Source organism: Daucus carota, chromosome 2, assembly GCF_001625215.2.
Source record: "Daucus carota subsp. sativus chromosome 2, DH1 v3.0, whole genome shotgun sequence".
Classification (NCBI taxonomy): Eukaryota; Viridiplantae; Streptophyta; class Magnoliopsida; order Apiales; family Apiaceae; genus Daucus; species Daucus carota.
Genome location: NC_030382.2, coordinates 51,222,112 through 51,445,935, shown reverse-complemented (window position 1 = coordinate 51,445,935; position 223,824 = coordinate 51,222,112). Strand labels below are relative to the sequence as shown.

The 223,824-nt window shown below is 34.0% G+C and overlaps 30 protein-coding genes and 1 non-coding gene across 52 annotated transcripts; 11 read left to right on the top strand and 20 right to left on the bottom strand.

Moving 5' to 3' along the window:
* Positions 1–4,602: 4,602 nt before the first annotated feature.
* LOC108206790 (AP2-like ethylene-responsive transcription factor AIL1) lies at positions 4,603–7,843 on the bottom strand. Its single transcript, XM_017377197.2, has 9 exons — positions 7,539–7,843; positions 6,877–7,438; positions 6,675–6,757; positions 6,548–6,556; positions 6,359–6,447; positions 6,177–6,250; positions 5,999–6,049; positions 5,571–5,647; positions 4,603–5,361 (listed from the first exon to the last, which is right to left on the bottom strand). The coding sequence occupies exons 1-9, from the start codon at positions 7,741–7,743 to the stop codon at positions 4,799–4,801; spliced, it is 1,713 nt and encodes a 570-aa protein (XP_017232686.1). The 5' UTR covers positions 7,744–7,843; the 3' UTR covers positions 4,603–4,798.
* A 10,319-nt stretch (positions 7,844–18,162) lies between these two features.
* Positions 18,163–22,217, bottom strand: LOC108206200 (uncharacterized protein At2g37660, chloroplastic). Of its 2 annotated transcripts, none has more exons than XM_017376423.2 (9): positions 21,998–22,217; positions 21,329–21,415; positions 21,182–21,240; positions 20,815–20,910; positions 20,625–20,702; positions 20,369–20,431; positions 20,112–20,285; positions 19,212–19,307; positions 18,163–18,719 (listed from the first exon to the last, which is right to left on the bottom strand). In XM_017376423.2, the coding sequence occupies exons 1-9, from the start codon at positions 22,170–22,172 to the stop codon at positions 18,645–18,647; spliced, it is 903 nt and encodes a 300-aa protein (XP_017231912.1). In that variant the 5' UTR covers positions 22,173–22,217; the 3' UTR covers positions 18,163–18,644. The 2 variants fall into 2 exon arrangements, with proteins under 2 accessions (XP_017231912.1, XP_017231911.2); XM_017376422.2 differs by having other exon boundaries at positions 18,417–18,719; positions 21,182–21,237; positions 21,998–22,211.
* Positions 22,218–22,370: 153 nt separating this feature from the next.
* LOC108209800 (uncharacterized) lies at positions 22,371–30,124 on the top strand. Of its 4 annotated transcripts, none has more exons than XM_017380918.2 (10): positions 22,371–22,546; positions 22,638–22,700; positions 22,994–23,153; positions 23,858–24,002; positions 24,308–24,405; positions 26,195–27,010; positions 27,716–27,853; positions 28,896–29,183; positions 29,314–29,370; positions 29,762–30,124. In XM_017380918.2, exons 3-10 carry the CDS (start codon positions 23,034–23,036, stop codon positions 29,927–29,929), a joined length of 1,830 nt encoding a protein of 609 aa, XP_017236407.1. In that variant the 5' UTR covers positions 22,371–22,546; positions 22,638–22,700; positions 22,994–23,033; the 3' UTR covers positions 29,930–30,124. The 4 variants fall into 4 exon arrangements, with proteins under 4 accessions (XP_017236407.1, XP_017236408.1, XP_063944127.1 ...); XM_017380919.2 differs by having other exon boundaries at positions 22,391–22,546; positions 28,971–29,183; XM_064088057.1 differs by having other exon boundaries at positions 22,391–22,546; positions 28,971–29,183; positions 29,753–30,124.
* Positions 30,125–31,786: 1,662 nt separating this feature from the next.
* Positions 31,787–33,389, bottom strand: LOC108207731 (protein BIG GRAIN 1-like B). Its single transcript, XM_017378161.2, has one exon. The coding sequence runs from the start codon at positions 33,016–33,018 to the stop codon at positions 31,885–31,887; it is 1,134 nt and encodes a 377-aa protein (XP_017233650.1). The 5' UTR covers positions 33,019–33,389; the 3' UTR covers positions 31,787–31,884.
* Positions 33,390–46,375: 12,986 nt separating this feature from the next.
* On the top strand, positions 46,376–52,763 carry LOC108209258 (probable phospholipid-transporting ATPase 4). The gene is made up of 11 exons (XM_017380068.2): positions 46,376–46,681; positions 47,225–49,127; positions 49,215–49,325; positions 49,611–49,887; positions 49,995–50,083; positions 50,182–50,266; positions 50,346–50,555; positions 50,654–50,779; positions 51,257–51,355; positions 51,580–51,771; positions 51,858–52,763. Exons 2-11 carry the CDS (start codon positions 47,299–47,301, stop codon positions 52,527–52,529), a joined length of 3,690 nt encoding a protein of 1,229 aa, XP_017235557.1. The 5' UTR covers positions 46,376–46,681; positions 47,225–47,298; the 3' UTR covers positions 52,530–52,763.
* A 324-nt stretch (positions 52,764–53,087) lies between these two features.
* LOC108209847 (casein kinase 1-like protein 2) lies at positions 53,088–61,535 on the top strand. The gene is made up of 14 exons (XM_017380998.2): positions 53,088–53,539; positions 53,677–53,717; positions 55,949–56,018; positions 56,102–56,250; positions 56,346–56,441; positions 56,531–56,601; positions 57,531–57,592; positions 57,725–57,788; positions 57,875–57,959; positions 58,045–58,171; positions 58,257–58,339; positions 58,423–58,486; positions 58,845–58,963; positions 60,612–61,535. Exons 1-14 carry the CDS (start codon positions 53,464–53,466, stop codon positions 60,891–60,893), a joined length of 1,389 nt encoding a protein of 462 aa, XP_017236487.1. The 5' UTR covers positions 53,088–53,463; the 3' UTR covers positions 60,894–61,535.
* An 835-nt stretch (positions 61,536–62,370) lies between these two features.
* LOC108208054 (uncharacterized) lies at positions 62,371–62,745 on the bottom strand. The gene has a single exon (XM_017378529.2). The coding sequence runs from the start codon at positions 62,743–62,745 to the stop codon at positions 62,371–62,373; it is 375 nt and encodes a 124-aa protein (XP_017234018.1).
* Positions 62,746–63,340: 595 nt separating this feature from the next.
* Positions 63,341–66,059, bottom strand: LOC108208126 (eukaryotic initiation factor 4A-8). Its single transcript, XM_017378614.2, has 4 exons — positions 65,872–66,059; positions 65,671–65,777; positions 65,029–65,459; positions 63,341–64,250 (listed from the first exon to the last, which is right to left on the bottom strand). The coding sequence occupies exons 1-4, from the start codon at positions 65,937–65,939 to the stop codon at positions 63,615–63,617; spliced, it is 1,242 nt and encodes a 413-aa protein (XP_017234103.1). The 5' UTR covers positions 65,940–66,059; the 3' UTR covers positions 63,341–63,614.
* A 2,513-nt stretch (positions 66,060–68,572) lies between these two features.
* On the top strand, positions 68,573–71,317 carry LOC108208221 (telomere repeat-binding factor 4). The gene is made up of 5 exons (XM_017378730.2): positions 68,573–68,950; positions 69,468–69,664; positions 69,893–69,968; positions 70,312–70,395; positions 70,692–71,317. The coding sequence occupies exons 1-5, from the start codon at positions 68,705–68,707 to the stop codon at positions 70,974–70,976; spliced, it is 888 nt and encodes a 295-aa protein (XP_017234219.1). The 5' UTR covers positions 68,573–68,704; the 3' UTR covers positions 70,977–71,317.
* A 1,996-nt stretch (positions 71,318–73,313) lies between these two features.
* LOC108209811 (dihydrolipoyllysine-residue acetyltransferase component 2 of pyruvate dehydrogenase complex, mitochondrial) lies at positions 73,314–83,169 on the top strand. Of its 2 annotated transcripts, XM_064088055.1 has the most exons (24): positions 73,368–73,507; positions 73,592–73,707; positions 74,626–74,719; positions 75,409–75,527; positions 75,998–76,095; positions 76,170–76,210; positions 76,984–77,039; positions 77,126–77,200; positions 77,338–77,430; positions 78,334–78,466; positions 78,790–78,845; positions 78,935–79,009; positions 79,124–79,216; positions 80,220–80,456; positions 80,593–80,665; positions 80,796–80,896; positions 81,072–81,157; positions 81,233–81,308; positions 81,724–81,791; positions 81,876–81,942; positions 82,038–82,133; positions 82,210–82,312; positions 82,402–82,497; positions 82,717–83,169. In XM_064088055.1, the coding sequence occupies exons 2-24, from the start codon at positions 73,669–73,671 to the stop codon at positions 82,785–82,787; spliced, it is 2,046 nt and encodes a 681-aa protein (XP_063944125.1). In that variant the 5' UTR covers positions 73,368–73,507; positions 73,592–73,668; the 3' UTR covers positions 82,788–83,169. The 2 variants fall into 2 exon arrangements, with proteins under 2 accessions (XP_017236425.1, XP_063944125.1); XM_017380936.2 differs by having other exon boundaries at positions 73,314–73,707.
* Positions 83,170–83,559: 390 nt separating this feature from the next.
* LOC108208258 (U-box domain-containing protein 52) lies at positions 83,560–87,507 on the bottom strand. 2 transcript variants are annotated; one of them, XR_001804275.2, is made up of 9 exons: positions 87,167–87,507; positions 86,755–86,846; positions 86,560–86,681; positions 86,273–86,446; positions 85,539–85,881; positions 85,355–85,456; positions 84,843–85,271; positions 83,958–84,713; positions 83,560–83,847 (listed from the first exon to the last, which is right to left on the bottom strand). XR_001804275.2 is itself a non-coding variant. In XM_017378777.2 (8 exons), the coding sequence occupies exons 1-8, from the start codon at positions 87,327–87,329 to the stop codon at positions 84,012–84,014; spliced, it is 2,127 nt and encodes a 708-aa protein (XP_017234266.1). In that variant the 5' UTR covers positions 87,330–87,415; the 3' UTR covers positions 83,932–84,011. The 2 variants fall into 2 exon arrangements, 1 of the variants encoding a protein (XP_017234266.1); XM_017378777.2 differs by lacking the exon at positions 83,560–83,847 and having other exon boundaries at positions 83,932–84,713; positions 87,167–87,415.
* Positions 87,508–88,617: 1,110 nt separating this feature from the next.
* LOC108208967 (protein phosphatase 2C 50) lies at positions 88,618–92,131 on the top strand. Its single transcript, XM_017379618.2, has 5 exons — positions 88,618–88,833; positions 89,468–90,371; positions 90,679–91,038; positions 91,135–91,240; positions 91,594–92,131. Exons 2-5 carry the CDS (start codon positions 89,571–89,573, stop codon positions 91,926–91,928), a joined length of 1,602 nt encoding a protein of 533 aa, XP_017235107.1. The 5' UTR covers positions 88,618–88,833; positions 89,468–89,570; the 3' UTR covers positions 91,929–92,131.
* A 25-nt stretch (positions 92,132–92,156) lies between these two features.
* Positions 92,157–98,244, bottom strand: LOC108208966 (aminopeptidase M1). 5 transcript variants are annotated; one of them, XM_064088052.1, is made up of 19 exons: positions 97,877–98,243; positions 97,650–97,795; positions 97,164–97,266; positions 96,839–97,028; positions 96,646–96,739; positions 96,014–96,167; positions 95,669–95,773; positions 95,466–95,582; positions 95,203–95,316; positions 94,464–94,646; positions 94,040–94,355; positions 93,796–93,917; positions 93,618–93,715; positions 93,288–93,465; positions 93,092–93,206; positions 92,896–92,963; positions 92,720–92,827; positions 92,577–92,654; positions 92,157–92,439 (listed from the first exon to the last, which is right to left on the bottom strand). In XM_064088052.1, exons 1-19 carry the CDS (start codon positions 98,126–98,128, stop codon positions 92,257–92,259), a joined length of 2,724 nt encoding a protein of 907 aa, XP_063944122.1. In that variant the 5' UTR covers positions 98,129–98,243; the 3' UTR covers positions 92,157–92,256. The 5 variants fall into 5 exon arrangements, with proteins under 5 accessions (XP_063944122.1, XP_017235104.2, XP_063944123.1 ...); XM_017379615.2 differs by having other exon boundaries at positions 92,720–92,797; XM_064088053.1 differs by having other exon boundaries at positions 97,892–98,243.
* Positions 98,245–99,792: 1,548 nt separating this feature from the next.
* Positions 99,793–101,638, bottom strand: LOC108209917 (threonine synthase, chloroplastic). Its single transcript, XM_017381129.2, has one exon. It carries the CDS (start codon positions 101,541–101,543, stop codon positions 99,996–99,998), a length of 1,548 nt encoding a protein of 515 aa, XP_017236618.1. The 5' UTR covers positions 101,544–101,638; the 3' UTR covers positions 99,793–99,995.
* Positions 101,639–102,457: 819 nt separating this feature from the next.
* LOC108206604 (nuclear transcription factor Y subunit A-3) lies at positions 102,458–106,219 on the bottom strand. 2 transcript variants are annotated; one of them, XM_017376957.2, is made up of 6 exons: positions 105,918–106,219; positions 104,350–104,787; positions 103,950–104,059; positions 103,790–103,858; positions 103,153–103,323; positions 102,458–103,060 (listed from the first exon to the last, which is right to left on the bottom strand). In XM_017376957.2, exons 2-6 carry the CDS (start codon positions 104,666–104,668, stop codon positions 102,725–102,727), a joined length of 1,005 nt encoding a protein of 334 aa, XP_017232446.1. In that variant the 5' UTR covers positions 104,669–104,787; positions 105,918–106,219; the 3' UTR covers positions 102,458–102,724. The 2 variants fall into 2 exon arrangements, with proteins under 2 accessions (XP_017232446.1, XP_017232447.1); XM_017376958.2 differs by having other exon boundaries at positions 104,350–104,792; positions 105,918–106,201.
* Positions 106,220–108,185: 1,966 nt separating this feature from the next.
* Positions 108,186–120,709, bottom strand: LOC108209378 (polyadenylate-binding protein-interacting protein 4). 7 transcript variants are annotated; one of them, XM_017380248.2, is made up of 15 exons: positions 120,579–120,709; positions 119,469–119,629; positions 119,243–119,404; positions 118,970–119,106; positions 117,047–117,237; positions 115,021–115,198; positions 114,676–114,909; positions 114,150–114,265; positions 113,916–113,982; positions 113,768–113,801; positions 110,503–110,663; positions 110,249–110,395; positions 109,463–109,561; positions 109,315–109,389; positions 108,186–108,409 (listed from the first exon to the last, which is right to left on the bottom strand). In XM_017380248.2, exons 2-15 carry the CDS (start codon positions 119,608–119,610, stop codon positions 108,380–108,382), a joined length of 1,773 nt encoding a protein of 590 aa, XP_017235737.1. In that variant the 5' UTR covers positions 119,611–119,629; positions 120,579–120,709; the 3' UTR covers positions 108,186–108,379. The 7 variants fall into 7 exon arrangements, with proteins under 7 accessions (XP_017235737.1, XP_063944121.1, XP_063944120.1 ...); XM_064088051.1 differs by having other exon boundaries at positions 109,315–109,377; positions 119,475–119,629; positions 120,579–120,706; XM_064088050.1 differs by having other exon boundaries at positions 109,315–109,377; positions 119,475–119,629; positions 120,419–120,703.
* Positions 120,710–122,181: 1,472 nt separating this feature from the next.
* Positions 122,182–123,701, bottom strand: LOC108207730 (coatomer subunit zeta-1). Its single transcript, XM_064086928.1, has 5 exons — positions 123,506–123,701; positions 123,188–123,335; positions 122,824–122,901; positions 122,584–122,668; positions 122,182–122,493 (listed from the first exon to the last, which is right to left on the bottom strand). The coding sequence occupies exons 1-5, from the start codon at positions 123,699–123,701 to the stop codon at positions 122,434–122,436; spliced, it is 567 nt and encodes a 188-aa protein (XP_063942998.1). The 3' UTR covers positions 122,182–122,433.
* A 739-nt stretch (positions 123,702–124,440) lies between these two features.
* Positions 124,441–126,671, bottom strand: LOC108206472 (large ribosomal subunit protein bL34m). The gene is made up of 3 exons (XM_017376784.2): positions 126,318–126,671; positions 125,318–125,417; positions 124,441–124,898 (listed from the first exon to the last, which is right to left on the bottom strand). Exons 1-3 carry the CDS (start codon positions 126,589–126,591, stop codon positions 124,826–124,828), a joined length of 447 nt encoding a protein of 148 aa, XP_017232273.1. The 5' UTR covers positions 126,592–126,671; the 3' UTR covers positions 124,441–124,825.
* A 669-nt stretch (positions 126,672–127,340) lies between these two features.
* On the bottom strand, positions 127,341–131,566 carry LOC108205840 (uncharacterized). Its single transcript, XM_017375933.2, has 10 exons — positions 131,146–131,566; positions 130,774–130,868; positions 130,548–130,615; positions 130,412–130,455; positions 130,173–130,250; positions 129,927–130,080; positions 128,977–129,129; positions 128,785–128,892; positions 128,312–128,377; positions 127,341–127,876 (listed from the first exon to the last, which is right to left on the bottom strand). The coding sequence occupies exons 1-10, from the start codon at positions 131,415–131,417 to the stop codon at positions 127,778–127,780; spliced, it is 1,137 nt and encodes a 378-aa protein (XP_017231422.1). The 5' UTR covers positions 131,418–131,566; the 3' UTR covers positions 127,341–127,777.
* Positions 131,567–134,587: 3,021 nt separating this feature from the next.
* Positions 134,588–138,798, bottom strand: LOC108206307 (glyoxylate/succinic semialdehyde reductase 2, chloroplastic). Its single transcript, XM_017376560.2, has 12 exons — positions 138,540–138,798; positions 137,965–138,043; positions 137,538–137,603; positions 136,668–136,743; positions 136,539–136,594; positions 136,154–136,238; positions 135,935–135,995; positions 135,636–135,688; positions 135,422–135,492; positions 135,248–135,320; positions 134,980–135,084; positions 134,588–134,910 (listed from the first exon to the last, which is right to left on the bottom strand). Exons 1-12 carry the CDS (start codon positions 138,736–138,738, stop codon positions 134,746–134,748), a joined length of 1,089 nt encoding a protein of 362 aa, XP_017232049.1. The 5' UTR covers positions 138,739–138,798; the 3' UTR covers positions 134,588–134,745.
* A 1,923-nt stretch (positions 138,799–140,721) lies between these two features.
* LOC108205627 (nucleosome assembly protein 1;4) lies at positions 140,722–144,016 on the top strand. The gene is made up of 12 exons (XM_017375610.2): positions 140,722–140,892; positions 140,986–141,029; positions 141,115–141,210; positions 141,848–141,940; positions 142,037–142,121; positions 142,219–142,286; positions 142,395–142,579; positions 142,667–142,844; positions 143,127–143,170; positions 143,401–143,596; positions 143,701–143,715; positions 143,803–144,016. The coding sequence occupies exons 1-12, from the start codon at positions 140,823–140,825 to the stop codon at positions 143,872–143,874; spliced, it is 1,146 nt and encodes a 381-aa protein (XP_017231099.1). The 5' UTR covers positions 140,722–140,822; the 3' UTR covers positions 143,875–144,016.
* A 3,314-nt stretch (positions 144,017–147,330) lies between these two features.
* LOC108205607 (protein indeterminate-domain 7) lies at positions 147,331–150,307 on the top strand. Of its 3 annotated transcripts, none has more exons than XM_017375577.2 (5): positions 147,332–147,620; positions 148,018–148,218; positions 148,318–148,717; positions 149,173–149,785; positions 149,973–150,307. In XM_017375577.2, the coding sequence occupies exons 2-5, from the start codon at positions 148,098–148,100 to the stop codon at positions 150,222–150,224; spliced, it is 1,386 nt and encodes a 461-aa protein (XP_017231066.1). In that variant the 5' UTR covers positions 147,332–147,620; positions 148,018–148,097; the 3' UTR covers positions 150,225–150,307. The 3 variants fall into 3 exon arrangements, with proteins under 3 accessions (XP_063944119.1, XP_017231066.1, XP_017231065.1); XM_017375576.2 differs by having other exon boundaries at positions 147,336–147,620; positions 149,904–150,307; XM_064088049.1 differs by lacking the exon at positions 148,018–148,218 and having other exon boundaries at positions 147,331–147,620; positions 149,904–150,307.
* A 2,978-nt stretch (positions 150,308–153,285) lies between these two features.
* On the top strand, positions 153,286–155,203 carry LOC108206704 (mediator of RNA polymerase II transcription subunit 9). The gene is made up of 5 exons (XM_017377090.2): positions 153,286–153,720; positions 153,814–153,876; positions 153,986–154,066; positions 154,707–154,765; positions 154,890–155,203. The coding sequence occupies exons 1-5, from the start codon at positions 153,379–153,381 to the stop codon at positions 154,945–154,947; spliced, it is 603 nt and encodes a 200-aa protein (XP_017232579.1). The 5' UTR covers positions 153,286–153,378; the 3' UTR covers positions 154,948–155,203.
* Positions 155,204–155,888: 685 nt separating this feature from the next.
* On the top strand, positions 155,889–156,853 carry LOC108207729 (LOB domain-containing protein 22). The gene has a single exon (XM_017378159.2). It carries the CDS (start codon positions 155,914–155,916, stop codon positions 156,781–156,783), a length of 870 nt encoding a protein of 289 aa, XP_017233648.1. The 5' UTR covers positions 155,889–155,913; the 3' UTR covers positions 156,784–156,853.
* Positions 156,854–157,573: 720 nt separating this feature from the next.
* TRNAV-AAC (transfer RNA valine (anticodon AAC)) lies at positions 157,574–157,647 on the bottom strand. The gene has a single exon. It is a non-coding gene; the product is annotated as a tRNA-Val (tRNA).
* A 3,351-nt stretch (positions 157,648–160,998) lies between these two features.
* Positions 160,999–162,100, bottom strand: LOC108206117 (NDR1/HIN1-like protein 13). The gene has a single exon (XM_017376309.2). The coding sequence runs from the start codon at positions 161,928–161,930 to the stop codon at positions 161,163–161,165; it is 768 nt and encodes a 255-aa protein (XP_017231798.1). The 5' UTR covers positions 161,931–162,100; the 3' UTR covers positions 160,999–161,162.
* Positions 162,101–167,027: 4,927 nt separating this feature from the next.
* LOC108206711 (protein HOTHEAD) lies at positions 167,028–170,829 on the bottom strand. The gene is made up of 6 exons (XM_017377097.2): positions 170,426–170,829; positions 169,494–169,887; positions 168,597–168,907; positions 168,066–168,451; positions 167,420–167,988; positions 167,028–167,327 (listed from the first exon to the last, which is right to left on the bottom strand). Exons 1-6 carry the CDS (start codon positions 170,490–170,492, stop codon positions 167,273–167,275), a joined length of 1,782 nt encoding a protein of 593 aa, XP_017232586.1. The 5' UTR covers positions 170,493–170,829; the 3' UTR covers positions 167,028–167,272.
* Positions 170,830–173,970: 3,141 nt separating this feature from the next.
* Positions 173,971–192,152, bottom strand: LOC108208781 (protein ROOT HAIR DEFECTIVE 3). 3 transcript variants are annotated; one of them, XM_017379306.2, is made up of 23 exons: positions 191,929–192,152; positions 190,529–190,678; positions 190,114–190,180; positions 189,928–190,030; positions 189,205–189,275; positions 189,027–189,090; positions 188,880–188,945; positions 188,667–188,714; positions 188,531–188,593; positions 188,376–188,432; positions 187,718–187,876; positions 187,559–187,627; positions 187,385–187,476; positions 182,611–182,689; positions 182,319–182,484; positions 178,941–179,065; positions 176,713–176,975; positions 176,496–176,592; positions 176,242–176,403; positions 175,600–175,704; positions 175,415–175,509; positions 175,160–175,256; positions 173,971–174,635 (listed from the first exon to the last, which is right to left on the bottom strand). In XM_017379306.2, the coding sequence occupies exons 1-23, from the start codon at positions 191,930–191,932 to the stop codon at positions 174,396–174,398; spliced, it is 2,442 nt and encodes an 813-aa protein (XP_017234795.1). In that variant the 5' UTR covers positions 191,933–192,152; the 3' UTR covers positions 173,971–174,395. The 3 variants fall into 3 exon arrangements, with proteins under 3 accessions (XP_017234795.1, XP_017234796.1, XP_063944118.1); XM_017379307.2 differs by having other exon boundaries at positions 190,529–190,707; positions 191,929–192,122; XM_064088048.1 differs by lacking the exon at positions 190,529–190,678 and having other exon boundaries at positions 191,929–192,059.
* Positions 192,153–193,892: 1,740 nt separating this feature from the next.
* On the top strand, positions 193,893–198,526 carry LOC108208783 (transmembrane 9 superfamily member 7). The gene is made up of 7 exons (XM_017379308.2): positions 193,893–194,196; positions 195,239–195,403; positions 195,501–195,610; positions 195,844–195,952; positions 196,054–196,166; positions 196,814–196,964; positions 197,052–198,526. Exons 1-7 carry the CDS (start codon positions 194,095–194,097, stop codon positions 198,207–198,209), a joined length of 1,908 nt encoding a protein of 635 aa, XP_017234797.1. The 5' UTR covers positions 193,893–194,094; the 3' UTR covers positions 198,210–198,526.
* Positions 198,527–198,904: 378 nt separating this feature from the next.
* Positions 198,905–203,133, bottom strand: LOC108206297 (uncharacterized). Its single transcript, XM_017376544.2, has 6 exons — positions 202,616–203,133; positions 200,625–200,677; positions 200,083–200,170; positions 199,858–199,956; positions 199,277–199,404; positions 198,905–199,197 (listed from the first exon to the last, which is right to left on the bottom strand). The coding sequence occupies exons 1-6, from the start codon at positions 203,111–203,113 to the stop codon at positions 199,158–199,160; spliced, it is 906 nt and encodes a 301-aa protein (XP_017232033.1). The 5' UTR covers positions 203,114–203,133; the 3' UTR covers positions 198,905–199,157.
* A 7,383-nt stretch (positions 203,134–210,516) lies between these two features.
* LOC108209458 (beta-galactosidase) lies at positions 210,517–217,143 on the bottom strand. The gene is made up of 19 exons (XM_017380371.2): positions 216,819–217,143; positions 216,503–216,598; positions 216,303–216,415; positions 216,144–216,210; positions 215,954–216,046; positions 215,331–215,474; positions 214,804–214,892; positions 214,583–214,688; positions 214,408–214,495; positions 213,670–213,788; positions 213,421–213,585; positions 213,105–213,277; positions 212,898–213,007; positions 212,549–212,658; positions 212,282–212,392; positions 212,106–212,216; positions 211,758–211,963; positions 211,340–211,676; positions 210,517–211,098 (listed from the first exon to the last, which is right to left on the bottom strand). Exons 1-19 carry the CDS (start codon positions 216,975–216,977, stop codon positions 210,988–210,990), a joined length of 2,508 nt encoding a protein of 835 aa, XP_017235860.1. The 5' UTR covers positions 216,978–217,143; the 3' UTR covers positions 210,517–210,987.
* Between the last annotated feature and the right edge of the window lie 6,681 nt (positions 217,144–223,824).

Here is a 223,824-nt window from a genome sequence, read left to right as displayed (position 1 = left end):
AAAAATAGAACTCTTAAAGATATGATGAATGCTATGCTTATCAGTTCAGGAATGCCTTCTAATATGTGGGGTGAAGCTATTTTATATGCTTGCTATGTGCTTAATCGTGTGCCGCATAAAAAATCTGATAAAACTCCTTATGAATTATGGAAGGGTTTCGCGCCCAACTTGAGTTACCTTAAAGTGTGGGGGTGTTTGGGAAAAATTGGGCTCCTAGATTTTCAAAGAAGTAAAATTGGTCGCAAGACTGTTGATGGTATTTTTGTTGGTTTTAATGGTGGTGCATATAGACTTATTCTTAAAGATGCATCTGGTTTTGGTCCATTTAAAGAGTCAAGAGACGTTGAATTTTTTGAGCATATTTTTCCTATGAAAGCTAATGTGCAATCATGTTTAGCATCTGGATCTTCTTCATCAGTGTCACATCATAATATTACATCTACCGATGCAAATCATGAGCCTAGAAGGAGTAAAAGAGCTAGAGTCGAGACTAGTTTTGTGCCTGATTTTCTAACTACTTTTTTGACTGAAAAAGAGTTTGTAGGTGAGCAGGAGATAAATGTTTTCATTCTTGAAGAAGACCCTAAAACCTATGAGGAGGCTATGAGATCAATTGATTCTAATTTTTGGCGAGAGGCTATTAATAGTGAAATTGAGTCCATTATGAATAATAATACTTGGGTTTTATGTGATCTTCCTCGAGGTTGTAAAGCACTGGGAAGCAGGTGGATTTTTAAAAAGAAATATAAATCTAATGGATCAATTGAAAAATACAAAGCCAGGTTAGTGGTTGGTGGACATCGACAAAAGAAAGGTGTTGATTTCTTTGATACTTACTCTCCCGTAGCAAATATTTCCACCATTAGAGCCTTAATAGCTCTTGCATCTAGTCATAATCTCATTGTGCATCAAATGGACGTGAAGACTGCCTTTTTAAATGGAGATTTAAATGAGGAGATATACATGAAGCAACCAGAAGGATGTGTTGTCCCGGGATATGAAGACAAGGTATGTCGGCTTATAAGATCATTGTATGGCCTCAGACAAGCTCCGAAAGACTGGTATGAAAAATTTCATCAAACTATCATCTCTGATGGCTTCCAAGTAAATGATTCTGATGCATGTGTTTATTCTAAATTTGATCAATTTGGTTGTGTGATCATATGTCTATATGTTGATGATATGTTAATTTTTTGTACCAATATTGATGTGGTAAATACTAGCAAGGCCTTCCTAAGTTCCTGTTTTGATATGAAGGATTTAGGAGAGGTAGATGTGATTCTTGGCATAAAAATTACAAGGAATTCATATGGGTTGTCGTTAAACCAGTCTCATTATGTTGAGAAAATTTTAAAGAAATTTAATCAATTTGATTGTACCCCTGTGAAGACACCATATGATCCTAGTATTCATTTGAAAAAGAATAAAGGTCATAGTGTTTCCCAAGAAGAGTATGCCAAGATAATTGGAAGTGTAATGTTTTTGATGAATCATACCAGGCCTGATATAGCATATGTTGTTAGTAGACTGAGTAGATACACTCACAATCCTAATCGTGATCATTGGGGTGCTTTGATTAGATTGTTGAAGTATTTAAAGGGTACTATAAATTGGGGTTTGCATTATCAAAGAAGTCCTCATGTTTTGGAAGGATATTGTGATGCAAATTGGGTGTCGGATAATGATGAGATTCAATCTACTAGTGGTTATGTATATACTCTTGCTAGAGCTGCTATATCTTGGAAATCTTCAAAACAAACTTGTCATGCTAAATCCACACAAGAATCTGAGTTTATTGCGTTGGAGTTGGCTGGTCAAGAAGCTGAATGGCTAAGATGTTTACTTGCTGATATTCCTTTGTGGGGGAAGCCAGCTCCATCAGTTTCAATGCATTGTGACTCACAAGCTGCAATGGGACTAGCGAATAATCAACTCTACAATGGGAAGAAAGACATATTCGCTTGAGGCATGCTATAATTCGAAGTCTGATCAGAAATAATGTGATATCACTCGAGTATGTAAAATCAGAGAGGAATATTGCAGATCCTCTCACCAAAGGCCTTTGTAGAAAATTAGTGTTGGAGTCAGCACAAGGAATGGGTTTAAAGCCTATTGTGGAGTGAATTGTGATGGACACCCATCTTAAACTTGTTTAAGTTCAATGGGTCAAACGAAATCATAAAAGAACTCATGTTTATATACTACTACCATTCCTATTAATAAAGTGATGTAGTATTTTTATTATTGTCACATGTGTTAGGATGAGCTAATGCTCTTAATAAGTTCATAGTCTCGTAAGAGGTGGTTTGCGACAATACAAACTTGATGAACTTACCTATGTGAATGTAGGGCTATTGCCCAACCCCCTATGAGAGTCTTTTGGCGGCGAAGGACCTCTAGAGCGTTCACGAATATCCAGGTACAATGTGGGGGCACTTATATAAAAATATAATTTGCGAAATCACTTCTTGATTTGAGAAAGGTTAAAGTGCGCAAATATGTTTTCACTAACTTCCGTGAGAGGTTCAAGGATTTTTCTACCTCACATGGTTTTGAGGCATGTTTGTATGCACCGGTATCAATTCAAGTCCACAAGACATTGGTGCTTAACAAACCGACTATCCATTGCCCATTAAATTACTTAAATTATTTTTCTTATGCAGCATGTGGGGGAATGTTAGAATTAATATTAATATAAATATTATTTCTATAGTTTGCTTTAAAAGAAAAAATCTAGAAAAATCTTCTAGACTTCTAGAAAAATCTTCAAGACTTTTCAGTTTGTGACTTTTCACTTTGGAGCCTTTTTACCTCCTTGAATTAATGGCGTCTTTTGGCCATTCTTGGAGTTACAAGTTTGAGCTCTTATAAAAGGAGGTCTCCCCCTCATGTTTGCACACACACAAAAACAATTTTCCTCTCATATAGATATAAGTATATTTTTGGGCAATGATCAAGAGTGTTTTCAATCTATTTCTTTGTACTACACCAAAGAAATAGAAGTCGTGTAACCTTGGAGGTTGATTGCCAAGAGGCCGTGTGTACGTAGCGGGGCAAATTCAACTTTAGGGCAGTGTTAATTCACGCCACGACTCCTTCATTCTCTCAAGTTCTTTTCGGTTTGCTCTCTTCTTTTCCTACCTAGGTTACGTACAGTTAGCATTATCTAATGAATGAATGTGTGAGATAAAGATGTTGGAATAATTGAGACATGGTCATCTCCCTCTTTTTTTTAATATTTCATCACTCCCACCACCATGCCCGTTTTTGGGACCATTATCTCCATACAATTTGATGTGCATAGCAGTGGAGGCAATCTTACACAAGCAGGTAGACCCGTACAAAGTGAAATTGCATGCATCCTGAGGCAACATGGTCCTCCTCTCTGCCTGCATGCACCTATTATATTCAATTTCTAGTGCTCTTGCCAGTGCCAACCTGGTATTATTCAATTATCCATACTAGTTATTCCAATCTAACATAATAATAACATAGTGTTAAATTGAATTACTAGAAGTTATAAATAAAAAAAATAGTTTTCTCAACTTCCTGTTATGTCCGTTGATTTTTAGAAGTGATTTTACTATACAAAACATCCCGCTTATTATGTCCGTAGATTAAAACGTCGAGAAGCAGAAATTACTCCCTCTGTCCTAATTTAATTTTATACGTTTTTTCACTGCACGACATATATTTTAAGACTCTTATAAAATATGGTTCTGTAATTTATTTTATAAATTTTTTTTCTGAATAAATTTTAAAAATCAATTTTTATTAAAAATTATATTTTACATCAAAATTAAAATTCGTGTTACATGCCCGTGTCCTGCGTATAGTTTAGGAGAGGGAGGGAGTAGTTTTTCTAACAAAAGAAGCCTAGCTTCTGAGCAACGAACATGCAGCGAAGAGATATTAGGTAAAACGAAAGTATTAAGTAGATGTGAAGCAAGGATCGGAGGGGGGAGGGAAATTAAATAGAGGCACGCAAACCAAGAAAGGCATTACAGGCTACCTAAGTTCATGAGATTGTAGTAGGAGTGTGACTGGTGAGAGAGAAAGGAGAGCAGCAGCAGCAGCAGAAGCAGCTGAGACTCTATTTGGATTCTCTCTTATCTTGTCTGGGTATCTATCTTATTACCCCCCAGGCCCAGACTCGCAGAGTAAAGTCAAATGCTGCAGCTGCTACCCACACCATTTACCCTTCACGGATCTTCGTTTCTTTTCACATCTTGCATCCTTTTGCACAAACAAGCTGCTGCCAACATTCATTGTACACTTGTATGCTTTTCTCTCAATACCCTTTTCTTTTCTGCATCTACAGCTAGCTCTTATTTCATCAACATATACTCCCTTGTCTCGTCGATTTATATTGAATCATTTTTCATTTAAAAATGCAGAATAAGAAAAGTTATTATTCGTATATGGATGTCATTCAGCGTTTAAATTATAATTTTCACTGATTTTTAACATAAAATAACAATAAAGAAATCGTCGTGGAATAATTTAACCGAAATTGCGCTCTCGTTCCGTTTATCAACTTATGATTGCCTATAACTGCGTTCTCAATATGACAATATGAATGTATGCATCAAAATTCGAAAATGACTTATAAAGTGGATGTGTATTGCATAAAATAATACACCTTAACCATTCGATTCTAATGTTAAAATATCACTTCCCCGCAATTAGCCTAAGCAACTATAACGCTGCCCGCAATAACAGTTCGAAACATCACCAAAATTTGATAATTGTTAACACTTAGCTAAGTTAAAAGTCACTCTCTCCATGGAAGCACACTTCACTCGTTCCACAGAGCAAACATTGGAACCTGATTAACCAAGGCCATGTTTCCCAGCCGATTAGGATCATGATCACTTGCATTTGCTCCATCAGAAAACTTAGGCCCCTGTAGTGTTGAGAAATACGCCTGCGAATAATCGGCTGCTCCTGATCCATCTCTCAACTCGACCTCCATTCCATTCGAGCTTGAACCACCGTTCTCGTTTGGACTGCTATGAGCACTTAAGGGATCTGCACTCATATTAGTCCTTACATCCGTGATTTGCGGATACCCGCCATTGTCATTACTCCAGATCATGTTGGTTAGTTCTTCAGATTGTTTACCATTGGTTATGGCTAGCAGGGGCTGAGGGGAAGACGAAGATGCACAAGAATTGTAATCCTCTAGGCGATTAGGCGACTCTTTTGAGGACCGCTTGGCAAGATCACCTGCGATGAGAGTTGAACTTGAGCAAATCCTCTTCACGTCATACCTACCAATATCAAAATTGGTCACTGCACTAGTTCCCCGGAACTTAATTGCAGCAATGTCATACGCCTCTGCAGCCTCTTCTTGTGTGCCTGAAAAAATATTTAGAATAAGTTCCTATAAGCATATCCACAGTTTTGTTATGGTAATACTCCCTAGTTTCTTTAAACAATGCCAATGAACACGACAGCAACTAAGAGATAATCTAAAATGTAAAATGAGTTCGATTTTCACAGCAAAGCAATATGATAACATTTTGGTCTAATTGGATATTAAGTGAGTTAGTACATGCGAAACTTACTGAAGGTGCCAAGGTACAAGTCTTTGTTGCCCGCAACCCTTCCTATTCTCGCTTGCCACCTTCCATGTTGATGATGCCTGCAAACATAAAATTACAGCATATCAGTGATCAGTGAAAAACTCAAAAACAGACATATAACTCGTAATGGCGCCGCAATATTTTTAACGAAACAAACTGATATTTATTTTTTCATCGCGAATATGTATGCCAGTACAACATTGTGCTACATACTGTGCAGTGTACAACTAAAGGGTGCATGCATGAGTGTTGCAGAACAAGAGAAGATGATAAAATGTTACTCCATATTTGTGGTCACAATCCATCATCAAATTTACATGCAAGCATATTATTGAAAAAGGCTGAAGAAAACCCAGAGTCAATAATAGAAGTGACTTTCTAATCAAAAAAAGTTGGTTTCATTCCACAACCTGGTGACTCCTCTGTAGACAGAGGCCCCTCTTGAAAACCCACTACTTTTCCTGTCAATACAAATGGAAGAAAGCAGCTTTTATTAGAATTAAAAGGGAATGCCATCACTGTTCTCTCTGCATATGATTTACTACATAGATCTTATCTTTTACTTATACAAGGTAAAAGGGTAGATACCTTCTTAAGTTGGCAACAAATTCTTGTCTAGTCATGTTCTTCATCTCTTCAAGCTCTTTCTCATAAATGCTTATCTGAATTCCATTAACATATTTAGTGCAAAATATATTTAATAAAATTGAACTTTCACTCAAAAATTGTAGTCAATTTGGAATTCTTAACATTGATAGTACAGAACATACAGGGAAATTGATGTGAGTAGTTGGACCCCAATACTTCAAAGCAGCTAAATCATAAGCTTTCGCAGCTTTCTCTTCTTTATCATAACCACCTAATTATGATCGATACCGCAGACTGTTGGTATATTCAACAAAATGATAACATATATTGAATTGAAAAACTAGATAACCGAAAGTGAAAATTTTACATACCAAGATAAACTGAATCCCATCAAAGTTGAATGAAGATCCCCAAATCATTTGCAACAAGATCATAATATTAGCACATTCTCGATACAAATATAATCTTGACATGAATTAATGTACACTGCTATCTCACCTTGCCTTCCTTTTCTTGTTTGCCCTTCTTTTCGACAACTATTATCCCATAAATGAGCTTCATACCTCCCCGTCCAACGATGCCTAAACAAACATCATTAACAAACAAACCCCAAAGATAAAATACACACACAATGGATCACTTAAGAGCAAAATTCATTGCATTTGGTTAAAATCACTTATAAGCTAAAATTTTGTTATACCTCGTGACACCGCGATACTGCGAGGTCCTCTGTCCAAACGTATCAATAGATTTCCTGGGCACAACTTCCCTATTCGACTTCCCGGCCCCTCGCTTCCTCGTCTGATCCACCGCCACAATCTCTCTGGACTGCGAAACCGCAAAGCCACTCGGAGAACTCGGCTTAATAGTGAGAGCCAAAGCCTTAACAGGACTTCCCTCATTGACACCACCATCCTCAGACTTCTGGCACTGTGTCTGTCTAAGCCAGGACTTGAAGCGAGACAGAGTGGCCGAGGATTCGACAAGCTGGGCTTGTGCTTGAAATTGACATGGCTGTGTTTGCACATTTTGGGGGAAGTAGGTGTTGGGGTAATACTGATAACGCTGGTAATTATAGTGAATGTTTTCGAGATTATTCGGGGGAATATTAATGTTGAAATTGTTGTTGATTTGGTCTAGCGATGAATAAGTAACTTTTGATTCGTGCTCAACGAGATGGGTTTGATGAGGAGGTGAAGTTGAGTAACAAGAGCCTAGAAAATCTTCTAGCTTGGGATCTTCTCTATTATCATATCTCCACTCTACATAATTAATGTACATTATGAGCAATTACTTACACATATTTATTTAGCTTATAAGTAAATTTATAAATTTAAGCTATGATAATGTGTTGATACGAACCTGGTTGAGGAGGTGAAGGAGAGGGTCTAAAAGAGTCCTCCAGAGAGTCGAGAGAATGAGAGAAAATGGGGGTGGTGGTGCAGGGTGGCAGGAAACTGTGATCTTCGGCGGCGGTGGCGTCGTCGTTTTCTCCGGCGGCGGCGGTGTGGTCGGCGTCGACTATGCTAATGTGTGGAGTGAGCGAGAATCCTAACCAATCTCCCATTTTATTGTTAAGCTGGAATGATGCTGGTCTCTCACTTAGAGCTTCTTCTTGCAGCTCATCGGTTTACCGTTGAGTGTGTGTGAATATTTATATGCCTCGTCAGATTCTTTATTGCTTTCATTTTTGTACTAAAAGGACAGTGTGTATAAAATTTCACATAAAATTTAATTACAAATTACAAATACATTAAGGGGTGTTTGTTTCCGGTTTAAAAGCCGGGCTTCTGGTTTTATAAGTTAGAAGCACTTATTTGTGTTGTTTGTATAAAAAGTCAAGAAGCATTTATAAAAAACTAAGAATGCTAGCTTTTATTTGAGGGTTTCTGCTTATTTCTCAAACACTTTAATCACTTATAAGTCTTAATTTGCTTCTAACTTCTACTCTATTTTTTTATTTTAAGTAAGAAGCACTTATTTTAAACTCACCCAAACGGCCCCAAAAATTTATGTTAATATATAAGATCATTCTTACGATCAAAATTTATACATATAATTTTATAAAAATATTTATATCTGATTATAATGTATAATTATAAGTCAAAATAAGATTTATTTAGTTTTACGTTCAAAAAAGGATTTATTTAATTTTAAATAAAAACAAAATTATTATTTTAAGATGCGAGGGTATTTCTATGAATCAATTTAAATTTAATTATTTACACGAAAACGAGTTATAATAATAAGAGCTGCTCATCTGAAAATCTAGGATAAGATCTTTAATAGTTTGTTCCTGAATTTTTTTAAAGGAAAGTAAAAGAATAAAAAAAAAGTATGTTGTACTTTGTTTTTATTCAATTGAATGAAAATTTTGAAATGAAATAATATTGAAACTTGTCTTTCTTGCTTGCCTTCATTCTACTTGAGAACTCGAGACATTGTTCTAAAGATTCTCGATTTAACCGATTAATCCCTTACAACGGGATCAATTGATCCGATTTTTGAAATCCGATTAATCTTTATAATTTTTTCTCAATCAAAGTATATATAATAAATTATTAGCATTGAATATTTTATTACTTTAAATATGATCAATTATAAAATTTATGATAAATATAAAATAATATTTAAATATTAAAATACAACTGACTTTCACTCTGATTAATCCTTCTAATTAATTCCCACTTCTTATTAATCCTGATAACTCGACGATAACTCGATCGATTTGGTCCGTTTCGTGATTTCTGTAACACCGACTCCAGAACCCTATTAAAATTTTAAAAACTACCCAGTACAGCTTTACCTCCTCTTTATTTGTTTTGCCTTTGTTTAAAACTCTGGGCGTAATATTTACTGCTTACTGTTTTTAAAACTGGTTAAAAAGTGTAGAGTAGGGCAGAAAATAGAGTGAGCAGTGCAGCTACAACATGGTAACAGGAGCATAGGGGCGTAGCAGTTTGTAGGGAAGAGCCTCGAGAACGGTGCCCAGTTTTCATGAGGGTTTCAGAGAGTTGACAGGAGAAAGAGATGGGCATGAAAGAGAGTGGGGAGGAAGACAACAACAGTACGATAACGTAGCATGTTTTCAAGATAAGCTTCACAGGCTCCTGTTTAATTTATTATTACAGCAACTTTTGTACCAGGATTTATATGTTATGTTATGTTCTCTCCCTTAGATTTCATTGCACTGTACGTTTTGACTTTATTGTTTAGATTCTTTTCCGTTGAATTATCGCCATACCCTACTTTTGCAGCAAAAGCAACCATGGGGAGCAGAGCTATGAGGATTAAAGTAAGCTGAGTATGCTTCAATGTAGGGGTACACGGTTCGGGTTGGGCGGGTTAGCGGAATTTATCGACCCAACCCAATCAAATCGGGTTTTCAAAATTTCAACCCAACCCGAACCATATAAATTTGTAACCCAAACCAATTTGTAGTAATTCGGTTTGGATCGGTTCGGATTGGTTTGGTTATAATCGCCAGTGTCGAATAGGTCTTCAACATCAAATTTTTTACACTAAAAATTACTTTAACAATCTTGTCAAAAACATAAAATTGAATTTAGTTAAATAAAATAAGTATTTCAAATAATAAACAAATATCTTCATAAATATAATCTCATATTCTCACTCATAAATTTATTCTCATATATATTTAAATAGCAAACAAAAATTAATATATTAAATTTAGGGCACACAAATACAATAAAACTAATTGGATTAGGCTAATATGTGATGAGATGGATAAATTCAATATGTTCCCATATTTTTCAATCAGGTTGGGTTGGATCGGTTTATAAAACACGAAACCCATGTCCAACCCAATTAAATCGGGTTAATACTATTTCAATCCAATTACTAATCGGGTTAAAAAAATTCGGATTGGATCGGTCGAAATATGATCGGTTTGGATTGGGTTGGTCGGTTTCGTCAACCCGTGTACGCCCCTACTTCAATGTTTTCGAATCACAATTACAATCCACTCTTTGTCTACTTAGATACCTTCGAGTTGCTTAAGAAGTTTGTTTCTCAACCTTTAATGTAGGGTATATGTGTAACAGGTACTGTCTAATTCATGTCTTCGTATATGGCTGCTGTCCGATCAACATGGACTAATGATTTTCGTATTATATAAAAAGTATTCATCATTCTCATCAAGAATTTATTTAAATTATTTTGTATATTATTTTTTTTGTTTTTTGTCAGGAATTATTTTGTATATTATTTTATCAAATGTTGATAAAAAAGTTAAACAACAGATGATGTGTTTGTTACAATTTTTTTCATATTTTTTATAATTTTTTGGTTCTAGTATTTTTTTATGATACACGTGACTCAAACATGATTTATTGATTAGATTTTCATTAAACTTTTTTATGAATTTTTTTTCAAATTCAACATAATAATATATAAAATAATTTTATCAATTATACGAGTCTTCGTGAAAATCGAATAATCATTTAATACTCCATCCGTCTCACTTCTTTTGTCTTGTTTGACTTTTTGTGGTCAAATTGACCACACTTTGACCGGCAATAAGTAATTATTTTAACATGATTTTTAAAAATTGAAAAAGACATCTTAAAGTAGATTAAATGTAGATTCTAGAGATATATTTTTTATAATTTTTTTCAATTATTTAATATATATAAATTTCAGTCAAAATTGGATTAATTTGATCATAAATAATCAAACTAAGATAAAAGAATCGGGACGGAGGAAGTAATATTGCACGCAACTAAGCCAAACGCCAATGTCCAAAAAATTGACGGTTCCCTTCAATCAAACAAGTACGGTTGATCTGATCCACGAACATGAACAAAAGTCTGGGCAAACAATTTAAAAAAAATAGTGGTGCATGGAGGAGAGTATGGTAAAAGTATAGAGTACAAATATCCAGCCTCCACTGTCAGTCATGTTACTTCAAACAGAAAATTTACGATCAATATTCAATATATATCTGACATATTTCCCCGTCTGTTACCGAGAAAGGAGAAGCGAGGGGTGTGTAGGTGGCACCTCCCACATCGCTTCGTTCTATTTTTTTAATTTTCTGAAATTTTTGGATAAAAATATCAAAAATTAGAAGTACTTTTTTTAGTTTAGGATAGGGTTAATTATCAAGTTGGTCACTGAAGTGGGCTTAATGTATCAAGTTGGTCACTGAACTCAAAACGGTATCAAGATGGTCACTGAAGTGGCCATAAATACCAAACAAGTACCTTGAAATATGAGTTCAAGCACTAAAAATATTATTTTTAAAGTTTTACACAATATTTTTAAATGCTACCACAAGCAAGTAAAAGATTATGACTTCTAATATTTATGACAAAAAGTTTAGATTTTATCAAGTTTATTTATTATTTATTTCTAATTAAAACAAAGAAATAACTATATTAATAAAAAATAAATAATAAATAAACTTGATAAAATCTAAATTTTTTAAGATAAATATTAGAAGTCATAACCTTTTACCTAGTTTTGGTAACATTCAAAAATAATGTGTAAAACTTTATAAATAATATTTTTAGTGCTTGAACTCATATTTCAAGGTACTTATTTGATATTTATGGCCACTTCAGTGACCATCTTGATACCGTTTTGAGTTCAGTGACCAACTTGATACATTAAGCCCACTTTAGTGACCAACTTGATAATTAACCCGTTTAGGATATATAAGAAGCAAGTTTCAGAATCAGATTTTGTTTAAGATTATTTATGGAATATAGTAACTTGAAAGTTTTGGTCTGATTTTGTTTCTATGGAATATAGTTACTTGACAGTTGTAATCTGATTTTGTTTCTATATAAGGAAGAAGAAAAATTAGAACTACCTAAGTTTCAGAATCTGATTTTGTTTCAGATTATTTATGAAATATAGTAGCTTGAAAGTTTTAATCTGATTTTGTTTTCATATAAGGGAAAAGAAAAATTAGAACTATCTTTTTTAGTTTCGGATATATTAGCATTAGGTGGCGCCTCTTAGAGAGCTCCGTTCTATTTTTCTAATTTTCTGAAATTTTTGGATGAAAAATATCAAAAATTAGAACTACCTTTTTTAGTTTCAGATATATTAGAAGCAAGTTTTAGAATCTGATTTTATTTTAGATTATTTATGGAATATAGCAGCTTGAAAGTTTTAATCTGATTTTGTTTCTGATTATTTAATTATGGGAAAGAGTAGCACACAAGTCTTGCACCTATAAATACCCCTATTGGGTTTTGGATCATCTAAACACAACTTACTCTCTCTCAATACCACAACCCTACCTCTCTCTGGTGATGGTTCTCTTGCTCGATTTCTGACTCGGTGGTGCCGTTCTTCTGCTGCAACGATAAGTGAATGCTGTTTATACAGTATTAAAAAAAATAAAGGTTGTTGCAAGCAAAGGTAGTTATAGACCGCTATGTGGGAGTCGACAAATCCAAACACGGGAGAAGAATATAAACCTGACATGATTTTGATGGATGATATCAATAAATTAACTATTAGTGATGTATGTTTGTTAGTTATTTTTTATAATATTTGTTCTATTCACCGGACATGTTTGTTGTTGTTAATTTTTATATGATTTACTTTGTATACATGAAAATATTATTCATGCATTATCTCTTTGCTCCGTCCAAGCAATTTTTAAGTGAAGGCTGTTTATACAGTATTAAAATATTAAGGTTGTTACAAGCAAAGTTAGTTATAGACCACTATCTCACGGATTTAAGTTAGATATTTTGTGCACAATCAATCCAAAAGAATGGAAGGAAAGTGACAATGTAAGAACATGATTATTTAAAAAAAAACACAAATAAAATTAAAATTGTTCGTGCCTTAAATTGTTAATTACGTGTAGAAATTTATTTTCATTTTTTCACCATGAATTATAGTCCAATTTTGCAATTTTATATATTAGTATTGGTATTACATCAAGATTTTTATAATATATAATTTATTTTATCCTACAAATATTAATTTTTAATCGTTAATATACTTTTTATAGACAGCCACAAAATTATTGCATTCTACAAATATTAATATTGAATCATTAATATAATTTTTATAAGCCGCCGCAACGCGCGGTTCTCAACTAGTGATATTATCAATTCTATTCACGACACTACCCAGTTGACTCGCGCATATTGTGATGTTATTTTTTGATATTTTTCTATTCGGTCGATGACTTCTCTAACAATAGAGAATTCATAACAATTATATAATAAAATTAAAATATTATAATTTTTACATGAGAAGTCGAAAGTTTTAAAAAACTTTCATCCATTTATTATAATTTTTAAAATTACATTTCATAAAATATGTACGAATTAAAAATTATTCAAATAAATGAACTAAAAATTACTTTCATTTATAAATAGTGAGTAATTTATTTTAAGACCCATTATTTGAATCGGACTTGGAGAGGTTATGGGCCCAATAACTTCTCAAAGCGGGATGTGTTTTTTTATGTCCAGTTTTAGTGTGACGTGTTTTCTATTGGGCCGAAAGTAAAAAACAAATCTGTGTGGCTCAATCTAAACAAAATCAGTCTTGGGTTGTATTTTTAAAATAATTTATTGACTGCTCAGTAGGGGTGAGCATGAAAATCCGAAATTCGGATTATCCGATTTTTTGATCCGGTATCCAATTCAAAATGTCCGAAAATATGGATATCCGATCCGAATAAACCGGACCGGATATCCGATCCGGTTTTTTTCTCTAAATTCGGATTCGGATCCGGATCATATCTATACTATTATATACTTATATATAATAAACGTAAGAGAGATAATTTGGTCGCATGGTCCTATGGTTCAAAAGCTTATCTTGAATCGTATATTGAACAAATAAGCACCGTTAGATTAGAACAAAATTAATTTGTTCTATAAGGAAACTGACATCTACTTACATGCATGATTATAATTCCTTTTCTGAATCTAAAACAAATTCTGTGTTTCATGTGTTTTTGGTTTTTTTAATCCAAAATAAATATTTCCTACAAAATTTAATTGTAGACCGTATAAATCGCACCGTCACAAAATTATTTTTATCCATCAGATCGTATATTACTATATTGAACAAATAAACATCGTTAGATTAGAACAAAAATAACATCTGTTTCATAAGACAACTGATATCTACTTGCATGTTTATAATTCCTTTTCTGAATTCAAAACAAATTCTGTATTTCATGTGTTTATGATTTTTTTAATCCAAAATAAATATTTTCTATCAATTTTATTTGTAGAATCATATAAATCGCATCGCCACAAAATTATTTTTATCTAATATATTTTTAAATTAATAAGCCCGATTTATGTGAGGAACGAATACAAAAACTTTTTCTTAATCCAAAATAAATTCTACCATGTTATTGCATGTTTATGATTCATCTTCTTAATTAAAAACAAATTGTGTTTATCAATTTTAATCTCGAACCATAAAAATTTTTAGAATAATATTTAAATCACATTATATAATCTAATAGGAGTTGGCGTCACATATTTTACTTAAAATAATTTAAAATTTGATAGAAAGAATTTAATACTTTGGCATGATACATATAATTTAAATTTATTATTATAAAATAATTTTTTTCAAACTATTTAAAATATATTTAAAAAATTTATAAATAATTAAAAAGTTCCCGTGCCTTGCACGGGCTATAAGCTAGTGCTATTAAAGCCGAAACATTAAAAGTTTGGTCGGTCGGTACTTGGGCCAAAACACGGGCCCTATCTATATAACCAATTATTCTGGGTCTATCTATATAATTAATTATTCTTTTTAATTTGGGTCAAAATACGGGCGTATCTATATAAACAATTAATAATCCTTTTAAAGCCGAAATATTAAAAATTTAATAGGTCATTACTTGGGCCAAAATAAGGATCTGTCTATATAACCAATTATTCTGGGTCTATCTATATAACCAATTATTTTTTTTAATTTGGGTCGGGCATATCTATATAACCAATTAATCCTTTTAATTGAAATATATTACCTTTTTTATATTTCTGACTAAAAGACTCAATCTTCTAAAATAACATTGAAAAACATGATAATTATTTTTCTAACTAAAATATATTATCTTTTTATAAAATTTTGACTTGGGCCAAAATACGGGTCACCAATTATTTATTTTAATTTGGGCCAAAGTACGGACCTATCTATATAATCAATTATTCTTTTTAATTGAAATATATTACTTTTTTTTATATTCTAACTAAAAAACTCAATCTTCTAAAATATCATTGAGAAACATGGTAATACCTTTTTAATTAAAATATATTATCTTTTTATAAATTTTCTAACTAAACAATAAATCTTTTACAATTAATACGGACACAAGTGACATATTTATAAAAATACAATACTCCCTCTGTTTTTTTTTATATTTGACTCTTTTACTTTGGACACGTTTTTTTAAGTGCTTTGACCGAATGGTTAAAAATATTATTTTTAAAACTTTCTTTTTTTGAATAAAAATATATAATTAAAAATTCAATTAACAAAATTATCAATATAAAATAATATTTTTCAAACTAAAAAAACTCTATTATTTAAAATAACATCGAAAAACATAGTAATTACCTTTTTAACTAAAACACATTATCTTTTTTATATATTTCGATCATCTCCTTGATGATCTCTGGGGCGGTTCATGCTTGGGCCGAAGTACGGGTATATTTATATATATAATCAATTATTCTTTTTAACTATAATAAATTATCTTTTATATATTTTTTAGCTAAAAACTCAATATTCTAAAACAATATCGAGCAACATAGTAATTGCCTTTTTAATCAAAACGCTTTATCTTTTTTAGATTTTCTAACTAAAAAAATCGAGTTTTTACAATTAACACGGGCGCCATATATATAAAAATATAATATCATTAAATATAATTATTAATAAATAACATGTGATATTATTCAACCAAAATACATTAATAACATTATTTTTAAATAATATTTTTATAACATGTTATAGTATATTTTTTATTATCTATTAAACCAAAACATTAAATTTAGGTTAGTATGATGAGTCGGTATTTGGTTTCATGCGTCTCTTTAAATTATAATATGTTTTATATCATATTATTAATTATTAAACGAAATATCAAAAGGTTGATCAGTTAATTTATATCTGAGTTTATAGGCCTTCTTAAATTATAACATGTAAAAGAAAATATTTTAACATTCTCATTAAAATATACATGTTCAACTTAATTTTTAATTAGACATTTGAGGACTTAACTATGAAGAATTTATCCAACTGTTAAATAAAACATTTATTTAATCACATTATTCTATCATAAATTTATTTCTACAATAAAATTATGTAAATTTAAAATATATACGATAAAATAACAAATATGTTAACCGCCCGTGCATTGCACGGGTTATAAGCTCGTGTATATAAGAAAGCGGATATCCGGATCTGATCCGGTTTGTTATTTTTAATTAAAAAATATTTATATATATAATATATAATACCTTTTTTATTTTTTAAATAAAGTATTAAGACTCTGTTACTAACTTATTATTATCATAATTTTATCAAACAGGAAGAATATGATAGTATCTGGCTTGTCTGTTGCATTACTCTGCTCAACAGTCACGACACATTTGATATGTTTAGTTTTGCTGTATATGCTTTTCTGGATGAAATCCGAATTCCATAGATGATTAAATTTATCAAACTAATTTACCAAAAACTGAATCAGCAGTCAGAACCTTTCTGTTAATAGTTTTACTAGATACTCCATATGGTCTTAATGGGAAGTCCTCTGTAGTGCAGGGATTTTAATGCTAGATATTATATTGAACTAGTAGACTGTATAATTTTTTCTTGTAAATATTTCTTTGTGTGCCATACTCTTACTTAGTTACTTGAATCTTAATTATTCTCCGGCAACCTTTGTGTTGAAGCACCCACTTGTTGCTTGATATTAGACAAGTCTTAGAAAACTGACATGTTTAAGTCCATTGTATTTTCAGAAAATATATAATACATTGAAACGGATCCGGATAATCCGTTTTCCGATCCGATTTAAGCGGATATCCGAAAATCCGGATATCCGGTTAAACCGGAACCGGAATGAAATTTTGGTGATCCGAAAAACCGGATATCCGGTTTATAATTCATAACCGGACCGGATATCTGGTTTTGCTCACCCCTACTGCTCAGTGTATCTCCTACCATTCAAACCTCTTGGTCAAAAATTGAGTTGGCATACAAAAAACAAAAAATTTTAGCCAACAGCTCGAAAAACACCTACTCCAACCATACGCAGCAGTTGTCTGCAGGAAGATTGCACATCATTTATTATCATATTGAACTGATATATTCTATTTTAACAATCTAAAATATCAATAACATACTATTTTTAAATTATAGCCAACCAATATAGCCAATACCAGTTGTCTACAGGAAGATTGCACATCATTTATTATCATATTGAACTGATATATTCTATTTTAACAATCTAAAATATCAATAACATACTATTTTTAAATTATAGCCAACCAATATAGCCAATACCATTAAAGCAAAATGTTTTACAGGTTAAGCAAATTTTACATAATATCTTACAGGTCCAATTTAGCCAACGATTATAGCCAACGCCGTTGGAGATGCTCTTATATACTCCCTCCGTCCCGGTCATCTACATACAAATGGTTTGGACATGTAGACCAAGGAAAAAGTGTAAAAAAATGAGTAAAGTTAAAAGAAACGTGGGTAAAATGGTGGATACCATGTATATTTAATGATAGATTTGAGATAGTTTAGAAAAGTAGTGTGTGTAATAGTGTTTATATTATTATAGAATGAAGATAGTGGAAGAAAGTAATATGTGTAATAGTGTTTTATATTATTAAAAGTTATTATTATTAAAATGTATAAAAATGATGGGACATCGCAACGAGTAAACCGTATAGAAAGACTGGGACGGAGGGAGTACAATTAAGTGTCTTGACACCACCAACTCTGATTTAACATGAATGCATGTTTTTGAGCAAATATACGCAGTCTACAAGTAATGAAGATGCAATCAGCCTCAGGCGATAAAATTCTAAAGATGCCGCGGAAAGGCTTCGGGCAAGTGCAACATTCTTCACGGAGATAAAACCATATTTTGGATATAAAAGGGTTGCTAATGATTGAGATTTTAGATTATGGGGAACTTTCTAGTTACTGTGCACAATCATTCTATGTCTGGGCTGAGGATTAATCACCAGGGGCACGTAAATTCAACACAAAAGGAGTACATAATCAACTATGAGTGCACCAAATTTGCTCGATCTTTTAATGACCTGCCGATTCTTGGATCTGCAGTCAATTCATTTGTTCCTTGCAAACGAACTAATATTTCTGAATTTCTTGTAGCAGTCCAAAAGATTATATTGACAAAATAAATGGGGAGCAATTCCTGTATCTTTCTCATCGTTGCATTGTATATAAAGGCTACTCCTACTCCTCTGTTTTCTCTATGAGTTTTGCAAAGCGGTCCTTCCAGTTCATAACCTTCTCTTCACCATTTACCACCTATTATCAGACAATGAGAAAAAATGGCTCATATCATCGGGCTACATTACATGAGAATGGTTTGTTTAAATGTTGACAAACTAAAGGCAAGTTTCATACACACTCTTGGCAAACTGCTAACCTTATGCTACACAGTGTATATCGATATAAGTACCAATTTCCTCTTTTGTAAGAAGTGTTAATATTCATTTACTAGGTACTCGAATATGTAATAGATTATAGATTTTGGCATGGAAAAGGGAATATGCTGAAACAAGTAAAGTATTAATTACATAAAAGCAAATCTAAAAGAATATATACCCTAGCATGATATTGACACCATCCTGCTATTTCTAGTTTTTCAAATAGCTAAAAATGGCAAAATTTACAGATGATAGTGTGTGCCATATTAATTAGAAGCCACACATGATCTAGCACTTTATAACAACATAATCTAATTATGTTATGAAATTCTTCTAAGTAGATGCAAGAGATCTACTAATCTAAACCAACCTCAAAGATCAATCCTTGTTTTGGGACAGCGTCAAGAGCTTCCACACATATAAATGCAGCATCCTCCTTGCTTAGAGTTCCTTGTGCTGCACTTCCCTGACACAAAAATGTTAAAACACTACATGCATATACTTTCAACTTGGATGATCTGTGACTGCGTCTTTATCATATATATATGACTACCCAATTATGTCAGGAACAGGGAGCTAAAGGGAGTAGGAGAGAAACACCAAACTAATATACACAGACAATTATGTAAGGAACAGGGAGATAAAGAGAGTAGGAGAGAACACTAAACTAATATACACAGACGGGATATAAATAGTTGTTTTGTATCGTTATAGACTATAGTCGTGTAGATCTGTCACAGTATATATCGCTTCTTAGTTCTTTCTTACATACTATAAACTATCTCGTAGTATCTAGGGAGCACTTTCCGTATTCTTTTCTTTCCCTAGAAATGGTCATCTGAAAACATTTGTACATGCCAAATGTTTGTTTTGATGCATGAAATCTAAACCTCCAGCGCACTACAAGAGAGGGGTTCCCCTGAAACCACTGATGGATCAACATTAGTTACTATAGGAAGTAATAAGTATGCCTCCATACAAAATTCTTTTCATTAATCTATGATTCTATCATCTTAATTATAATTTAATAATATCAGGATGGTGTCCATAAAATAACACAAAGTTTTTTGTTCTGTTACTCGATTATGTTAGTTATGAACTTAAAAAAAATAAAATTACAATTGTAAAATACGAGCAAATAATTTTTTGTAGTAGTTATGTAGTAGAACGGAAGGGGTGTACAATTGACGCAAAGTAAAAGTTTTCTAGATCCGACATACAGGAGGCAGAGGGTTATTTTAGATATCCAAGGATCCTCTGTACAAAATACCTCTTTAAAGCTGAAACCTAGCTTTCCGCCAGGAGTATTCGTTAATGACCCAGTTCTGATAATAGTGTAAGGGATTCCTGCATTTGTTATAACAGCTTCATCTTGTGCTGCCATTTTCTTTGAGTTGCTATTCATGACAGCTTGTATCCCACTGCTACCTTCATAAGCAGACAGCTAAAATTTTATCAAACACATATCAAACAAAATTCATCTACAACATAAAAGAGCCTAAACATGCAAGCAAATGAAAGTAGTACCTGGGATAAGAGGATTACGTGTTGAACCCCCTTCAAACTTTCTACATTGGATAGGAAACCTTCCTAAAATACAGGATTGTTTCCAAATTTTGTGATAATTAGGTTTTTTGTAAGGATTTAAATAGATAAAAGCGATAAATGAAAATACAATATGCATGATTAAAATTGTTTCCATAATTGCATACACCAGAATAAAAGATTGACAAGTAAAGATGATTAATGGACTATAACATAAAGAAAGATCTGAAATGCATACATTAGGGCATATTATTGCACGAACTCCTCTTAGAGCCTTCTTTTGAAATTTTTTGTCAGTTGCATCTCCAGCCATTGACTTCAAATTCACAATAAAAATCGATTATCAAAAGTGATGCAACATGATATTAACATGACATAATTTATCCCCTATCCATGTGATTAAAGTCATTAAAATGTTATTCACCAACCTCAACGTAAGTACCGAATGACTCAACTGCTGCACGCTTGTTCTTCACCAGTGCTTTAACTCGACTTCTTTTGATTATCAATGATAATATAACCATCTACAAATTTGGAAATATATGGCCAAAAATTTGTTCCGTCATAAAGCGGAATTAATTGCAATGCAAGACTATATCATTCGGGAACAAAAAGAGTAGGCATTAATTTTTAGTCACTACAGTACTTTTTTTGAAGTCCACTCTTCCATTATGTCATCTGAAAGCTACCATATCAATCAAAAGAAGATACTGGCAGGTTGACTTCCCGGTACATATATATGTACAAACATATCTACCGTTGCTCAAAATTCAATTGGTAAGATAGATAACACACCTGACCAATCTCATTATCTCCATCTGTTACCAGAACAGCATCCCTGACTTCACCTTCTTCTGTGTGTCAAAGAGCATAGGCAGTTAGTTATGAAATAACTTTAAGCAGAACAAAAAATATTATCGTAAAATTGCTAAAGAAGAGAACCTGAAATGATGTCCTCATCTTCCAAATTGGATGCATCTTTTGGAAGGATATCAGGTGCCCCATACCATTTCCTCAGTTTAGGCCCACCTGCAGTTTTTAAAATGCAAAGGCAATGACTACAAGGACATAATTCTGGCAAGGATACTTTGTACTAAGATTGCCTCAAACCCTCCTAAAACATTTCTCCTCTCTCAAAAGCGTGTTATTAGGTCGAGAATGGATATATGTTAACATTATTCACGTCCTTTGGAAGCTTATTTAGGCGAGAGTAAATTACTTGGAGCAACATTTTATCATAATCTCCAATTTACCAAATCATCTTTACTTTAATCCTTTAACCTAAATTAGTACTCACTTAGTATCAACATATCCTTGTCTTTGTAATTACTAGACTTACCAAGAATGTGTAAGCAGTTCTATTTACTAATCTCAGCAAAGTCTCTATAACCAAGAATGTGATTATACTAGTAATCAGTATATTGATCTATGGCAATTTCTTTAAATTGTTTACATGACAAATCAAGAGAAGTTAAGTTCCAGATATACGCAGACATTACCGCTAACAACCCCGGCTTACAACGACCATATGATTATTAAACAAACAATTTAGAGAACTTGCAAGAATCAAGCTAGACCCACGTAATCAAATTAAAGAAAAAATAAAAGTACCTTCAATATAATCAAGAATTTGATCCATGAAGCTAAGCTTATTATTATTTTTCTTGGAAGCAAAGCATGTAAAAACAGAGTGATGGGCATGTGAGATTGAACATGTTGTGTTCTTTAAAGATGTTGATAATGTAATACCACGAAAAGCTGAAGAAACACAAGTAGCAGCAGCCATTCATTCAATGTTTCTCTCTTCACACAACACTTCACTTCTTATCACACTTTTTTTCATGTAATAAAATAGTACATATTTCCCTTGTGGGGGTACTTTTGTCCTACAATATCATTTTTCAGGGGTAATTCTGTCCATTGAAAATACATTACATGTCCGGACTCCAAGCTATTTTATTAAATCCAATTAATTTAAATTGTCAAATCCGGGCTTTGTTTGATAACGATTGCAGTATTACTGAGCGTGAGCGACCAAGATAGAGAAAAGCCAGACTGAGCTTCAAAAAAAAGCTATAAATATTTTCTATTAAATTTAAATTTCCCCTTTCTTGAAATTTTCTTGAAAAATTAGTACTATATTTTCTATCAGGGCAACAGGTAAATTTCGTTTAATTTGATTCTTTTTCTTGTTTCTTTTTGTTTGATTGAATTAATAATTACTAATCTTGCATACTTTTTCTTGACACAGTTTCCGAGGATCACGGGGAGTGATTAGCATCATCTGCATAGTCTAATTTCTTACAATTCTATGGTGAGATCAATTTGAACTGTTGTATTATGTGTTCGTTTCAAATTACTTACATATCTGTGTGTGTATCGTGTGTATTTATGTTGACAAAGACATAGTATAAGGGTGTATCTGTAAATATTTAGGTTTTAGTGATGATCAATTTGAGTGGAAAATTTCCGGAAAAAAATGAAAGTTGGAATTTTGGGTTCAATTTGACATTGTTAAAAATAGGGGTTTTGATGTGTGGTATGTGTTTTTAAAGCATAAATATAGTTTAACTTTGTTGGGGATTTTTTTCCCCTTAAACTTCACAGTTCGTTTATTTGAGTTGCAACTGGCTTCTGGTGGATTTCCATGGAAACAGTGGTTGAAGTAGAGGTAAATGCTGAATCTGAATCAGAGGTCTCGAAAACTAATTCTGCTGAGAAGTCACCGAAGTTGATTGCTGATCCTGTTGTTTACCAGCTCGTTCGGGTAATCCTACAAATTTTATGTGTGCACGCTGAATACAATTAGAATTTTGAGTGAACAACAGAACCTTTAGCGGTAAAAAAGGAATTTTTGGGTATTGCATATATATAAGATCATGAAATTCTTTCCTAGAAAAAGAAAAGATTACGGTTTTATAACATTTGTAGAATAGGATAAAATATATGTGGTCAATAGGAGACTGCTTGTTGAAGCGATCACAGGCTTCCACTTTGTGCATCTCATTGTTAGATTCCTCCCGCTGATTGTATTGAATGCATCATTTATCTATTATTCATAGCTAAACGTAACAGGAAACTGAAAACTTCTTAGCTGGACGTAGCTAATAAAATCATCGTGGTTGTAAATGAAACCTTGCAGTGGAATATCTCTTTCAGATATGCAATAATAACTTCTGTTACATTAAAAAGGATTTTATATTACTCTTGAATATGGATATAGGTTGATCTAATAATCATGTCCTAATTTTATAGAATAGAGTTGTCTATGATTTGTAAGGTCTAACTGTTAATGACATCAAATAGCTAATCCAGAGGATATATTTATCCAACAAAGGAGATATTGTGTAGGAGCTGATGAAGATATAAAGGTGCACACCAGGGCATGCTTACATTATTAAGGATGATATCAGAGTTAATTATCAATAACCAAGGAGATTATAAGTACTAATTTCTGTGTACATAATGTAGGTTGAAGGTGATGGGAGATTGGTGCCTGCGACGGATGAAGAAGTTTATGAGGTTGAAGACTTGCTTGATGTTGGGAAGAGTACACGGAACCTCGCTGACACAGGAAAGGATGTTGAATGCACTCCAAACAATAAATGTTCTTCAGGTACAGCTCACCTGAAAGGAATATGTAGTACCATCATTCCTTTTTGTTTGTGTTTCATAGTCTTGCATTTTGGTTGACCTTGGATAGTTCAGAACACAATCAATAACTTAAAAAGCAGAGTAAACTGATATGCTCTTTGTATGATATTCTATTTGTTAGAAACTTTATAACAAGATCCACTGCAAATACTGTGATTTGGTTTAGCATTTAGCCGATTCTTCTTGGTCTTTTTTTTTTCCCTTGTACTCTAGTCCGTAGTCCTTCGCTTCGCGTCTGTGCTATCTCTAATTTTAAGTTGCTTTCAGGTAAATTGCAATCTGAGAATCTAGAAACTTGCTCAAATAAGTCAGGGGAAGTACTTGACTTGGAAATTCATTCGATGAAGTCAAATACCCAAATACAGGTATAATTTTCTTTAAGCAATGTAAACACACTTTCTATATTAATTTCCTTCGATATTGGTGAAACTAAAAGGCATCAAATATGAAGAGTTTCTCTTCCCTTGTTTCAGCTATTGTTTCTCTAATTTGCGTATAAGATCTTATAACTACTTCTCCCTCTGTCCCAACATGTTCTTTACGTTACTTTTTGGCACGCATATTGAGGCTCCTATAAAGTATAGTTCCATAATATAATTTTAATTTTTTTTCCCTGAATAAAAGTTTGATTTTTAAACTTTTATGCAAAAAAAATAAATTAATAAAAAAAAATTGTTATGGAACTATACTTTATAGGAGCCTAAAAATGCGTGCAAACAGTGAACGTAAACAAGCTTCTGGGATGGAGGGAGTATATATTTAGCTGCATATTTAGAGCCATATATCAAATACTATCTTCCACTCTTTAATTGCTAATCCTAAGTAGCCTGCTACCGACTTTGAAAGGAACTTGTGAAGGTAGACTGTCATGGGAAATGTTTCTATAAAATATACAAGTTCACCTATTTTTGTTAGATTTCGTATGAGTGTAGATAATTTTATGGTAAAAAATCATGTACTTTATTCTCTCAATGTTATCATAACAAAGTTTAGGGAATTAATAAATGATTAACCATAACTGATACTAACATATCAATGAGATGAATTTGGAATAATATACCATCAGCGCAAAAACTTTCCCAAGCATTAAAGGTTGAAACAAGCCTCTAACATATTGTTAGCAGCAGTGTCCACTAAAATTAGTGTAAAGTTTACTTTTGGAAGTTTCTATATGCGTGGAATTTTGGAATCTAAGCTAGCCTCAATAGATTCCTATAATGACATTACTCAGTGCAAAAATTTCTCCAACACCATTAACATATACCCTAAGAAGACGTTTATCATTTGCACAATGTCATATTGTGAATATCTAGGTTGCACGGAGACGGGTACGGGAACATATACGGGTACGGGGACGGGGACATGAAATGACAATTTCAAAATTAAAGGGTACGGGGACGGCACATAATATATTAATAAAAAATTAAAAAAATTAATATAAATAGGACAGATGCAACATCCTCAAATATTAATATCACCGGAGATCAACTCATTCTCCATTTCAGGCTCACAAAGGAGGTTGATTGTCATATCCACTTCCACTTTCATCATGTCCATATCCAGTACCACTAGTTCCATGTTGTGATTCCATTGAAAACTAATGAGTTATGTCTATTTGGTTGAGAGAGAAAGTAGTTTGAGAAGAGTTATGATTGTATGTATATATGAAGAACGCGTGAATAATGTATATAACTTGAATAGAAGCCACTGAGATGGGGTTTTCTATGTTATGTTTAATTAGGGACGGGTATATTTATAATTTTACTCCAGAAAACGTCCCCAATTTTAACCTGCTGTCCCCAACTTTTTGGGGCCGTCCCCAAGCCGTCCCCGTCCCCGGGACGTCCCCAAACTGCGGTACTCCACCTAGTAGGCGTCCCCGTGCAACATAGGTGAATATACCCCCTGGCCACAATTTTGGCTTCCGTTTTTTCGGATTTTTTTTAATGTAACTTCCTTATACGTTGACATGTTTATACGATTATACGATGCATTGGCTGTGTTAGTTCCGTAAAAAGTTTAGTTTCTAACTTTCTAGAGTCAGGGTAGTAGTAGTTACTTAAACTTTACAGCTTTACTTGTATTATTATTCTTGGATTAAACTCTGAAATGGTTGAGTAGAAGGTATTTGATTTGCTTTCCATCTTTTTATAGGAGGAAGTAGTACCTTCATTGGCACCAAGTTCAATTGAAAGTATTCTGTCGGAAAGTGGGGAATGCTCAAATCCTCGGGTTGGGGTGACCAGAAGTGAATCGTTAAGTTCAAGTGCCTGTAATATTTCAAAACCCGATTTCTCTATGGTGAAGGGGGAAATATGCCTGAACAATCTTTCAGTTCGGGAACTTCATGAAATTTTCAGAGCATTATTTGGACGAGTAACTACTAACAAGGACAAACAGTGGCTTAAAAGGAGGATTTCTATGGGACTAACTAATTCCTGTGATGTTTCAAGTACAACTTTTGTAATAGAAAACAATAAAGTGGTAAAGAAAGGTAAAGAAGAAAACAGTAATATTGATGACGTTAATAATACCAAGGATCCTATTAAAGGAGCAAGTGATAAGATTTGGAAACGTTCATCATATGTTGCAAAAAAAGAAGTGGAGAGTCATCTAAATGGTTCTGGCAAGAGGATGCGAAATGCTAATGTGGTGTATGATCATGATAAGGAAGATGTTCTCACAGAATCGAGAGCAGACAAAAGAGTTCGGAAACCTACAAAAAGATATATTGAGGAAGTTTCAGAAGGAGAAACTAGAGAAACTAGTGGCAAAGTAACCTCTAAGGTGAAAGGGTCAGGACATTGTCAATCATCTCCACGACCCATTGTTAATCCTATTGAAAATATCAGGTCAGACGGGAAACCGTATGTCATGAGGCAGGATTCTCTCGGAGGTTCTGGAATTCAGATTCCATATGTTTCCCGGGTTCGAAGGGGTCGTCCAAGGGAAAATTATATGACTCTTATGGTAATGTTAAACAAAGACTGTATATAGTTACAAACTACATGGAATCACTAATTTAAGTTAATGTACTTAAGTTGTCTGTGGTGGTTGGTCACAATTATTTATATAAGAAACAATTTTAGGTAGTTTCTATATGCCAGCATACCATGAGGGCACAAATAGGTGCCGTTTGCTCTTTAATTAAACATGTATCCGATCAGTCAGATGGCAAATAATTTAGGTGGTTCTCTGTAACTTATTGTCTAAAGAACTAGCTGAAGTAAACCTGAAACATACATGGCTCCTTTTAGACTCTGAATATGATTTGTACTAGTTTATGCCTGTCTGCTCCACATATTGGTATGTGCCTCACCCTAGGTAATGTTGCTCTAATTTTCTTTTGAGCAATTCATGTGAAACTATAAATCTAGATATGCTTGATGTGTGCCATGTCAGTACATCTCTACTTTTTCTGTTAAAGTACCTCACAAAACTCAAAAAACCATGTCCCATAGACAAAAGTTGCATATGAGATGTTTGTGAAAGACCTGGTAGGCTTTTTATGGATCATGAAATTTTGGCTCAAGGCTAAAGCTTTTTCTTACTGTTCATACCTGCTGTGTAATAGTATATTGATGGAACTGCATGTATTCAATCATTATTTAATGTTTAGTTGTCTACCAATCTCTTTGACATAGAAGTTGAACATGATATTTATCTGATATGTAGAAACTTCAACCAAGTGAACTGGGCATGCCCTCAAGAGCGGTCAAAAAGGCATTTGAAATTTGTGATCCTCGGCTAGATAGTGAAGAAGGGAACAAAATTACTAAAGCAGGGTCATCCCCTGAAAGGTTTCAACAACCTGTAAGACTTTGTAAAACCCCATAAAAATTTGATTGGTTTCTTAATTTTATTTACATGTCATATTTGTCAATTTCTGGATTCCACAAGTGTTTATTGGTGTCCACCTTATGTTGCTCAGTTTTCATTTATTCTTTATTTTCTGGTACTCGTGCTTTTTTTTTTAAATGTTGGCAGTGCTTATTTCTCTGCTTTTACTTCTGCATCCTTTGTCCTCTTTAAGTGAGCTTTGATGTCATATATATATATAGAGTGAGATTCCATTGCCTGTGGGCAGGAAGAGGAAGAGTTCTGCTGCATGAGATATGGGTTTCTTCCGCTTTTATTTTCCATCTCAGTGGAAACTTGCTTTTCCCCTTGCACACAATATAAATGTGTAAAAAAGAGACGGGTACAGTGATAGGCTTTCTGGACTAAGAGTGGTATCAGCTCTGAAGAGAGCAAGTACATCTCGAATCGAATTCTTACATTAAGGGAAACAATTAAGCACAGTAGCAGCTTAGGCTTATATGTTTTAGGATCTCGAATGGAGCTGATGTTAAAGATAAATATTAGTTGGTTGAGCTTATCCAACTCAGAAATTGCCTATGAACTGTTTAGCGTGTTGCGGAGACTTATTCAATGCAAAAAAAAAAAAGAGAGAAAGAAGAAAGTGGAAGGTGTTTGCAATTGCATTAAAGGGCTTGGACATGTAAATTGAAGTCATGCTTTCATCATTCACTATAAATTATGAAAATACGAAGTCACTTGTGCTCTCTGGATTTGGGCTTTGTAGGTCATATTTTGACAATGCCAATAGCTAAGAGTTTAAATGGAGCGAAAAAGAAACTACTGTAGCCTGGCAATGAAAGAAATTCGCTAAAATCTTAGTCACATACTCATATATGTTTAGGTTAATTCACTCATTGTTGGCTTGTTTATTGGGCTTTTCATTTATGTCATTGCGTTGTATGGTGTATTGTTTGCAAAATCGATTATTTTTTTATTGCAAACTGGTAACTGTTATCTTTATTACAAATATTTGAATGAGATTTTATCTTTATAGCTTGCAAGTAAACCTGAGAAAGCTGAGGAAAACTCAGAAAGGATAACAGCTGATTTTGTCAAGGATGACTTGCAGCTGCAACACACAGATCCATCTAGTTCTGATGATGGTATAGCAACTGTACCTACAGCGAATGGTGGAATGCGGAGGAAACATCACCGTATATGGACTTTGAATGAGGTTGTTAAGCTGGTTGAAGGAGTTGCTAGATATGGTGTTGGTAGATGGTCAGAGATAAAACGGGTTTTCTTTGCATCACATTCGCACCGAACCTCAGTAGATCTGAAGGTATGTCTTGTTGTAAGGAGCATGAACTGTAAAACAATTTTTCAATATTTTTTTATAGAAACATCAGGATGGTTAGCAGTTGGATATAGCACTGTCTGTGTTGTGTTTTAAAGTAGTTATCTATTTTCAGGACAAATGGAGGAATTTGCTAAGAGCTAGTTTTGCACAAATGCCCTTAGACAAAGGGGTAAGCTATATTTCCGCAATTTGTCTGCAGATTTTTATTTTTATTTATTTATTTTCATCTTGTCTCTATTTATTGCCGAGGTATCACATTTGCAGTTAAGGTATGATGCAATACTATGTGGGCATAAACCAATTTATAATGTTGTACTCCTCTTTGGTGTGTTCATACACTTGTTAAGTTGCAATAGTCTTCTTTCAGTATATCCAAGTAGACATGTTTCTCATCCTTCACAATTTGCATGATCAATCTCATCGATATGAGGGACCAAGTCTAGAGCTGGATAGTGTTTTAAGTTTTTAGTGATAGGATTGACATCCTTGTGTTAATGTTCTAATGACTTGTTTTAGAAGCTTTCTGCATATATGCTAATGACTTGGCTAAGAAGTTGCAGGTGGATAGTTCCCGGAAAAATGCATCTATTCCGATTCCGGCTCCGATATTAGCTCGGGTGAGAGCGCTAGCAGAAATGGAAGGACAGTTTCCGCCAAATCTCAGTGGAGTCAAGATTGTTGGACATAGTAGTAGGGATGTTCTGGAAAGGAGATCAGGGTACTTGTAGCCAGAGTAGAAGTATTCTTTTTTTCTTTCTGTTGCATTTCTAAATGAAAATAAGAATACTAGGTATATATAATATGTTGTATCGTTCTCGTGATAAATGTGGTCTTGTAAACATATCCGCCATGTAAAATGTGGTCTGAACCTAGTTGCGCTGAACATTACTTATAATAGAAAAAATCCAGAGGAATTGACCAAAGTTGGAGATGGTTGTTAGTTATAATTAAACTGGAGCGGGGCTTTCTTTCTTTGAGAGAAATATATATAGTGAACCAACGCTGGTGTATCTAGTATGACCAAGGTATCTCTCTCGCTCCTTTTGCTAGTCTGGTAGTTTGAAATTTCTTTTTGCCCGTATTATATTTTGATAGATTTAAGAAAGAATATCAGTAGATAGTATCTTATGTTCTATTAGAAATTGAGAACATTGACAGCTCTGTGATGCATGGTGGTATTCTGGGGATGAGATTGTAAATGTTTAAAAGAGTATGTAGATTCTTCTCGGGATCACCGAAAAGAGTGCGATTCGTTTTCACCCTTTAAATTGTGTCTCTCATTTCTTCTTGTCCCAAACAATCCTCTTTAAGTCCATCCCTTTTATTCCTTGATAAAGCAGCTTCTGCAGCTGCTGGTGCTTTCATTCTGTGTGTCTCCACTTGTTGTACATCCTTTCTTCTGGGTTTCACTTTGACAGATGCTAATTCTGCTTAAACTTAGCAGTTAGTGCTATAAAATGAACTTGTAAAGCCCCACTTGGGAGGCAGTTGTAACAGTTATAAAGTAGTTGTAACCAATACGATTCATCTGGCTGGCAGGCTTTGTATGAGATTAGGGCCCCTCCTTCTAGGATCCCTATGTGTACAATTACTTTCCTCTTTTTCTTTTTACTAATTCTGCGATCTCATATTTTGTGAATTTATATTTTAAAGTAGAGTAGTATCAGGTTTATCTTTTTTAAATATATAATACTCGCTTTAAAGTGATGGAGAAAATTACTGGACGTGTGCATGCGCGACAGAGGATTAATGAAGATGTCACTGCACATCCCTGCTCGTGCACTCCATCTTACTTGCGTTTCACTTCTCCGTGCTTTATTCGTTGAAATTCATATTATTATAGCATAAATTTCTCGATTTGAAAAGGATCCTGGGAGGTGAAATTTGAACTCTTGGACTATCTGGAGTTTCGACAGACTCTGGGATATGGGATAGATTATGTGGGACTCAATTAGGTGATGTACATTACATTTCGGTGATTCTGATTTGTATTTAATTTTTATTTTAATGATTTATATTTTGAAAAATTATATATATAATTACTTAAAGAAATATATAACATTAATAAACCTGCGAATAATGAAGTCTATACACGTTTGATTCCAGCTAGGTATAGGATAGCCTTTACTTTTGTGATATACTCTATTATACTGATCCACCAATAATTCAAAAGATTGATTAAACTGTAATCAACTTTTTTTTTTTTACATTAAAAGTTGTATTAGTTTTAAATATATATAGCATGAAGATAGTCTGTGATTAGCACAAATAAACTGTTGTGATTTACTGGCCCTTTTACTTAGCAGTACTAGGAAGTCTGCTTATGTTTAAATACTTAAATAAAACTGTGAATGCCAATTTTGTATACACATCTCTTCACTATTCTTCAACTGCAGCAGGCAAGTAAACGCTTCAACTTAGTATATGTTCAAATGATAATTATACGGATGATCAAGATAACAGAGGATAAACCTTTATGATTAGACATATCATTAGACATGCTTACGTGTGAATCGCATGTTTGTTATATCTGATGTTAAATTAATTAATGAATGAATTTTAATGATGCAATACAAGAAAAACCCTCATAACAATCTTGTTTTATTTCTCAGAAAGCCAAAACCAGAAACTAGAAAAATAAAATTATGCTAATGATACACAAGATTACAGCTTACTACTAGTATTAATTAGTCTGCAGAGCTAGGAGGTTAGCATGAAGATAAGTAGTTTCATATACAGGCAATTCCTCCATGTAATCTCCCCTTACATTAATTCCACAATTGTTAAGACTATCAAGCTCAAACAAATCAGAACTTGCATAACTAGCATCATCATCATCTTCATCTTCATCCTCGTCGCTCTCTGATTCAGCTTTCCTCGCGTAATTCTGCAGCAATTCTCTGGTTCTTTCTTCAACTCTCTGGTTTTTCCTCCTGAGATCATACATTACCTCATCATTCACGCGGTTTCTCTGATCAGGAACTTCTGAATCATTTCCCCTATTGCCGCGCTGCAGCTGACTACTTTTGTCCATACTGGCACTGACAGGATGGAACCGCACTGACTTTTTCGCGGCACTGTCAGATAATTTTTCCCTTGTTGATGGAGTTTTGCTTAGACATGACCTGGAAGCTGAGCATGCAGAAGCGGTGGATGAATTAGCTCCTGAAAATTTTCCTTTTTTAGTATTTTCTCGTGCACTGAAAAGCGAATTGAGAAAACTAGCCAGCTTAGCGCCTGGTGAAATTGGCTGCTTCACATTTTTCAAATCACCGTAAATCTTAAGTACTGCTTTCAATTTTGATCTCTTAACGACACTGTCAGATGTGTGCTTTCGCTTCTCTTCGTGTGAAATTTTCTCGGTGCTGGTCCTGATAGGCTTAGGCCTATGAGCATACAACGATGAAACTCCATAATTTGAATCAGCTTCGGAGGAGAAGAGGCCTCCAGAGCTAGAATCCGAAGAGCTCCAACTTGAATTCAAAGTCATTAGGCCGCCATAATTTTCGCCATTTTTCCTCTGGTATATGTTGTCAGAGGCCTTATTTTTCTCAATTCGCTGAAAATGTGCTGCTTCTTTTTTCTCAACACTTGTATAAATGTACTGTTTCTTCTTTTTAATCGTCACAGTCTCCCTGGAAAGCACAACCTCATCATCAACCGCGACACGATGATCATTGTTTTCGTCAATTGACCGATAAATTTGGTCCAGCAGAGTGGATGAGAAGGAAGGATTCTGATCTCTTTCACCGCGACTCGTGTATCTCTTGCTGTCTCCGGGTAGAGAAGTATAATTATGTTTCCTGTACTTGTCCATACCTGCGAACTTAGCAACCAGATGAAAGATGATGAAATATGATGGAGAAGTAAATGATTTAGTTATGGAAACATAAGGCTCAAGTGTAGTAAAAGTAGACAAATTAAAGTATAGTGATGAATACAAGTGTTTGGTAGTTAAGAGGAAGTAATCAAAGGCAGAGGACAGAGCCTGAAGAGGATGGTAATAATAAGAATAAGTGTTGAGGTTATGTTAATGATCAACAACTCAAGAGAGGGAGAGAAGTGGAGAACAGATCGAAAGAAAGATTATTAGTTTTCATTCTTATAACGACTCAAAGCACTTCACTGCTTTTTGAACATGCCCCGTTAGCCCAGCTGGAGGACTTTGACAGGAGGCTCAAAACGCACACACAGGATTCTGTTTTACGGGGAATGCCCCAAATGGATCCCACTATTGAGTTGGAAGAGTAATCACGGACAATTAATGCTTTCGTGTTCATATTAAATTGTGAGAATATTGAGGTGATCGAGAGTAGAACTTGAGACTTCCGTCAAATCAGAGCTCTTATATCACGTTGAGAACCAATTCATTTAAAATTTTAAGATGTTAGAGTAATGTATTAAATAGATTTTATATTATATTTCAACATTAACGATGGCAGTTGTGATTAATAGGTTTATGTTAAGAGAACCAAAGAAAAGAGTGAAGAAGAGTAAAGGAATAAAGGTGAGCAGATGAGATATTGAGATTCTATAGAAGAAAAACTGCGATTAAAAACAGTTGATTAAAGAGAAAAGGTAGGATTTGATTATATGCTACTTAAAACTGATCATAAGCCTTTAATCAAAAGATTGCATTACCGAAAAGCAACCTCTCTAGTTCTGTACTTCCATCTCCATGCGTGGGCATGCCTTGTGTGTTATTTATTCTTTCTTTAAAATTTTATTCGTGCAGTTGAATTTGGGATTAAATGCATTTCGAAATGTGCTGAATTTAGAGGAAGAAAAGATCAAGTGGGAGTTGTCAAGACATATACGTTGAATATTCGTTGTAAATCAGGACGACTTAAAATGAGATCATGGAGTATTTTCAATATTGGTGACAGACCAGCTAGTGACAATCTATCAAGTTGTGTTCCTAAAGTTTTTGTATGGGATCACAAAAATAATCTCTATGCAATAGATATAAAATATTTTAATTTAATTAAGTATTTTTATATATGATATTTTAAATTTGAATGGTGAGTATATCAAATGAATTTCATTTAGTTTTTTTACCTCGATAAATGATTATATACTTAAATAAAATATATTAGGCTTTACTATATTATTTTCAAATTTTAATATATAAAAAAACCGGCCGATTCAAAATTCAATAAATTTTGGAGTTGGATTTAGTGTGGAATATTTCAAATCCGAGATTTGTTCTCCCTGATTTTAAAAAATTTGAATCAATTACAGTAATAAAAAAGCAATCAAGAATTCATATGTATCATTTGTCACACCAGCTGAACAACGATACTTATACAGAGAGATAATGGAAAAAGAAACGGATGACTTCCCACTATCAGTGTGTGTATCATCATAATAATCATTTCAAATGAGAATTTCTGCATGCTTATTTGCTTCACTATCTGTGACATGTGAGATGCTCTTCGTTTCGCCGTGGATGTAAATTCTAAGCATACTAGTCCACCATTATTAATAATGAGATTTTCCACCAGAGTGCTCGTGGAATTAGTAAAGGTTACTTTTTGACTACTCAGAAATAAGTCCATTTTTCTTATTCCGATTATAATACTTTTATAATATAATCTAAGAATCTAGACAAAGAAATCGTACCTGCAGGGCTAAAGCAGTCCGTTTAAGGCATGACCAAGGTAATTAGTGAAAGTAATTAACTACTACACTTGATATACGTTTATTATTTTCACGTATTTTAAGATTTTTATAATTACGTAATATTTTTTCATGAAATTTTAATTTTTTAAATTAGGGTTCCAACATCAAATTATTATTCAGAAATAAAATTAAAGAAAAATATTATGAAACTATGCGCCCGTTTGTTTAGTGGCTAATTTTCTTGACTCGTTTGTGTAAATAAGCATAAGCACTTTTAGAAAAAAATTGAGAATGCTATATCTTTTATCATGGTTTCAAACACTTTATCAACTTATTTATTTCTTACTTCTAATCCATTTATTTATTTTAAGTAACTGTGAGTAATGCACCCAATACCATCGACATCCAACACGTGAAAGAAACAGAGACAAAAGAAAAGGAAAAGAAGATGATTAATTAGGAGAATAAGTTAAAAATATCAATAAATGGTGGTGACAAAAATAATAATAATATCAATAAATAATACACTTGTTGTTTTAAGGTCCACTTTCACTGTCATGCATAGACTCTAGCAGGCGATATCATATTCAAAGAAATAATTTGAACGTTTTAAACAACTAAATAATGTGCAAAAGAAGAGAGACCAACAGAAAATTAAAGAGGTTTAACAAAGAAGACAGATATAGATACCTTTGGTAGTGAGGGACCGCCGGGATGGAGGGACAGAGTTTTGAGTTAAAGAGCAAAGACGGGTTGAGATGCATGGACTGATCCAAGAGAATATGTGCGTCCTTAAAAGCTGCGCACACCAATCCCGATATACCCGTAAAGAATGAGAACGACAACAAACAACTAGTAGTCTAGTATTGTGTAACATTTGATTTCTCCAAACATGCCGTGTATTCTTGACAACGAGAGTAGTTACGGTGGTTTGTTTAGTACTCCCTCCGTCCTTTTGAATTCTATGCACTCTCTTTTTCGGGATGTCCCATTTAATTCTATACATTTCAAAAATTTCTCAAAGTAGTAAACTTTTATAATATAAAAATGGGCTTTTTTTATTAATAATCACGTTTTCAATCTTATTTTCAAAAATACTACCTTATCCAATCTTATTTTCAAAAATACTACCTTCTCTAAAATATTTTCAAAAATACTGTGGTTGCATATGCAACCATATATGCAACTACAAATCCTGATTTCAAGTTTCAGATTTCAAATGTCATTTTCGACCTCATATTTGGATATATATATATATATATATATATATATATATATATATATATATCCAAATATGAGGTCGAAAATGACATTTGAAAACTGGAACTTGAAATCAGGAATTCTGTTGCATATATGGTTGCATAGGTTGTATTCAGCTGATTCTATTGTAATCTAATGGCCCCGCCAGGGGCACCCATACATCAGTTGCAACTTACAGTTTTCCGTTGCATATGAGGTTGCACGCAACCTCATATGCAACCTCATACTCCCTCCGTCCCTTTTTACTTGTCCCTTTTGAAAAAATAACGCATCTTAAGAAAATGTTAGGTGGATATCTTGTTTTCATACATATCCCTAATAAATGTAATGAATTAGATAGAGTTGTGTATATATATATGCTAGTCAAACATTGGAAGTTGTTACATTTTGAAAAAACATGCAAAAAGTTGCTTTGAAAAGAGAAGTGGACAAGTAATTTGGGACAATTTTTTTTTCCAAAAGGGACATGTAAAAAGGGACGGAGGGAGTATGCAACTAAATGCAACTGAAAACTGTAAGTTCCAACTGAAGTATGGGTGCCCCTGGCGGGGCCATTAGATTGCAATAGAATCAACTGAATGCAACCTCATATGCAACTAAATGCAACCTCATATGCAACTAAATGCAACTGAAAACTGTAAGTTCCAACTGAAGTATGGGTGCCCCTGGCGGGGCCATTAGATTGCAATAGAATCAACTGAATGCAACCTCATATGCAACTAAATGCAACCTCATATGCAACTGAAAACTGTAAGTTGCAACCGATGTATGGTGTGCCCCTGGCGGGGCCATTAGATTGCAATAGAATCAACTGAATGCAACCATATGCAACTGAATACAACCATATGCAACGATATATGCAACTGAATTCCTGATTTCGAGTTCATATATATATTCATATATATATATATATATATATATATATATATATATATATATATATATATATATATATTCCAAATATGAGGTCGAAAATGACATTTGAAAACTGAAACTGGAAATCAGGATTTGTAGTTGCATATATGGTTGCATATGCAACCACCGTATTTTTGGAAAATATTTTCAAAAAGGTAGTATTTTTGAAAATATTTTAGAGATTTGAAAATAAGATTGGATAAGGTAGTATTTTTGTAAATAAGATTGAAAAAACAATATACAAGATAATTCCCCTATAAAAATACCACTCACCCACTACTTCCATCTACTTTTTTAAATCTATCAATTAAATATGCATGGATCCCACCACTTTACCTACTTTTCTTTCTCTTTCTCATTACTTTATACTATTTTATACACTTTTCTTAGTCTCCGTATCCATTCCAAATGTATACTTCTCAGAGGGACGGAGGGAGTATATGTAATGGACTCTAGCGTATCATTGAAATTAAATAAATAAACCACTAAAATATATATATTAATAAATAATATATTAAACGTTAGAAGCATTAGTCAAACCACTAGTTGACTATTAAAATCTCAAATCAAATAAATTTATTTTTTTCAAATTTTTTATAATATCATTAAAATATATAGAACTTGACATCCATGCGGTTGGATCAATGAAAAATATTTTTTTTTAAATTTGAAGCAGCAACACATGATAAAATACAAGTTAGAAGCATTAGTCAAACAATTAGTTGACTGTTAAATTCTCAAATCAAATAAATTGACTTTTTCCCGAAATTTTTGTCAAATCACTAAAATATACAGATCTTGACATCCATAAAGTTGGATCATCGAAAAATATTTTTTTTAAAAATAATATACCAATACATGATAGAACACTAGTTAGAAGTAGGGGAATTATCTTGTATACTGTTTTTTCAATCTTATTTTCAAAAATACTACCTTCTCTAATCTTATTTTCAAAAATACTACCTTCTCCAATCTTATTTTCAAAAATACTACCTTCTCTAAAATATTTTTCAAAAATACTGTGGTTGCATATGCAACCATATATGCAACTGAATTCAAACTTCAAATCAGGAATTCAGTTGCATATATGGTTGCATATGCAACCACAGTATTTTTGGAAAATATTTTAGGGTTTAAAAATATTTTAGAGAATGTAGTATTTTTGAAAATAAGATTGGAGAAGGTAGTATTTTTGAAAATAAGATTGAAAACGTGGTTATGAATAAAAAAAGCCCTTAGAAGTATTAGTCAAACTACTAGTATCACTAAAATATATAAATCTTTGACATCAAATACGGTTGGATCATCGAGATATATATTTTAAAAAAATAAAATACTAATCCATGAAGAAACTAGTTAGAAATATTAGTTAAACCACTAATTGACTATTAAAATCTCAAATAAAAAAAATAATTTTTTCATATTTCTCTTGTCATAGTACTCTCGAATTTCCATCAATATTACGATATAGTATTAGTAAGTTAATCAGCTCCAAAGAGACATTTAGCCAAAAATTTACAACATTTAGTTCAGCCTCTCGAATTTCTATCAATATTACGATATAGTACTAGTAAGTTAATCAGCTCAAAAAAACATTTAGCCAAAATTTTACAACATTTAGTTCAGCCTATAACATCAAGTGGGGGCAACACCCACTCTGCTGCCTTCTACATCCATCATAGAATGGAAGGGAGCATATTTTAAGAAAATTGAGATAAGCTATATATCCACTATACTTTCAGTATTATTGCCCTTCCTGCTTTTCTATAAACTCTGTCTAGATGACTAAATAACAAATATCATCACAACAATGTATGATCCTACTTGCTATTTTAGGCACACAGTGACATGTGCTTGAATTTCTTACGTGTGGTTTGACATTTCAACCCACTTGAGTACTCAACAGGGATATCTGAATAATTGTGAACACTGTGTTGTGAATAAGGTGGAGCAATAGAGCCTGATATCTTACATTACAAACTTCTTTAAAATTAACCTGTGGGACTTGTTGGTTTGTTTGTCTGACTAAATTTCACCAAAGACGAGATACTTATAATGCAAAAAGAAGAAGATCCGACCTCAGTAGTCAGTACTAATGCAAAGACTTTCATTATTGACAGTAGAAATCCTATATAATTGCAGATAAAGTGTTTGTATTTTGCAAAATCCCAAGTTCTGATAAAATCATATTTTATTCAGTTTTTGTCACAATACCTCATCATGTAAATATTAGTATGTGTTGTGTGCTCCTCCCCAACCAAAATAAAGAAAACTCCCAAATCATTAAATTTTTCAGTGTTTCAAATTCCTCATCATGTAAATATTAGTATTCCAAGTTGTTTCGAATTTCATCGGCATGACGGCATTTAAAGAGAGGGTAGCTTGATGATAATTCGAACAGCAAATATATCGACATTCTAATCCTTAGTTTTTAGGAGGAAATTGTAAATAATATTCGTATATTATTTAATAACTCTAATCTATTATTCTAATTTTCTAATTTATCTTTAATATTTGAATTTAAAATATCACCTATTAAAGATATATAAAATAATATTTGAATTTTAAATATCTTTAATATTGAATAATATTTGGTACGTTATTTGAATTTTAAATATTTAGATTTCATAAAAAACATAATACTATTAGTATTGTAGATAAGGTTAAAGGTAAAGAAATATTATGAAACAGTAAAAAACAATGTTATGGAACGGTAAAAAATTAAATAGTCTGAATATTAAATTTTTGTTTTCAGTGTTATCAGTTTGTATTGGACATTTTAATCAAGATGGACAAAAAAGATAAATTGGATATAATATTTAATGGAATTAGTCATGCTATCGTATAAAAAAATCGAATAAATAGAGATTGAACTTTTAAATTTAGACTAATTCAAGTGGTAAAATTGAAAAAAGTTAATATATAAAAACGATTTGAGACTTAATTTTAGTATAATCAATTCAACAAGTTAATATAAATCTATTAATTGCCGTTATAAAATATTATATACGACCACTCTTGATTTGGGAGCGGGATCCGCCGTTGCTTGGATCTAATGTGTTGGTTCTTGGATTTGCGAACTGGTAATTGTTATTTTTGTTACAAATATTTGAATGAGATTTTATCTTTATAGCTTGCAAGTAAACCACAGAAAGTTGAGGAGAACTCAGAAAGAATAGCATCTGACTTTGTCAAGGATGACTTGCAGCTGCAACACACGGATCCATTTAGTTCTGATGATGGTATAGCAACTGTACCTACAGCAAATGGTGGAATGCGGAGGAAAAATCACCTTATATGGACATTGAATGAGGTAGTTAAGCTGGTTGAAGGTGTTGCTAAATATGGTATTGGTAGATGGTCAGAGATAAAACGGGTTTTCTTTGCATCACATTCGCACCGAACCTCAGTAGATCTGATGGTATATGTCTTGTTGTAAGGGAATTTTTAGTAGTTGGATACTGTCTGTGTTGGGTTTTAAAGTAGTTATCTATTTTCAGGACAAATAGAGGAATTTGCTAAGAGCATTGTTGTAAAAAGCGCATTAAGCGGCCGTCTAAGCGGAATTGGTCCTAAAGCGCTTCGGTTTTGTACTAAGCGGGAGATTAAAACGTTTTTTAAAATTAAGCGGATTAAGCGGTCGTTAAGCGGATTAAGCGGTAATTAAGCGGTCAAAGTGATGTTGACTTGCTAATTTTTTTTAAAAAAAATTAATTTTGAAATATTAATTTTTTAATGATAGAACTAGAATTTATATTATAAAATTAAAAAATATATTTTATCAAAAATATTAAAAATGCATATTCTTAACACAACATAATATTATTTTTAAATATATTAATATTATAACTAAATATTTAATTATATTTAATTAATCCGCTTATTGACCCGCTTAAAATTCCGCTTAAGCGTCCGTTTTACCGCTTAAGCGCTAGAAGGTCCTCTTACCGCTTAGAACTGATTTGCGTTTTTCACACCGCTGGCTAAGAGCTAGTTTTGCACAAATGGAAGAATTTGTTAAGAACTAGTTTTCCAAGAAATTAATTTCAAATAAAAAATAAATTTTAACTTATATATCAAAATACATCTATATAATTAAATTATATTTCATAAAAATGTAAAAATATCATGTCGAAATTCTTTATCTCAATATAAAGATTCTTGAGGGTCACTTTAGACAAAATAATCAACTAATCTGAAGGACATAAACAGGAGTAATTGATTTTGTTTGCTGAGTGATTCTTTAATGCAGTTGTGAGATCTGGGAATGTTTGTGAAGTAGTATTAGTGCTCGTTTGGTTGGATGTGGGTAGTAACTTCTCAGAGATATTTACATTTCCCTTCCATAAAAACTACCTAGGAAGTTTAATAAACATGTTTAGTTGACAAAATTATATCGGATGTCTAATAAACATATTTGATTGATAAAAGTGAATTCTATACTAATTATATTCATTATTTTGTTTAACTAAATTTTAAATTTATTATTAATAAATTTTGAATAACATTTTTATCCTTTAATTTATTATAAAAATAATTTGATCAATATTTTTTTTATATATTATTATTCCTTATTATAACATTGACCTAAGATGTATTTTATACAAATATTTACATATTAATTTATTAAACAAATTAAGTATTCAATTTATTCCTGACTTTTGATATTTATAAGGTTTTGACAAAATAATATTATTAATATGTTGTCATTTTCTCTTTATTATTTTATTAGATGAAATGAACATATTTTATAATTTTGTTAATGAAGAAATACAATTTAACAATTATATTTTGAGTTACATAAAATAACAATAATAATAACAATCCTATAATTTTTTGAAATTTACTAATTATTTCTACTATTATATGTGTCAATATATTATTTTAGAACAACTTATGTTTTTTCCCGGTATATTAAATAAAAATTAAATTTACGTGTGTCCCACAATAATATTTTAAGTTGCACATAATGAATAAATAAATAAATAATAAATATAATTTTTAAATTTAATTAATTATTATTAATATTATATGTATTAGTATATTATTTTAGAGTAGATTATGTAGTTTTATGTTATATTACAAAAAATTTAAATTAGGTGCGTGATGCAGGAAGTCTGAGTAAACGAGGGGGTGTGGGCAAGTAACTTCCTACGTTCTACGGCTAATGTAATTTCCTGGTGACTTCAACTTCCTGTATTTTAGGTCAACCAAACACCTGCATATATTAGCACTTCCTAGGTATTTTAAATACCTGACTAATTTCCGGTCTACCAAACGACCTCTTAGACGATGACAATTCATAACCAATCATTTGTGACAGATAATTAGTTTCAATTAAATCTCTAGCAACAAATTTTGGGATGAACAAGAAAAAACAAAAACACTTTAGTTTTTTAGTAGTATATTTTTTTATATTGAGATAGTTAAACCGCACAAATCGTGCCACCTGCTCTGCACCAAGCTTTTAAGCGATGTTTTATGCGATATTTGAATTGCTTTACATTAAAATTTTAGCCCATCTTTCGAACATCACCAAGTGACTAGCACTGGACAGCCTATGCGCTGTGACCCAAATACTAAACATCTGGTACATGTATTTTTCGTTTAATTGTTAATCAATACTATATGATTTACTTTGCTCGTCCTGGGCTTTGCCAAGATGTTTCGGGCCTTTCGGCTTTTGCCAGGCCCAATAATTCTATTCGGTAGTGCTTTCGGACTCTCTACCACCTTTTCTATTTTTATAGAACCCAACCCTAGTCATTTCTCAACCCTTTAACATCAGGCCGGGAGAATGTAGATTTTTATACGAGTATGTATTTTTACTCTTAAAAATCAATAAAATCCCTGATGTGCGGTTAATACGAATTTAAAGTTCAACGTCATGAATAAGAGAATAAGCTGCCACATATAGTTCAACTGCTCACGGAAATGTTGTATTCACATGTGGAAATACTCGAGAAGGAAACAAGCATTGTTGCTATTATTGTGGACCACTTGAATACAAACTTACAAACTAACAACAGACCCATGAAAACATAATTGGGGAATTTTCCACAAAACCCTATTGACCCGCCGATCATAAGTCCACCTCTGCAAAACGTTAAACCAAACAACTAAATAGAACCACATAATAATAATGTAGAATTCCAGATTACAACGCGTTTTTTTAATTTCTCGCAGTCAGCTAAGCTGCAACGACAATAACGGCATCCCCATCAGTGACGGAAACACAATTTGAAAATTATTATAACCAAGATAGATATTTTCGGGAAAAATATTAAATTTTTATTCGATTTTAGCTAAAAAGATGACTTACTAAAAATAAATCTATATCGAGACCATTTGACAAATAAGCCCAAGATTTATATTCGGATAAATTATATATATAAATGTTGAGTAAATTGTGTAGGCATATTCTTTGACAAAGAGGGCGGACGACAAGACCCTCGTTGCTTTGGCAACGTCTACTCTAGCCTTGATTATACAAAGGTTAGAGCAGAGATATTATACAAGTTTTAGTCAGTTGGTTAGACTTTTTATTTGCCTTGTCCCCATAATTCTCATTCATCAAAGCTACTTATAAGAAGCAAGTGGCCCCTTGAACCGGTGACTAGTCAGTTTCATCTCTTCTAAATCATGTCCAGCACCGCTGGAGTCAATTAGAAGCACAATTATGATAGTGCCCTATAGATATGCATGGAAAATAGAAAACAAATACCATACTTACAGCTATTCGGCCTCGTTATTATTAGATGCAGTTTGGTAGGGTAGATCTTGTTTGTTTTAACGTCTTTGTTAACAAGTTATCAATCATCGAGATATTGTACTTTATAAGTATTTCTAACACGGTTAGTACGTTAAACTAATTATTGAGTCAATTAGCACGTAATCTTGAGATTAATCTCAAATTTGGAGCTTGGGTAAAGTTTCTTCTGAAGCTTGATGATTGCTCAAAGCTTATAAGATTATCTCTTTACGTACTGTCGGGGGAATAATTGGAGGCCACACCTTTTCAATCTCTTTAGAGAGGAGGAATATCCCATAAATATACAATTCAATTATTTATATTTCCCAACAATTGATTGCTTAAATTTGAATATCAGTGCGTCTAGAAATTTATCGAGCCCTCAACGTCTGGGTCGTTGTTATGGAGAGAAGAATGATATGCGGAATTATCCGATGCAATATTCATAGTAGATGATTGATACTGCATGAATGCCCTCTGTCTCTTCTCATGTCATGTCTTGCATCCTAAAAAGCCCAACCTGGATAGTGGAGTGCACTCGTAAGTGTCATCACTCAGATTACTTTGAATCGTGGTGAGACTGATATGGTCATAATTTGCATGGATTTCCACGCTAAAGTATAAGATTCCATCATAACTTAAGGCTACACTGAAAATTTTACAAGAAGGAACATTTTCATGGTACGCACACTGACTGACAGCTATTTTTTTGTTGTTGAAATGAAACTATTCATAATTTTTGTTCATGTGCAGGGGTCATAATTATTAATAAAGTACTGGCCAATAAAAACATATTAATGAGGGTATACGTAAAATAAATTCACTCATCATATTAACGTACATTATTTGCACGTTTTTGACACTCTTATAAAATATAGTTTTATAATATTTTTTTAATTTTTTTTCCTGAATAAAAACTTAAACATGAGATTTTTATTAAGGGAAACAAATAATAAATATCATGAAACTATATTTTAAAGAGATCTTAAAAAGCTTTCCAAAGAATAATGTTAACAATCCGACGAGATCGAATTAGTATAATTCAATATGATAATAAAATAACATGGAATTTTCAAATGTATATAAGATTTTAGTAAATATAACCAAACCTTAAATCAATTTTTGTCTTAATTTAAATTTAAATAATTTCACATAAATAGACATAATTTTCGATTTAAAATCAAAAATATTTTCAACTTTGAATTTAAAACTCAAGCAAAGGGGTCCTAAGTCCTGACTTGGAATCTTGCGGAGTGTCTTGTTTCGCTTGGAATAAATTAGTGATTATTTTAATAGATTGGCGCACATTATTTATGAGAATTGTTGAATCTTGTCCTGTATCGTACACTTTTAAAAAAAAATGCAACTATACAGCTCTCCAACATATGCCACAACGACAGATATCGGGAGAAAAGAAATTATAAATTAATTGATATATTTTTGTTAATTGTTGTATACTTATTGCAAGAACGTTCAAGGCTCCTGTGTATCGTAGGAGTAACTCACATGTGATTAATAAACTACAGTAATTTTTACTAACAAAACAAACATGAAACATGATTAGACCAGTGTGGGACCACAATTCATGTGGCGACGCATGCAACGGTAGGACCGCTTTGCTTCTCCTAATTTTCCACGGAAATATTCGGAACAGTACAGTATAGTTTATTGTTTAAAAAATATATTTAATTTTTTTAGACATATATAGATATCATGCTATTCCATCGGATAAAACATTCAAATGAAAAGAAATGTTCCTACAAGACGTGTGAATAAAAGTGGAATTAGTCAGTTTATATAAATGTTAAAATTTATTTAATCAAGGATATTGGAATTTGTAAGATTTTCAAATAAAAGTTTAAATCTCATAATTTAAAGGTGAACTCTACTTAAGGTATGTACATACTACTGTACTAATTTAAGCCGCACTCCATTAATATAAACACCCAGTAAAGGTCGTATGATTATTTAAGACAATTTATTCAGAATTAAACGATGCACGAAGCATCAACTGAATTTCAGCTTCCTCAGTGTTCTGTTGCACCGGAAAATATATACGGTTAAAACAGCATTGAAGGTACTCATCGACTCGTGTAATCACCATTCATCATCTTATAGACCATTTTTCTAGTAAAAAGTTTTACTTAGTTCTTTGTGGCGTCAGACGATTTCCGTATCAACAATTATCACCGAATTCTATTTAAAAAAAAAACAATTGCAGAGGTATTAAGTTTATTAATTTAGATTAAAAAAAGAAAATTAGTTATATTTCTAAAATCATTACTTTTACAATTAAGATACAATTTGTTTGAAAATTTGGCTTAATATTAGATTTGTTTTTATGAGACCATTGCCTTTACGTGTTATCTACTTATCCTAAATAATGTTAAAATAGGTATAAAAATAGTATTAAAAATTTATATGTTCATTAAAAATTACAAAGATATACATGAGATATAACTTGAAAATACAAATTCATTGAAGTGCATATTTAAAGAAAGTAACTCGGGGAAAATGCGTGTAATTTTTGCGTAGTTTGGTTTATATTCTAACACGGTAATCACAATCGAAAACGAGTAAACACGTTTGCAAGTGTTTAATAAAGATAAAGATCGATAGAAAAAGTACGAACTATACATACATATGATACACACAGCACTGCTTCACATCCTGACAGAGGGCCCGGAACACACTGATTTACTGGTTAAAATTGGGTCGGAAATAGACTCTCTCTCGCTCCCTCTCTCTCTCTCTCTCGTACATATTTATATCTATTAAATAATACTCACAGTTGTATGAGACACACACACGAACTGGCATTCAATCTTTGTCTCTGCGCACATCTGCTACGCTTAAGCTGGGCCTTTTTATTTTTTTCTGATCTCATTTGTTGACTCATCATCTGGCTCTGCTGACAACCCATCTTTTTTAGGTAATATTTTCATCTCTTCTGTCTTCACTGCGAATTAATGCTTTTACTTTAACGTTTCTTTCTTTGTGGTGATTGGGTTTGTGAGTTTGTCAGATTTTTAGGCTGGGAGCGAAAAAGTGTGTAAAATGTCCAATTAAGCTCATCGTTTAGATGGGTTCTTTAGTTTTTAGCTTTCACACACAATGATTATACATTATTACAGTTGGGTTTGGAGTTCTTGAGCTAATTATGATGTCTAATTATGATTTTATTGTTGTTCTTTGTCGACCATGTGTTATACAAGCTACTAGTGTGTAAAGTGTTTAAGTCTTAAAGTGTGTTATAAACTTTTCAGGATCACTGTTCTTCTTGTAGGTGAAATGGGCTTTAATTGAATTTGTTTCCCAATGTGTTTATTGTTAATATAATTGGTGCTAAGTTTCATTCCCTTTGTGGGTTTTAGTTTTGGGGAAGCTTGGGGGTTGACTGGTCTTCTTGACTTACTGTTTTCAGGTTTTCATCTTTTGAAATTCTATTTATCACTTTATTTTCTTTAACAATCAGGGGATTAGCCGAGAGTGTGATTCAGTTTTAACAGTCACCGTTGATGCCAAATTTGGAATTTTGGTGCCTGAGAGATGGCGCATGGCAGGGTGAGGGCAAAGGTCCGTCGGAGCAGTCTTTACACATTTGGTTGTGTTAGGCCGCCTCGTGATGAAGCCGAGGGTCCACATCAAATTCAAGGTCCTGGATATTCACGAATAGTATATTGCAACCAGCCTCGTCTCCACCAAAGGAAACCTCTTAAGTACTCGTATAATTACATATCCACTACAAAATACAATGTTATAACTTTTATACCTAAAGCAATCTTTGAGCAATTCCGGCGCGTTGCCAATGTATACTTTCTCCTGGCTGCAATCTTATCACTAACACCTGTTACTCCATTTTTACCGGTTAGCATGATTTCTCCTTTGGCTTTTGTGGTTGGACTTAGTATGGCAAAGGAAGCAATGGAAGACTGGCGTAGATTTGTACAAGATATGAAGGTTAATCTGCGGAAAGCCATCACCCATAAAGGGAATGGCGAATTTTCTTGTAAACCATGGTTGAAGATTCAGGTTGGAGATGTGGTAAAAGTAGAAAAGGATCAATTTTTCCCTGCGGATTTGTTTTTTCTGTCATCTAGTTATGAAGATGGGATATGTTACGTAGAGACTATGAATTTAGATGGAGAGACGAACCTGAAGGTTAAAAGAGCTTTAGAGGTGACTCTACCCCTAAATGACGATGACTCTTTCAAGAATTTCACAGGAACAATTAGATGTGAAGACCCCAACCCTAACCTTTACACTTTTGTTGGTAATCTAGAGCTTAACAACCAGGTCTATCCTCTTGATCCTAGTCAAATTCTTCTTCGAGATTCAAAGCTGCGGAATACAAGTTATGTGTATGGAGTTGTAATATTCACCGGCCATGATAGCAAAGTCATGCAAAATGCTACAAAATCTCCTTCAAAAAGAAGCAGGATTGAAAAACAGATGGACAAGATTATTTATATCCTCTTCACACTACTAGTTTTTATCTCAGTAATTAGTTCAATAGGTTTTGCTGTTAAGACAAAAGACCAGATGCCAGACTGGTGGTATTTGCCTCCAGATGATGGTCATCTTTATGATCCTAGTCATGCTAACCTATCTGGATTTTATCATCTAATCACTGCTCTTATCCTTTATGGATACCTAATTCCCATCTCGTTGTATGTTTCTATTGAGCTTGTGAAGGTCCTTCAAGCAAAATTCATTAACAAGGACATACACATGTATGATGAAGAGACAGGAACTCCTGCTCAAGCACGGACATCAAATTTGAATGAGGAGTTAGGCCAGGTTGATACAATTCTCTCTGATAAAACTGGAACTTTGACATGCAATCAGATGGATTTTATCAAGTGTTCCATAGCTGGGACTGCATATGGCTTGTCTGCTAGTGAAGTAGAAGTTGCAGCTGCAAAGCAGATGGCAATGGACCTTGATGGGCAAGATCCCGAATTTCCAGGCAATTTTAGCCGTAGAAATAGTACAGAAGTATTATTAAAGAACAAAAGGCCTAGTTTTGGACCATCTGAGATTGAGCTGGAGAATATCAGTACGCCAATGGGTGTAAAGCATCAGAAACCTGTGATTAAAGGTTTTAATTTTGAGGACAACCGCATCATGAACGGAAATTGGTCAAGAGAACCATTTGCAGATCTAATTTTGTTATTTTTCCGAATTCTTGCTGTTTGTCACACTGCAATTCCAGAACTAAATGATGAAACTGGTGGTTATGACTACGAAGCAGAGTCACCAGATGAAAGAGCTTTTCTTGTGGCAGCAAGAGAATTTGGTTTTGAATATTGTAAACGAAGCCAAACAAGCATATATGTGCGTGAATGTCATCCTTCTTCTCGAGAAATTGTTGAAAGGTAACATGTTAGGCTTTTGTGTTATTTTATTTGACCTTTTAGTCTCAGATTAATGCATAAGATTAATACTTATTGATAAATTCTCAGGGAGTTCAAAATTCTTAATCTTCTGGATTTCACTAGCAAAAGGAAGCGAATGTCTGTGATTGTTAGGGATGAGAATGGAAAGATTTTTCTGCTGTGTAAAGGCGCAGACAGGTTTGCTTTTTAGACCCTTTGCATGTTCTATGCTGCAAACACACTAATTGTGTAGCCTATACTGTGCATTGCTCGATCAATATTGCAAATGTTGATATTATTTTTTAAAATTCATTTGTTCATATTAGATGAAAAAGGGAAACATTAAATGAGATAGAAGCTTGAGCTCATTAAATGCACACTTTTCTCCCCTTTTTCTTTGGTAATTAAATTTGATACCTTTCTAGTTAATCTCTTCCATGAAGACTGTGATTAATATATATTCATTTTTAATTTATTGTTTAGCATCATCTTTGACCGTTTATCTAAGAGTGGAAGAATATTTGAAGAAGCTACCATGAAGCATCTGAATGAATATGGGGAAGCTGGGTTACGGACTCTTGCACTTGCTTATAAGAAGCTAGAAGAAGCCGAGTACACTGCTTGGAGTGAAGAGTTTCTTAAAGCAAAGACTTCTATTGGCGGTGACAGGGAGCTGATACTTGATAAATTATCGGACATGATGGAAAGAGATTTATTTCTTATTGGTGCAACAGCTGTGGAGGACAAACTTCAGAAAGGGGTAAGAACGTCATCTTTTGTGAAATGATTAATCTTCATTTAGCATTTTGTTTTCTTCCTTATGCTCCTTTCTAAACTCTTAAGTCAATAATTTTGTTTCAAATTCAGGTGCCTCAGTGTATTGATAAACTAGCACAAGCAGGTCTGAAATTCTGGGTCCTTACTGGTGATAAGATGGAAACTGCAATTAACATTGGGTATGTTTAAGGCCTTAAGTGATCAAACATAGTTTGAAGCTCACTTTTCATGTAAGTTACACCAGTAAGTGTGACTTAGGTTGTATTTTATGGTGCAGATATGCATGCAGTCTGCTTCGACAGGGCATGAGACAGATATGCATATCAGCAAACATCGACATTATGGCCCAAGATTCTAAAAAGGTATCCACCTTTGATGCATAATGTAACTGACAAATGTGTATCAATTCAATACAGATAACTTATAGTCATTATATGTCAGTTGCTTAAGGAGAACATTTTGATGCAAATTACCGTTGCTTCTCAAATGGTCAAGCTTGAAAAGGACCCTCATGCTGCGTTTGCCTTAATCATTGATGGCAAAGCGTTAGCTTATGCCTTGGAAAATGATATGAAGACTCATTTCTTAAAACTAGCAGTTAATTGTGCATCTGTGATATGCTGCCGTGTTTCTCCCAAGCAGAAGGCGCTGGTAAATATTGTTATTCACTGAGTTTTAATTCTCCTATTTCTGCTAAAATATGTGGTTGTTACTTGTTAGATCTGTAAATTATGTTATTGCCGCTTCAGGTAACAAGATTAGTAAAAGAAGGTACGGGAAAGATAACGTTAGCAATTGGTGATGGTGCAAATGATGTTGGAATGATTCAAGAGGCAGATATTGGTATAGGAATCAGTGGTGTGGAAGGAATGCAGGTTCGCTATAACAAGTTGCTTCTATACAGTTATTAAACAATAATACTTTTCATGATATATTCTGGCTAGTTTGGAATAATAATGATAAAAGGCTTTCTTGTTTTGGTACGTGTCAATACATCTCCATCGCAAAGCATGGGTTAGATTGCAAAGAGAAATAACAAATGGACCTTATGAACTTGTAGAGTTTTAACATGTGTACAATCTTCTGTTAGTGTGAAGTCTAAGTATTTAAATGTTATCTAGACATAATAAATGAGAAATTTCGCTTTGCAGTGCTGCTTGTAAATGAAATTCTGGGAGTAACAGCTTTTAACTCTTACAGTTTGCAGACATACTCTAGTCACCTTTAATTTGTGGTTATGTAGATATAGGTGTAGAGGCACTAGTAGTTTAGGATTATTTATTTCTCTTGGAAAAATGCTCGTCATTCTTTACTCCTGTTTTCCATCTCACAAAATTGTTGGCTTTATACAGGCTGTGATGGCTAGTGACTTTTCCATTGCACAGTTCCGGTTTCTGGAGAGACTTCTGGTTGTACATGGGCACTGGTGCTACAAGAGGATTGCTCAAATGGTAATAAATAGGTTCTCAAAAATATATATTGTGTATTTTCAGGTCAACAGCGTAACTGTATACAAAAATGTCTTTCTTTTCTAAATGCTCAAATGATTACCAACTGTAGGATATATTTTCATGCATACACAAAGTTGTGACATATAAAATATGTACTCCCTCTTGCGACGTATTTTTATTGCTAACTCATTCATTCTCACTGAACTGCAACTCTGTACATCCAGATTTGTTATTTCTTCTACAAGAACATAGCTTTTGGGCTTACGCTATTTTACTTCGAGGCATTCACTGGCTTCTCTGGGCAATCCGTCTATGATGACTGGTATATGTTGCTATTCAATGTGGTTCTTACTTCATGGCCTGTCATTTCACTCGGTGTCTTCGAACAAGATGTTTCTTCTGAGGTCTGTTTACAGGTCAGTCCACCGCTACATATTTGCACTTCCAGTGTACGTTCGTCTGCCAATGTTTGCACACTTACACAGTAGTTGTCTCTATACAGTTTCCAGCATTGTATCAGCAAGGACCAAAGAACTTATTCTTCGACTGGTATCGGATAATTGGGTGGATGGGAAATGGTCTGTATTCCTCCTTGGTTATTTTCTTTGTTAACATCATCATCTTTTACGACCAAGCTTTCCGCTCAGAGGGCCAAACCGCAGATATGGCTGCTGTGGGTACCACTATGTTTACTTGCATCATTTGGGCTGTCAACTGTCAGATTGCCCTCATAATGAGTCACTTCACATGGATACAACACTTCCTTGTGTGGGGAAGCGTCGTCACTTGGTATATATTTCTTTTTCTATATGGTCTGATTTCACCGGTTTACTCTGGAAATGATTTTAAAATACTGGAAGAAGCTCTGGGTCCTGCACCACTATACTGGCTCACCACTCTATTAGTGCCAGTTGCCTGTAATCTCCCCTACCTAGCTCATATATCCTTCCAGCGGGCCTTCAATCCAATGGATCACCATGTAATTCAAGAAATCAAGTACTACAAAAAAGACAAAGAGGACCGATCCATGTGGAGAAGAGAGCTGTCGAAAGCTAGACAAGAAACCAAGATAGGGTTCTCAGCAAGAGTAGATGCATCAATCCGACAGTTAAAATTGAGGTTGCAGAGGAGATATTCTTCGTCGACTCCACGTATTAGCATGTCTCTCACATAATTTTATTTTTTCTTGGTTCTGTCAATATTCATTGTTGGGATCATTGGCAGTTGGTCAATTTCTTCAGTTGCCCTTGTTCATTCCTCCAGGTTAATGTCCTGTATAGTAGTAGCATTGCTTGAACTTTGAAGGTGTTCATCAAGCAAGATAGAGAATAGGTTGTGTACAGCTTTTATCTACAGTATACATAGCAGCATAATATATAGATCAGTTATACATTGATATTTTGTTCAATTTATTAAAAAATATAATTGGCCTGATTTTTTAAAAATACTAATAAATAGGATTATTGTCAAAATAGTACATTTTTATATAAAAATATATTTTCCTTTTTGGTACAAATATCCCCTTCTTTAGAGATTGGAAGTGAAAAAGTCTAAAAAAGGCCTCAGATGATAGAAATTGCAAAAACAAACCAACCTCGAACAATTCTACTGTATTAAACAAGAAATTGAAATATAGAAAAACAGGTAGAATAAACAAGAGTAACAAAAGGAAAAGCACAGTAATTAATTAAAGAAAATGTAAATAAGTAAAAAAAAAAAAAGGAAAAAAGGGATGTTCGATTGGATCAAAGGCAAGAACAAAGAGAGTGGGTGATATGATGAGGTTGATGCCTTCTTTTGTCCCCATCTCTCTCTCTCTCTCTCTCTCTCTCTCTCTCTCTCTCTCTCTCTCTCTCTCTCTCTCTCTCGTCAAATCTCTCCGTTACAATCCACCTAATTAAACATTCTTTCCGTTGATCTCTTCCATCAATCTCCCTCTCCTCTCTTCATTATACAGACACACCCGCATATATATATCGCCATTTCTTGTACGGTCGTTGCCACCGCCGCTTTTCTCGATCCTCCGATTCTCAATTTCCTCTTTTCATTATCTTAAATTTCATTAAAATTTAGGGCTTTAGCTTCTATCTAAGCTATTCGAGTAATTGATGGAGCCTCGAGTCGGTAATAAGTTTCGCCTTGGCCGCAAAATCGGTAGCGGTTCATTCGGAGAGATCTATCTCGGTACCCTCTCCCCCCCCCCCTCTCTCTCTCCCTCTCTCCCCGCCTCTTGGCATATTGATATATATATTTATGTATGATTGTGTTGTTTCTTTCTTCGAAGTGTACTAATCGAAAAAGTCTTAAATTTTGGTTTGCAGGTACAAATATTCAGACAAATGAAGAAGTAGCTATTAAGCTAGTGAGTTACATTACATGTGTTCTATTTCTTTTTGTGACTGTTAGGTTAAGAATTTGAATTTAATGGGAACTAGTTAAGAAGTGTTTGCAGGTATCTTGTTTAAAATGTTTAATGTTGTATAGCTTCTTTCTAATAAAATTGTGTGCGCACAATATAGCTTAACCTACCTGTATGTTTTTGCTCGATTTAAAGTATCTCTTTGCTTGGGATAGTAACATAACACTTTCAAGGATATCTTAATAACCAAAATGAGCATTATTTAGTTGAACTGTGAATGCCGGTTATTATGAGAATTTGTTAGTGTCATTCATTTGTTTTTAACTAACCCAAATTGAGAATGATTTTGTTGAATAATGAATGCCAGTTAAAATAAGACCTTGTTGTGTCATTTATTCATTGTTGTCAGTGTGGGTTTATCTAGAGTTGAAAAAATACCTCCTCGCTTGTATGAGGCAATCGATCTAAAAAATGCACCTTATTTCAAAAATTTGTCTAATTATTGTTTTTTGTAATAATGATATTTTTTTTAATTAGTTATACATTTGTGGCATATAAATCGTATGTTTTGTATGTAATTGTTGCTGAAGCCATACAAAATACTAAAATTTCTATTTGTAAAGTATGTTTCAGGAATATATGAAGATAGTATATTACATAAAATAATTTGCAACCCAAACTTTTACACTTGAAATCATATTTCATGAGTATCTTATAGTACTTGGTTATTCACAACATGATATTGTTGGTCCGTCGTGCCAGACCCATAGGTTTAGAGTTGGGTGGGAGGGAGTGTCATATTGTTATTCTAATGTTATATATAAAGATAGTATATTACATAAAATAATTTGTAACCCAAAGTTTTAAAGTACCCAAACTTTTACACTTGAAATCATATTTCATTAGTATCTTATAGTACTTGGTTATTCACAACTATGATATTGTTGGTCTGCCGTTCCAGACCCATAGGCAAGAGTTGGGTGGGAGGGAGTATCATATTGTTATTTAATGTTATAAATGGTCGAATGTAGGTCATGATCAAATTAGTTATTTGTGCTGAACTCGGAGTTGAATTCAGAGTTATGCTTTTGTCTTTTGGTTCCATTGTGTTGTTCAGTTGCAGGACACAACGTTTTTTTTTTACAAATTACTTAATGTTCTTTTTTAAAATATCTTTTAGCATAACACAACAATTTCTCATTCTTATAAAAACATTTACAAAAAAGAAACTTAATAAGTACATTTAATATTAAAATACAAGATAAATTTATGCGGAGGCACATCTATTAGTTTTAAAGTTTTTAACTATATACTAGTTCTAAGTGGTACACACACACATGTAGATACACACACACACACACATAATCATAATATATATAATTGCAACATTAAATGAAAACATTTATAAAGGGCGAAGCCTCACTTCTCGATTAATCCATTTAAAACCCTTGTTGCCTTGCCTTGCCTCGCCACTCGCATTAAATGACGCTGCATTTATTGATTCAACCATCATGCTCCTCCTAAAGTTGTACTAAATGTGTTAAATTGAATGGAGAGGGGCATGAATATATGCCGGACGGTTACATTGAGTTTAATACTAATTTTAAGACTTTCATAGTCATCCTTAAGAGCAAGTCCAACACTATGCTAAGAGGTTCCCTAAAAATATTATAAAATAATATGTTTTAGTGATTTAGCACAAGATTTAGCACATGAGCTCCAATAGTACTCCCTATATCCATTCCCTATTATTATAATAATATTAAATAGTGGAGGAGAGAGGGAAAAAAGAGAAAGAAATGATGTGGAGGAAAGAGGGAAATGAATATTATAATGATAAAAATAGTTTAGAAGTGGCTAGCATATTCTAAAAATAGGGAAGGGGAGGCTTGTGCTAGTGATTTAGCACATCACTAGCATAGTGTTGGAGTGCAATTTTATCTCATATTCCCTATTTTTGGATTTAAGACTTGATTTAGCACACCTATTGGACTTGCTCTAAAGTCTCTAATAACTATTGTAATCAATAAGAGCCTGAAGTGATTTGTCACTTCATTTTTCTTATAATTTTGATGATTTGTTAGATAACATATTATGCACTCTTGAAAATATTACATGTACTTGATTCCCAAATACGACACATGTTGTCCTTTAAATTAGCAAAGAAAAATGATTTGATGATATTTCATATTAGTGTTTCACCAATTGTTTTTTTGCTGTTAATTTCTACCCAGGAAAATATCAAGACAAAGCATCCTCAGTTGCTATACGAATCTAAGCTGTACAAGATACTACAAGGAGGAAGTAATAAAATGTTTCATTCTTTTGTTACTGTGTGATATCTTTATGTCTTTTCAACTTTTAGTATAATGTTCTATTATTTGTAGCTGGAATTCCGAATGTGAGATGGTTTGGGGTTGAAGGAGACTATAATGTTCTTGTGATGGATTTGCTGGGTCCCAGCCTTGAGGACTTGTTTAACTTTTGTAGTAGAAAGCTGTCTTTAAAGACTGTTTTGATGCTAGCAGATCAGATGGTAAATTTTTTTTTCCCAATTTGATAGGTTTTATGTTGCGCACTATAATTATTGTACATTTTACATTTTTGTTGTCATGCTTTTATTCTTCACAGGTGAACCGGGTTGAGTTTGTTCATTCAAAATCATTCCTTCACAGGGACATTAAACCAGACAACTTTCTTATGGGTTTAGGAAGACGAGCAAATCAGGTAAATTCTACAGTTCATGTGTTTGTAGGCACTTCCGTTATTTTTTTGTTGTTGTCTGCTTTAAATAATTCTATCTAATCGGATTATAGGTCTATGCTATTGACTTTGGACTTGCAAAGAAGTACAGGGACTCCACAACTCATCAGCACATCCCGTATAGGTGAGTTTAAAGCAACTTTCAATCACTAAATTAGTTTAAATATTACACCGGAATTAAGGTTTTAATTTTCTCTCTCTTCATTTATGTTGTCGGTAATGATACATACTCTTTTCACTCCTATTTTCTTTTATAAACTCCCTGTAATACTATCAATCTAATCTGCTATATGTTACTTGTGAATCACCTAGTGCAAGATTATTTGGATGATTGATACATATAATTATGCTATTCTAAAACATTTTATACGAAAGTGATTATTTGTTGTTTTTTAACCATGCCTCTAGTCTCTTAATAATGAATATACCTTTTGTTTTGGCAGGAATCAAAGATCTTTTCTTTTAAAATGAATAATAGATTCATTTTATGTTATTTCTTGTAGTTTCTAGGAGTCCCTTAATTTTTTTATTCCCTAGAGCGTGTATTATTTGTGAATCTAAAATGTATGCTTTTAGCATCTAATATAATAATATATTGACATTTGGTGGCTGGACTAAGATCTCTTTTACACTCATTTTATATAAAAAGTAATCTACATTTTCTATATTTGCATCTCTTGGGTTTATCCAAATGGTATGGTTTAGTTTACATAATATTATTGATATGTCGTTGGGGTTGAGCTTTTTCTTTTACAATACAGCAATGCTATATATAACTTCACTGTATGTGCTACTTGTTATTCTCCTGGACCGAATATGTACCCTTGTATTTTATGAGCTAAATATAAGGTTATCCTAGTTGTGGAATATGGAGGCAATTGTTTTAGTTTTGTTCAATGCCATGTCCAAGGTAGTAATTTAATTTCCAAAATCATAATTACTTTATAACCTTTGCTTGGTTCTTGGATTTTTTAAGTTGCCCATGACATCTTAATATGATAATTTTGTGATTATGTCATGATGTTTTCTTTTTATAACATGTATTATATGCAGAGAAAATAAAAATTTGACGGGGACAGCAAGATATGCTAGCATGAATACACACCTTGGCATTGGTATTTACGCTGCATTCTTATCTTCTTATTTTTTATATGAATCTTAGTTATAATATAGATGAATATTTCTTGATTAGTGATACTACTCGGCATTTGCTGAACACAGGTTAATGTTTTTGTTTTTTTTATCAGAACAAAGTAGGAGGGATGATTTAGAATCACTTGGATATGTTCTCATGTATTTTCTAAGAGGAAGGTAGCTATGTTATTTTTGTTGTTTGGACCTGTAACTGCATCAATACTTGTCTTTTTGTTAAGCATATGTTTTTCTGCATTCTATAGCCTCCCATGGCAGGGACTAAAGGCAGGAAACAAGAAACAGAAGTACGAAAAGATTAGTGAAAAAAAGGTTTCAACTTCTATAGAGGTATAATTTACTTTTTTAGAACTTGTTGATGCAAATGAATAGGTGCACCTTAACCCTAACTAGAGAGGCAACTGTTTTAATGTAGGCTTTATGTCGAGGATATCCCACAGAATTTGCATCATACTTCCATTATTGCCGTTCACTACGCTTTGATGATAAACCAGATTACGCTTATCTTAAGAGAATATTCCGTGACCTTTTTATTCGTGAAGGTTTGTGTTTTCCAAATTCCATAATGGTGGTTATACTTAACATGGTATCTTGTTTTCCAATGCTAAGCAGATCTTTTTACTTCAGGCTTTCAGTTTGATTATGTATTTGACTGGACTATTCTGAAATACCAGCAATCACAACTTGCAAATCCTCCATCTCGTGCTCTTGTAAGTCTTTCTCTTGTGGGGAGTAATCTATCCTAGTCTATTTACTACAATCATGCTCAGTTGATATAATCTCTTGCAAACAGGGAGCTAATGTTGGTTCAAGTTCTGGGATGCCTCCAGCTGCTGCCAATGTTAATCGACAGTCAGGTGGTTTTTTTTAGCTATTTCAGTATAAGCTATCATGAAATTGAGGTGATCGTGTTCACCTTGTCTGTATTTGAACTGACTGATTATTTGGTAAACTATCAGTAGTTTTATTGTTAGTTAAGTGTAGTATTGAGGGGTCTTGGATTGATTTTAATTAAGGTCTTATGTTAAGCTAAGATAACCACTGAAACGTCCTTTTAAGGGTTTGATGTGGTAATAGTCTTCACACATAAGATAGGGTTCAAGTTTCAACTTGACTTATATATCGCAAATGGTTTTATTTTTTTAATTTTATGAGTTCTTCATCAGAAGTAAATAAGCCTGAAGATTAATGGTTTATGCTGTTTTTAACAAGCAGGTGGTGATGAAGGTAGGCACGCTGGTTGGTCTTCAGCAAATCCCTCTCGTAGTAGAAGTACTGGACTGCCTTTTATTTCTGGAAGCTTATCTAAACAAAAGAATCCTATTCCGGATGAAGTAAGTTGTGTTTGCTCTACTAAAAACAAAGCCGAAATGGAAAGATGAGAATAAAATAGATTTTGTTTGTGGCTTGTGCATTCAACACCACATCATCTAAGACCCATTAGATTAGTGTTCAGTTGATTTCTGCAGATACTGTATGTGGGGTACGGTTGATGCTTTCTTAGCTGCAATCTATATAAGTCGTAGCATAGTTACATAGGACGGGGTACGGAAACGGATACACGAAACATCACTTTCAGTGTATTTGTTATGATGGAATGCGTGGGTGCGAAAGAATTTTTTTTAAATAGTTTTATACATATTGTAAAATACAATATACATTTTAATTAATAATATACTTATATATTATAAAATTCATTGTGTATTTTTATAAGTTAAATGTGATTACATGTGATTTGTAATGTTTTTGGAATTAAACTAGGAAGCACCGACTATGTTACGGCGACACGGGACACGACCGTGTCCGACATGCGTACGACAGCCTTTTTGCCGTGTCCGTGCTTCCTAGGAATTAAATGATACAATTTGGACCTGGGTTTTTAAAACATTAGGACTTATATAAATACACTAGTACTGGGCTATTTAAAAATAAAGGTTTGGGGCCCAAATTTGAGGAGACTGTGATATCCCTAATTTAGCAGATGTCACATTGTAGATATATACACTCACACTGTTCTCATCTTCTCTTCTTCCTGCAATCAGTATGCCATGTCATTAAAGTCGTACATATCAAAGTTAACTGAAAAATTGTTCATATCTTCTGGTTCGTCACCATGAATAAACCGAGACACGATCGCCCGCGATCTGAGGCGCCTTTATTCAGATCGCATTTATTTAAGTGTTACTTTTTTCCTTTCTCATCATGACTCACATTCTCACCAACACTTGTGGAATGATTTAATAAGAAAGCATTTCTTTGTTCCAATCTTGTTAATGGAGACCAATTACATGTTAAGTGATCATTTCTCCTAAAACCTCAAGGTGTTGAGAAAGGCTTGGTGCCCATCTTTGGGCATAATTTTGCCTTCCATGTCTATAATAAATTATGAGAATATTGGGAGTGGTGGGGAGTCGAACTCGAGTCTCCCGCTAGCCTGGTACCATGTTAAGTAACAACTCATTTAAGACCTTAAGGTATTAGAGGAAATCCGTTCGACTCTCTTGCTAGCCTGGTATCATGTTAAGTAACAAACTCATTTAAAACCTTAAGGTATTAGAGGAAAGCCGTTCGAGTCTCCCGCTAGCGTGGTATCATGTTAAGTAACAAACTCCTATAAAACCTTAAGGTAGTATTAGAGGAAAGCCCCAACACCCAACATGATGTTTATACTCTTTGCTACTTCTTCACGTTGGACTAAGTGACTTCATTTAATCTTATATATTTTTATTTTTTTTTGGGGGTTGGGATTTGGGGGGTGGGGGGGGGGGGGGGGGGGATTTGTGTTTTGTTGGCGATGAGCAGATGTATGACCAATATGCTTTTACGACTTGCACTTGTGGTTTCTGTGACTGAATGAAAACATATAGGAATGTAGTCTGGATTTTAGTGTTTGGCAAGAGGATAAAGTTGCTCAATTCTAATGTTATGCGATTATGTAGATTTTATATCTGTTAATTGATTACTCTCGGGTTGTTTTTGCAGTTACCCAATTCTAATAATATGCGAACAAGTGGATCATCCAGGCGACCTGGTGTCTCTGGCAGTCGTGAACCAGCGATTTCTGGGGATTTTGACTCTGTACGCGCTCGCGCAACTGATGCAAGCCCAGGAACAGTTCGCAAGATTTCTAGTTCTGCACAAAGAAGTTCACCAGTTGTATCATCAGATCAAAAGCACAGTACTTCCGGTAGAAACAAAAACCTTGAGTCTAGTCTTAAAGGCATCGAAGGTCTGCATATTAATGATGAGAGGCTGCACCATTAAATAGTGTGATTACTTGCTCACTCCTTTGCTGTCACTCCGTTGCTCTGTAAATTATGAAAGGGTACACATTGTCAATGTATGCTGCTTTTGCGTACTTCTCTAGGAATTGGATCTGGTGTGCATAGTATGAAGTGGATAGAATGAGCAAGAGATACTGTCTGTTACAGACTTGCATTTCCAGCTAAAGATTATCCCAGTTAAGGTTAACGGGTCAAATCCATCCATCTAAAATAGCCTTGTTGAAATGTGATGAGCTGTGTTAATGGAGTCTCCCATCTGTGCCTTACCCCTAAGCTTTATCCTTATAAACTAAGCTATATTTCTGTAATATGGCGATCAATGCCATTGTATCGATTTTTCTTTGGCTAATTACTAAGACTTCAGTCTGTTTAAAACATTGAGCAGATGTACTTGTGATGTTAGCCTTTGTCAACTCTTCAAAGACGTGTCACTCTCTCTCTTCATAAAATTCAGAAATTTCTCTTTAGATTCCCCATACCAGAGTTGTTGCCGTGTGTAATAAACATGTTTAATCTAGCTTTCCAACAACCAAGGTTATGCTAGTTTCCATCTATTGTGAATTTGTGATTGTGGAACTCTTGTTTGTTCATTAAAGCAGCTCATCGAATTTTCTATTATACATCTTGGCAATTGGCTTTGGAAGAACTCTTTCCCCATAATTTATGCAAACAAACTTCTGGGAGCGTTGACAACCTCATAACTAATATTGTATGACACATGTTGCTTGAGGCATATATAGTGCAGTACATTTTTTTTCCTAAGAATTATTCCTTTTTATATTATTACGGTACATGCTTGTGCAGTTGTGAAGTAATGCTCAAATATTTGATTCCGTTTGGGAGAATATCATGAGTGATTAATTGCCAAAAAGGATTCTGAGGTGTGGATCATCTGCTCATTGCTAAATCCGAAAAGAAACTACTCAAAACCATTATTCTAACAGTTGGTAATAATTTTGATTAATCACTTATTAATTCCCATTTCGTAACTCATTGAATTGTAAATATCTGATCTTTTAATCCATCTAATTAATTTCTGATTAATCATTATTTCATGTCTTTATCGATTAAGTTTGATTTACGTCGCTCAAAACTGAAGGTCTTTGAAGCAATGCTCTCCGTGTCCTGAGATTAGTTGATAGATTATTTATAGCAGATAGATATAACAATTAAGTTGCCGATAATCCTTTGATACATAAGAATGTGACTGAGATGCAAGTAATCTGAATGCCCTGGCCTCTTTTCACTCTGTCTTTCCATTCCTAACTTTGCTTACTAATTTCAGTTTAGTCCATAACAACTATAAACATTAATCTGATGCAATTATTCAAGAAAAAAGCTTCATTTAACCAAACATTTGAGAACCAACACATATAGCATCATTAGATGCAACTCTTGTACAAAATACAACTGCAAATAAACTAGAAATACCCAGAACAGAACAAACTCATTCAAAGTCACCTCCATCCATACACAATGTCCTTAATCCACCTGAAACTCTTTCTCAAAGACCCTTTCATCTTACCCTCCACTGCATAAACCTTATATCCAGCAACCCTCTTCTTCCGCTTCATCTCGGGATCATTGAAGCTCCAGCTTTTCGCGATAGACCCTTGATTGCTCTTCGCCTTCTTCATCTGTAATTCTTGACCATTCCCTGTCATAAAACTTGGTGGAGCAGGATTGACTGAGGATGCAAAATTAGTACTGTAACTCCTCATAGTGTTCATCCCAGATGGAGCAGCTGCTGATACTTCTCTATCTCCATAACTATACCTCTCCAGCTGCATATCTTTGATATCTCTGCATGACTTGGATCTGAAATTTTCCATCACAGAGGGGAATAAAGACTGGAAAAAAGTGCTTATGGGCTTTGCTTAACTGTGTGGTGGTTCTTGTTCAACTTATAATGGGATTGGGGACAAAATAAAAAGTGAAACTTTATTGTTTGTTTTTTTTCACTCATTGGTTGATTGTTCTTTCTGAAATTTTACCGTTTTGTAATTATTATGTACTTGCATGAGTTTGCTGACTCTGAATCATAATTTGGTGCTGTGCGAAAAGTTAAAAAATTTATATATTAAAAGCAGATTGAATATATCTTCAGAGAGTGACTAATTTTTCTTTTAATTATTCGGAAGATACGTACCGTGACTGTATTTATTATGTATTGAGAGCAGTGTTATAAAAATCTCCGATGATTCTTATAAAATATTTTGCCGAATCTGATTTGACTGAAAATTCATTATTATCGGAAAAATCTTCGATAAATCTCTACTAAATCCTGAATCGGTAGGTCAACTGATTAGTTATGATTTCCGATTTCTACAACCTGATTTGGAAGCTTTAACTGGAAAGTGATTTGCAGAAAATAGAAAAAGATGGTAGCAGCTAGATTAAGCACGGAAGCAAGAAGAGATTATCAGAAAGAAAATGGTTTAATCCACTCTGTAACTCATAAAATGCAATAATATCGTCATCACAGCAAGTGTTCTTGTACCAGAATATTCGGAAAAAGGAAAATTGAAAATGAAAGCTTAACGAAACACAAAACAAAATCCTACCCAACAAAATTTGTGTTGCTTGTGCCTCCTGGATTGTTTGGCAAGCGACATATCAACTCTCTATAGCAAAACGCAGAAACAGACCAAATTTAGTGGCGTTTAAGCATTGAAAATTAATTATAAAACTTACTTCTCCATTAGAGGAGCTCAGCGACATTCGATGGCAGTTCCTCAACGATCACATTGTAGAACTTCTGAATGTCAAACAGCATTCTTTCATCATCCTGAGTCACGAAATTGATGGCTACACCTTTTCTTCCGAACCGTCCACTTCGCCCAATACGATGAAGGTAATTTTCTGGCTGAGTCGGCAAATCAAAGTTTATAACAAGGGATACTTGTTGTACATCTATCCCACGGGCCAACAGATCAGTGGTGATCAGAACACGGGAAGAGCCCGAACGAAATTCGCGCATAATTATGTCCCTTGTGTTCTGATCCATGTCTCCATGGGTAGCTGAGACAGTGTGGTCACGGCTTCTCATTTTGTCAGTCAGCCAATCGACCTTCCGCCTGGTGTTGACGAAAATGACACTCTGGGTGATTGCAAGAGTCTCATAAAGGTCGCAGAGTGTTTCAAGCTTCCATTCTTCCTTTTCAACGTTAACATAAAATTGCTTGATACCTTCAAGTGTTAGTTCATCACGCTTAACCAAGATTCTCACAGGCTTATTCATGAACTTCCTAGTGATATCAAGGGCTTCTGGTGGCATTGTTGCAGAGAACACTCCGACTTGAATTTTAGCAGGTAGCAATTGAAAAATGTCATAAATCTAACAGGAATACATCAAATATCAGTATAGATATCAAGGAAGCACAACCAGACGGCCAGACCCCAACAATAATTCACACCAAAATTTTCAGGAAAAAGGTAATAATATAAATAATGACCAAAACAACTGAATGACGTCAGCACAAACTGCAGAAAGAAATATGATTTCTGAAAACATATGTAGTAAAAGCAGCAAAATGGATTAATCCAGAAAGTCGAAAACACCTTCAAATTAACTGACTGTGCTGAAATATTTTGATCTTATATAGGAATATCTAGACTCCATGGCATGAACAAATATCTAGACTCCATGCTGTAATCACCATCAAGAAACCTTCAGGGTTTTGTTCAGGAACTCTTTCAGGAATGGTCTAATGAAAACAACCAGTGCAGTTCTCCTATAAGTTTTATGCATATGATCACGGCATACTTTAAAAAAATTATTTCATGTTGTGCTTGAATAAATTGCAGTTTAAGTGTTACCATGTTCTACTTATTACCTAACTTGTGACCCCTGACAGCCCAAGAGAAGCTCATTTAAGGAACTTGCAGCCAATGTCTTTCACATACATAAATAAGGAACTTCGTATAACTTGCAATTGTGAAGAGCACACTATAGTCTCATATACATTGTACGTATAAAGTCAGAAGTAAGTATTTAAATCACCACAAAATTGTGAATAACTTGCACTCATATATAGCTAATAGCCATATGACACTCCTTGATATACTAGTGATAAGCATAGAGAACTATTATAAAATAGAAAATTAATACACACCTGATCCTTAAAACCACGTGAAAGCATTTCATCTGCTTCATCCAATACAAACATCTTGATATAATCTGCACGAAGAGACTGTCTCCTCAACATGTCAAAGACACGACCAGGAGTACCCACAACAACATGAACACCGCTTAAAAGAATTCTCTGATCTTCGCGAACGCTGGTCCCACCAACACAAGCATGAACCTTCACACCAAGATAGTCACCAAGTGCCCTCATGACCTTCTCAATCTGTTGTGCAAGTTCTCGTGTGGGTGCCAAAACCAGTGCTTGGCACTGGACAATGCCATAATCAAGTTGCTGCAAGATTCCAGAGCAGAAAGTTGCTGTTTTTCCAGTTCCAGACTGAGCCTGCTGAATGACATCAAGGCCCTTGCAAAATGGGACAATTCCCCTTTGTTGGATCGCAGAGGGCTTTTCAAAACCTTTAAAAACAAGGCACTTGTATCAGCCGACAGAAGGAAATATGAAAAACGATATTTCTATGATGTTTATAAAGAAATAGTTGTGAGATAGACATATAAGGTCATTTTTAGGCCCAAGGTGGGTAGACACCCTAGGCCATATATGCTAACATGTACAGGAATAAAAACGTAAATCAATAGGCATGTGTACTATGAGAAAACGCATACTTACCATAGGCATATATGCCTCTAAGAAGATTCTCCTGCAATTCCATAGCATCAAAACTGTCAAAAACTTCATCGTAAGATGTGAAGAAATCTTGCCCATCAACCGATAATCTACACAAATCAGTCAAGATATAGCAGATAAATGTTATAATTATGAAGTTACATAAAATATAAAAAGTTGTTTGTTTGCAATGAAGAAACTTACAGATCACTCATCTTTGCATCATACTGACGCACATCAAATTGTGCCGCTTCTGGAGCCAAGCCTGCCATGACTGCATTAAAGCGAAAATAATTAATTTAGCTCTTAGCCGGTAAACACATCAAATACTCAAATGCAACATTTCCTAAACATAACTAGAATTGACAAAACCTTCCCCTGCAACTAGCAGAATAATTATAAAAACACATTTAAGTTATTTCCCCTACGGACTGTATGTGTTAAAACTTAAAATCGAAACAATGAGAGCTTGTTGATTAAAGTAACACCTAATTTAATCTAAAACCAACACACATTTCATCTTTGAAGACAAGAGGTAAGTGTAGTTCAAACATATGCAAATTGCTTAAACAGATGGGCCTGAAGCACCCATATTCAGAGGCATCAAACTCAATATATTCACAGGGCATGGCCTGTCAGCAGATGGGCCCATGATTCCATACATGAATCCACAAAATCAACTTAAATGGTCCCCACTTCCAAAGTAGGAAATTTCTAAATTACGATCTACATCGTAAGACTGTGACCGAAATGCCCAAACATTTGTACAGATTCATGTATCAGACATCAAACACAGTTGCAAAATAAACATATCATAACATGTAACAATGATCAATCAGCCCTTTTCATCTCTTCTTTGTTAAATCACGTTTAATCCACCATTTCTTCGATTATAAATTAGCATAAATAGAAAAATAAATCTATTTTTGTAACCAACAGATAATTAAATGAAAGAAATCAAAACACAGTGAAAATACATGAACAAGAACAGGTGCATGAACAAACTTGATCACAGATGAATATAGAAGAATGATAAATTAGCATGAAAGGGAGGATTTGTAAAAGAAAAGATAAAATAAAGGACCAACTTGCTTATGATTTGATTATGTGATGAAAATAAGAGATTGTTGCATGTATTTGCGTTTGTTAGGGTTTGTATTCACCCGGATCTGCGCTACGTTGCACAAATCTAATTGCTGCTGCCCGTCAAAAAAAATTGTTTTTTCCACACAAAATCGTTATTTGTTTTATTGTGTTCATTTTTAATTTTTAATTTAATGCAGTGATAAGTGACTACGTAAATTATATTAATTTTTCTGAAATTTTTTTACTTGAAAATTTCAGATTTATTCAATCTAAAATTTAAAAAAAAATTAAAATTTTGAGATATTCAATTACTCCCTTTGTGTCTTTCCTTTCTTAACATTTCTTTTTCACTGCTCGACACACATTTTAATGCGTCTATAACACATAGTTCTATAACCTTTTTCTAAAATTTCTTAAACTAATAAAAATTTAACATCAAATTTTTATTTAATAAAATAAAATTTTCTAAAAAAATTATAGAAATATACTTTATAAGAGCATTAAAGTCCGTGTCACGCCCCCGTCCCCCCATGTTAAGAAGTGAGAGAGACGGAGGGAGTAAAATTTAAAATTGATTGGGTATTTAATTAATATTTTTAAATATTAAAATTTTGTGTTACAACAGTTGATCGATAATAACCTGCAAAAAGAAGAAGAAAGCTTATAACATGTGTCATTCACACATAATTGATAATTTATTTTATAATTTTATCATTTATACTTTAAATTTAATTGATATACAAACCAATCATATTGATCGAATTTCCAAATGTTAGTATATAAAATTTTTAAACTAATGAGACAACTTTTTTTTATATATAAAAAGTAGATTTATCGGACTATAAAAATTATTTAACAATAAAAATCTAAAATATACTATTGATATAACAGGAAACGAAACTCCACAGACATTAATCTTGTAAGAGACAATTTTTATATTATGTGTACATGCGTACACAATAATCATGAAGATCGATAAATTTGCTTCATTTTGATTGGTTTACGCTCTTCAATAATGATGGACCTATATTAAGAGAAAAAACTCTCGGAGTCACAATTTGAATACCTAGGAGCAAGTCCAAGATTATCCTAGTTCAAGCCCTAAATATAATATAAAATATTATGTCCTAGTAATCTAGAACATATTTTACTAACTTGAACTTCAACAATGTGCCTTATTCCCATAAGATGTTTAATATTTTATTATTAAAGACTCTTTTTCACTATTAAAGCATAATATAATTGTAGAGAGAAAGAGTTTGCTGATGAGAATTTATAAATAAATATTGGGATAGGGCAATTAGAGATGTGCCTCAAAAATAAGATTTGAGGAGGTTGTCCTAGTGATATAAGGTATACTGGCACATTGTTGGATCAACTTTTTCCATCAAATGTCCAAAATAATAACTTAGGACATGATATAGGGCATCTCTCGGACTTGCTCTAATGTCCTAAATGTCACTGTTTTGGGGAGAAAACCTCTGTTGTCAGTTCAAAACATCACTTCGATTTGCGTTTTACATTTTTCAATAAAACATAACACGAAGTCAAGTTTCGACAATTTTATTTTTCAAATAAACAAAAACATAACATCGTACATTTTAACTTTTAATAACTAAAAACCTAATAAGTTAGGTCTTAGATATTTATTTATAAAATTTTATACTTGAAATTAAATTAGCGACAATTAGTGTTTAGGGTTTATAAAGTCATTAAAAAAATTCGAGTAAGAATAATTTTGAATCTTTGATCCAGTGGGCCCAAAAGATTTCTACCAACTAGACCGGACCATATCCAATTCCATCATGATTTTCGCAAAAGCCTCAGCAAGGCGGTGAGAATGTGTGAACTCTGGGTCTGTCTCTGTCTAAACACCAAGAACAAGAGCCACGTGGCTACTCTCCGCTTTCTACAAGTGCCTCGATTTTCATAAAATATAAAAATAATAATAATGAAAAAATATTTGGTAATAATCTGGGGGAGCTACGCTGCGTGTATAAATAGAAAAAGATACGCAGAAAATGAAGATGAAAAAGAGGAAATGAAGATGGGGATACAGAAACACAAGTGGAGCAAAGAGGAAGAAGAAGCACTCAAAGCAGGCGTCGAGAAACACGGCCCTGGCAAGTGGAAGACTATTCTCACTGACCCTGATTTCGCTCTTGCTCTCTCCAACCGCTCCAACATTGATCTCAAGGTGCACTCTTTAATTCCCGTCTTTTTTTTAATTTCGGTTTTGAAATATATTTTGTTGTATAAATCATCGTGTTAGAATTTGAGGAGGGTAAGATGTACGCAGAATTTCCGTGAAAAGAGGGCCCCGGAAGGGCTCTATGCTTTGAATTAGTACATGATTAGGTTGTTTGTGATTGTATGTGGTTAGCACGCCTCATCTGGCTTATGATTGTATAATCTTTCGTACTGCAATTTTTATTTTCTGGATTACTAGGTCAATTGTATGAATTATCTTTTGAGTTTGACTATACAGTATGCAATGACTGGATGCACCAGATCATGATGATGTTGGGGTTTATGTAATCATTCATCATTCATGCTATCAAATTATAATGTCAATAATATCGAATAAATTGCCTCTACGTAATTGACTTGGGGTTTATGTACACTTCTTTAGTGTTTTTGTAGCCTTCATTTGATTGTTATATGTATTTTGCAATCTTATAACTAGTGTCACCTTTTTTCCTAATGATCATCAGGATAAATGGCGTAACTTGGGTATTGCGAGCATTCCACAAGCTCCGAAAGAGGACGATCTTGTCTTAACCATTACATGTGGTTCACTTCCTACTACCCAAAATGCTGATAATGCTCTTGCTCTTGTACCTGTCAATGGTGCCACAGCCACTAATACTCCTAGAACTTCACAGGATGGTGGAATCATAATAAATAGGAGGTTTGTGCCGTTTCTCTCTTTTTTGGACTAATTGATAGACTTTCTGCATGAAGTTTTTTAACATTTGGGCCTGGGTTATTAGTTCGGCTGTTTTTAACTTACAAACGGAGAATAAGACTTGTAAATTGGCAGAATCTTTTGTTATTATTTTTGGTTGACTTCAAAGAAGTTTGTACATTTTCATGTTCATGATTACCAGAGACCTGATGTAATGCCTTGTATATACAGCATGGTTTTTGATGCAATATCCTCGATTAAAGATTCAAACGGGGCTGATTTTAATGCTATCGCCAGCTTTATTGAGGTTAGATACAAGATTATTTTATTTTCTGATGAGATTTAAACATATGATATATACTGTAGACCATAATACTAATGTACCAGTAATCTACTCACTCAAGCACAGGATCGTGGAATCATAATAAAAGGACTGGACAGTATTGTAGAAAAGAAGAGAAAACTTGTAATTAAAGTACAGTAGTCATCTTTTTTTGTGAAGGTCACTGACAAAAATTTATATAATTGCGTGCCTCTGCTAAGGCATATACCCTCGACCTCTTATCACCAAGAGGAGAGTAGTTGTCTGTTGTCTTGTTCATTTCTGTGTATTCTGTTCTTGGGTTTCTTACAATACATTCTTACTGCAGCAAAGACACAAGGTGCCCTATAATTTTAGAAGATATCTGAGTTCAATGGTTAGAAGACTTACTCTGCAGGGAAGGCTTGAAAAGGTAAAATGAGTTTCTGACTCTTGAGTTTTCTATCAAGTCCTATTTATATTGTCTCTTGGTGCTTGTCACCCAGATACCCGTTTTACTACTTATGCATTACCGTGAGATTCTAGTTAACCAATTTTTGAGATATCAGAAATTTAATATTATAAAAGATATATCCACACTTCTTGTTGAATGCTCAGAGGAGTTAATCTATGTACTTGTGTTCACCCGCTGTCTAGCAACTTTCAACATTTGTTTACCTAAAGCCTGATTAATTTTTCTGGTCTTGCTTGTATTCCCTCAAAGTGCAGGTTGAGCAATGTTACAAGATCAAAAATTCAGGTTCAAGTTCGAAAATACCTACACCAAAAGCAAGGGATGTTAATCCAGGGACTTGTAAAAATTTTGATGTATCAAACCCTGACACACCGGAAGCAGCTGCAAGAATTGCTGCCTTCTGGCTTGTTGAAGCGGACAACCAGGCATGTCTGACAGCTCAAGCAGTAGAAGAGGCTGAAAGAATCTCAACTATGGCCGAAGAATCCGAGATTATGTTCGAGGCAGTGAAGGAGTTCTGCAAGCAATATAATCTTTAAAATCCCAAATTCATTGGGAACAAAGTTCATCTGTTCTGGTCTCATGAATGCACTTCAATTTCGAAGATAATATTGGTTTTTTTTTTTTGGAAGAACAGATCACAGTTGGGAATATTGTTTCCCATCCTAGGATGTTTTTGAAAAATGAACACACATGCCGTCCCTTGTAAGTTGTTGATGACTACTTGACTTATAGAAATTACATTGGACGAATGTATAGAAATTACATTGGTCAATAGATTTAGGTAGCCATATTTAGTTTATCTGCTGGAAGGCTGAAAGGCAGGTTCGCTCCAAATGGGAACCCCTGTGTGCAGCCTGGTGTAGAATAGGTTATTAAGGGGCCGTTTGGCTGAGCTTAAAAAAAGGGAGGTTTCTAGACGAAAGAGAAATAATTGTTAAAGGATTGTGGCTACCACGTTAAGCTCTCAATCACATAACTAGAATAACATGCATCATCATTTTGTGTTAGAAAGGAGCTAATGGAAAGAAGCTAAGGCCAAATAAAAGCTACGTTATGCAACTTCTTTTCTGAGCTTTTTTCTCCTCAATTAAATGCTTTAAAGAACTTGCCAAACAGGCATCAACACAAGAGGAGCGGGCTTCCAGGCTTTTAAGCCCAGAAACACCTGCTCCCAAACACCCACCAAATCCAATGGACTTAAATCCTCATCCTCCTCTGACCCCTTTCATAATCCTGTGACAGAAAAAAGAACACCTTTTGGTAAATTTTCAGCCCTTTGGTAATTGGGGGTGGGGTTTCGATCCTTACATTCTACCCGGGGGGAAAAAGAGGTGAACAAGTTACAAAGAAAAAGAAAATGATCTTATTATGAAAAGAGAGAAGTGTCGCAGATGTGCCATACCACAAGACAACTAGGTTGGTTCCTGGTTTTTAAGTTACTTACCGTATGGGAGGGGAGGTGACAATCAAAGTTTAATATTTGATCTTTTCTCTATGTAATAGTACTCCCTCCGTTTCAAAATAGATGTCCATTTTAAAAATATTACACAGTTTAAGAAAAGTGGATGTTAACAAAAAGTGGATGTTAACAAATTAGATGCATTGAATGACTATAATATGTGGAATGAGATTGATTTGGGAAATATAAACAAGAAATATGTGGAGTAGAATTGACTTTGGAAATATAATTTTGCATTGAAAGTTGAAGTGGACAACTAATTTGAAACAAAAAATTTTCTTCAAAGTGGACATGTAAATTGAAACGGAGGGAGTAATATTTTTAGCAAAGGTGGTTCCTTTAATATTTTATCTTTTTTCTATGTGTTATACGGAAAATTTAAACTCTATATACTTTATGGGGAAAAGGATGATAAAGAATAGAGAGAGTGGTTCTATTTTGTAGAATTATATTTAAAATTATGTGGATATTTTTTAAAAATAGATATATGGGTTAAAGGAAAATACAAGGTTCAGACTGATAATTTGGTTTACAGTCAAAGTGAAGATATGATATTCTTTAAGACATATTCTTGATTTATGATAATAATGTTCATTAAGATGATACTTAAAAATTGTCGCTTTGTGAAATTGAGAAGTAAATCAAATGAACATTGATATCGTCTTTCTAAATAGAGATTTAAATAAATCTACGTGAGACAACCCGATGATTTGTTGCTAAGGCAAGTATTGAAAGATTATGACCAGGTGAAGTATTTTGTGGATCTAAACAGACACACAAACAGTGACATGCGAAATTTGATATTGCTATTATAAACAATACCTTCAAATTAAATGACTTAATTTCATTTTGAGGACGCTCAAATTTGGTAAATAGATAATGTGTATTATCAATTTGGGGACGCTTAAACTTGGTAATAAGACAAATTGAAATTACTAATTTTTTGGAACGCTAAAGATTGATAATATCAATAGTTTCGCATTTTACATCTGATACTATAAATTTTGACAAAAAAACTCTCCTAAATTCGAAAAATCAACACAATAGAATACTCCTCCCCTTCAATTTACATGTCCACTTTTAAAAAAAAAAATTGTTTCAAATTACTTGTCCACTTCAACTCTTAATACAAAATCATATTTCCAAAGTCACCTCTACTCCACAAATCTCTTATTTATATTTTCTAAATCAATACTACTCCACATATTTTGATCATTTAATGCAATTAATTTGCGAACTTACACATTTCTTAAACTGTGTAATTTTTTTAAAATAAACGAACTAACACATTTCTTAAACTGTGTAATTTTTTTAAAATAAACATATAAATTGAAACGGAGAGCATGTTTTAACAATTTTGCTTTCACTTGTCAAATCCACCATAAATTCATATCTTAATTATTATCCCTCCTCGTGCTTTTTCTCCTCTCTCCCTAAAATTCTTGGAACCGGACAGAATAATACTATCTGTTTATTCAAAAAATATCACCACTATGAAAGAATATTCAATTCCAAGAAAGATCGTAAATTCTAAATTACACATTAATTGATTCCAAAATACATGGATTCTCTGGACAAGTTGTTATAGGAAGTATAGAGCAAGGACAGGTGTGCAGTGCAGAGCGAATGTTTCGAGCCCTAATTGCAATTCACTAAATTTCCATTATACATACATACATTTTCATTTTTCAGATCAATTTATATAATATTATAAGAGACGATCAGTCACCGGAGAAGACAACTTACGATTCAGCGACTTAATCGTTCAGATGTCTTACGCTTCTCACATCTTTCGTCACTCTAAACAGGTTCTTATTTTCTCTAATTCTTTAAATCTCTTTCCAGGTATATTTCCGTAATTGTTATGAATTATGATCTGCAATCATATGCGATGTTATTGTAATCATTACATATCATCTTGATTCTTGAATGTTAGATGTGTAATTTTATTCTAGTAGCTCGATTATATTTTCATCATGTTATTATTTATATCTGAGATGTAATTATCTATTTTAACTCAAAATGTGTAACGCATATGTGTGTTGTTTGTTCGGCCAAAATTGTGATTCAGGTAGTGATGAAGAAATTTTGTAACTCGTAGGTTTTTAAGGGGCTGAAGGCTGGATTTCTATAATAGTTATAATCTACGCATTTGAGCTAAAATTGAGCAAAGAGAGAAGAAAGCATAGGAATATTGTTTATCGTTGAAGACGAATGCTTATATATAGTATATATGGCTGCTTATCTTATATGACTATTTCTTCTGTAACATTCGTACAATTAGTGGTACTCTTTTATGCTATGAATCACAAATGAAGTCAGTAGCTGTATATAGTTTACCGCTTGCCTATAGCGATTATAATGCGATGCTATTATATCTATTTCAATCCTGGTTCTGTTTTTTCTGCTCTTGTGCTTCTATGATAGTTGACTTAAAATAAAAATGCATATTAATGAGCAAGGATATAAGGACAAACTTATATGATTATTTATTAGAGTAGCAAGGTGTATTGTTAATCCTAATGTGTTAAGTTTATTTTTTTGGTGTGTAAATACCTGATGAGTTCTTAATTCCCCCCATCCACCCACAAAGAAAGAACGAAAATATACATTCAATCCGTTTTTTGTTGTGTAATTTGAGAAAATTCTCGTTTCTACAGTCAGTATGAATTAAAATGACCTCAGTGCCATAATATGATATTGATATTATGGCATACAATTTACAGATAAAAAGTGTTCCTGGATTACTACGCTATGATCATACCCTCTTGGTGCGATGGCTTTCCAGTGCTGCACTTCCCTTCACAAATAGCAGAGAATGTAAGTAGATGTTCTTTTCTTTTATTTGGATATCTATCTGTAGTTTGCCTGATGTATGGCAGTTTTACTCATCTTCCCTGTTCCGTTAGCTTCTCTATCTTCCTTTCTTATGTTTTAACTTGTCATTACAGACATTCTCTTTTAAAATTTAAACCTTGTTTTTCAAGTATCTTTGACAACGGATATGCTGCTGCAGTTAAGAAGAAAATTAATGTTGTTAATGCAGGATTTCCCTGAACCTCTTGTTCTGCATGAAGTAATAGGTGCTGAATTAGTGTTTATGGCAAAATAACAAGAAATCTCTTACAAGAAAATGCCAATAACAATTCAATATATTTTCTCAAATGTAATTTCTGCTGATTTACAAGTAATGACTTTATTTGGGCTTTGAAAGCCTTTTGTGCCCATATTGTTTCTTTCAGCTTGTAATTGCATGTCCTGCATCAGTACTGCAGCCCATCAGTTATTTTTTATTGATGTTTTTCGACAAAGGACCTTGTTGTTAACACATATGCTCACTGTATAGTTTTGAATAATTTGAATTTCTTGCTTCTATATTCAACACTAAATTTACATGATTTTCACGCGGCCTTAGCTTAGAACTTGGGTGTTGAGCTAGCATCTATATCTCCTAAGATAATTGCCATGCTTGTTCTTATTAAGTACTTATGGTTGTCTGTCATCTTTAGATATTGTGAAGCTTGGTCAACTTGGTTGTGTTCCTTTAGAAAGAGACAGAGCTCGCAGTAGCTGCACTTCAACTCTGAATTGCTATAATCACAGCAAGAGTGCTATAAATCAGTCCATGGTAATTAAATTAATGCATTATCTCTTTCCTACTTTAAATTCTGTTGTTTGATTAGGCGAGGTGTCATACTATGACTATAGGTCTCATGGCCCCTTGAAGGACAGTTTTTTTCTTGTATTATAATTAACGGATATCAGCTTTGTCTTTGGTTGTATCCTCGAACGATGTCATCTACAAGAGAACAGAACTTAATAATAAGAGTTTTACCACTTTAGCTATATATTGTTGCACAAATAAAGCAAGTTATAGAACTTCCATGAGGCCATTTCCACAAGTAAAGCAAAGATTTATAATGTATTTTCAATGCATAAGAACCTATCTCGGGTCTTTTTTTGATTAAAAACATGTCATTTGATCAAATCCAGAATTTCAAATGAAATTCAAGTTTCCAAACATGCCATTAGCAAAAAAGGAGTAATTTTAATAAGAACTAAATTGTTGTAGACTTACTAATCAAGTTAATTTTACAGGTAACATTTGTAGGAATTAAGCACATAAAATCTACAGGTACAAATCTGAAATTGGGTAGTCAATTAGTTGGACCAGTGCTTTCCAGAGGTTTATCAAGGTAATAAATGTGCTTTAAATATTTTGTCCTGCATTCTTGGGACATGTTTGTGAATCTATCTTCATGTATTTCAGATCACCGGGACAAAATAGAAGAAGTTTTTCTAGTGGCTCAGGTATGGATCATGCCATGGTTTTATGTCAGTAAAATACTTCACCCTGTATGATGACAGTCGTGCGTGCCTCTAATACCTAAACATGAATATTGGGTATTATAATATGACATGGGTTCCACTTTGGACGATGTTGCCTGAACTTGGTACGGTGTGTCGGATCATAAAATATGAAATTTAGGCCAGGGGTTGGAATTGACATCACCCCTTCCCAGCCCGACCCCTATCTGATCTTTGTACCATGTGACAGGATAAATCTATTAAATTTGTATTACAATGCACCTTTATCCATACATACATACATACGGATGCATCTAATTCTTATCTTCTCTTTTCTTACTGAATTTGAAGTTCATCTTGTGATTTTTTAGTTGCTTTAACTGTCCAAATTACAAAAAGGACCCTCTATGGATCAAGGGTCCGACACAGATATGATGACTGAAAACAACTGTTTGTTAAACATAGCTAATTGTCAAGAATAAACTTAATCATCTGTATTCTATTTTATTTGCTAGCATGGAAATTTTAATTTATTTAGTATTTATATGGTCAAGAGCATCCTGGGCTGTTATGGAGATAATGAATAGCATACTCTTGATTGGAAGTGAATTATATTTTAAATAACAATAACTTGTTAAGTGTTTATTTTCTCATTAAGGTACTGAGTTACCCAATGTTTTCCTCAAGAATTTTCAACGTAATTGATCATAATGATTGATCGATTAGTAGTTTATCTCATTATAATAGTTATCAGGGTTTAACATATTCCGTTTCAGGCCTTCCACCACATCAAGAGATAGGAATGCCCTCTCTTTCTCCTACAATGACAGAGGCAAGTATATTTTCAAAGCTTAGAAGAGGTAAACTACTATAAATTTTATATTTTTTTAAGAGATATGTTGTCTTCATAATATGTAGGGTAATATTGCAAGGTGGTTAAAGAAAGAGGGTGATCAAGTTTCTACTGGTGACGTTCTCTGTGAAGTTGAAACGGTGTGGTGTAGTGTGTTTATTTCTTAAAGCTTGAGATGATTTTTTTTTTTGTTTTTTTTTTTTGCTTTTGCATCTGATATAAGTTTAAGAACTCTATCACTCCTTTCATTCTCGTGTATACTCTTTTAAACTTGTAGGATAAAGCAACTGTTGAGATGGAATGCATGGAGGATGGATATCTGGCAAAAATAGTACATGGGGATGGGGCAAAAGAAATAAAAGTTGGGGAGGTATATATTAATGACATTGCTAATGTAACATGGTTCTTCTGATTGCATTATATTGGTGTGATAATTGCAGCCGAAGATTATCTCAAGCTTACGCTTGCACGAATCTATATATCATCCTAACTCCTTAGGCTTAAATGTTGTTTTTAAATTGTCTGGTGAATGTGACTTCAGATATGGCACTTTTGATTGTTTTCAGTTGTTCCATGTTCCTGTATTCCATTTATGATCTCAAAAGCTCATTTTCAGTTGTATCTACCCTCTCTTCTTCCTCTCACCCACTATAAGCTCTCTTTTCTTGCATGACCTATATGCCATGTTCATTAACTGACAGCCTTTTGTTATGCTTAAGTTTCCTTGGTTTCTATTTTGCAACTTTTTCCAGTCCTTATTTCAATTTTCATGTCATATTATTATTACTTTCAGATGATACTTCTCTGGATGATTTGATTGTAAAGGTTCACATAAGTGTGTGTCATCTGCATTACTGGTCTAGATATAGTTGGATCAGCGGAAAAGCCAGAGGCATCAAATATATAAACTAAAAAAGATTAGCTTGCATGTGCCTCCTATAATTTGACTTCAGATCGCTTGTTACTTTATCATCCATAGTCCCCTTGTCTGAAAGACACCACTTTCCTCAGACGATGTTTTTTTGTTGAATAATTAAAGACGATGGGAAGCACCAACTCTACTTATATGATCACCATATTCGTATGCTATCTGGATGGAGAGGAATGCTAGAGCAGTAGAGCTAGGTTAATATATATAGGAACACACAAACACACACAATACATACTCTGCTTGGATTGCTGTTTGATCAGCACCGTAATTACTTTTACTACTGTATGCTGTTCTTTATGGCCAACTTTTTTAAATTTAAAAATTACATATGTTATCTTGTAGGTTATTGCCATTACTGTTGAAGATGAGGGAGACATTGCAAAATTTAACGATTACAAACCTTCAGATGCTGCACCTGCCCCTAAGGATTCTTCTGCATCTGCTGATTCTGCTCCACCAAAAGCAAAGAGTTCCAGTAACATAGCTTTCCGTCTAGAAGCTTTTACTTGTTTTTCTGTATTTTTTATAATTGTTAATTGCTACAGTATAATGAAATCTTTTCTTTTAATTTATTTAGTATCCAAATGGTTCAGATTTCAGGGCATCCTAGAGTGTAATGGTAGTAAATATCACTCATTATTAAAAGTGAATTACATCTTAAATAACAGTGAAATAGTTAAGAGCATCCTAGAGTGTAATGTTTTCCCAAGATTTGCATCCTGGTTGATCGTAATATTCATTTATTAGCAGTGTATTTCATCATCAAAGTTATCATGGTGACACATGTTCCCTTTTCAGGCTTTCCACCACACCAAGATATAGGAATGCCCTCTCTTTCTCCTACAATGACAGAGGCAAGTTGTATATTTTTTAAGCTCAGAAGAGGTGGACTATCATAAATTCAAGACTGTTCTATAAGATATCATTTCTTCATAATATGTAGGGTAATATTGCGAGGTGGTTGAAGAAAGAAGGTGATCAAGTTTCCACTGGTGAAGTTCTGTGTGAAGTTGAAACGGTGTGGCCTTCATTTCCTTAAAAACTTTGAGATGATATTATTTTTCCCATTTACTACAAGTTCAAGAACTTTATAACTTATTTAATATTTGGGTATACTCTTTTGAATTTGTAGGATAAAGCAACTGTTGAGATGGAATGCATGGAGGAAGGATATTTAGCAAAAATAATTCATGGGGAAGGGGCAAAAGGAATAAAAGTTGGGGAGGTATATATTTAAGGAAGTGCTATTGTAATGAAATTCTTTATTCTGATTGCATTTTATTTGTAGTAAATTATTGGGGTTTAATTATATCAAGCTAAAATCCTCTAATATCTGTCTTTTCTTGCATAACCTATATCTTTGCCATGTTTAGTATTTGATAGGTTTTAGACATGCCCAAGTTTCCTTGGCTGGTTTTATGCTCCTTTATACAATCCTTATTTCTATTTCCAAGTCCCATAGATTCATGGCATTTATCTTATTATTATCTTTAGATGGTGCTGTCCTCTCTGGATGATAAGTTATAAAGACTGACACAAGTGTTCACAGTTTTTAAGATGGACTTGTTACTTCACATGGTATCAGAGCTCGGTTTAGGGAGGGGTCTCGGGTTCGAGTCCTCCCACTCCCAACTCTTTATTTCAGTTATCTGTTTGGTTACGTTTGTTGTCTGTTCAATCGGTTCTAGATATCTAGTTGGATCTGTGGAAAAGCTATTTTATAAACTTAAAAAGACTGCTTACTCATGCCATGTAAAATTTTGACTTCATAATCCTTGTTAATTCATTCCTTAACGGTCCTCACGTTGTCTGAAGGACCCCAAAATTTTCTCAGATGATACTCTTTTGGTGTTCAATAATTGAAGACAAGGGGAAGCATCCACTCTAGTTAAATGCTTTCGTATTACTTGCCCACCTGTATATCTTATTAAACCTTTTTTTTTTTTGGGGGGGGGGGGGGGGGGGGGGGGTTGTCAAGCTTAGTGCTTGTCATTTTTCTTTTTCTTCACTGCTTTTTGTAATTTGTAGCAGCGAATGATACACACATATATTGCTACGGTACACTTTCGGGATTGAGAGGCATTCAAGAGAATCGAGCTAGTTGTGTCTGCATGCATACTTTACTTAAACTGCTGTTTGATCAATACCATTTATACTTGTACCAGGTGTATGTTCTTTATCGCCTTTTTTTTTACGCAATGAGAAAATTGGGATTTGTTATTTTGTAGGTCATTGCGGTAACTGTTGAAGATGAGGGCGACATTTCAAAATTTAAGGATTACAGACCTTCAGATGCTGCAGGCCCTCCTAAAGATTCTTCTGTATCTGCTCCACCGAAAGAAGATGTAGTTGAAAAACCTAAAAGTTCACCAAAGCCAGAATCTTCAAAGCCCAGCGAAGCAAGGGAGAATGGGGGTCGCATTTTCGCTAGTCCTTTGGCTAGAAAGTTGGCTGAAGAGAATAATGTAATATATACATGGGATCGATAAAATTGAAAATCAGCAGTAGTTGATTAGTTGATTATTGAACACAATATTTTGTTATTTTTGTCTTTTTACGTCATGTTTCACTATATTAAGTACTAACTTTGTCTTGAATCAGGTTTCTCTATCAAGTATTAAAGGAACGGGACCTGATGGAAACATTGTAAAAGCTGATATTGAAGATTATATGTGTAACATATTTTTAACCCTGTCTATGTTGAGGGTTATAAACTTTCACTTTGTTCTGTATTCTATTTCTTCTCAAGGTCTCGCACTGTAGTGTTTTCGATATTGTTTCCAATTTTACTCTCATTGTTGCAGCTTCTCGTGGAAAGGAAGTTTCTCCTGCATCATCTAAAGTTGATAAGACAGAAGTTTCAGCTTTAGATTATGCAGATATCCCTCTTTCTCAGATAAGAAAGGTTAGTTTAAGTTTCTTCTAACATCATCCTTAAGATAAGAAGACATTCCAGGTTTTGATGTAAACCCTCATTCTAATGCAGCGGACCTAGTAGATTCTATATTTTTTTTTTTATATTTTCCAGATCTATGATTATTGCTCTCTATTTGCTTATTTACTAGCTTAATTCTTGATAGGTCACAGCGTCACGTTTATTGCTCTCAAAGCAGACCATTCCACATTATTATTTGACAGTGGATACATGTGTTGACAAACTTATGGAGTGAGTTTCACGACTTCTCTTCAAAACTAAGTTACGAGGACATATCCCTTAAGCTTAATATGAATGTGTCTGCAGATTAAGAGAGCAACTCAATTCACTGCAAGAAGCTTCAGGAGGGAAGAGAATATCTGTCAATGATCTCGTAATTAAGGTATTATCTGTTAATTGTATGGTGAACTTTCCAGACCTAGAGGGATCGAACAGGAGAATAGTTCAAAAGTCTTGGTTTATATATAAATTTTTATTTGAAGTAGCACCTGCCTGTTCATAAAATGTTATCGTATCATCAAATTGAGGTAGAAGCACAGTAATCAGCTGAACCTCTGCAGTCTTGCTAGTTCCTTTAGAAATGTATGTCAGTTGTCATGCATCTCTGAAACCAGTAACCTTCAAGTGACACCTTGTATCCATACACTTATAGCACCCAACCCCAACAAAAGGAGATAACAGAAATTTACATGGAAAAATGTGAGAATAACTCTTAGTGAGTGTTAAGGAAAAAATATATGTTAAATAATGGGCTACAAATTTGGTCATTCAGTCAATACAAGTTCACTTAATTGCAGGCTGCTGCCTTGGCACTTCGGAAAGTTCCTCAGTGCAACAGTTCGTGGACCAATGATTATATCCGCCAGTAAGCATGCAACAGTGTAAACAAAGAAAGCATTTTAGTGGGGAAAGTGGTAGATTGATAATTAATTATGTTGCAAATTTACAGGTACCATAATGTGAACATTAATGTTGCTGTGCAAACAGATAATGGATTGTTTGTCCCCGTCATCAGAGTAAGCTATTTTTTGATTCAGATCACCAAGAAGTATAACAAGTGTTCAGAGTCATTATAAAAGTTATATCTTCAATCATGTGGTGGGATTTATAGGATGCTGACAAGAAAGGCTTATCCAAAATTAGTGAAGAAGTCAAGGTTTTGGCTCAGAAAGCCAAGGAGAACAACTTAAAACCAGAAGACTATGAGGTTGGTAATATACTGGTTACACACTGGTATATAAAGCATGTTACGCTGTAATTGATGATGAGTATACCCTTTGCAGGGAGGCACATTCACGGTATCAAACTTAGGAGGGCCGTTTGGTGTTGAGCAATTCTGTGCCATTATTAATCCTCCTCAAGCAGGCATTCTTGCAGTTGGTTCAGGTTTGTTTGGTTTATAGTGTATTTTAAGGCCACTTAACATATTTTTCCAGTATTATAATGAGGTAAACTTATTGTTGAATGTTGTGCAGCTAAAAAAAGGGTAGTACCTGGTGCTGGTATGGATGATTACGTTTTTGCTTCCTTCATGGCTGTGACACTGAGCTGTGATCATCGTGTTATTGATGGTAGGTTCTTCTGATGAATGATTATATGAAATTAACCTGCAGATTTGGGGACTAATATTTCCATATATAAGTTACCTTTTCACCAACTGTTCATCGCATATCGTTAAAAATGTGATCCTTATGTAATAGAAGTCAACAGTGGATTTTTATTCAATGCATTTGATAGTAGATTGTACCTCAAATATACTGGGAGATTAATTTCAATTTGGTATTCTGTAGGTGCTATTGGTGCAGAATGGCTGAAAGCTTTTAAAGGCTTCATCGAGAATCCGGACACGATGCTACTTTAGAGGATTATCAAGTTCTCTTGGAACCTTTCTATTCTTTTCCTCCTTTAGGTACCTGCTATCAATCTAGACGAGGCGAACTGCACGTCAGCTAGATTGTATTGTGGTTTACTTCAAATGCATACGCGGGGTAGAAAGTACTTTAGAATAATAGGATTTGAGCGTAATGACTCAATTTTGCCCTTGTAGAGAGTGTAAAGCCCCAATTTCAGTTTCAGGATTACGAAACCAACTTCAGCAGCATTCTTTCTGCATTTACAGTACATTTTAAGAACTTGTCAATCAGCTTTATAATTGTAGGCTCCTTGACATGCATGACTTGTAAATTCTCTCTTGCAGACTAAGAAATAAAATCTTTCGTTACAGGGGGATGTGCGTTTTGTCATTTTATGCGGATGGCTAATTGTACAACAGTACAAAGTAACACATTTTGGTGTAAAAAATGAGAAAAGAAAAGCTTAAAAAGTTTGGGACGGAGAGTTTTTATAAAACATATAATTTCTACGTAGTAATTTTTTTAAAGTTTTTTTATTCAGAAATAAATTTTTTAAATAAGTTATAGAATTATATTTTACCTGAGACTTAAATATGTGCCAAACAATGGAAAAAACCTGTATAGAAACTAGTGGAATGTAGTTTATAAGTGTTTAATTTGAATTCTGGAGGCTGGTTATAACAGTAAATATTATATAATTTTTGTTTGCTTGTAAATTTTCGACAAATTGAAACACTATTGAAGCTAATGAACATTAGAATGATTTGCTGGTAGAATATTGAAGCTAACCAATGCAGCTCATTCAGGTCCGAATCACTTACATTAAGTATATTGTATATGTAATTGTTATAGCTTTTTCAGTAATAGGAGAGTCTTGACATATTAAATTTCATGAGAAGACAAAGAGAGAGAAAAACATTATATTTGAATCAGGATTCTAAGTACAACATTACAGGTTTGAGTTTTACACCAGCTGGTGAAAAAAGGGATCTACTTCTATAGTATTGCACTCGGAGTTTCCAGTGTGCTTGAATCAAGACAGCCACATTGTATCAGAATTGCTTTATCCTGGTTAAACATCACAAACATTACCAAAATTAAATTCCTCAATCAAGTTTTATGATTTTTCGACGATGCTAATCAGTGTGGTTTGGAGGTTTTTTAGAAGTGAGCCTGACCTGACTATATATGAGCTTCCTCAAAAGCTTATGGTAGAAGACTGGGGACTTGACCTATAAATCTTGTTCACCGCAGCCAAGTTTTGCTAGTCGTTCCAGTTCAGGCAATATGACGGTGGCAAGGTCTGGTCTGTCCTTCCTCCTTAGTTCACAGCATCTTAAACAGATCTTTGCAAATGCTGTAGCTGCTTCGACAGGCCAATCAGGCACTGTTGGATCAAGTATTTCTAGTAAATTTCCTTTCTCAATGGCCCTCGAGACCTGTCCTGTTATGCCCATGGGAGGCTTTGCTGTTAAAAGCTGCAACAACATCACCCCTAATGAGTAGGTGTCTGATTTTGTGCCTAACAGTCCAGTTTGTTGGTACTCTGGATCAATGTAGCAGAATGTTCCAGCCGCGGCTGTCATGTGATACTGGGTAACACTGTCAGCCACATTTGGTGGAACCATCCTTGCTAAGCCAACATCACTGATCTTGCTTACGTAATTTCTGTCTAGGAGAATGTTGGCAGGTTTTAGATCACGATGCACGAGGGGCTCTGGTTTTGATTGATGAAGGAAAAGAAGGGCGGTGGCTATTTCTGAAGCAATCTTGAAACGGGTTGCCCAAGGGATGGAAGGAGTGTTGTGTTTTCTGAATAGACGGTCTTCTAAGCTGCCATTGTCCATGTATTCGTATACAAGGCATCCATACTCGGGGCAGGCTCCTAGTAGAAGAACCATGTGTGGATGTCTCATGCAGCTCAACACGTCAATCTGCATTAGAAAAGACAAGATTAGATATGCAGGCCTAATAGAAGAACTATTAATCAATTTTTCATTTAAGAAAGCTTCACATCTTGTCATTCTGATTGTTTTTTGGCAGTAGACGGTGAGGACGTATACCTCCTTTTGGAACTGCTCTTTTCCCTGAGAAATATCCGGCCTCAAAACCTTTATGGCAACAGGAGTGTGATCCAGATAGCCTCTAAAAACAGGTCCATATCCCCCTTCACCAATTTTTGCAGTAACAGAGAACTTGTTAGTTGCCATTTCAATTTCTTCGATGGTATAAGTTCTATAACGGGCACCATTTCGACTCAGTGCATCCATTGCTTTTCTCATTTCTTCTGCCTCGTGCTTAGCCAAACGTTCTGCACATCTTCGTTTCTCAGACTCCAACTCTGCCAGACGTTGTGCCTTTTGTGCTGCTTCCATGGCTGCCCTGCACTTTTGCTTCTCCATCTCGACAATAGCTAATGCATCTTCTTCAGATTGCCTCTGTTGTGCTATCATATGTTCTTCTGTTGACTTCCACTGATCAAGCTCTCTCACCTGAAAACAGATTTAACATGAGAGTTCCTCATGTGCATTGTGCATAGAGCGAAAAAATGAGTATCGTTAAGCTATATTCTGACCTTCTGATTAGCATTCATACTTTCACTGTAAGCTGAGTTGTACATTTCCATTGTGTGCTTTAGTTCCTGTTTTAATCTCATCATCTCATCTTCTAGCTCTCCCTGTAACATATAACTCATTGAGTTTAGATTTGCAGTAAGCAATTAAAAAGAGCTAGAAATAATTGTGCTGAAGTAAACTTACTTCTCTGCGTGAGGATGCATAGCTATTTGGATTTGAATTTCCTGGTGATTGAGATCGGTCTAAATTCTCAAAGGAATAATTATTTGACTGGAAACTTGACATCCCAGAATACTCGCTGCTGGCAGATGAGAAATTGTGATGGAGAGGACTACCCATTCCCTTTGTGCGAACCATGTAGTTAAGATTGCTCACGGAAGGTGGGTATGGAGATTTGCCACCTGAGGGCCTTTCAAACGGATTCATTACACCATACTCAGTGGAGCCTGACTGGAAACTACTCTGGCTGCTCATGTCGAAGGATGTTAGATCTGATCCACTTCTCCAGCTTGACTGGCTGAATGAGCTACAAAAGCAGAAATGCAATTTAGTAAGAATTTATTAAGGTTAATGAGTTTGCTTGTGCTAAAAGTACAGTCATTTCGATACAATCTATATAGTGTTATAGCAGATCAATCTTGATTCTGAGCTTCTTTACTAATCACTGATTTGAAACAAAAATTTGCAATGTAACCAAGTGCAAAGACTGGTCTGTTTGGGAACATGAATATCATTTGAAATTCTGTATTTGATCAAATAACCTGTTTGGGAATTTGGATTTGGATTTCATTTGAAATCCAGACATTCAAATACTAGTATAAATCTGAGAATTTGAAATGACAAATCAAATCCTGTCATTTGAAATGAAATGCAAGTTTCCAAATAGCCTTTAACGAGTTCAGAACATTAATGCTTACCTGTCTGATGAATATCCTGATTGTGATGCCTTAGAACTAACAGCATTGGAAGGTGTAACAGTCCGAGTAGCTGTTTTAATATTCTGAACTTTTCCTTTTGATATTGCTTGCACTGTGCAGAAGTCTGGCGCGGTTTTGCTCAAGTTAGTGGGGACGTCTGGATTCCTAAATGCCCTGGCGAAAGAAACCAAAAAACGCTATTCAAAGACTACCAACATGACAGAAGACAAAAAATATTGGTTATGTTTGTTGATATAGAGCCGGTGAGAGAGATCAGAGGATGAGACCTCGTTAGAGCACTTCGGTTGGAAAGGCCAACAACAAGATTGCTGATGGTGTTTCTAACAACAAAGTCTACCAGTGCACTTGCAACATCACCATCGAGGAGAATTATCTCTATTGCGCGAACCTGTAAAACATCAACCATCAGATGAGGCTTAACTGATCATTATATATGATGACGAGGATTATTCTTTGCTTACCCCTTTTCGAGCACAAAATCCACGATATGGGAGGAAAAATTGCTGCATTTCAAATTCTGTCGGTGCCCGGCCTTCTTTAGGGACAGCATCATCTGCATAATCGAATATATAACCCAAACTTTTGAGTATCACTCCATTGAAAATATGTGAATATGTTTATATGTAACCATGATCTTAGGCCTTAGCTCTTATCCATAAATACATGTTATTAATCGAAAAAATTGTAGCTAATCTGTCTTAAAAGTTTCCCAAAGAAATTTTCTAAATGGATATCAATGACTATATTTCAAATAACATGATGTGTACTTGTCACGTAAATGTCTTCACCAAAACTCGAACCCTGACGATGCTAGGGAACAAATAACAAAAAATGACACAATGCGGAATCCGCATGCAAAGGTAAAGAACGTACTAGGTTGCGATGTATTGTTTCGGACATGAACAAGATACACACTGGCGTTCTTTTTCACGAGATTCTCCACGGCCCATCGAACGGCATGAGGGCTGTTCTTGTCTTTATCGACCGCAATGGCAGTGCTTACAAAAGTAGTCCCATCCCCGGAGCTGTGACCCATGGCAGCAGTGATGCTAAGGTTGTGCACCGCCCGAAAACTCGAGATTTTCTGCGGCAGCACAACCTCTAGCTTCACAGGACCACCGCCTGATTCACCTAGAAATTTTTTTATTAAAAAGCTTAAACAAAGATGGTCCTAGACTAAAATCAGACAATGTATATGGTTTCAACTTTCCCTTGTTTCTTGCCTGTAAATTAGCTGGTCTTTCAAATCACTAACTATATTTGGCGCCAATTTGTGACCGTTACTGACTTTCAATCCCACCTATTTGTGTCTTAACTACATGCCATTCCAAATAACGAATTGAGATATAATTCAAAATAAATGTCAAATAATCCAGTATTTTGATTTTCTAGAAGAATGGTTAAATCTTGTTGTGTTAAGATCTGAAAAATCCTACAAAACACAGCATGATCGGACATTTTAGGAGCAAAACTCTTTATGTTGTGTTTAATAGGGGTTAATGATTCCGGAAGGAATTAAATGAAAAATGAACTATATTATGAGCAATTGTTAACAAAATTTATTCTTCCCTCCATTACATTTCTTACATTATGTGCTAAAAATCATACCTTCAATTTAAGATGTAATGCTCCATTCTCTGATACCCCAATTTCTTCTCAAATCTTATCATAGCAATTTTGCACTCACGTAAATTTATTTCAAATTTCCCTCCTATCTCTATTAATTTCAAGTAATTTTACTTATCTCATTCCATTCCATTATCCTCGACCAAACACAACATTAGGTTTCAAGATTAAGGAAAAAATGTTGGAACCTCATGGGTAAGGATAAGGTAATGGAATTGATAGATAAATTCATAGACCTAGGCGGGGTAGGAGAATTGATAAAGGGAACCGTTACGTAGAAACGGGAAGTTAAACACCCAAACTCTCCTCACTCAGAATTTATTTGATAAACTTTTTTCGAAAATCACGACTATCAATATTTCCATAACTATTTTAATATTACCCTAATATCCCTAATTAAACAATTCTAAAAATATAAAATCAGCTTACAACTATATTCATGAACGAGAATCAAATCCCTAGCATCACATTACAATTCTTCAATTAATTTATAATGAGATACACAGGAGTGGCATAAATTTTATCGTAGATATATAAACGTTGCGTTGAAGCATGTACAATTTGAACATAATAATTATCGATGTTATAATAGGTAGGTAGCAGAGTAGTTAGTGAGATCCTGAGAGAAAGAGACACCTGGCTGTCTTGATGATGCTTTGTCTCACATGGATAAGTCCCATGTGGACTTGAGTAGCGTGTAGACTTTTAATAATATTATTCATATTTTTATCACTAAATGCATTGATTGAAGAGAGTTGAATACCTTTGAATCTATACGTGTCAACGAATAATTCCCCTTTCAAGAAGCTTTCTTTCTTTGGTCTCTCAAATCCCAGAAATCAAATTCAGTTTTTGAGGAAACAACTCAGAAGTGATCATCTTTTGGAGGCTGACCCTTTTATTTGTTTAATCTGGTAAGCACTTTGTTTAACTGTTTTTATCCGTTCTTGTAGTTGCAGAGATTTGTATGGTATCAGATTGTACCTTGATTAATTGAGGAGGATTAATATTGAATAGAAAAGAACCTTTTTTTTTTTTTCCTTTTTCTGCATAAAAATGGTTATGGCTGCATTAGATTCATGAGACCCATATTGTGTGTGCATAAAAGACTCCATATTTGAAGGGTTTCTTGTGATTTATGAGGGATTTAGTTTTTCATATGAGACCCTTTCACTTTATTTGATTTATGGATGAGTAGTATTACTATAACTTCCCAGTTTATCTCATGTTAAAGTAGCTCAGAACTGGTTTTGAGAATAGGATCTAGATATTCTGGGGTAGTTATTTTTTCCTGCAACTGGGAGAAATTGATTTCTATAAATTGGAAAAATTGATCTGTTTAGCCTAATAATCTTGTATTTGGATATTTAGATCAATATCTCTGTAGAGGGTTTGTTGTCCAATACCAGATCTGATGAATCAGTTTCTTTTTTATCGTATCCGGATTGTTTAGCACTGAAAATCTTGTGGGTGTGTTTACATATTTCACAGCTTTGGCATATACAGCATCAGATCTGATTTTGTTGATTCACTTTGTGTTTCTTATAGCACTATTCTTAATCGAAGAGATCACAAACTGCTAGCCTTTGTGCCAAGCGCTTATAGCAGCCGAGGGACAAGTATATTGTTTTGAACATCAAGGGATCCAGTGATGGAAGATATATCTCCAGCTGTTGAAGCTACACTGAGCTTAAGTAGTTTGAGTCATGATGACTCAGAGATTTCAGACAACGCGGATATAACTCATGTGCAGATGTTGACCGATTCGGTAAGCTTGTTACTGGATCCAGTATCAGTGCTGCCTGCTGAATCTTTTCCTGGTAAGGAAAGAAGTTTTAATACTCTAAAGAAAACCTTGTCGGGAGTAGTAGAAAGTGAAAAAATAATTAGTGTATCAGAGACTGTACTAAAAGGAGATTGCGGCTGGTTTCCTTCTGACACAGTGATTCAGCAGAACAAGGACAGTTTTGCAGATGATGGCAGTGGAATTAAAAGCAAGCAATCGCTAGCTCTAAATGCTAATTCAGGTATAAGCCTGCCTATTGCTGTAAAAATTGAGGAGATAGATGATGGTCAGATTGTTGCTAAAGTTATTAGCTTGGAGAAACAAAGTATGGAGGGGAAGATGTCAGGTACTGCAGATGATGCTAGTTCTAAAGTTTTCACTTTAAAGACATCCGTTATATCTCTTCAGTTGCCCAAAGAAATGATTACTGAGAGTGGAGATAGCAGGAATGGTGTGCAAATGGATTATTTTCCCCTATGGGGTTCTGTCTCTATCTGCGGTAAGAGGCCTGAGATGGAAGATACTGTGGCAGCTGTGCCTCAGTTTCTCAAAGTTCCTACTAAAATGTTACTTGGTGATCATTTGACGACCGAGATGAGTCAAAATTTCCATCCCATGACAACAACTCATTTTTTTGGGGTGTATGATGGTCATGGAGGTTCTCAGGTATGTCACAATTTTCAGTAGAGACTTTGATGTCTTTATATACAGTTTTTTCCTTTCTTTGACAGAGAGTTCATTTAGAAAAATCATATAGCATCTCTAATGGAGTAGTTGTAGTACTTCACCTTTTCCAAGTTCATCAACCTTATTGTAATTTGGATATTTCTTTGTCATTTCACACCATATTTGAGAGCCCCAGTCACATGTATTTCATCAAAATGGTCTCACTGTTAATTATACAATTGCAGTTTTCACATGTCCAAAATTACATATAATATCAAATTTATTTCTCAACCGATACCTCATTCAGGTCGCAAACTACTGCCGTGATCACGTCCATATCACTCTAAAGGAGAAGTTAAAAGGTGTCATGGAAAATGAAACTGAAGCAGGAACGGTGGACACTCTACAAGTACAGTGGGAGGAAATCTTCACCAGCTGCTTTCAAAAGATTGATGATGAAGTTGGAGGTAAAGTGTGTCATACTGAACTTGGAGAAAATGCCGATACTTCTAGTGGTCATATAGAACCTGTGGCCCCAGAAACTGTTGGGTCTACTGCTGTGGTTGCATTATTATGTTCATCCCATATTATAGTTGCAAACTGTGGAGATTCAAGGGCCGTCCTTTATCGTGGAAAAGAAGCCAGGGCTTTGTCAATTGATCATAAAGTAAGCATACATGTGTTTCATCAAATTTTTCTGTAAGAATCGAAGCTGTTTGTGGAAAACTCTAGTCTTTAACTTTTCCCTGCTATCACTATTCAGCCAAACCGAGAAGATGAATATGCAAGGATTGAAGCATCTGGGGGCAAGGTTATACAGTGGAATGGACACCGTGTTTTTGGTGTACTTGCAATGTCAAGATCTATTGGTAAGCTTTCTATGTATGCTTGATCAGATTACACATTCTTTTTTATGTTTGAATAAATAACTTTTACATAGAATGTTTAATCTTCCAATGGAAAAAGTCAGATTTGGACTTATTTATAGGTATATTGATGACATTTAAATGCAAAAATGGATGTTAATTTTCTTGTTTATCATACACTATATACTAGTCTTAATCCTAATCTGGTAAACACAACATAAAATAACTACTGTGCATATTGCCCTTGAAAATATGAGAATACACAGTTAATATGCATCATGTAGTTGAACATTTTCAGATACATTCCTGTATCTTTCAAATTGCTTGGTGTTTTGACCAAAAGCTATGTTTCTCAGGTGACAGATATTTGAAACCATGGATTATACCCCAACCAGAAGTTATGATTATACCACGAGCTAGAGATGACGAGTGCCTTGTATTGGCCAGCGACGGTCTGTGGGATGTTATGACAAATGAAGAAGCTTGTGAAGTGGCTAGAAGACGTATCTTGCTCTGGCATAAAAAGAACGGACCCATTACTAATTTAAACAGAGGTCAAGGAGCTGATCCTGCTGCTCATGCAGCAGCAGAATACCTCTCAATGCTTGCTCTTCAGAAGGGAAGCAAAGACAACATCTCGGTGATAGTAGTGGACTTAAAACCACAAAGGAAGTTCAAGAACAAATCATAAATATATTGACAACTACGCATTTCTTACACCATATAATGTAGCTCCTATAATAATTATATAAGTTTGGTCCATTCAATTTTTTTATATGGGCTTACTGTGTGTATCAGAGCAGTCATTACTAGATAGCTTGATTGTAGTAGAAATGCCAGGACAGCATTTTTTTTAATTATTATTAATGAATTTTGTGATTCACCATACCAAAATTTAGGGCCAGGAGTATTTGCAATCTTTGTGGAATGTTCAACACTATTTTATTTCAATATAAAGCAGAAAGTTGATACAACTTGTACAAGATTTTACTGCAAGCTTATTTCTAATGGTGAAATCATCATTCACCACAAGCTAGCTCCTTGACAAGCTCTTTAAGAGATTCTTCTTGCTTCATCTTCTCAACCAATCTTGCTTTGATTCGAATTTGCTCAATACTTTGTTTCAAGTTCATTGCAAATGAAGGGTTTATGCGGTCTGCAAAGAATGCTTCAACTTCATCTGCTTTTGTATGGCTGCAAAACTACAAGGAGATATTTGGACAAATGAGATGATCTTAAATTTCAAAACTTTCAGCAGCAACACAATCATAATCAAAATGGCCACAATACAGATGTATGAATGATGATTAGCAGCAACAATGTATGCCCAACGAATTACCGGTCTAATGATGTCTCTGATGAAGTGGTTAAATACCATCCCTGTACCCCACTTCGTTACAATTGAATCCCACTTCTCCTGCAAAATTACAGAGAATCAGTAAATTTACCATTTTGAAACAAGCAAACACGAAAACAATATACCTTAAACCATGTCCATGCTGTTTCACGGCCTTCCAAACTTATACCAGCAGTTACATATATCGCATCTTGTTCACGAACCTGTAACATAAAATACGTACTCTCCGAGAGCTGAATATAAATATAGAATTAACAGGTAAAGGCATTAGGTGATATGGTTAAAGCTTAAATTATAATACCTCATTAGACAACATGAAATCCAGAACCTCTACGATTATGGCTGGATCCGAACAAGATGCTATTGAACCTAAAAAGGGTGAATAAATATGCTCGTATCAATAAACTAATATTTATGCTATAGTAAATGGAGTATATAAACTACTACTGAATTTTCAGCAACCACTGAGGTTTACGATAAATCACTTCAAAGATTACCCAGTATTCTGGTTTTTTCTTGCACAGCACCAGTTTCTCTGTAAAGTTTTAGTAGGGATTCAAATCCATATCTGTCGATAGTACTTGTATTACGCATCACAGATATGTATGCAGCCTGTCACAATATAATTTATAAGTTTATATTCATAACAGATCCATAAGAATTGAAAATGATAATCAGGCTCTATGGTTTTACCTTTTTTATTTTAACAGACAGCAGTGAAGTGTCTCTATCATCCAAGTATGATCTGAGGCGCTTCATTAATTCTTTCTGAGTTTCACTATGATCAAAAGTAGCCAACGCAACAAGAACTTCTTCTCGCAATAATGTATCTAAATGACTTTCTCCGGCTACAGGTTCCAAGCCCAACTTTCTGTGAAAATATAAGAACACCTATTAACGTCCCAGCATGAACAGGATATATATTAAATCTTTTCTGTCTTATTTTTAAATTTAAACATAACAGACCAGCCAGCTCAAACTCAATGACGTGTCTATAAGCCAAAAGCATTAAGACATTCTTACTGTGCACAGAAGAGAATCAATTCAATAAAGAATTGTTTCAAGTCCGCCATTGAATCAAGGATAACTTCACTTGAGACTGTTGCTATAGCATAACATATCTGACACGTTAGAAGCAAAAGTTATGTCACCATAATCTGATCATGCATATTTTTAAGATTTTCAGAGAAGAAAGCTATACATCAATTAATCTTGACACAATAATATATTCTAGCTCCTTCCTGTAGACGTTCAATAAGGAGAGCAGATTAGATAATGGCAATTCGCAAGCCTCACAAAGAGCATATGTATCATCCAAAATGCCTGGGACAAAAATGTTAACAGAGAGGTGATTATATGAAGTTAAAATGATTGTGAAGTATAGCACTGCTGTGACCCAAGAAACACAGTTGGTTCAAGAAAGTAGATCAAACTGTTACACGCACCAAATTTATCTGCTGCTGTCAAGGAGTTCTCCTTTATAGCTTTCTTCAACTGAGTTGCTATTTTATCATCATACTTTACCCTATAAAAACCAGTCTGCCCAACATTTACTTTGATTACCAAGTTTTTTAGAATCTCTTCTTCATTCATCTCAGTTGAGCTTGAACTTCCATCAACAGATGCTTGCAACTGGGACAGGGTTAAACTTCTTAATTTCGTGTCTAGAAGGAAACTTCTTTTATGGTTTAAACCAAGTGAGAAAGTTATCGGAATGACCCACAACCCATCACCATGCCTACCAGAGGATAAAAATTGTGCCTGCAATTTGAAGAGACGGAAAAGTAAAAAAAATCATTTAAGTAGAGGACACTGGTGCCTTGATCAATTATGGTCATAGTCATAAATGCTTCTCGATAGAAATAGGACCTGCTCAAACTCTAAACTAGAATCATTGATTTTAATAGAGATGCATGGAAAGCCCTTCTGCTTTGTCCATGTATTCATGAATTTGTTCACATCAATTCCAGATTCTTCTGAAAGAACGCTCCATAGATCTTCTGTCTTAGCATTTTTGCTGGCATATCTCTTTATATATGAACCTAATGATTTCTGACTTGTAGCAAAGAAACTGCCCAGTTAGAGACATGGTAGAAATTCTATAGCCATCTATACAACAACCATAGCAATATAACTAAGCAAAGTTTGACAAGAAATAGTTACTTACAAGTCTGTTGTATATTTTCCTTAGGTTTACTTTATTCACTTAAATTTTAATGTCAAGTAGAGAAATTTGACATATAGATGACTTATGTAGCAAAAACATACAGGGGAGGGGGGAAGAGAGAATGTTTGGAATTTTAGAAATAAGAGTGTACCCTTAGTGTTTTTGATATGTACTATGTGTACTCTGGTGGATTGAGTAACACTATTCTGCTTAAATATGCAATTCTTCTAAAATGTAACACTGTAAGGTTCCCTTTTAGCAAAAAAAACTTTATAAGGTTCCACGTTAAATAGAAATTAGGAATGGACATACTTAAACACGAAAACAAGGTGGTGACTGTAAATATGTATTGTATGCAAATAGCTTTATAATTTATTGACTATATAAACACACGGTAGCTATTATAAGAACGCCACTACTGAACTAGTTCAGTATACTCACCTGGAAAATATCAGCACCAAGATAATCCTCCAACATCCGTATGACAGATGATCCTTTTTTGTAACTTATAGCATCAAAAGTCTCATCAACTGCACGAGCAGTGCGTACCTCCACCTATAACAATATGCTCATCATCAAGTACCGGAGCACATTTAGTTGTTTAGGTACTTTGAAGTTGAAACATTAATACGTTTGTCCTTTCAAGCCTTAGTCTTATATAAATCAAATGTAAAACTATCTGCTAAAACGGAGTTTTTTTAAACCTCTATTGGATGTGAGGTTTCCAGTGCATCCATCTGCAGTCCACCAGTAGTTGTATCAAGGAATTGAGTCCAAATCCTCCACTCGGGATATATGATGTCAGTTGCTAAATAACTTATCTGGATATATCAAAACATAATGAACATCAGACCAATAAGAAGGCTGGAATGAGCAGAAATATGTAACTTAACAGATTATTAATTACCCATGTGGCAAAACCTTCATTAAGCCACAGATGAGTCCACCATTCCATCGTTACCAAGTTACCAAACCACTGATGGGCAACTTCATGAGTTACAACAATTGCAAGCTGGCAAAAGAAATGATTCTACCACATAAATGACAAGTTTGTATAACTATCAGCTTTGGAAATTTTATTATATAATTAATTTTACATGTATATGACCACATTAGGATTGACAAGAACAGAAAGAGTACAGTGGTAAGGAACATTTAGTATATTAATAAATATTATTTAGTGTTAATTTTCTTAATAATAGCTGTCATAAAATAAAAACAAGGGACAATTATGTTACAAGTTACAACCTACCCGTTGTGTGTTAGCTGCTGCAGAATGCAAATCATCATGCAAAAGCTCAGTCTCACGATAGACAATCAACCCATAATTCTCCATGGCTCCGGCAGAAAAATCAGGAACAGCGACCATATCCAGCTTAGGAAGTGAGTAAGGCACCGAGAAGTAGCTAGAGCATTCAAGCGAGCAGAGATTCAGCCCAATATCTAGACAGAGTATTGAAAACTACAGTTTCCACTACAATAAATTGACAACTACTTCTTTCTCTTTGTTCTTCATAAACTTCCATAGAAATGGACTCAGAAGTCACTATCTAGTATACATAAGAGTCCAGCAATTTAATAACAGGTCAAGTATAACTATACAACTGTTATCTGCAGCTTCATGCCCTTACTAGAGCACTTTGTAGACTGGAAGACAAGATTTCTACATCATTTTAGGGTTTTTTCAAGTCAGACAGTCAAATTAAGTTTTGGTTCTAGTTATACTCTTATAGGTAGAAAGATTGAAGGAATTCTAATCGGTCACTGGATTGTTGTTGTTTTACATCGTAAAAAATGTTTTTGTCATGTGCACTGGTAGTTCCAACATCGTAATGTCAGATTTATCAGTTATCATAGAAGATTAAGTGAAAGAAAACAACTTACTTTTTGTATATGTCGAGTGCTTTAACAGCAATATTAAGAGCTAACTTTCCCTTTTCACTTTTCCCAACAGGACAGTATGCACGAACAACAATCCCTGCCCAAACAATTTTTAATATCCCCATGATTTAATAATCTTGCCCAAACAACAATCACTAATATAACTTGAAAAGATATTCAAGAGTTGCATCCAAACCGTCAGATGTTTTATCTTCAATGTAATCGAACAAACCAATTACAACAGCCACCAAATATGTTGACATTATCGGTGATTCCTCAAACTGTACGCTCTTCAAGATTCCATCGGAATTTTCTTGACAAACTGGCATGTTAGACAATACTGTCAATTCAGATGGTACACCACCGACTGTAATCTTGAAGGTAGCCTGTAAGGGTAAGTTAAGAAACAGAAGTCATAACTATATTACGATTAAAAGTAGTTTATAAGAATGATATGAAATTATCTAGACACTCGAAACACGTAAAACAGTAACCAAAGTAACAACTGAAGTCACATGTACCTTTAAAGCAGGTTCATCCCAACAGGGAAAACATTTGCGTGCATCCACAGCTTCGAATTGTGTCACTGCCATATTCTTCTTCACTCCTCCATCTACATAGGTCCTGTACGATGATAATAGTCAATATAGATCAAGCCATAAAGGCTGTCCACAAAATTCATCAAATTAAGCCTTTTTTTACAGTTTTCATGTACTAGTACTCATGTAAATGGACACTATCAATACACAGCAATATAATGACAGAAGTCTCAGTAGAGTAAGTTCACGACTGATAAGAGTTTATATGGGTTCCTTCGCCTCTTTCATCTTTCTGTATGTTACGTACTTGCGTGTTTCTCAGCAAATCAGATGCACCTTTCTTAAAAGCAAGGGCCGCCACAAATTTACCAATGATAAACTTAATAATAGGGTGCCTTATAATATACAATCTGTGAACATATTCACTAAATGAACAAGGAATATAAGAAAGAAACAGATACAAATTACCCTCTGTAAAAACCCTTCATATGCTCATCTAATATCCCAGAAAAGTTGATGCTCAGAATCCCTTCCCCCAAAGAAAGAGCCTCCTCAAACAGCAACACAAGTATCTCATCCTCTCCATCCACCACAACATCACAAGGCACATGTTTCTGTTACAAAATCACATAAACGCGTGAAATCAGCTGATGCAAGTACATGATTAACTTAGTCATTCATACATACATACATACATATTCAGTACATACTAGTTCATTCGTGGTAAATGAAACTTCGTGGATGATCAAGTCAAGGGAGTTGAGTACGAGGTAGCGAGTTGGATCAAGTACAGAAAGATGAATCCGTACACTGCCTGTAAAATTAGAAGCTAAAATATTGGGGTTTAAAGTGAGATCATAGTGTTTTGGGACTACCCAAGTGGGAAGCCTAGGCTGCCCTTTCAGCTGCTTCATCTGTTCTTCATGATCATTCACAATATAGGCCATTCTCTCAACTCAACAAAATCAAATTATGTACTAGATAGCTCACTCCAGGTGATATTAATATAAGGTGCACTGAATATGAAATGGAATATTTCTCTGCCACAAATTAGTAGATTAGTAGATAAGTGTAACGTGTCAGGTATTTATTTGAAAGCAGCCTTTGTTTAATGATAATTACTAGTATTCGCTAATTGATTACCTGTTGAAGATGGACCTTGCAAGTGATAATGACATAATTTGAGTTATTTTAATAATCCATTTCACATGAACAAGAACGAACGACAACCCTACCTATCTGCCATCATATTAAATTGGGAAAATAGATTTTTTTGCCACCTAACTTATTATTTGTTTAGAAACCTACCACTGAACTATAATTTTTTTCTTTTTTGCCGCTAATGTTAGGTTCGGATTTTTTTTTTGTCACTAACGTTAGGTTCGGATTTGATTATTAACACTATGTTATTTTTTTTAGAGTTAATCGCATTTGGCACCCCTTTGATTTCAGCATGTCGCACATTGCACCTAATAGTTTTGAAATAAACACTATGCAGCCCCTTACTTTTAACCCGTAGACACTTTGCACCCTTTACATTATCTTCTGCCGTTATCGTTAACTTTTGAAGAGGCATTTTTGGAAATTTTATTATATTTAATTAAAATCAGACCTTTATTTAAATTTTCCGACCATCTAAACGATATTTTTCGGTAGTCTGCAATATAATAGTGATATGTGTCTATATCTTTATATGTAGTACTTCATATGTGTCCTAGGTAGTTTATCTTAGAGGATGAGAGTACGGATTTTTTTACTCAGAAAGGAAATCTCAAAATTAACTTATGGAACTATATTTATAAAAAGTGGGAACCTTAAAATACGTGATAAGTAGTGGTAAAGAACTATAAAGTCAAGTGATACTATATATATGTGGAGTCTTAAAATAATTCATAAAACTAAATTTTTTAAGTTCTTAAAATGCCTGTTAGACTCTCATACTTCAAGGTAAACTAGATAAGGGACATATAGATGACTGTATATAATGTTATAGACACATATCATATCACCATAATATTGCAGACTACCACTATGTTTTTATAATGCTAAAAAAATAACATATTGTTAATAATCAAATCAAAACATAACGTTGGTGACAAAAAAAATCCAACGTTTTTTTAAGGGAAAAAAAACCAACATTAAATTTTATTCTAGAAAAATAAAATAAAATAATTTTTGAAATTTTTTGGAGTCTCAAAATGCGTGTCCAATTCTCGTCCTTCAAGGTAAACTGCCTAGAACATTACATAAAGATATAGACACATATCAGATCGCCATTATATTGCATACTAACACTATATTTTAATAATACTAAAAAAATGACATAGTGTTAATAATCAAATCCGAATCTAACGTTAGTGACAAAAAAAAAGTCTGAACCTAACATTAGTGACAAAAAAGAAAAAAATTATAGTTCAGTGGTAGGTTTCTAAACAAATAATAAGTTGGCCTGTTAAATTCATAACATAGCTGTTAGCAAAGAATAGGGACTCCAACTAAACTCGAGGTATTAGACAAAAATATGAAAATCGCGAGTAACATAAAAGATAGAACTGATAATTGGCAAGGGGGGCTATTCAGAATCTGAATTTTTGGCGTCAAATTCATATGATTTCTCTTACAAAGACTACACGCCTTGTATAGATTATTCCGGGGTATATAAAACAACTCTTGATCTGCTTAAAGAACAAAGTAACAAAACAAAACTCATTACAACTCTTAACATATGGAGTCTTGCTTACCCAAACCTATAACTGAACAGAGACAAAGATAACATAAAGAGTACAAGAACTCACAATGCTCTCAATAAAAAATTTAAACTTTGGAGTCATGGCTTAACAAATACTTCTTCAGAACATCCATAACTGATCCAAAATCTGCTTTGACGTTCACAGGCGGATTAGCATATCGACAAGCCATATCAGGTATGGCTTTAGAGTGATAGTCGATCTTAGATTGCGTGAACTTCAATCCATGAGCAGTGCTAACCACCACAGTCCTTTCCGTGGGCTTGATAACTCCACTATTTCTGAGTTTGATCAGTGCAGTCAACGCGACTCCAGTATGGGGGCATATAAACATGCCAGTAGAATCTGCTTGAGCCATGGCATCCATCAACTCCTCTTCAGTAGCTTCCTCCACAATCCCATTCGACTTTTTAAGAGCATAAACAGCTCTATCAATAGAAACCGGATCACCAATCTGAATCGCGGAGGCAAAAGTAGTTTTAGCTTTCACAGCACTAAAATCTTTCCAGTCAGATTTGAAATGTAGATACAAAGGATTAGCATTAGCAGCTTGAGCACAAACAAGCCTCGGTATCCGATCAACCAACCCTAATTCCTTACACATATGAAACCCCTTATAAAAGGCATAAATATTCCCCAAATTCCCTCCCGGAACAATCACCCAATCCGGCACTTGCCAATCAAACTGCTGCAAAATCTCAATCGCCGCAGTCTTCTGCCCTTCCAACCTCAAACTATTCAACGAATTGGCCAAATAGATCGGCAACTCAGCAGTAACCTCCCTAATCAACTGCATACACCCATCAAAATCCGTATCAAGACTCAACACAAACGCCCCATTCGCGATAGGCTGAACCAACTGCGCAATACTAATCCTATTTGCAGGCAAAAACACAATCGACGGAATCCCAGCAGCAGCACAATAAGCAGACAATGCAGCTGAAGTATCCCCCGTCGAAGCACAGCCAACTCCCACAACAGGCCTATTCATTTTACGCAATCGATTAACCTGGCTAACCAACACAGTCATCCCCAAATCCTTGAAACTCCCCGTATGACTAATCCCACAATGCTTCACCCACAAATCATTCATCCCCAAAAACTGCTTCCCATATCTCTCCGCCCAAAACAAATTAGAATTCCCCTCGAAAGCACTGACGATATCATCGCTATCGATCTCCGGCAAGACCCACTCTTTCTTGGACCAAACCCCACTGCCATAAGGCCAATTCGTCTTGCCCACACGCGAATCAAACAGATTCTTCCAATACTGCCCATCAAACTTCTTCAACGCCTCCATATCATGTTCGACGTCGAGAAGGCCGCCGGAGCGGCTCCGGTAGACGATCTCGTCGAGAGAGTAGGACTCGGTTGAAGAAGGGTCGGCGTTAAAAGGGACGTACTTGGCGGAGAAGCCTTCGTTGGTGACGTGGCGGCGGTGGGCTTCTTGGCGGATGTTCTCGTCGGCGTGGCGGCGTTGCTTGGGGGGAGTGACGTCGGTGGAAGAGGCTTTGATGGGGGTGAAGTGGAGGGGTGTTCTGGGATTGTGAGCGGCGGCGTGGTGATGGGGTTGAAGAGAGAGAGTGGGGTAACGAAAGAGAGAAGAAGCCGCCATTGCAGATGAGTGTAGAGAGAGAGTAGAGAGAGTGAATCACTGTGCGGGTGTTGAGTTGGGTGGATCGGGTTCGGAGCTGCCTTTTTATATCATTTGCCTTGGGGCCTAACCCTAATTGTACCTCTTTTTATAATTCACAAACAACCATAAAAATAACGTTTTTTTAGTGTTTCTGTCTCAAATAATTTGGCTGGATTTTTCTAAAATCAACTATTAAGTCTATGAAGCATGTGCACCAATAATACTACTATCTTTCTTCTCCGAGTCACATTTTAGTTTTTTACTCTGTGCGAGTATTTTGAGACACGTAAACAGATCACTGTTCGTGATAATGGCTTTCTATCATGATTTATCTGTAGTATTTTTATAGGTGAAATTTGAAAGATATAAAATCTGATTTGATTTTTATGTAGACGCAAGAATCGAGTGATCTTTTTTGAAGAATCGAGTGATCTGTTCGGTTTTATACTCACATTGGATTTATATATATCGATTACAAAAAAAATATTTTTAGGAATCGATGTCAGAATCATTTTTCATATAAATATAGTCTTAATATTTATTCTTCAAATTATTTTTCCCGAACAAAATATAAACATTTGAAAATAAAATTTAAAAAATAATTAAACGAACAACCTTTTCTATACCGCTATAATTTATTAAATATGTACGGTAGGTCACTCATCACTTATCTGGATACCGATTGATAGGTCGGAGTGATCTCTCGTCTGGATACCAATAGTCAATCGATAATATTGTTATTGAATTTTATCAATGTGAGCTATTATATTAAAAAAAATTAATTGAATATCGAAAATTCTAATAATACTTTTTACAAATTTTGAATTAAACATATTTGAGTTTCAAGAAAGCGAAATTTTTTCTTAAAAGTCCTAATTGTATACGCTCAATAATACAAGAAGAAAATTCTTGTTGCGCCAATGTTATACCAGAAACTGAGCTGAAATTAGGCACAAATGTTTCTCGGATACAGTCGATCACAGTATTTCAGAGAAAAATAATACAATGTATTTCAAGAATATCTCCAAAGATTTAATCTCCTCTAATTAGCAACAACACTATTTATTTGATGAAATGAACTTTAGCCAAGGATGACTTCCCTTTAGACCAGCAATCTTATGAAAACCACCAAATTTAAGACTACTGATCATTCTATACCCTCACCGGAAGACTGTGAGATAATTTCCACCGCATACATCCACCCCACCCCCTTTTCGTGAATCTCCCATATGAGAAGCATAAGCAGAGAACATTGTTTCTTGCTGCAGGAACATTTTGTCATTGTCTGAAATGTTCACATTCTTGGAACTCCAGCTTGCAGGTGAAGGCTTTTGTCGGTAGTTTTGAGGTGAAGGATGAAGCTCAGATTCTGGGGCATTTTCCTCGGTGTGAGCAACGTTAGGATTGGAATCTTCAAGCTTTTTGTTGAGAAAACGGCCTCCAGATCCTCTAGCCCTCTTCAGTGCGTGAAGATGCCTGGACTCATGGAGATATGGCTAGGCAATTTAGGAAATATGTTAGCAAATAATAAAATTATTAGTCCATCTGCATAGCGACAAAAAGCAAGGTGAGAGACCTATAAACTCACCTTTCGGTTTTTTATGAGTTTCTTCTGAGCTTCAAGCTTGGCACGGTACTGTCTCCGCCTTAGAATTGCACTGTACTGTTTTGCATTTACATATATAGGTTCATCTTGAGAAAAATCAAGAGGCAGTGGCACTCGAGTAGAAGCTGCAGTCATCATGTGGGGATGATATATCTGGCAAGATGTTAATTCTGATTTCTTAGTACCAAACAAATCTTAGAACAGTGAAAATACATTTCTGAGATATCAGAAACTACACTGCTGAGGCTAGTAGCTTAAGTTTTTTCAGCTAGAACGCGTAACTGAGAACCACATACAGAACAAAAAGATTGATAAAGTGAAAGCAATGATCTATAACAAAATTAAAAAGGATTTTTTTTTTTGATGAATGTATGCTACAGCAAATCGCCTGATTCTTAATGAATTTTTACCAGACAAAAGAAAAATAAACTATATCAGAGTATGAATGAAACACTGGGAAATGTAGAGCCAGGAGATTAGCATTGTACACCCATCAGGCAATCATATATTATGGTAATAATACAATAAGCACAGGAGATTGCAGGGACAAGAAAAAGAAAAAGAACAAGCACTAATTAGGTGGGCATCACCAATTCTTTTGCAATATCTGAAAACTTACCATTGATTGCGGGACGGTAGCAAGTAATCCAGGACAGTACGACTCAGGATACAAATGTGGAACACCGGACTGAAAAGAAAGAGCAGTAAAGAGCATCATTCTTGCATATTCACCCCATATAGACAAAATATATTATAAGCTCAATTGACACGAGGCTTACAAAATGCTTGCTGAAATTAACTGAAGGAGGATAAACATAGTCATGAGCTTGCATTGACAAAGTTGCTTTACTGTGAAGCTCTTCACGCTTTTCATGCATTCCCTTGTAACCTATATACCATAAAAGATAAGATTAATGCAAATACCTGAAGGAATCCTCTTACGAAGTATCTTGCTAGGATAGATGATTTCCATTATTATGCAGATTCCTTCACATCTAATGGACTAGAACTAACCTGCTGTAAACTATCATTAAACATATTTAGCAATCTAGCTTGTACGCACAGCACTTAGTTTAACAAAATAGCTAATGAACATCCACAGTTGATCTACAGCATAACTGTATTTTACAGCTATTAAGAACAAATTATAAAAATTATTATAGAGATTAAGTTCTTAACTGGACTTTGTGGCGATCATCTCTGGAACATAAGGGTTACTTTCTACAGCACTAGCCACTTCAGGGTATGACTGCCCAGACGACTGAGTTGGGGATAGGTCCTGCTCTTGGAAATGGAAGCCCAATTGCTTAGAACTCTTAGAGTATGGAGATGAAGCTGCCATCTTTAAACTTAAACTTTTTGATAGACATGATTGTTCAGCATGTGGATTATGAATATGTGAATCAGTGGATGTCCATGGATGTGAGGAGCCAATATAACACGGGGTCACTGAATGGGAAGTACTTAATACAGACTCTTTGTTCAGCAATTCATACATTTTTGTGAACTCAATCAGATCCCAAGAAGGTCCTAAGCTTTTTAACTGTAGAAGTTGGAACAGTGTAGTAGAGCGCTCCCGAGTTAAGCTTAAGAGAACACTTTGGTCACAAAGGGTTGCTGCACTAGTATAACAAACAAAAAATATATACAAATTAAAGGTAAATAGACTGTGTTTGCAATGAGCTGTCTCAGAACTCCAACTAATTCACTGTTCTAACACAAAGTTTTCTTTGCGCTTCTAAAATTACAGCAATAGAGAAGTATTTAAAACAAAGTTAGCCATCATACTACCTATTTAACAGAAAACTTAAAGATGCTTTACTAAATGCAACACAATCCATAGAAATAAAGTTATACTAAACTTTTCAGTTCAGAGAACACACACCCTCAGTTCAATTAAGTCAATCCAACATGAACTATCAAATGTCAACCGCACGCAACATATTCATGGATGCTACATTATCATAAACATCTAAGTTAGATACATGTCGAGTCCAGAAACTCCATAACCTAGTCCGAGCAACATATCTTCTACATAGAATACATATTATCAACCATCTCTTTTAGTCAAACTGAATTTCACCGTTAAGTAACATACACTAAAAAATTACAGTTGACTATATCAAAATGAAGGTTGTCTGTTTATTTATTTCTTGTAAGCCATGGCAAAACCTCATTGGCATTTAGCGAATGGCGACAAACTTCAAACACAAGCCTTTTCATTCCTTGCTAACTGTTATAAACTCCAAATCCCTTTTTTGATTAGCACCAAATGTGTGATACTGAACTTGTGTGAAGAAATTGAATATTGCAACATCGCACAATATCAAATAGTAGTGTTAAATTATCACCAGACATATAAATGGAACGTCTAAGAAATAGAGAATCCTTCTCAAACACAAGACTTCATCTATTTCCCAACAATATATCCATCAAGGAAGCATAGGACTGAGAGTAAACACAAGTCTAGACAGCAACTCAAATCAAAATAGGGGTATTGTGGCAGATCTCATTTGACCTGAGCATCTGATCAGAAAAGCCCATATCCAGGAAACACAGACTATTGATGATACTCATATGCAAAACCCATAAATTACAATTTCATATGACAAGAGACCAAAAGGGACAACCAATAGCACAAGAATCCAGAAGCACAAACACACAAACACAACAGATACATATAAACTCATAACATAACCTCTGCACATGCATGAGACATAAACACATGACAGTAAGATGAATGATACCTTTAGGATTTGGAGTGTGTAGAGAGATATGTTGGGGTGGACTTGGGCATGTCTCCTTCCCTCAAACCCCTTAAACTTGTCTCAGCTCTCTATATAAATACTAGTAATAGTCTATGTTTTCAATACAAGTACTCTATATATTTTGAATACTATTACTCTAGTACTAGTAGTAGTAAACTTTAAAAATCATCTTGATGTTGCTGTTAAGCCCTTGACCTCATAAACAACTGCAACTTGGGCTTTAACCACCATTAATAACACTGCTGACTGACTGCAACAATCTCACCACCACTACCACCTTCCTCAATATTTAAATAATTAACTTGTCTTTGTGCTTTCTTGTCATAGTATTCTCATCATTTTTAATCTTTCTTTTGTCTTGTAGTGTGTTCTCTTTTTTTTATTCAAAGTTAGTAACCGTAAGTGTCATTGGTTCCACTCCAAGTTAAAATATTTGAGAAAATACTAATACTACTGTCAAGCTGTAACATCTTCTTCAAGGTATTATCAAATTTTGTAAACTCAAGTCCCTCAATTTTAGAGAAAAAATTGTTTCAAATTTTACTTGAAAGAAAAGAATGCACTGAAATTTACCATTTACTCCCTCCGTCCCACCCAATTCTTTACATTGGGTTTGGGCACGGAGGTTAAGAAATATGTATAAAGTAGTGGAAAAGAGAAGGAAAAGTGGATGAAGTGGTGGGACCCACTGATTTTTAATATATTAAAAAAGAGTTAGTGGAGTAAAAGTAGTGTGAAAAGGAAGGAAAAGTGGGAAAGTGGTGGGACCCATTAACTATTTTAGAAAAGTTTTGTGATGTAAAGAAATGGATGAGACGGCCAAATAAGGAAACTGTAAAGAATCTGGTGGGACGGAGGGAGTACTTAGTTATGGACGATGGATTCAGGAAAATAATGATTCTGCGCAGAGAATTCTACATGAGGAAGTTGATAGCTTAGATTACGCAAGTTATTACATTATTGGAAAGCATAAATATAAAATATTTATGTTAATAAAAAGGTTTAACCAATATTATTTATAAATTTGGTTTTCAAGAAAGTCGCAGTACAGGTTGTGAGAACACAGCACACGCATGACGAAAAGGAAGTTCGGTATTAGTCAACGAAGGACAATTTGATGAAATCCGATCATATTGTTAAAGATTATTATACGCGAGTGTATTTATTATTAAAAAAATATTATTAGTTTTTTAAATATTATTATTATTATTCTCGTCATCTCAAAATTTACATAAGGTTCTAAAGTTTTGTAAGCTTTAATTTTTTTGCTAGTTAAAAAATGTATTAAGAAAAGGAAGAAGGTTGCACAGCCGGATCTTAGATTCTGTATAGGAGTAATCTGCCGCTTTCCTTTTGAAGGTTTGGCAAGTGATTATTTTCATTAATTGTTATTTTGAGTCTACTACCAATGACCTAATTTCGAAAATTTCGTTCGCCCATATGGAATGAAAGGTACCGGCGTATAGATAAAGCCAATAACCTCCTACTTTTGCATAACCTCCGTGCTGGGATGGGCAAACACTCCGTCCCGCTCAACCCCCATTCCGATTCCCTCCCTGATGGGATGAGAAACGGGGAATGTTTTATAAAAATTTCGAGGATCTGTATTGAATTTGGGGATTGGCACGGGTTAGCCGTTCCTTGACCTCGAAGTGCACAGTGCCCATCCTCATTCCCGCTGAATAACATTTCCCGCAAGAAAGTCAGTCCAGTCCAGCTAGTGACAAGGGGGACAAGTGCTCATGAATTTGGATGAAACAAACGAGGCCATTCTATCAATCTAACTATTGCCAGATGTATGCAATCCAAGGAGGTTCAAGAGCATGTAGTTAACAACCTATTTTTCAGGACAAGCTACATATTTACAGAATGTTTAGACATAGCAAGACTATGCCAGAGATATGCAATCCAAGGAGGTTCAAAACACGTCTACGAATGCCACTCCATGTCAGAAATAAATACCTTTTTAAATAAATACTTTTTTACATATTTTTTTCTAGAAATAAATACTTTTTTAAAGCTAACCTAAACCAAACGAGGCTTTGGGATACAGAAACAGTATGGCCATTGCACTTCGCAAATTTTCCTATTTTTTTCCACTGAAAAATACTTGATTTAAATGTTTTAAACAATGTCAAAATTTACAACTCAAGTATATAATCCATGACAACTTCAGTTTACTTATTTTACTTTCGGTGGCCTGCATATAACTATTTTATAGTAAAATCGCAAGAGACTTAAAGCAGGTGATCCCAAATACTTTATATAAAATACATTAGGACAAGTTCCAATAACAATGTTTATAACATTAGAATTCAGCAAAAAGAAATCCTCAAACACATGATGCTCAGAAGCGCACCAGGCCTGTCAGCTGTCAACGGCAGGACCTCTCACATGGTTAATTGGTTCATATAAGTCCGATATCAAAAGCTCCAAAGTGGCTAAAACTCTCGTCCTTTATACTGCATCTCCTGTATGAAAGAATGTAGGAACAATAAGTACTGATTTCTAGAAATTTTGATTGTATAGAAGGACATGACGCTGAACATATTCTGCGAAATAAAATATGTAGCCGTGTCACAACTTATAACTAACGTCTCAACACAATGTATTTGATATTAACACTATATTCTCTGACCAGGATCCATAAATATATCAAATCAAGGTATAAGAGCAAGTGCAATGGCGAGCCCAAGTGCTCTGCCATTTCTGTCCTTTTTCCTTGACACAATCAAAGGTGGCCTCTTATAAAAAACTGGGCAATAAACTCCAACCCAGGTTCATAAGATTATCAGATTTGTAGTGTATAACTTGTATAAAATATGAATAGAAAAAAAGGAAGTCAGGAAAAGCTGCTGGAGTTGGCCAGCCCAGGAACACGGGCCTGGCCAACTTCTCTCCTCTTCTCCAGCGCTTCAAAAACAAACAGGTCCCTGCCTCTCTCTTCCACATCAGCAGTTGGGCTCTGCATTGCACTTGCTCTAAGAACCGTGTCACAACTTATAACTAATGTATGTGTATATTCTCCTAATTACAAAACCTAAAACAGCAGACACCAAATTAATGTCTCAACACAATGTATTTAATATTAAAACTATACTCTTTAAACAGTATCCATAAATATACCAAATCAAAGTATAAGAAACTTACAAGGAGGGCAAAACACACCCTAAAACTTGTATTCACTTGTCATTATATAAAGATATTGACTATAACTGATCAGGAACACAATGAAGAGGTGCACTGACCCAGACAATTTCCAACTATCCCTTATGAAGTGTCAGTACAACAAACTCTCAATATGCATATAACTTTCTCTCACATATGTTTATAAAAACCTGAATCAATGTGACACTATGATGTAACATCTTTTTACCTGAGGATAGGTTGGCATGTATACGACCTGGCGAGGCTGACCAAGAATCATATGTTGCCCATACTGCAACAAATGCTAAAAGAGTTGTTGCCTGAGCCATTCAAATATGTTGACATTTATATAAACAAAGGAGAAAATATCCATATACCTGAGGTCCATTTGGATGAAAAAAGGGCTGTGGTGCTTGCATTGCTGCAGCCTGTGGATTAAACATGACAGGCTGATGCCCACCAAATGATTGTCCAACCTAAAACAAGCAAACAAGTATCGATAAATGTGAAACAAGATCATTGTCATAAACAACATTCCATGGTTCATAATATGATGCCTTGGTCCTCACTGGGTTGCTTAAGTCCAGCTAAAGCAAAACTAAAGACCAGCCTCAGCAAATATTGCACTGTGACTGCAGCAATGATAATGATAAAAACAGCCCTCTTCCAAAGTCATGGCACACAAAATTATATTTTAAGATAAAATATTACAAAAAAAGTTGTACAATAGTTGCAAGTTTTCAAAGACTACCAATTTACCATATTTTCATCAAGCTGTCACACAGGATCAAAACAGACTATTTGCAAAGTACTCAAGATAAAGAAAGACCCGTACAAGGAAATCTCATAGACATATTAGCAAATTTAGGTACCAACAATGTTTAGGTTCTTATCTAAATTTATTATTAACATGTGACCGTTATATCAGGGAACAAAAATTTCATTATACAGTCTAAATCCATATCCGCCTAAATAAGAGTGACCTCCGCATTTGCTCAGTACATGTTCACTCACCGGTCTATCAGTAAAGCCACTTTTCAATTTATTAAGAACATATTTCTACTTTTCATAATCACATTCAAATATTCAGTCATTGCTAGAATACATAAAACAGTTTGCAGGGTAATAGAAAGTGAAAGTACTATAAAGTTGAAAGCACTTGCCCCGATTGCTACAGGTATGCCATGCATGTTAGGAACTGCGGGTACATTAGCCTGGTAGTAGTAGGAACCATCAGACACTGGAGATACGGGCCGAATTGTTGTTGGGTTTGGGGTAAAACTCTTCGCATTGGGATTTAATTTGAATTCCTGATAGAGATACACCAGGTGAGTAAGACTTGTTGCTCATAATTTACTTATTTAATTATCAGTTCCTAGCATCAAAATAAAAAAACATAGCTTATTATCGAATTTACCTTGGCATGCGGATTGAGCGTGGACAGTGACCCCTTTGATGAACTTGGGGAGACCCTAGGCCGATGAACACTTGCGGAAGCAGCAATTCCATGACCAGGAGTATTAAGGGTGTTCTCCTGTCCCTCAGAACCTTTATTTTGCCCAAATGATGAGTTCAGCTCTGCATACATAATAATAGCTGTCGAAACTGGAAACATTTTTTTGACTGACAGAGTACTTCCATACTTGCAAGGTGTTTCTAATATATTCTATCAATTTCTAGACAAGCTCAACTATATGCATATCAACAAGTCTAATACAAGATAGCAAGCATGGTTGTTATAGTTCTAAAAAAGCCTGGCATTTGTAAGCAACGCCTGGATGTCATGGTCACAAGGCGTCCGCATGGCTTACAAAATAGATCTAATCATGGGGTCCTCCACTACAAACCTCCTCAAAAATAAAAAAAATTCAAAATCAAACCGAAATATAGCACATTGATATGCAAATTGATCATTGGGAGATGACGAAAAATACAGTGAAGTCGGATTTCAAAAAAAGCGCACCAACTGACGGGACAAATCTGATTAGAAACGGCGGGGGGGGGGGGGGGGGGGGGGGGGGGGGGGGGGACGGGGGGATGGGGCCATTAGATTATATTCATCTAAGGGCTTAATTAAGTTTGTAGACTTCATCTTAATCTTGGTTTGTATTTGAGCAATTCCCTCTAATCATATAATATATCATAAGTACTAACAGTGTTTTTGAAGGCGAAAGGTGAAAAATCCCCCTAAAGCCTAGGATTTCCTCAAAAAAGTTGAGCAATGTTATCTAAAATAGCATACATACATATCAAAATATACAAGCAAGTACATACACACATATATACAAGCAAGTATATAGCCCCTTAACAGGTCCAAATATTAAAATATACATATACACACATACATATATGTATACACACACATACATATATATATATGAGGTCCTACTACAATACAAACAAATAAAATAAAAAACTAAATACAAAAAATCTCAACTTTATCAAAAAATAAGTCACTTGCATAAAAAATATTAATGTAAAAACAGTATAATGGTCACACAAAGAAGACCAGTATCGGCAAAAAGAAACTAAGAAACATGAATTTGAGGTATCGGTGTCTACATACAATGCGACGACGCAAAGAACTTCTTAATCAGGTTCAGATCTTAACATGGTAAGGACCATCATAATATTTAATGGGTTCCAACTTCCAATCTATCTCTGATTTAGATTTATAAGCTTAAAAGGGTAACTAACATCACGATTCATGACTGAGTGATTATCATATAATATACAAGTACAAGAAACACATGTATAAATACACATTAAGATAGTTTAAAGACGCGATAAAAGAAATTTTCAGATGTCATAGAGATGAAATTTACCCATGGCGGCAATCTGAGAGAGCAAGCTTTTTCTTAAATAAAAGAGGGGGTGGATGTGCAAGTGAGAGTACTAGTAGGGTTAAATAGGGTTTTAAACTTATTCTGGGCCCACAATGACCATTACGATTCCAGTATATTTTACGGGCTAGCTACTCCTGGGCCAATAAGTTTTGCGAATGGGCCTTGACTAAAATGTCCCAAAAAAACAACGCCAGGAGACATCTTGTCAATAATTCCTAAACAGAAACCGTCACTAAACATACTCAACATTGTGAAGGCAGCAATTACCTACATGTTTGCAATGAAGCATGTTGTTAGCTTCTAAGGCATTTTAGTTTGTTTTAAAAATTAAAAAAAAAACTTAATGGTCCAGTAGGAGATTTGGAGCAGCAAGTGAAAATCGTTGGTTTCAAGTCGTTATCATATCATAAACCTTCATGACCTTATGCCTCTGTTTGCTTGCAACGATTGTAGTTTTGTACATACTATAATTTTAACTTGATTGTTATTCATAATTTTCTTAAGTATTTTTAACTTACTCTGGTTCATACTGTGAGTCATTTAATCTCAGAATCTCACACTTTCCATAAGTAATACTAACCATAAAAAATCAAGTGCTTGGAAGTTAGTACATGAGATACCTTAAGGAAAAAATTAAGAGATTATAATTTAATACATGGCATCACCTAAGGACCAAATATAGAATAAATCCAGAGCAGAAAGGCGAATAGGCAAGAGATCTCATAACAGGTAGCCTAGTGATATAGATGTTGTCATGCACCTCTCCATCTTTCTCTACATATACTGCATCTAGTACCGTCTCTCTAAGTCACTGTATGACCATGGGTAAATCTCCTTTGCACTTCACATATTTTATAATTTTTTAATCTACTCTGTATGTTCATAATGTATTTTTTTGAACTTGAATCCATATAGATTTACCCGTTTAACCGCTTTACCCAAAAACCGAACAGAACCCGTTACACCCCTGCATCTATATATCCACCTCTTACACAAGAACCATAAAATGTAAACAACACTAACAAACTAATGAGACAGTGAATGCAGGTTAACTGAACCAAATAAATGACTAATTCTAGGTTAATTAAACCCAGAAACTTATCTGGTCTGGTGCACTTCATTGTCATTTATTATATATTTTAACTGCTGAAATACATATTGCACTGTTTGTCTCCAAACAAACGAATTATCCAATCTCTAAGATCAAAACTGCAGTTGACTAGTGCTGGCTTAATCTTCATCTTTTCTCTTATTAAGTGTAGATAATTTCGATCAACTTTTAGGATTGTTATAAAGAATAGCCTACGTGATCGCTTATCAGCTGCCTAGGCAAGATCAAAAGAGAAACTATCTAACTTCATATTAACCAAGCAAGAATGAGAAAAGACGAGGCTACAAGGGAGCTTATTTTAATGTCATTTATTAATCTTATTCGAACCACTGCTGTACAACTCATCCTGCAAATTCTGTCTCAATCTAGAAGGGTGATGCACTTTAGCAGGTGATAATCATGAAGAATGCTAACTTAATTTTTATCATATATAAAATTTGGGGATACTTCAGTCTTAGATACCACTATTTAACCTCAGCAAGAGAATTGAAGCCCTGGGTTTTTGTTCAGATTATTAGAGGTACTAAGCTAACACAGTATTCATACATCCTTCTAGCAATGAGGATGCAATTTTCTCTATCCTTAACCATTCAATCATTAATTAAATAATAGAGACACTCCCTTGATCCATTTCCTAGTATCTATAATAGTTGAAACAGCAAGCATGGATCTGATGGTGATAAGGTAATTTAACAGCAACATGCATCAGGATAGATCATACTCACCCCGAGGTTTAGAAGGTTGAGTATCTGCATTTAACTGTTCAAATACACAAAGTGAAAAATATAAGACCGTCAAGAATAACCCCTTCACTTAAAGTAAAACTTAAAAACAAAAAACATGCATCTAAAAGAGCAGTAACATTTCACTTACGGTTTTCTTCTCTAATTCTTTAAAACTGCTTACTGCTAGGTTTTCATTAACCTCGCCTTCTCGAACCCTGAAATAAGTCATGGTCAATTAAGGTGCAAATTGTACACAAATCTTTATTTGTCAGTTCTTGTGAGACCAAGCAAAAGAACAATTTAACAACAAAGAAGATATCCAACATATATGTGTACCATAACAAACTACTATTAAAGAATGGATTAAATAATGAAAAAGAACCTGCTTCCACCATCTAAAGCTAGGAGACTTGTATGATGAGGATCTGAGGAGAATTGCTTAATTTGATCATGAGAAGCGGACCATTGCCGCATTGACTGAGAAGATTGAATATCATCCTGTATAACAAGGCACAGGAGATGATAATCTATATTAGATACAACATATAAGATTATTGCATAAGAACAAAATATAACAGATAAAATAGCAATTCAGAAAAAAATCAACCTTGGACTTAAACTAAACATATAACCAAAAAACCCACCACAGTTTCTAACAGAAGAGCAATGCATTTCTCCTTCCTTCTTTTTGCAAGGGAAAGGTTTCTAAGCTTAAACTTTGACTTTCGTCTTTGCAATTAGAAGGCATCATATTACCATTAGTACTTGCACTAATAATTTTTTTTCTAATAAGCAATACCATGTCAAGATTATATAATTGCTGGTGAAAACTTTTATCTCCAACATAGCAAAGCAAAATAAAAAAATCAGAGACTTCACAAGGATTAGATGATCTTTGTAACAATTACCATAGATGAGGAGCTTGATGGCATTTCAGCTACATCATTACTTTTGCCACTTTTAAATGCAGTAAATGACTTGCCAATGGAAGAATCAGATGCACCTCCAAAAGTTTCAATATTACGTGAATCCAACAGGTTCTCTTTTTCATCATAGCCACTATCATTAACCCCCCTAAAGACCGATGAGTATCTGGTTTCCTCGTCCAATTCAATATCACGAGGAAGTTGAATACCTCGTTCCTGTTGAATACATACAAACATATTTATGTAAAGAAAAACTACAAATGATAACATCTATGTAAACAAAAAACAAAAACTAAATAAGCAATCAAAATTGGGCTAGAGCCTAACCTCTGCTAAATGAAGATCTTGTGTATCCTCAACCTCAATTTCTCTTGCTATCCTTAGCGCCTCCCTTTCCAGCTCTCTTGTTTGAGGCCCTCTGTCTAGTTTAGTGGTGTACAGATCCTCATTAAAGGTGCTTTTTACTCCAAACAAAGTTTCATTTGCTTCAAATTGATCCCAGCCCCTACAAAACACAATGTAGAAGCATAGATGGTAACTGAACAACCAAGAAACCGCGATTACGTATAGGTTTCTTATAGAAATGGTATAAATTAAGGTATGAGCCTACTATTTTAACTCAAAGATCCTCCAGGGTAATGAATTGTGCTCAAGTTGCAACTAATAGACCATAATTTGAGAATAGTTATCAAAAAGTATGTAAACTGAAATATCCCTCATTTATTTCCTTAGTTAAGAAATATTCACAGAAAGATCTAAACCCTTGCATATATTAGCCACATAAGCACCTGAAATACTGGAGTTAGATGCATTTCACCCTTTTTCAATTTCACTAACATAAGGTACCTATATATGTATAGAGCTTGATAATGTTGTATGCAATATGTGCTAGGGAAATCCCTGTCATATGCTCCTCACTATACAACAGTTTTCAGGACCAAAAAAAAGTCAAACTAAGTTAATCAAATTCCTAAATTCTTCTTTTGTACTACTAGACAATTTTGGGTTGCTCCATAGTGGCTATGTAAGGAGCTTGGTGTTGGTTAATGACTGAATGTCTGAATGTAATTATCAATTCACAAGAAAGCTTCAAGAGTTGAAAGGACCAAATAGCACCTCAGTAACGAGCCCATGGAGAAGATGGAAGCTTCATGTCACACGAACAACAACCAGTACAGGTCAGTGAAAATCACAATAGATTATGGAAGCATAACTATTTCAAAACAGATAAGCAGACAATAAGGGTGAATTGCGTAGAGGATTATCTACCATAGAGAGAGGACCCTTATTGAGCACAGCCAACACCAAGAAGAAAATCTCAGTGTAATATTGGGTTTTAAGTTTCTCATATAGGGCACTATTAACCTATAGGATTAAGGCCTCAGACACTTCGTTTTATTACATAAAACTTAAATAATCATATAAGTTATCTAAACCAAAAACAATATCTAAATATATAACTACTCTAGTCAACACGACTAATAAACCCAGCACATTAAAAATATAGAACAATTTTTTCTGCACCTGAAATAATTAAATCAATTTAATAATAATTGCCAACTTATTTACATTCATTCCTTTCTTATAAACACGACAATGAGCTTTGCAAAAGGCAACTACCCCTAATCGGAAGGGAATGATAACCCACAAAGGCACACATAACACAAACGAGAGTCAAAAACATACATACATGTTCACTGTTTTTGTTTCAATCAAAAATTAAATTCTTTAATCACAAAAGTTAGGTTGACAAGGAAACAAAAAAAAAAGCTTATATATAAAAGATATATATATAAAACATACTCCATTGATAGTCGCTACATAAAGTCATAAATGGAAGCGTAAAAGATGAAATTAAAAGATAATATGAAGGCAAAAACTAGATGTGCAGTCGACAAGCCCTACAAAAGCCAGGTGATATCAGAATACAGCTAGATTCATTCATTTTTTGTTAGGATACATTCATGCAACTTGTCAGTAAGTAACTCTAATCTTGTTATTATATATTTCATCAACTGAAAAAACCATGCAAAAATTACAGTTCTCATGCATACATAGATAGAACAATAAAAACTTCCAGGTGTGTTATACAAGAAACAGTCACGTATAATTAAGGCTTCAGATAACATAATGTGCCCTATACAGGATTACACCTTCCAATAACATATCTCGTTCCACCTATTCATAAGGATCAGCAACAAGTAAGGTAACTTTGATATGATTCAGTTATCAATGCTTATGGTAGTGCAGTTATCATAAGAAAATATAGCCTTGACATGCGACCAAGTAAATTTCACTTGGATAGACTTATTAAAAAAATATTAAAAATAGAAACAGGTGAATTGTTAACAACCTATTCCAAGGACCATCAAATATGTTGTCTAATTCAGGACATTCTGGAACATCTTCATCAGGAACCCAGCGACCCAGTTCTCTTTCCACATCAACATGGCGAGAATGTGATATGGTCGAGTCTGTCATTATATCCTGCTGCTTCTCCTGCTGGAGCTCACTCGCTAACCCATCCATCGTTACAGCCACACCCTGTCCAAGTGAATGACACATATAAATCATTACTTATAAGGTAAAAGGAACTGCTTCATCTATATTATAACAAAATTATCTACCACAGTTCACAAAATAGGTAAGCGTGTTAATAAGGCAGAAGAAATACAAGAGAGACCAGGGAGAAGTTAGGAAACCCAGAAAAGGGGTGGAAAAGATATAAATAGATGATTTTAAGGAGAGATGAGGAACTCCTTAAAGAGAAAGTCGGAGAAGAATTCATTACCAGCGATCAGGATAGTAATAACTCACATCTGTCTAGCACACATCATAATTGTGCAAAAGAACACCTAACTGTAACTAAATGGCTATTGGCTTCCATTATTAGTTAATACTTCTAATATTACTTCTTGTAAATTAACTCTAAGAAGCTCTACATCCTCCCATTTTAAATCTTCCATGAACCTACAACTGGTTGATACATCGGTGTAACTTTACGATACTTTTAAATAAATTCCTCAGATCCAACTTCCTGAGTGGTCCCATGTAGAAAGTTGAAACTGTAATTAGCTATTAACATCAGCAGATAAATACAAACAGCAAATTGTGGAAGTTGCCTCTTGGCACAAACTTCTTCATTCAGTTTCTTAAGCTACAACAGATGACACAAACAATAAACTAGAATGTTTCTTTCTGGCCTTCATTTTATTTGCAAAAGTCTTCATAGGACTTCCTATGCATCCTCCCTTGATGCCATAGAAGACTGGCCTGAGTTCTGTGTGTATAAACAGTATGCTTCGGAATTCTCCTAGTAACAGGGAGAGAGTACTTCTTTTACGTTAAATAACACTAAGCCATCACTCTTTTAAACGTAACAACGCAATCCATTGCCTTAAAATCTGGCTGCACATGAATCTGAATCTAAATTGAGGAATTCTTCAAGACACTTCTAAACACTCTTCGTACTTGATTCATCTTTGGATGGCAGGCATTTGCCATATTTTACACCTAGACCCTGGTCTGTATCAATTTTGAATAAAGACCGCCATTACTTCTAGCTAAACAGTGAATCTGTGTAACTAAAGATGGTACCTGGGACCCCATTCACTGACTTGGCCTATAAATTTGGTCAAAGATATTGAACTGATCTAAAATAAAGAAACAGGTATCCAAGAGACAGTAACAAATATGTCAATGACTATCTAGATCACAAATGGATCAATAATTTTCAGGTGCATTTAATTCTAATTGTTCGGTGTGATGTGACTGTATGGTGCCTTTACGGTCAGTTAACCATACTAAACCGATAGTGACTCCTTTATCGAAGAGTAAATAGAGAGAGAAGATTAGATCCAAGAGAGACAAATACAACATTGCAGGATTTCAAGATGTTAAGGATAAAACTAGCAAAGCTTCAGATTGAACTGATATATACGGAGGGAGATATAGAGAGGGGGGCTGTTTGGCAATGTCCAAGTTCAAAACTTATATACTACAATAATACTATCATTTGCTTGTTAAAAAGGCTCTAAGCAACCCTCTTCTTACCTGAGTATACGTCTTTCTTGATCCCGTAAAAGCCCGTTGACCAAAGTGAGGATCGCTTATCCTAAATTACGGTAGTTTTATGACAGCAACTAGTATTTGTGCTCACACTATAGGCAAACACATAAATAGGATGACGGGGTGACGATCTCCCAAAACCTTGAGTCTACTTTTACTTAACACCGTGAAACATTACTAATATATTGTCAATTAAAAGTGTAGAAACCTTAGCAATAATTTGCACAAGCTCTGTAGCTGGTATTATCAGAGTCTTTGAAGCAGGCTTGTTGGCAGAATCCGAGATATTCTTTTGTCCTCGTGAAGAGCCAGCCTTTGTTAGGCGAGCCATTTTCAAGATGATTCCTACAAGTATCAATGTCATGAGTGAATCGTGCCAAACACACAAGACAATTACTCTTTAAGAGAAAAATATTCAAGAAACAGCAATCCATACCACATAGGTATTGGGCACTAATAAATTCTTAGTTATTGGACATACCAAAATCTTTGTCAGCATTAGTAGCATGAAATATTCCAGAGAAGACAGATCCATCTATCACCTGGATTTCCACATGATGTCCTATAAGACATGTTGTCAAATAAACTAGTCTCTCGCGTGAGGGACTTTCATTGTCTATCCGTTTGTCGCTACCCAATACACCTGGTCTGACTAACAGTTAGAACTTCTAAAATGATACAATTGCCCAATTTTTTAATATACTTACCCTTACCTGAAGCTGTCAATCTACCGGAGTTGATCTTTCCAGTTGACAACTTATTATCGAACCTATTTCCAGGTTCTTTTTCACCTCTTCTACGACCAATTCCATTAACAGACCTGGGTGGTACAGCTTGTTGCATATTCATTCTGAAATCAGCCTCTACTCTGCTGACAAATAATTGGTAAAAAGCAGAAACATTAAACAATTACCTACTATTTCAGATCGAATAAACATACTTCTGGTAAATCAATATTCAGGGAGAAAATAAGTTTGACTCATTTTGCAGGTGACTATATTAAAGATGGTAAAATAATGAAACCCAACTAGGAAACCCGGATATAATCTTGGGGCAGCAAATTTCGATAGCAAGAAAAGAAATACACACACAAAAAAAAAATAGGAATACGAACAATGTTGTTTTTTCATTGTAAATTTATAATACAATTGAATAATAAATTCTCTCTTCTACGTCCTAATGTGCATTATTTCAAGGCTCTAATCATGATAGCTTAGGGTGTCTAAGTTCATATGGCAGAAACTTTCAATCATATTGTTTCTCGAACATGAAGATTAGCAGAATATGCTGCAACGCAGAAAACTAAAACTTACTCTTCGTACTTAACCCCCCGCCCCTTCTACAAGATTCCCATTTTTCGATTTTCATATCATACGGGGGTAATTTTTCCAATAGAAGCTTATGTATGGCATACAGGTTCCAAATTGGACAGTAATTAAATTCTGATAATACCTCATGGCAGAGTACAAAATTATATTAACTAACATGCACAAAAATAAAGTAATTGATTGCAGTGTATCGATTGCATAGAACATTATTGATTATTATACTGAGAATGTATTTGTATTATCCAAGCAAAAACAACAATAAACAAACCCTATGATCAAATTATAACAAACAGTTATGCACACAGAATATAAAATTAAAGTTTAATTACCTGAGCTGGAGGAAACTCTGTGTGTGATATATATATAGAGAGAGAGACAGAAAGAGAGAGAGAGAGAGAGAGAGAGAGAGAGAGAGAGAGATCTGCGAGATGAAAGAGGGGAGAGAGGAGAAAAGAAACGCAAGTTGTAATCTCGGTCTTGAGATCGGACCTGAGAGAGACCGATATGAGTTGATATGCCGACCGGAGTTTCTGAGAAACCCGACCCGGATACTACGGGTATGCTATGACGAAGCGCACTTTTTACAATTAAGTACCAAAGTTTGGAGTGAGATTGTGGTAAGCCCCCCAGGACTGTAAATTTTAATATTCTATTCGCTGTAAGAGAATTTATCTTATGCAGTTTTAATAGATTAAAAACCTTTTGTTATTGGACTTTTTTTTTCATTCATTTTAGTTTTATCGTCTAACATTCCGATGTTGCATGATTTTTGGTTAGATCGTAAATTTTCTTAAAAGAAAAAAATCCAGGATACGATTTATTTATTGTACTTCGATATAATTTATCTACGAGTATGTAGACTTTAAAAAAAAACCTTTTTGTTCAAAAAAAACAATTAAACACCTAAAAATCAGTTGTACTGAAATCCGATGACATTATGTTTTTTTCCCAAGAGAAATGAATGAAAAATTTATTAAAATTTGGTTGAGTTTGATTTGAAATATAGCTTGGAATTATGATGCAGTGGGAGTTAAATTAAAGTTTAAATTATTTGATATAAAATTTTAGAATCTAAACTTTTGTTTGATATAAGAATGAAACATTTTTATGAAGCATAGATATTATTTTTTTACCCTTCAATATACATGTCAAAAAGTCAAACATCAGTTCAAATAGGACAGAGTGGGTAACATATAATTTATCATCCATTTTAGTAATCATATTCTTTATGAATAAATCTTTTTTTGTTTTAACACTTAATATCTATAATAATAATAATGAGTTTGACGTTTTTTTTGGCTAACCAAGTATGAGTATATTTAAACGTACAAGTATATAATTAATTTTTTATATAACTTAGGATTTATTTGGTTAAAAATTGTTATGTTGTTGTAAAAAGTGTTTATAAATAAGTGTTGTTGTAAAATCAAATAATTGTTTAATAATTTTTTTAATGATATTTATATAATTTGAATAATAACAGTAAAAATGATATATTTTGAAAATGTTGATAGTGGAATATATGATAAAAATTGAAAAGTAGTTTTTTCTATGAGGCTGCTTTTTCTAAAACAAACTTTTGAACTAAAAATTGTTGTTAGAAATTTTTTTGTAAAACAAATTTTACCATCTTTCAAATAAAAAAATTGTATTATTATTTGTAATAGTAATGTCAAATCGACATGTAATGGGTTGATCTTTAAGGGGTTGTAATTTTATGGAATTTATTTAATTTGGATTTTGTGTGGATTATTTATAAAATGTAGTAGAATTGATTCGATGGGGATTTATGATAAATGATTCGATGTGAATATAAATCAAAAATAAAACCGTATTTTTTTATATTTTTGAATAACACATTACTATAATTTTAAAAGTTGAGATTCGGATCCTCCGATCTATTTCGTTTACGAATACATAACCTGGGATATGCATAATTACACTGAAACGGTCCTTTAATCAATTTCTTTTGTCAAGTCCCTTTAATCAATTTTAATTTCCTTTAAAACTATGTTTTCCATTGAAATCCACCTCCAGCCTTCTTATATATTTTTAAATCTTGTACATTATTTGAGATCAGTTTAGTCAAATTTACATTCTTGATTCACAAGCTTAGCAAAGAGCCTGCAACAGAAAATATATGCTCTGCATTAACTGCAGGAATACAAAAATTACAAGTGAAGTAAAGATCCTGGTAAAATAATTATGCTCTGGATTAACTGCAGAAATTGAAAAAATTGGTTGCAGCCTTATGAAAAAGAAACAACTTTCTCTCTGTTTATGCAAAAGGGAAGGGAATAAAGGGTAGTAAACTCTTTTTCCTCTAAGCATGGATATCAAAGCCTCATCGAAGAAGTGATCTAGTAAAATGTTCACGCGCAGCAGCCAGAGCTTGTGTGATTGTCTGCAACAATGAAATGCAAGTTTCTGTTAGATGATTATCAAACGCAGAGGCCGAGATTGAGGCAGTAGAAAGATTTCTGGATAAACTTACTTGCTCTGACAAAGGTGCACCCTCGTCTATGGTATGGCTAGCAACTTTACCTGCAATGGTGGTGCCATCAGTTTCCAGAATCAACCTGCCATGCATATAGTTGTGAGTTCAAGCTTCACTGTCAAAGGTTTTTTTTTTTTTTGCTATGCTATCTTCAAATAATAAACAAGATCATCTGTAGAGCTTCATGTTATAGCAATAGCATAAGTCTGATTATGCGACATGAAGGAAGATGCATACCCTCCATCGATGATCTCATCTATGCAGAGAAAAATCAGGTCCATGTTCGTAAGGGCCTCCCTTTGGTCAACACTACTCCTGCAGTATCCACAGGATAAGTACTCAATATAAACTACACTGTGGGGAAGAAATCATGATATGACAATGTCATACTAAAACATAGATCAACTCTAGGGGTTCAGGCATATAAATGAGGGAACACACATATTGTTGAACACTTGTCGATATGTGCATTATATATTCTAGTTGTTTCCTAAAAAGTCTAATAACAACTTTTCAGTCTTATATGATCAAACGATGACATATATGATTTATAAAAATCTGGCAAAAATACTTCTGGGGAAGAATGGTGGTCTCAGCAAACCTGAGAAGAACGGTAACTGCTTCAAAGAAACCGTTGAGGACTGAGGCAAGTATCAGTTCATTTTCATCATCCCCTCCGGTCACAAAGAAGTGTAGATCCTCTACAAACTTATAGACAACAACGTTTTCGTCGAACAATGTTATCTCGGCTGAAATTTAAAACACTAGCAGAGATTAATATGACAGACTGAATACAACACCAACACTTAAAATTAGTAGTTTATGTTGAATGAAAAGATGAATTCCTGATGATTTAATTATTGAGCTACCAAAAACCATTATTTCTAAATAAGTTTGATGAGGGAGAACATTGACATGCCTTCTGTCCGAGCATTTGTCTTCTGAGTTTTAGCAAACAATGATTTTTCAAAAGCCAATTTCGACTGGTTTGTTGGCCAATCATCTGAATAGTACTTAACTGCTACGCGCTTTCCTTCAGAGTCAAGAAGGAGAAGATTTTTAACAGATGGACAGTTTTCCTGTAATTCCATCACAACATCATTGCTTAGTTGCATTGGTGGATTACATTTTCATTCTTCATATTATGTTAATTACTCAGCCAAATCATTCCTTTCTTCATACAATCATAAAATTTCATCATGCTTGACATGGGGAGCATGTAGAAAACTCAGACAATAATCAGTGTGAATTTAAATATAACATATTGGTGTATACATACGAAACAATGAGCTGCGGTAAAGGAAGATCCGCTGTTCTAACATGCCTAGCAGATCATAAGCATCTCATAGGATAATATAAATAAAAATCAGAGTTAGGGATATACATACACGACGAAAGTGGGCCATTGATGAATCTAAGAGCTGATATGTGGTCACTGGAGAGCAATCAGAGCATCCTTATAGCAATGTAGTAATATAACTAGGTCCTGTTTGGCCTGCATGCTACTTGTTTATCAGTGATTAAAATTTTCTGCAACCATAATTTACTTCTATTTGAATATTTAATGTTAAAGATAAGAAATGTATAATGAGATGTTATTTTTTGTGCCTGTCATCTATGCCAACTATTTAGGCTATTCTTTGGTAGGTTTTTTCTCTGACCATGTACAACAACTTTATTGGCTCATAATTTTACAAATGTACATTTTGAAAAATGTTAATCATGTGTCATTTAAGTGGATTTCCCCTTATACCTTGCTTGTCACTTCTGGACTCTTATTGCATAGATTAATCACGCAACTCTTTGTTTGGCTACTAGCTAGATAATCTCCTTTACATTTTTGTTACAAATGAATAATATAACAATCAACTTTGATTATCTATGTAGTCCAAAAACACCAGAATTTGCACTTTCTGCACACCAGCCATAATGGATTGAGTTTCATAGAAGCCATCACTAAAAAAGTACTAATACATTTGGAGTACGAAAGTTTACAAAGGAATTTGCCCGCCACAAAAATAATTGTGTAAAAACAGTTGATGCACAAGCTCAAACTCAAGGACCCAATGGGAGGCATCATATGCAAAACATTGCTCAGAACCGCTCAAATTATTGGAGTAATGTCGCGAGCCACTAAAATACAGTAAAAAGAGTTGATGTCTGGTATTGTCACGAAGATCAGGATTCCTCTAAAACTGAAAGCTTACGTGCTTCAACTTGGCAGTCGACAGTAGGCTCCCTACGCCGTAATTCTTGCCCGGCCCTTGGCAATTCGTCGGGCAATTACTCTACGGCCACCCTTTGTTGCTTTGCTGCTCATTTGATTATAGTATATTAATACAGAAACATGTAGATAAGAACAATCAGTAATTAAATCTAGAATTTGTAAATGTTAATCTTAGGCTAAATTAAAAAAACAAGATTAGCCAAGCACCCTCTATAAAATTTAACCCTGCTATTAAGTGCTAATTTTGAGGGGGGAAACAGTTCAAAAAACAGGGTATGCAGCAACTGCATTGGTAACTTCCAATTAGAAACTACAAAAATATTGTTCCAAAGGTTCTCCAACAAAAGAAAAGAATGGTGGGAAGTTTAGAAAACTAATCCAACAAAAAAAATCAATATCTAGACTTTAGATAAGTTATAACAGAACATCAGAGAAAAACAAATTTATGTCCTTGTGCAAATCCAAGTATGCAACACGTCACATATACCAAAAACATAGACATACCGAGCCAAAAATCCATGATTCCTTTTGCGCCTAAGGGTGCTGGGTTGATATGTTCGTTTGGGAAATAAGAGCATTGGTTCACTTGAAGAAGATCCATCAACTACGAGAAAAAATAAGTAAAGGTCACATAAGAATTAAAAACGGGGGGACGGTAATTGTGAAACCACTAACATAAAAATGAACGTGTTTATGCCTATACCTTTCATAATAAAGTACTAAAGCACTCGGGGAAATAGAGAAAGAAAGTAAAAGCTCAACTGCTGGAAACTGTTATGAGAAGGACATCCATATCATATTATAGAGGGAAATGACAAAACCCATACTCTTCCTTCAAGCAAAACAGACTAATTTGAGGATACCGACTTGACGATAGACTCATGGTAAAGGCCATATTTGCATTAAATCCACAGCAAGAACATATATATTCGACACTTGACACTCAATATTAGAGTCTCAGCCAACACTTTCAGTCTTGGGAATTCTTATTACTACTGCCAACTATCCCAGGTTTTGATATTGAACGCCAATTTGGTTCTAGTACAAAAATGGTCATGAGTTGCTCAATCAAACACCTTAAATGACTTGAGGTGGTCACATTCACAGATTTCACTTTCTAATTGGTTGTATAGGCTGAGTCCTACAGATTTTAATCCTTAGAACCAAGATGAAATTGTTAAAAAAATGTAGGCAAAACACATATAAGTTTCCTTCCTCCCCACAAATATTACAGAAAATGAAATTAAACATAGAGACCTGCACCACAATTATCATACAATATCATCATAACAGAAATACTATTAAGCTCACTGCTTTATAGACACACACAAATTCACAGAACTCCAGATATAACATGAAAATTAGAAAAAAAAATAAAATCAAAATGTACAGTATAGAGAGAGGGGGAGAGCAGTTGAGGAAACAGAGAGTGAGTGAGAGAGAGAGAGAGAGAGAGAGAGAGAGAGAGAGAGAGAGAGAGAGGGAGGGAGGGAGGGAGAGATACCGTCAGGGAGGAAGAAGGGAAGATAAGGAAGGCCACAAGGGTGCAGGAATTCCTGGGTATCGGGTGGTACGATGTTGTTTGGGCGAAAAATAGCAGGGCAAGTGTTGATGTTGGTGATGAGATGGGACTGTGATGGGAAGAGCTTTGGAGCTGAATCAACGCTGGCAGTGTGTAGAAACTGACGATTAAGATTAGGAGGAAGAATGCGGGACTTGTTATTCAACAATCGATTCATCAACGCAGCGCCAGACTGAACTAGGGTTTTACTCGCCATTTTCTTGCCCAATTTCAAAACCAGAGCGACCACTTCTAGGGTTCTACTTACCCTCTTCTCTGCCTGCCAACATAAAACCAAAATAATTTCATTTTTTTTTACAAAATAATTTGAACTTAATTTTACATTATCCTATGTATAATAATCAGTTTAAATAATTTATTTGAACTGTATAATTTATTTTATTTGAGATAATATTTGGTTTTCTTAATTATAATATAAAACAAAAATAAATAAATGAAATAGATATTAATATAATCAGTCAGTTTAACTTATAAACAACTTAAAATAACTAGATTTTGAAAAAATATTATTAATTTTATATTTTAATAATATTTTAAAATCTATTCAATATCATTTATTAATATATCATTAAATATTTAAATTACAAATTATAAACCGTACTTTATATAAAGACACTATAAAAAATATGATTCATTTACTATTTATTTTATTTTGAAATTTTGCTTAATATATACTATTAGACTATGAGTATACTACTACGAATAATTCCTATTTGTCTATACTTTTGTTAGATATAAGTAACTTACTTTAATATTTAAGCTTGTTTAATCATATTAATAAAATTTAATTTTCATTTTTTCTAAATAATATTAATTTTTTTTAATGGATTGAACCTTGGTCAATGGTTTTACTCTAAAGACCAAAATAACAATGAAAAGTTAATTTAGAACTTGTTTTACTGACTTATAGCTATAGGAGTAATATTTTTACAAGGAAAGACAGAATCACAGTCCAACATCTGACTTGTCTCTGGTAAATGCATGGACAACCCGTGATTCAGATTCCAATATACACATATTACAGAGGCATTCTAGTTTGATGGTAAAAATAAAGCTTTGCAATAACCCTGCTGACAATTCAAGGCAAAAAAATAACCAGGGAAAAGATGGAGAAAAAAATAAAAGCAAAATAAGAAAAAGGTTATGTCAGTTAAGGCACAACAATCAACTTGACATTTTATACACCATGCCAAGCTGCAAAACTCCTGAATAAATGTATGGAAAGCCTCGTGTAAGGAAACTAACTAAACTTTAGGAGAGACGTTCCCCCATTCTCAAAACCAACTTGGCGTTGGGCCTGTTGGCTTTAGTGAGTGTCAGCCTGATGTAGCTGCATCTTTAAATGTACATATAAGTGCTGCTTCTGTCGAAATCTGATGGTTCTATTGAGGTTCTTCAATGGCACTGGCGATCCAACTGGAAGTAGCTCTTTGGGTGTCTGCATCAGTAGATGGCGCAAGGGATATTGGAGTGATCGCAACCTGTTTCAGAATGATAAAGTCAGACAGTAATGTACATATGTTCATCGCCTTGAGGAAGAGTGAATATTTTTCTCATGAAAGCCAGAGTAGGAAAATGATTATAGTTTATATATCGATTTAGGGGGTTGAATAGTTGAATTAGTATAAATACCCCACGGTGTAAAAAATATATAACTAGTAAATACTACTATAGATTACTCAAAATAGAAAGAACTATAAAGATATTGACACTCATTTAAATCCAGCAGTAAAAGCAATATTGAATCATTACAAATGATCAAAAAAATCAAAGGGGACCTGACGGTACCGTCTAGTTCTGACTCAGTTCTATAGAGCACCTAATCTTACTTACCGCAGGATCATGTGGTGACATGCTCCAAGATTTTAGTAATTTACCACTCTCTTTGAACCATAAAGGGGAAGTCATGTACTTACATATCCATTTTCGAGCGCTCTGAAATCCAGCTCCTCATTTGCATCTTCAAGATCCTTGTCCACAAGCTGCAACACAAATCCAAGTTTTGAATGGTAAATAAAACATATGGAATAGTCAAGAATGAAGTATAATTTTGTGGAGGACTGCTAACAGAAGGAACTTCTGTGATTATCCTGTTTTAAATTTACTTCCAGTAAATGTAGCACATAAGCAAGTATACAGATCTAGAATTTCTTATGCAATTAGTAGAGATTACATGCATCATCATCGATAAGATAGACAATGATTGTAACCTTTATCAAACATAGCTAGGACTCCTTGATATTTTTGAATAAGACTGAATTGATGCTGAACAAGGACACATATTAAGTACATCTTTTTAAAAATAAAATTTTAAAATATTTAATTTGGTTGCGAAATTAAATATTAATGCTTCAACTGCAAACTAAACAAATCAAATAAGTTTTCTTACCTCTTGTATGAAGTACTTCACAGTCCGGTTAAAGTCAGATTTCTTAGAAACTCCGACTGAATCAACCTCCACATTCTTTTGCTGACTGGTCGAGCGCCGAGCTGCACCCTGCGAAACAACGTATTTAACAGAATTAGAACCACAGGAAGAAAAACAACAGAAAACAATCATACACCTTACAAAGCTTCTTACAGCAGCAGAGGCATCTCGGCTAAGCTGTGCAAGCTGCATGCCAAGACTCTGTTGGTTCGACATGAAGCGTGCAGCAGACGGCTGCCTGCTAGCTGATACAGCTTGCCAGTTAGATGAAGATCTCCACGGACTTTTAATTGTCGACTTGAATCCCTATAGAAGGAAACCAAAAGGCAAACATATTGCAACAAGCATTGAGGAACAGAAGTGAGTCAAGTGACAATAATTACATATTTGCATGTGCATTTAAAATCAAATTAAAAATGACCATATATACTAAGTTTATAGTACCAATATAGTCTTCTACGTATTTGGATACTTGGAAGTGCAAATTATGATCAGTAAAATCTTCAAGTAGACATAGGGACTCCACAAAATTCTGTACACCCCACCCCACAAAAAAAACACTCAATGTTTCCAGCTGTTAAGATTTGACCAACTTTATTACATTATACCACAATTATGGGTTACCAACAATGGAAACTATTCTAGAGTCTAACTATATAAATTTGTAAGTGGAACTTGAAGGATGTACATCTCTTTTACTTATTTTAAATTCTACGAAAACACTCGTAACTTAAAGTGTACAGTAACCATGCTACATAAAATTACTTATTAGGTAGTCAATTTTTCCTATTAAAATGGCCTTAAGGAATTAGAAGCGATAAACTGCTTTTTTTTTTTTTTTTTTTTTTTTTTTTTTTTTTTTTTTTTTTTTTTTTTTTTTGCTAAATAACTGCCTGTTGTAGTTGTGTGTATGGGCATCATAAATCCACCTTTTATAATGCTTAAGTTGAATGTTTGAGAGTTTGCATATCAATTTTGGATCTCATTTTAGATCAACCTTCATCGTGGTCACAATGAGATATTTGATAAAAGAATCTTTCTCAATCTTAAGTGTGAGTAAATTAGCAAAACTTTTAGTACCCTGCATAATTAATTTGAGTTACCTTGTTTTTCAAAGGTGAAGTGGGAACATCCACATTTAGCGAACAACATTTCAGGAAATCTCCTTTCTTTATATCACTTATAGCTGCATTTATTAGTGGCAAACATACAGACACTGCATCCTTAAGATCACTTTCTTGGCTTTCATCTTTTTTCCTAAATAGAGAAGCATATTACTGTTACACAATGTATCCATCAACTAGGAAAATTACTAAAGCAGCATAAAATTCCCATAAAATTTAACTTACCAGTTAAGTGAAATTGACATAGATGGTACACCACTACTTAATGCTTCTCTAGCACTAGCCACTGCACCTGAATGAAACCTGTGATAATAAAGATATTGTTAAATAGTGAATGAGATTCAGAGCTACAAAGTTCAAAAATCGATTTTTATGATCATGGTTGACAGTAAATGAGTCGCTCAATATCTGATGTCTCAATAATGTAGCAAACAGGAATCAGGCAAAGAGCTATAAATACTTACATATTATGCCCACAACTTGATCCCTTATGGACTCCACTAATTACCTGAAAATGTATATATATAATATTACAGAGGATATTAAATATATCAAAATAGATAACATTATTATTTCTGCCTTGAACAAGATAAGATATACCAGAAGGGGCTTAGACCAAGAAAACAGTACCCCAGACAATGCTAGTGATACACAATCTCCTGGAGTCCCTGAAGATGTGGCAACCAAAAGTTAAACCACATTTGAACTAAAATGTTTTAGATTACCGCGTGTGCCGTGTAATACGAGCAAAAGATTGTTACTTCCATAACAAAATATACAATACTCTTTATATCTTCAACAGCAAAAGCTAAACTAAGTTTAATACCAGAAACTTCATAAGCAGTTGCACCATCAAGTTCAGATGAATAAACAGCAACCGATTCTCCCACCGTCAACGAATGTCCAGAGTGAGATTTGTCCCTAATCCAAATCATTACCAGATAAACAAACCACGCCAAAAAAATCTCAAAAATATGAACCAAACACAAGCAACCCGAATCCTCCTAACGATGCTATGAATCAATAAGCTACAAACAAGAGATTAATAAAACAATAAATCCGCAAATTACATCCGTTAATTCTTCAATCACAAATATTGCAACCAACATAAAGTCACAAACTAGCTAAAACAAGTCTGGTCAAATTAAACACACAAGATACTAATTTATTAAAATTACAAAGAGTTGAGAGATTTTACGACTGTGGAGCGCAAACGAAGACACTGTAGAGGCCTCGAGCAACCAGGGCCTGGACAAGAAATCTAAGACCAGGTGAATCAATCCCATCAGCATTTGTCACAAACACAACAGGCTTTCCTGAATCATCATCATCCTGATTGGTTTCAACGTTATCAGAACAAACTGAAGGCTCTGTACTAGGTTGTTCAGTTTCAGTTTCAGTTACTTTTCTGTTTAAAAGAACTTGCTGAAGATTGGACACTAGCCCAGGTGGCAATCTGTTGTTTTTCATGTTTGCGTGTTGTGAATCAAGAAACGCGTGTGTTCTTGAGAATCGATAAAGCCCCAGTGCAAGAAAACGTGGGTAATTTGAGAGAAGTGGAGATAGAGCGATTCGAACGCTGTTCTTTACAGACAGAAATGATGGTGTAAGAGAATGTCAATTGTCAAGTACATATATTGAGAGCGTGGGTTGAGAAAGTGTGAGATGATGGGAGGGCGTGGTTGGGCACGTGGTGTGGAGGCGCGTGAGGATGATGTTTGGTTTGTCGTAATGATTTTGTAGGATGTTTGAAGTCAGCATCTTCCTTGCAGGTGGTCACCTCCTGCAATGTTCATCTGTTTTTTAAACTCTCCGTAATTTTGAGGACCACAAAAGAAGAAGCCACATGAGTCATGATTTTATTGGAGAAATCATGATGGAGTATGTTACATGCTCTGTTCTAAAAGTCGGTGATTAATCAGTGATTAAATTAATCCATGTTCTGTAGCTCGCCGAACCGATTAACGGGGGTGTATTCGATTGGGATTTTAATGCATTGTTTTTAGTCTATGGATTTTAATGGATTGTATGGGATTTTGATTTTTTGCGGATTCTTCATGAAATGTCGCAGAGTTGATAGGATTTAGGTACAATGCTTCAAAATCCCATTGAATTTGGTGGGATTTCAAAAAACTTAAAATACACTGAAGAATGCCACAAAATCCATCATTTTATGAAATGAAAAAAAATCCATCAGCATTTGAATACCATCAGATTTTAATGGATTTTAAACAATCCCAATTGAATACCATCGGATTTTAAAGCATAATTTAAAATCCCAATTGAATACCACTAGATTTTGTAGCATAGTTTAAAATCCCAATTGAATACCTCAAGATTTTAATGGATTTCAAACAATCCCAATCGAATACCCTCGGATTTCATGAATGCAAAAAAATGCTTTAAAATCCCAATCCAATACACTCCTATAAATCTCCGATTAATCACCGATCAATCTGAGTAATCTACATGCAGCAACTACGGTATAAATTGCAACGGTCTGATTCCGCAGTGCAAAATGTTTGCTGTTTAAAGTATTATAGAACAACCGTCGGATTAGAAAATGAAGGGTGCAGATTTAATTGAAGCCGTACAAAAATATGACGCCCGTAGATAAAATCGAATTTTTTCGGAAAATAGATTTTTTTTGCCACCCAACTTATTATTTGTTTAGAAACCTACCACTGAACTATAATTTTTTTCTTTTTTGTCACTAATGTTAGGTTCGGACTTTTTTTTGTCACTAACGTTAGGTTCGGATTTGATTATTAACACTATGTTATTTTTTTAGTATTATTAAAATATAGTGTTGGTATGCAATATAATGGTGATCTGATATGTGTCTATATCTTTATGTAGTGTCCTAGGTAGTTTACCTTGAAGGACGAGAGTTGGACACGCATTTTGAGACTCCAAAAAATTTCAAAAATTATTTTATTTTATTTTTTCTGAATAAAATTTAATGTTGGTTTTTTTTCCTTAAAAAAACGTTAGATTTTTTTTGTCACTAACGTTATGTTTTGATTTGATTATTAACAATATGTTATTTTTTTAGCATTATAAAAACATAGTGGTAGTCTGCAATATTATGGTGATATGATATGTGTCTATAACATTGTATACAGTCATCTATATGTCCCTTAGCTAGTTTACCTTGAAGTATGAGAGTTTTAAGAACCTAAAAAATTTAGTTTCATGAGTTATTTTAAGACTCCACAAATATATAGTATCACTTGACTTTATAGTTCTTTACCACTACTTGTCACGTATTTTAAGGTTCCCACTTTTTATAAATATAGTGCCATAAGTTAATTTTGAGATTTCCTTTCTGAGTAAAAAAATCCGTACTCTCGTCCTCTAAGATAAACCACCTGGGACACATATGGAGTACTACATATAAAGATATAGACACAGATCACTATTATATTGCAGACTACCGAAAAATAGATTTCCGAAAAATATCGTTTAGATGGTCGGAAAATTTAAATAAAGGTCTGATTTTAATTAAATATAATTAAATTTCCCAAAATGCCCCTTCAAAAATTAACGATAACGGCAGAAGATAATGGAAAGGGTGCAAAGTGTCTACGGGTTAAAAGTAAGGGGCTGCATAGTATTTATTCCAAAACTATTAGGTGCAATGTGCAACATGCTGAAATCAAAGGGGTGCTAAATGCAATTAACTCTAAAAAGAATAACATGGTGTTAATAATCAAATCCGAACCTAACGTTAGTGACAAAAAAAAATCCGAACCTAACATTAGTGGCAAAAAAGAAAAAAATTATAGTTCAGTGGTAGGTTTCTAAACAAATAATAAGTTAAGTAGCAAAAAAATCTATTTTCCCAATTTTTTCCGTGACTCGCACTGTTCTACAATTGTTGGATTGGTGTCATGTAACAGGCCACGCTTTTTTATACAGGCCCTTAAAAATCTCAATAATTTATTTTATAAATTAACGATTCTAAAATTATTTACTGGGTTTAAGTAGCAAAGATTTGTACGGGAATACGGGATCAAACCCAATTTATAAGTACCTTACAGAGGGAAAAAAAAAACAAAACCCAAATTCTAAGTGGAGAGGAAGAAATCGAACATGATAAATCAGTTCATTCCGCCTGGGAAAAAAAACGGATTCTAATTTGCGTTCAAAAATTTCACTTAAATAGTTAAATGCAATGATGCATGCATTTTCTTACTAATTCACTGCTTTAAATAAATGTTTGGAAATCACTTAACATTTTCCATTGTTAACATGTGGTAAAAACATAAAATGTTGTCAAGTGAAACGAAAAAGTAACATGATGATTACATTGATCGCATAATCATAGACCTCGGCAATTTGCAAACAAGTTGAATCAAAATCAAATAATGCATTACCACCTGTCTTTGACTAGCAAGCTCTTTATAAAATCTTCAATTGCACACCACTCGGTCATGTTTAAGCATTTAAGGATTAAAGACTTAGTTTAAACATAGTATTAAAAGGCAATTACCAGATTTCATGAGCATGCTAAGATACCTAATACTAATCATCATCTCTTTCAATTGTTACAATTTTTTATTAGGAACTAGCAAGACATGGCCTAATATGCTCCTTTGGTGCTGCCCCATGATGTATCACTAAAAACAGTAAAAACATACTGCAATAACAATGACTCAGAGTCATTTCTAACTATTATAGAAGACTGTCAAAAAATACAATTATTGCAGATACACAAATCTGTCAAATGAAATCTGAATCGACTGAAAAGCGTCTGTATATGAATGTGAACTTATAATTAAGGCGGTTTATGTTCTTATGTTTGAGGGTGCAATTTCGCCTTTAGGGCTTCTATCACGGCAGAGAAATCATGGTCACTTAGGCCATATGATTTTGCTACCTTGTAAAGTTCATTTGTAGCTGCTGCAATAGGGATGGGTTGTGAGACAGACTCAGCTAAACCGAGAGCAAGTCTTAAATCCTGCCCAATAAAACTTGTTAGATGCAACAATAGTTGGTGACACCTACACACTATTATGAAAGTTACTACCTTCTGCTGATGCTTTAATGGAAATGCCGTGGGATACTTAGATTGGACCATAGAGGGACCTTTCATGGAGAACATTGGGGCACTGATTGCACCCTGTGAGACTACCTGCAAAATTTTTGCATGGAATTTAACTCCGCCACTAAATTAACATATATACGAATAAAATGGAGGAAATCAAATGCTAATGCAGGCTTTAAATATTTAATTTTCATGGAATATAGTGGATATCGATAAGTAACCAACAACTTTGTCTGCATTTATCATATACCTCCACCAGCACCTTCGGGTCTAGCCCTACTTTCTCACTGAGAAGCAATCCTTCAGAAAAAGATGCCATCATACTGCAAGCAGTTTGCAATTAAAATTAATTATCTTGGCACAACTTAATTATGACTAGGTCGACACTCGACAATGAGAAATATATATAGAGATCCTGCACAACCTTCCCATGATCATATTGACAACAAGTTTCATTGCAGCTCCATTTCCAACTTCCCCAAGATAAAATCGTGACTGGATCAACAAATATGATAACATAGACCAACAAATCATATATAAATGAAAAAACACAAACAGACACACACACAAACACACACACGCACATTTATATATAGATAGAGGCATTTAGGTTACTTCACTAGCAAAAGCAAACGTACCTTTCCCATAATGTCCAGATATGGAGAAACTGTGTCGTATAAAGATTTGTCACCTGAAATATTGCATCCGCGGCTTCAGTCAACAATCCCTTTTTTACTTATTAGGACATAGGTTTGGATGAAAAACAAAGCTTACAAGTGAATAACAAAAAAAAATTGAGATGGATGAAAGAAACTTATTATGTGTATTTGAACACTGCACTTTATTGTGAAGAACATGCTTGTTAATCAGATTAGACAATCTCGCCTAAAGTACAATTTTATCAGTTAAAAACAAGAAGAGGTCACAGGAAGGTTACCTGCAGTTAAGAATATCAACTGCCCATCCTCTGCTGGCTTTTTCGACCCTGAAACAGGTGCCTGTAGAAGAAGTAAAGCTTTATAAATATTTCTTGAAGGAATAAAGTTTCTAAAGTTCCAACACAGGTATTGGAGGGAAAAAAGCTGAACCACGACTACTTCACTATTAAGGATGTTTGATAAGAGTTTTAATCAAACAAGAAACTTGAGTACCTAACCTCCAAAAATAAGGCCCCCGTGGCTTTGATTTTTCCACAAATCAACTTAGAAGTAGTAACATCAACTGTCGAGACGTCAACGTATCTACAAACACAAGAAAGTCACTTACACTACTTACAGATTTGAAGAATAAGCATATTCATGAAGGAAATATTACAAAAATGTGCATATCATTATCAGCAACATACTGTAATTAAAGCATATAATTTTATATAATGGACATTGAACGTGTTGTTTAGATGATTGCTGTAGATCCACTAAGCAACCTGCAAGCTCTTGATTCTTGACACTAAGCTAAAAACTTAACTTGTGAAAATGTTTAAATTTATTTTTAAGGTTCTTGAACATAGAAAACTCATATGTGATGAGGAAAAAAGCAGATACCCTTTTCCTGGACTCATTCCATTTACAGCCCCATTTCTCCCGCAAGCAACATCCGCCTGAAAAGAACTGATGCATTTTAATTTACAACAAATATATCAAGCTAAATACACTGAATAGTGACATACTCACTGCACTTTCAGGATCAGCAAGCATGGCAAACGTGATATCACAAGATGCAGCCACTTCTTCCGGTGAGGACATATATCTGTGAACAACGGAGTAAAGTATCTTAACATTGTGGTCGAAATTTTCAAGGTTATACTGTGAAGAATTAAATGTATAGAAATGCAATTAATGAATTTTGAACTGTGGCCCAACACTTCTACAGAGGATAACCATTTTTCAATTTATTTGTTGATGAGGTGTGGGGATATAATTAGAAGGAGCTATTAACTATATTATGCCATATCTGAATATTACCAGATCAAAAAAGAGAGAAGACACCCTCTAAGCCTTAAAACATAACCAAGCTTCCATCTGAAGATTACATCATTATTGTCATTTCTGAAAAACAAGCCTCCATACTCGACGCAGTCTAGTTGTGTCCGAATGTGTTTTGTGTGTGTGTGTGTGGGGGGGGGGGGGGGGGGGGGGGATCATTCGACTCATAATTACATATTACATAAATAGATTAATGGTGGACCCAATACACAAAGTTCTCGCAATCAGAGGGTCTAGCATAATTACGTATAAATAATAAAGTAAAACTGAAGGAGTAATTTCTGTCCAAACAAAACAACTGGGGGAGGTACAGATTTATCATAACGTTCCAAATCAGGATAACTGTAGTGAACTTTAAGTTTGATTATTGTATATTGCTAGCCTCCATGAAATTTTCAGGGACAGTCCAAGCAGGTAATTAGTAGATTATATTGCAAAGTTTGTGCTAATGAAATTAACTCTTCATATGCAGGTATCCTGCGTAATAAACTGAAGTGACCTTACTTGCAAATTATATATTTGGAGCAGATAAGTTCACTGGTGGATGTATATACTTACTTGGCACCCAAGGAGATCAGAGGATCACATTTGCTCTTTGTCCTATTCCAAACAGCCACGTCGCATCTACCAAAAGCCAATCAAAAATAAAATTATACTTACTCATGTAAGAAAATATTCCCCATAACACCTACACGTGTCATGTAGACTTAAAATTTAAAAGCCCCTGCACTTGCTATATCCAAGGCAAAAGACATTACGGAATTGCCATAGACAATTATCATGCTTTGAAGAGACTCGGAAGTTCTATTGGACGACTTTTCTATATCAAGTAGGCATTGTATAGTTTGTCCCTGTTACACTAGGAATTGTATAATTTGTCCACGTAATTAAAACCATGTTTAAAAAGTTTGCCGACAAACAAGAAATCTCAGCAGAATAATATTTTAAAATCATATATAGCATTACCCACAAATAAGAAACATACCCTGATTTTATGAGGTTTTGTGCCATTGGAGAACCCATGATGCCAAGACCCAGGAACCCAAGACGTGTTGGATTTTCATCTGTCAGATACATTCTAAAACTTGGTTAAAAGTAATCTGACTCGAGTTCAATTAGTAGATTGAACTGCATCAAACAGCACTCCGTAGAAAAGCTGGAAATCCACTACAGGTGCTAAAAGCATGTAAACATCTAATGCTATGAACAAAAGAGCTATATCGAAGCATGTCCAGTTTCAAATTTCACAATTCACAGCTACCTATTATCATACTTCCATCATGTCTCCAGTCAGTTGACAGTTCATCCCAATATATAATGTAGTATACAATTCGACCTAACAGTTTCTATTTTACATTACACAACAATTTGACCTAGTATAGTCTTAAGCAGTAAAACTTCAATTAAAGCTCAACATTTATCAGCACCCAAATTCTATATCAACATATTAGCAAACAATTCAAGAACCCCATGAAGCCGTGATCAGTAAAAACTGTAAAACACAAAATACGATACCCTATATGAAAAAGACACATAATTTAACAACTTGAAAGCTTGTACCTTTGGTAGCAGAAGCTGAAATTTGGGAGGAAAAGGATTGAAATTTGGGGATAGAAAAGATGGGTTTGCAATAAAAGTGGGTGGGAAGAGATGGGCACAAGCTTGAAGACATTGTGATGGCAGCAGCAGAACAAGTTCTTGTGTTTTGTGGTGAACTGAAGAGCTTCTTAGAAGACCAGCTCAGGCAGCTTATAGCCATTTCTTTGTTTTTTTCCCAATCTACAGACTCCACTCTGTAAAAGGCTCACATTCCTATGTAAGGTTGTGAGCGGGACCCCTGATTAGTTATATCGCTTGAAATTAAAGGAAAAAACATATAGGGGCCGTTTGGGTGAGCTTAAAATAAGTGCTTCTTGCTTAAAATAAATAAGTTGAGTAGAAGTTAGAAGCAAGATAAGACTTATAAGTGATTAAAGTGTTTGGGAAATAAGTAGAAGCCCTGAAACAAAAGCTAGCATTCATAGCTTTTTATAAGTGCTTCTTGACTTATTACACAAACGGTACAAATAAGTGCTCATAACTTATAATCCAGAAGCTGAACTTATAAGTGCCAGCCAAACACCCACATAGTCTACTACTCCGTCTGTTTCATATTACATGTCCACTTTCATATTACATGTCTACTATTGGGATTTCACCATTTCAACTTGCAATAGAGTAAAGTTAATATTTGTATTTTCAAGATAAGTTTTATACCGCATTTTACTAAATTATATCTCCTAAATCAAATATATGCCACATATTATACTTGGTCAATGTAATAAATATAATAATAAATGAAAGAATTCTACATAAGTTTGTTCAAAAGTGGACATATATTATGAAACGGAAGGAATATTTTTTTTTTTCAAGCATCATGCTCCGTGTATTTAAAGTTCAATATAGTGAATACTTTGGTAAATAAAATTAAACTAGTTAATTAAGAATTCTCGGGCAAAATTTTCCTAATTTAAAAATAAATTTTTACAATTACACACACACACATATATTGAATACAATTATCCATATATCAAAATAACATTTAATGTTATTTAATTTTTAATTATAAATACTTATCCAAAAAAATTACTTTTAAATTAATAATAAATCTAAATATTAACTCTAAAACACTTAAATGAAATTATAAATTAATACAAGTTTAATTCATAACTTTTATACAAATCCAGTATTCTATTAAAAAAATAATATACATTAAAATGTACATATTCACCGTGACTTATATATATTTTATAATCTAGTAAAAAAAATCTAACAAAATAATTATCTCCTAAACGCAGTGTTCAAAAAGTCGGCGAACTGTTCGGTCAGCCACCGTATCGATTAAGCGTTAATCGGTGAAAAAATCGTTTTTTCTCAATATCGGGATTAATCGGTTAAAAGACGTGATTAGTCAGAAAAAGTCGGTCAAAAATTGGTGAATTTAAAAACTTTACAATAAAAAGTAAAAAAATATAAAAATTAAATTTAATTTCTAATAAAACAAAAGACATGGAAATGACAAATAACAGAAATTAAAGTTGTTTTTATTACCTCTCACTCTTTCAATATTAGCCCTAAACTCTAATTACAAAAATCTGTAATCTTTTCATTCGCAGATTCAATCAAATTCAAGTTTATATATGAGATGACCAGACTTGTATTGTATATAAAGACATGTTTTGTGTTATTAATAATTATCAATCTTTTGATTTCATAAGATTATAAATTTATAGTATATATAATTATATTGATATATATATAATTTTTAAAATAATATTAAATTGATTACGATTAATGATCAGATTAATCACTCCGATTAATCCCCGATTATCTGATTAATCGCTAGATGTTGCTTTCACCTCCTAAGTCCGATTCTCGCTTTTTACAACCCTGCCTAAACGAGTGATTTAAAATTAAAAAGATTATTAATTTTGCAGTCTTGTTTTAAATACTTGTTTTGAAAAAAATTGTCCCATGACATTTCTACCTCTTTATTCTCAAAATAATTTTTAGATAAAATTTTGAAATATAATTTTTAATATTTCACACGATTCATTTTAATTTATTAAATTCAATTCATTTTCAAAAATACATGATTTTTTTTCTGAAACGCGTAGTTATTAAATAATGACGCGTAAAATGGGATCTATTTACATTTTACAAAACAAAACTTCTACGCCTATATATTCCCATCCCTTCACTCTTCACTTGTCTAGAGCTGTTTGAGTTTGTTTTTAGGGTTTTATCTCTGCCTGTCACTTTTACAAACTTTTCTAGGGTTTTAGTCTTCTTCTCTCAATTACAATGGTGAATCCCAAGAAACCAGCTCTCGATCTCTCAGATCTCGACGGCGCCTTGGCCGCCGACGGCTCCGGTAACTTCCACACCCAACTTTTCTTTTTATTATTTCTGAATTAATTTTTGTATAAACCCTAATTGTGGCGTATTGTTGTTTAATCTTATGTAGCTCTTAGTGCAGAGGAGAAGTCTGGTCTTGTTAATGCTCTCAAGGTTAGTTTTGTTTTGTTCTATTTGGGATCCTTGGATTATTTTTTTTGTTGATTCTTGAGATTGATTTGGGGGTTTCTTTGTGTAGGATAAGCTTAAGAACTTGGGCGGGCCGCACACTGATATTCTCGAGAGCTTGTCACCCGTGGTTCGAAAGCGTGTTGAGGCTTTGAAAGATATTCAGGTCTGCCTGTTGCATTTTGTGTAATTTGTAGATGTTTTAATTTAAGTGTTGATTGTTCGGTTTCGACGGTGTTAGGCTGTTACAATGTGTGTATCATTTTACTATTTGATATGCATTTTGTTTAATACCCAAACGTAATTGTTTATGTTGCTAATGTATGTATTGTTAATATATTTTGATTAAGTGTTAAAGAATTTGCAGTTGAAGTTTAGTGGCAATTGTAGCGTACATCATCAACATGTCATTGTAAATTAGAGTGGAACTTGATTCACCTGTTTGACAGGGCCATTGTTGTGTAGTCGTATTAATATAATTTGTCTAGTGTATCTCTAAAAGAAAAAGAAATGTCCCTATTGGACGCATTTTTGGACATTTTGTGGAGACATTTTTTATACCTTAATAACAAGGTTACTGGTGTGCAACCTTGTCATTCTAGAGTAGATATAATTTGTAATGGAAGGTTGTAACCTATAGTTCTGTAGGTGGCATATATGGTGTAGCTTCTAATTGATAAAAAACTTAGATTCAAATGTAACAGCATGTTAATGGATAAATGTTTATTGTTAAGATGGAATGACTGAAATTTTATGTTGTTTGAAATGTGTATTGCTGAGCTGTATGTTTTCTTGAATGACAGAGCCATCATGATGAGTTAGAGGCAAAGTTCTTTGAAGAGAAAGCAGCTCTTGAAGCTAAATACCAAAAACTATATGAGCCTCTATACTCTAAGGTACATTACATACTGGTACTGGGTAGGCATCCTATGCCATAAGTTTCATATTCTTTATATGACGACTCACTTGGTTTCTGTAAATTATTATTACAGAGGTATGAAATAGTCAATGGTATTGTTGAACCGGAAGGTGTTGAAAGTAATGATGCATTGAAGCAGGAAGTTGGCCAAGAAAAAGGTGTGTATCCGCACAGATTTTCTGATGCTTCTTTATATTTTTATCTATTTTTGGTTGTCTGAACTGGGATCTGAAGTTTAGTATTTTGATACACTAGATGCAGAAAAAGGTGTGCCTGAATTCTGGGTCACTGCCATGAAAACTAACGAGATATTGGCTGAAGAGGTGCATTTTTCTTCTTGGAATTCTGTCCTTCCTATCTTATACTCTGACGAAACAGTCATTTTTTGCCTGCTAGAAGTCAAGAACCAATTATTTTTTGTGTCTTTTTAGATCTCTGAGCGTGATGAGGAGGCTCTTAAGTATCTGAGGGATATTAAGTGGTGTAGAATTGATAATCCCAAAGGCTTTAAGCTTGATTTCTTCTTTGACACCAATCCTTTCTTCAAGAACTCTGTTTTGACGAAAGTATATCACATGATTGATGATGAGGAGCCTATATTGGAGAAGGCAATTGGGTATAAGTTGTCATTCAACTTGTAGCACTTGCATTCTTTGTACGTTTCTTCCTTAGTATTAATGTTATGCTATATACTTTTATATAGGACGGAGATTGAATGGTATCCTGGAAAATGCTTGACTCACAAAATATTAAAGAAGAAGCCAAAAAAGGGATCAAAGAATGCCAAACCCATTACCAAGACTGAAAATTGTGATAGTTTCTTTAATTTCTTTAGTCCACCCGAGGTGCCTGAGGATGATGATGACTTAGATGAAGATGCTGTAAGTTTTCTATCCTTTTCAAACATTGGCAATTAAGTCCTTATATCCAGAAAAAGTACGTGGAATGTACTTTTTTCTGGAAGCAAGTACTTATTTCTTAAAGATAAGTGTTGAACATTCCTCGCATGCTTATATCTAGAAAAAAGTATGTAAACATGTACTTTTTTCTGAAATTAAGTCTTTCTTTTAGATTAAAAATGAGAGACAAACAGGCTATAATTAATAATTTTTGTGTAAAAAATTTATGCTGATTGCTTGGGTAACTTATGTATGCTCAAACAGGCTGAGGAGCTTCAAAATCAAATGGAACAGGATTATGACATTGGGTAAGTATTTCAGTTCAGATGGGAATTTTTCTCTCTACATCATTCTTTTTACTGACTTGTAATATATGTACACCCTAATAAATACTATAGTTTCTTCTCTCTTTTATCAATGAAGAAGAGTTGAAGATTTCACTATTAGATTGGCCTAAAAGATCATTTAAGTCGGTAGTACTGTCCAATTATTGCTTCCAATATAAATTCTGTGACACAATGTTTCTTCTTGACTACAGGTCAACAATTCGGGACAAAATTATACCTCATGCCGTGTCATGGTTTACTGGAGAAGCAGCACTGGGTGATGATTTCGAAGACATGGAAGATGATGAAGACGATGATGGTGAGGATGAAGATGAAGAAGAGGATGAGGATGAGGAGGAAGATGATGATGAAGACGAAGATGAAGATGATGTTAAGAATAGGAAGAAGGTAAACTTTGATGTCTGGATTGTGCATAGTTCAAAGTTTGATTCTCACTCGTGTATTTGCTGACATAGTATTTTTGTTTGTTTGTTTGTTGGATAACTTTGCAGTCATCCGGATCAAAGGTAAAATACCCAGTTATGTTCTTACTGTATACCTCAAAATGATGTTGTCAGTGAAATGTTCTAAAATTATTTTTTCCCCTACTGCAGAAGAGTGGGAGATCACAAGCTGCCGGGGAAGGTCAGCAGGGTGAACGTCCTCCAGAGTGCAAACAACAGTAAAGTTGAAGGCTGAAGCAGCATATGGAACCCGATTGTTTTTGGTTTCAATTTTTTGGTTTATTTTTCCTCATGCTCCTTGGTTATTCTGGGTTTTGGGCTGTTCAAAATTTTATCCTCTCAATTGCAATTGCTCTTCTACTAAGGTGTTCAATATTTCTTGTTAGTATTGCGCTTAAATGGTGTTGTGTAGTTATTCTTTCTTTTATGGAATTGTATTCTTAAAGAAGATACTGAGAAATCTTTTGCTAGTTGTGGAATTGCAGAACATCTGTCCTGTTGGAAGGAAGGAGAGTTTCAAGTCAATGGTTTATTCTAACTGGCCTATTACATACTCGATGTATACTTGCACGCATTTCGAGGCTTCAATAAAGTATAGTTGCAAAATGTTTTTTTGAATTTTTCTTTTTTTAATAAAAGTTTAAACATTAAATTTTTATTTAGAAAAAGAAAATTTTAAAAAAATGTCATGGAATTATACTTTAACGAAGCCTTAAAAAATTTGCCAAAAAGTAGCGTATACAATTCATTCATTAGGACAAAGGGAGTAGCTGTTTAAAGTAACAGTTTTGAATGATTAGAATTCACTGACTATCATAGCAAGTTCAATTTAGAAAAAGTAAGGTAAACAATACATGTTAAAATTTTAAAAGTATGGTAATAATCAGGAGCCATTCTTGAAGTTCACCTGCTGTTGGGTAATTTAGTAATTAAAAATGACTGTAAAGTTTCAAAATTGAAATTTTACCAGTGCATGTCTGCATGAACATAATTAGCCCATTAAGTTCCAACACAAATTTTTTGCTAAACAAGCACTTGGTGTGTGCCAATACAAATATTACTCTGGGTGTTTTTTTTCCTGAATTTTTTTCGATATTTCTGTTTCATTTGTCAGTCATAGACTAGACAGTAGACACTAATAGTTGCCCAGTATTAAGCATTTTCGAGTTCGACTAGTTTTTTCCTTTAAAATTATGAAATACTACTTGCAAAATTTCCATGCTGTGCATATTTTAAAAGTAAAGATGAGTAAATTTGATGATATTGTATTAGAACCATAAAATTGATTTCAAATAAAATAATTTGAATTCTAGAATTTATCATTTACTTTTTTTGGATTTTATATGAAATTCATATCATAATTTACTATTTGAGGGTTTTGGAATTCACAAGATTAATCCTAAATACGTACCTTCTGTTAGACAGTTTAAAACACACAAAATTCATATCATAATTTACTATTTAAGAGTTTTGGAATTTACAGGATTAATCCTTAAATATCTTACCGTCAAACTGTCTAAAACACACAAGATTAATCTGCTGCAAGGTAAATTTAACAAGTTAAATAAATTAGCTTAACAATACATCATACAAAATTAGCTTCACCCTTTGATCAAATTACGTTAACACCAAGGTTCTGTTTACTGGAACGGAGGGAAGGAAGAATCGAAAAAATTTTGTACTTTGATTAAAAAAATGTCTATAATTTTATTTTCAATCAATTTGTTGTTATTATTTTAACTTAAATTTTAACTCATATGTTTTGTAAGAAATATTTATTCCATTTTCACGTAATGTTTCTTCATGATCTTTATCACAAAATTTTTAAATCCACTCATATTTAGTCACTGTTATCATATACTTATTTCATTTTTCCATCAAATATTTATATAATTTTTCATTTGATTCTCCTCTTATTTCATTTCGTACAAGTGATCACCGCAAAACCTATTCAAATCACTTTGATTCTATAACATACACGACATTAATCACTAAAAAAAAACAGATGAGCTGGAAAAACATGTTAAGACTCGAGTATATATATATACTTAGTGACGTACCCAAGATTAACAGAAAAATGACAAAATGAATAAATAACAACTCAATTTTTTTAATGTTCGCTTGAATATTCCACACTGTGTAGTAGACGACAGATTTCACATATATAATAGAGTATGAGTAAGCACCTACACTTATACTTTTCTTCACCACCGCAAGGATCACACACACTATATATGAAAAGATTAAACAACCGCAAGAACCAAGAAAACAAATCTTAAAAAGTCCATGGTTTTAACAGATTTGAAGTGCTCCAAAATTTCTAACTATTTGTCTCTCACATGGAGTTAAATTACGATATTTATTAATTAGCATGATAGCGACTTTTGCATATAAAATTTGTGCGATAGCTGCAACTAAGGCACAACTTGTGGTTTAATAATACATCGTACGCAGTTCTTTAACTAATACATTATTACATTATTTTTGATATTTTGTTATATAAATTTTTGTATAAAAGGAATCTTTTACAGTTAAAGAGCTTTAGAAACGCAGTATATACATAGTTAAAAGATGTTAGTGATGGAAGTACGTATAGGCTCCGAAAATTGACATTATGTTTAAACTATTATTATCTCTTTCGGAGGAAGCTGACTTGCTTAAGACACTATTTATCCATAATGTTATGTTAATTATATTACTTCTATGATAAGGACCAGGAGTCCATGATATTTTATTTAAAGAAAGCTCAATAATCTGTATGTCTTGTGTGTGTTTTACGTTGGAAGGCATGCATGATCCATCGATAAATGACAATTCAAATCAAAATAAACTAAGAAGATATTGGGCCTGTTTGGTTTACGGAAGCAGAAGCTGCTTCTGGCTTCTGCTTCTTTTGACCCGTTTGTGTAAAGAAGTAGAAGCTGAAAATGCTAACTTCTATCTCACAGCTTCTGCTTCTTTTCCAAACACTTTATTAACTTATTTACTTCTCACTTCTACTCCACTTCTTTACTATAAGCAAGAAGTCACTTCTTTTAAACTAACCCAAACGGCCCCATTATTCAAGATAATCAAATCTATTTTATTGGCTTGCTTTTAAGCTCATTATTTTCGAGAGAAGCAGAAGATAGTGATTGCCAATTATGTACAGCATTTTCCAACTATTAAACATGCTCTTAATTAAATATGTTATATGATAGTAATAATTATGATACATTTTGATGTCCCCTCATTTTTATTGACATATCTGATTTAATTACATTTTTATCATACACTCATACTAACGTATCCCCTCATTTTTTACGTTAATTTTTGGCACGTTTTTCCACGCTCATTTAAAGTATAGTTACTTAATATATTTTTTTTAAAATTTTTTCTCTGAATAAAAGTTTAATGTTTAAACTTTTATTCTAAAAAACAAAATTTTTAAAAAAAAATTATGAAATTATATTTTATACAAACCTCAAAATACGTGCAAATAGCGTACGTAAACAATTCAGGCGACGGAGTGAGTAATAATTTAAAAATGTAACATGAAGTGAAATTTGACGGAAGATAATACTAGTAGGTAGTAGTATAATAGTAGTATTATGAGTAGAAGATTAAAAAAAAGATTCCCAGTAGAGGAAGAAAACAAGAGAAAAGTCAGAAAGTGGAGATGAGAGTTACCAGTTGGACGGTGTATGGATGTGTGCATGTCATTGACTCATTGGCTGGCCCCCTCCCTTCCTCCTACACTCTTGTTGTTTTGCTAGGATGAGTGGAAGATCACACACGACAGATATCCCCCTTCCCTCATCCTCATCCTCTCACCTCTCTCTCTCCTCTTAACATTTTATACTTTCTTCATCTTGTAGGAATTTTAATATTTCTTGGTTTTAGCTAACAAACAAGCTTGCTTTGTCAGTTTAAATCTCAAGTAAGATGAACATATAGTGGCTGCAGCCTGGATGCATGGTCTACTCCAGGTTTACCCATCTCTCTCTCTCTCTCTCTCATGTCATTACATGCTTATTTTCTTCTACATATTTACAAATTAAAACAAACAGCAATTTGTCTCCTGGGTTGATGCCAAAGAACTCCATCGTAGCTTAAAAGTTGGGTTAAAACATAACCTTCATCCCTCTTGTAAAACAACTACTATTTTGTACCTTTTCTCTTTTATATGTGTATCTTGGTTTGTCTTAAGATCTTTGTAAGCTACATATATAACATCTACTTGTAGATTTCCCAATTGCATGAGCAATCAGACATGCAATCCCTTTTCTTTATGATATCTACTTGAGATCATTGTTCCTAATATTGTCAACTAGTATATTTATTAGGTTAATTTGGTAGTTAGTGATTATTGTCTGTACAATACAGAAGGAAAAGATGATGATTATATAGAGAAAGGACGTGAGGAGAAAATATACAGTGATCAATAGTAGAAGAAAGATCGAAAAATGTCGAATATAAGTAGTGCATCAGGTAATCAAACAAGTGCTTCCTCGGGTGTCAATCTTATAGCTCATGAAATCAACCAACCACCACTAAAGAGAAAGAGAAATTTACCAGGAAACCCAGGTACTATGTGTATTGTATAACATATCAAAAAAGCTTTATTCTTGCTTCACCTTAATTTATTGTTTGGTTGATTCAAGTATATATGATTATTTATAACAGACCCGGATGCAGAAGTGATAGCACTGTCGCCAACAACCCTAATGGCAAGGAACCGATTTGTATGCGAAATATGTAACAAGGGTTTCCAGAGGGATCAGAATCTGCAGTTGCACAGAAGAGGGCACAATCTGCCGTGGAAGTTGAAGCAGAGAAACAGCAAGGAGGCGGTGAGAAAGAAAGTGTATGTGTGCCCGGAAACAAGCTGCGTGCACCATGAGGCTTCAAGGGCGCTTGGAGACCTGACCGGAATAAAGAAGCATTTCTCCAGAAAGCACGGGGAGAAGAAGTGGAAATGTGAGCGATGTAATAAGCGGTATGCAGTTCAGTCTGACTGGAAAGCTCATTCCAAGACCTGTGGCACCAAAGAGTACAGATGTGACTGTGGAACCATCTTCTCTAGGTACATACATTGCCCACAAACTGCAATTCAATTTTTATTTTTGTTTGAGAAAAAGTGAAATTCTTAACGTTAACCTTGAAATGCATCTAAAAAGTCAAATAAACGACCTATAATAAGGACAAGAGATCGATAATTATATATTGTTGTTGTTTTAAAAGAGAAGTATATAATTAGTAAGTACAGTACCTATAGCTAGCTAGCATATGTAACATAATTTGATTGTATGATTGAGGCCATCTTTGTGTATATAATCTGTGATGTCCAGGCCTATAACCTGGGAGTAATTCCATTCATACAAAACTTTTGGTTCAGTTTCTCATGTATGAATTATTAAAACTAGAACATTAGCTATGTTGGAAAACTAGGATATATGTAGTCTATTTAATATGTGATTAGATGTTAAACAAAGAGTAATTAGTAGTTATTACATGTGTGTCATGTTGTTTGTGTTATAGGAGAGACAGTTTTATAACACACAGAGCCTTCTGTGATGCTCTAGCAGAAGAAACTACCAAGTCAATTCCTGCTCTTGCTGCTTCTGCAAATGCTAATCCAGTTCATCAACCTGCAGCACCAACTAGTACTACTAGTACTTCAGATAATGTTAATAATAATTCATCACTTCCACCCCAATTATTCAACAACTTGACCCATCACTTCAATGCCTTCTCCATGAAAAAAGAGCAGCAGCAGCAACAAATTCCACAATGGCTAGCTCCTCTGGGCCTGGCCCCACATGCACAAACTCCCATGACTACTTACAATCACCAACAACAATTTACTGATCATCATCAGATATCACCTTATCATCAACATCTCACTCAGCCAATCACCTCTCCAGATAATCCAAACCCTAACCCTAGCTCCACTGGACCCGGACCCACTCGTGCCTCGCCTTATATCATGAAATCTGTAACAGCAGACATGACCTCCCCACACATGTCTGCAACAGCATTGCTTCAAAAAGCAGCTCTGATGGGTGCAACCATGAGCACCCAAACTAGCACGTCATCGCTACCGTCCATGAGCATGATCGGCTTGATGAAACCCCACCAACCTCAAGCTGAGGTACTCACATCTGATTATTACCACTCCATTAATATAGAGTATATACTATTACACAAGTAGTAGTACTTGTTTTCTCTGCAATTTGCCTCACGTGAACACGTTGTGTTGCTGCATGCAGGAGGCCAGTAGGGTTTTGTCTTCATTCAACAATAAAGATGCTTATAATTCTTGTCTTACTATGGAGCAGGAATCACATGCAGCAGCAACTGCAGCTGCACCCTCACATCAAGATCGTCATTTGGTTTTTGATCAAGGGTCAAGAGTAACTCCCTTTCAAGAGTTTGCATTTAAGACAGCTGGAAATGATGATGGAATGACCAGAGATTTTCTTGGTCTCAGGCCTCTTTCAAATTCCGAGATTCTCGATATAGCTAATTTGCAGCCTAACTATATGAATCCTAACAATACTAGTAAATCTGCTGATCATACCGTTATTTAATTGATTTGATCATCATATATTATACGATTTGGCAGGTACATGGGTTAATTAGTTAGCCTTTTATCATCAGCTAAGTTTTGATAGAGAGATTCTTTATTTCCGGTTTCTAAAAATTCGATTCATTCTACTTACATTCAAACACATGCATCCATTGTCCATACAGGGTCATGGTCCCCGGCACATGTCAGGCCTATATAGAGGGTCATGGTCCGTCGTATAGATTAGGATCTCTTGTATAACATATCATTTTATTTGGTCGTTTGCTAAATATCCACTCCTGTAGAAGTACACAAATGCATTATAATTAATCTTAAAAATGAACATTTAATTATAGAATAATGCTACGTCCACAGAAACGCATATGCCGTTCTCTGGCCACTGCTGCATTAATTCCGTAGTCTCAGACCCTTAGCTGCGTTACCAATTTGATTCTATAATCTTGTAGATGAGTTGATACTCCCTCCGTCCCAATGAATTGTATACAGTTTCTTTTTTGTGACGTCCCATCAATTGTATACATTCCAAAAGTAGTAAACTTTTATAATATAAAACATCATTACATCAACTACATTCTTCCACTATCTCAATTCTATAATAATATAAATACTATTACACCCACTACTTTCCTCCACTATCTCAAATCTATTACCTACTTTTCATCACTATACCTACTTTTCATCTAACTTTACTCATTTCTTACGCATTTTCTTGGTCTCCGTGTCCCAACCATTTGTATACAAATGACTGGGACGGAGGGAGTATATATTATACTTGTTGAAAGACTGAATATTCCAGTGGTTTTTAGCCGGAATATTTGTCTGGTTCACTAATATATCTAGAATCAAAAATCATGATCACTATATATCTAATGAATATAGCCATGCATCTTGATCATAAATACTCAACCAGCTTAAATGGGAATCTTTGTCGCGCGCACTCTGAATAAAGAGTACTACATGATACATATATATAGTTTGTGACGTTGCATGTGCTTAATTGGGGTACAAAAAGCATAGGATTCTGATTCTTTCCTGCTCACTCATTTTCTCTTCTTTCTTTTTTTGCTGATCATGTGCGCAAATTTGTGTACACATTTAATTATTCGATGGAGAAAACGAAATGAGCAAGTAAGAAAGTTGTTAGAGCTGCAAATTGTTGATTTATTAGAATATATTTACGTAAGAAAGTTGATCGATCTGATCCTAGCTAATTTAGGATTTGACAGATAAAATTTACCTACAAACTGGTATTTGTAGGCTGAAATTGCTATTGTTGGGTATAAACATTAATCCCGCGTTAGGCCGGTCACAGATGATTAAATCATAAGTGGAAGGCATGAGGTTCTGCAAAGAAATGAGAAGAGAAATTCTCAGGCTTTGAGTAATAATTTTTATGGTTCTCAGTATATGATTATATATAAAGTTAATTACACTTTGTAACCCCTAGATTTACTCCAAACGCAGTTTAGTACCTGAACTTTAATATGTGGCAATATGCACTCTACACTTAACATTCCCGTGCAAGTTGTAACCCCTAGTCACTATTTTGTCCAAATCTGCCGTTAACACTAACTGTTTGAAAGATAACATTGTGTATATTAGTTTTAACAACTACTTTAACCCCTGTGATTTCTCAAAATTTATGTATTATATTTTGAAATTATTTCTGAACACACACAATGATGTAAAAAAAAATTAAAATAATTTTTAAAATATGTATCTAGATTTAAAATTTGATTTTTTTTTACATAAACGATGTAACTTATTTTAATATTTTAAAATAAACACATATTTTAAAAATTATTTTAATTATTTTTACATCGTTATTTGTGTTCAGAAATAATTTCAAAATATAATACATAAACTTTGTGGGGTCACAAGGGGTAAAGCTGTTAGAAAATAATATACGTACTATTATCTCTTCAACAGTTAACGGCGGATTTGGACGGAAGAGTGACCATGGGTTATAACTTGCACGAGAATGTTAAGTGTAGGATGCATATTGTCACGTTTTATAATTCAGGTACTAAATTGCGTTTGGAGCAAATCTAGGGGTTACAAAATGTAATTAACTCTTATATATATATGATCGAGTTGCAAACCAATAGGAGATGCAATTGACTAGTGCTCGGAGAAAGGGGCTTTACAGGCAAAAGATATATAATATCAGGACAGGTACGTACCCCATGCCAGCTTCTCCTTTTTGTGGATAGACAATATTTCACCTTTCCATTGTTGCATCTCTCTCAAACTCAGTTCCTGTAAATTGCTACTCATTCATCTACACTTTTGATAGTCTATTTAAATTCTGATCACAGCTTTCTTACCCTTGTATGTGCTGTATATGCGTGACTTCGCTTTATAACTGATGCAGTAACAAATTAGTTGTATATGGCGTGATTCGGCCTTGATAAAAGCCATCCCAGATTCCCAGCCCGTTTCGATATGCTGTAAAGACTTGGCCATTTTTCCAAAGTTTGGCCCATCCAGATCCATTAGAAGTTGAAATTAAAACTAAATTTGACTCCCAGCCTTTTAGGGCCGGTCCAAATCCGGTTTGTGGCCTTCTCAAGCATTTTATAGCATGAAAATTAATCATTACAAAAAACGGCTAATTTCCAACTTGTACAGATATTCTGAATATTTTTTTTTAAGAGAAAATATTTTAGAGGAAGAAAATATTTCGAAGAATTTAATAATGAAGACGTTTGGAGATACTTAAAATAGTGACTTTCAGTTTATGAATTATTAAAATTATAATAATAGAAGTAAAATTAATATATTATTTATTTTCATATTTAAATTGATTTATACTAAAATGTTATAAAAAATAAAATAAAAGAATATCTACCAATTTCTAGATTTATAATCATTTTCTGATCTATTTTTAATTTTAAACTAAATTTTAAATTTTATAAACAGACATTTCTTAGCAAGTATAAATTTTTTTTTTTCAGGATAACATAATTAAGTCAACGTTATTGAAAATATGACCTGTAAAATAAAATATACTACAGATAATAATATTTTTAAACGGAAGAAAGGAAAATTGGAGCCATCAGAGCACGACGTCGTATTCTCACACTTCTCCAATACTTAAATTTCTAGGGTTTAGCAGAGAGCTGGAATTGGGGAATTTGATCAGAAGAATTGCCATGGAGAATTCATACAGCGGAGGCAGCTGGTCAATGATCCCCAACATGATGAGTCAACACAGCAACCCCGCCACTCCTTCCTCTTCCAACAATCAAGAAGTCAACAACAATCTTTACCTTCAACAACAACAATTTCAACAACCTCAATTTCAATCTCAGCAACAGCAGCTTGTCCAGAATCAGTTTCAACAGCAACAACATTCTCCGATGTTGCCGCCGCCACAACGTTATCAAAGTCCCCAACAGTACCAGAGCCCTCAGCAGTACCAAAGCCCACAACAGCAGCAGCAGCAGCAACAGAATCAGCATCAGTCTCTCGCTTCTCACTTTCATCTCTTACATGTAATATTTTCTATTCATTGTTAATTAATTAATTAAAGACTTGATTGTGTTTATGTATATGTTTCTGATTTTGGTATATGTGTGTGTTTATAGTTGGTGGAGAATTTAGGGGATGCGATTGAAAATGGGACCCGTGATCAGCATTCCGATGCTTTGGTTTGTGTTTTCTTGCTTTTATGTGTATTCAAATGCTGATTGTGTTTTTAGTTGTCTAATGATTGTTGGGTTGTGTTTGATGGTTGAATTGTTTGGTTTATTGGGAAAGGTCAATGAGTTGAACAACCATTTTGAGAAGTGCCAGCAGCTTTTGAACTCCATTTCCGGGTCTATCAACTCTAAAGCAATGGTAATTGGATGATCGCTTCTTTTGTGTCTGTTAAATCGGCTTTTTCCTTTTTTTAATGTTGTTAGGTTATATTATCTGGCTTTGGGCAGTTTGAATTTGGCAAATTTGATTTCTTTTAGGAGAAAAGTGTTATAAACTATTAAATGTACGGCTGCCATGCTTTTCTCAGATGATGTATAGTCATGCAAAACAGGCGCAATTGTCTCATCGTGTTGTGCATTGCTTGTCTCGTTGTGTTGTGCATTGCTCCGATGCATAAAACAAGCTGCACGATTAGTAGAAACTTGTGCATGTCCTTAATGTGTATTAGTGCCTGCTGGTGATACTTATGATCCTTTCTTCGTAATAATCAAGTCGCTCAGAAGCGATTTCTTGGGGAGTCTCTGATTCTTCCCTAGAAGGAAACAGTTACTAGTTGTTAATATCTTAATGTTGTACACTAAAGAAAATAATCTCTGCGTAATTGTCACCGACATTCATAGTAATGGATTTTGCAGTGCAAATATGTGCACTAAATTTTCTGGAGATAATGCCAAGAAATCAATATAGCGCTGCTAGAATGTCTGGTCACTCGATCAACATTTTAGTTGTCTTATATCTTGTCTTGTGTATGATTTGTTTTCAATATTATGTAATACAGACAGTTGATGGGCAAAAACGCAAAGTGGAAGAAAGCGAGCACTTGTTAAACCAACGAAGGTGCGGTATCTGAATCTTAGTCTACCATAATTCTAGTTCTGGAAAGCGAAGGTTATTTTGTCTTGTTCATAAACAATCATATTGCCTTTGTCATCTTTTTCTTCTTCTTTCCTTTCTATTTCAGGGACTTGCTCATGAATTATAGAAATGCAATGGACGACCTTATCAAAACTGATCTGTGATTCAACTTTTCTTTCTCGATGAGGTCCTTAACATGGTCAAACCAGCTTTCGTTTTTCCTAAATTTGTATACTAGGGTTATACAATATTGTCATGAATGCAAGAGATTTCTTTTTTACTTTTTCTTTTTGTAATAGTGGTAAATCCTAGCTTAAAATTGAATAACTTGTTGTATAATGCTGCATCAAAAGCAGTCACAAATTGTACTGATTCACAAAGTGTATTGAATTCTAATAAATATCCTGAACTGTTTGTATACCTACAGTATTTAAATTTTCTATTCACTGCACATTTCCTGTCTTCTTAGTATTTTGTCACAAATGCTTGCTTAGTACTAGCATCTTCGAAATTCCTTAGGAATAATAGGCAAATGCTTTCTGTGGATACATTTTCTCTAAACTTTAGGGTCTCCTTCCACGCCTGTTCTAAATAGTTGATAACTAAATAATTCTTACTAAACATGTACAGATTAAATACTTTTATGTCTTTAACTAAAGTTACCTGTTGACTATTTTGAAATGGGAATTAATATTTGTGTTTACTAAATAAACAATATAAATTATGTTGGTGTAGAGAACTTGATGTAGTTATGTAGTATATAATTTCAATATAATTATGTTGGAGTAAAAACTTTTTGAAATGGAGTAGCTTAGTCCGTTTGAAATGTTATCTTATTTTAGATTCCAGTCAAAGCAAAAGTGTAACTGACGGAATAAATACAAATTCACAGCCAATAATATGACTGACATAATAACATCTACTAAATACTGTAAAAATCCATTAAATAAAAATAATAAATCTGGTTCATGTACAAGAGAAAAGAAAGGAGCAAAACGCCATAAACAACCCAAGTAAGCAAATTAACAGGAGAAATCTCTCCATCTTCTCCATCCCCGCCGGAAACGCCCCCATATCTTTCTCTTCTCCCCATATATTATATATTCCATCTCCTAAAATTACTGCACAACATGAACACCAACACCAACGTTAACAAAACTCACAATAACAACAACAATTTTATTTATAACAATAAATCAACACCACCTTCTTCTACTCCTACTCCTGCTCCTGCTGCTACAAATAATAACATCATAAGGTCCAACGGTAACCAGGCTTGCGCTGCTTGTAAATACCAACGCAGAAAGTGCGCTCCCGACTGCATTCTCGCACCGTATTTCCCTCACGATCGGCAACAACAATTCCTCAACGCCCATAAATTGTTTGGCGTCAGCAACATTACTAAGATTATTCGGTATCTCGATCAGCCTGACAAGGACGAGGCCATGCGCACCATTATTTACCAGTCGGATGTTCGGGCTAATGACCCTGTTGGCGGTTGTTATCGGATTATACGTGAGCTGCAGCGTCAGATTGAATATAATCGAGCTGAGCTGCAGCTCGTGCTTCACCAGCTGGCTTATTGTCGTGCTCAGAATCAGCATAATGTCAATCTTCTCCATTCCAATAATAGTGGCTCTTTTGAGCATATGATGGCCACCAATCATAATGACGATGTGCAACAACATTATCAGGAACGCGATGATCAGGTTCAGCAACCGGATGGTCAGGATCAACAGGAGTATGTGTTGCAGAATGGGGATGAGGATTGTGATCAGGTACAGTTTGAGGAGATTAATTCGTGGGAAGGGACGGAGAATTCCCTGGCTTTGGAGGTTAAGAAGGATTGCGATGCTGGTGCAGAGAATTCTCAAGAGGATGTTCATGTGAAGCCGGATTTGGATGATAATGATAAGAGAGAGGAGTTGAGATATGAAGTGGAGGAAAAATCATTCGACAGTGTTAACAAATTTAGGCTCAAAACGACTCCTGCTATATAGAATTCATTACTTTTCTTGATTACACAGAACATCATGGACATTTTGCTATGCCCATTGTTCTGGATAATCTTTACTTAATCGATGGTGTGGGTAGATTTTCCAGGTATTTTGTTATGTTCTATCTTTATGTAAATATATATAAGCTACGATTTTCTTTCCTTGTTATTTCTGCACTTTATGTGAAAGGGACTGTTTTTATTTGTTGTTGTGTTGCTTGTCTGATCGTAAATCTTAGCATCGATTTTCTCTTCTAAATTACTTTCTAAATAAAATTGCAACCAAATCAATAATGCAGCATAAATCCTACCACAACTCTTGATCAATGATAATGACATGAGTCTCATCATTTCGCTTAGCTTAACCAAGAGCATCCTCTGTCTGGTGACATAAGTCGTCCAGCTGCCTTGGTAAGCTTTAACGAACTAGGGTGGCGATATGGTCCCCCAGCCTCAAGATCGACGTTACATTCAGATATTCGATATCATTTGCACGATCCAGAATCCCATTTACCTGGTTAGGCCATATCACATGTACCCGTGAGCCAAAGAGCAGCAGAAGTTGGAACATGTTTAACAGGAAGCACATAAGAGAATTCAAAGAGTGTGCTATTTATTCCTTAACAAATCTTTTCCTCTGATTGCACCTAAACCGACAGAGGTGATAACCTGGCCAAAAAAAAAAAAAGGAATGATACTGACTTGGTATTCTATGATAATGCCATAAAGAGGAGCATATGCTGTACAGACTTCATGCTCACGATGAATTCGCCACATACAAAAAATAAAATTGATGGCTTCGCCCGGGCTCGAACCGGGGACCGTCTGTGTGTTAGACAGACGTGATAACCAACTACACCACGAAACCGTCCTGTTGTTTGAGTTTAGAAATTGTATAAATATATACTAAGTTTATCAAAAATTGAGTTCGATGATTAGTGGATCTTGTGATATATATAAAAATTAGGGGAATTATCTTGTATACTGTTTTTTCAATTTTATTTTTAAAAATACTACCTTCTCCAATCTTATTTTCAAAAGTACTACCTTGTCTAAAATATTTTCAAAAATACTACCTTTTTGAAAATATTTTCTAAAAATACGGTACATGCAACCATATATGCAACTACAATCCTAATTTCGAGTTCCAGTTTTCAAATGTCATTTTCGACCTCATCTTTAGAGTCGATATAAATATATATATATATATATATATATTCAGTTGCATATATGGTTGCATATGGTTGTATTCAGTTGCATATGGTTGCATTCAGTTGATTCTATTGCAATCCAATGGCCCCGCCAGGGGCACACCATACATCCGTTGCAACTTACAGTTTTCAGTTGCATTTAGTTGCATATGAGGTTGCATTTAGTTGCATATGAGGTTGTATTCAGTTGATTCTATTGCAATCTAATGGTCCCGCCAGGGGTACCCATACTTCCGTTGGAACTTACAGTTTTTAGTTGCATTTAGTTGCATATGAGGTTGCGTGCAACCTCATATGCAACGGAAAACTGTAAATTGTAACTGATGTATGGGTGCCCCTGCGGGACCATTAGATTACAATGGAATCAACTGAATACAACCTCATATGCAACCATATATGCAACTACAAATTCTGATTTCAAGTTCCAGTTTTCAAATGTCATTTTCGAACTCATCTTTGGAATATATATATATATATATATATATATATATATATATATATATATATATATATATATAGATTCCAAAGATGAGGTCGAAAATGACATTTGAAAACTGGAACTTGAAATCAGGAATTCAGTTGCATATATGGTTGCATATGCAACCACAGTATTTTTGAAAATATTTTAGAGAATGTAGTATTTTTCAAAATAAGATTGAAAACATGGTTATGAATAAAAAAAGCCTTAAAAATTATACTGTTTGTGGCAAGGAGGAGATCATCACATAATTGTGTTAAAATACAATTGAGTGCTGCGTATAAACTTTAAACTCACAGCACATTTTATTCGTAACTTCACTACTTCGTTTGCATTACTAATCTATCGTATAAAATAATTTGCTTATGTTTCAATGAAAAGATTATACAGTAATTTATTCCTGTATGTTTTAGCTTGATACAGTTGTAATTATTATCTATTTCAAAATATACATCTCTAAAGGAAAATCGAAGAGTATCATGCAAATTGCAAACCAACCCATATCTGTGGTTTGGTGATGAGGGGCTTGTATTATTTGACAAATACGAAAAAAGCAATATAATAATGGGGCAAGTAAGGAATGTATAGTGCAAGAAATGTTAGACTTGTGAACAATAAGGATTTTAGACCTTTTTTAAGTTTTGTCTTGTCTAGCGCCGTCTAATCAACCTGGGATTAGACAAGGGGGCAGCGGGTTAAAATTCTATGTTGGTTTGCTAATTCACTTATCTAGATTTTTCTCATATTATCAAGCCACTAATTTTTGCCATGAGCTAATCCCAAACTGCTCTCATATTGTAGCAGGTGATCCGGCCGGTGGGTTGCTGTGATAATATTATAAGGTATTCACTGAATTGCTGTCATTCGAGAAAATGATTAATTAATTTTTTGAGTAGCATTTTTATTTTATTGTGTGATGGTCCAAGAATACTGGTCTCTACAGTCTACAGGCATGTATTGAACCTCGAATGAATTTTTATATTATGTTTTTATTAGTTCATTAATATTAAAAATACTTTGATAATTTTATAAATTTTATAATTACGAAAAAACGTGCCTGTGCTCTTTTTTAGATGGACACGGCCCTGAAAGAGTAAATACTCTCTCCGTTTAAAATTAGATGTCCACTTTAAAAAAATCACACAGTTTAAGAAAAATGGTTGTTCATAAATTAATTGCATTAAATGATCAAAATATGTGGAGTGAGATTGATCTAGGAAATATAAATAAGAGATATGTGGAGTAGAAATGACTTTGGAAATATGATTTTGCATTGAAAGTTGAAGTGGACAAGTAATTTGAAACAAATTTTTTTTTTTAAAGTGGACATGTAAATTAAAACGGAGGGAGTACTAAATAAAGATTATTTTCATTTTATTTGTGTAGCATTATTTGTTTGAGTTATCGAATTGACCAATGTACTTAATCAATAATCATCACTACACTGTATATTTTCCTAAAATGCTGGAGATGTAAAACAAATAAAAAGTAATTTAATACTATTATTATCAGGAACACTTGACATATGATATTTTACGAGACAGTCGAACTTGTCCGTTTTACAAGTCAACTTCTATAAATTAATCAGAGGAACAGATGGAATCTACATTGATTAGCAGTAGGTCACAGGCTCACAGCCCCTTTAATTTCAACAAAACGCCGTTTCTAACGCTGTCTCCATTGTGACCAAAAAGATTCCCCCATTTTCGACAAGGCTAATCTCACTTGTACAACTCTCTTCCAATGTGCTTCAATGCCCCCCTATTCTAATACTGTGTCATTGTCAAACCATGCCATGAGGTCTGAGATGAAACAGTCTTAATGCTATGCTGGCGATAAAAGCTTCTTTAAAAAACAAATCTTAATAGAATGCAAATTAGTAAGTACTTATATCACGACCAAGTATGCAATCGGCATCTAAATATCCAACAATTGAATTTTCGTGCATTTCCACATTTTGATGCTAGAGCAGGAAAAAATAATAATCTCCAACACCCAAATCCCAATTCGCAATGGTAATATACAGATGTAGTTGGCCATGTCCCAATTCGCAATGGTAATATACAGATGTAGTTGGCCATGTCCCAATTCGCAATGGTGATACACAAACCAGGCTCGACAACTCTATCCCAATTCGCAATGGTGATGCACAAACTAGTCTCGCTTACCCTATCCCAACTCTATCCCAATTCGCAATGGTGATGCACAAACTAGTCTCGCTTACCCTATCCCAATTCGTAATGGTGATACACACATGACATTCTGCTACTCTAAACGCACAATGGCAAACGCAGAATAAAATTCTGGATTAGCCTTTTAGTTCCTTCGGGCTAGCTCTAAATTTCAAATCGCATCTACACTGATCAGCCACCATTAGCATCGCATAGCTCACTTGTGTAAACTGGAGGGGTATATTATTCTAAACTTATGCTCCCGAATCACGAATTAACCACTAATCAATAAATCGTAGAGTTTTCAAGGGGAAAAACTATACACATTCTGTAAAAGAATTTAATCTTACACCAACTAATAGCATACAATGCAAGCCATCTCGTATTATACATAAATCACTAAAAAAATGAATCCATATAGTAACATATATCAAAATTACATTCGAAAGTGTATATATAAGATCCACGAAATTAAGGAAAAAAAGAAAAGAAACAATAGTATCACACCTTCAATTCTCCTTTTTCATATCGTAATTTTCCAGATCTTGAACCGCAGATCCACCTTGCACTTCATATTCGCCGTGTTCGCAACCGTCGCCGTCTTTCCGGTCGGCAAATTAGCTCGAATTGCGTCACATTTCACTCTAATTCTGATCTTCTTCGTCTTCGTTCCAAAAATCTTCACTCTCAGCTTCGTATCCATCTGTATCTTGAGTAACACGCTCTTCTTACTCTTCAAATTCAGAGAATCGGCATCCACGCTTTGACTAGTAGCAGACACAGTTGACTTGAGCGTGGTCGTGTTCTTCTTCCCCTGATTGAACGCCGGAATCGTGCCGGCGCCGACGTTGACGCCGTTAGAGCTGATCTTGACCTGGATCGGGTTGTAGAAGAAAGTAATTTTTTTGTTAGGGTTACGCGCTTTGATCGTGAGGTTGTATTTGGCCGTGAGGTGAGAAGATGAAGAGAGATTGAACTGAGAGAGGTGGAGAGACGAGACGGAGAATGAGGGGCGGTGGGGCCGGTAGATGACGTAGACGATGGCGCCGAAAATAGCGGCAAGTGTGATTAAAATGACGAGCAGTAGAGTCGTCCAGAGGCAGCATCTGCAACAGAAGCTGCGGCGGCGACGGTTGTGGTACGGCGTGGGACGGTAGGCTGGGCGCGTGGCGGTGAACTGTTGCGCTTTTGTCGCCGGAAAAGCCGGATTGGCGCCGGTGGTAGTAGCGGCGGCAGTGCCGTTGGTGGCGGTGGCGGCGGGAGGTTTAGATGGGAACACTCTGTCTGCCATAATTGAAGTTGTGGTAAGATGTGCTTGCTTATTTGCTATTCTATATGTATATTATGGTGAGCATATATGTTAAAGAATGTATGGTAATTATAAGAGAGAGAGGAAGTAGAAAGAAGAAGAAAAGGCAATCTGAGAAGGATGAAATGGAAAGAGAGTGATGAAGATACATAACAACCGTTAATCACATAATTAAATATACGCGCTTCCTTCATTATCCCGTTTTAATCATGATATTAGTGACAGCTTATATATTCCTGTCTTTATTCTTTCCTTTTTCACAATTAGTCTTCTCACTAATCAGCTGATAAATTTCAATTAGCTGGGCCGGGTAGGAGTATGTTTAGGGCTGTAAATCGATACGGACTATCCGGTGTCTCGGCTCATATCCGGATCGAAAATATGATACATGTCTCATATCTGTTTTGGAAACGATCCAAATTTGGCGGAAAAATTAAGCCCGTATAATATATGATCCCGGATACGAGCACACCTATACCCGCTCAGATTCGGTCTCATATAATTTTTCATAATATGATCCTACCCGAATAACCAAATATGATCCACGGTTCATATTCATTTAAACTCATATACACATTATATTTTAACACCATCATATTTGCAAGTAAATAGTCATCATTTTATAAAATTGTAATATCTTATTTAAGTTTATATCTTCATAAAATATGATTTATTTTATGTGATCATGCTTATTATCTTCATAAATATTTAATAAATGATATAGACCAACATATAACTAAAAAATTATTATACTTTATAATATTACGTTTACTTAGACTAAATGATAATTATTTGAACAACTGAAATAATAATGATATTTGATGTTAGTGGATCATATCCGGCTCATATTCGATGGATCATAAACTACCCGGTTAAAAAATAGAAAATACGATACTGGATCATATCCGGTTCAGATCCGAATCTCAAATATCCGGGATCGGTTTATATCCGAATAAAACGATCCCGGACCCAAATCTGGACAAGCTAAGAATAATATGATCCGGTACTTGAGCAGAGGGGTACCCGGGATCACCCGGATCATTTTACAGCCCTAAGTATGCTACTTGATTTGATTTGTAATTTAAATATTAGGTCGGTTGGAAAATTAAACTGCGGACTACATGCACCGGTTATTGAAGAAAAAAACCGGTATGTTTGATGTAAATAGCTTTTAATCATATCAATTAAATTTGATAAATTTATTGAATAAACAAAATCATAATTATAAAAAAATGATAAGTATCTTTTTGTTCTTAATTTTCTTCACAAATCTAGTTGAAAAATTATGATTGGTTCCACATACATTAATCTGTGTATACACGTAAATGATCAACTAAAATTAGCCGATCACGTTGTTTAAGAACAAATTTGGAGTACGCGATCATCATCCAACTATAAATATATATATATATCTTAAAAATTTTAATAAAACAGGGATGATTTTATTTATTTTTTATCGGAAGAGATTCTAAGTTGTCTGTGAATAATTAATAAATAAATAATAAAAAATGTATATAAATTACATGAGTAAATTATTGCAAAGAAGGAAAGAGTGTGCTCTAGTTGGTTCCGATGAAGACAACTCAGAAATGAGAAGGAAGGTAGGTGTTACGCGCTGAAAGTAGGTAGTGGAGCTGACATTACAACAACGAAGGGGTAACGTTACGGCCTTACGTTAACATGCGGCCAGCCAGATGTCTCCACCTCATCCTTTTTCTATCTCTGTCTTCTGACAAGTTGGCGCTCTGTACTTACCACGTGTGAAACTGAAACTTCAAATCACTTGTTTCTACTACCATGCGTGTCTTGCTCAACGTACAACTGTACATCTCTGGTCCATGATATATTTATTTTTCAATTAATAGTTGAAAGATTCATATTTTAATTATCTTTAAATAGTTGTGTCCCTTTTCTTTTTCTTTTTTTAAGAAAGAAGGATCGAGTCGAACAAATGTAGAAAAAATTAACATGTCATTCCTTATACCCAAGTTGAGACAAATAAACGATGTTGAAATTGACGATGTACGTTGAGACAAATAAACGATGTTGAAATTGACGATGGTACATGTATAGATTCTTACTCTTTGTTCACCATCTTTTCCAAACACTCCGTTTGAGCTATCAACCACATATGTAATTCCTAAAAGCTTTTATAGATGAATCCAGACCAACTCTCACAAAAAAAGAGAAAAATCACACACTCTCGCTAGGGAAAGAAATCAAACCATAATCAAAACGAACTACAGAAAATTCAACTACAAACTAAGACAATTAGATCTGCAGAGATAATCGATCCACTGACAAATCCAAAAAACCCGTTGGAAGCGAATAAGAACGAAAATCAAAAGTTTCGGTGATATAGATCTAAGAAAACTTTTCTTGAAGATGGAGATTTTATTAAGAAAATCAATAAAAAAGTAAGAACAATTAAAGAACTAACAATCAAACAGAAAGATATAGGACTTTTCACCGGAAAACCCATGGAAGCCCCGTCGGGGATGATAAGAGGGAGGCGGAAGAAAATTACTCTGTGTTGTTTCGGTTTGTGTCTCTTTTCTTTTCAAATAAGTTTTACTTAATAACATTTATTGTTATTTCCGATTAATTTTAACATACAAATAATTTGATTCAATGTGATATAATTTGAAGGGTAGTTAAGGGGATATATTTGTTCAATTAATATTTTATATATCAGTCATTCGGAAAAATGGAAACAAAATAGGACGGAAAAACGTATAATTTTGCTACGGCAATGATTCGACTGAGTAATGAATGATGAGTTTCACAATTGTAAATGATAACGTCCCCTGGAACATAGTTGCAAGTCGCCATTAAAACACATCTGCGAGGGCTCTGTATGTAACTCTGAAATGCCAGTATGAGAGTACAGAATTGGCAGCTGAGGTTAGAGTTGTAGACAAATGAGGATGTATGGGTTAATAAATACGTAGAGGAGGTAGAGGAAGTTTGGTTATTTCATTGATCTTGGTAGATTGGGCCTCAAGTAGCTGTAGGCCCAGTACAGTTCATGTCCTAGTTTCCCCGCTGTTTCCTCCCGTTTGTTCAAGGAATACAGTGAGCCAGGACGAAGAAATTGATCTCAACTCAACGGTCCGATATTGCCGTTTATATCTGACCCAAAAAATACGATGCCCGGCTGCATGTGCCTTTTATATTTTATAAATGTTTATTTCAAAATGATATAAATGCGATGAAAAATTTAAATTCGATAAAATATGACTAAACGATAATAATTTAAAAAAATGATACCTAATATCAACGAGTCATATTCAATGAATACAATTCGTGTTGGATTTGGGACCATCTATACTATACTATTAAAGCCGAAAGATTAAAAGTTTGGTCGGTCGGTACTTGGGCCAAAATACGGGCCTATCTATATAACTAATTATTCTTTTTAATTTGGACCAAATTACGGGCCTATCTATATAACCAATTAATAATTCTTTTAAAATCGTCGGTACTTGAGTCAAAATACGGGCCTATCTATATAACTAATTATTTTTTTAATTTGGGCCAAATTACGGGCCTATCTATATAACCAATTAACAATTCTTTTAAAATCGAAACAATAAAAGTTTGGTAGGTCAGTACTTGGGCCAAAATACGGGCCTATCTATATAACCAATTATTCTGGACCTATCTATATAACCAATTATCTTTTTTAATTTGGGCTAAAGTACGGGGCTATCGATATAACCAATTAATCCTTTTAATTGAAATATATTACCTTTTTTATATTTTTGACTAAAAAACTTAATCTTCTAAAATAACATTAAGAAACATGGTAATTACTTTTTTTAACTAAAATATATTATCTTTTCATAAATTTTCTAACTAAAAAATTAATCTTTTACAATTAATACGAACATGGGCGACATATTTATACGTAAAGATGTGAGCCAAAAGTTTAAACGTCAAATAATAAAAAATAGAGAGAGTATTATTATATTGTCGGGCAGTCGGTACTTGCACCGAAGTACGAGCCTATCTATATATAAAACCAATTATTCTTTTTAACTAAAATAAATTATCTTTATATATTTATTAGCTAAAAGAACTCAATCTTCTAAAATAATATCGAGCAACATAGTTATTGTCTTTTTAATCAAAACGGGTTATCATTTTTAGATTTTCTAACTAAAAAATCAAGTTTTTACAATTAACACGGACGTCATATATATTAAAAATATAATTATTAATAAATAACATGTGATATTATTAAACCAAAAATACATTAATAACATTATTTTTAAATACTCTAATGATCTCACATTAAAAAAAATATTACAAATCTATCATATACTATATATTATTACAATATTAATAAAGCCGAAATAAAAAGTTCACTTGGTCGGTCAGTTAGTAGAGTTGGTGAATGGGTTGGTATTCGACCCACGGAGCTCTTGAATTTATAACATGTTATACTATTTTTTTTTATCATTTATTAAACCAAAATATTAAATTCAAATTAGTATGATGGGTCGGACGGTCGGTATTTGGTTTCATGCGTCTCTTTAAACTATAATATGTTTTATACCATATTATGAATTATTAATAACGAAATATTAAAAAGGTTGATTGGTTAGTTTATATATGAGTTTATAGGCCTTCTTAAATTATAACATGCAAAAAAAAATATTTTAACATTCTCATTAAAATATATATGTTCGACCTAACATTTAATTAGCCATTTGACGGACTTAACTATGAAGAATTTATCCAACTGCTAAATAAAATATTTATTTAACCACATTATTCTATCATAATTTTATTTTTACAATAAAATTAGATAAATTTAAGATATATAAAATAAAATAACAAATATGTTAACCGCCCGTGCATTGCACGGGTTATAAGCTAGTTATAATGTATTCCTAAAGGCTAGTAATAAAATTGATTTTTGGCAAAGTTGACACCGTCAACTGATCTCACTGCCCTCTGGCCTGTAATAAAGTTACTAGAGCTCTCCTGACTGGTAAATCACTTCAAGTCTTAGTAGCGCTAAACATATATAGAGCTCTTCTGCAGAGATAGTATAATCTAGGCAAAACACGATTAACCATTCAAATGTATTCTTGGCAGCAAAGAGGTGGATAGATGATAGTGATGAGTGATGACAATCAGGTTACATTCACAAGTTAAAAGTACCATCTGGAGTCTAGAGTTATAAATAATCTCATACATTCGAATTTTGGATACAACAAGAGCGATTAATATCTTCGCAAGCCAAGCCTATCTCTACAGTTAACCGCTTGCTAAGAATTGGATCTACCAGAAATTGCAGCAGCATCGCGATTCCTTCAGAAACCAGCTGCTCTCCCCAGCCGCTGTCTCAGTATTTTCAATCCCATGTACCTATTCAGCGCATAGAATAAGTACGATGATTATTGTGAATTAGGAAGTAAAATTTTAAGTAGGCAACATTTGTGCTCTGAGCTTAAGCTTACCTTCCCATCATCAGTAGAGTGGCTTGAGGATTAGTGCCTGGAGAGTGGGAAAATGTGGAACCATCAAGCACGCGAAGCCTATGCACACCAAGAACCTCGTAGTCTGGGCTGACCACCTTACCGACGTGGCATCCACCATGGTAGTGCCAGATTGTGATCACAGTGTCCTTGCAGAATTGCTCCACTGACTTGGTATCATTGGTATGCTTAGGGATGAAATTGACATTGGCCTGGACACTCAAGTTTAGCAGCTTCTCGAAGGATTCTTTGTCAGGCGGCATGAAGCTGGTAAGGTGTTTTGAGGCAAGAAGCTTCTCAACAAGTCGAATACCATCCACACATTGTTGTAGATCTTCAGGGTGGCTGAAGTAGTTGAAGGAGACGTGGGGGTTATCGTCAACATTAGTGTTCTTCAGGCTCAGTTCCCCTGTTGACTTTGGGCTGGCTAACTTTTGTAAGATAAAACCTGCTTTAAACACTTCATGTGGAAGGTTACGCTTGTTTCTTTTATAAGCTTCTATAGCATCTCTTGTCCTTTGCTTCGGAGGCAAGGTCGAAAGCTGCCCAATCTGTTAGGAGTGAATAGAAACATCAGTTGGTGTAAACTTTTGATATTACAGCTTGTCAGTAAGTGTATTCTACTAACCTCGGCAGATAACATTCCATGGTGGCAAGAAATGTTATCAGAAGATTGCCCAAATCCACTACTAGCCTCAATGTAGACGCCGATCTTGGTAATTCCTACAGTTTGAATCAAGGTCTGCTCCACATGCCTGTTGAAAGGAACAAATACCGTATTCATAGGGTTGTCTGACATGCCTTTCCCAACGAGCTCATTATGATGCACCACAGGGATGTTCAATTTTTGAAGGTCCTTCCTTGGTCCAATGCCGCTAAGTAGTAGAAGTTGTGGGCTCCCAAGGGCTCCAGATGATACTATAATTTCACTTCCCCGCCTCCTTGAAAGAAATGCTTGATGCTGCCTCCCAGTTTCGTCTTTGAATACAACCCCAACAGCCCTGGGTTTTTTCCCTGTATTTCAGAAAGAACAATCAATAAGCTTATTCTTGATGGTTACCAGTAACTTGACTTGCTTGAATATCAAAGTATTAGAATTTTGGCAACTGCCATGCCAAACAAAATGACCAGCATGACAATTCTGAGGCGCACTAGTTACCTGTTTTGTCAAACAAAATCTTCTGGGCTGTTGCATGAATCAAAACATCAAGTTTCTTCGAGTTGGCTGACCTAAGTAGTTCTACAGCTGTGCGACGACGACCATATCTGTCAAAGATGGTTCCACCAACCTTGGTTCCGTATAAATGATCATAGGTGAATCCGTTATCAGGTGAAATTCCAACATCCAATAGACCATCCTTCACCGCTCTCTGCCAAGGAGAAAACTTAGGCATGTGAACAATCTGATCCTCAATCCATGGATACGACTCATTAACCAGTTTGGCATCCAAATTTAGCCTTCTGATGTCCCTGCAAGCCAAAACACATACATTTACAGGTTTAAAACTAGAAATTGCTGGTTGAATGTAAAATACCAACACACAAATAATTGAATACAAATATACAATAGACAGATGAGTTTTGTTCGACAGCCTCACAAATAACATGGCTGCCATATATTTATCTTCCTCTTCCAATCTACCTAATATCTCTACCCGATCTCTTCTTGTGAACGGTAGATTAGCAAGAGGGACATTTGACTCTGATTCAGGACCACACTTATCCAACATTTAACACAAACATAACATGTAATAAATGACTATCCCAACTTATCATTGACAATATCAAGCTTTTGATAGGCTAATTAAGTCATGCAATCTAATTCTTTGATAATGACTAGCAAGAAGCCACTGCATCACTAAAGCAACAAGAAATAGTGTGACTGTGATATGTAAAAAGACTATCATAATTCGTGGGAGTAGAGAGGTTATTTCCGTGAAGACTAGCCCAATAACCATAAATCCATAATAGTGCATGCATGGAATCAACATTATAAGCGTTGACAATTCAAGAACCAGATAACTGGTAACTACTAGGTAGCAAAAATAACAAGTACCTTGCGCTTGGCCTGGTGTAAAATCCAGCATTGAGGCAAGTGCCTCCACCCAAAACTCTAGCCCTGGCATTATAAACTCCATCGGAAGAAACAAAGAACTGGGAGGCAGAGGTTGGAGAAACATCTGCCAGAGAAATATGGAAGTTCTGCAAAAACGACACATTCGGGTTTGCAAATGGAACTCCCCCTCTTTCTAGCAACAAAACACTGAAGTTCTGTGACAATGTAGCAGCCAACGGACATCCAACCGTGCCACCGCCGACTATTATGTAGTCATACGCCTTCTCTTCAACACTTGTTGATGCTGAAGACGATGCTGGTGACGGTGGTGGTGGAAAAGAACTTGCATATCTGATGAATGGGTATTCATTATCCCAATAATTAGATGTCTTTCCTGCAATTATTCAAAAAAAAAAAAAAAAAAGAATCATTTCAAGAAATTGTGTACAACGCTATATTAATGTCACCAGGTTTGCGTCCACCGAATGCAATAAATATAAGCTAACCACCTTTTTACTATACAGTGCAAGGTTTTTAAGGTTTTGTATAAAGCTCACCACCTTTTTAAGAAAAAAAAGTGTTTTAAGGTCTTTAAATTCAAACCTATCACCTTTATACAGTAGCACTTAATTATCACTGCTGATAGCTTTTGGTGAAAGAATTATGTGTGAAATCTAGAAAGTGGTCAATAGGTATTTGAAAAAACAAAGGGCTTGAAGCCAAGTTCAGGAGTACACTCTCAGTTAAATTACATGTATAACAGAATGAGCTGAGGCAAAGTTTTCAAGAGATTAATATGCAGCAGAGAACAATACAGATGCAGATTAAGTATGGCATGAATGAGTGGCGGAACCAGAAATACGAAAGGTAATAGATGTCCTAATCATTAATTTTGACATATAATAAGGAGACGAAAGGGAGAGAAGAGAAACCTTGAGAAGAGGTGAGGAATAGAAGAAAGATGGTGATCATCATTGAGGGCTTCCAAACTAAAGCCATTTGGAAGAGATAAGGAATATAATTTTCAGTGCTGCAGATTTCACTTCAAACTCTGCTCCTAGCTTGATGTGGCTCACTTTGGTTGGCCTTGCTTCTGCAACTTCATGTAGAGTTTGTATTTATATTCAACCAACACATGGATGATATACTAGTATATATTGTATTAAATTTAAAATATTAGAGTAAAATGATTGAATTGATATATTAATCTATACTAGAGAGTATGGAAAAATGGCAAACAAAATGCATGCTGGTGTATTAATTGTTCATGATTTTGCATGTTAACACACAATACACATAGGAAAAAATGAGAGGTAGTAATAAACAATAGAAGAATGAGAAGACAGAAGCTCCAACTGCAAGGAAAGATGGAAAAGTAATAAAATTGAATGCAAGGTGAAATTAATATGAGGAAGCAGAGCAGTTGAAGACACAGTTAATGAATTATCAGATCATCGCGTTGTCGTACTGTATATAAATTTAGGGTATATTTATATCGACTCCTCTGAGAGCTCTGGTCCATCCAGTATGATTCCAGCTCCTTCACAGCCACATCTCCCACAAATTAGTCCAGACACACACCTTCCCCCCTGTAACTCCAATTTATTTTTTTTTAATATTTCTTGAAGCACAGTCTGTATGTGCATTTGCACTCACTGATTTACTATGTTAGTTGTATCTTTATGTGGACATTAACTGAAGAAACACAACTCATTTTGAACAGTAAGCAGATGAAGATGATATGTAGTGGTGGAGAATGCTGAAAGACAAAGACATGGACACATTGCGCCATACCCCTCATTCCTATTCATAATTTCGTGTTACTTACTGTTACCTACTCGCTCCCTTATTATTTCATCAAATTTATAGTCCGTCAAATACTTCAGTTGTACCCTACTGAATACACCCCGAGATAACAAAATTAAAAGTTCAGAACTTAGTAAACACATAATATCTCATATAAGTAGAGGGTAAATTTAACACCACAGTCTCACATCGAGAAGTATGGAAACTTTAATACCCCTCAAGATAACAAAATTAAAAGTTTAGAACTTAGTAAAAACATAATATCACATACAAGTAGAGGGTAAATTTAACAACAATCTCACATCGATCTTTTGGGGTCTTCGGATTATATGCCAGATATGCAAGTAACATCTGCAATCTACAGCTAATGTACACAGAAGAGTTGAAGTAGAAATATATAAGTCATGATTTTCTTATGTGTAACTAGATGATGAAATAGTTATTAAAACACCGTTTTTGATTGAATAAAAAATCAGGTTGGTCTGTGATTAACGTACAAGCATAAAACAAACAATTGAAGAGATGTCACAAGAAATTATGTAGGAGACCATACTTTTCCAACGAGAAGGCAACAGTTTTTTAAATAGGCCTCGTGAAATTGATTACTATGTCCATATTCAACGACAACAGGGCGTTAACTAGTGGATGTGACATTTCCTCGGCGACGTTGAGCATTTTGTCCGTAATCCATTTCGGTGCCAGAGGATTTATATACATTAACAAAATGCACGGAGAATTCTCCATGGCTGTCGAGTAAAAGCGAAGAAAAGATAAAATTTGGGAGGGATTGTATGTGTTAATCGTGTTGTATCAATATACATGAAACCATTATTTCTTGTTCCACAACTAATTACACAAAATTTGTCATGAGTTTTACTTGATCCCTCGTCCTTGCTCTTTTTAATCAACATTAAATTAGAGTACAACTCACTCTACAAGTTGCAACTTACAACTACGAACAACTTCAACTGGGTGCTAATTTGGACGTCAATCTTAGCGAATCATCAAAAATATTAATTTTAATATTTTTGATGATTCGCTAAGATTGACGTCCAAATTAGCACCCAGTTGAAGTTTTGACACATATCCAACCCTAGTTTTCCTTTTTCTCTCTTCTTTTCTAACCGTCTCCCTCTTTTCATCTCCGACGGGGCTTTCATCGATTCTCCGGTGGAAAGCCCCAAATCGTTCTGTTTGATTGCTATTTCTTTGTTTGTTCTTACTTTTTCATTGAGTTTCTTAATAAATCTCCCTTTTCGGGGAAAGTTTTCTTAGATATATATCACCGAAACTCTCGATTTTCGTTCTTATTCGCTTTCAGAGGGCTTTTTGGATTTGTGAGTGGATCGATTATCTTCTACGCGTCGTGGTGCAGATCTAATTGTTTTAGTTTGTAGTTGGATTTTCTCTAGTTTGTTTTTATTATAGTTTGATTTCTCTCCCGGATGAGTGTGTGTGATTTTTCTCTCTTTTTATGAGAGTTGGTTTGGATTAATAAAAGCCTTCCTGGAATTGCATTTGTGGTTGATAGCTCACACGGAATTTTTGAAAAAGATGGAGAACACATAGTAAGGATCTATACATGTACCATCGTCAATTTCAACATAGCTTATTTGTCTCATCTTGAGTATGAAGACATGTTAATTTTTTCTATGTTTGTTCGACTCGATCATTCTTGATGCAGTATGGCTATTATTTATTGAATTATCTCTTTTTCTTCAAAAAAAAAAAGGATTATTTCTGACACATTTTAATAAAACTTACCCACCCAAAAGTTTTTTTTTGAACAAACCCACTCAGAGTTGTCACTATATTTACACAAATATAATTTTATAAATAAAGTTTTTATTTTGTAAGGGTGCAGAATTTGACAAGGATGTTACTAGCTCCATCTCACTCAATAGTATACGTTTGAGAGAGAAAATTTGATACGCATTCAAAATTTTTAAAAAATAAATTATAAAACTATATTTTATAAAATCCTCAAAATAAGTGTTAAATAGTGAAAAAAACATACAGAAATAAGTGGACAAGACAGAGCGACTACGCAATATGATGCCACATAGCGGAATGGCACTCTTGGAGTTGCTCGCATACACGTTCTTGACATGGCCGGGAGAAGCACTTAAAAACGTAATCAATGAATCCACCGGGACTGGCAGTGCTGCGGTCATCGCATCTTTGTGAATTGTGATGCTGGAAACTTGTACTATGTCTTTGCACCTAACAAATTAAACACATTAAGAATCTGGTCTAGTGGTGTCATTCTCGACTTCATTATGTTCGAGCTTCCTCCACTGCTATCCTGTATACTGAGAATCAATTATATGAAAGTCAAATAGTTACTTTGAATTCTAAACACACAGAACGAATTTCCCTCCCAACAATTACAAGGATTTCAAATAGATAGAGAAGTGGCCAATCAGACCAAAGAGAAATTTCCTACGAGAGCATTTGGAAACCTGCATTTCATTTCAAATTATGGATTTCAAATGACAGGATTTGAGTTGTCATTTCAAATTTTCAGATTTATACTAGTATTTCAATGTCTGGATTTCAAATGAAATCCAAATTCATATTCCCAAACAGGTTATTTGATCAAATCTAGGATTTGAAATAAAATTCAGGTTCCCAAACAGGCTATAAAAGTAATTAAAGAAATCTAGTTCCATTGTTTCGGCACTGAATAGTGACTACTATTATTTCATCATCATAAATACATAAAAGCCCATAAAATTATCAACAGTATCAGTTCACATTATACAATGAATCAACTTCCCAAAAAACCAAAACTGAGGATAAAACCACAGAATCGATAACCCTCAAACAGGGAACGATGCTTTAGGTTCTAATAATACAACAGGGATCAGAATCTAGAACCTATAAGCTGGGAAATATATTTAAAAAAAAAAAAGATTTATACATGTGGGCTTCTTCACAACATTAGCCCTGATGTGTGGCGCATGCATAAAAACTAATTGACTCTGGATTGTGGTATCCTACGTGTTCAGTATCGACATCAACCCATCATTCCACAAAATTTTCCTGAACAAGCACAAAGCCAGCTCGATACACCAAATGCTATAAACAGACTGATTACTGAGTCTTGTTGTGTACTGCTGGACTTGAGTATTCAATTCCATTATCCGAACTAATTACTTCAGATGACTGGCTTGATGACATGTCAGTGATATCACTGTGGATACTTGCTGCAGCTAACGAGGGGTTTCTTTCATTATTATTATTTGTAGGCACCTGGCCCTGCTCAGCTAATTTCTTGAGAAGGTTCATTACAGTAGGAAGGAACTTGGTAGATAAAGACAGAAGCCCTGGAAGCTGTAGCAATGCACAAGATGTAAACATATAATTTTGATAAACAAATAAAAGAATAGAAGGGCAGGAAGTGGCAACAATGCACAAGAGGAAAACATATAGTTTGGACAATCAAATGTAAGAATCCATATAATTTATAGCATATAGCTAATCAGAAGCGCTAATAGCAATTTATAGCTAAAAGCATGTAATTAACCGAATTCAGATTTTTAAAAAGCAATTTATTGATAATCAGAAGTGCTAATAGCCTCTCTGCCAAAACTGCCCAAAATGATACTCTCCCAGAACACAAATACACAGTAATTAGTGTGGTGGCTATATAGTTGTTTCTTTTTTTTTCTTGTACTCAATCAGGCAGGATGGGCATATCCCCAGGAGACTAGTCATCACCAAAATTGTTGGGAAATATAGGAAGTCATGTTAGGTAGCTATAAGAAAAGGAGTCGGAAAGAGAAAACTGGATCTTTTACTCTTTCACACTCTCTCCGTATGCTAGTCTACAAAAAGTTAAAACTTTAAACACTTACAGCTCCATTACGGAATTCACCCGAGATGTCTAGTTGCACCCATAGGGCTTTGGAAAGTAGATAACCAACAAAAATGACAAGGAGCCACAAAGGATTCCTGCCATTAGGAGAAAAAAATGTTAAGCAAGTTTTGTAGTAACTAGTATATGATAGGAGTAACAATGATTGCAACACCACCCTGGCAAGTAAGCACCAAAAGATGAGAGTGAAAAAAATGAAACAGAACACAAAAGAATTACTATATGACATGCATACCTCAGAAGTGTCATAAATTCATTGAATCCTAACAATATCATGGCCACAATAGCCCATGGAGGTGGTAACCAGTTGTTACTACGCTTGCTAGCTTCCTAAAAATCAAGAGACAAAAAAAATTAGTAAAGCTGAATTTGGAACAATAAGATGGATGATTTTTTATATTACAAAATAAAAAAGCATGCCTGAGCAGCGATGGCTTGAGTAACCGTGTACTCTGTCTCTGTCTTAAATTGCCTCCATAATGATTTGCACTGTACAGGAGTTATCAATGTTTTTGATGCAGGAATCTGGATCAATAGAATTAGAAGAAAAAATTAGCAGTGGGGTTGAGATAAGACCTCATGCAATGCCCTTGTTAGGTTTCAGACTAGTATTTGGTATTTGTGTGTGCAAGAACACAAAAGCGGGCTTAAACTTTCATTGACCTAATACAATTACTTTACGTTTAACGGCTATGTAGAATGGTTATACTTCTCGACCTTACCATAGCATGTGTAAGAAGAGTTAAAAAAACTCGCTTAACAAAGTAAAGGGAACCTTTAACTGTAAAAACCAGAATGTTCATTAGAAGCGTATATTCCTGTACGTTATCTCATTAAACTAGCACACTCTATGTACGAAATCAAGATCCATCTCTTAATTAGAGTTCCACAAAATATTTTTGCTTCTACAGTTAAACCTCTTTAAAGTAATAATGTTGGGACCAAGGATAAATATTACTTTATCGAGAGTAAAAATACACTATCTACATTATGCTTGGGCTGGAAAAAAATATTGCTTCAGTGAGGTTATTACTTAATCGAGGCTCAACTGTAATAGAATACCTCTTGCCAGGTGCTTGAAGCCAGTGCGTCGAGTGAGCTGGTGGCTTTATTTGCCGCAGAACCACTGGTTGTATCAACTAAAGCAAGTGACAGAGTGTTCTCAATATTATCAGTGGAGTTGTCCAAACGTATTGCAGCCATAACAGACAACATCTTCAGCGACTGAAATAGAGTAGAGATTGTGAATTAGGTATCTTACCAAAATTGTTTATACCAAAAACACTAGAGGTTATGCTTTAAAGTGTATTTCATACTGCAGAGCGGGCTGTTTTGGTAATTGCCCGGATGTCTTCTTTTCCCGTCCAGACCCGCGGCATTGAATCAGAATCTTGGCCAAACAGTGTTGTGAACCTGAGGTAGTTTGAAGTCGATTCCCATAATTGAAAGGTCATACCAAAAGTTCAAAAGAAATCAATTGCAGAAATTTAAATGATAAAATAATATATAGATCCAGACAGCAAAAAGTAATACCGGTCTTTCATACGGATCATAACCCTCCCAGCTTCTTCTTTTGCCTTCCCCTCAACAATTCCTCTCGCGTAATCCTCTAAACTGTATAGCATACTATCCTTATCATGTTCGTCCATTTCAAACGCAGATAGTGCACTGGAAAAACCAGATATGGCTATTTCAGACTCGCGCTGAAGCAGTTTTCTTATCGCAGGCCAGGTGTCATCACTAGCACCATCTAAAAGAGCTTCCACTGGGGCTGATAATGCCTCGCACAATTTTTTCTGCACCAGAAGATCACATCACAGATCAAGTCCAATGACAAAATTTTAAAGAACAATGTGATCCACCTATTCAGTTCCTAATATTTACATCAAAATCATATTACTAGCTACATGACCTATAAATCAACAATACCCTAATGGAAAGCCTATTGTATATTGCAAGTTCCAAATCATACAAGTCTACATCCCTATCATAGTAAAACCTCCATACAGTAATCCCATGAGGACCGAAAAAATGATTAATATATAGAGGTTATTCCCAAGTAATGTTGAAACTGAATTTATAATTTCAAAAATTATTAATAAAATATTTACTTTATGGGTTAAATATCGAAATGGTTACTGAAGTGGAGGTCATATATCACTTCGCTAACTGATCTTAACGGAGTATCATTTCAATTATTAAAGTCATAATAAATATCACTCAAGTACTTCCAAATTTTAGTTCAAGGAGTAAATATATTATTTATAGAGTTTAATGCATTATTTTTGAATACTACCATGACCAAATAAAAGGTTATGACTTCTAGTATTTATGACGATATATTTAGATTTTATCAATTTTGTTTACTATTTATTTTTAATTAAAAATAATTATTATTATATAATAAAAAATAAATAGTAAATAAATTTTATAAAATCTAAATATATTATCATAAATACTAGAAGTCATAACTCATAACCTTTTATTTGGTTATGGTAGTATTCAAAAATAATGTGTCAAACTCTATAAATAATATTTTTACTCCTTGAACTAAAATTTGGAGGTACTTGATTGATATTTATTGTGACTTTAATGATTGAAATGATACCCCGTTAAGATCAGTGAGTGAAGTGATATATGACCTCTATTTCAGTGACCACTTTAATATTTGACCCTTTACTTCATATCTTAATTACATAAATTTGAAACATTTATCAAGAGTTCTAGGAAATAATTAACAAAATGTTTACTTATGTATTAAATAAGATACAACATAAGATTCAATACAGGTCTTATGAACACGCAAAAGGAAACAGTAACATACAGCTTTAAAACGAATATACCTAATATTTTAAGGTATTTTAAATTTTAATGTATATTTTTATGTTTTGAATATATACTTCAAATATTAAGCAAGTTTAGTCTTACATAGAGGAAAAATTGTAAGTTGGACTTAAAAAATTATAGAATATTACAATGTGGAGGTTATTCTCAATTATAACTGGTCCAGAGTTAGGACTGTAATTTTTAATAACTATAAAAAGGTTATTCTAATAAAAATATTACTACATGTTCTCCTGTATCTCAATTCTCATTAAACTATTTACTGGGTACATAAACTATGGTTTAGAATATTCAGATGAACAATGAATGAACACCCAATATAATGAATATTACTACTGCCTGCTAAGCATTACCCAATATATCAGGTGCTCAAAGTTCACGTAGTACTACAAAAAATTGAAGATACATTCTTTGCAGAAATAGTCTTTCCCTGTTGATACTACATTCCCTAAACTTAAGACCAAAAGTTAAGTACTGATATTACCTATGTTACCCGGAGTCAGCTAAAAGTGTACAACATGGATAAATGTTCGAGTGTCGGACTCGGCAATAATTTGAAATTTTATTCCCTCTGTCTCATTCATTTCTATACAGTTTCCTTTTTGGGATGTCTCACTCAATTGTATACATTCTAAAAGTAGTAAAATTTTATAATATAATAATTGAACTACACCCACTATTTTCTTCCACTACACCCACTTTATACATTAAATATTAATTGGTCCCACAACTTAACCCACACTACATCCATTTTATACATTAAATATTAGTTGATCCCACCACTTTACCCACTTTTCTTACTTTTCCCTCGCTAAATTACACTTTTTCGTAACATAGGGATACTACATGACTACCTACGAAGGTTGTGCAATAATGATGCAATATTACCCAACAGTCTAGTTGCAAGAATTAACTACCTCATAGGATGTAGTAAGTTCAGACAGCTGTGAAGCACGAACTGCAGCAACGTGTGCATCTATATCACGTCGAAGCTTGTCTCTTATTTTCGTAGAATGCCAATTGGCCTGCTTAATGATGGCATCTGTAAAGTTAAATGGTTTAAAAGTCAACACAATTATGCTAGATAAGTTTATTCAAGAATCCTATTATCCATTAAGCACTACCGTCACTATTTTCTTGGAAGTAAGTGGTGTGTGGGTGGGGGGGGGGGGGGGGGGGGGGGGGGCAAATGATCAGATAGAAACAAATGCTAGAATAAAAAAATGAAACTAATTTTAAGCCATCGGATCAATCTACTCTAATGGCTACCTAGAGAAGCACCACACACAATTAAAAGACACCCTCCTATACCTAATCTCGCATAATCTCTCGGTTTTTAATTTGATTTCTCTGTCAATCGGTATGATTTTTTTGAAATCTGGCTTCACTATATATTCTTCAACTCCCGACAATAAATGATCAGATAGAAACAAATGCTAGAATAAAAAAATGAAACTAATTTTAAGCCATCGGATCAATCTACTCTAATGGCTACCTAGAGAAGCACCACACACAATTAAAAGACACCCTCCTATACCTAATCTCGCATAATCTCTCGGTTTTTAATTTGATTTCTCTGTCAATCGGTATGATTTTTTTGAAATCTGGCTTCACTATATATTCTTCAACTCCCGACAATCAATTTGCATACCATATGTGCTATATTTCGACGCGATTTAGGATATTTTTAATTTAAGTTTCTAGTCTAAGTCAGTTTCTAGTGGAGTAGGACCCTAAATAAATAAATGTGTGTGTGTGCGTAGGGATAGGATCACATAAAAATTTTGTTAAGTTACAAACTTGCAAATTTTGAATTTTTTTATTCTCCCAAAGTGTTAATCCTTAATTATAGAAAGTATTCGTGTTGAAAATTATTGAAAAAACATTACAATTTTTAAAATAACACATAAATAAATCGTGCATTCAACACATTTGTAACTGGGGTTCAACATCAGGTGTAGAACGCCAATTATCATTATGTTGAATATATTTATAGAGATGCTTAAACTATACCTCTGGGGTTTGGTTAGGGTCTAGAAACATAAAAATTGGTTATATAATACGTTTAACTTAGTTATTACATTGAAAAATTAGTTTATGTAATTCTCCAACACAATTTTAACCGATGTTCAACAAAATATGTTAAAGAACTCAAATTATATATGTGTTGAACTCTTGGTTTATTTATATATTTTCTAATGAAATAGTGATGTATTTTCAATTAATTTCAACATAAATACCTTATATAACTAATAATTAACACATACGAAAAATTAAAAAAAAGTTTGTGGTTTGTACCGGAATCCTCCCCCCCCCCCACACACACATAGTAGTCAACAGCTCACGCAGTAAAATTTACAAAAATTCTTTACGCAAACAAACGATAAACAAGAATTTGAATCAAGTGCCCAAGACAGAGGAGCAATTTTGCGTTTGGTTGGAAAAAATGCTAGAAGTGTGCAGTAACATTGAGGTGGAATAGGACAAGGGATATGAAATAAGATTTGACAAATTACAATCATAGTGTATGCGCGCGCGCACACACATAGACAAATGATTAAATAGAAACCAAGAAAAACCCCTTTGTATGACATCACCGACCCCTGGTATTGCATCACTCACCCCACTCGATCCACCCCGGGCCACTAGAGCCTCATGAAAGCTACCAACAGGACCAGGACAGGCTTTAAACAGGTCTTGGAGCCCCGACTACCAAGACCGCCTCGGGTCCATCCCCGGGTCCCACAAGCTTCCCATTGCATAGACTTTTATTTGGTTTCTATTTAATTGGTTTATGTTGGAGTATCACCATATATATATAAATACACACGCATATATTTTGAGATAAAAATAAACAGAGCAAAATACACATTTATTTGCAAGTTGGTACCAGACTACCAGTACCACTCAAGCTTCTCCTAAGTTTGTGGCATGGAATAGGTGAAGGAATGAATTCTGACCGAGGCATAAATGAACATAAAGTTTATTCTATTCCGACCAAAACAACCTAATTTCGAAAACCATTCCCAAGACAGAATATACCAAGAGCTGCAATTGCAACATTGCTAGGTAAAATTTGCAAAATATACAGCAGAAATAAATCCATAATTAAGAATAAACGAGGCAGGCACATTCAATCCAGTGGCAGCAGGAAATAAGTGCAGGTGACATTAAAAGGTAACTCAAAAAATGCTAATAGGGGGACTTGAACCCACATCCTTTTTCAAATACACCAGCTTGTTTAAACAGCTAGGCTGAAGCATATTTGTATATATCAATATCCGAACAACAAAGTGATTTATAAATTTTTATATTTTTGTAAATATTGTGGTCAAATTTACAGACTGTTAGTGTAAATAATTAGTAATGGTATTCTAACACCACACTCACTAAATTTTGTTAAAAATCACATTTCACGCTATGCCTTGACCAATTAGTAATGGTATTCTAACACCACAGTCATTAAATTTTGTTAAAAATCACAATTCACGCTATGCCTTGACCAACTCGGACAAATTAACTTCTGATATACATTTACATTTTTTTAAAAATTTGGGTGTGCGATACTGGTTATCCTGGTTACAACATGGCTCCACCATGTAGACATCCTCAACACTTGCAAGATATATCTCTTACAATCTACTTGTAGTGAGCTAAAAATCCGGAGCAAATTTATCAAGCATTCTCAACAAGTCAACATCTCTATATTTTTAGCTTTTGGCATTACGATGTTATTGCTTCCGCAAGTTCTTCCATTACATAATTTTATCTAGTACTTTGTAATCGTCACCGGTGGTTTAACTGGTTTAACGACTAATATATTAATTATTAGTCAGGAGTTATATTGTTTTTACTTTTTATCAATCAAATGTGAGTTCTTGTTCCATACCTATGTATGTTTTTGCGTGCTTATAGCTGTTCCATAAGATCTTAGTACGTTTACTTTTTACTTGATGCTTAACCTGTATGCGGGGCACTTCGTTCAGAATATAACCTTAAGTCCAATTCCTAAGTGCTTCAACATATCGTATACGTAAAAAACATGATCAGTATACCCTGACCAAACTTGTAAAGTTTAAGAGAAAAGAGAGACAAAGATCAACTTCATGGAGTAAATTTGCTAAATTTTGAACTTTATTTGAGTATTAATCACAATTTCAGATGCACTCAACCAAAGATGTATATGTAGAAGTGATATTTTAGAGAAATATGCAAGGACAATAGTAGAAACCAGTTAAGAATTAATATAACATTTCAAACGACTAGATATTCAAGTCTTTAAGAAAATTATATACCTGTACTCTCTTCATCAAAAATATTCATAAACAATTTGGTGAAGTCCCGTGCAGCCTCAGCAAATCCTTGTTCTCCTTCCAAAGCACTATTAAATGCATCTTTAAACTTGTCTAGTGTTCTGGATCGAATATGTCCAAGCACAGATTGATAGGCTGGTTGAACAAGCTATGAATCGGAGGAAAAGGAGTTGGATAAGGCCGTGAAAATACATTCACTATGTCACAGAAACCGCATCTTCATGTAGATGCAAAATCTTTTAATTCAAAACAACACCCACAAATATATATTTACCTGCAGCAATTTATCTTCCAACTGCTTCCTCTTTGTAGACCTAACGCCTCCTTCAAAATATGTAGCTTCTGCATCATATCTGGGAAGGAAGAATATTTCTCGTGAATAAAATTATAAATTTCGATAGAGAGAGAATTATAAAAAATAATTAGATAAAAGTTAAGTTTGATACTATGTGCCAGTAGTCAGGCATTTTCCCAGTCAGAACCGAGAACCAAACCATGATCATGATCTGGGTCTGGTTCGGTTCTCATTTTCTTAATTCTGGTTCTCGGTTCAGTTATGGTTAAGCAAAATACATTTATTTGAAGAAAAATAAAAACATTTGGTTCATTAGGTTCATTAGGTTCGGAACCGAACCAAAATTTATGCTCCAGCTCGGTCAGTCCTTTCATTAAAACGGTTCGGGTTCAATTCTCGAAATCTCTATATTTCAGTTTTCTGTTCGTTCAATTCCGGTTTGGTTCGTGTTGGAAATGTGGCTCAACAAGTACATGCTACATGTACAGAAAGTGAAGAAACAAGCAGAAATATATTATTATTACAAATATCATAATTTCATTTTAACTACCAAATCCAATACTTACCTCCTCCTAACTAACATTAATCAGTGTTTCTAACAACAGATCAATTCGGTTGACCAATTGGTCTAAAATCAGCACTCCAGCGATAATTTTTCTTTGCTTTGGCAGGAAACACGACTTCCTTAAGGGCAAGTCAAAATAGGTGATAGGGGGTGTCTAAATATGATAATAATTAGGTCAAGACCACAATCCGGGCCTGCAACAGGGACGTCGAGTTTTGAAAGAGGTGACAAAAAAATGGAAGCAAGTGGTAATTTCTTGATAGACATCTATAGTCAATGATTTATTGCTCAAAGGTGGTAACCGTAGAAGATTATATCACTGTTAGCAGGTAGTAAGGGATAGTCTAATCTCTGTTGCTTTATGTGAACGTTGAAATTCAACGAATAATTAAAGAGGGAGAAGATAGAAACCTCAGAATCGGAGATGTAGATAATCTTCTCCCATAACAAGTTGACAATGAGACCACGTATGATTTTTAAAGTTTTTGATTATGTTCATTACTGACATCTTTTAGCAAAGCACACAAAAATACTTTGACAAATTACTTATCAATAATGCTATTTCGCTAAATCTCATTTGTGTCTAGTATATTGTTCTTTCATTGTTATTATTACTTATAATATAACTACTTATAAAAGTATCAAATTCACATGTACAGAAACTCTTTTTACTATAATTAAGATAAAAATCTGCTGGGATATAATATACAACCTTTTCTGGATAAGTTATAAAACAATAATGTCCAATATCAAGCTCTCAATCATATGTTTTTCTAAACTTTTGTATTAACAGATTTTATTTAGGAGATCAAGAGATCAATAGATAGATAGATATAATAAAATTAATGACATTTATATATACAAACCAAATACCCATTTTTTAATCACTATTTTTAACTGCAATAATCACTATTTTGTATGTAACATATCTCTCAAATATAAATATATACATATATATATGTGTGTGACGTATATGAACATCATCTTCACTCGAATTGTAACAATGGACCTCTTACCACCATTACTAGCCGTTTCTATGACTTGCTACCATCGCCTACGATCACCAATAGTCATGCACACTTGCCATCATAATTTACCAAAACTAACGACTACTTACCACCGTCATACACCTTCCCTTGCGGCTTACCGTCAAGAACCTTCATAAGATTGAAATTATTCATCTATGATCAATCATCAATAGTTTAGTTTAGGTAAGTAGATGTTCTCAATTTTGAATAATAAAAATCGTTGTTTATATCCTATACAAAACAGTAATTAGTGCAGTATAAATTAGTGATACTCTTACTTAAGAGTTGGTTTGTGTTTGATCACTTGCCTATATATATATAAGGGCAGATTTATGTGAGTAACCAAGGGTTGTTAGATTTCTGAATGTGCAGATTATTGTTATGTGTGTGTAGACACAGAGAAAAAAACACACACGCACACGTAAAAGAAGCAACACAACTGCCTGCCACTAAAGATCTTAAACATAACATTTTATTTTTTTAAAATAAGATTATTATTTCCCATCATTTTCTTTTTTGTTTCCTTCACTAAATCAATTTATTCTTCCTCACCATAGATGTAAGAATGAAATATTAAATTATATATCACATTTTTATCAAACTCTTGAGTTATTTTATTATTTGTTTTTGTTTTGCATAGTTATTAGATTATAAAGAATTTTACAATATGTTTCAACTAAAATATTCAATCATAGGGCATGACACCATTTTTCTAGTAAAAAGGATATGCCAGTCAATTAATTTTTATGTATATATATATAGAGGGCTTCTCTTTGACTAACTAATATACTAGGAACCAATATCTTAACCATACATTACTAAATCAAAGATGTGATCACACGCATATATACTACTACGTGCATCTTTTCCTAGGTGCATCTTATCCAATCCCCCTAGGCACACTATTAGGCACACTATAAACTGTAGAACAGTTATGATAATACATAACAACTTCTCTCCTTATCACGTGCAGGATCTAAAATATTATTCTGTGTTATATAAATATCTTTTGAATATATTTTGTATTATAATTTTATTTCAATTCCATAAATTCTATACATAATTATTTTGTAAACTCTTATATTTAAAGTAAAACATTTATACTTTTTATGAAAATCTAAAACATAGCTTAATCAAAATACAAATAAAATATGGAATATAAGAAGAATTATTTCCTTAAGAACTTTGAAATATAGAACAAAAAACTTATATTTTTAATATAATTTTTATATAATGAAAAAAAAAGCATATATTTTAAAATTTTAGTGGCGCGCGTGCACTATTGCATATCTTTTCTTCTTCTTTTTTAAATTTTGTATTCGGTATTTTTTTTGTAGTCAAAAAATATTAGATATAAATTACAAAATATGAGAAGGAAACTATAGAACATGAATATAAATAAATTACAGACAATAAATAATTACTGACATCGAATATAATTAAAATACATAACACAAAAAATTATTAAATATAAATAATAAAATATGAGAAACAAATTACAAAACATGTAAATAAATAAATTACGTAACATGGGCTAAAAATGCCAGACATAGAAATAAATAAGATAACATAACATAAAAAATTACGAAATATAAAATAAGAATTACAAAATATGAGGAACAAATTATAGAACACGTCACAAATAAAATACATAACACATGAAAACTTATTGAACATGGAAATATATAATATTAGATAACAAAAAAAATACTAAATACGAAATAAAAAAATTAATAACATGAAGAAAAAATTATAGAACAGTACACAAATAAATTACAAAACAAGGAAAATAAATTACAAGTAATATGAATAATATTAAAGAATATAAAAATTACTGAACATGAAATATATTTTATAAACTACGGAATATGAAATAGAAACTACTGAACATGAAATTAGTTAGTACTACATAACACAAAAAATTATAAAATAAAAAATTTAAATTACAAAATATGATTAAAAAAATGAACTACAGAACATGAACATAAATAAACTACAAAACATGAATACAAAAAACCACTTAAACCAAAATTGTTAGATACAAATTATTAATATGACAAACAAATTACTGAACACGTACATAAATAAATTACTAAATAGTGTAAAAAATTAATGAACACGAAAATAAATAAGAGAACAAAACAAAAAAAATTACTAAATATAAAATATGAATTACAGAATATTATAAACAAATTACTAAACACGTATATAAAAAAATACAGAACACATTAAACTTTTTGAACATGGAAATAAATAATATTATTATATAAAAAAAGATACAAAATAATAAAAAAAAATTGACAAAACATGAGAAGAAAATTTACAAAAAATGTACACAATTAAATTACAGAACATGAAAACTAAATTACAGAACTGGCTAAATATAACAAAATTTAATATTCAAATATAAAATTTTAAACATTATTTATCATGTGCTACATTAAATCGTTAATTTTCTTATGTTTCAAAATAAATTATTGACTGTCATATCCTTTTTACTTGAAAAAATGGTGTCATGCCCTATGATTGAATATGTAAGTTAAAACATATTCTAAAATTCTTTATAATCAATAACTATGCAAAACAAAAATAAATAAATAAAATAACTTATGAGTTTGATAAAAATTTGATATATAATTTAATTTTTCGTTCTAGAGGAAGAATAATTTGAATTAGTGAAGGAAAGAAAAAAGAAAATGATGGGAAACAATAATTTTATTTAAAAAAAATAAAATGTTATGTTTAAGATCTTGAGTGGCAGGCAGTTGGTGTGTTTTGTTTCTCTATGTCTACACATACATAACAATAACCTGCATATTCACAAATCTAATGACCCAAATGAAGTTACTCGGTTCCTCACATAAATTAGTTACTCAATGAACCTTCCCTATATAGATAGATAGATAGATAGATAGATAGAACTGATGACACAAAACCATTTCCCGATTTTATCACTACAAGGTCCATTTCTGATCTTTACAAGATACATTACCGCCATGAGGAGACCTTTTGACCTTTCCTAAGCACTAATAGATAATCCTATAATGAGGATATAGTGATATAGCATTACATGATATGGTACTAAAGCTACTCAGGATGATTACATGTGCAATCGATAAGATAATGCAAAATAGGGATAGACCAATGTAAATATACTTACTCTGACAGACAGGTGTCAAGAATTGAACTAATCTTCCTGCCAAAGCCTGGTAGAGGATGAGACTGCGCTGCCTCTTCCACTTCACGCCAATCCTGCAGTAATTATATATTAGAAACCTCCCATAGCTAATATATTAAAGTAAATTACGTTACGATAGACACCAGGACAAGTTACCTTATTGGCGATAAAAGAGGAATATTTTTCATTGGCAATCTCCTCACAACGTACGGTTGCAACCATAACCTATTCATATATTGATGACACAATATAAGTACAAGCCATGGTAATGTTTCTTGGTTGGTATATTCGACCTCGTATATCTTGACATCTTACCTTGTGGGCAGGTAGGTCAAGATCCTTATTTTCTTTAATGACCCTCCAGATTTCTTGTGAACTGAAAGAAAACCCTGAAGCAGGAACCACACCACTCCTGTCTCCAGCAAGGCCACCAGGTGCTATAGACTGGTTAAATCGCTGCCTTAAGCTAGCAACCTTCATTTTAGCAAAGCCCTTGATCAAAGTCAGATAGTAGAGATACAATTTTCTTCCAACTTTCTAATATTATGTAACCTTCTTTATCACATCATACTCTTCTCGTTATCACTTCATTCTGTCCCACTAGAGTAATCCTGCTATATCATTTTAATTATCGGTTGTAAATTTAATTATGTCATATTTGATGCTTTACAACATGCCAGGAAGCATAAAACATATTGATCATGCTAATATGATTTCTTCTGATAATAGATATTGCAGAGTTATCAAGAAAATTGAACTTGCTACTAAAACTGAAACCTTGAACTAAACAAAATTAGTTAGCTAGCTACAAACTCTATGATTCTCTTCCAGGAAAATGTAATCGTGATAATAATAATAAGATCATCCCTCAATCTATAAAGAAAAAGATATATATACATATATATATATAGTCTATTGCAAAATTGTCAGGTGTGCTTTAGAAAAAGAAATAAATGTTAAAATTCCAAAATACCTGCTCTTTAAATTGTTCTTCCTTCTCTTCATAACTCGAGAGAGCCACAACTTCAACCTAGGATATTCGACCAAACAACATTCGTAAGTATAATAAATTATATCTTAATTAACAGTACATCATGGTCATGCTAGTGGTGAGCATAAGGTACTTACATTAAAAAACTCACTTAATGGAGTATCCTTGTGGGCTTCTGGCTTAGGAACAGAATCCCATATCTATAATGAAGGAACAATCAGATAATCAACAAATTATGATTCTGAAATTATGAAAAAGAACAACACGGTTTACCTTTTGAATATCTTCCCTTAAAACAGGCTCTAAATTTTCCAGAGGTGTCTAGCAATGAAAACATATAGATTATCTGGTCAGCTTATAGTGCTTGTCGGAATAATCATTTTCACAAACTAGTGTGCAGATTTGATGAAGAAACACAACCTTGAAATATAACAATTAATACTAGACAAAGCATGATATTGTTTGTCATAGAGAGAGAATCCTCACCCTTGTTTTATCACGTATGACAAACATCAAAGTTGTTTTTCGGGGACTGAATAATCGCATCATGACCTGTAAATGATCTCACAAGTCACTTTGAACCCTTGATGCGTCTGCAACCAAAAATATATTGCTTAACAATATTATAAACACCTGAAAGACTGTCTTCAAGAGTGGCTTGTTTGCGGCCTGCTCACGTCCAATGTCATGACACCACCTGAAATTTGGAAACTATGAGAACAAAACCATAAATTTAGAGAGATTTAATATTTTATAGTTTGCTGGCTCTGAATCATAAATGTGAGTTCTAAATATAATGAAGCAAACGTACATATTTATTAGCACTATATCCGAAACAGCGAGGGCGAAGAGGGCACTTTGCTTTTCAAATGCAGTATCATCCTGTTCAAAAAAAGGTTCACAAAGTTAACTAAACGTTCGTGATCTGTCCGAAGCTGAAAGAAACTAGGTAGCAGGCTTGATTTAACTAGTTACCAGAAAAGAAGCAACTCTATTAAAAATCAGTCAAAGAAGTATATTAATTTTAACATGGGTCCTCAAAAAAATCAGACGATCAAGAAAAGCAAAATATTCTTAAGGAAACAAACAGTCTCTGACTATGTTGATAGAAGTTATAAAGATGAGGATCATTATGTTGTGACAGATTAACTGAACAAACATAAGACTACAAAGTCATATGCCGGTTGTTTACTTGTGATCAAGAGTGAGAAATGGATAAAAAAAGCTAAAACAAGTGGCTTTCATGCAAAAATACAATAAATACGGCTGTTGACACGTGTTGCACTGTTTGCCTGCATTGAGAAATAATTTGTTCTTTATTGTAATTTTACATATACACATCAAATAGGGATGAAATGTTGGATGATACGTACAAAACCACTCATGGGGAAACAAACATACTAATTTTGTGAGTGATAAATTCCAGTTATTGGTGTGACATTAGATAGAATGATAAAAATATTTGAAAAGGAATATATACATATAGGAGCAATTTTTAAAATTATGAACAAATAAGCCGGGACATAAATGGCACCTCTCCTCGTTCTCTTCCATCAGTGCCCTCCAGATCCATCACAATGGTACAAGGCTCAATTCCAGCACATCTTGCCATCCATATACCTTTTGTGGTTTGAGACCTAACATGGATTGGATATAGAAAGATCCCTTACGTACTGATGAGTACTTAAAAATATCTAAAAGAGAATTTTAGCATATATACCTTCCTTTATAGGCATCCATCTCTCTGAAGTTGGTATGAAACAAATGATTGAGTAGTGTACTTTTTCCTAAATCACACCCAAAAAAAAAGGATTTGTAACTTTCAATAGGATACTAACACTTTTAGTGAACGTGCTTTGTAAAGAAAGATAAAAATCCACACTTACAGGAACAACCAAAACAGAGCAGACAGGCCAAAACTAAATGTACACGACTACACGTCAACAATTAAGTGGCAAGATCAATATATATTTTAATACCAAGATAAGTAAAAAATCTTGTGCAAGAGATAAAAAACACTGATCCAAAATGACATCAACTGCATGCTCTTAAGTTTCATAGACTTTTCTTTAAAGTAATTACGACTGTAGATAGCATATTAGCATGTGTATACGTATCCGAAATATGAAACATACCACTACTTTGGGGGCCCATAATCGATACTACAGCATATGAAAGTCCGCATTCAGACAGCTTCACTTCCTTCATAAAGTTTTCAAGTCCAGAAGCATTGAAAGTGCCATCCCCATCTATAAGGTGAGTGGAGCAACATTCACCATCTTTCCCTAAAAATTTCAAGTTTCATATCACCACTCTGCACCCATCACAAAGTTATCATACCCGCAACATCAATTGAGACTTAAATTTAGCAGGCTTAATTTTCACTCAACATACTCTCTCCTTAATCCAGTTATGTTCTACTGTCTTGGGATGAATAACTTTTGAAATAAACCAGGGTGGTCAATATTCAAACGACCCAAAACCCAAAACATTCCCAGCAGAAACAAATATGAATTAGGCTGAGGTATTAAGATGCTGGTCAATACTGGTTAATGTTAAAGTGACCTGTAAAACAAATCTATATTACATTTACAAATGATCAAAAATATATTCAGAAATTATCTATTATGTAGTTTTTTTAAAATGTTATGTTCCATCTGAAATATGTCCAACAAAACATTTTCGCCATTATCGGCATTTTATTTCGAGTCGGACATGTCGTTCGGGGTGAATGGGAGTAGTACCACTTCTGGGTTATTAAATCAGGTGTCAAACATGTCAACTTTGGGTCAACCAATTTGACTTATTTAATTTCCAGGATTGTCCGATATTTTTGCATGCTTTAGACAACCCTGCCTGTTAGCTGAAATTTCCGCCTATAGGATGAACACATGCTTGAAAATTTAAAAGGAATCATATTAGTTTCAGTACAACTGTCGAATGGGCAACAGTATAAACACGTATATCTTTGAGAATACTTTAAATCACAACTGTTGGGTAGGTTGGCAACTCAAGGTATAAGACAATCAAGATCTCAACCCTTGTCAACTTCACTCCCACGGGTTCTCCATAAAAACAAACCAATCCAAGTTGTTCTAACTAGAATAAAGTATGCAATTGCTCTCAATCTCCCATCAATCATCTTTAAAAAAAACATATCAGAACACGGAAAAAAATCCCGAAAACAACCTAAAGAAGCTCCAAACAAGTCCAGTCAGCATCCTAGACTAAAACTAATTCAACTAAACCAAACCCTGATCTACTCAATCACACAAGAAAACAACACTACAAAACCCTAAAAGCAAAATCTAATCAGAACGAATCGATCAATCGAATAAAACTTTACTCGCTAACAATCTCAACAACTCAGATACTAATTGGTACAGCAGTTGTAAATAAGTGTGCACAGTATGTATGATAATAGTGATTAAACGTGTAGCAATCAGCAAAACAAAAACAAAACAAAAGAAAAGAAAAAAAAGTAGATCAGAGTACAAGGATGTAATAGAATTAAAGTTAACGAGATAGTTCATACCCATTGTAGTACTTGTTGGATTGGTCGGAGATGTTGAAAACGAGTAAGAGAGGGAAGTATTTTGATGATCTTGATACCGAACAAAAGAAAACGAACAGCGGAAAAGGTGGGGCGGTGTGCTGTAAGATAATTCGCATCAAATAAAAGACATTCTTTTCTTTTACTATTTTTCTTTTGTATTGACTGCGATATCACTTGCTTGCAAAGATGTACAACGGTCCAATATATATAAAGTATTATTTTCTCTGGGTTTGAGCGAGGAGCGTCACGAACGCGGTTAGCTTTTTTTTTTTTTAAAAACTAACGCGGTTTTCGAATTATTGTATAAAAATTAAAAAATAGTATCAAATATAAAAAAAAAAATATTATGAATAAATATAATCATATTTTAAAATTAAAAGATTTAAAGTATACTTCTTTTGAAAAAACAAAAATTTAAGAGAGTTCAAATATGTACAAGAACATAAGGGTTCAATCAACTCTCTTGAGAGCAACTCTATATATATATTAATTAACTAGTACTGCACAAAAATATGATAAACCTAAATATTCACGAAATGTGTGTGTTATTCTAAATACAAAATATGATAATGTGGGTGTTTGGATGCATGGCTTATGGCTTGAAAGTCTGAAAATCCACTTCTACTTATTATCAGTGCGTTTGGCAAACGTGAGGAAGTGCTTAATTAAATCAAAGGAAGTCCAAAAAAAAGCTAGGTTTCCTAGGGGCTGTTTGGTTGAGAGAAGCAGAAGCTGCTTCTGGCTTCTGCTTCTCTTGACCCGTTTGTGTAAATAAGTAGAAGTACTTTTAAAAAGCTGAGAATGCTAGCTTTTCTCACACAGCTTCTGGTTCTTTTCCAAACACTTTATTAACTTATTTACTTCTCACTTCTACTCCACTTCTTTACTATAAGCAAGAAGTCGCTTCTTTTAAGCTAACGCAAACGGCCCCCTAGTCTTTTTTTTAGTCTCAACTTCTGCTTCTTTCTATTTCTAACAGAAAATGACTTCAAAATTGCCAAACTAGTACCAGCTTATAAGTTAAGTTATCCAAACACTTAAAAACTTAAAGTCACATTATCCAAACACTTCTGGCAGCTTATAAGTTCAAACTAACTTCTCACTTCTAATCCAATTCTTTACTTTAAGCAATAAGTCACTTCTTTTAAGTTCAGCCAAACGGCCCCAATATCTTCAAAAGACGGTATATACGATACGATATTTGATGATGACTGTTGACGATAATAAACATGGACCAATCTTCCGTCAACAATACTTGTTATCAAAAATCAAGAACTTGTAATATCAAATTCAACATTTTTACAAAAATAAGCGTGTAGAATCATCAAAAATCATGCTTTTTCTACTGCAAGATTCATGAAAGTATTTTAAATTCCAAATAATTATTCTTTTATTTTGACAAACAAATGATATTATTGACACAAAAACTTAACAAAATAAATATCGAAACAGCCGAGACAAATCTCCGAACCGTCAACTCACAATCTGATTGTGAAACAAAAAATGAGCTAAATTATTTTGAGATTATTTAACACATAAAAATATAGTTTAAATATTTTAATATAAAAAATATTACAATTGCATTTCTCAAATAGTTATCTTCAAGTATTCAACTTTGTGTGAAAAATTATATGCTTAGAAAAGTTTTTAAGAGACCGGTAACTATTGATTGATTGTTTAGGTCATTATGATGAGTTACAAAAGATAAAAATTATTGATATAATATTCTCTCAATTTCAATGAATTTTAGTGAATCATTTTGGAGAAAGGTCAAAACTCTTATTTAGCATAGCTTGATAAATTATTTTCACTTTTTTTTAATAAAGATTTAATGTTCAAATCTCTATTAAATAAAAATGTAAATACTATATTTTTATTCAAATATTTGCCGATTTTTATATTCTATTGAAGTTTAAAAGCCAAATTACTCACAACTGCCGGTTGCAGAGCCTTCGAGCACCCCAATATCAAAATAAAAATACTCAGCGCAACGGTGCGGAACCGACTCCACAATCAACCCGAACACTTTCACTCCCCAATCTCATCAAGTATTAGAGTTGGACACTGTTTCTATTTGTGCATCCATCACTCTGCTTGTATTATATACATCTCCTCCCTTGTATACTGATTTTGCGGGTATCGGAGATGGGTCGGGTCAGCACCGCCATCTTCTTCTTCTGTCTCCTCTTCTTCTCCTCCGCTAATTCGTTCTATCTCCCCGGCGTCGCTCCTCGTGATTTTCAACAGGTACGTCTTTTCAATTGCAGATCTTATTTATTCATTTGTCTGTTAGTTGATTTTGCGACTATATTTTATATAATTGTTTTAGATAAATTGGATCTAGGTTTATCTAGTTGATCTGGTTAGATTACTTGCTTTTGTATTTTGTTGATACTGCTCGATTTGTGATTGCTAGTACACTTGTTGAGTTATATGCTTATATGTATATAAAGGGGATGATTGCGGAAGATTTGTCCTGTATGATACTGGCTACGTGTTTGTGATTATGATGATTTGTTTTACAAGCTTACAAATGAAATTAGGAGAGGTCCATGCTTATTTTGCAAGTGTGCATTTATTTGTGAAATGGAATTGGCAATGACGATCTGATGGACGGAGGTTGAAAAGAGGCTGTCATTTGTGGCGGCGTTCTTTATACTGCTTTGAGAGGCTGATGTTCGTGCTGTTGCAGTTCCTTGGATGTGCGCGGTTCCTCTGTTTAACAATTATGATGAGTTTGTTGATGCTTGAGGTTTGGCTGCTCATGGATCAACTACTAAATTGGCCAGTCAGTAGCCAAATTTATAGCACCAACAATCTCAACATAATTGTTAACACGAAGAACTCTTCCACAGTCTGTTCTCTCTCAAGAACTGCAACCATAACTACAGCTACTACAAAAACAATGGCTTGTGGAAAAATTGCTGAAACGACATCATAGATGGTGGCAACACTAACAAGTTTAGTGATGGTAACCAAAATTGGCAGTAGAACCTCTTGGGAATCTTCAGCCAGAGGACTGTCGTTTCCATTATCCATTTCACTGATAAGATGTAACTACACTGTGGTAGAGAAGCAATTTATTACATGTATAGCTGTGTTAAAATAGCCATCTTAGTTGTCGCTTACTATTTGAGCACACCTTGTATATTATAGGCCTATTATGTTTCTCGATCATACAAATACACATCCTTTTCCATTACTAAGTGAGGACATGTTTTGGTTATTACTCTCTCTCTCTCTCTCTCTCTCTCTATTTTTTAATGCTTGCTACTCTCTTTTGTTTAAGGGTGATCCACTTCAAATCAAAGTCAACAAACTATCATCGACAAAGACTCAACTTCCATATGACTACTACTATTTAAAGTACTGTAAACCTCAAAAGATTAAGAACAATGCAGAAAATCTGGGGGAGGTACTTCGAGGTGATCGTATAGAAAACTCCGTGTATACTGTGAGTATTGCACTTTTTCCCTTTCATTTCCAGGTTATTCTAAGTAATATAGAATTTATAATCTGTTTGTACACTTGAATCCCATGTTGCATTGAAGTTTCATATGAGGAAGGAGCAGCCGTGCAAGGTGGCATGTAGAGTTAAGTTGGATGCTGAAGCTGCTAAGAACTTCAAGGAAAAAATTGATGATGAATATCGTGTTAATATGTATGTGTTTCATGACTTCATTTTGTTCAATTTACTTTCGAGGACTTCTTTAATGTTAGTGTCAAAACCTATGATGTATTTATTATTATTATTATTATTATTATTATTATTATTATTATTATTATTATTATTATTATTATTATTATTATTATTATTATTATTTTTGTTGTTGTTGTGCTAAATACCTATTTGTCTGGAAGAATGCCAATACACTAATATTGCTGAGTATGCAGGATTTTGGATAACCTTCCAGTTGCTGTACTTAGACAAAGAAGGGATGGAAGTCAGTCAACCACTTATGAGCATGGCTTTCGGGTGGGATTCAAAGGAAATTATGCAGGGGTAAGTTAACCGGAAAATAATATACGTAGTTACTGTTTGTTGCTGAATGGCGAATGCTCATAATCATTCTAATATCATTTTGCATCCTCTTTATCGTGCAGAGCAAAGAGGAAAAATATTTTATCAACAATCACTTGAGCTTCAGAGTCATGTATCATAAGGATATCGAAACTGATTCTGCTCGTATAGTTGGGTTTGAAGTTACACCAAACAGGTATACAATTTCCTTAGATACCAGACCTTTAGTTTTGTTAGCTCATTTTTCTAATGCCGGGTGATCATATTGCGCCATAATTTCCTGTATGTTGAACTATGGAATTATTTTGGCACACTTAACTTGTTTGCGTGACTGATTCGTTGTTGATGTTATTATGTTAATTATGCCAGCACAGTTACCTTCTCTTCGTAATAAATCACCAATATCTTTTGTTTTCAGAACAAGTCATGTTATTGGTTATCCTTGATGAAAATCATAATGTTCGTAATATATCTGTAGAACATAAAGCAAATAATATATGTAAATCACGGTCACTTGCTGGGGCTTCATTTTCGCCACAAGGTTTCTTAACTGTAGTTGTAACTCTAGAGAATTAAATTTTAATTTTTTTAGTTTGTTGAAGATCGTAATATGGATTTAGAATGGCAATTTTGTGTGCGCTTACTGTTCCTTGAAAGTTTTTGATAATAATATGAGTAAATAACTCTAAACCTCATGTGAAGCACTCTGGAATGAGTTAGTGGAGGAAAACTAAAGATTTGTGTTTCACCTGTCATTCAAAATCTTTAACAGCAAAAGGGTGTACCTTAATAGTGTTAAAATATGCGAGTCAATTGTTTTTCCTGACCATTATTGGTAAACAGTATTAATCATCAATACAAGGAGTGGGACGAGAAGAACCCTCAGCTAGCAACATGCAATGAGAACACAAAAAATATAATTCAAGGCAGTACTGTTCCACAGGAGGTTGATACAGATAAGGAGGTTGTATTTACATATGATGTTTCTTATAAGGTATTTGTCGAAGTATTTTGTGCTACTTGAGGTTCTTTAATTATATGCCTCTATATACCTTTCTTTATCATTACAAAATTGTTACAGGAAAGTGATATTAAATGGGCATCACGGTGGGACACCTACCTCCTTATGAACGATGATCAGATCCACTGGTTTTCCATAATAAATTCTTTAATGATTGTGCTCTTTCTTTCTGGGATGGTTGCTATGATCATGATGAGAACTCTATACAGAGATATTGCAAACTATAACCAACTAGAAACTCAAGATGAAGCTCAGGAAGAAACAGGATGGAAACTTGTTCATGGGGATGTTTTTAGGGCACCCATAAATTCTGGATTACTCTGTGTTTATGTTGGTACTGGTGTTCAATTATTTGCAATGACCCTTGTGACGATGATATTTGCATTGCTGGGTTTCTTGTCACCTTCAAATAGAGGCGGACTGATGACAGCTATGGTCCTGTTATGGGTTTTCATGGGCTTGTTTGCTGGTTATTCCTCTGCGCGGTTGTACAAAATGTTGAAGGGAACAGAGTGGAAGAGAAATACCTTGAAAACTGCTTTCATGTTTCCTGGTATTTTATTTTCTATCTTCTTTGTACTTAATGCTCTAATCTGGGGGGAGAAGTCATCTGGAGCTGTACCCTTTGGCACTATGATTGCTCTAGTCTGCTTATGGTTTGGAATATCAGTGCCGCTAGTGTTTGTGGGTAGTTACTTGGGTTTTAAAAAACCAGCGATAGAGGACCCAGTCAAGACGAATAAAATTCCGAGGCAGGTACCAGAGCAGGCATGGTATATGACACCTATCTTCTCTATACTTATTGGAGGCATTCTTCCATTTGGTGCTGTGTTTATCGAACTGTTCTTCATCTTGACATCAATATGGCTGAACCAGTTCTATTACATCTTTGGCTTCCTCTTCATAGTTTTCGTTATCCTGATAATCACATGCGCAGAGATCACAATAGTGCTATGTTACTTCCAGCTGTGTAGTGAAGATTACAATTGGTGGTGGAGGGCTTACCTAACTGCAGGCTCTTCTGCCTTGTACCTTTTCCTATACTCCATTTTCTACTTCTTCACAAAGTTGGAAATCACAAAGCTGGTTTCTGGTATTCTGTACTTTGGTTACATGTCAATTGCATCGTATGCGTTTTTCGTATTGACGGGCACAATTGGTTTCTATTCGTGTTTCTGGTTTGTTCGGAAAATATATGCATCCGTCAAGATCGATTAATGGAATGTTGAAGCAGTGGACTAGCAATTGGTATTTTAGCAGTGAAGGCGGAGTATCAGCGGGTCAATGAAGCCAAACTTGTGGATTGTTGAGAGCATCGCCATTTTTGCATGACAAGGTCTTGAAAAGTGTATTTTCTTTTGTTGCTGGTGGTTAGAGCATAGGATTGGCCCAGAGACGTTTTTTAGTATTTGAGTTTCGCGTATGTTGTCTGCACTAGTATCTTATGAAAACTATACCTGTTAGTATTATAGTTTATTTGTAGTTGACTAGATGTTTAACTTGTTTAACTTTGCTAGTAGATTATTGTTTATGAAGATACGTCTGTTTCAGTATGTTAAAATGGTTAGTTTAGCACTTTTAGCTTCTATATGAAAGAGTAAAGACCATTCCAAAAACTACATAAAAGACAGACCCCTAATTTTCCTAATATTATGCCTTCTGGGATGTTCACTTTTGGTTATTGTAGAAGCCTAGTATGATTTTGGAGTCAGTAATGCATACTTTACCTCCTGGCTTGTGGCAGCCACTCAAGTTCAGTGAGTACTTAAATGTTCATGAATCATACACGCAACCTAACCTTTTTTTTTTTTTTTTATTATTATTTAACATAATTACTTCAATGTTCATAAATCACGACGCAGCTAAAATAGAAATTTCAGGTAGTGAGGAAAAAGAAATTTCTGACATGCCCAGAAAAGGTAAAGATTGTATTTCATTATATGCATAAATTGTCAAAGACATGTACAGTAGCTTTCTCCAGCAAAACCGAAATTCAGACAACACCCCTCCCCTAAACAAAAAAAGGGTTAACAATCACTTCCACTTGAAGAAGAGACTCCGAGGAAGAGTCCTGCCAAGTCCACTAATCTTTTTGGTGTCTGTTGCATAAGTTTGCTATTAGTTATAAAATTATAGCCTGTAAGTTCAGTAAGCCAAGTAATCTCATCATTTGCCTGTGCATGATTTTGGCCTCCCTTTCTTCTGCCTACACAGATATTAATAGGACAAATGAGAACTTGAGCTGGAAAGCCACGCTTACTAAGAATTTAAGATGAGAAACCAACCAAAAAGAGTCTTTCTTTTCCTTTGCTAATAGCTCTTCAAAAGAGATGTCTGTAAATCTAGTATCTGCACTGTCCTCCAGCTCAGAACTTTTGGCTTTCAACTCCATGCAGGCTCCAATCTCGAGCATCTTTAACAATGGAAAAAGAGGATTAGTATTGTTTCTGCATATGTATTGTATTATTGTATACAACAATGTCAACTTGATTCTGGCAGAAAAGGTTTAGACAGGTCAATTTAGAAGATACATAGACACTTAACTCCTCAAGAATCAAGATAATCAAATAAATGTTTATATTTAATAGAATATCTATCAAAGAGGAATAATTTAAAATTAAGTACACATATATGAAGACATTAAACTGTACTACCGTAATTTTAACATCAGCTAACCCATTACACAGATTAGAAAAAATAACGAGTGACAAAGTAGCATCGCGAATAGAAGAAAGACCAGATATTTATTCCAAATATTTTGTTCCCTTAAAAAAATATAGTTGATCTTACTTGAATCAGCAAAAGCTTTTACTTAAACATGCTGTCATATACTTCAAAGATAAATTATAAGAGAATGACAACATACCTTCTTGAATGCTGGTGAGAGTTTAAGCTGTTGTTGGAGCCAGTTATATACAGATACATCCTCCTCCAATCTCTTTTGTTCTATTTCTAGCTTGTATATCTGCACATAACAGATATAGTGTTAGATTGGTGAGAAAGTATTCTGCACATCACTTGAAGAGGTGAAGTACGTTGTAATAGTTACCACACCAACAATAAAGTACATTGCAATAGTTACAACACCAACCTGTCGACGAAGACGATCAAATGAAGACCTGTCTGCCTTAGATAAAAGAGCCTTTGTTATTGTGTACTTGCGTTTCATGGCAACAGATCTGTTTTAAGTATATACAAGTAACTATACAAACCATGGTACATACCAAAGATATACTCATTCAAGTTTCAACCTTAACAGAGAACAGACCACATATACCCTGCACGTCCCACTTTGAAGTCGGGTATGCGGAAGCCATAAAAAAGATCAGAAAACATATATGTGAAGGTTTTGGATTTTTGGGCATGTCTATATTATGGATGTTCATGTTCCAAACCTCTTAAAGCTAGTTATCCTAGTTTATAATCACAATCGACATATCCAAGTAAAATCTTTCTTTATAAAGGTCATTTTCAGTATTTAAAATACACACACGCCCTACCCCCACTGTGTTTCATCATCTTGCACCACACAACCATAAGCTAACGCCCATCTCAGAGACATTCCAAAACCACGAAACACACCTCGTAGAATGATAGGCAATTGAATTTAAAGATTCAGATTAAGAAACATACTTGTGTTGTAGCTCATTCCTTGCTTCAGTTAAGATGTTCACAAAGTGGCCAACCTGCAATATTTACAATTGAACAGATAGTAATCAGACTTTTAATAATTTAGATCACTAAGAGTTCTATTTTTCTAAAAATGAAATTGTGCAAAGCACAAGTTCAGATTTGCAGTCATAGCAGGATTGTTCAAGTACTATACTCTCAATTACATTAATCTTTGTTGATACCGTGACACTTGTCTCTGCAAGTATAATATACATCTAGAAGCAAATGAAGTATACATTTGTCATTTGGCAATCTAATTCATAGGAAGAAGCCTACAACTAGCAACTAGAACAAGATCGTACACACCTAAATCTATATATTAAATACCAAATGCAACTCTAAATAAGTAACAACATATTGTATAAATCCTCACACTGGACCTGCTTGATGTATAAGAACCATGGAACAATCCTGCCTAGAAATTGACAAGGTGAAGGACCATGATGACGAGACACTAAAAGTCTAAAGTTACTTGTTCCTTCGACATATATACTTCACATGAGTGTATAGATGGATTAACCCACGACCATGTGCGAGAACATTTTGTAATGCCCGCTTATCTATGGCTCTCAAACAACCTCTCCCAGTTGTCCATTATTATCTGGAAAACTATTTTACAAAAATTAAATCTTGTAATAATATAGCTAATAATTTATATAAGTTACTGAACAAATTCAACTGTTCTAAATATATTCAATGTAAAAACTAAGAGCATGCCTCCAATTTATCAAAGAAGGTCCCAAGTAATTTTCCGATGGCTTGTTTTTATTGGACTAAGCCTCATACCAGAAAAGAGTCAAAAATACAGAGTAATGAGCTTTATTTATAACATGTTCATGCACTCTGGTATGTCATATCACATGAGAGGCTATTAGCAAAAGCAAGGCAATTAGGGAAAAATCTAAAGTCCAATTCCATACCAACACATGCTAAAGCACCAATACATTGAAATGGAATTGCTCACTAAAGCATTCAAAGAAGTAATAAACAATAGAGCACTTGTGCACAGGACCACAGGATATATATGTGAGGGACAACTGTGCCCATAGCTTCAAGTAATTTATGAAGCCTGTGTGCATATATGTGCAACAGTTACCTTCATCTCCTTACTCCGTTAATAGAAAGGATGAAGTAAGGATATCTGTGTCCTTCTATATCAAACAAATTCCAAAAGGAGTGTCATCAGTGAGATGATAAAAACTTATACAACTATGCAAATAGATAATAGCTTGAAATTCATTACCAAAGGCTTAAAGGCAGCCAGATAGAAGCTCTGTAAAATGAGCTAAATTACCAGTGACAAAAACTACTTAAAAGAAATGAGTAAAGGGGCTTCATTTTCCGACTGTTTTTATATTTTCTCATATAGAGACGTATAAAGATTAAAAAAGGTAGGTATCTTAAAGTGTCTTGAGCTAAATTTCTACTTCCACTAGCTATGAAAATATTAAAATCCCCATAGTTTTTTTTAATCAACCTGATGAAAGGATTCATGTCAAGATCAAGTTCATACCAGAACATGAATAAGCATTATACTTAAGCTAAGTTCATATGTGCTCCACTTACATTATTCAGTCCTAAAAAAGGATCCAAGTAGCAACTGGTAATAACATAGGAAGAAAATGAAGTTCAGTTAACAAATTAGGACACATGCACTCACACACGCTTTTGAAGAAATTGGGAATTACAACAAATCAACAATAAAAGTAAAAGAATCGTATACTTCATCCTGGATAAATGGCTATGCTACAATTGGTAATTTGACAAACTAGAAAAACATCTCCACCTTGAACCTAAAGGTTTTTATTTTAAGTCCCTTACTAAAAGTCTAATTAAAAACCGGAATTTAAATTTACCATCATTAAATTAAACATTAAAAAAATTCATCATAACTCATATAAGTATAACTTAAAACCATGCATAACTGATATCAGCATTAGACCAAATTCTACCTGAGCAAGAGTTAAACACTTTGATTCATGAGCCTTAACAAGCTGATCATAATGTTGTTTAATCCTCCTCTGAGTTGCACTAGACGACGTCGTAAAAGGATAAAGACAAACCACTTGTTTCTTGTTCACATTCTCCCCTTCATCTTCCACCTTAGCATCCCCCTTCTTCTTCTTGACCCTCTTCTTCTTTTTCTTCCCACACTCAGACCCCACAACCTCATCATCCAGACCCGACCCATTTGCACCCGGGTCATCCCCATCAATCAAACTAGCCCATTTGGGTCTCCCCACATCATCATCAGCAACACTATTAGTATCATTATCGATAAAAACACGGTCTTTTCTAGTTGTTTTAGTGGTGTAATTATGAAAGTAAAAAAGAGATGAAACAAGAATGAGGAGAGAGAGTAGAGAGAGAGTAAAGAAGAGGGAGAGGAGGAGTAAGAAGGGTGGTTCTTTAAGGAAGCAAAGTGACGCCGCCATGTTCACGCCTCTCATTTATCACACTCACAAACTCTAAATCACTCTTTGTTCAAGTATATATATACTCAATACTAGTTGGATACTGTGGTTATGGCCAGCTTCAATTGGGATATTTATGAAACAAAAGATGGATCTTTTATTTATGGGTTAATTATCAAACTCATCACTGAAGTGAACAAATGGTATCAACTTAATCACTTATCTCCATGGGGTCTCAAGTTGCTCACTAAACTCGCTTAATGGTATCAAACTCATCACTGCCGTTAAAAAAAGTAACGGAGGTTAGACGGAGTGAGACATGACACATTAATAAAAAAGACCGAAGAAAAACAAATGAAAGAAAATAAAAAAAAAAGTAGAAAATAGAAATGCCACATAATTTGAAGTTTATATGGAAATAAAGTATGCAAACTTTTTTTTAAATTGATTTTAGGATATAATTATCTAAATAAATGTATGGAACTAAATTTTATTATATAATTAACTAAACAATTAAGATTAACTTTTATGTTTTTTATTAGATTATAATTTTTTTTGAATAATATTGAAATGTTTTCTCTTTTAATAAATTTTATTTATGTGAATATTATTTTTGGTAAAAAAATATTTTTAAACATTATGTGTTGTTTTTGAAGATTTTGGACAATGTGTGTTGCTTCATATGTTAAATTTACATATATTTATTTTCATGTTTTTGTTTGGTACAAGAAACTCCAAAAGAAATAGAAGTGTTAAAAATCGAAATGAATTTCTTTATGTTTAATCTCTAGATTTTTCATATAAAAAAAATTTGAAAATATTTTTTTGCCAACAATAATATTCACATAAATAAAATTTATTAAAAGAGAAAACATTTCAATATTATTCAAAAATAATTATAATGTAATAAAAAACATAAAAGTTAATCTTAATTGTTTAGTTAATTATATATTAAAATTTAGTTCGCTACGTTTATTTAGATAATTATATCCTAAAATCAATTTAATAAAAAGTTTGCATGCTTTATTTCCAGATAAACTTCAAATTATGTGGCAATTTTATTTTCTACTTTTTTTATTTTCTTTCATTTGTTTTCCCTCAGTCTTTTTTATTAATGTGTCACGTCAACCGCCAATCTGTCACCCCGTCTAACCTCCGTTACTTTTTTTAACGGCAGTGATTAGTTTGATACCATTAAGCGAGTTTAGTGAGCAACTTGAGACCCCGTGGAGATCAGTGATGAAGTTGATACCATTTGTCCACTTCAGTGATGAGTTTGATAATTAACCCTTTTATTTATCCATTGTTTTTATTGAAGATAGATTTGTATTTATTGAACCCAAATTTGTAGTACATCGTTTATTAATGTGATAATTAATAATTAATATTAATAATGGGTTAATGGCTTGTAATTTAGTATTGTTATTCTTGATTTTTTTTTTTTTGATTTTTCTCTGCCTTCGGTATTTGCTTTTGAGGTTATCATTTTATTCATTTACTAGTTTAATGTTAGTGTAATTACTCACTGTATACATGAATTCTTAATAGTCAAACATTTAAGTAAATCATGTAATAATATGTATTAAGAGATATAATTTGAAATATAATATTAATTATATATTAAAAATAAATATTTTAGAAAGTTATGTGATATTTATCAATATATCGATAAAACTTATAAATACGACTTTATTCATGATATACGTGATTATATTCTTTACCGTGATAACAATCGATTCATGGACAACATATTAATATGGACGGTGGCTAAACAAAAATTGTAACATTTTTTTTTTTTGCTAAATTAAGATGAATTAAGAAAAGAAAAGATACAATTCTAGGGGCATACCCCGCGAGAGAACCAAAATAAAGACTAACTCAACAGATCTTTAAAGAAAAGACCTGTTAAGAAAAGCAAAGGAGGCAAACTGCCAAACTCTAATACAGACTCGAAAGCTGGCAAATGACTAGTACAGATAAGAAGTCAAACTAAAGTCATTACTGATAATCTTCCGTAAAGACTTGGACCCCACCAGCCTCTCCCTGATATTTCTTTTAATAATTCCCAACAAAGTTGCAGCATCACTGTGAATCCCAGAATTATGAACTCGAATATTCCGCTCCTTCCAGATGTGAAAGAAAACCGCAGAGACGAAAAGATACGCTAACTCCTTTTGAATATCCCCACATCTCATGTCAGATAAAATATTACCGCAACATAAATCTGACCAAGAAGTAGATAAAGAATCATTCCATGTGGTAAAAATAGATTGAACATAAGGACATTGACTAAATAGATGAGCATGACTCTCATTAGCAGCACCACACATTACACAACCGAGGTCAACATGCATATGAAAATTGTAACATTATCTCGTATAGTTTAAAGAGTGATTGACACTTTGCACCCCTTATGTTTAGGCGCATTTTCAATTTGGTCTCAAACAATTCTTTTTAGCAGTATGCACCCTGAAGTTTGAAAAACGCTTCGCTTTGCACCCCTTTGACCAGTCTCCGTTAATTGACCGTTAAAATTAACAGATTTCAGGTTTTCACTTTGCACCCCACAATTTTAATTTTTTCTCATGAGTGTTTTGGATAAAGCTTTTGAGTTATTCTGTGGCTTGCGAAAGAAAGATGTGGTTGCTTATACAGCTATGATAATAGGATGCGGCATAAATGGCCGGGACAGTGACGCTATCGAGTTGTTTGAGGAGATGATACATTCTAAACTTTCTCCAAATTTAATAACTTTCACAGGACTATTAACTGCCTTCAGTCATGTTGGTCTGGTGGAAGAAGGTTATCATTGCTTCAATTCCATGAAAAACTATGGACTTGTTCCATCTGCAGACCATTACAGCCTCATGGTTGATGTCTTTGGTCGAGCAGGGAAGTTAGTAGAAGCCCGAGATTTAATAAAGAGCATGCCTATGCAGCCTCATGCTGGGGTTTGGGGATCATTACTTTCTGCTTGTAATTTACATAACAATGTTGAACTTCGGGAAATTGCTGCTAAGCATTGCTTTGAGTTGGAGCCTGATACTACTAGTTATCGTTCACTTCTGGCCAATATTTACTTCTCGGCTGGGAGGTGGGATGATGCCAAGAGATTGCAAACCGCTATCCATGACACGGCTATGTAAAAGGGCATGGCCAAGATATCTGGTAGTAGTTGGATGGTACATAGTTGAGTAAAATTGCCAATCGGAAGTACTAGAAGTTACTAGAAACCAGAAGGGATGTTGCTCATCAAAATGATGAGTTCCCTCGCGGTCGTGATTTTTTGCGGAGCAAACCTCCTATACACATTCGTCTCCTGTGGAACTTTTCCATGGTAATCACTTTCCTCAAGTAACTTCAGTACTTAACCATATTTCCATGACGCATGTTCAGTAAATCTTATACCAGACATCATACATATGTTAGATTTTTTTTTTCCTGGTCATTTTATCTTTCATATGACTATTTAACCTCGTGTGTGTGTAAATCTATCTATGTGTTACCCTTTTGATTATTGAGAAGATTTCCCATCAAAACTATTAATAAAAAATGAGCTGATTGGATAGCCCAGTGGTGGGTTTATCCTCTGTTGACCCGGGGCACCCGGGTTCGACTCTGGCTCACCACGAGCGTCTCTGGAATTGCTCCATTCAGTCTTCTAATTTTTCTTAAATTTCGGATACAATTCTTATTTATTTAATTTATAAAGATGATACAATTCTTTTCTTTTTTATTTAATATTTCTTATTGAATTTTAAAGATGACACAATTCTTTTCTTATTTAGTAATCCTAAAAGAAATAAGATTATGTTTAAAAAATCAGGTTCAAAGATTCCAAAAGGTTAATACAATTCTTTTCTTTTTGGATTCTAAAGATGATAAAATTCTTTTCTTATTTAGGAATCCTAAAAAGTGTAGGATTATATTTATTTAAACTAACAATCATATATAAAATACAATTTATATTTAAGATTTGTAAGGTAATACGTACAATTTTTATTTTCAATTTAGTCTTATAAATTTTTTTTAAAATTTCGTATAGAACATAAAGGATTGCAAAGATAATAATCATTAAAAAAACACTAATAGCAAAAAAATTAGAACCATAAAAGAGTAATATTTTTTATGTAATAAATAGGAATCATAAAATAATAATAATTAACAAAAAAATAGGATATATAAAATAGGAAATATATATTGATTTTATAATAACGTAAATGATTCTTGATTAGTATTGCGTTTGACGGGCACGGGAGGCGACCCAAACAAATTTTTATTTAAATAATAATAAATTTTTTATTAGTATTATGTTTGACGGGAAAGTGGCTAATATAATTTTTTATCTATGTTATAATATTTATTTTTTAAAACGGTATCACAGTTCAAAATAATTTTTATCTAATTATAGTTATAATTTAAAAAATCAACTTGAAGGATTCCAAAAGTTAATACAATTCTTTTTTTTTCGGATTCTAGAGGTAATACAATCTTTTTATTATTTAGGAATGCCAAAAGGAATATGATTATATTTATTTAAACTAATTATTATAGATAAAATACAATTTATATTTAAGATTTGTAAGGTAATACGTAAAATTTTTATTTTTGATTTAGTCTTATAATTTTCTTAAATTTCGAATAGAAAATAAAGAATTATGAAGATAATAATCATTAAAAAACTAATACCAAAAATATTAGAACCATAAAGCAATAATAATTTTAAACTAATAAATAGGAGTCAAAAAATAAAAATAATTAACATATAAAATAGGAATCATATATTGATTTTATGATAATGTTGATTAGTATTGTGTTTGACGGGCACGGGAGGCGGCCCAAACTAATTTTTATCTAAATAATTATAAATTTTCTATTAGTATTATATTTGACAGGAAAGTGGCTAAAATAATTTTTTATCTATGTTATAATATATTTTTTTGTTAAAACGGGACCACAGTTCAAAATACTTTTTGTCCAATTATAATCTTTAATTTTAGGGAAAATAGATTTTTTTGCCATCCAACTTATTATTTGTTTAGAAACCTACCACTGAACTATAATTTTTTTCCTTGATGTCACTAATGTTAGGTTCGGACTTTTTTTTGTCACTAACGTTAGGTTCGGATTTGATTATTAACACTATGTTATTTTTTTAGTATTATTAAAATATAGTGTTAGTCTGCAATATAATGGCGATGTGATATGTGTTTATATCTTTATGTAGTGTCCTAGGTAGTTTACGTTGGAGGACGAGAGTTGGACACGCATTTTGAGACTCCAAAAAATCAAAAATTATTTTATTTTATTTTTTCTGAATAAAATTTAATGTTGGTTTTTTTTCCTTAAAAAAATGTTGGATTTTTTTTGTCACTAACGTTATGTTTTGATTTGATTATTAACAATATGTTATTTTTCTAGCATTATAAAAACATAGTGGTAGTCTGCAATATTATGGTAATATGATATGTGTCTATAATATTATATACAGTCATCTATATGTCCCTTAGCTAGTTTACCTTGAAGTACGAGAGTTTAACAGGCATTTCAAGGACCTAAAAAATTTTGTTTTATGAATTATTTTAAGACTCCACAAAAATATAGTATCACTTGACTTTATAGTTCTTTACCACTACTTGTCACGTATTTTAAGGTTCCCACTTTTTATAAATATAGTTCCATAAGTTAATTTTGAGATTTCCTTTTTGAGTAAACTACGTAGGACACATATGGAGTACTACATATAAAGATATAGACACAGATCACTATTATATTGCAGACTACTGAAAAATAAATTTCTGAAAAATATCGTTTAGATGGTCGGAAAATTTAATAAAAGTCTGATTTTAATTAAATATAATAAAATTTCCCAAAATGCCCTTTCAAAAGTTAACGGGAACGGCAGAAGATAACGGAAAGGGTGCAAAGTGTCTACGGGTTAAAAGTAAGGGGCTGCATAGTGTTTATTTCAAAACTATTAGGCATACTGAAATCAAAAGGGTGCCAAATGCAATTAAATCTAAAAAGAATAACATAGTGTTAATAATCAAATCCGAACCTAACGTTAGTGACAAAAAAAAATCCGAACCTAACTTTAGTGGCAAAAAAGAAAAAAATTATAGTTCAGTGGTAGGTTTCTAAACAAATAATAAGTTGAGTGGCAAAAAAATCTATTTTCCCTTAATTTTATCATAGAATAATTTTTATTAGTATGTGTTTGACAGTAAGGCGACTCAAACTAATATCTAAATTATAATGTTTTGTTGTTGGTATTGTGTTTGATAAAAGAGCGGCTCAAACTAATTTTGATCTAAATTATAGTATTTAATTTTATCATAAAAATAATAATTATGGATTAATATTGTCTTTGACGGGAAGAAGGTTCAAACTAATTTTATTATTAGTATTGTGTTTGACCGGATGACCACTTAAACAAATTTTTATACTAATTATAATATTTTTAATTTGTGATATATGTACGGAAAGATAGCTCAAAATAATTTCTATTTTATTATGATAATATTCATATCAAAATTTATCACGCCGCCGCGAAGCGCGGCTTTTTTCACTAGTTAACCTATGTAACGGGACAGAATTACCTACCACCTTCTGTTCCATGCATAATCTCTAATACCAATACACAGCTTGGAGTAGTGATAAAATTATATATTGCTATGTTTTGAGTACCAGCCAGAAAAGATGGTAAAAGCATCTTTGTTGGTCATTTATCTCATGCATCCATTCACGAGTGTTTTGAAATATTTTTTTTTGAAAAAAAATATTTCAAAACACTCGTGAAAAAAATTTAAAATTGTGGGATGCAAAGTGAAAACCTGAAATCTGTTAACTTTAACAGTCAATTAACGGAGATTAGTCAAAGGGGTGCAAAGCGAAGCACTTTTCAAACTTTGAGGTGCATACTGTCAAAAAAAATTGTTTGAGACCAAATCGAAAAAGCGCCTAAATATAAGGGGTGCAAAGTGTCAATCAGTCTAGTTTAAATGATGTTCTATGTCTAGGTGGTGAGGGCTAAAAGGTGGAGGTCCTTCTTTCGGTGTTGATGATGCTCTTAATGAATTAAATATTGTGTTAAATTCATTCTAGAATGCTAGTGCTAGACGTCAAAAGTGGGTGTTTAAGCACTAAACAGTTTACTGGTATGTTAAGTAATCATTAACATCCATTTCGGTATTTCAATTTTCAACTACAAAAGCAGATTCCCATTAGCAACAAGTCAGTCCCATGTTCTGAATGTTATGGACCAAAGATTCTAGTACCAAACACGTAAAAATAAACTTATAAACTTCAAACTAAATTAACAAAATACATACACTTAGGACGGATCTAGAAAGAATTTTCTCCGAGACACCAAGCAAATTCTGGCACGTGTCCCGTGTCTCTAACTAAATCAGCCCTGCTCTCCAGAGGGAATGATACGATTTTCAGAAGCTTGTATTAGTAATTGATAACCAAATAAATCATTTGTTTACAAGGGCATGCATTGTTCTAGTATTATGCAATGAGATACGTTGATAGTAATGCAATAGGTTGAATGTATCTACAAACGCCTCGAGCAAAGAGCTTCCAACTCCTTGCACAGCAGCATATGAACTCGTCATCAAGGTGCTCATGGGAGCCCTTAGCCAACTTGGCTTATCAGCCTTATGATTAGATGAGGAAAAGAATGTGAGAGCGAGCTACTCTACTTTGATTAATCTTCTCCAAGACCGTCTTCAAAATTCTCTAAAGGCTTTGATGCACATGGTGTGTTGTATTATATATGTACAACTTTCCATATGTCAAAGCCAATTAAATGGTCGTGGCCTGTGTAGCAATCCTAATATGGTGCTTGAAGGTTTCAAAGAATTAGTCTGGTATTTACTATCACTTACTTTGAAATGTCAGTTATATCAGCTGCAGATCACTTCCACAGAGAGTTTCTTCATTATATTCGGACATGGATCTCCTCCAAACTGCTCAGGCGCTACTCTCACTGAGCATGCATTTTGACCAATGCAGTTCTGCAACAGAGAAAACCAGAGCAGATTTTTTACATAAGCACCGAGTGGTACCACAAGATAACTTCAAATAATTTAAACAAAATCTCTGCTCTCTAGGACTTGTTTGTTATCACTGTGAACATGTTAGTAAAGACTAAAGGGTAGTATTTTGTTTGAAAGTGGTGACAAAGTTGTTAATTGCACTTGGCAAATTAAATTTAAAAGAACTTATGAGATCGGTAATGCAAAAGTTTATTCATACCCTTTCAAAAGCATCATAGGATTTATGTGCATGACAGCTGCCCTCCAGGAAGCTTCCGCAAGCACCTTCTGGTGTTCCAAAACTGGCAAACTTGATCGAAGAGATCTTCTGACCAGGTGCGCACCAGAGGTGGGCTTTTGGCCTCAAGGGTTTATTGACTTTACCAGAGTGCTGCATTTGCCAATTCATTAGGGTTGGTTGCCACTCGTAAATATCAGCACATACACTTGCTAATTCTCTCTTCACTAAAGTGATCCCGTATGGATTCCCGCCTAATTCTTCAAACAAAACCAACAAATTTCCTGCTGGCTTTAACCAAGAACGTGGTATGTGATACCTGAAATAAAATCCTCGGCAAGTCAACTAACATGACTACCTGGAAGATGAAAGAAGTCTCCAGCAAGTAGTCTGCACTTACCATCTTTGAGAAGCCTCGCCGCAATTACTCAAGCACTTCTTCTCATCGAACCAACCAGTATAGCTACAACCACCACAAGTACCAGAAGCTTTGTATGCAGGCCAGTGGCGTCCAATGCTTTGACCATTTATCCAAATTTGGCCTTTACCCATCGTGTTCATATCTAAAGCCAAACGTTGGTCTCCGTCTGGAGTATCAAAAGTCGTCTGCAAGATGAATGAAATATGTCACGGCAATGAAATTATGCTGAACTTATCAATTTGTATTTAGATGATAAAGTATTGTAATGTCCCCGAATAAGTTGTTGGAGCACTGAGTACTTATTGCTGAGAATTGGATATAGCTAACCTTGTACCAAGTCAGCGGTTGCTCTTGAGCTACAAAAGAACCTTCAGCCCACTCTGTTGTTGAACTTCCACCTAGAGAATGAAGACTTAGGGCTTCTCCATTTAGACCCACCTATTCACATAAATTAAATCAGATACAATGTTTTACATAGTAGTTTGGTTAGTAATTAGACAGACCTTGTAAGACCAGTTTTGCCATGTTAAGTCTCTTCTGCCTTCATTAAGCCCATTGAGTGTAACTGGTCCTAAAACTCCAGCATTCCATGTCTCAAAATGTGGACCAACATTCTGTAACACGGACGAATATGATATAATTATTAAACTTCCATTCATTAGGTTTGTCAAACACAGTAACCATACTCTGTGTTTTTTCCTTTTATAAGTTTATTCTCCTCAAGAAGTGGCTTTAGACTTGTGTGTCTTACAGGAGAGAAGAGAACTTACAGGAAGTCCAACAGCAATACTTAACAATGCAATCTTGTTGACCCCGGCTCTCAAATTTACACCACTACTAAAAGTTATTTTCGGGTTTTCTATACTTCCATAAACGGTTCCTGTAATATATTAAGAAGTGCAAATTATTTAACAACTAACCAGGAAACTTTCGAGGAAATCCACTTAACGTATCTTCCTCGTTTTGCAAATGAATAATATATGGAATCAAGGATATGCCAAACATTAACATTCCAATCCGTGTCAGCTTGGATGATGTAACATTCATATTGAATTAACATTACACTTTACTGACGGCATGATAAAACACATCAACAAAAATTATAGAATAACTGCACACCTGTTAGTTGATCATTAATAAAAACATGCAAAGCATGCCCCGCAGATAGGACTGTTAAAACAGGCCACTCTCCACCTCTCAAAAATCCTTCATCAGAGTCAATCCTGACACTGGAGAATGGGCAAAGAGAGGAGATTTTTAAAAATTTTACAAAATCTATAGAAAATGGAAAAGACAATAAAAACATACAGAGGATATAACACTCACTCTGTCATGTACCACAAGTAATCTGAAACATCTCTTGTGATGTTTATTTGTTCCAGCAACCCAACTGTTGTAAATGTATTGTCTTGATAAGATGTTGTCTCGTCATTGTATGACTCCCAAGAGAATGGTCTGCCCACCGGAGTCATCTTCATTTGTGCACTTTGTGCACTTATCTATAATTTAAGAAGATACATAACTACATGAGATTTAAGAAAGGATGACGAGATAAATTGGGTTTCAATATATACACTTTTACTTGTTAGAAGTTCTAAAAGAAGTGAAAGAAGTGTTTTCTATACAAAAGATTATTTCTAACCCTTGCTGTGTTATAAACAGTGTTCTTGCAGTCTGGGAGGATGCTGATAGACCAAGGAGGTAAGTTGTAATGCATGTTATTAAAAGCCACTTTAGCAAAAGAGTTTTTGTCATAGTTTGCAAGGAATGCAGCACAAGCTCCTGATTTCGAGTTGAAGACACTGGCCTGCATAGTAGTCACGAAAGCAGATTGTAAATTTCTAATGCACCTAAAACTTGAATTGACTAATTGATTTGGATAGCTGTTGACCTCCTGATTGTTGCCCAGTGATGTTCTAATGGGATCTTCAGAAACTAACGCTGGCTCACACAACTTTATTGCTCTATGCAGATCTTTTAAGTGACCCCATTTAGGTTGCCTTAGTAAGCCTGGATATTGTCAGCATCATATAAATGCCATTGTTCAAAGCCGAGCACAAATTGATATGTTTGAGGTAAAAACGACAATAATCACACAGAGAATGTAAAGGATCCTATAGTCAGTATATATTATTGGATTAGTAGCACAAAAACACATGCATCATTAAGATTAATGGCAGGTAACTAATAGATCAGTCAAATTTAAAGCAACAGTCTCACAAGTTTTGAGCTTTATCATGATTTATGAGTTTGAACACAATTCTAGACTTCTAGTTATCTCTCTCCATGTACATATGTATAGTAGTTGATAACAACGGCAGCAATTGTTTCTGCCTGCATTGCTTATAATTAGGCTTCCAGCTTTGTAGTTGATACATATCTTAACTAAACCAAAAAAGGATGTGGCAACCCCCCCCCCCCCCCCCCCAAAAAAAAAATAATAATAATAATAAATAAAAATCCCGGCCTCGCTCACTCTATATTTTTGAATGCAATCCTCTTCATGTCTTGGCTATATTTTGGAGGAAAAAATGAAATAAAAAAAAAATATAGAGTATATATATAAAGGTCCTTCCCTAAGTTCATATATGGCATCAGAAAAAAAAATAAAAAAATCTTGCAGTCGTACCAAATTCATCAAGAGGAGCATCATAGTCATAACTGGTAGCAATAAATGGACCACCAGCTGTTCTGCCAAAGTTAGTTCCTCCATGGTACTGGAAGCACAAAAGCATATATTCAGACATTAGTTTGATTTAATTGTTATAGAGTAAAATTGGAAAGTAGAAGATTAATTCACACACCATGTAATAATTAATGAAGGATCCACCCTTCAGTATAAACCTTGCAACTGAAAATGCCAAGTCTTCAGCTGGACGGTAAGGAACTGCACCTCCAAAATTAGTAAACCTGCAAAAGCATTGTAAAATTTCAGACACTACCTAAAACTACAAGCACTCTTATAAAGTCATGGCCCTCAAGAAAAAGGCACAGACACAAAAAGTAAGTGTATATGCAAATTTACCAGCCAGTCCAGTTTTCAGTCCACATCTTTGGTTTATAGTCCTTGTTAGGAGAGAAGTAGTCGCAGTAAAAACCATTGCAGGCATTGATCTGTATGAAATGACATCGGGTCAACTTGGATTCTGAGCATCTAACTATAGTAAAATTGTCATACTAAAGAAGTGCATATAAAGATTTTAAAGTAATATAAACAATCCATTCAATGTCTGAAATATAAGAATATTAGACCTGATAATTTACCTCTGAGATAAGGCAGAAAGAAATTCATATTGCTTATACATTCTACTTACTAATAGAATGCATATTTAACAGAAGGCTATCTGTCCATCATCATTGTTTACAAGCTAGTGAATGATAAATATTAAAATCATACAGAGTAAATTCAGTCATGTGGATGATAATTTAATTTGATATCTGACTACAGAAGCAAAACGTCGTCAACTCACCAGAGGGGTGGGGGGATAACATAGGTTTGACAAATGACAGCAAAAAAAGTATAAACTGAATGCAGAAATCAGGGTGACATACAATGGGATCAGGAGCATCGTCTTGCTTGCACATGACCCATGGAACTCCTGTATCTAAACCAACTGCCATCTGGGCTGCCCATTTAGTATAAGCTTCACCAGGAGCACCAAGTTCATATTCTACAGGTCCATATTCATTCTCAATCTGTCATATTTGATACATGCACACAGAATGATGATTTTGAAAACCAATCTTACTTGAACGAACAAGTATAATTTGAAGCAAAAAAAATCGATACACAAGGTATTGGATCACCATGCAAATTTTATTTCTGAACTCTTAATGTCTGTAGTGTGAATGCAAGTAGAAATAACGATATTCATTCTCTTCACTTGAACTGTCCTTATTTGATAGGAGATATGATTTCTGGCATTATTATTATATGTATCCATTGTTATATTTGTAAAATTTTATACGATGTCTTTGACCTCTGTATCAAGGTTTCATCAGGTGACCAGTTATGTCTGCCGACTTAGGTTAATAGTTATAACAGGACAACAATGCAAAAAATATAAAATGATGCTACATTGTGAAAGCAAGATTACTAATTTCTTGCAATTATACTAATTGATAAAAATCACGAAAATTTTGATGGGAGAAACGAATTTTGCTGCTTAAATTACCTGAGACATTATTATTGGACCCCCTTGAGTCTCGTATAACTCTTCTGCCTTCATCATATTCACAATCTTTGTTGTGAACTTCTGCATAGCATCCTTCATTTACAATTTACACACACTTAGTACATTCATTAAAACATGTTATTAAATCAATACAGAAAAATCAGGTCTAAGATTCAGTCGGTTTCAATACCTTAAAAGGTGTGTTGTCTGTTCTGAAACTGATCCCTGGAACATATTTCAACCAAACAGGAAAGCCGCTAAATTCATCAAGCCAAATGCAAAATTAGATATCACTTGAAATAATATTTTAAAAAAATCTGCATATCGAAAGTTGCAATATTTGTATTACCCAAAGTTCCACTCAGCACACGCATAAGGACCAATCCTGAGATGAACATAAAGACCTGCTTGCTGCACTAGCTTTATAAACTTTACCAAATCATATCTCTCCTCAAAATAATACTACAAGCAGAAAGAACAGAATTTTAGCATATAAAAAATATATAAAACCCTAAACAAAAAATCCCAGTGAGTAATAATGGAAATTACTTTGCCAGGTTGAGGCTCATGCCCATTCCAAAAAACATAAGTCTGGATCACATCCAAACCTCCTTCTTTAGCCTTCCCAATAAGATCTGGCCACATCTACAAAACCCAAAAAAAAATAAAAAAATAAAAAATCACAGCTTGAAAACAATTACATGGGAGTTTGATAAAGCCATATGAATAAAAAGGCCAGACATCATTCCAAAAATACTCAAGAAACCAACATACAAACATACATAAAAACAAAACATATATCAATAATTGAAGCAAAAACAAGATAGTTGATAAGGGGTGAAGCACATTGACAGAAAAAAGGTACCTCAGGGGTGCTTCTTGGGTAATGAATGGATCCAGAGATAAGAATCCTTCTCTGGCCATTAACAACAATAGCTTTATGATCATAAGATACAGAAGCTGCACTAAAACAAACCCATGAGCTCAATATCATCAGCAACACATTCCACATTACAATCTTCATCCTCGTAACTAAAAAAAATTGGGCCCAACTTTCTTGAAACACAAAAAGAGTGGCTCTTCTCCACTATGGTTAGTAACACTTTATTCTATTCTTCCGGTGAGAGAGATGGGGAGAGAGATAAGGAGAAAGTGGAGAAGAGAACAGCTGTGTGTAGTGTGTGTGTTTTTCTATGTTATTGAGCTTGCCTTTTTTTATGGAAAGAGACAAAAGACAGCACGGCTAAAGGGGGAGTAAGTATAAGTGTTTTTCTAGTGGCCTTGAGATAGTTGTTGCTTATGGTGCTGCTAATCGGTGCTTTTCAGCTGCACTTTATGTGCAAAAATATATATTACTCTCGTAATGACTTCAACCTTGTTATTTATAGGGATTAGAAAGTTACAAAAACAACTCGTCGTAGTTGTCTGTTACTAATTTACTATTAACATTCTTCTTACTTTTTAAATTTTGTAATAATGCTGTAATTCTGTATATTTTAGTGACCTTTTTAGCATGAATTCTGTTAGAGAGTGATATATTTTTACATGTATAATTCAAGAAAAAACAAAATGACCACGCTAAATACCCGATCTATGCTGTCTGTGCAGTATATATTCAAAACTTTGTTATTTTTTATTAAATTAAATGTAGTTTTGATATTTTAGCTATTTTTAAGTGATGTTTTAGCTAAAAATAGAATATTATCATAAAGTATTGTTATCTTATTTTTGAAAAATAGTGATGCAATTATAATTATTACACATCAAGAGATGAATAATAAATAAATTTAATGCCAGCTTCTGTTTTTTTAGTAAAGTTTCATTTCCATAAGGTGACAAACGATAAGGGGAAAAAACTGGGTACAAGAATCCAACACCTTTGATCTTCTGATGCCAGTGCCACTGGTCCAATACCAATGTTTCCTGTTTTCGCGGTTAATTGTATTGTCAATTGTGTAAATTGTAATAGTATGGTTGTTGGTTTTTCTGTAATCATTAATCATAAATTTACTGAATTATCAGCCATGGTCGACCACAACACACTTGCTGAATGGTACCAACCAATTTTATTTAAAAAAATAATAAAAATTATATATGTTTATAAATAAAAATCATTAAATTATATTTTATTAATATATATATATATACATTTTAAAATCAAAAAATATATTTTATAAAATAATAAGTGTTATATTATTTTACTCGTAGAACTTAAATGAATTCTTTAACAAATATTTTTTTAATAATATATTTATAATATCTTTCTTGAAAAAATATAATTTGCTCAATATTTTAATTCATAATTTATAATGAATAATTAATATTCACTTTGTAATTATTTTTAAATTTGATACAATATTGAGGGAATGGATATTTGATAATCGTACACTCCCTCTGTTTTTTAAATATGGATTGGACACAAGTCTGTAAATACTTTGAGCCTCATAGTAATATTTTAACACTGGTATTTTAGGATTAAAGTTTTAATTATGTGTATTTATTATAAGATTAATAACAAATATATGACTTGTATATGTCCAAAAAATCTATTTTTCTAATTCTTTTCTTGTATGAATTAGTATATGAAAATGTTAGTGATATAACTTATAAGAAAATTTAAAATAATAATATATTCATTATCTATACTAAAATAACTGCATTTCTCAAATAATATCTATATATAACTATTATAATAAAAATGTTTTTTAAGTATGTATATATTGCATACATTACAACTTACAAGCTATTAAAGTCTTTATGAACTATACCAACTAGTAAAGATATAATTAATAATTAAAAACAGCTAATGTTAATATTAATATATAACCAAAACTAACTCTATACTAACCCGTACTCAATTATGTAATCACGGATTCACGGTCACCGACTCCGAGTACACTGTTCTGATTATAAAAGAAAGCAGTGTAGATGTGAAGTGAAGATGCTTGATTAGGTAAAATGATGAACCTCCATTAAACAAGTTGTTATGTGATCTTTGGTTCAAGTAATCATGTTCATGTTAAACTTATACAGATTTAACATTTAACAAGTAAATAAGAATCCAATATTCCAGAAAACAAAAACACGACAATAGCCCCCACCCCCGTCCTCACCTTATCAATCATGCGCTCCAATCTATATAGCTGTGAGGTAAAATCCTGTGAACGGTGGGACATTTATATTGTAGAGTGTATCTCTTTCCAATTGTTAGTCAAACAACTTCTATGTCATGTCCCCTTACACTTACTTATTCCCACCTCCATCTCCTCTTACTAATATCCTCGGCTATCATCAGTTCATCACATAATACAACTATGTGGGTGTTTGCCCCCTTTTCAGCCGGACTTCTCGACTTATAAGTTAGAAGTACTTATTCGTACCGTTTGTGTAAGAAATCAAGAAGTATTTAAAAAAAAGTTAGGAATGCTAGTTTTTGTTTCAGGATTTCTACATATTTCCCAAACACTTTAATCACTTATAAGTCTTATCTTGCTTCTAATTTCTAGGCCCCTATCTTTCTTGTCAAAACACCAACAACTAAGCAGGATTAATGAAAATTTATTTAATGAGAAATATATAATTATGTTTGATTTAAATTTTTTCTATTATTTCAACACCGGTGTCGGAGGCTATTGACAATGCAATGTTGCAGTTGAAGTGTTTCTTTCATATTATTGAGCTAATAGTATTATGTTATGTGTGCACCCCTGGCTTGTAAAAAGAATTGTAACAGAAGTTAAAAAAATTTATGCATGCATGTGTCAAAATGGCAACGTTGTCGATTAAAATCATTTTTTAAAGTGACTTTGACTGTTCAAATAAATTTTAAAAATGCTAAGAAATTGAAAATTATATTTAAAAAAATGAATTGTGTATGTATGATTTATCTTTTATTCTTTCTTAAACTTTTTAGCGCATCTCCAACGGCGTTGGTTATAATCGTTAGCTAAATTGGATTTGTAAGAGCATCTCCAACCATCGAAAGCCTTTGGCTAAAAAGTGAGTTGGCATGCTTAGAGCATCTCCAACCATGAATACCCTTTAGCTAAAAGGTGAGTTGTCATGCCAAAAATAAAAAATTTAGCCAACCATTTTAAAAGTTCACACTCCAACCATAGTGACCTGTTGTCTATAAATTTGGCCAACCTCCTGTGGATGGCTAAATTTGTCGAACCTCTACAGGTCTGTAAGAAATCTGTAGGAAGATTGCACATCATTTATTACCATATTGAACTGATATATTCTATTTTAACAATTTAAAATATTAATAACATACTATTTTTAAATTATAGCCAACCAATATAGCCAATACCATTGAAGCGAAATGTCTTACAGGTTCAGCAAATTTTACATAATCGTCTTACAGGTCCAATTTAGCCAACGATTATAGCCAACACCGTTGGAGATGCTCTTAAAACAGAAAAATATAGCCAACCGCTCAAAAAACTCAAATCCAACCATGCACAGCTGTTGTCTATAAATTTAGCCAACATCCTATGGATGGCTAAATTTGTCGAACCTCTACAGGTCTGTAAGAAATCTGTAAGAAGATTACACATCATTTATTACCATATTGAACTGATACATTCTATTTTAACAAACTAAAATATTAATAACATATTATTTTTAAATTATAGCCAATCAATATAGCCAATACCACTGAAATAAAATGTCTTACAGGTTCAGCAAATTATACATAATGTTTTACAGGTCCAATTTAGCCAACGATTATAGCCAACACCGTTGGAGATGCTCTAAGACATTATGTAAAATTTGCTAAACCTGTAAGACATTTTGCTTCAATGCTACTGGCTATAGTGGTTGGCTATCATTTAAAAATAGTATGTTATTAATATTTTGAATTAAATTGTTAAAATAAAATATATCAGTTCAATATGGTAATAAATGATGTACAATGTTCCTACAGATTTTCTTACAGACCTGTAGAGATTCGACAAATTTAGTCATCCATAAGAGGTTGGCTAAATTTATAGACAACAGGTGAGCATGGTTGGAGTTCAGTTTTTTGAGCTGTTGGCTAAATTTTTTTATTTTAAGTATGTCAACTCATTAGCCAAGAGTTATAGATGGTTGGAGATACTCTGATATTGTATAATTTTGATTTAAAATCGTGGATCGCGGAAAAATCGAAAACACTTTAACTTTTTCCGAATACTTCTAAAATGTATAAATACAGGCAGGACGTTTCTGTGTAAACTTGGCCTTTTTTCTCGCGGAGTAAGTCGGCCGTGTTTCAGTTGATACATAATTTGGTGGGTCCAGGCTGGCTGATGCCATGTCAGCACATATTGGGGTCGAGCCCCAGACAGATAAAACAGTCTATTCAGGCATCCTGCATTTTTGTAGGCTCCATGTCTAAGGTTCACATGACATCAGTAGGCCCAACTAACCCCTGTTAATCCATTGTAGCGGTGGCCCAATCCAGAACTAGGAAAAAGGTTTGATGGGCCAAGATACACTCATCCCCACTCATGAGTGACGGGCCTAGAACTTTTGGATATATCGGTTGGAGCAGAGATTTTCGTTATAATATGTGCTTCATCATATTCCACCGGAGAATATTAATCTTAATCCACTAGCAGCCATATTTACCGATTTACTTGGGGAGCATCAAGCTTTCTTCACGGACCACTCTTCAATCTCAACGATGAATCAGCTAAAAGACGTAGATATGAATTAAAGAATTGTATTCTTTTTTATTTTCACGAGATCCAAATATTAAAATTATCTAGATTATGAATATAATGGGCATTAAGTTAAATTATTGAGTCACAACGGCCATTAGGACCCTGTCGGAACTACCAGCATTCACATGCCAGCGGAGGTGGCACAACATAATTGACCTTAAGCCGTGCATTATTAAAGCAATCATAATGGACCGACGGTATGTTAATTGTGTTTGTGTCTGAACCTCTTTAATCTTTTATCTCCCACTCCAGAAGCCGTAAGGTTGTTATCCGAGTACGATCCGATTCAAGCCAAGCTGAATTCGAGTTCTTCCTGATTGATTTTGAATTTTTTTTCGACGAGTTTTGCCGAGTCTGAAATAATTGGGTTTGAAATATGTCATTCGCACTCGATTCGGGCAATATACGAGTCGAGTTCAAATCGGATTTTCGAGTTTAACGGTTTTTTTTTTTGTTTTCAACCTTATTGAGTTTCTTTTTCTGTTTTTCAAATTTAACAAATTTTTCCAGTGTACAAGTTTATCAAGACTTTTTAGAGTTCCTGAGTTTAAACGAGTTCTTGACCTTGTCATGTTCTAGCATCGTATTTAAAAAAATTGTCTAATTACATTTTTCCTAACTTTAGTTTAAAAATACTTTTTCTTAGTCATAATTAACAAATAAATTTTGTAATAACACAATTATAATATTTGAAGTTACTCCAATTTATCAAATATAAGTGAATCGTGCTTGTTACTTTATATTAATGATTTTTGGAATTATCGAATAAATGTCAATAATATTTTAATAATATATGTTTATAGTTTATACTATGTTTGTAGTGTTATGTAGTTTAATAAGTTATGCATATTAGATAAAATATCATAGCAATAGTAAAATAAGATTCTTATTTTTAGTGGGAAGAGAATAATAATATAATTTTTTTCGAAATGAACATACACAATACTTACCAAATTATTAATAATTATATATTGTTAGAATTTAATAGCATACATGGTATGCTAACCTGTTCATTATTGATGTGGTGATCGGAGTTTCTTAAGAGTTGATGCATGTATTTGTATAATTTTGGGAACAAACGCTCGAAAATGAGATTAAACAGTGTTTATTTAGAGTTGATAGAATTTTTGTGAAAAATCGAACACTAAGATTTCTTTTTATGTATGGCTTTAAAATTTGTCATGTTTTCCGCACTCAATTGATCATATAATAATTTTTAATTTCTTGAATTTTTACGGTTTGAAAAACTGAACCGCATCATATGAAATCGGAATTTTCATGATTTGGTTTGATTTCAGTTTTCGATTTTTTAAACTGTACTTTTATGATTCTTGTTGCAAATTTAGATCCAAACCACACCGTGCACATCCATAATCACAATCATAAGAGTCACATATGTCCATGATTCTAAATATGAATATTCAGCTAAAATAACTAAGGGGTCGTTTGGTTGGAGAGGGGGTATGAGGTTGCAATGAGGAATCAGGTTAAGCTGGTATGGGTTTGAGGTATAATTTCTGGTATGGGTTTGAGGTATAATTTCTGATATCAGGCGTTTGGTTGACTGGTGGAATGAATATGATTAAATTATAATATTTATGAGTTATTAGTTGTAATTAATTTGAAATATCATTAAATTAATATTTATATACATTTTTTGGGTCATTAATTTCATTTCGTATTAATAATTTACATGAAATGATATAGATAGTGATGAAAATAAAAGAAAAAGAATTTGAGTGTACAACCCAACTATGAGGTACATCAGCAGATGTTACAATAATAGTTTTGGCTGGTACAACCACTCTATTGTCCACTTCTAATAAACGTGATTGCCCCAATTCTGGATCATCTTCTGGAATCGTATAACTGTCAAAAGTGAGTGACTGTTCATCGGAACTGTTATAGTCCGAATACTCATAAGTAGGGGTGTAAAATGATCCGGGTGATCCCGGGTACCCCTCTGCTCAAGTACCGGATCATATTATTTTTAGCTTGTCCAGATTTGGGTCCGGGATCGTTTTATTCGGGTATAAACCGATCCCGGGTATTTGAGATTCGGATCTGAACCGGATATGATCCAGTATCGTATTTTCTATTTTTTAGCCGGGTAGTTTATGATCCATCTAATATGAGCCGGATATGATCCACTAACGTCAAATA

Coding starts and splice junctions, on each gene's coding strand:
- LOC108206790 (XM_017377197.2), bottom strand. CDS start 7,743: ATGGGAGATTGGTTAGGATTCTCGCTCACTCCACACATTAGCATAGTC. Junction 6,758..6,876: donor CAGTATCGCGGTGTCACGAG/GTATAACAAAAT, acceptor ATGTTTGTTTAG/GCATCGTTGGACGGGGAGGT. Junction 6,050..6,176: donor TTTGTTGCCAACTTAAGAAG/GTATCTACCCTT, acceptor TTGTATTGACAG/GAAAAGTAGTGGGTTTTCAA.
- LOC108206200 (XM_017376423.2), bottom strand. CDS start 22,172: ATGGCTGCTGCTACTTGTGTTTCTTCAGCTTTTCGTGGTATTACATTA. Junction 21,241..21,328: donor AGATGAGGACATCATTTCAG/GTTCTCTTCTTT, acceptor TTTGACACACAG/AAGAAGGTGAAGTCAGGGAT. Junction 20,703..20,814: donor CATTCGGTACTTACGTTGAG/GTTGGTGAATAA, acceptor GTGAATTTGAAG/TCAATGGCTGGAGATGCAAC.
- LOC108209800 (XM_064088056.1), top strand. CDS start 23,034: ATGGAAACAGTGGTTGAAGTAGAGGTAAATGCTGAATCTGAATCAGAG. Junction 23,154..23,857: donor TTGTTTACCAGCTCGTTCGG/GTAATCCTACAA, acceptor TACATAATGTAG/GTTGAAGGTGATGGGAGATT. Junction 27,854..28,895: donor CTGAAAGGTTTCAACAACCT/GTAAGACTTTGT, acceptor TTATCTTTATAG/CTTGCAAGTAAACCTGAGAA.
- LOC108207731 (XM_017378161.2), bottom strand. CDS start 33,018: ATGGACAAGTACAGGAAACATAATTATACTTCTCTACCCGGAGACAGC.
- LOC108209258 (XM_017380068.2), top strand. CDS start 47,299: ATGGCGCATGGCAGGGTGAGGGCAAAGGTCCGTCGGAGCAGTCTTTAC. Junction 49,888..49,994: donor AGGACAAACTTCAGAAAGGG/GTAAGAACGTCA, acceptor TTTCAAATTCAG/GTGCCTCAGTGTATTGATAA. Junction 50,084..50,181: donor GAAACTGCAATTAACATTGG/GTATGTTTAAGG, acceptor TTTATGGTGCAG/ATATGCATGCAGTCTGCTTC.
- LOC108209847 (XM_017380998.2), top strand. CDS start 53,464: ATGGAGCCTCGAGTCGGTAATAAGTTTCGCCTTGGCCGCAAAATCGGT. Junction 57,789..57,874: donor ATGTATTTTCTAAGAGGAAG/GTAGCTATGTTA, acceptor TGCATTCTATAG/CCTCCCATGGCAGGGACTAA. Junction 58,340..58,422: donor ATCCTCCATCTCGTGCTCTT/GTAAGTCTTTCT, acceptor TCTTGCAAACAG/GGAGCTAATGTTGGTTCAAG.
- LOC108208054 (XM_017378529.2), bottom strand. CDS start 62,745: ATGGAAAATTTCAGATCCAAGTCATGCAGAGATATCAAAGATATGCAG.
- LOC108208126 (XM_017378614.2), bottom strand. CDS start 65,939: ATGGCAGGCTTGGCTCCAGAAGCGGCACAATTTGATGTGCGTCAGTAT. Junction 65,778..65,871: donor GATGCAAAGATGAGTGATCT/GTAAGTTTCTTC, acceptor TGATTTGTGTAG/ATTATCGGTTGATGGGCAAG. Junction 64,251..65,028: donor CACGTGGTTTTAAGGATCAG/GTGTGTATTAAT, acceptor TATTCCTGTTAG/ATTTATGACATTTTTCAATT.
- LOC108208221 (XM_017378730.2), top strand. CDS start 68,705: ATGAAAAAATATTTGGTAATAATCTGGGGGAGCTACGCTGCGTGTATA. Junction 68,951..69,467: donor GCTCCAACATTGATCTCAAG/GTGCACTCTTTA, acceptor AATGATCATCAG/GATAAATGGCGTAACTTGGG. Junction 69,969..70,311: donor CTATCGCCAGCTTTATTGAG/GTTAGATACAAG, acceptor TTCTTACTGCAG/CAAAGACACAAGGTGCCCTA.
- LOC108209811 (XM_017380936.2), top strand. CDS start 73,669: ATGTCTTACGCTTCTCACATCTTTCGTCACTCTAAACAG. Junction 74,720..75,408: donor CTTCACAAATAGCAGAGAAT/GTAAGTAGATGT, acceptor TGTCATCTTTAG/ATATTGTGAAGCTTGGTCAA. Junction 79,010..79,123: donor TTCTGTGTGAAGTTGAAACG/GTGTGGCCTTCA, acceptor TTGAATTTGTAG/GATAAAGCAACTGTTGAGAT.
- LOC108208258 (XM_017378777.2), bottom strand. CDS start 87,329: ATGGGTCACAGCTCCGGGGATGGGACTACTTTTGTAAGCACTGCCATT. Junction 85,882..86,272: donor TCAGGATATTCATCAGACAG/GTAAGCATTAAT, acceptor CTGCTTTTGTAG/CTCATTCAGCCAGTCAAGCT. Junction 84,714..84,842: donor AAGAGCAGTTCCAAAAGGAG/GTATACGTCCTC, acceptor TTTCTAATGCAG/ATTGACGTGTTGAGCTGCAT.
- LOC108208967 (XM_017379618.2), top strand. CDS start 89,571: ATGGAAGATATATCTCCAGCTGTTGAAGCTACACTGAGCTTAAGTAGT. Junction 91,039..91,134: donor CTTTGTCAATTGATCATAAA/GTAAGCATACAT, acceptor ATCACTATTCAG/CCAAACCGAGAAGATGAATA. Junction 91,241..91,593: donor TGCAATGTCAAGATCTATTG/GTAAGCTTTCTA, acceptor TATGTTTCTCAG/GTGACAGATATTTGAAACCA.
- LOC108208966 (XM_064088052.1), bottom strand. CDS start 98,128: ATGGCCTATATTGTGAATGATCATGAAGAACAGATGAAGCAGCTGAAA. Junction 97,267..97,649: donor ATGAAGGGTTTTTACAGAGG/GTAATTTGTATC, acceptor ATCATCGTACAG/GACCTATGTAGATGGAGGAG. Junction 93,716..93,795: donor TTGTGTCAAGATTAATTGAT/GTATAGCTTTCT, acceptor CTAACGTGTCAG/ATATGTTATGCTATAGCAAC.
- LOC108209917 (XM_017381129.2), bottom strand. CDS start 101,543: ATGGCGGCTTCTTCTCTCTTTCGTTACCCCACTCTCTCTCTTCAACCC.
- LOC108206604 (XM_017376957.2), bottom strand. CDS start 104,668: ATGTATGAATTGCTGAACAAAGAGTCTGTATTAAGTACTTCCCATTCA. Junction 104,060..104,349: donor GATGATCGCCACAAAGTCCA/GTTAAGAACTTA, acceptor TATGGTATATAG/GTTACAAGGGAATGCATGAA. Junction 103,061..103,152: donor AACTCATAAAAAACCGAAAG/GTGAGTTTATAG, acceptor TAAATTGCCTAG/CCATATCTCCATGAGTCCAG.
- LOC108209378 (XM_017380248.2), bottom strand. CDS start 119,610: ATGAATATGCAACAAGCTGTACCACCCAGGTCTGTTAATGGAATTGGT. Junction 119,107..119,242: donor TAATGCTGACAAAGATTTTG/GTATGTCCAATA, acceptor TGATACTTGTAG/GAATCATCTTGAAAATGGCT. Junction 113,802..113,915: donor AAGAATTAGAGAAGAAAACC/GTAAGTGAAATG, acceptor GTATTTGAACAG/TTAAATGCAGATACTCAACC.
- LOC108207730 (XM_064086928.1), bottom strand. CDS start 123,701: ATGCAACTAAGCAATGATGTTGTGATGGAATTACAGGAAAACTGTCCA. Junction 123,336..123,505: donor GACAAATGCTCGGACAGAAG/GCATGTCAATGT, acceptor TTTAAATTTCAG/CCGAGATAACATTGTTCGAC. Junction 122,669..122,823: donor GATGAGATCATCGATGGAGG/GTATGCATCTTC, acceptor TATGCATGGCAG/GTTGATTCTGGAAACTGATG.
- LOC108206472 (XM_017376784.2), bottom strand. CDS start 126,591: ATGGCGAGTAAAACCCTAGTTCAGTCTGGCGCTGCGTTGATGAATCGA. Junction 125,418..126,317: donor TCCCTTCTTCCTCCCTGACG/GTATCTCTCCCT, acceptor TTTTTCTCGTAG/TTGATGGATCTTCTTCAAGT. Junction 124,899..125,317: donor AATCATGGATTTTTGGCTCG/GTATGTCTATGT, acceptor TCAAATGAGCAG/CAAAGCAACAAAGGGTGGCC.
- LOC108205840 (XM_017375933.2), bottom strand. CDS start 131,417: ATGAAAAACAACAGATTGCCACCTGGGCTAGTGTCCAATCTTCAGCAA. Junction 130,616..130,773: donor AACTGCTTATGAAGTTTCTG/GTATTAAACTTA, acceptor CCACATCTTCAG/GGACTCCAGGAGATTGTGTA. Junction 127,877..128,311: donor GAGCGCTCGAAAATGGATAT/GTAAGTACATGA, acceptor ATTCTGAAACAG/GTTGCGATCACTCCAATATC.
- LOC108206307 (XM_017376560.2), bottom strand. CDS start 138,738: ATGGCTATAAGCTGCCTGAGCTGGTCTTCTAAGAAGCTCTTCAGTTCA. Junction 136,744..137,537: donor CTGATCTCCTTGGGTGCCAA/GTAAGTATATAC, acceptor CGTTGTTCACAG/ATATATGTCCTCACCGGAAG. Junction 136,595..136,667: donor TTGCTGATCCTGAAAGTGCA/GTGAGTATGTCA, acceptor AGTTCTTTTCAG/GCGGATGTTGCTTGCGGGAG.
- LOC108205627 (XM_017375610.2), top strand. CDS start 140,823: ATGGTGAATCCCAAGAAACCAGCTCTCGATCTCTCAGATCTCGACGGC. Junction 142,122..142,218: donor GGAAGTTGGCCAAGAAAAAG/GTGTGTATCCGC, acceptor TTGATACACTAG/ATGCAGAAAAAGGTGTGCCT. Junction 142,580..142,666: donor ATATTGGAGAAGGCAATTGG/GTATAAGTTGTC, acceptor ACTTTTATATAG/GACGGAGATTGAATGGTATC.
- LOC108205607 (XM_017375576.2), top strand. CDS start 148,098: ATGTCGAATATAAGTAGTGCATCAGGTAATCAAACAAGTGCTTCCTCG. Junction 148,219..148,317: donor AAATTTACCAGGAAACCCAG/GTACTATGTGTA, acceptor TATTTATAACAG/ACCCGGATGCAGAAGTGATA. Junction 149,786..149,903: donor CCCACCAACCTCAAGCTGAG/GTACTCACATCT, acceptor TGCTGCATGCAG/GAGGCCAGTAGGGTTTTGTC.
- LOC108206704 (XM_017377090.2), top strand. CDS start 153,379: ATGGAGAATTCATACAGCGGAGGCAGCTGGTCAATGATCCCCAACATG. Junction 153,721..153,813: donor CTCACTTTCATCTCTTACAT/GTAATATTTTCT, acceptor GTGTGTTTATAG/TTGGTGGAGAATTTAGGGGA. Junction 153,877..153,985: donor ATCAGCATTCCGATGCTTTG/GTTTGTGTTTTC, acceptor TTATTGGGAAAG/GTCAATGAGTTGAACAACCA.
- LOC108207729 (XM_017378159.2), top strand. CDS start 155,914: ATGAACACCAACACCAACGTTAACAAAACTCACAATAACAACAACAAT.
- LOC108206117 (XM_017376309.2), bottom strand. CDS start 161,930: ATGGCAGACAGAGTGTTCCCATCTAAACCTCCCGCCGCCACCGCCACC.
- LOC108206711 (XM_017377097.2), bottom strand. CDS start 170,492: ATGGCTTTAGTTTGGAAGCCCTCAATGATGATCACCATCTTTCTTCTA. Junction 168,908..169,493: donor TACACCAGGCCAAGCGCAAG/GTACTTGTTATT, acceptor TTTGGCTTGCAG/GGACATCAGAAGGCTAAATT. Junction 167,328..167,419: donor ACTCTACTGATGATGGGAAG/GTAAGCTTAAGC, acceptor TGCGCTGAATAG/GTACATGGGATTGAAAATAC.
- LOC108208781 (XM_017379306.2), bottom strand. Junction 190,181..190,528: donor TATGGGCCCCCAAAGTAGTG/GTATGTTTCATA, acceptor GGTGTGATTTAG/GAAAAAGTACACTACTCAAT. Junction 188,433..188,530: donor CATTAAGTGAGTTTTTTAAT/GTAAGTACCTTA, acceptor CGAATATCCTAG/GTTGAAGTTGTGGCTCTCTC.
- LOC108208783 (XM_017379308.2), top strand. CDS start 194,095: ATGGGTCGGGTCAGCACCGCCATCTTCTTCTTCTGTCTCCTCTTCTTC. Junction 195,404..195,500: donor TAGAAAACTCCGTGTATACT/GTGAGTATTGCA, acceptor GTTGCATTGAAG/TTTCATATGAGGAAGGAGCA. Junction 196,167..196,813: donor TTTGAAGTTACACCAAACAG/GTATACAATTTC, acceptor ATTGGTAAACAG/TATTAATCATCAATACAAGG.
- LOC108206297 (XM_017376544.2), bottom strand. CDS start 203,113: ATGAGAGGCGTGAACATGGCGGCGTCACTTTGCTTCCTTAAAGAACCA. Junction 200,678..202,615: donor AGTGTTTAACTCTTGCTCAG/GTAGAATTTGGT, acceptor TAAATATTGCAG/GTTGGCCACTTTGTGAACAT. Junction 199,198..199,276: donor GAAAAGAAAGACTCTTTTTG/GTTGGTTTCTCA, acceptor ATATCTGTGTAG/GCAGAAGAAAGGGAGGCCAA.
- LOC108209458 (XM_017380371.2), bottom strand. CDS start 216,977: ATGAAGATTGTAATGTGGAATGTGTTGCTGATGATATTGAGCTCATGG. Junction 213,586..213,669: donor CACTGGGCAACAATCAGGAG/GTCAACAGCTAT, acceptor ACTACTATGCAG/GCCAGTGTCTTCAACTCGAA. Junction 211,099..211,339: donor CCTATGATGCTTTTGAAAGG/GTATGAATAAAC, acceptor TCTCTGTTGCAG/AACTGCATTGGTCAAAATGC.